Source organism: Schistocerca piceifrons, chromosome 2 (assembly GCF_021461385.2).
Source record: "Schistocerca piceifrons isolate TAMUIC-IGC-003096 chromosome 2, iqSchPice1.1, whole genome shotgun sequence".
Classification (NCBI taxonomy): domain Eukaryota; kingdom Metazoa; phylum Arthropoda; class Insecta; order Orthoptera; family Acrididae; genus Schistocerca; species Schistocerca piceifrons.
The window spans coordinates 963,188,278-963,476,635 of record NC_060139.1 but is presented as its reverse complement, the minus strand read 5'-3'; the positions used below and the strand labels follow the sequence as shown (position 1 = coordinate 963,476,635).

General features: G+C 41.5%; 1 protein-coding gene, 1 non-coding gene and 3 pseudogenes across 3 annotated transcripts; 4 read left to right on the top strand and 1 right to left on the bottom strand.

Moving 5' to 3' along the window:
* The first annotated feature begins 60,173 nt into the window (after positions 1-60,173).
* Positions 60,174-179,431, top strand: LOC124776935. 2 transcript variants are annotated; one of them, XM_047252154.1, is made up of 4 exons: positions 60,174-60,293; positions 123,883-123,979; positions 172,146-172,289; positions 178,960-179,431. In XM_047252154.1, exons 2-4 carry the CDS (start codon positions 123,916-123,918, stop codon positions 179,187-179,189), a joined length of 438 nt encoding a protein of 145 aa, XP_047108110.1. In that variant the 5' UTR covers positions 60,174-60,293; positions 123,883-123,915; the 3' UTR covers positions 179,190-179,431. The 2 variants fall into 2 exon arrangements, with proteins under 2 accessions (XP_047108110.1, XP_047108111.1); XM_047252155.1 differs by lacking the exon at positions 60,174-60,293 and adding an exon at positions 115,437-115,566.
* LOC124778382 lies at positions 64,467-64,583 on the bottom strand (annotated as a pseudogene).
* Positions 153,492-153,566, top strand: Trnat-ugu. Its single transcript has one exon. It is a non-coding gene; the product is annotated as a tRNA-Thr (tRNA).
* A 78,996-nt stretch (positions 179,432-258,427) lies between the features above and the next one.
* Positions 258,428-258,545, top strand: LOC124778734 (annotated as a pseudogene).
* Positions 258,546-279,587: 21,042 nt separating this feature from the next.
* On the top strand, positions 279,588-279,705 carry LOC124778455 (annotated as a pseudogene).
* Positions 279,706-288,358: the final 8,653 nt, after the last annotated feature.

The window sequence follows — 288,358 nt, the reverse complement described above, 5'->3', positions numbered from 1 at the left end:
ACCAACTGAAAACGTCTCGTCAATGGTGGCCGAGCAACTGGCTCGTCGCAATACGCCAGTATTGATGAACTGTGGTATCGTGTTGAAGCTGCATGGGCAACTGTACCTGTACACGCCATCCAAGCTCTGTTTGACTCAATGCTCAGGCGTTTCAAGGCCGTTATTGCGGCCAGAGGTGGTTGTTCTGGGTACTGATTTCTCAGGATCTATGCACCCCAATTGCGTGGAAATGGAATCACATGTCAGTTCTAGTATAATATATTTGTCCAATGAGTACCCATTTATCATCTGCATTTCTTCTTAGTGTAGCAGTTTTAATGGCCCGTAGTGTACAAAAACACTCTTTTATACTCTCACGGCCACGCCGTGCAGTGTAGATTTTACAAGTTGGGACAATTATACCGTGTTGCAAACATAACTGCCACTAGCTGTCTCCTCTGTTTTCAGTCCCAGCTGCACATTAATTTTTCCCCTACATTATCTGTTAGCTGCCCATGAGTAGATATGCCTTATAAAGACACAACGCTTAATGCTCTGTGCAATATCGCAGTAACTAATCTCCACCGTTCGTCGTTTCTGGCTGTGGCTACAATCTTCATCTGCCCATCCCCGCTACACTCCACACTCCAGACTCCTCACGTTTCCGTCTCGCTTGCTGGCCACTAAAGATATCCTGTTCGCTGCGCCACGCCATGAGAGAGCGACCGGACAGACGCTAGCAGCACTGAAGCCCAAACAAAGCCAGACTGTCCGCCTGCTTAGCTGAGTGGTAACTTGTTTGCCTACCATGGAGTGGGCCCAGTTTCGATCCCCGGCCGGGTTGGAGATTTTCTCCGCTCGTGGACTCGGTGTTGTGTTGTCCTCATCATCACCTCATTATCACCAACACGCAAGTCGCCAAATGTGGCGTCATCTCAAATAAGACTTGCAACTCGGCGTCCGAACTTTCCCAGATGGTGCCTCCTGGCCATGAATGCCACACGATCATTTCTCGTAGCAAGAGCCCTTTGACGAAACTCGCCACCAAAACACGCCAGGATCTCCGGATCAACGGTGGGAGGCACCTGTACAGAGGTAAACTGTAACGCAGTCCTAGACGCCTGTACGACAGGCAACCCCTTGACTACCCACCGATTTCACATGCCTACTATCAGGCGCTAGAGAATCAGTGCAGCTTGCCTCTAGGCGCCTAGGACTCTCGATCCCTACGTAAGCAGGATAGGCGGCGATCATTTTAGATAGAGATGGGGCCCCTCCACGCCCGCACCTACGTGGTGACCAAACCAAAAGTTCTACTGTCACCTCCGTCAACATGTTAGTTATTTAATAAGTGGATCACAGGATGCTGGGCTGTGATGTTAATCCGTGCGTCTGGGTAAGACTATGCATTAACACAGTCCATCAGGTGATAGATAGTGGACGAAACGTGAATGAGGGTAGCAATTTGAAGAGCAGAGGGAAAAAGTGCCAAGGTTCGTGCAGTGGGAAAAAAACCTCTGCGACAGAGTAGTGGCTTACAAGCTGCGATAGTTCATGCAAGGTTGGGTTTGTTAGTATGGGTATCATGCATCATTACCGTGGCAGGCGATGGCGATCTATCCGAGTTTGCTGCAGCTGCTGCATTCCTGGAACAATCAGGATCGTTATATATTAGTGGGAGATCGGCCATAGATCGTCTCACTGTGTGGAGGGTGTGTGGAGCTTATCTGCATATAGTGTACGGTATGGGATGTGTGGTGCCAGTTATTCGGCAAGTGTGTTCCAACTGGATATCCAGTAATGGTGGCTGATTAACAGGGGCTCACCTGTACCGTTGTGTTTGCGTGTACTTGGCCATAGATGTTAGGTCCTTACAAGTATGTCTTTTGGTCTTTTATGTTTCCATCTATGGTTGTGGTCATAGTTCCCCAGATTCAGAATAAACGGCTTCTGCGAATGTCTGGAGTTTCTGTATAGTCTTGTGGTGAGTTTGTGGATTACCTCCGTGAGAGTCTCAAGTCGGTATTCCCGGTGAAGGCCCGCGATGCGTGTGTATCATGGAGCATCTGTGGCAGGTCTGACGACCGAGTACAGTTCTGGCGCAGGGACAAGTGCTTTGGAGCACAACGCTAAGCGGCAAAGTGTTGAAAACGGTGCTCCGCAGCGGAGGACACCTACATATTCCCATGATGACCCAGCAACATCGACTATTATGGTTACAGTGGGCTCGATTCTCGAGGTTGGATCGCGAATCGATGGAACCGTGTCGCCTGACCGTATGAAATTGTCAAACCAAGTCGATGGTCATGTCCAGATTCGCTGTCATCCAGGCAAACGGCTGCACGAAACATGCAGCGCGCCACGGCCGAAGACCGGTGGGAGCTGTATTATGGAGGACATCGAAGTCATAATGACAGCTGTGGACTACGTGAATATTATTAGGGACCACCTGTAACCTCTTAGCTTGATGTCTATCTCAACAGTAATGGCATATTCCAGCAGGATAAATGTGAGTATCACAAAGCCAGAACCGTGTTGCAATGGTTTGGGGACCTCGATAGTGAACGCACGCTGATGCCTTGTCCATAAAATTCGGCTTACCTGTATCCGATGTAACCCAACTGGGACGCTATTGGGCGCCAGCCCCGCGCCCAAATTCCAACCGCCCGTAAGTGTGTGACCTGTGCGTAGGCATCTGTTGCCACAAACTTCTGAAAAGTAACAAGTGTTTGTCGAATCCATGGCACACAGAATCACTGCTGAATTGCATTCCAGAAGTGGACCAACGTGCTTTTAAGTAGGCTTTCATAATGTTTTGGCTCATCAGTGTAGATCACATATGCTGTCCGCCCCGATAGCTGAATGGTCAGCGTGACGGACTGCCGTCCTAAGGGGCCCGGGTTCGATTCCCGGCTGGGTCGGGGATTTTCTCCGCTCAGGGAGTGGGCGTTATGTAGTCTTCATCATCATTTCATCCCTATCCGGCGCTCAGGTCTCCCAATGTAGCGTCGAATGTAGTAGGACCTGCACCAACGCGGCCGGACGTGCCCCGTAAGGGGCCTCCCGGCCAATGACGCCAAACACTCATTTCCATTTCCATCACAGATGCTTAAATATGTCACGAAAATGCCTTCTCCAAGATGTACGTAGTTACCAGCATTGAATAGATATTGCTTCATTATTCGTTCCAGAGCAATAAACAAACTAACTGACAGCAGAACATAACAGGTACTACACTACAGTAGGGCCTACACAGTTATGTTATTATTATTACTATTATTATTAGTGTCAGTGATCAGACACGAAGCATTGCTAGCCAAAAGTCTTCAACTTTCTGCCACTGCAGAAGTGATTTACAAAGAGAAGACGTAAGTATTGCGCTCACATTTTAATTTGGTTTATTCTGAATGTGATGGAGAGTATGGATGAAACAAATGTCGGTAGGGAGAGAAGTGGTTATTGTTGCAAATATCTACCACCAGCATGGATCAATTTCTGTTTTGAGTAGGAGTTGTAAGCATCCCTCGTGATGCACTGAGAATTGAGTCACCATTCCGTAAAAAGAAGATTGTTGGATAGAAACAGTACACCTCACTGAGGCATTAGTTCGTAGTTTAGTAAAACATCTACGAAAACGAACTATAATCTATCTTTCGTCGTTTTAAACGTAAAAGTGTTTAAAGGAAATTTGTTCTCATTCTAAACATTAATCATGATGGTGGGGGTCGGAGTATGGGGAGGGGAAGGATGTGTACCTGCTATCAACTGATTACACTCAGAAAGGTTACCCCAGTGTTGTAGATGAAGTTATCAGGGAATAGGAAAAAAAAAATCAGAGGTATGAACATCGGAACTTATGAGTGCAAAACCAACCTTATATGTTTTCGTTCACTAGATCAGCTTGGTCCTTCAATTCTGATAGTATTTTATCTACGAACGATCCGGTAAGGTTTCTTTGAAGCATTCTTACCTGGCTTCTGATAACTATATTTTTGTCTCTAACTCGTCTAGGTGCACTACCGCTAACACACCTTTCCATGCTTGAGGGGTGTAGCGATAACGGACATATAGAGAATTTGGTATCAGATGACAGGTGTGACGATTGATTGTAGTCTTTTCCCTTACTTCATTTTGTCAGGGTACTGACAAACGATTAGACGGGTGCGCTCAACAAAGTCAGATGAAAATGGCTCCGAGCACTATGGGACTTAACATCTGAGGTCATCAGTCCCCTAGACTTAGAACTGCTTAAACCTAACTAACCTAAGGACATCACACACATCCATGCCCGAGGCAGGATTCGAACCTACGACCGTAGCAGCAGCGCGGTTTCAGACGGAAGTGCCTAGAACCGCTCGGCCACAACGGTCGGTTAAAGCCAGCTCTGCCCTTGTCCAGCAGAAACAGTAATCCGACTGTCATGACCTCGAATTGGATGATACATTAAATACTTACTGTCCTTACTCCAGTACAAAACATAAAGCAGGTACTTTGGTTTGGACTCCATTCTGTATTACCATGTCCACTTGCAGTCGGACCGCTCTTACCTACCTTCCGAAATAAGAGGAAAATGAAGAAAAATTGCTTGCTCTACGTAGAGGCGCTGATGTTTTCGAGCCATTTTTGTATACTACTGGCCATTAAAATTGCTACACCAAGAAGAAATGCAGATGATAAACGGGTATTCATTGGACAAATATATTGTACTAGAACTGACATGTGATTACATTTTCACGCAATTTGGGTGCATAGATCCTGAGAAATCAGTACCCAGAACAACCACCTCTGGCCGTAATAACGGCCTTGATACGCCTGGACATTGAGTCAAACAGAGCTTGGATGGCGTGTACAGGTAATGCTGCCCATGCAGCTTCAACACTATACCACAGTTCATCAAGAGTAGTGACTGGCGTATTGTGATGAGCCAGTTGCTCGGCCACCATTGACCAGACGTTTTCAGTTGGTGAGAGATCTGGAGAATGTGCTGGCCAGGGCAGCAGTCGAACATTTTCTGTATCCAGAAAGGCCCGTACGATATCTGCAACATGCGGTCGTGCATTATCCTGCTAAAATGTAGGGTTTCGCAGGGATTGAATGAGGGGTAGAGCCACGGGTCGTAACACATCTGAAATGTAAAGTCCACTGTTCAAAGTGCCGTCAATGCGAACGAGAGGTGACCGAGACGTGTAACCAATGGCACCCCAAACCATCATGCCTGGTGATACGCCAGTATGGCGATGGCGAATACACGCATCCAATGTGCGTTCACCGCGATGTCGCCAAACACGGATGCGACCAACATGATGCTGTAAACAGTACCTGAATTCATCCGAAAAAATGAGGTTTTGCCATTCGTGCACCCAGGTTCGTTGTTGAGTACACCATCGCAGGCGCTCCTGTCTGTGATGCAGCGTCAAGGGTAACCGCAGCCATGGTCTCCGAGCTGATAGTCCATGCTGCTGCAAACGTCGTCGAACCGTTCGTACAGAGATGTCCCCATCTGTTGACTCGTGATGGTACGCATTTCTCCTGCTTACACGAGGCATCACAACAACGTTTCACCAGGCAACGCCGGTCAACTGCTGTTTGTGGATGAGAAATCGGTTGGAAACTTTCCCCGTGTGAGCACATTGTAGGTGTCGCCACCGGCGCCAACCTTGTGTGAAGGCTCTGAAAAGCTAATCATTTGCATATCACAGCATCTTATTCCTATCGGTTAAATTTCGCGTCTGTAGCACGTCAGCTTCATGGTGTAGCAATTTTAATGGCCAGTAGTATAGTACCATTTTCGACCGAGCGCGGCAGCACAGTTGTATGGCACTCGACTCGTAATCAGCAGGACCACGGTTCAGTTCTCGCTCCGGTCATATAGACTTGATGTTTCTTAATCTCTTAAGGCAAACGCTGGGATAGTTTGTTTGCTAGGGACACGGTCCATTTCCTCCCCCATTCTTGGGCAATCCGAGACTGTTCGCACACTCTGACGACCTTATAAACTCCAATCTTGCTTCCTTCCTTCGTCCCTTGGGCCTACACTACGATGAGCACCCGTCTCCGTCATAACTTAATATAGTACATCGTACTCTGCGCTTAGGGAGGAATCTTTATTTCACTGGGTACACACAAGAGCCTGCGTGACAGCTGAAGAAAAGACGCTTCTCCCGGTGACCGGTGACTGACGTCCACGTCCTTGGTGACACAGGCGCACCAGGACTGTTAATTAGCAATAATGCGTCGCCAGAGCTTGGGGGGTGACGTGAGTTCCTGGTGCGCCTCCTAACGAGTGGCTCGTTACGAGGTTGGCTGGCGTCGTGTCACTTAGTGCCGCTTCACGCTGCCGATTCGGACTCGGTCCTCCACCTCCAAGTCCTTGCGCGTGCGCAGTGACGTACCTGAGAAGGTCCATCTGGAGTCTGTGTAGTGTCACTTGGTATGACGTACTCGAGACTTACGTTCTTTGAACACGATCGCCAAAGAGCAAAATCTTTAGAAACCGCAACGTTGTATTGTTTCTCCACTCCCGTGGCATGACATCTACATCTATTGTGAGTGGCGGGTGCTACTCTGTCATTCTGCGCAACGCATTAATCTGAGATGTACCCTTTACCCTGTGGCTCCTGCAAGATGCAATTTCCACCCCCACACTACTACAGAAGTCAGACTGACGCTCCTAACGTTCTAAAGAGAAATACCTGAAAAACTTTCAGCAATAAATATCTTCTGGAGTCGTCTGCTGTAAGCAAATCACACAAAAATTCACAAAAATTCTTACGTAACTAGTGGGATACTTGGGTACTGGAGTAGTGCTAGTTAGTGTAAGAAAAACATGAAACTAACGAAAATTATTATTTGTTTTGCAAAAATTCTGAGAAATCACAATGGCACTTTTAGTTATGAACTGAACGAGTTATTTCCGGGTTCTTTTCGGAATGTGAAGTTACCTCTTAAGGATAGGATGCGCTAATGAAATGTCTATACAAAGTTTAAGATTGTTATAGATTTGGCTGAATGGCTGAGAGCCGCGCCTACTGAACTTGAATAATTAGCTGTTAGAATGTTGCTAGGTACGGTCGAGGCTGTCGCGTGTGAAATGCAGTGAAGTGTACTGTTGTGGAGGAAATATGGGGCTCGCAAGAACTGTAGCACACAATACCGTAAGCTGCGATGACTGCTGTCTGCGCCGCTCGCTGCTGACAAATAAGGTAACTCTCGTTCTATCGGGATTGACTTTCGCCAATCAAACTCTCTCTACGCCTTGATGAAGTCAAGGGCTCCTATTCGCCCCTAGTGTAACTATTGGCGTGGTACTCCGGTCAGATAACCAGTCCACCATGATGCCACTCAAAAATTCGCTCGCAGGCGTTTAACTATAACTCTGTCCGTTCACACAGCACAATAAGTGTGGTGGCCAACACAGTGAACAACGCTTAATAGCAAGGACTCAATATAGAGTCGCACTCTGATTCACTCTTGACAGAGGTGTCCTCCCAGTGAAGTACTGAGGAGAGACTTGTTCCTCGCTCTTAGTGTACACATACTAGCGCACACGCTCTCGTTACGTGTTCTCGCTCCAAGAGCAAAAACGGAACGGCCCCTCTCCACTCCAGATATGAAGGTGTATATCTTTCGGTCTCTTCCATTACTCCTTCAGCTCAAGGCGTCAGGAATATCGTCTGCCAATCAGCATTGCCCTTCTAAAACGGGAGAATGACGTTTAGTTTAAGGCGACCAATCCGGAAATCTGTAGCATCGGCATTTGGCGTTTGCTGTCTCCCTGTGAAAATCTCTGAAACTGTGTGCTATATTTGTAAAGAATGCGTAGGCTGGGTGCTCCCACACAATGCAGCGGAATTTGCTTTTAAGCCGAACATGGGGTCATTCTTCCTTTCACTCGGGCCCACGCTGTCTCCTCTATGGGCGGTCACCGGCTGACATAGATAGGCTGAGTCGTCCTCTGAAGGGACTGGCCTCCCGGCCTGCAGTCTGCCTCTCTCGAACTAAAAGCTCCTGTGACCATCGTGTCTGGAAAGTGTGTGTGTACGCCAGCCTCGAGTATTTCAACCTCGGTGCACATTTGCGATTTACTTGTTATTTGCATATCGTTTACGTGAATTCATAGAACATTTACTTTATCTTATCGAGTATGGGTAGTAATGAAGCGTCTTGATGTGCGGAATATGATTGTGAGCATGGGTGTGTGTTTTTGTGCTTAGGATAATTTAGGTTAAGTAGTGTGTAAGCTTAGGGACTGATGACCTTAGCAGTTAAGTCCCATAAGATTTCACACACATTTGAACATTTTTTATGATTGTGAGGGCGGAATATGTAAGCAATGAAGGTCAGGAGACCACGACGTCTTACATTATGTACATACACCGTAAGCCACCATACGGTGCGCACTGGAGGGGACCCTGTACTACTTCTAGTCATTTCCTTTCTTGTTTCACTCGCAAATAGAACGAGGGAAAAACGACTATCTATATGCCTCTGTATGAACCCTAATTTCTCCTACCTTATCTTCGTGGTCCTAAGGCGAAATGTACGCTGGCGGCAGATGAGTCCTTCTGCAGTCATCCTCAAATGGTGGGTTTCTTAATTTTCTCAACACTTGAAACGTCTCTGTGAAGTCGTTTGATAAGATGCTTGTCGAATTCGGTACAACTTATTCCCTTCACTACCTGATTTTAGCTCAATTCATGAACTCTTCCAGAAAGACTGAGCACTCAGATAAGGCCTATTGAATATTATATGTGTGTTTTAATGTGGGGTTTCGGTTTTGTTCTGTGGAAACGCTGTTGGTCATTGTCTGCTGGGAGCAGACGATGTTGCTTCTCGTTCGAAGGAGAGAACAGGATGACTAACTTAGGTTTCCAATATCTGAACAGAGAGGTTTACCCATCTTAGGCGAAGGCTGTTTTGTGTGTGATGTTGGTAACGGAGGGCTACCCCTCTGGTAGCTTCCGCTGCACGGGGAGCTACGTAATCTCGAAAGAGAAAGCGGCACTCTTCGGTGAACGCTTGGTGAGTACGGATCGTAGCTCTTAAGGGGGGTTTCAGGTGATAGGAAGCAGGTTGAGTTAGGACTTCGTTGTGTTCAAATACTTAAGAACTTCAGCTTGACTGAAGCATGTGAAGAGAGTCATTTTTCCGAATGTGCCATAATTATATTTCTTTAAATAGGCGGTTTTTGGGTGTTTCAGTTACAAGTGTGGAAGTTACTTTGTTCATTTTGAACAACGATGAAGTAGAAGTTCAGACGGTAAATCTGATTAGGAAAAGCTGGTTAGGATCACTTGAACCGTACGTGGGTGTAATACCGTCTCGAAGCGAGTATGATTTTTAATGATCTTTAATCTCATATTTTGTGGAAGTTGCTTTTGTCTTTGTGTGTCGATTTCGTGCCAAGTGTGTGGTAATCAATGGCCCTTCTGGTCCATCACGGCACCGCAATAGGCTTTATTTTAACAGTTTGCTTGTTTAATGAGCTATAATTTCCGCAAGAATATCTGTTCTTTCGTGCGATTTCTAAAAAGCAGCAGAACAGTTTGATTCAGAATGCTCCACGTGCTCTAGTTCGGCCGTTTGCAAGCAGCAGACGCAGTTAGTATGTTGAATAATTATCGCACAACCTCGTGCATTGGTTAAACCTCTGTCCAGAATAGTGCATGCGTAGAATCGTAATGCGAATCTCACTGACATATTTTTATGGTATGAATGCAAAGGAGATGATAGTATCATTGTCTCACACCCCCGTTTTCTGCGTTTCTTCTTGTTGTAGTTAAATTGCGCTCCGTTACATTCTCACGTAATTCTTACTCAAATATTTCTAGTCAGGCACCAGTTATGTGTAGTTAGTATGTGCTACCAAATACTTAGATACAATAAATAATCTAGGTGAAAGATAAATTCTGTGGTGTTGATCTTACCGACTTACTCCGATTTCCAATCCTGAATTAATCAAGTTGCTTCATGCACGACATGGAGTGCTATTTATCTGGCTACTTAAAGAAATTTGCATACTTGTAATTAAATTATTAAAGTAATTAAACTAATAATTTTCAAGCTCCGTTTTTTTCTAAATGGTTAGGAAGAGCTTGGTCTGGTGGTGACCCTGAATTTCTGAATTTTTATCATTATTTGTGTGGGAGAAGCAGCTAGAAATGCGAGAAAACGTATATGGCTCGATGAGAAAGATAGTAATACGTTACACACTGTTCCTCGAAAACGTAGACTTACCCCCAAGGATTCCCATTCGACTTCCCAAGTCCGCAGCTCGTGGTCGTGCGGTAGCGTTCTCGCTTCCCGTGCCCGGGTTCCCGGGTTCGATTCCCGGCGGGGTCAGGGATTTTCTGTGCCTCGTGATGACTGAGTGTTGTGTGATGTCCTTAGGTTAGTTAGGTTTAAGTAGTTCTAAGTTCTAGAGGACTGATGACCATAGATGTTAAGCCCCATACTGCTCAGAGCCATTTTTTTTTTTTTTGACTTCCCAAAGTATCTTCATAATACTTGCATGTTGCTCGAACCTACTGGTAACAAATTTAGCAGCCCGCCTATGAATTGCTTCGATATCTGCAACGGGTATGTGGAGACAGTCTTTACACAGCAATCGCCCACATAATGTAGCTGAGGCGGAATACGGGGGACCAGCCTGCATTCGCCGAGGCAGATGGAAAACCACCTTAAAAACCATCCACAGGCTGGATGGCACACTGGAGCTTGACACTAATCCACTGGGCAGATTCGTGCGGGAGACCAGACGCTCCTTCCCGCTCGGGAAGCAGCGCGATAGACCGCGTGGCTAGCCGGGGTGGGGGGGGGGGGGCGGGGGGGGGGGGCTAATTATTACCTTAGTTCGTGTAATTTTGCCACGGCGACGACACATGTTTTTCATCAAGCTTCAAGAGTCGCGGACCCATCTTGCAGATAACTTTTTCATTTCTAATTCTTCAGTTAAAATGTGATATGTCTTTTCAGATGACATCTAGCAAGCGTGAGCAATTTCACGCACTTTCAATCAGCGACCCTCCATGACCATTTTGTACACTTTTGCAATGATTTCCAGAGTAGTGACACATCTTGGCCGACCACTGCACAGATCATCATCTAAGCTCTCCCGACCAAATTTAAATTCATTTGTCCACATGGCAACAGTTGAATATGAAGGAGCAGAGTTCCCCAGTGTATTCTGGAAATCGGCACGAATATCCTTGCTTTCATACCTTTCTTTACGAAGTTCTTAATCTCTGCTCGAATCTCGACTTTTTCCGTCTTCGCAAATCACTACGCGGGAACAACAACAGAGCCACGTCTCCGCCGCAGCTCTCTTCCAAGAGCACTGACGTGGCACATGTTTACAGGAACAGTCCAATGAATATACAGGGTGTTTCAAAAATGACCGGTATATTTGAAACGGCAATAAAAACTAAACGAGCAGCGATAGAAATACACCGTTTGTTGCAATATGCTTGGGAAAACAGTACATTTTCAGGCAGACAAACTTTCGAAATTACAGTAGTTACAATTTTCAACAGCAGATGGCGCTGCGGTCTGGTAAACTCTATAGTACGATATTTTCCACATATCCACCATGCGTAGCAATAATATGGCGTAGTCTCTGAATGAAATTACCCGAAACCTTTGACAACGTGTCTGGCGGAATGGCTTCACATGCAGATGAGATGTACTGCTTCAGCTGTTCAATTGTTTCTGGATTCTGGCGGTACACCTGGTCTTTCAAGTGTCCCCACAGAAAGAAGTCACAGGGGTTCATGTATGGCGAATAGGGAGGCCAATCCACGCCGCCTCCTGTATGTTTCGGATAGCCCAAAGCAATCACACGATCATCGAAATATTCATTCAGGAAATTAAAGACGTCGGCCATGCGATGTTGCCGGGCACCATCTTGCATAAACCACGAGGTGTTCGCAGTGTCGTCTAAGGCAGTTTGTACCGCCACAAATTCACGAAGAATGTCCAGATAGCGTGATGCAGTAATCGTTTCGGATCTGAAAAATGGGCCAATGATTCCTTTGGAAGAAATGGCGGCCCAGACCAGTACTTTTTGAGGATGCAGGGACGATGGGACTGCAACATGGGGCTTTTCGGTTCCCCATATGCGCCAGTTCTGTTTATTGACGAAGCCGTCCAGGTAAAAATAAGCTTCATCAGTAAACCAAATGCTGCCCACATGCATATGGCCGTCATCAATCCTGTGCACTATATCGTTAGCGAATGTCTCTCGTGCAGCAATGGTAGCGGCGCTGAGGGGTTGCCGCGTTTGAATTTTGTATGCATAGAGGTGTAAACTCTGGCGCATGAGACGATACGTGGACGTTGGCGTCATTTGGACCGCAGCTGCAACACGGCGAACGGAAACCCGAGGCCGCTATTGGATCACCTGCTGCACTAGCTGCGCGTTGCCCTCTGTGGTTGCCGTACGCGGTCGCCCTACCTTTCCAGCACGTTCATCCGTCACGTTCCCAGTCCGTTGAAATTTTTCAAACAGATCCTTTATTGTATCGCTTTTCGGTCCTTTGGTTACATTTAACCTCCGTTGAAAACTTCGTCTTGTTGCAACAACACTGTGTTCTAGGCGGTGGAATTCCAACACCAGAAAAATCCTCTGTTCTAAGGAATAAACCATGTTGTCCACAGCACACTTGCACGTTGTGAACAGCACACGCTTACAGCAGAAAGACGGCGTACAGAATGGCGCACCCACAGACTGCGTTGTCTTCTATATCTTTCACATCACTTGCAGCGCCATCTGTTGTTGAAAATTGTAACTACTGTAATTTTGAAAGTTTGTCTGCCTGAAAATGTACTGTTGTCCCAAGCATATTGCAACAAACGGTGTATTTCTATCGCTGCTCGTTTAGTTTTTATTGCCGTTTCAAATATACCGGTCATTTTTGAAACACCCTGTACCTGAACTGTTAGTTGCGCTAGCACTGACCTCTCGTGGTGATTCTGAGAACTTTTCAAACCACCCTCGTACTTAAGAAGTCTTCGAGCAGCTCACAGTCCGCAGCTCGTGGTCGTGCGGTAACGTTCTCGCTTCCCGCGCCCGGGTTACCGGGTTCGATTCCCGGCGGGGTCAGGGATTTTCTCTGCCTCGTGATGACTGGGTGTTGTGTGATGTCCTTAGGTTAGTTAGGTTTAAGTAGTTCTAAGTTCTAGGGGACTGATGACCATAGATGTTAGGTCCCATAGTGCTCAGAGCCAGAGCAGCTCACATATCTGCGAACCTATTCTGTACGCTCGAACCTTCGTTAACAGTCTACAGTCGGGCACCGTGGCACATGGTTTTGGAAATCTAGGAACGTGGAATCTGCCTGTTGCCCTTCTTCCATGTTCGTAGAAATGGCAAGCTGAATTTTGCACGAGCGATGTTTTCTAAAACCGTGCTGATTCGTGGACAAAGTTTTTCTGTCAGAAGGAAATTTATTATATTCGAATTGAGAATATATCCAAAAATACTGCAGCAGACCGATGTTACGGTCTCTGATTTTACGGGTCCGTTCTTACTTAGGAGTCACCTGCACTTTTTCCCACTTGCTTGGACTTCGCGCAGGGCGAGAGATTCACGATAAATGTAAGCAAAAATAAGAGGCCAATGCCGTTGAGTACTTGTACTGAACCATGGAATGTCCTACTAAAATCATTTGGAACAATACTTTCCACGCAAAAGTAATCACCGAAAGAGAAAACTTACATAAAAATAAGACAGTCTGATAGAATGGGGAAAATGTGAGGTGAACGATATCTTTATTGACAGTACTGTTGTAGATAGTGAATCGTGAAACATCATTATTGCTTATGAAACATGTGGAAGCTCGGCGTGGCCGAGCGGTTCTAGGCGCTTCAGTCTGGAACAGCGGTGCTGCTACAGTCGCAGGTTCGAATCCTGCCTCGGGCGTGGACATGAGTGATGCCCCTAGGTTAGTTAGGTTTTAGTAGTTCTAAGTCTAGCCTCAGATGTTAAGTCCCATAGTGCTTAGAGCCATTTGAACCATTTTGGAAGCTCAGCATATTGTATGTTCCCTTATAACCAGTTTCTTGTACAAAACGCATCAGTCTAGCGCAATTGAAAGGTGACTAAGCTCCATACGATCACAGAGCTACAGAACGATGTCACATGTCCATCTGGGGCATATTCCCGATTCAGAAACTTCACACTTCACTCTTTCAACAAACACCTATGCCTCGAAAGTTCGCCACATTCCCAAATCAGGAATCCAGTCTTCACTCTGAAAGATGCGCGTCAATCAGCACTTCCATTTTATTCATAGTTTTGTTTTCTTAGATCACGAAATAATAAGAGGGTCATTTAAAAAATTCTGCACAGTGTAAGACAGAAGTGTATAAAATAATCTATTTTACAAAATACCTTTACAGGTCTTCAATACAATGTCCATTCTTCCTTACGACACCTTCCCAACATTTTGCCAACTTCTGTATTCCGGATAGGACACCTTGATTGTTGAGCTGACCGATTACTATGGTCACTTCACTGGAAGCTTTATCAGTTGTATCAAATGTTCTCTGAGGAACTGTTCCTTCAATTTGGGAAATAAATCGATGTCTGGTGGGCTCGTACCAGGACTGTATTGTGGCTGAGAAAGTATTCCCCAGCCATACGTGTCGAGCGTTTCTCTCACTGGTGGGGCAGTATGCGGTCTTACATTATCGTGCAAAATGAGGAAGTCAGCTGCAGCATGTCAGGCCTTCTTTGATCAATTTTAGGGCGCAAAACAATTTGTAGAAACAGCTTATAGTATGCACCTGTCACAGACGTCCCAGAGGCATTCTATTTGTAGCTATGACTCCATTTATGTCATACGCAAAAGTCATGGGTCAGTTTCACGTTTGATTGTTGGCGGAGGATATGTTTTGGGAGTGGAGAGTCGGAACTTTTCCATTGTGACAACCGAGGCTTTAGTTCTGGCTCACAATATCGTATCCAGGTTTCATTAAGTGCAACAATCCTATTCAGAAGCTGTTCTCCTTCTGTACGATAACGTTGAAGCGATTCTTCTGTGATTCATTTGCAGCCTGCTTTCTGCTCTTCACTCAGATCATGCAGAACCCAACTGGCAGCAACTTTTCATATCTTTAACTTTTCAGTTATGATTCTGTAAACTGAAGTGACAGACATTCGGCCTCATATGCAATTTATTCACACATTTCTCGTCGATCTTCTCTCAAAATGTCATTAACAATAACTTGTGGTGTAGTACGTTGCAGTTGATGGCCTTTCACTTCTTGGGTTGTCCTCAGTGCTTACCCGACCTTCACGGAAACGAGGAGATCACCGTGATACTGTGCTACGATCCACTGCACTGTTCTCACACACTTCTCTCAAAGTGTTGTAAATTTCCATTGGGTTCTTTCCACGAAGGGTTCGATTTTGATGTAGGAACGCTGGTCACTACATGTAATCCGACATGACTCGGTTTCAGCTCCCATTTTAAAACTGAATTACTCACGAAATGGCCACGCGGACCAACAAACACACTTACGACCGTCACACCTAAAGTCTCCCTCACAACTGATACGAATTTCAACTTGTTCACATTAACGGTCACGCATGCGCAGTGTGCAGGACTTTTGAAATGAAGTATTTGCATACTTTCCGCAAATATATCCTGTGATCGGTATTGATAGGACATGCAAACTCTTTAAGTTGAGAGACACTGCAGTGGTAGTATTTCATCTTTGGCGAGTTCCGCTCAGCTCCAGCCAATCAGGCGTGAGGCACTGGAGAAGGCTATGCGGCTGACTGAGTTTGAAATCGCACTTTTGTTCTGGACGTGGAGGCCTTGAGTTGGAAGCTGTTCAGAGCTGGAAATTGCAGATGTTTGCAGTGGCTGTTAATATTGCTGCGGCTGTTAATATTGCAGTCGAGTGGGATTACTATTTACACGTTTAAACTGCTGTTACTTCGCGTCCCGAATTCGCGATGAACTATGATCGTAGTCTTCTACTTAGTTGTGTGGTATTATACAGGCTCAGAGATCGATTGTTTTTCTTAATCTGAAAGGTGATTAAATGACTGTGTCATAGTTATTCATTCTAATGGATTACGCACTCAATTTCATCATTCTCTCGTGCACTTAAGGTTATTGAATACATTACTGGCAGCTGTGTGTAGCAAACTTGTGTTTCTGTGATTGCTAGAAATTCGATTCATGTTCACGTGTGTACTGAGGCCCGCCTACTGCACAATTACTGTTTGATTATTTTGAGGTTAATATATAGTATCAATTTAATACTGTGATTATTCATGTATTCTCTCCTTAGCCTACTATTTTATTTTGTATGTATTCTTGATGCACGTGTTATATGACTCCATCTTTGGCATATCTGTTGCTAATATTCCCTTTTGTTACTTCAGTGCTCATATCCGATGCAGACATTGAAGTAATTCGGCCATATACATTTTCTCCCACACATTAGTAGAAATATCCCGCTCTTTGCATGTATAATTTTCAGATTATGGAAGGTAACTTTCGTCGATGACGCAGGGACGGACATTTGCTGAGACAGATTTTTGTAATGTGTACACTGATGTTTCCATGGAATAATTTCTGCAGAACATACTAGTGAGACATTCAGATTTTGCAGTAGTGTATGTAGATTTACTTCTTTTGCTACATCATTTCTGAGTTACTTCATGAGGTGTTCTCTACGCTAGACCACCCTCAGATGAAGAAACTATGATCACTTTTAAGGGAAACCATTCCATGGTACTGTATTTAGCCGGAAGCTGACCATATTTACACTTGGTAATTTTGAGAGGCCAAGTGTAAATGTGGTCAGCTTCTAGGTTGAGAGGCAGTCTATACACAAACATCGAAATTGTTGTAGATATGGGAAATGTAATCACAAAGCCAAAAAAATGGTTCAAATGGCTCTGAGCACTATGGGACTCAACTGCTGAGGTCATTAGTCCCCTAGAACTTAGAACTAGTTAAACCTAACTAACCTCAGGTCATCACAAACATCCATGCCCGAGGCAGGATTCGAACCTGCGACTGTAGCGGTCTTGCGGTTCCAGACTGCAGCGCCTTTAACTGCACGGCCACTTCGGCCTCACAAAGCAATGAACACAAACAAGGAAGTACGACACAATTGCTGTGTTGCTCCAAGATTCTTCAGCATACACACATATATGAAGGGGTCAGTTCATGGAAAAAGCTGAATAAAAAAGAAGTATTTCAAGATTTTAAACATGGCTGAAACAGCAATTGTTGAAATTCTTCGCGGTATACGATAACAGCCAAACAGTTGCACGATAAAGATTTATTAAAATTCTTGACCACGGTTTCGGTATATCTAAATATACCTTCATCAGAAGTAAAATACACTAAAACCACATCCTGCACTAGAGATACATAAAACAATTGTGCCAAAGGCGTCGTCAGTAGTTAAAACATTATCTCCATTTATACAACATAATTATCAACCCTCTGTCCATAATTATGTTGTATAAGTGGAGATGATCCCTCTGTCCATAATTATGTTGTATAAATGGAGATCAAATAGGGGTAATGCAGGAGTAGGTTTAATAATGAATAAAAAAATAGGAGTGCGGGTTAGCTACTACAAACAGCATAGTGAACGCATTATTGTGGCCAAAATAGACACAAAGCCCATGCCTACTACAGTAGTACAAGTTTATATGCCAACTAGCTCTGCAGATGATGAAGAAATATATGAAATGTACGACGAGATAAAAGAAATTATTCAGGTAGTGAAGGGAGACGAAAATTTAATAGTCATGGGTGACTGGAATTCGTCAGTAGGAAAAGGGAGAGAAGGAAACATAGTAGGTGAATATGGATTGGGGGGAAGAAATGAAAGAGGAAGCCGCCTTGTAGAATTTTGCACAGAGCATAACTTAATCATAGCTAACACCTGGTTCAAGAATCATAAAAGAAGGTATCAGATAGATTATATAATGGTAAGACAGAGATTTAGGAACCAGGTTTTAAATTGTAAGACATTTCCAGGGGCAGATGTGGATTCTGACCACAATCTATTGGTTATGAATTGCAGATTGAAACTGAAGAAACTGCAAAAAGGTGGGAATTTAAGGAGATGGGACCTGGATAAACTGAAAGAACCAGAGGTTGTAGAGAGTTTCAGGGAGAGCATAAGGGAACAATTGACAGGAATGAGGGAAGGAAATACAGTAGAAGAAGAATGGGTAGCTCTGAGGGATGAAGTAGTGAAGGCAGCAGACGATCAAGTAGGTAAAAAGACGAGGGCTAATAGAAATCCTTGGGTAACAGAAGAAATATTGAATTTAATTGATGAAAGGAGAAAATATAAAAATGCAGTAAATGAAGCAGGCAAACAGGAATACAAACGTCTCAAAAATGAGATTGACAGGAAGTGCAAAATGGCTAAGCAGGGATGGCTAGAGGACAAATGTAACGATGTAGAGGCTTGTCTCACTAGGGGTAAGATAGATACTGAATACAGGAAAATTAAAGAGACCTTTGGAGAGAAGAGAACCACTTGTATGAATATCAAGAGCTCAGATGGCAACCCAGTTCTAAGCAAAGAAGGGAAGGCAGAAAGGTGGAAGGAGTATATAGTGGGTTTATACAAGGGCGATGTACTTGAGGACAATATTATGGAAATGGAAGAGGATGTGATGAAGACGAAATGGGAGATAAGATACTACGTGAAGAGTTTGACAGAGCATTGAAAGACCTGAGTCGAAACAAGGCCCCGGGAGTAGACAACATTCCATTAGAACTACTGATGGCCTTGGGAGAGCCAGTCATGACAAAACTCCACCATCTGGTGAGCAAGATGTATGAGACAGGCGAAATACCCTCAGACTTCAAGAAGAATATAATAATTTCAATCCCAAAGAAAGCAGGTGTTGACAGATGTGAAAATTACCGAACTATCAGTTTAATAAGCCACAGCTGCAAAATACTAACGCGAATTCTTTACAGACGAATGGAAAAACTGGTAGAAGCGAACCTCGGGGAAGATCAGTTTGGATTCCGTAGAAATGTTGGAACACGTGAGGCAATACTAACCTTACGACTTATCTTAGAAGAAAGATTAAGAAAAGGCAAACCTACGTTTCTAGCATTTGTAGACTTAGAGAAAGCTTTTGACAATGTTAACTGGAATACTCTCTTTCAAATTCGGAAGGTGGCAGGGGTAAAATACAGGGAGCGAAAGGCTATTTACAATTTGTACAGAAACCAGATGGCAGTTATAAGAGTCGAGGGGCATGAAAGGGCAGCAGTGGTTGGGAAAGGAGTGAGACAGGGTTGTAGCCTCTCTCCGATGTTATTCAATCTGTATACTGAGCAAGCAGTAAAGGAAACAAAAGAAAAATTCGGAGTAGGTATTAAAATTCATGGAGAAGAAGTAAAAACTTTGAGGTTCGCCGATGACATTGTAATTCTGTCAGAGACAGCAAAGGACTTGGAAGAGCAGTTGAACGGAATGGACAGTGTCTTGAAAGGAGGATATAAGATGAACATCAACAAAAGCAAAACGAGGATAATGGAATGTAGTCAAATTAAATCGGGTGATCCTGAGGGAATTAGATTAGGAAATGAGACACTTAAAATAGTAAAGGAGTTTTGCTATTTAGGGAGTAAAATAACTGATGATGGTCGAAGTAGAGAGGATATAAAATGTAGACTGGCAATGGCAAGGAAAGCGTTTCTGAAGAAGAGAAATTCGTGAACATCGAGTATAGATTTAAGTGTCAGGAAGTCGTTTCTGAAAGTATTTGTATGGAGTGTAGCCATGTATGGAAGTGAAACATGGACGATAACTAGTTTGGACAAGAAGAGAATAGAAGCTTTCGAAATGTGGTGCTACAGAAGAATGCTGAAGATAAGGTGAGTAGATCACGTAACTAACGAGGAGGTATTGAATAGGATTGGGGAGAAGAGAAGTTTGTGGCACAACTTGGCTAGAAGAAGGGATCGGTTGGTAGGACATGTTTTGAGGCATCAAGGGATCACAAATTTAGCATTGGAGGGCAGCGTGGAGGGTAAAAATCGTAGAGGGAGACCAAGAGATGAATACACTAAGCAGATTCAGAAGGATGTAGGTTGCAGTAAGTACTGGGAGATGAAGAAGCTTGCACAGGATAGAGTAGCATGGAGAGCTGAATCAAACCAGTCTCAGGACTGAAGACCACAACAACAGCAACAAATGGAGATGATGTTTTAACTACTGACGACGCCTTTGGCACAATTGTTTTATGTATCTCCAGTGCAGGATGTGATTTTAGTCTATTTTACTTCTGATGAAGGTATATTTAGATATACAGATACCGTGGTCAAGAATTTTAATAAATCTTTATCCTGCAACTGTTATCATTTACCGTGAAAAAAGAAGTATGTTTAGATAGTGACACTAGATTAAACGTGATTTTATATGCAGACTGCAGAGAATGAAGATGACCTTGAGTTGGTGGTGTTGCAGCGGTTAGCTCAAATGGTTCAAATGGCTCTGAGCACTATGTGACTCAACATCTGAGGTCATCAGTCCCCTAGAACTTAGAACTACTTAAACCTAACTAACCTAAGGATATCACACACATCCATGCCCGAGGCAGGATTCGAACCTGTGACCATAGCAGTCACGCGGTTCCGGACTGAAGTGCCTAGAACCACACGGCCACAGCAGCCGGCGCAGCGGTTAGCCTCCGATTATAACCCAACATTGTCTGTAGACAAATAGAAAGTGATAGAATTTCAAGGCATACAACGAGGAAGATCTGAAACAGCCTTGAATAATAAAATCTTGGAGCAAGTTAAACATACTAAATATCTAGGCTACGTTACTTAAGAATATAAGCATGAAGTGGGCAAAACTTAAATATATCTACAAAATTGTTAAGGTTTTCGTGGCCACTTGTTAACAAACTGCCAATTGGCTTCTGTCTCGGTTTCTTCGGCCGACGTTCATCTAATGATTTTACTGACGTTTCGCTAGCACGAGTGGCTGGCATTGTCAAAGCTTCACCCTCCATTGCCGGTGGTGAACTGGAGCCGAGCTAATAAGAGATGGGGACCCTCCACGCCCGCACCAACGTGGTGACCAAACCAAAAGTTCTACTGTCATCTCCGTAAACATGTTAGTTATCTAGTAAGTGGATCACAGGATGCTGGGCTGTGATGTTGTCCGTGCGTCTGGGTAAGACTACGCATTAACACGGTCCATCAGGTGATAGATAGTGGACGAAACGCGAGTGAGGGTAGCGATTTGAAGAGCAGAGGGAAAAAAGTGCCATGGCTCGTACCGTGGGAAAAAAACCTCTGCGACAGTGGGATGGGTAGTAAGAGCAGTAGTGGCTTACTAGCTGCGATAGTTCATGCAAGGTTGGATTTGTTAGTATAGGTATCATGCATCATTACCGCGACAAGCGATGGCGATGTGTCCCAGTTGCTGCAGCTGCTACATTCCTGGATCAATCAAGATCGTTATACAGTAGTGGGAGATCTGCCATAGATCATCTCACTGTGTGGGGGATGTGTGGAGCTTGTTTGCATGCAGTGTACGGTACGGCTTCCCTGTGTGGTGCCAGTTATTCGGCAGTGTATTTCAGCTAGATATCTAGTAATGGCGTCTGATTAACAGGGGCTCGCCTGTGCCGTTATTTTTGCGTATGCTTGCCCATAGATGTTATGTCCTTACAAGTATGTCTTTTGTTCTTTTATGTTTCTATCTGTGGTTGTGGTAGTAGTTCCCCAGATTCAGAATAAACGGGTTCTGCGAATGTCTGGAGTTTCTGTATAGTCTTGAGGTGAGTTTGTGGATTACCTCCGTGAGAGTCTCAAGTCGGTATTCCCGGTGAAGGTCCGCGATGCGTGTGTATCGTGGAGCATTGCTTATGATTTTGAGTACTTTGTTTTGTATGAGCTGCAGACGGCGCAGGCGTGTAGGCGCAGCGTATCCCCAGACAGGAGCTGCGTATGTCATCGGGGGTAGGATAAGTGTCATGCACATGGACTTCGACACCCTTCTGTTCAGTGTGCTACGCCTGTTGAGCATAGGATAGAGCTGTTTGAGCCTCGCGTTAGCTCGGTTGGTCATGTGTTGCATGTGGTCCCCCCAGAGTAATTTCCGGTCCAGCCAGACACCGAGGTATTTGACTTTCTCGCGGAAACGTATTGGACGTACATGTAGAGTTATTGGTCTGCAGTAGCGGTGTTTGCGCAGTTGCTTCGGTCTTCTAGTGAACAGGACGGCTTCGCACTTGTCGACGTTTATTCTAACACGCCATTTCTCCAACCAAGGCTCAGCCACTCTGAGTGCAGTCTGTAGGCGTGACGTAATGTTTGATGGTTTCCAGTCTTGCGCAAGGATGGCTGTGTCATCCGCGTAGATTGCCATCGTTGTGTTGTGTGTGGTTGGGGCCCTAGGATGCTTCTCTAGGGTACTCCCGCGTGTATACCGTGTCGTGTTGATTGTTTTCCCTGCACGTCAGTGGTGAAACTCCTGTCTGTGAGGTATGAGTGTATTAGACGCAGCAGCCCGTCGGGGAATCCCGCATCGCTGAGTTTGCGGATGAGGCCGTTGTGCCATAGACGGTCGAAAGCCTTTTCAATGTCCAGGAACATCGCCCCTGTTGCTTTGTTTGTGTTGAAGCCACGTGTCATATGTTCAACGACCCGTAGGAGTTGTTGTGTTGTGGAGTGGTGATTCCTGAAGCCGAATTGCTCCGGTCTCAGGATGTCATTTGTTATGCAGTGCCTAGTGATGTGTTTGAGAATCACCTTCTCAACAATCTTGCTGAGCGAGCTCAGGAGACTGATGGGTCGGTAATTTTGTGGGAGGCTGTGGTCTTTCCCCGGCTTCCTGAACATCAGGACCTTGGCCGTCTTCCAAAAGGCGGGGAATTGTTGGTGTTTTAGCATGGCATTCGTTATGTGTGTTAGGTACTCAGTTGCTTTATCCGTGAACTCCTGGAGGACACGGTTTTAAATGCCATCATGACCAGGGGCTTTCCTAGCAGCGGAATGCATTATAGCCCAGGAGACTTCGGCTGTGCTAGCATGTCGAATGTCGTCGCGCGGTGGTTGGGCTAGAATGCGTGTAACCTCTTGGTCAGTAGCAAGTGTGAACACTGGGTCTGATGGTACCAGGTTCTGTGTGAATGACGCTGCGAGTGTTCGGGCCATTAGTTCTGCTTTCTCTTCCGCTCAGTATGCAGATCCGTCCGGCCCTTGAAGCGTTGGGGTGTATATTTTCTCCCTGGTGAAGTGTCGGGCTGGTTGCCACACGCCAGGTCGCGCGGTGTCCAGCCCTTCGAGTTTTTGGTTCCACTGTTGTGTTCTATGTGTTTGTATTTTATCGTGTATGATGCCCTGTAGCTTGTTAATGTGCCGTTTGAAGTACGGACGCCTGGTGCGCTGCCATTGTCTCCTGAGGTGACTCCTCATTGAGATTAGGCCCAGGATTTCCTGGGGCAGGGCCGCACTGCGTTGTTGTGAGGTGCGATCAGGTATGGTGCCTGCCATGGCGTCCTGGACGGCGTTAGTGAGGGTTTCTACTGCCTCGTCAATTTGTGCTGTTTCATTAATTTCGCGTATAGGTGGGATGTGGCTGTCGAGCGTTTGCTTGAACAATGTCCAATACGCACGCCCGTAGTCCAACATCTTGCGTTGTTCCATGTGCTGCAGTGTTTCCTCAATGTATAGTATTACAGGTTGGTGGTTTGAGGGCAAAACCCTTGATGATGGTCATGTCTATCACGTCTGGCCTGTGTCCCCTCTGATAGGGAATGTGCGTCGGTTCAGTCGGCGCTAGTATAATGTAGTTTCTGCCTAGTGAATGTTCGTACAGTTTTTTGCCGTTGGGATTTCGTATGCGTGAATTCCATTCTGGGTGTTTTGCGTTCAGATCTCCAGCGACTATTACTCGCGGTGAACTGTTGAGTAATGTGCTGATATCGCGTGTTGAAATGCCTACAGGGCTGTTGTATACCGATATCAGTGTGGTGTAGGCTCCGTTGAACTTGACTCTGACGGCCGTAGCCTCGATTTTTTCCAGTTCAGGGAGCTCTATGTTTGTGTGCTCAATGTCTTTGTGTATGACGATTGCAGTTCCACCTGCCACGGCGTCGCCCGGTCGGTCGGTACGATAGACACAGTAGCCAGGAAAGTTTAATTGTTTGTGCGGTTTGAGCTTAGTCTCGCTCAGTAGCGCGACAAGGATTCCGTTGCGCTCCATGAACGCTGCAAATTCTGCCCTTTTGTTGTGGATCGAGTCTGCATTCCAGAACAGGATCTGTGATAGTGTGTGCGGGTCTGTGTTATGGGCCGGGTGTGGTATATTATTCATGTAAGAGTGTGAAAGAGTGTTGTGATGGCAGTGTGTATGACAGCCCAGTATTGCCCGGGTTCGGCGCTCATGAGCTGGGTGATGAGTGTAGTGACGGCCGTCAGCACCTTGGTAAGGATTTGAACGGTCGTGTGTCGAGGGAATAGTGTTTCCAGTATTCCCCCAGGTGATGTGTTGGCGTTGGGTGTGGCAGCCTGAGGTGCTGTTGTGGCGAGCTCGCGGCCGCAGACTATATGTACCTGGCGCGCCAACGTCCGCGGGCTTCTCCGCGGTCATTTCCGGTGCGGTTCTTCTCTTACTACCTGCGACGGTCGTTCGTTGCAGTACGGGAAGCCAGGATCCGTTTACCTTAAGGCTTTCCTCTTTCTTGTTGAAGCTGTTCGCGTGTTTTTGTATTTCTACAGCTTCTCTGAACAACCGCGTGTGATAGTGCTTCTCTACAGCCAGAACTTCCGTGTCGGCGAATTTTATTACGTGGTCGGTCTCACTCAGTGCATCCTCTGCCACGACCGATTTCTCCACCTGCCCCAACCTGCAATGTCGCTTATGTTCGTTGATCCTGGTGTTGATTGATCGTCCAGTCATTCCGACATAAACTTTTCCGCATGTGCGTGGTATACGGTATATTCCGGAAATTGCAAGTGGGTCCCTTTTCTCCTTTGCCGATCTAAGACACTCTTTGATCTTCCTTGTCGGTTTGAAAATCGTCTTTACGCCATATACGGCCGATTATGTCCGTCACTCTGGGAATGATGGCAGAAAGGCCGTACCAGACATTTCTTTTACATAAACATACTTCCATACATGGAACGATCGTTAAATTTTGCAGAATGGAGTCAGAGAAAAAAATCTACTTTTATAAAACCATAGCAGCAACAGTACTTACTTGTGGAGCTGAAACATAGCAGACAACAAAACACTAATAAAGGGACGATCAAAAAGTTTCCATTTGAGGACGCTGCTGCAGTGTATGCAATATAGCATGGCTTCGATGCGGGTCTTTAAGCACCAATATGTTGTTGTTGTTGTTGTGGTCTTTAGTCCTGAGACTGATTTGATGCAGCTCTCCGTGCTACTCTATCCTGTGCAAGCTTCTTCATCTGCCAGTACTTACTGCAACCTACATCCTTCTGAATCTGTTAAGCGTATTCATCTCTTGGTCTTCCTACCAGCCGATCCCTTCTTCTAGCCAAGTTGTGCCACAAATTTCTCATCTCTCCAGTTCTATTCAATAACTCCTCATTGGTTATATGATCTACCCATCTAATCTTCAGCATTCTTCTGTAGCACTACATTTCGAAAGCTTCTATTCTCTTCTTGTCCAAACTATTTATCGTCCATGTTTCACTTCCATACATGGCTACACTCCATACAAATACTTTCAGAAACGACTTCCTGACACTTAAATCTATACTCGATGTTCACAAATTTCTCTTCTTCAGAAACGCTTTCCTTGCCATTGCCAGTCTACATTTTATATCCTCTCTACTTCGACCATCATCAGTTATATTGCTCCCCAAATAGCAAAACTCATTTACTACTTTAAGTGTCTCATTTCCTAATCTAATTCCTTCAGCATCACCCGATTTAATTCGACTACATTCCATTATCCTCGTTTTGCTTTTGTTGATGTTCATCTTATATCCTCCTTTCAAGACACTATCCATTCCGTTCAACTGCTCTTCCAAGTCGTTTGCTGTCTCTGACAGAATTACAATGTCACACCAATATGTAGGCAACAGATTAGTGTGGTATTCGTGTCTTTCGATATGAGCGTGGTTCATATGGTTCAAATGGCTCTGAGCACTATGGGACTTAACATCTGAGGTCATCAGTCCCCTAGAACTTAGAACCTAACTAACCTATGGACGACACACACATCCATGCCCGATGCAGGATTCGAACCTGCGATCGTAGCGGTCGCGCGGTTCCAGACTGAAGCGCCTAGAACTGCTCGGCCATTGCGGCCGGCTATGAGCGTGGTAAATGCCGAAATGTGAACTATGACGACGTTATAACCAAACTGATCCAATCTGCACCAACATGCTGTTGTTCATTTCTTAGCTGACGAACGGCAAACACCGGTAGACATCCGTCGGAGAATAATGAATGTGTATGGGGCAGCACGTCTGCCGAAAACCACGTTTGGGAAAACTGCGACAATGGGTGCCGCTGCTTCATGACGACGCACGTCCAGATATTGCAAATGCCGTAAGGCAGAAGTTACGCCAACTCTAGTGGCAGACTACTCTACAGCCCTGATCTCTGCCTATGCGATTATCACGTCTTCTGTCCCTTAAAAGAGGCCTTGAAGGATTAATGATTCCTGTCGGAGGAGGACTTACTGCTCGCACTTACGGACTTCTTCACGCATCAGGGAACGACTGTTTACCAAAAGGGTATCTTCAACCTGCTGCGTCACTGGGATGATTGCCTCAATGCTCACGGCAATTTATGCCTGATTGGCTTACGGATTCTGGATTGTACGGCCTTCGAACGGAAACTTTTTGATTGCTCCTTATAGAATACAGGCTCAAGAAATGAGGTTTCCAAGAAGATTGTAGGTATTTACAAGGGGAGATAGCAAAAGAAATGAGGATATAAGGAAAGATTTAGGAATACGTAATCTAAAAGAAAACAATAAAGGAAAATAGGGTAAAATGGAAGGTACGTATATGTAGACTGTATGGATGGAAAAGAGTCCTAGCAAAGGCCCTCAATTACAAATTCACTGCAAGAAGAGCTTTAGGAAGATTACATAAGAGATGGTATACCGTAACAGGAAATTTGCCTAATACATAAAGCGAAGAAGAAGAAGAATTTTGACTTTTAAGACTGATTACACACTTTGATGTTCAGTTAGCCAAGCTTAGCATAACAATTTCATATTCATCGTTTGTACTGTAAGTGTGTGCTATAGTAATTATTTATTTCGCATACTTTGTAGTGGAGTAACATTACAAAATTGGTTACTGAGTCATGAATATTCGTATAATAAGGCACAGATTCAAAAAATCAGGGCTTAGTCCAACTACTCATGTTAACAGACCAGTTCTTAAGACATTAGGCACCTTCCAACTTGAAATAACTGGGAACAGCAGTTTATTTATGGCAATTTGGATTTATCCTTCCGTTCCTCCTCGGAGCTTCCGTGGTGTCGCACGAAGGCCCCTATGTGCATTGCCAGAGACAGCGTAAGTAGGCTGTTTAGGCTTTTATGTTGGTAACGCCACGTAGCGCTGTGTATGAAAATCACTGACTGTGCTGTGTGAAGTCTGTGGCTGGTCTGCATTGTTGGAATATTGCTATTGTAGTGGCGGGCAGTTGGATGTGAACAGCGCGTAGCGTTGCGCAGTTGGAGGGGAGCCGCCAGCAGTGGTGGATGTGGGGAGTGAGACGGTGAAGTTTTGAGAGCGGATGATCTGGACGTGTGTCCATCAGAGAGAGTAAATTTGTAAGACTGGATGTCATGAACTGATATATACAGGGTGTTACAAAAAGGCACGGCCAAGCTTTCAGGAAACATTCCTCACACACAAAGAAAGAAAATATGTGGACATATGTCCGGAAACGCTTGCTTTCCATGTTACAGCTCATTTTATTACTTCTCTTCAAATTACATTAATCATGGAATGGAAACACACAGCAACAGAACGTACCAGCGTGACTTCAAACACTTTGTTACAGGAAATATTCAAATTGTCCTCTGTTAGCGAGGATACATGCATCCACCCTCCGTCGCATGGAATCCTTGATGCACTGATGCAGCCCTGGAGAATGGCGTATTGTATCACAGCCGTCCACAATACGAGCACGAAGACTCTCTACATTTGGTACGAGCACGAAGAGTGTCTACATTTGGTACCGGGGTTGCGTAGACAAGAGCTTTCAAATGCCCCCATAAATAAAAGTCAAGAGTGTTGAGGTCAGGAGAGCGTGGAGACCATGGAATTGGTCCGCCTCGACCAATCCATCGGTCACCGAATCTGTTGTTGAGAAGCGTACGAACACTTCGACTGAAATGTGCAGGAGCTCCATCGTGCATGAACCACATGTTGTGTCGTACTTGTGTAAAGGCACATGTTCTAGCAGCACAGGTAGAGTATCCCGTATGAAATCATGATAACGTGCTCCATTGAGCGTAGGTGGAAGAACATGGGCCCCAATCAAGACATCACCAACAATGCCTGCCCAAATGTTCACAGAAAATCTGTGTTGGTGACGTGATTGCACAATTGCGTGCGGATTCTCGTCAGCCCACACATGCTGATTGTGAAAATTTACAATTTGATCACGTTGGAATGAAGCCTCATCCGTAAAGAAAACATCTGCACTGAAATGAGGATTGACACATTGTTAGATGAACCATTCGCAGAAGTATACCCGTGGAGGCCAATCAGCTGCTGATAGTGCCTGCACGCGCTGTACATGGTACGGAAACAACTGGTTCTCCCGTAGCACTCTCCATACAGTGACGTGGTCAACGTTATCTTGTACAGCAGCAGCTTCTCTGACGCTGACATTAGGAGAATTGCCTCGTCCATTGCAGGTGTCCTTGTCGTTCTAGGTCTTCCTCAGTCGCGAGTCATAGGCTGGAATGTTCCGTTCTCCCTAAGACGCCGATCAATTGCGTCGAACGCCTTCCTGTCGGGACACCTTCGTTCCCGTCTCGATACAAACTCACCGCGCCACGGCTATTGCCCCGTGCTAATCCATACATCAAATGGGCATCTGCCAACTCCACATTTGTAAACATTGCACTGACTGCAAAACCACGTTCGTGATGAACACTAACCTATTGATGCTACGTACTGATGTGCTTGATGCTAGTACTGTAGAGCAATGAGTCGCATGTCAACACAAGCACCGAAGTCAACATTACCTTCCTTCAATTGGGCCAACTGGCGGTGAATCGAAGAAGTACAGTACTTACTGACGAAACTAAAATGAGTTCTAACATGGAAATTAAGTTTTCCGGACACATGTCCACATAACATCTTTTCTTTATTTGTGTGTGAGGAATGTTTCCTGAAAGTTTGGCCGTACCTTTTTGTAACACCCTTTATATTATGACTTTTGAACACTGTTAAAGTAAATACATTGTTTGTTCTCTATCATAATCTTTCATTTGCTAACTATGCCTATCAGTAGTTAGTGCCTTCAGTAGCTAGAATCTTTTATTTAACTGGCAGTATTGGCGCTCGCTGTATTGCAGTAGTTCGACTAACGAAGATTTTTGTGAGGGAAGTGATTCATGAAAGGTATAGTTTATTGTTAGTCAGGGCCATTCTTTTGTAGGGATTATTGAAAGTCAGATTGCGTTGCGCTAAAAAGATTGTGTGTCAGTTTAGTGATGATCAGAATGAGTAAAGAGAGAAATGTCTGAGTACGTTCAGTTTTGCTCAGCTGTTTGAAAATCAAATAACGTAAGAGGTTTATCAGCACAGCAATTCACTAATTTTTCAAAGGGTACGTTTCAACAGTAGATGTTCTGATCCATAGATTTACTGGGGGATGTTTATTGGCTGCCCTTGATTAATTATCGGTGTTACACTATTAAAACCAATCTAAATATGGACCACCAACCTTGTTTTGCCTGCTACAGGGGCTTGTTTATCATTTCTCCAAATTCAAGATTCCATGCCCGTCTTTGTAAGAAATACTGGTTGGTTATAATTAAAGTGCAGCTACTCACAGAGGTCCAGCGTGGACGAAAATTGGTAGATATTCTAGCGCGGTAATGTGGAACCGTTTTACGCTAGAAAAAAATTAGTTCCTACTTTGGCCACCAGGTGCAAATATGGCGCTGTACATCTTGTCGACGTCTCCGGTGCTCATACTGAAAAAATTGTGTAAGCGGCGGTTAATAATAACATCAACATTAAGTCTTTCTCACTTCTTTTATCTTTTCTGCCATCATCCTGTTTCTAATGCATTACATAATAGGGAAACATTTGTCTATGTCTTTCTTGCATCATAGCAGGACTGGAATATGATTACCAATAACAATTCTAACAGAGCTGCCAGTTGTCTTCTAGCAATTTCCGCCGAAAATTTTTACCAAAAGTAAACAAAAATGCTGTTCAAAGTAATTGGTCGAAAAAGACGCTAAAAAAAACACTTCAAGTTTCCAAGGGAACAAATGTACTGTATTGCTTTCAGTTAGATCTCAACAAGTTCGCCTCGTTCACAACACTCTCCTTCGTGACCTCTTCCTGCGGAGCACGCGCACGGTCACTAAATCTGAACACTAGCCTGGAAAATCAAAAAGTGACTAATCTGTACGTCCACTGGCGCAAAGCAGCTGCAACTGCAACAGAACTGCATCACGACTGTTAAGCTATAGTCGGATGACAGGCATGCTACACGTCCCTCACTCACTGATGGAACCCTTTTGCGACTGGAGCTCGATCAGCAGTGCTACTTCTTGCCAGTATGCTTCACAGCAAGCTGCACAGTTCGTAAGAGAGGTTTGTGCTAAATTCGCGAGTAGCCGTGTATCAGCGCACCCTGGAGAGAAAACGGGAGAAGCCTCAAGGCGGAAGGGTCGCCTACAGAAGAGAACCCGAGGGCAAGCAGGAGTCTGGCTAAAAGCTGACTGACGGCGGACAGGACACAGACTAGGACAAGCCCAAAGAAACTTAAACAACAATGAGGTGCAAAACGGTAAACCTCGCCATAACGATGTCGACAGGCTAAGATCAAAGAGAGACACAATCCAAAACGCTACCAGAGAGAATAACCGAGTGCCAAACGAGGTTATTATCGAATAGTCCGTAGTATAGCGATGACAGAATCTGATAATTTCAGAACTTCCTTTTATTTCATCCCCCCCGCCTCACATGGGCAAAGGGAGGGCTGTCAGCGGATGCAATTTGCCACTCTTCAGCCACATGAGAGAAAAATTTTAAAAACATAATATAAAAGCTGGAAATGGCGTTTGATTTGGTGATTAATCAAAATAAAGACACAGATGAATGGAAAATGCGTGCTACACACGAATATATAAAAACAGATAGACAGTTGTATAAGGTAAAACTGAAAGGCAGTTTATTTGACTGATTAAAGTAGATACAAATATGAGTGGATGTAGATCGCCAGGCGTAAGGCTATCATGGGAACGCAGCATTTAAAGAGTAGTATGTGGGAGGGGATTTGTGTGGGTGGATGTTTAAGGAAGAATGGAGGAAGAGTGGAGAGGGACGCCATTCTGGGCCAGGACTTAGGAAGTGGGAGGAGAAAATTGGAAGGGTAGGGAGCCCTGCATAGGGGAGGGTGGTAGAGATCTCCTAGATCTAAGATGAGGGGGGGGGGGGGGCGGGTAGTGTCGAGTTTACAGGTAATGTAGGATTTTTAATATGGAAGAGTAGGCTTGGAAGTTGGTTGAGGATGTAGGTGGGGAGGGTAAGTGGAGCTGAAAGGCTAGGCAGAGTGCATGGTGTTGGATGATCTTAAGGCATGATAAAAGGAGGGAGGAGCTTAAATCCATGACGCTTTGGCATAGCGGAGGATAGGTCAGATCAAGGCTTTATAGGTGTGACGAATTGTGGAAGGGTGCAATCGTCATGTTCTGCCGGTTAGTGGTTTAAGTAATTTTAGTCTATTGTGGCCTTTCTGTTAAATGGTTTGTGGTTTGTGCTTCCAAGTTAGTCGGCCATTAAGTGTTTATACGAGGTATTTTAGTGTGTTAATTATTGAATGGGACAGTTGTAACTGGTAATGTAAATGTCATGGAGCAGAAGCTGCGAGTGGATCAGCCTGCAATTATTGCTGGGTTTTTGTAGGGCTGATTTTGAGGAGCCACTGGTTGCACCAGGAGGAGGACTGACTGAGATGGAACTGGAGGGGTCGTTGGGATTTCTGAAGGGTAGGGTAGAGGGCGCGGATGGTGGTGTCATCTGCATTCAGGGGGAGATGAACAGCAGGAGGGGGCTTGTTGTACCAGCAGTCTTGAGGACATACAGGCGAGGCCAGAGGACATGCCTTCTGGAAAACCTGTAGTGGGGTGGAAGATACAGAAGTTGGTGTTGATGGTGGCACAAGATGGGTAATTAGAGAGAAAGGATGCAATGAGGCAGGCATAATTTATGGGAAGTGCATAGGTCTGGAGCTTAAAGGGGAGCCCAGAATCCCATACATGGTCATAAGCTTCCTCAAGATCTAGAGAGACAAAAATGACGGATTTTCGGTTGTGGATTTGGTAGGATAGTTGATGAATAAGTACAGGAGCTGCTCAGCGAAGGAAAAACTAGGACAGAAACCACATTGATGGAGATGAATGGGTAGGCATTGTTGTGGGTGTTTATAAATATGTTGGGATTGAATGGACTCAAAGACCCTGCTAGAACTGATGCGACAGTAGGAGGAGACTGACAGTTCGCTCAATGGTCATATTTATATCAGAGCAAGGAATAGAATTGGCGGCTGTATTCACGTGGCGAGATAGGTGACACATTCGTTATGTGAATGCAGCATTGCAGTGACAGTATGCCCTCTATTGGTCATCTAAGTTCATTTCCTCTGAGGGGCATTTATCATCCAGGACTAGTTTTGTGAGCATGAGGATGAATTGTCACATCTTCCCTATCCACCACAGTTACCATAAGTAATTCAACAATATTGAGTATACTTTGGAGAAAAGGATGAGTGATCCCTATCCATCTCCATCATAGTTATCTCAACTTACCACTATTTTATAGGAAGAATAGTGTAAGATTCCCTCGAAAACCATGCTGGACCCCTTCCCCTGACCAGAGGGGAATTGTAATTGGCCACAACAATGACATCCCTGTTCAGCTACAACCCTTATATAATACTCCCACTGAACACCTTATCCTTACACTCTTTTCCAAACCCTAAACGTTACACGTGCCACCACCTTCATTGACCTATTCACTCCATTCCCTATGACTTCCTCACCCACAAAGATCGTACATTTTCCACCTATATCATTGCTGCAGATCTCAACACCTGTAGCATGTCCCTTGCACAGCTACAGCGGTGGCATTAGTTAGTGACTCCCTGCGAGGTGACGTTGCTCCTATCCCACACCACACCTCTCCTGAAAGAAACATCACCCCTGATGTCATCCTGGCATCTTCCAACCTCCTTGCACGTCTCACTGCAGAAGTCCTCGATCCATTTGGAAATGAATACTTACCTATTGTCCTCAGCATCTCCTAGAGTCAAACCTCATTCTCATGTGCCCCATTCCAATCTACATCCAACAGTTATCCAAGACTACTCCCGCACCACCTGGAATGTCTAACAGGAATCCACAGAAACCCAGACTGGAAGCCAACCCCTGTCCTTCCAGTAACCTGATGATATCTCGTGCCACACCCTTTCTGCAGCAGATTTTGTCAGAAGCTACATCCACCCACATTCCTACCAAGACCATATATTCTCACAGCCCTATCCCCCCCCCCCCCAAAAAAAAAGCACTACTACTCCTCCAAGAACCCATCGTATGTACCGTTCCTTCTTGCAGGCTTATGACTGGGATACACTCACAGCCCACTGGCAAATACAGAGGCATATTAGGAATTTATTAAAGACAAAAAAACGTGGGACTGGCGCCAGACATGCAACACACTCAACTCTACGCTCCTGATTAATTCTTCCATTTACTGGAAAGCATTCCATCGACTCACTGGCAATAACCCCATGTCTCACTACACATTTTTCCATGATAACCATCCCTTACCTACTCCTGTGCCATCTGGAATCCCCAATGGGAATCCATAGAAGTCCAGTTTGGGAGCCAAGCCCTGTCCTTCCAGCAACCTGACGATATCCATCATGCCACATCCTTCCTGCAGAAGACCTTGTGAGACGTTATATCCACCCACATTCCTACCAAGACCATATATCGTCATCTCCCACCCCCCACCTCCCACAAGCCCTACTACACTTCTGAGAATCCTGTCATATGTACCATTCCTTCTTTGAGTCTCATGACTGGGATACACTCAGACATCACCAGCAAATACAGAGACATATCAGCAATTTATTAAAGGCAAAAAAGCGCTGGGACTAGCGCCAGACGTGGACCACACTCAACGCTACAGTCAGGATTAACTCTTCCAAGTGCTGGAAAGCACTCCATCGACTCACTGGCAATAACTCCATACTTCATTACTCAGTTCTCCTCAATAACAATCCCTTACCTAACCTGATCAAATCTAATCGTTTTGCATTCTGTCTGATATCTTCTCCATCCCTGATGACCCACATTTTGTATACTCACTGTTCCATACCATCCATGAAAGTACAGATACCGTTGTCTCACTTCTGGCTCCCAGCTTCCAGTACTTGGACAACATAACACAAACAGTATTCAATACACAAATGACATGAAACAGTTACTCTACTAAAATGCAGCACTTCCCCCAGCACACCTGCATTTTCATCAACGCCTCAAAGACTGCCGCATCTCCCTTCTCATCGGCCTTGCAATGCTTTACATCATTATTCTCTCTGAAGGGTACTATCCCCAACAGTGGAAAACATCCAAGATCCTATTTTTCCTCAGACCCCACAAGCCTCCTACTGATACCTCCTTCTACACCCTCATCTGCCTCACCTCAGAGTTTGTCAAAGTCTTCAAATCCATCCTCTCCTGATGCATCCATCAGTACTTGAACCAACCCCACCTTCTTGCCATTAACCAGCGTGGCTTCCAGCCCATTATGGACAGGGGACATCGGCTGGTTAAGTAACTGTCAATGTCAATTAAATTCACCAACAGCCATATAACTTAAGATGTTCTCCAAATAAACGAAAATGTCATCCATAAGACGAGACATTATTTATGTGTTATAATGTATGTTGATTTTATCTTTATCTGTCTGTATGTATTTAAACACGAAACCATTTGTACTTGAAAACCACATACGCTGAATAATAATAATAATCTGTGGATGTCATGAATTCAATCGTTACACTAGTGCTTCATTCGAGTTGCTCTCGAAGCCACATGGTGTGCAGAATCTGGGCCAGTTCTCACGGTGCTGGGTAACAGGTTTGCACCCTCTCTCTCGCAGATCAGCTACACACAGAGCTATTCGAGACATCCGTTATGAGTCAGGCAGCAACAACACACGCCATGAGTTCACTTTGTGTAACGTCACATTCTACAGACATCAAAAAAGTTTTGCGTCACCCCAGTTCCCAGACTTCCTGAAGATAGAAGTTGACTGTGGATGTTGTATCACAGACACAGTCCCTTTGACTCTTCAGAGATGTCACTAAACCCGCCAAAAGATGTAAACAACTATGTATCAGCAGCGCCTATTAGACGGAGGGGGTCCAATAGGCGATGAGTTCCAGACATTCCACCAGGAAGGAGGTACATGGCTCGTGTTGTCTGTAGTTCAATCATGAATACACGGTCAATACCGGGGTTCGATCGCGTCCGCATTGTTACTCTGTGCCAGGAATTGCTCCCAACAAGGGAAGTGTCTAGGCGTCTCGGAGTAAACCAAACAGATGTTGTTTGCACATGGATAAGATACAGAGAGACAGGAACTGTCGATGACATGCCTCACTCAGGCCGCCAAAGGGCTACTACTGCAGTGGATGACTGCTAACCACCACGGATTATGGCTCGGAGGAACCCTAACAACAACGCCACCACGTTGCACAATGCTTTTCGTGCAGCCACAGGACGTCGTGTTACGACTCAAACTGTGCGTAATAGGCTGCATGATGCGCAACTTCACTCCCCATGTCCATGGCGAGGTCCATCTTTGCAACAACGACACCATGCAGCGCAGTACAGATGGGCCCAACAACATGCCGAATGGACCGCTCAGAACTGGCATCACGTTCTCTTCACCGATGACCATCGCATATGCCTTCAACCGGACAGTCGCCGCAGACGTGTTTGGAGGCAACACAGTCAGGCTGAACGCCTCAGACACAGTGTCCAGCGAGTGCAGCAAAGTGGAGGCTCCCTGCTGTTTTGGGGTGACATTATGTGGGGCCGACGTAAGCCGCTGGTGGTCCTGGAAGGCGCAGTAACGTCTTTATGGTACGTGAATGCCATCCTCCGACCAATAGTGCAACCATATAGCAGCATATTGGCTAGGCATTCGTCTTCATGAAAGACAATTCGCGCCCCCATTGTGCACATCTTGTGAATGACTTTCTTCAGGATAACGACTTCGCTCGACTAAAGTGGCCAGCGTGTTCTCCATACATGAACCCTATCGAACATGCCTGGGATAGATCGAAAAGAGCTATATATGGACGACGTGACCCATCAACCACTCTGACGGATCTACGACGAATCGCCGTTGAGGAGGTGGACAATCTGGACCTTGATGAACTTGTGGATAGTATGTCACGACGAATAGAGGCATGCATCAATGCAAGAGGTGGTGTTAGTGGGTATTAGAGGTACTGGTGTTTACAGCAATCTGGACCACCACCTCTGAAGATCTCGCTGTATGGTGGTACAACATGCAATGTGTGGTTTTCACGAGCAATAGAAAGAGCGTAAATAATGTTTATGTTCATCTCTATTCCAATTTTCTGTACAGGTTCCGGAACTCTCGGAACCGAGGTGATGCAAAACTTTTTTTGATGTGTGTATTTTCTTCTGCACGTGTGGCTGAACCAGCTTAGTCCAGTGTGAAGGCGATAGTATTTCACATGTTCTTCTGCGAGTGCTTGTAATGGTTCTCCTTTCTCCACCGAGATCTGGAAAGGCTCTACTGTACTGAATAAAAAGAGCTCACATCCCTCATCTACAAACCAGTTCACAATACTACTTCTTAGCTGAGCCATTTTTATAACAGTGTCGAGAAGAAGAAGATGTGTCCTCTTCAGCAGTTTCACAACGAGCGACTAGTTCAGGAAACGGAAGCAATCCTATTGATCCTTAACCCAAAAATTAATTCATACAGAACTATCCCTGTTGCTTCCCTATGCGAAAATTAGGGGTGAGGCTTAAATTATATAAACCCCAACCATCACACAAACATTCTCACTCTGCTCAAGTTCGTCAGTGGGTCCACAACTTTTCTCGTCCAGTTGCCATCTGCATGTCTTCCTCCTTCATCATGTGGTTCAAAAATAGTTCAAATGGCTCGAAGCACTATGGGACTTAACATCTGAGGTCATCAGTCCCCTTAAACCTAACTAACCTAACGACACAGCCATGCCCGAGGCAGGATTCGAACCTGCGACCGTAGCAGCAGCGCGGTTCCGGACTGCAGCGCCTAGAACCGCTCGGTCACAACGGCCGGCCATCATGTAATGACCGAGCAAAATATCCAAGGCAGGACTTGGACAATGTACCCTGTAAGTAGATTTTTTTTTCAATGTACAGAATTTGTAGTACTACATTCTGGTTGTTCTTTTTTAAACGAATTTTGCAGAAAGTGTGTGTCTAGAGTTTCTTCCTAATATGTGTTACTCATTGTACGTTTCTGCTCATAGCACGTGTGTTCAAATTTCAGTATACCAAATGTGTTTGTAGCATATTTTTCATTGCATTCCAAACCATGTATTCAAATTTAGTTGCATATTTGTCATTAAAAAAAATTTAACAGCAACCACCGTATTTTATTTTCCATCACATTCCAAACAATGTGTTCAAATGTCGTTACTTAAAGTTTCTTTTTATTCCACTGTTCACGCTGGAGGCGCTAGCTGCCTCAGGTCAGCAGTTGGAAGAAGAAATACAGCAACAGCAGCAACAGGAACAGCAGTTTCCACATGTGGAAGAACTTCCTCCACCGCCGATTGCACCAGGACCAGCATCTCAGCAGCCGTGTAAGTAAATATTTTTTGTGTACAGAATTCGTAGTGGTATATTCAAGTTAAACCGAATTTAATAGTCGCAAGTATGTTCGAATTTCGATGCATTTCAAACCACATGTTAAAATTAAGTAGTGTATTCTGGCCGTGACACATGTTTCTCTCCTTGATACATATCTACGTTGCATTTCAAACCATGTGTTTATGTATTTTTTGTATATTTATCATTAAAGTGAATTTAGCAGTAGCTACTGTGTTACTAGTAGCTGTGTAACATATGCACAAATTTAATGTATTTCTGAAACTAGTAGCAGTAACTGTGTTCGAATTCCATTGCTTTTCAAACAATGTGTTCACATTTAGTAGCATCTTTCTGTTCAAAGCACATGTTTTTGTGTTTGATATATATTTACACTGCATTTCAAAGCACATGGTCGAATTTCTGCAGCAGTGTATTTTTGAAAAAGTGAATTTAATATTAGTAGTATATTTCAGATAAAAAAGGAGTGCTTCATCAAAACCACTTATTCTTGTTGTTACAGTGTACACACTGACTCAGATCGATAGGCTAGTCAAGGCAGAATTGCAACGCCAAGCTAATGAGCCTGCGTGGTCCCTGAAAAAGTCATTGAAGCATATACATTTTCATAGTGTACATTTTTGGAGCATATGTGCTTGTGTTGGTAAAAACTTGTAAGCAAGTATTACAGTTTGTCGTTTTTTTTGTTGCAGCTTCCACAGAGGAGATTGAGTTTCATCTCCATGAGGAGATACCGTCATGGGCGGCAGTGGTCCATAACGATCTTCAGGATCTGGTATTGACATGACAGCACAAGGATGAGGAGAGAGATGGCTTTGGTAGCTACCTTTTTTTCATATGTGTGTGAATAAAATCAGCATTCTCTACAGCAGGTGAGTGTGCTTATTCTCTCTCTATCTTCACATTACACCATCACAGTACACTGTCATAGGACTACCCGGGCAGGTGAAAGCGAAATACATGCCCAGACATCACGAGCCACAGAACAAACCACAGCCGAAGCCGCCTCTACCGTCGCCTCTGCCACCGCAACCGCCACCGCCTTCACAGCCTCTGCCTCTCCCACCACCACCACAGTTCTTTGCACTGCTGGTGGACCCTCCATCATTGAGGGTGCTGTGGCATTCTGGTGGCTGTGGATGTCATCTACCCCAGCCAACCAGTCGTCAGTGCCCCATAGTGTCTGTGGCGTCCAGCTTTGCCCTGCCCATCTGTACAGCAGCAGCCCAGCACCTCTGGGTTGGGAATCACTACCATACCGCGACACATGGCATCTCCACAGTGTGGTTGTTTACACTGGGATGTGCGGATCCTCGTTACGATGACATGCGCTGCCCACCACTGCTCATAGAGTATTACCAGTTGGCAGCAGTACACCTTCCTGTCCGAATAGTGATCTGCACCAGATTAGTAACAACGCCATGCCAGAGCTAAACTATGTGGTAATTGAGGGCGCTTTTTCTGAGCGAATCTCATTCTCATGAACTGAAAACCCATCAGGGGGGTACAAAAAGCCAGTAGGGTTTCTGAGATTCTGCCTTCACATGCTGCAGAGATAGCTCACTTGCCTTATTAATCATCCATGATACTCCTCCACTAAGTGTAGTGAGTGCTGTGCTCCAAACTCATGTATCCCCCCAATCTAGGTGGTGCTGCAGAGGAGAGCAGCACCATGTACAAAATGAATGACACCAAGAGTTAAGCTCCAGGACTCGCTACACTTTATGCAGCCACCACTCCAAGAACTTGTTGAAACATTACCTCAGGAGAATATGCATGGCAACCGAGGTGCGTTTACCAATGATGCAAAGCTTAACTTACGACAAGAAAGAGGTATTCCTATACAAATACCTGGATTGTATGGGGAAACACAAGAAACCAGACTATCTGACGTAACTGCATTCTCCAGTAGCCTTATAGGCGATGCCATATCAGATGCAGAGTATGAACATGCTACGGATATTTCGCAGGAGTTGTTGTTGTTGTTGTGGTCTTCAGTCCTGAGACTGGTTTGATGCAGCTCTCCACGCTACTCTATCCTGTGCAAGCTTCTTCATCTCCCAGTACCTACTGCAACCTACATCCTTCTGAATCTGTTTAGTGTATTCATCTCTTGGTCTCCCTCTACGATTTTTACCCTCCACGCTGCCCTCCAATACTAAATTGGTGATACCTCGATGTCTCAGAACATGTCCTACCAACCGATCCCTTCTTCTACTCAAGTTGTGCCACAAGCTCCTCTTCTCCCCAATTCTATTCAATACCTCTTCATTAGTTATGTGATCAACCCATCTAATCTTCAGCATTCTTCTGTGGCACCACATTTCAAAACCTTCTATTCTCTTCTTGTCTAGGCTATTTATCGTCCACGTTTCACTCCCATACACGGCTACACTCCATACAAATACTTTGAGAAACGACTTCCTGACACTTATATCTATACTCGATGTTAACAAATTTCTCTTCTAAAGAAACGCTTTCCTTGCCATTGCCAGTCTACATTTTATATCCTCTCTACTTCGACCATCATCAGTTATTTTGCTCCCCAAATAGCAAAACTCCTTTACTACTTTAAGTGTGTCATTTACTAATGTAATTCCCTCAGCATCACCCGACTTAATTCGACTACATTCCATTATACTCGTCTTGCTTTTGTTGATGTTCATCTTATACCCTCCTTTCAAGACAATGTCCATTCCGTACAACTGCTCTTCCAAGTCCTTTGCTGGCTCTGACAGAATTACAATGTCATCGTCGAACCTCGAAGTTTTTATTTCTTCTCCATGGATTTTAATACCTACTCCGAACTTTTCTTTTGTTTCCTTTCTTGCTTGCTCAATATACAGATTGAATAACATCGGGGAGAGGCTACAACACTGTCTCACTCCCTTCCCAACCACTGCTTCCCTTTCATACCACTCGACTCTTATAACTGCCATCTGCTTTCTGTACAAATTGTAAATAGCCTTTCGCACTCTGTATTTTACCCCTGCCACCTTCAGAATTTGAAAGAGAGTATTCCACTCATCATTGTCAAAAGCTTTCTCTAAGTCTACAAATGCTAGAACCGTAGGTTTGCCTTTCCTTAATCTTTCTTCTAAGATAAGTCGTAGGGTCAGTATTGCCTCATGTGTTCCAACATTTCTACGGAATCCAAACTGATCTTCCCCGAGGTCGGATTCTATCAGTTTTTCCATTCGTCTGTAAAGAATTCGTGTTAGTATTTTGCAGCTGTGACTTATTAAACTGATAGTTCGGTAATTTTCACATCTGTCAACACCTGCTTTCTTTGGGATTTGGATTATTATATTCTTCTTGAAGTCTGAGGGTATTTCGCCTCTCTCATGCATCTTGCTCACCAGATGGTAGAGTTTTGTCAGGACTGGCTCTCCCAAGGTTGTCAGTAGTTCTAATGAAATGTTGTCTACTCCGGGGGCCTTGTTATGACTCAGGTCTTTCAGTGCTCTGTCAAATGCTTCACGCAATATCATATCTCCCATTTCATCTTCATCTACATCCTCTTCCACTTCCATAATATTGTCCTCAAGTACATCGCCCTTGTATAGGCCCTCTATATACTCCTTCCACCTTTCTGCTTTCCCTTCTTTGCTTAGAACTGGGTTTCCATCAAAGCTCTTGATATTCATGCAAGTGGTTCTCGTTTCTCCAAAGGTCTCTTTAATTTTCCTTTAGCAGTATCTATCTTACCCCTAGTGAGATAAGCCTCTACATCCCCTAGCCATCCCTGCTTAGCCATTTTGCGCTTCCTGTCTATATCATTTTTGAGACGTTTGTATTCCTTTTTGCCTGCTTCATTTACTGCATTTTTATATTTTTTTCTTTCATCAATTAAATTCAATATTTCTTCTGTTACCCAATGGTTTCTACTAGCCCTCGTCTTTTTACCTATTTGTTCCTCTGCTGCCTTCACTACTTCATCCCTCAAAGCTACCCATTCTTCTTCTACTGTATTTCTTTCCCCCTTTCCTGTCAATTGTTCCCTTATGCTCTCCCTGAAACTCTGTACAATCTCTGGTTCTTTTAGTTTATTCAGGTCCCATCTCCATAAATTCCCACCTTTTTGCAGTTTCTTCAGTTTTAATCTACAGTTCATAACCAGTAGATTGTGGTCAGAGTCCACATCTGCCTCTGGAAATATCTTTCAATTTAAAACCTGGTCCCTAAATCTCTGTCTTACCATTATATAATCTATCTGATACCATTTAGTATCTCCAGGGTTCTTCCATGTATACAACCTTCTTTTATGATTCTTAAACCAAGTATTAGTTATGATTAAGTTATGCTCTGCGCAAAATTCTACCAGGCGGCTTCCTCTTTCATTTCTTAGACCCTATCCATATTCACCTACTATGTTTCCTTCTCTCCCTTTTCCAACTGATGAATTCCAGTCACCCATGACTATTAAATTTTCGTCGCCCTTCACTACCTGAATAATTTCTTTTATCTCATCATACATTTCATCAATTTCTTCGTCATCTGCAGAGCTAATTGGCATATAAACTTGTACTACTGTAGTAGGCATGGGCTTCGTGTCTATCTTGGCCACAATAATGCGTTCACTATGCTGTTTGTAATAGCTTACCCGTACACCTATTTTTTTATTCATTATTAAACCTACTCCTGCATTACCCCTATCTGATTTTGTATTTATAACCCTGTATTCACCTGACCAGAAGTCTTGTTCCTCCTGCCACCGAACTTCACTAATTCCCACTATATCTAACCTATCCATTTCCCTTTTTAAATTTTCTAACCTACCTGCCCGATTAAGGGATCTGACATTCCACGCTCCGATCCGTAGAACGCCAGTTTTCTTTCTCCTGATAACAACGTCCTCTTGAGTAGTCCCCGCCCGGAGATCCGAATGGGGGACTATTTTACCTCCGGAATATTTTACCCAAGAGGGCGCCATCATCATTTAATCATACAGTAAAGCTGCATGCCCTCGGGAAAAATTACGGCTGTAGTTTCCCCTTGCTTTCAGCCGTTCGCAGTACCAGAACAGCTAAGCCATTTTGGTTAATGTTACAAGGCCAGATCAGTCAATCATCCAGACTGTTGCCCCTGCAACTACTGAAAAGGCTGCTGCTCCTCTTCAGGAACCACACGTTTGTCTGGCCTCTCAACAGATACCCCTCCATTGTGGTTGCACCTACGGTACGGCTATCTGTATCATTGAGGCACGCAAGCCTCCCCACCATGGCAAGGTCCATGGTTCATGGGGGAGGGGGGGGGGCGGTCGCAGGAGTTAGACATCCCAGATTTGGGTGAGTATGCAAGACTTCATCAGGGCACAGATGTGCATTTGCTAGAGAATGTTTTCGAGAAATTCCGGAGTGTATGTATATATTCTCTGGGCCCTGTCTTCTGTTACACACCACCAGGGTTGTCTTGGAATGCTGTGCTCAAGAAAATGAAAGTCAACATTGAGCTTTTGACTGATACATGCTTCTTTTCTTTGAGTGAAGGATCCATAGGGGACTTTGCCTTGTGTGCACGGACATTCCAAGGCTAAAGACTCTCGTAGGGATGAGAGATTCACCACATCCCTTGATTAGAATTACATCATATACTTAGATGTCATTAACCTATATAGGCATGCCATGCACCAATCGCTACCGATTGGTGAGTTTCAATGGGTTCTCAATAATGAATGCAAAGGATTTGGTGTAAAAATCAGGACACAGCGGCTGATTCTGGTGTAGTGTATGTTGTGGAGGTAGACCTTGCATACCCTAATAGTTTGTATGGCATGCAAAGTGACTTGTCGCTATGTCCAGAGCAACTAGTTCCACAGACTGGGACCATCCTGAAGATGATGATGCTGGGGAACAAGAGAGATACATCATGCATTACACAAATATCCATGAATGTCTCGATTTAGGGACAGAGCTAACTGCAGTCAGGTACGCTATCTCCTTCAAGAAGTCACCCTGGTTGAAGGAATATATTGATTTAAATACAAGACAGAGGGTGCCCGCGAAAAATGATTTTGATAAGGCTTTTATAGACTGATGAATAATGCAGTTTTCGGTGAGACAATGGAAAATTTGAGAAAACACTGCAAAGTTCTTATTAGGTCGTGTTGGGATGGGTGTTGCTGTGTAAGGAAGTGTATCACCAGACCAAATGTCAAACAAGAACTTAGTTTCTATGCAGATGTCAAAGACTGCAATAGAGTTCATGAAACCTGTCTTTGTGGGGATGTGCATATTAGAGCTGTCCAAATTCCACATGTACCGACGATTATGTGTTTCCGAAACCTCATTTTGCTGATCCTAACTAACTTCATATAAATGCAGATATCTTCATTTATTGAGTAAAGAAACGCAAACCATATGAACTAATGAGGTGCCAAGGTGAAGAATTCAATATGTCTTTATACACGGTCGATAAACCTCACAGTATTGTTCCACAGACAAAGAAGGTTAATGGCCAAATGAAACATGAGGAGAATAGGTCGTTGATTGTGGAGTTTGTGAGTTTAAGATCCAAGATGTATACATATTGTACATTGGAAGGTGCAACCCATGGGCAGGCAAGCCATGCAGCATCAAGGACCCTCGAGACTGAATACTACTTGCAGTGTCTATACAGAGGTGTTCGTGGTGCTCCACTGCAGCCACTGCACCCGGTGCAGCAAATCAGTATTTTGTTTCAAGGACATGAGGTCACACTGTGCTGCAGTCTAAAATAGATTTGTCGGCTCATGATGATAAACGGGTCATTTGTGATGATGGAACTGCAATTCACTCATACTCACAATATTTACTTGATGAGAGGGGTGTGTTAATGAGACAGACTGAGAGGGTGTATGTGTCCAGGTGGAATAGTATGGCTTGTTTATCATAGTGTTAATATTTTAGTGTAAATGTGTGTTCATACATGTGTGTGTGTGTGTGTGTGTGTGTGTGTGTGTGTGTGTGTGTGTGTGTGTAAATAGGCTATCAGGTGAAAAGAGCTAGTTGTGTACAATCTAGTGTTTAAGTTTCACCTGCTGCCAACCACCCACTCAGATTAGTTTTTGAGGTAGATATCTCCCATTCCATCTAAAAACATTCTCAATCAATGCTACTGTTGGGTTGACTTGTAAATACTCTCAACCAGTACTACTGAAAACTGTGAATATTCTCAACGCTGGGCGGTGTGGCCGAGCGGTTCTAGGCACTACAGTCTGAAACCACGCGACTGCTACGGTCGCAGGTTCGAATCCTGCCTTGGGCATGGATGTGTGTGATGTCATTAGGTTAGTTAGGTTTAAGTAGTTCTAAGTTCTAGGGGACTGATGACCTCAGATGTTAAGTCCCATAGTGCTCAGAGCCATTTGAATATTCTCAACCAGTGCTATTAAAAATTGTAAAAGTACTCCCAACCAGTATCACTATTTTGTCATAGTAATTAGTAATAGTAAAAGTATCTCTACAATGAAAAATATTAGAAGCAAGTTGTAGTCATTGTTATTAGTAAATAAGAAAGTACCTCTGCATTGAACTACATTGTATTTGGAGAACTAATTTGTATCTCAAGAACCAAACTGCATCTCAAGACTGGAGCTGTATCTGCTGTCGTGAAAAAAGAAGCGAATGATATCTAAAGAACCAAACTGAACCAATGATAACCAAACAAACGAAAAAAATTCATTACTATACATCTTGTTGTTGTTATTTACAAAAAATCTTCCGCAAATATACATAGAAAGGATGTGCATAAGACAGAAATGACATTAGTGTTGAACATGAGTGCTGTTCAGGGTGTAAGATTTAAGATGGCATATAACAAAATATATGTACTGATTGCATGGGAATATACCTATTGTGCAGCATGTATTTCGTTGTGGGAACGGATGGCACAAGACCATGTCCACTTACAGAGACATACAGTAAACAAGTCTAAAAGTATATCTACAGTTTTTGAGGAGAACCGCAGATGCGGTATTTGGGTAAAGTTACATTGTGAAAAAAAGTACACAGAATGCGAGGTAAAAAATTCATTTATTTCTCATCCAACTTAACAGTAATTTTACATTTTCATAAACAGACACAGCTCTATTCTGACACACATTCCTCTTCTCCATCCTGAGTCCATGGAGAGCAGGTCACCCATGGGATGCCAGTTCCTGAATAGCTGTATACTTGAACATTCAGTGCATCGTCTCCTTGTCTTTGACATAGATGACGGAATCCATGCAGTTGAATAATTGAAGCGATGTCATATATCTTTATAGGGTATGCCCAGATCATCCCAGTGAATTCCATGGGAGAAACACGTTGACCACTTTGCGCTCCCCTGTGTTTTAGCACACTTCATACCCTTGAAAGGTGTCAGCGATGTAATGCTCACTGAGAATGTCTCTATTAGATCAGTATCTTCTGTATTTGCTATGAATACAATATCTTTAAATATGGAAATGCCATGTGGCTAGGGCTTCCCGTCTGGTAGACTATTCACCCGGTGCAAGTCTTTCGAGTTGACGCCACGTCGGCGACTTGCATGTCGATGGGGGTGAAACGATGATGATAAGGACAACACAATACCCAGTCCCTAAGGAGAGAAAATCTCCGACCCAGGCGGGAATCGAACCCGGGCTGGTAGGTAGGACATTCCGTCATGCTGACCACTCAGCTACCGGTGGCGGACAACTGTCTGCGTTCATTATCATAGAAACCCTGAACGGCTGCAACGATGTTCCCACCTTGAGACACCATTGTGAAACGCTCTGCATATGACACAGCACTTGTTCATTTATACAGCTCGCCGCACAACACCAGTGGGCAGACAACAGTTAATCACATTATCAGGTAGAAGTGGAAAATTTGCTGAAGATTCAAATTCAGTTCATACATCTATAGGTCCAGATTTAACTATCTCATTCTATTGTGAGCAGTGTGTTACAACGATTGGCGCAAGCTCCTTGAATTTCTGTGAGGTGTGTAGACATCTTTCCTCTTCATGATAAGAAGCACAGGAGCTCGCATACCTGTCAAATGCTAGACTGTATACTTTTTCATCCCACTCCAGATGTAAATTATCACATGGCTATAATTCCGAGTTCAGGTAGACTCCCGTATTAGTTAACCTGCAGTTGTCAAATTTGGTGGAATCATTTGTCATATCCCCTCCTCTACTCGTCTGAAACACAATTATGATGAATCTGAGCATCTCCAATTGAACAGAGGTTTTAATAGCCCACGTCTTTCTGCTTGTAGTTGATAGCACTGGGTACTCCCATGAATGAAAAGTTAATGGTAGAAATACACAGACATTCAGAACTTTCAAAAGCTTCAAACGCTGCTCATCTGATACAGTGATGTGTTCCATTTTCAGATTATTTTATTGATGGTGGTCCCTTTCTTCTCTTGATTTCCCTGAATGTATGAGCTGTTACCCACTGAACTCCATACCAGAATAAGTTCCTGAAGAGCATTCAAAATAAATCGCCACATGTCTTAAAAGTGTCCTACAAGCAGTTTTGGAGGTATATATGCAGTAAATTTGTTGCACTCTTCCACTGTTCTACCCACCAGCTCGTCTATGAACGATCCAGCATTTTCTAAATCGTTCGGATCCAAGGCAGAACAGAGACATACATTTTAAAGGTTGATGCTATGCCTACACTGCCTGTAGGGTCAATCTCGACCCCGTTAAGTTCATATCATGTCTCGTGAAACAGGAACGCTAAAGTATTATGTGTAAGTTTCGATGCCACTATAGCAGTACCATCCCTTTTCGTAAGTGATACATCAAGATTCATGAAACTCTTGCATGGGAGGACTAAAGCGCCCTGATGTTGGATGAAATCCTAATTTCATCATTCTTGTTAAATGTGGTTGAAGCACAAGGTTTATACAGTAAGTATTACTGATGTATAATATCCTTGTCATATTCTACTGGGGTTAGTTATATCGAACGACGTCATTGTGAGGTTTCGGATCTACTGATTTTAGAAAATGCAACTGACGACTCTTTCTGTATTCCTCACTTCTTTTTAATACAGGGTGTTACAAAAAGGTACGGCCAAACTTTCAGGAAACATTCCTCACACGCAAAGAAAGAAATTAAGCGTTTCCGGACACATGTCCACATAACATCTTTTCTTTATTTGTGTGTGAGAAATGTTTCCTGAAAGTTTGGCCGTACCTTTTTGTAACACCCTGTATACACAATCAAATGGCTCTGAGCACTATGGGAATTAGCTTCTGAGGTCATCAGTCCCCCAGAACTTAGAACTACTTAAACCTAACTAACCTAAGGACTTCACACACATCCATGCCCGAGGCAGGATTCGAACCTGCGACCGTAGCGGTCGCGCGGTTCCAGACTGAAGCGCCTAGAACCGCTCGGCCACTTCGCCCGGCAATATTTACAATCGTAAGTTCATTTAATTCGTTTGAGAATTTCATCACAACTCATATTTTATACACGATTCGCCAGACCATGGTTGGTGGCAGAGGGTGGATAGTTTACCGGTATCAATTCACTCCTCCATTCCCCTATCCTCCTTCGTTCTTCTTCCCATTCCATGCACGAACCACGCGCCCGCTGTACGTGGGAGGGAAGTAATATATTTCTACTCTCGACTTCCAATGTACGCTCACAGAACTGTAAAAATACGCCTTTTCGTCATGTTGAACGCCTCTCCTATTGAATCCTACAACGAAGTTAATTACTACTATTCCCGTGTAGCATTTCGCTCCGACTATACAAATTCGTGACGGTTTGCACTGAGTTGTGTTTGTCAATAAGCCTTCAGTCAAATGACATAGCTGACCTGAGATCGTGTAGGCACATAATTTGGTTACTACAGCCGGCAGAGCGGTACTGTAGTTTGGAAATAAGGCATCGAATTGGGCTTCTCGATGTCGTGAAAGCGAAAAGTGATCTGGTATTTCTACGAACTGTCCTTACAGAATCCGGTTAGCAATGAATTAAAAAATGCCATGGTTTACCGCCAAGAACTGTTGATAAAAGTTTCGTTTATTAAGTGTAGAGGTACAGGCAGTTGCTAATCATCAGGTGTCGTAAAAGATATGCAACAGTTGCGAGCTTACAACCCAAAGATGTTCGGGCTCACATGCGGTTCCTCTTCGTCGAAATGTCTTGGCTCAAACTCGTCTAGGGGTTGAACCTCACGTGTCGCCTTACACGCCCTAAATTAGACACTGGTTATAAAGGCACATTTGCATGCCGAGCGTGAGTTTCCTCGGAAACGCGAAATATTAATTAAATAAATGATCAGTGACAAATAAATAAAGCCTATGGCACACAACTGCAGCGCTGTGTCGCTGATAAAACAAAAGCACAATTACGTTACTCTTATGTTTGTTTAAAAAAGGAGAGCTCTGGTTGAAGTGGTGCGAGAAGCACGTATTTTATTTTATTGTCTGGCACACCGCCATATTTCATGTTATAGAAGAATACTGCGAGTTGCAACCACACTAGGCACTCGATACTGTAAAGAATTATATTTATAAAAGTAAGTAGGATTATGAACTGTAGGCTTATTCATTGAATACATCTGATTTAACTAACTGTGTAACTTTTTTATGTTTAGTAGACAATCACCTCTGTACGACGTATTGGCATGGCTGGCAAATTATTGTAATATTGAGATTTAGATTATGAGTCCGCACCTACCGCAGCAGTCTTTGGAAACGATTTAATTACGAAGTCCGATTATTCAGTTTTATTTCACGGTCAACTACGAGTAACATTGCCTTTACGAAAAAGCCATTGTCAAGCGTCTGATACCGAATAATTAAACGTCCACGTTCCAGATAAGCAAATACAATTGCAATCACAATCACCATCATACAGATAGAATAATCAATATCTAAATAACAATATATTTATTTTATTTATTTATTTTATTTATTTTATATGGTGACCCTTTGGTTAAATTGTCTGATGGCACGTTTGTGAAATACAAAGTTAACATAACATATAATAACAGTAATAATAATATCGGTAACTAAATTAAGGACCCATAAATGATCTAGGACACACAGTTGTGATTTGGTTAGAATAATGTTTATTCAGAAAGCAAGCTAATAGCGAAATTGGTCGTATTTAGAGTTACTGTTACACTTGAGCGCAAATCCATTTCACAGAATTAGATCATTCACAATCTCATCGCTAATTACAGGTCCACTACTTCACCTCGTTAACTACGCGAAAAGTTAAGAGTTCATACCAGGTACGCGGCTGCTCACCGCTCAGAGACTAAGTCCCGCGAGACCACAGAACGCGAAATTTTGTAAGTCGTTTCACTTCCTAGCTGCCTAAAGACCGACAGTCCGCTTTCGCGTCTCCACCAGCACTTTACCCTTTGGTGTTTCCAGTCAAACTGTACTCTTTGGTGTCTAGACCAGAGCTGCCCTCTGCCCGTCTCCGACCTCGTTTTACGCGCGCCGAACACCGTCGCCCAACTGACTAGCGCAGTTCCCTTTCCTGAACCCGACCATCTGATTGGCTACAGCTTATTCTACATTATTTTACATTTTAACATATTTAAATAATCAAAGCTTAACCACTTTTACGTTCTAAATAAAGTAACAATAATACCCATTACATAATAAACGTTACATTCTTTTACATAAAACCAGTCCAATTTCCTTCTTAACTTTGAATGTCCCGGCCACTAGCCTTGCACCAATGTGCTTTCTGATAAATAAATAAAGAACTAAAGTAACTATTATGCACTAAAATTTACAACAAATATTCTATTACCTAATGATTCAATAAGGTGTCATGCTGTCATCGTTCAATGTGTTTTGTGTGGAGGAAATGATGATCAGATGCTTAAGAGAAAATACTGATAATTTAAGTTTACTATCTCTTTTAAACAAATAAAGTTACAGAGTTGATATTTGCAACATTTGTCACTTTAATGATGCTCTTCTATATGAAATATCGATCACTAAGGTCGACCAAAGCGTTCAGACTTAAGCATTCAGGTCTTTGTTACAAAACTTGTTAATTTCACTTTAACAGTAAATCCTAAACTATTATAGATATGATCAATATTCAAGTTTTATTGGGATCATCATGAAAATTTATGGAGGACGGCAGATTAAAATTATTGTGGCTTGATTCCCTGCGTTACTACAGAATTAAATGGTTTTCATAAATGTTTCCCTTTATGGCCGATCTTAGGTCCACCATATTTAACACTGGTACGTCTCCTTGGCCACATATCGATTCTACTGGGTTTCCCTACGACGTAGGTTCTCGTCTGTCTCGCTCGCATACTACAGTGCTTAGGCCTCAACAGACAATAGACGCCTGTGAGTTTCCCCATCTCGTGGTAAATCTGCGCCCTTTGTGGCACGCGGTCCTGGATGACAGGGTTCGTTTCACAATTCCCGTAGGCTCACTCTTTCAGCCATATATTTAAATGAGAGCGCAATGCTCGTTAACTCACACAGTGTACTAGGCGATATAACAGTAATGGTTTCAAATAAAATAACATCAGTTATTCGTCACTGCCATTGGATACCAATAACAGCGGCGAATCATGGGTCTGATGTTATTTTATATCGCCTCGTAAACTCTCGTAAATATTTTATGATACCTAATGGTAGTCTGTAGACCGTAACTGGTAGTCTAATAAAGAAATTTGTATCAGTAGTTCTTGGCTGTGCATCATGACGAACTGTGTCAAATTAAAATGACAAAATTATCGAACATTGCTTGGCGAAAGGATTTGTTCAAATGTGTGTGAAATCTTATGGGACTTCTGCTAAGGTCGTCAGTCCCTAAGCTTACACACTACTTAACCTAAATTATCCTAAGGACAAACACACACCCATGCCCGAGGGAGGACTCGAACCTCCGCCGGGACTAGCCGCACTGTCTATGACTGCAGCGCCTCGCCGGCCGCGGTGGCCGAGCGGTTCTAGGCGCTACAGTCTGGAATCGCGCGACGGCTACGGTCGCAGGTTCGAATCCTGCCTCGGCCATGTGTGTGTGTGATGTCCTTAGGTTAGTTAGGTTTAAGTAGTTCTAAGTTCTAGGGGGCTGATGACCTCAGAAGTTAAGTCCCATAGTGCTCAGAGCCATTTGAACCACCTATTTTTTGCAGCGCCTAAGACCGCTCGGCTAATCCCGCGCGGCTGGCGAAAGGATTTGCTGATGAGAGTCAACACACTAGAACAGTTGGTAAACATTAAAAATTTATTTGCTATTGCTTGTTACATATTTCAGCATATTTTTGTTACCTTTAATTTTCTGGTAAAATTCGTTGCATGGTGCAAACATCAAATTACAATGAATGTATAATTCTGCTTTTACTATATGAACACTCTGTTTGTTTACAGCGTCAGACCATAAATGATTCATGTTCCACATAGGCGTTGCTGCATGGAACTACCATTATCATTTTGTCAATTTTCCAAATCAATAAATAAATTAGTAATATGAATAGGATTCTAAAAATACCGAACCACTCATACTTCGGCAACGAACACCGATAGCGTTGCTGAAATACCGAACAGTTCGGTAAGAAACCAAACATCTGACAACTCAGGCTGTGGGGTTCACCTTCATAAAATATATCAGAAAGTTTTTCGATCCCAAAAAGTCCCCACATAACATATAACGCACGGTTGTACAACCTATTGATGAGAGTACCATAGATTTGTATATCTGTGTAACTATCCTCCGATCCTTCTTAAAAAGAAACAGTCTGCAGCGTTTAGATCTACAGCGTTTAGACATGTCACTTCCTGCTACCAAATCGGACGTACTTCGGAGATCTAACTTGCTGACTTTTTGTTCTCATAGTTCAGATAGTACCTTAGAGCCGACCATCATGTTCAGAATCCTTCCTTCTACTGAAACACGTATTTGAATTCTAAAAATATATGTTTTTCCGTGCACCTCCTCAGGGGACACCGCCTTAACGTAGCACTACCCGTGCGGGCGAGGAGATTAGGCCAAAGGGGAGGAGCCAGACGAAGTGTGTCTCACAACGACCTATCATTAGCGTCTCTCCTATCCTACCCTATCCTGCGCCTCTCCTTTTTCCTCGCCATTATCAAACCCTTGCCAAGGATATGGCGTTTAACGGCACTTACGGCGGAGGAGAACATCTTTGGTATGTCGCAGCTGGCGGAGGAGGCACCCTTCCCCTCATAAGGGCAAATGAGGAGTGGAACCACAGCCTTGTGGTGAAGAGGGATCTTCAAAGGCTGAGGGAGTAAACCCTGAAAGAAAATCCTCAGATGCGTTAGGCTTAGCAGGCCAGCGGATGAGAAAAACTTGTCATTGCTTTCAATCAAAGAACGAGCCTCAGATTAAAAATACTGAATGTAGACAGCACGACTTGTTCCCCTGGAACGAATGACAGCTCTTCACGGCCTGAAGAAAAACTAAGGAACGCAAGAAGATACACTAAACAAGAACAGAAAATTAGAACCCAACAAAAAGGCAAAAACAAACTTGAGAGTGGGAACATTAAATGTAATAACCTTGACAGGAAAGACTGAAGTGTTGTGACTTGGTAAGACAGCCAAGCCACTCTGAGATGGCCGAAAGGCACGCGTTTAAGCTCACGCAGGCTGGCGTGAGGTCTGGAACAGTTAAAGGAGTTGAGTCTAGTAAAAAAAGTACGTAGCTTCTGGAATACTTAACTTTAATCCATAATTGGTGAACATCGGTCTGACGGTACATGCATCACAAGATAAATAGCAAATGATAATGGCGCCTTGCTAGGTCGTAGCAAATGACGTAGCTGAAGGCTATGCTAACTATCGTCTCGGCAAATGAGAGCGTAATTTGTCAGTGAACCATCGCTAGCAAAGTCGGCTGTACAACTGGGGCGAGTGCTAGGACGTCTCTCTAGACCTGCCGTGTGGCGGCGCTCGGTCTGCAATCACTGATAGTGGCGACACGCGGGTCCGACGTATACTACCGGACCGCGGCCGATTTAAAGGCTACCACCTAGCAAGTGTGGTGTCTGGCGGTGACACCACATGAAGAGATTGTAGACAGGATGGAGAGCAGAAAGATTCATATTTTTTAATTGAGTGAGACCAAGTGGAAGGGAAAAAACTCTAAATTGCTGAGAGGTGGGTACAAATTATACTGGCAGGATCACAATAAAGAGGCAAAAAATGGAGTGGGGTTTGTGTTTCACAAAGACATTGACCCAGTTACAGATGTGAGATTTGCAAGTGAAAGGATAATTACAGCAAGAGTGAACTTCGGAAAGAATAGTTTTACTACACTCCAAGTGTATGCACCTCAGCAAGGGAGCAGTGAGGAAGAAAAAACGAAATTCCTTGAAGAACTGGAAGACCAAGTAACAGAAGATAACATTATGATAATTGGAGATCTGAATGCTCAGATCAGCACGGATGGAAATAGATAGGAGGAGGTGAAGGGCCCTTTTCGATAAGGAAGACGAAATATTGGGGGTGAAGAAATTCTAAATCTGTGCATAAGGAATCATCTTTTAGTGAAGAATACATTATTCAAGAAACAAGATAGATTTGGCTGGGATGGCAAATCTAAGACAGTTATAGACTATATTTTAACGGACAAATTAACTGGAGGAAAAGTAAGGGACACTTAAGTCATACCAAGTGAACACTTGGGTAGCCACCACAGGTTACTAGTAGCTGATCTAAATTATAAGATGAAAAGTTTGAATGCTGTACAAAGAGTGCCAAAAATTAAGGAGTGGAAGATGAAAGAAGAAGAAAAGTTTCCAAAATATAGTAGCACAAAAATTGCCACAAACTGAAAGGGGTAGTGTAGAGGAAGAGTGGAACCTATTTAAAACGTCAATAGTTACCAGTGCTATGCAGATAAGTGGCAAAACAAAGGGTAGAGTGAAAGACAAATAAACCAGTTGGTGGAACGATAGAGTAAAAGATGCAATTAAAAAACGTAATATGCCAAAGAATAACATGGAGTTTGAAAAAAGAAATCAGAGCCAGGGGCTGGTACCAACACTGGAGAAGGAATACCGACAAAAGAAACTCCAAGCAAAGAGTATTGTGAAAGAAGAAAAGGAGAAGAGTTGGGAAATATTCACCCAGAAACTAGAGCAGGATAGCAAAGGAAACCAGAAACTGCTATATGGGTTATTGAAAAGTAAAAGATCTGATAGAGATTAAAGCGATTGAAACAGAGGACGGGGATATTATCAAGGACATGGAAGGTATCAGAGAAGAGATGAAGAATTATTTTGAAATATTACTGAATGGGGAAGGTGCACACGTAAGTGACACCGAAGTCATTGAATTAGAGGAAGAGCAGGGTCCAATCTCTTGGTTAGAATTCCGTGAAACAGATGAAATGTGGGAAGGCAGCTGGAGAAGATGAGCTGACAGCGGATATGATTAAAACCGCAGGAATCCATGGAACACAATGGTTACACCGGGTGCTGGGGGTGATGTGGAAAGAAAACAAAGTGCCGGATGAATGGAAAAAAGGAATTATAATACCATTGTTGAAGAAAGGTAGTAGAAAGAAATGCACCAACTACCGAGGAATCACAGTGTTATCACACTGCCTTAAGATAATGGAAAAGGTCATAGAAAAAAGATTGTGAAATATTCTAGAACACCAATTAGAGGAACAACAGCATGGGTTCAGAAGTAATAGGGGAACAATAGATCTCATTTTCTCCCTCTGTCAGTTAATGGAGAAATATTGGGGAAAAGGAAAGGACTTGATAGTAGTATTCGTGGATTTGGAAAAAGCATATGACAGTGTACCAAGGGATAAAATATGAGAATGCTTTAAAAAAACATAATGTTCCTGATTCATTAATTAAAAAAAGTCCAGATGCTGTATGATAGTTGTGAGAGTAGTGTACAAGTAGGTGGTGGAAGATCAACATAGTTGAAGGCAAAAAGAGGTGTTCAGCAAGGCAGTTCGCTCTCCCCTTTACTCTTCACTACACTTATGCACACAATCATGAAAGAAATCAAGGAAGAAGAAAGTGAAGATCTCAAAGCTTTTGTTTTTGCTGATGACATCGCCGTTTGCGGAGAGACGGAAATGGAGGTTCAGAGGAGACTGGATTACTGAAACACAAAATTTAAAAAATTCAAGTTAACTGCGAGTAGGAACAAGGCGATGGCAATGAAGATAAGCAGGACACCCACACCTTGTCACATCTTACAGGAGGGGAGAAGGTTGAATGTGTGAAAAGCTTCAATTATCTGGGTAGCATCATATCACGCGATGGAAGTTCCAAACTAGAAGTCTTAATCAGAATAACAAAAGGACCTAGCTTCTTCTACCAAGTACGAAATCTAACCTTGGACAAGAAAGTCCCTTGTAATGTCTCTTGCAGCGGTCTCTCCGCGATATTTTCAGAAATTTTATAAATTATATAACTCTGTACATATCTCGAAATATCTCTTCTTATCTTACTGATTCCTAAACTTTAATATACGATGATTATCAATGCAAAATAGTTTCAAGCGCTATTATTCCTTGGAGCGTCCATTTACTCCATGGAATAGCTTCTCTGCTATCTGTTTTCGCTTATGAAAAGAATGAGGCAGTGCTTGCCGATTAGCCGTGAAAGAAGGAGGATGTATATGTATGTATTGTTGAGCTAGTCGCCATCTTGATAAGATTCTGTTTGAGAAGGAATTTAATACATGAACTAAACTAAAGTAAGTGTGTTCGCGTATTATTTAACTGATTATTATTGACAGTGTCTGCTCACTACGCTGTGTTTCACGGGATCAGTGGGGAACATCTGATTTACACTGGACGAACCTGCCGTTTTGTATGCTCAAGATATCCAGTTACTTCAAATAAATAGGCTAACACGGTCTTACCAGCAGATCTCCGGTCTTCCCCATGTAATTACCGAAAGTTAATCATTATTACAAATGTTTTCAGGACATCGACAGACAATTTTCGTCGCACCGAGACTTCGAAATTGCTTCACTGCCTTATGGAATTTAAGTTAAGCTCAATTTAATCAGGATAGAAGAGTATTGAACTGTGTGAATGTGATAAGCCTGCTTTGTGAATGAAAATTCCCTTAACATACGCATGTTTTTTCCCTATCCTGATCAGTGAAGCTAAATCAGGCCGGTGTGAGAGAGGTTTTCAAATTTTAGATCCCACAAAAAAAAAAAATGTTAAACCCTCAAAGAGCCAAAAAGACCATGTATAAAACTTATCTCCTGCCAATCATGATGTATAGCCTAGAGGCCTGTGTCATAAATAAGAGAGAAGAGAGCCAAATACACTACTGGCCATTAAAATTGCTACACCAAGAAGAAATGCAGATGACAAACGGGAATTCATTGAACAAATGTATTATACTGGAACTGATGTGTGATTACATTTTCACGCAATTTGGGTGGACAGATCCTGAGAAATCAGTACCGAGAACAACCACCTCTGGCCGCAATAACGGCATTGATACGGCTGAGCATTGAGTCAAACAGAGCTTGGATGGCGTGTACAGGTACAGCTGCCCATGCAGCTTCAACACGATACCACAGTTCGTCAAGAGTAGTGACTGGCGTATTGTCACGAGCCAGTTGCTCGGCCACCATTGACCAGACGTTTTCAATTGGTGAGAGATCTGGAGAATGTGCTGGCCAGGGCAGCAGTCGAACATTTTCTGTATCCAGAAAGGCCAGTACAGGACATGCAACATCCGGTCGTGTATTATCCTGCTGAAAAGTAGGGTTTCGCAGGGATCAAATGAAGGGTAGAGCCACGGCTCGTAACACATCTGAATTGTAACGTCCACTGTTGTAACTGCCGTCCATGCGAACAAGAGGTCAGCGAGACGTGTAACCAAAGGCACCCACACCATCACGACGGTTATACACCAGTATGGCGATGACGAATACACGCTTCCAATGTGCGTTCACCGCGATGTCGCCAAACACGTATGCGACCATCAAGATGCTGTAAACAGAACCTGGATTCATCCGAAAAAATGACGTTTTGCCATTCGTGCACCCAGGTTCGTCGTTGAGTACACCATCGCAGGCGCTCCTGTCTGTGATGCAGCGTCAAGGGTAACCGCAGCAATGGTCTCCGAGCTGATAGTCCATGCTGCTGCAAACGTCGTCGAACTGCTCGTGCAGATGGTTGTTGTCTTGCAAACGTCCCCATCTGTTGACTCAAGGATCGAGACGTGGCTGCACGATCCTTTACAGTCATGAGGATAAGATGCCTGTCATCTAGACTGTTAGTGATACGAGGCCGCTGGGATTCAGCACGGCGTTCCGTATTACCCTCCTGAACCCACTGATTCCATATTCTGCTAACAGTCATTTGATCTCGACCAACGCGAGCAGGAAAGTCGCGATACGATAAACCGCAATCGCGACAGGCTACGATCCGACCTTTATCGAAGTCGGAAACGTGATGGTACGCGTTTCTCCTCCGTACACGAGGCATCACAACAGCGTTTCACCAGGCAACGCCGGTCAACTGCTGTTTGTGTATGAGAAATCAATTGGAAACTTTCCTCGTGTCAGCACGTTGTAGGTGTCGCCACCGGTGCCTACCTTGTGTGAATGCTCTGAAAAGCTAATCATTTGCATATCACAGCATCTTCTTCGCGTCGGTTAAATTTCGCGTCTGTAGCACGTCATGTTCGTGGTGTAGCAATTTTAATGGCCAGTAGTGTACAAGCATGTGAAATTAAGTTCCTTAGGTGAGCTCTACAAAAAACTAGGAGAGACAGAGTTAGGAATGATTATGTAAGGAGTGACCTGCAAGTGACATTTGACTATAGAGGAGAGAATGAGAGCTTTGAGATTGAAGTGGTACGGTCATGTGAAGCGAATGCACCCGACTCGAACATCACGCCAGTATTTGGAGATGGAGGTACCAGGAAGAAGACCAATTGGGCAGCCTAGAAAGAGATGGACAGACCAAGTTATACCACGGCAGAAACCAATGGAGGCATATCGTTCACAAAGTTCTTACCCAGATCGCTGGAAGTAAATCCTAATGATGATGATGACATGCGCCTGGGAGACGATCTAGAGGGTAAAGTATTTTGCGATCCACTTCATTGAAAGAATTTCGAACAACGCGATTTAATATTTCACCATTCCCTATTATCTTCTGCTTTGGAGATCAACTATGTGACTGGATGATATTGATTTATTGACTGGCGTTATATTGGACAACAATTTCTTAGGAGTTTTTGACATTTTGGTAGATAAATTTTTGCTTGCAAATTTATGAAATGCCTCCAGTATAATTGCTAATGCTCGTTTTGATTATGTGCAGGTGTTAGCTATCAACGAGGCTTCAGCTTTGAGTTTCCTAATACCGCACTCGAACCTTGGTTGGTCATTATACAAAAACTTATTACAAACTTCAGGGCTGGCAGGCACTCGAAGATAAGTACATTCCTCAAGTTATTTTATCCATTTTGGTTGGAGAACACCGTAGTTGTTTTCGTAAATTATACTGTAGGAGTACTGCAACCAGCCACAAGTTTTTTTTTAAATGATTTTATTGTACCATTACTAGGTTCGGCCAAGACCTATCATCAGATGGGCTCAGGCCAGAAACTAGTAACGGCACAATAAAATCATTTCAAAAAACTTATGGCTAGTTGCATTTTCTTGTAGTGTAAAATTACATTCTTCAGGTGCACAGGAAGTCGACTAAGTGAGAAGTTTATGAATGATTTTTTGGCCGCAGCGTACCTCTAACCAAGAAAGAGTAAATGTAAGGTTGAAGTAGTAACAACCAACAGAAACAGATAGAAACAACTGCTGCAGCTATTATTCTACCTGTGCAATAAAATAAATAACGCAGTTATACTGTAATAATTTGCAACAGACACATGTACATGTTTCTCAATGAGCACTCTTAATGAACGCAAATGCTAACAGATACCCCTCCTGTTGCCGATTTCTTGAACACGACAAATTTTATTTCTGAATTTTCGAAAGCGCGGTTTAGCAGCACGCTGTCTCGAACGTCGGGACATGCCCAGTGCATCCGATCGGTGCTGCCACCCTTCGGTCGCCTACCGAACTAGAAGAAGCGAGGTCACGTGATCTTACGCATTCCACAGCTCGCCATGCCTTGCCAAGGCGTGGGCGTGAAGATGCGTGAATACTGTCACTGCGTCGATATTGGCGGGAGAGAGCACAAGTGATTTCTTCTTGAGATCTTCATTTTCCTGGTAGTATCATTATCTACAATACTAACAGCTGTATAAACAAGATGCATGAGTCGTAGAATGTAGAAGGCGATACAGTTCTAACCTCAGAGGCACCACATAAGTAAACAATTTTCTACTTCATTTTTCATATGTGCAGTATTACAGTAAGAGTTACTGCAGTGATCTCTACAGTAACTATTTGGTCCTTCATTTTTATTTTTTATTTTTTTTAACGAAATTAAAAACATCTTTCTTTGTTACGCGACCTTCTTGAAACAGATTTACCATTTCTACTCCCAATAATGATCTCATCATTTTAAAGCAATCCCTCAGTGTTTTAGCGGTTTATAGGCATTTGTATTGTGTAGTATAGCTTTGTTTTGTATTAATTCGTTTAAATGTCAGCGTCGAAATTATTTGTCATCTGTCGCAACATTTTATACAATCAGCTGATTTACAACGGGAAATCAGGGACGCCAACATTGAAAATGACTGCTGTACGTTGTCAATGTTTTGCTGTTCGGCAGTCTTTCCTTTTGTGGTTATCCCGTAAGATTTTAAGTAAACTCTTAATCGCTACGACCTGGGCGTATATTGTTCAACGGTTTCTGTATATGATACAGACACGGTATGCCACGGTGAATATTTTACGTCGAATGTTGCATCAAAATCTGTAGTACATCTTCCACAGAGATACGTTACCAATTAGTGTTGAAAACCTTAAGTTACTCATGTCAAAACTGTTGCAAAATAACTTCTTTATAATCAATAAAATGTAATAAGTTTCGTAACATTACTTCAAATTCACACAGTTATGATGTTCCACAATCCTGTCCCAACTATTGCGTATCTGCTCCCCGCACTGATTTATTATCAAGCGTGAGCATTGTTCCTTCGTAGTTGCTAATAGATCAAGAAAGGTATAATGACTCTTATTAGCAAGTTCTTGTAAATATTTCGAAAGCTTTGGAAAGAAATGAAAATTTTGATTTCGAACTCAAAAGAAATATCAAAAATAAGAAAAGTAACTTGAAAAAATATCCATGTATGTCTGTAAAAGACAAGGAAATACGATAGCGACGACGTCATGGGCCCCCATAGTAACTTCAGCTTACTGTAACATTATGCTGCAAGGCATTCAAAAGTCTGGAACTTCCGATGATATCAATTAGTGTCATCAGACTTTTCTGGAAGCAAATTTCTCATATTTCTTCCCTTTCGTACAGTTTAACGTTTAAAATCATCTTCCGAATTAGGGACTGTAATACAGTACGTGTAAGAAGTGTAGCACGAGAAAGGCGTAACACACAGTACAGCTTTGTCCTAAAGGTTAAGTAAAGGATACAAGACCAGTGACTGACGTACAAGGAAGATATGGAACATCCTCGAAGGCACTTATCAACTCTTGAAGATTTACGGAATGAAATACCGGAATGTCTGCCAGAAGAGTCAAGTTCGAATGTCCAACTCTGGACCTTCCACAGACACGTTTCGTGTCGAAAAATCATAGGTTAATTCCGTCGACGACGGGTACGTTAGGGAGAATAGCACGAACTCCGATCGAAAAATGAGAAAGGAAGAGACCAGTGTTCTTTATACTACCAGTTTTCATCTAAGGATTTCTGGATCCCTTTCATAATCCTATCTGCTTACGCCACAATAAACTGCGAACTACAGCGGTCGAAATCATCGGAGTATGGCAAGACTTGTTGAGCCTAGCGTCAGATAATACCGCAGTTTTTTCTTGGAAACGTCAGTTTGTGTGATTGAGAATAAATGAAACATTTAAAGTAATTCTCGCTGCCAGTGTAAGCCCAATGTTTGGACCCGCTGGGACAAAGTATCTGAAGTGGATTGATCGAATGGTGCGTACTTCCACAGTGCGCCCTCGATTGCATCAGCAACAAAATCCAAATCCTTACTTGATACACGATCGTCAATTGGGACATTCGTCACATATTTGTGTGCTGTTTGCAATTTTCCCACTTATAATTAAAGCGCATCTACTCACAGAGGTCCAGTTGGGCTGAATTACCGAATGCCAGCGAAACTTGGTAGATATTCTAATGCGTAATGCAGAACGATTTACGGTGGGCAAAAATTGGTTCCAATTTTGGCCACAAGGTGCTAAGCTGGCGCTGTACAGCATCTTGTTGACGTCTCCGGTGTTCACACTGGACATATTGTGTACGCGACTGTTAATAATAACATCAACATTATACTTTTCTTGGTTATCTGACATTTTATGCCCACATCCCGCCCCTGATTCATTGCATATGGAAGCATTTCTGTACGTCCTTCTTGCATTGAGAGCGCCAGATCTGCATCTGATGGCCAAAATTGGAACGAATTTTTACCAGTGTAAATCGGTTCCGCGTTAACGCATTAGACTATCTACCAAGTTTCGCTACCGTGCAATAACTACAGCCCACGCTGGGTCTCTGTGAGTAGTTGCACTTTAATTATAACCACGTGGTATAAAGAGGCATTTAAATGAATTCGAATTTTATTTATTTCCTGCTGTATATATCCACAAATGAGCTAAATTATGACTATTTATATTGCGTCAAGTAACGGTGACGTATCGAAATCGACTGTAACAAATATTCTCCCGCTACCGCCGCTTGTAACAAACTCCCTTGCGAAAAGTTCTGAAAGCAGTTTCAGATAACTGCCTTGAACAATTAGCTCGAGACCTCACACGCAATGTAAATATTACTGATTTCTTGGCAACAGGTTGAAATGAACTTCTAGGTTCCTGGCAGCAATGCGATATCGTTTAATGTAGTCAGTTCTTGGCTGTCCACGAAATTAAAAACGAAATAAATCAACACATTTGTTTGAAAGAGTGTTTTCATGTGTCTAGAACAAAAATAAACAACCACTAGCATCATAACAGCGAAACACATAATTTCATGTTAGTGTAGTACGTAATGATTTAGTAGACAATATTAAAAGCAGCAGCAAGACTCCATCTTCAGACCACAAGTGGCCCATCGGAACCATCCGACCGCCGTGTCATCCTCATCTGCATCTACATCTACATGATTACTCTGCAATTCACATTTAAGTGCTTGGCAGAGGGTTCATCGAACCACAATCATACTATCTCCCTACCATTCCACTCCCGAACAGCGCGCGGGAAAAACGAACACCTAAACCTTTCTGTTCGAGCTCTGATTTCTCTTATTTTATTTTGATAATCATTCCTACCTATGTAGGTTGTGCTCAACAAAATATTTTCGCATTCGGAAGAGAAAGTTGGTGACTGAAATTTCGTAAATAGATCTCGCCGCGACGAAAAACGTCTTTGCTTTAATGACTTCCATCCCAACTCGCGTATCATATCTGCCACACTCTCACCCCTATTACGTGATAATACAAAACGAGCTGCCCTTTTTTGCACCCCTTCGATGTCCTCCATCAATCCCACCTGGTAAGGATCCCACACCACGCAGCAGTATTCTACCAGAGGACGAACGAGTATAGTGTAAGCTGTCTCTTTAGTGGACTTGTTGCATCTTCTAAGTGTCCTGTCAATGAAACGCAACCTTTGGCTCGCCTTCCCCACAGTATTATGTATGTGGTCTTTCCAACTGAAGTTGTTCGTAATTTTTACACCCAGGTACTTAGTTGAATTGACAGCCTTGAGAATTGTACTATTTATCGAGTAATCGAATTCCAATGGATTTCTTTCGGAACTCATGTGTATCACCTCACACTTCTCGTTATTTAGCGTCAACTGCCACCTGCCACACCATACAGCAATCTTTTCTAAATCGCTTTGCAACTGATACTGGTCTTCGGATGACCTTACTAGACGGTAAATTACAGCATCATCTGCGAACAACCTAAGAGAACTGCTCAGATTGTCACCCAGGTCATTTATATAGATCAGGAACAGCAGAGGTCCCAGGACGCTTTCCTGGGGAACACCTGATATCACTTCAGTTTTACTCGATGATTTGCCGTCTATTACTACGAACTGCGACGTTCCTGACAGAAAATCAGGAATCCAGTCGCACAACTGAGACGATACCCCATAGGCCCGCAGCTGCGGATGTGGATAGGAGGGGCGTGTGGTGAGCACACCGCTCTCCCGGTCGTTATGGCGGTTTTCTTTGACTGGGACCGCTACCATTCGGTCGAGCAGCTCCTCGATTGGCATCACGAGGCTGAGTGCACCCCGAAAAATGGCAACAGCGCATGGTGGCCGGATGGTCACCCATCCAAGTGCCGGCCACGCCCGACAGCGCTTAAGTTCGGTGATCTGACGGGAACCGGTGTAACCACTGCGGCAAGGCCGTTGCCAATATTAAAAGCAACCTCAGATATTTCGCAGATGATCCAGGTATCTATAATTAAATCCTGTCTGAAGAAAGACAAGTAAATATTCAGTAAGTTCGTAATATAATTTGAAGGCGGTGCAAAGATTGTCAAATTGCTTTAAATGTTCAGACATGTGAAAATTTGGACTTCACAAAACGGAAAAGTGTAGTATCCAGTCGCAGCTCATATAAATATGTGGGTGTAACAATTTGTAAAGATACATGGGCTCAGTTGTAGGCAAAGCAGGTGTCAGACTTCGGTTCATTGGTAGAATATTATGGAAATGCAAACAGTCGATAAAGTAGGTTGCTCACAAAAACTCGTGCGATCTGTCCTACAATACTGCTCAATTGATCCTTACCAAATAGGACTAACAGAGGATGTAGAACGTATACAGAGAACGGTAGTATGAATGGTCAAAGGTTTGTTTCACCCATTGGAGAGTGTTACGGAGACACTGATAGAATTGAAATGCCAAACCACTTATGGCAGGCGCAAGCTAACCCTGAAAACCTGCTTAGTAAGTCTCAAGAAACAATTTCTAGTTCAAAAAATGGCTCTGAGCACTATGGGACTTAACATCTATGGTCATCAGTCCCCTAGAACTTAGAACTACTTAAACCTAACTAACCTAAGGACATCACACACATCCATGCCCGAGGAAGGATTCGAACCTGCGACCGTAGCGGTCGCGCGGTTCCAGACTGTAGCGGCTAGAACCGCTCGGCCACTCCGGCCGGCGTAGATGTGGAAACCCAATAAAAACATTCAGCTTGAATTCGACAGCCACCGATGTTATACGTTCCAAGTTTGAACTTCTGAACTAAACTGCAGTAGTGTGTAGACTGATATGGACTGTCTTGACAGATCGCATAGCATCGGGAGCCAGAACCACACATTTAATCGCCCGTCGTAGCTCTGGTCTCTAAAGCCGTCCTCACACGGAACGAGGCAGCTGACGTTGACGCGAACAGGACATCTGACATCAATAGAGAAGTGGCTTCAGCACACGGGACGAGCTGGTTAACGTGATTTTCTCTCTCATTGCTCTCCAGCGGCCGTTGTCGGTTTTATTTGGCTAGCAAACTACACAGTTTCTTTACGAAAATGGATGTGCGTAAAACAGCTGCGTGAACTCTGCTGGCGCTTGTCGAAGACGAGCGAAGAAAACCGCGAAGCAGTTTCTGGACTCGTCGATGGCTTGAAGAGTGAACTACTGGTAGAGGAACACTACATAATGTTGTACAACGACCAGAAATACATAGTAGTAGAAATTTTCATCCCATTTTCCGTTTAAAATTGAATATCGTGAAGGTATAGCGTCTAACGTCAGTTTGTGCTCGCCTAATATCCATATTGTCGATGTTGCATTGACTACCGACATTCTGAAATAGCATACTTGGTTACATAAATTCAAGATCAAATTTCATTTCGTAATTTCATTCGAATGGAATTGAAAATGATATTTATTGGCAATATATAAACAGGAGCGAGTTCACAAAGAAAGTTTGATAATAGCTAAAACTTCCAGTATGTAATTTGCGTTTACTTTCAGACCTAACTGGCAGTCAAATGGTTCAAATGGCTCTGAGCACTATGTGGCTTAATTTCTGAGATCATCAGTCCCCTAGAACATAGAACTACTTAAACATAACTAACCTAAGGACAGCACACACACATTCATGCCCGAGGCAGGATTCGAACCTGCAACCGTAGCGGTCGCACGATTCCAGACTGTAGCGCCTAGAACCGCTCGGCCACGCCAGCTGGCAGCTGACAGTCATATTAAGATTCTGGGCACTGGGGAAACATTCCAGGCGTTGACCTTTGCAACAAGAATAGCACCAAGTACTTTATTTATAATAAATAACATCGATGTTTGAGATAATACTCTTATTAAATGAATAAGAAAGACCCAGAACCTCATAATAAACAAAAGATGAGCATTTTCTTAGACTTACCGCGCGAATTAGGGCTGTTGGTAAAATGCCGAGATATCGATAATTTCTCCAAAAATATCGATATATATCGGCAACTCTTTTTCCACCGATATATCGCTATCGAAATGGCAATATAGGATGCAGATATTTTTATTTTATATTTTTTCGCAGTTTTCGGTAAATATTTTAAATTGTTCTTTTTGAATTGTAGGCTGTTGGTAAAATGCTGAGATATCGATAATTTCTCCAAAAATATCGATATATATCGACAACTCTTTTTCCACCGATATATCGCTATCGAAATGGCAATATAGGATGCAGATATTTTTATTTTATATTTTTTTCGCAGTTTTCGGTAAATATTTTAAATTGTTCTTTTTGAATTGTAGTAGAACATAATTTCACTTTCACAATGAGAAAAAAATCTTACTACTTTTTGAGCTTTCATCACGTCCATCTTTCTCTTTGACTGTGTGAAGAAAGTATAGGTAGCATAAAAGAAGTCCGATTGCACTGGAGGGTGGCGGTGTGAATGGAACGACAAAATTTCCGATGTCGGAAACAGCACACCAGTTGCGTTAAAAAATAAAAATAAAAAAAAACCATTTTAACGCAATAGTGTCTTATTTCTTCACACCGGAACTCTTCAAAAACAGTTGCTGAGAATTATGAACAACACTCTAAATGACAAGACTGGCGTTTGTAGTGGGCGGAACCGTGTGAGGAAAAATGCTGACATAATCGGCAATCGGCGCTACAAACAGAAACTGCAACGTTTAACTTCACCCAGCAATTTTAACACTACAATTGCTAGGTCGCTGGCATTTGCAGAAATGAAAACACAGGGAAATCTACATGAAGTATTCCGGACCAATTCGATATTCGATATGTGACGAAACCAAACGACAGACTCATTGGAGGTGTTTTATTGTGCCACTTACATGCAGCTACCATTGCCAACAAAGTGGTTATCGCCAAGCGTGAAGGTGCATCGTTTGCCTCTCAATTCTCGCTCTAAGGTAGATAAGCAGGCTGCTAGCTTGTTGATGTAGACGATATCTAATAACAAATTTATACTTAAATACACAGCTCTAAAACCGGCGGTACTCTTACAATGTGCAGCCGATATTTTTATTGGCTAGTACGTCGATATTTTTCTGCCGGTATATCGGTTCCTTTTTTCGATGTGTAGAGGGCTGACAACGATATTTTTTAAAAAATATTGATGTATCGGATTCCCGATATTCTTAAAAGTATCAACAATCCTTGCGCGAACCTGCTACCTTCATCTTTGTTAGCGAAGAACTCGCGACACAGATTGGACATACCGAGATGGCTTCCGTATATGGCATACAATGTGTAAACCCTGTAACTACAAATGTAATTATTTGATATTTAATACGCAAACTGTACCAATAAGACGCGTTTGGTAAATCATTCTGCTATAGCACTGAAACGGTATATTTTCGTAGCACACAAGTTATAAAAATGAAAACATCAACTATAGGAAACCGCTACCTACCCATACATGGTTTCCTGTCATTTTATTATAACTAATGGTAGCTAAAACTCGCGTTTTCGAGATCATTACTTTTCTGATGCTTTGAAACAGCTTCTTTTCGTACCATCAAATACGATGTTTAACGCCATACAACAAGGCGGCTCCTCTGTTTGCTTGTGACGTAAAACGATGTTGCGTCTCATTGGCCACGTTCCTCTCCCCGAGGCAAAAATCTAACACGACAGATTATAACAAGCTCCGCAGTGCTGTGGAACTTGAAATTCCAAGCTGTGACGTCACCAGCTCCTCGTCCACGTGCGTTTCCACGTCCCGGGAAGAGGACGACTTACGGCATACTTGCGCTGTGGTACTCGAGTCGGAAGTAGTCACTTCGAATCTGGGTGCTGAAACAAAATGTCATCGCCAGTATTTGGCTGGAAAGCTGTTATGTGAAGACGAGAATGGTCCTGATCATTATACTAATGTCTCCTGGAATGAGGCCATGGTAGTCCCCTATTGTACACTCCTGGAAATGGAAAAAAGAACACATTGACACCGGTGTGTCAGACCCACCATACTTGCTCCGGACACTGCGAGAGGGCTGTACAAGCAATGATCACACGCACGGCACAGCGGACACACCAGGAACCGCGGTGTTGGCCGTCGAATGGCGCTAGCTGCGCAGCATTTGTGCACCGCCGCCGTCAGTGTCAGCCAGTTTGCCGTGGCATACGGAGCTCCATCGCAGTCTTTAACACTGGTAGCATGCCGCGACAGCGTGGACGTGAACCGTACGTGCAGTTGACGGACTTTGAGCGAGGGCGTATAGTGGGCATGCGGGAGGCCGGGTGGACGTACCGCCGAATTGCTCAACACGTGGGGCGTGAGGTCTCCACAGTACATCGATGTTGTCGCCAGTGGTCGGCGGAAGGTGCACGTGCCCGTCGACCTGGGACCGGACCGCAGCGACGCACGGATGCACGCCAAGACCGTAGGATCCTACGCAGTGCCGTAGGGGACCGCACCGCCACTTCCCAGCAAATTAGGGACACTGTTGCTCCTGGGGTATCGGCGAGGACCATTTGCAACCGTCTCCATGAAGCTGGGCTACGGTCCCGCACACCGTTAGGCCGTCTGCCGCTCACGCCCCAACATCGTGCAGCCCGCCTCCAGTGGTGTCGCGACAGGCGTGAATGGAGGGACGAATGGAGACGTGTCGTCTTCAGCGATGAGAGTCGCTTCTGCCTTGGTGCCAATGATGGTCGTATGCGTGTTTGGCGCCGTGCAGGTGAGCGCCACAATCAGGACTGCATACGACCGAGGCACACAGGGCCAACACCCGGCATCATGGTGTGGGGAGCGATCTCCTACACTGGCCGTACACCACTGGTGATCGTCGAGGGGACACTGAATAGTGCACGGTACATCCAAACCGTCATCGAACCCATCGTTCTACCATTCCTAGACCGGCAAGGGAACTTGCTGTTCCAACAGGACAATCCACGTCCGCATGTATCCTGTGCCACCCAATGTGCTCTAGAAGGTGTAAGTCAACTACCCTGGCCAGCAAGATCTCCGGATCTGTCCCCCATTGAGCATGTTTGGGACTGGATGGAGCGTCGTCTCACGCGGTCTGCACGTCCAGCACGAACGCTGGTCCAACTGAGGCGCCAGGTGGAAATGGCTTGGCAAGCCGTTCCACAGGACTACATCCAGCATCTCTACGATCGTCTCCATGGGAGAACAGCAGCCTGCATTGCTGCGAAAGGTGGATATACACTGTACTAGTGCCGACATTGTGCATGCTCTGTTGCCTGTGTCTATGTGCCTGTGGTTCTGTCAGTGTGATCAAGTGATGTATCTGACCCCAGGAATATGTCAATAAAGTTTCCCCTTCCTGGGACAATGAATTCACGGTGTTCTTATTTCAATTTCCAGGAGTGTATTTACACCAGCTCTTTTCACCTTTGCTGCACAAACCATGTTCTGGATGCTCATCTGTGGATGCGGTGTGGAAATACAAAGCCCATATAGCTTTCTTCATTTCTTCAAGATTGCCTGTATTTTGCCTGACTGCAAGGCCATAGCAATTCTGAATGTGGTCTATTATGGAATCAGTCAGTCTTCCTTTGCCATGAAAGGTTTTCCCATCATCTAGTTTTTTCCCTTTCGTAACTGATTTTAACCTTCTCAGCCTGGCACCCATTCTCTTCTGCACATGTCCTATACATTCAAGTTTGCTTATATTTACACTGCTCCCATATGGTTCGCTTTCCAAAACTTCTTTGAATGCTTTAGAGTCACCATCTACCAGATACTTGACATAACGAACTTTACGCCACTCTGAAGAGCGATGAAAAATTTTTTTCACCCCAGCAACCTCCATGTCACCACTACTACCATAATAATTAGCAACACAGTCATCACTATGTTCATTTTTCAGCCTGTCTATGCATCTACAATATGTAGACATTATTGCAACATCAATAACCTTGCCAGTGTGAACACTAGTTGCTGTTACAACACCATTGTCGGAGGTGTGACCCCTTTTTTGCCACGTGCCATCAAAAGCTACTGTGAGGTCACGACTACCATCATTTTCTTTCACTGCTTCTTCCACAGCTACCTGCATTGACTTCCGTGCATCATCTTCAACTGCAGATCCTAGTACATAGTTGTAAGCATCAAACTTTGAAGGTACACTTGGAAGATTTAGAACACCACATGGCATATCGCCAGATGCTTTGCCCTTACCAATTGCTCGCAGTCCATAAACTAACCTAATATTTACACTATAAAGTTCAAGTTTCTTGTATCCATTATTTACAGTTACTGAAACAGAACTTGAAAACTTACAGCTGTACTTACAAACACTGCATATTAAATTAAACAGCGCAGCCAGGCCAACATGGGATTCTACTTCCAGAGAAACGTTTCCTTCACATTTTTTGCAGCACACACTGTTTTCAAGAGCTTCGCACATTATACTGGTATCAATGAGTTCAAAAATATCATTCCCTTTATCAAGTAAATTATATTTCTCTTCCAAATCTCTTAGTTATTTGTGAGAAGCACTGTTTTCATTTGGAGTAAGTTCGTTCGGCAAATCAGTAGTAAGTGGACTCACATTTTCCAACAGTGATGATGAAGAACTGCTTTGCTTTGCTAATGAATCATCATTTATTTTCTTTTTCCAGTTCACACGCTTTTTAAACACTTTTGTTCTAGCTCTAGGCATTTTCACTGCAAAAAATGAAGCACTAAATACGAAATAACTCGACAACAACAACTTTCATACAGCACACTGTTTACAAACAATCCTGTCACAAAGTCAAAGAGGAACTTGAGGAATCTAGAGAGAAACATTTTCAGACAAATAGAGTATAAAGAGTCGCTGGAAAGCGGAATATTTGAATTCGCGTCACATAAATATACTGACAAAAAGTTTATGGTCAGCTATGAGAGATGTGTATAACTAAAGCGCAATATCCGATCTCACAAGTCTATAAAAATAAAATAGTTATAATTCTAGTAGAGCTATGTATGATACGTCATTTTAAAGAGGAAACCTGGCGGAATGTAATACGTCAGTAAAACGAAAATCTATTTTTTAACCCAAAATCCGATTCCGCATCCCCTTAAAAACCATGAGCACTTCTTCATCTTCGCTACTGTAAAACACAGCTCATCTCTGCTTTCCATATTTTGAGACCAAAACAAGAAAAAAATGTCCTGTAGACATGGGCTCTATAGTGGATATCTTGATGTTATGAGTTCATCTTCGTTACTGCAAAACACATCTCTTCTACTGAAGAAGTGTCATAGCTTTTAAGGTGTGCGCCTTAGAACCCATGTTTACTCGACGTTTTTGCTTCGAATGAGGAGCACATGCTCGTAGGTGAACACCTAGCTCTATTTCGTAGGTCTGAGCCATGTGCGAAAGTGAAACCTGAACGATAAACAGCTCACACAACAATACAAAACAAGCATCACAGATGTGGTGCTCCAGAAGAATGCTAAAGATGTTCAAGATTTCTCGATACGAACAAAATGAACTTTCAATGGTCTTTATCTTATATACAAGACAAAATTAGTGCACGGCAAGGTGACAGCTCTATTCTATTCTTTCAAAGAAGCGAGAGCGCTGCGGTACCAGTACTCTCAAAGGCTGACGTGAAAACTGAATTCTTCTGGATTTTCGTCCATTCATTTCGTTATCGTGCTGAACAATTCCATGCACTGCAGTATTAGTCAACATTTCAGACATTGTATAATCCAGAACGTTGAGGCACACTTCATTTGTAAACTTCAATTACTTCTACTTGGCTGGCCGTTATGGCCGGGCGGTTCTAGGCGCTTCAGTCTGGAACCGCGCGATCGCTACGGTCGCACGTTCGAATCCTGCCTCGGGCATGGATGTGTGTGATGTCCTTACGTTAGTTAGGTTTAAGTAGTTCTAAGTTCTAGGGGACTGATGACCTCAGATGTTAAGTCCCATAGTGCTCAGAGCCATTTGAACGATTTGAACTTCTACTTGATCCAGACGCCAGTTCAATCAAGTTGACAAATTTGCTGTGATTTATAAGAAGCAGTCAAATGAAAACGAGACAGATGGAAAAAAGTAAGTAAACTTTTATCATGTCAAAAGTAATCACCCTAATTGTTAATACATTTATCCCACTGTGAAACAAGACCATCAATGGAAAAAACATTGCGGTAGCCTATGGAAGCAAGATTGTATCCAGGCGTACACCTCTCCATCCGAGGCAAATCGACGGCCACGAATAGTTTTCTTCCAAGCACCAAAATCACGCAAATTGCATGGTGGGGAGATCGGGTCTGTATTGAGGATGTAAGGGCTTCCCAGCAGAACTTTGGCAGCGTACTCGAAATAACCTTGGCAATATGTGGGCCCGCCCGTGTGATTTCCATATTTTTTAAGCCCTGACGAATGAGAATTGTGACCATTTATTTACTTCGGACGAAAATATGCACGCCAGGTACAGTCATGGTTCCGCAGGCAACCGCAAACATTTTTCCAAGAAGACAATGACTGTCTTTTCTCACAGTGGAGAAATGTATTAACAGTCGTGGCGATTACTTTTTTTCCATCTGCTTCGTTTTCATTTGACCGCCATTTATATCTCAATCCGAAGCCAGTGTTTGTCGCTAGTACTAAAACTTAAGTAGTAACGAACTGTTCAAGTAGTTCTAAATTAGAAACGGATGTTAAGTACAAGCTGATACCATTCTCACTAAAATGAAATATCTTTTTTCTGTAATCGTGAAATTTGGAAGTTATTAGCTTATGCGAAAGATGAAATTCTTGTTGTTTTGATTAAGAGGAGAGGATGTACAATAATGATTATCGTTCCGAGGTGACACTTACCGACTTTAGATTACTTTTGCAGTCAATGACTTAATGTCACTAAGCAGAAATAAGTAAAAAAAAAAAAAAACCTGAATACGTTGGACTTATCTCCTCATCTGATCACACAAATGATTGTTGTTTGTCGGCTTTGTCATCTTACAGATCAGTAGTCTGGATTGACGCAATAAAAACGAATTCGTCAGAAGAGTGTAAAGGACTCGTTTTGCAAATAAAACTGCCTTTTCCTGTTGCTAGTTACTTTATTTATCCCATACGCGTTTCGCTTTCTTCTGTTCTAAGGCATCATCAGTGGGATCTATACCGATACAGTTTTGTTAGTTTTAGATTATTAAACAGTTCACTTCGCGATTTTTTTTGTAAAAAGGTAATTACTTACGATTTGCTGATCTCCGTTTCCTCACATGTGGTTTGGAGGTCGCACTACCATTTATATCACTGCCATATATTCACATCTTTGTGTTCTCGCCATCCACACACTGTTCACCATGTTTCTCACTCTTGTTCTTTTGTCACACGATACAACTATTTCGACGTACACTTCTTTTCACAGCGTGAATATTGCGACTCCATTACGTGTTTCATCTTCTTTGGTGTGTTTACCTATTTGTTGCCAACCTAACGAAGTATATGTTCGTTACTAACTTCTGTTTATGATGTTTATACCGCGTGTGTGTGTATGAGTGAGAGGGAGGGGGGGGGGGGGCAGTACTAGCTGTTAGCGAGTGGCTGAAAACTTTGGTGACAGCTGTTTGACTTTTCGTTTCAATATTCTGGCGAGGGGTCATGGATGAGTAAGTGTAAAGATGTTGGGTTTTATTATTATTACATTGGACAGTATTATTATATTTATCCTTTTTGCGAAGATTGTTCTATTGTTTTATCTGTTAGTGTGAATAACGAATTGCTTGGCATGTGTACTTGGTCATTCAACAGGATTTTCCCCTCTGCTTTGGTTTTATGTATGTGGTAATTTTCTTGGATGGTCAGAACGTGTTTTTTATTGTTGATTCTAATTATTTTCATGTCATCTTCTCTAGTGGTTGGTTTGTGGTCATTTTCTCTTAGGTGTGGAGTGGTTTGTCCCATATTTCCACGCTCTCATATGTTCCTTGTATCTGACATCAAATGTTGTCCCTGTTTGCCCTATGTGTGTGCCTTCACAAGTGTTACACTGTAACTGGTATATACCTGCATTCTGGTATATGTCTCTGTTTTTTGCAGTTTTGGAGTGTATTTTTGTATAGAATTGTCTGTTGTGTATGCTATGTTTATCCCTGTCTTTTGAAAATATTGGTGATTTTATGGGTGAGTTTGTGTTTGTATGTCATTATGTAACATCTTGTGTTTTCTTTCATCTTTTTCTGATTATCCTGTGTAGCTGTGTGAAGGAGATTACAGGGCACCGGGGAAGTAATCTTTCAGAACCTCAACAGTTTTCTATTTATTCTGATAAACACTCCTTAACAGCAGTCTTGAAAATAATTAAAAGGAGTTCAAGGGATACATAAATCCTTACTTCACTGATTCGTGCAACTGAAAAAAAGACAGGAAATTAGTACTTTCTATGATCTTTAACCACACAAAGTACCAACCAATCAAAGATTTTTTACTTCCGCAATATAGTGGACAAGTAAAATGCGCAGTTCTATTCCCTAAAGTAAGAGTCCTCCATCCAAATAGCATAGAGATCATTGTTTCGAACGACTGTTTAGGTAAGTCAAGTATCACGTGGGATACAATTCCATTTAAGTTAACAGTGATGATTTTTCTACTGGGTCAAAGCAATATAAACGAGACTACTCGTGCTGCTAAGCACCTGTTTATCGTGGCGTATTAGTTTGCAGCTGTTTCTGTAACTTGAACACGGCCCTGCCGAGGTGGATACATCGGTTCCCATCACATCTCCGAAGTTGAGCACCTGTCGAACGTGACCAGTTCTTTAGTGGGTGACCGTCCGGGTACGCCGTATGCTGCTGACAATTTTTCCACTTTGCTGTTACGGTACAGTGGGCAGGAGGGAGGGTGGCGGGGAGTCCCTTATCACCGGTCTTTTGCGCCAATGGTTTGGATTAAATTCGTGACTTCTCCGCAGTTACTCACGAAGTGAGAACATGCGATGGTGATCCGTCCGTCGGATGGAAACGTAAGCCACTGAGGTCGTATTAGTCCGACTAACAGGTTGTCCGTCTGCCGTACGACTACGGCCGACCGATGAAGCTTGTCCACTGCTGCCGAGTAACATCCAGTGCATGGTCGGCAACTGATGACAACTTTCCTGGTGTCAAAACTTGGACCAATGCAACCTACTTTCAACAAGTGTCTTTCTGATGCTTGACAAGTAATAGAATAATGTCTAGTAAATGAAGATTGTTGCAAAGTATTCCTGAAATTAATAAGCCTGATACTGCTGACAAACTCAAATTTGTGTGCTGATTATACATTGTAACTGACAAGGAGAGGAAAGAACCAGAAGCTGTATTCACTCGCCGGCTAGCAGAATCGACATCGACGAAAAATACACTTCTGTCGGCGAGAACCGCGGCGTCGGCGCAGCGTATCACCTACGACGTGAACGACGTCCTTCTGGTCAGCGGAAGTCCACATATGAAAGTCGTTTGAGTACCTTAGAGAATACTGGTTACATAGGGTGAACGTATGGCTGAAGGTGTTCTTCGCAGTTCGGATTTTAAATACAGTTTCTAGAATTTTTTAAAAAACATTTTTACAGAATGGCGTCCTTGCAGTCGGTCTCTGACGTACTAAAAGAGCAAAGAATTCAATAGAAAAATATCATAGCATGTGCTGTTTTCAAGATCTGTACTGTTTATGTCACCAGACCGTACTAAGACCAACTGGCAGACGTATGCAGGATGCGATTGTGGAACGTCTTTAGGTTCAAGGGCTCTGAGCACTATGCGACTTAACTTCTGAGGTCATCAGTCGCTTAGAACTTAGAACTAATTAAACCTAACTAAGCTAAGGACATCACACACATCCATGCCCGAGGCAGGATTCGAACCTGCGAGCGTAGTGGTCGCGCGGTTCCAGACTAGCGCCTAGAACCGCTCGGCCACCCCGGCCTGCCGTCTTTCGGTTCTGGATTTTGTATTTAAATACAGTATCTAGAATTCTTTATACCGTCTTACTGAATGTAGACTGCGCGTCACGTGTCATACATTAAAGAAAAATCTGATCACACAGTATTGTACTACGATATGATTAGCGTTTCCGTTGTTTCCACACTCATGTCTTGTCACAGTGGTGTTATCTCTTGCCTTGTACATTCCACAGTGACCTGTTCTCCTTCACAAGGCATAAGCTTCTTTAGTCCATAATTGGTAATCAAGTGCGAAACGCACCCAGACACAAACAACAACAGCCGCGCGGGGTGGCCGCGCGGTTTGAGGCGTCATGTCACGGACTGCGCGGCCCCACCCGCCGAAGGTCCAAATCCTCCCTCAGGCATGAGAGAGTTCTTACAAGGGAACCTCCCCATCGCACCCCCCCCCCCCCCCTCCCCTCAGATTTAGTTATAAGTTGGCACAAAGGATAGGCCTTGAAAAACTGAACACAGATCAATCGAGAAAACAGGAGGAAGTTGTGTGGAACTATGAAAAAATAAGCAAAATATACACACTGAGTAGTCCATGCGAAAGATAGGCATCATCAAGGATAGTGCGAGCTCAGGAGCGCCGTGGTCCCGTGGTTAGCGTGAACAGCTGCGGTACTACAGGTCCTTGGTTCGAGTCTTCCCTCGAGTGAAAAGTTCAATTTTTTATTTTCAGACAATTATCAAAGTTCAGGCACTCACACATAATCAACTTCGCTCTCCAAAATTCCATGACATTTTCAGATTTGCGTGGACATATGCAGGATTTGACGGTCTACACACGGAAAAATTTGAAAACGTTAAAAACGTATGTTTTGACAGAGCACAGGGAAAACTGTGCGACTGTGAAAGTGTTGCATTCATTTGTTGCAGTTTTTGTGACAAACTCTTATGTTTTCACCACTTTTTTGGGAGTGATTATAACATCCACAAGAAAACCTAAATCGGGCAAGGTAGAAGAATCTTTTTACCCATTCGCCAAGTGTACGAGTTAGGTGGGTCGACAACATATTCCAGTCATGTGACGCACATACCGTCACTAGTGCCGTATAGAATATATCAGACGTGTTTTCCTGTGGAGGAATCAGTTGACTTTTGACCTTGCGATCAAATGTTTTCGGTTCCCATTGGAGAGGGTCCTTTGGTCCACTAATCGCACGGTTTTGCGATGCGGTCGTAAAACACAGACACTAAACTTATTACAGTGAACAGATACGTCAATGAACGAACGGACAGATCACAACTTTGCGAAAATAAAGAAAGTAAACTTTTCACTCGAGGGAAGACTTGAACCAAGGACCTCTCAGTCCGCAGCTGCTCACGCTAACCACGGGACCACGGCGCTCCTGAGCTCACATTATCCTTGGTGTTGCCTTTCTTGCCCATCGACTACTCAGTTTGTATATTTTGCTTATTTTTTTCATAGTTCCACACAACTTCTTCCTGTTTTCTCGATTGATCTGTGTTCAGTTTTTCAATGCCCATCCACTGTGCCAGGGGTGCGATGGAGAGGTTCCCTTATTAGCATAAGTTACGTAGAGTGTAAGTCTAGGGACCGATGACCTGAGCAGGAATTCACACAACTGCGTTTGACCAAACTCGTTACAATGGGATCCGTCCGTCAGCCGGCGGTGTTCGGCCGTATACAACATACGTGCTCGTGTCCAGTAGATGCTTTCCAGTGCCGCTGCGTTTCTTAAAGTGGACCGCCCTCGATCGTATGCGGCCGCTCAACTAGTAGAACGAATACCGTTCCAGTGGACGCTAAGCGTGAGCTTGGCGGCTTCCTTTGTTCTCTTCGAGATGAGTAGGCTATGTGACGGCACCGGATTTCACTCTCTCCCTTCTCTCACCATATCCAACACGACTTTGAGGCTACACTACACACCCGGCCATTACAGTCACCTACACTTAACACTTACACTAACGCTCACAGCTCTCATACGCTGAAGCGCCAAAGAAACTGGTATAGGCATGCGTATTCAAATACAGAGATATGTAAACAGGCAGAATACGGCTCTGCCTATATAAGACAACAATTTTCTGGTACAGTTGTTGGATCGGTTACCGCTGCTACAATGGCAAATTATCAAGATTAAGTCAGTTTGAACGTGGTGTTACAGTCGGGGCACGAGCGATAGGATACAGCATCTCCGAGGTAGCGATGAAGTGGAGACTTTCCCGTACGACTATTTCACGAGTGTACTGTGAATATCAGGAAACCGCTAAAACATCAAATCTCCGACATCGCTGCGGCTGAAAAAAGATTCTCCAAGAACGAGGCCAAGGACGACTGAAGAGAATCATTCAACGTGACAGAAGTGCAACCCTTCCGCAAATTGCTGCAATTTGAAATTGAAATTGAGTCAATAATTAAATCACTGAAGACTAAGGACTCTCATGGTTATGATGCGCACATGTTAGCCCTGTATTTAGCCATATTTGTAATTTTTTCCTTTCGGAATGGTCAGTTTCCTGAACGATTAAAGTACTCAGTAGCAAAACCGCTCTATAAAAAGGGGGAAAGGGATAATTTAGATAATTTTTGACCTATTTCTATGCCATTAGTGTTTGCAAAAGTTATTGAAAAGGCTATGTATGTAAGGATAATTGATCATTTTATATCACACGATTTGCTAACAAATGTACAGTTCGGCTTTAGAAGTCGTCTAACAACTGAAAGTGCTGTATTCTCTTTCCTCTGTGAAGTACTCTATGGGTTAAACAAAAGGTTTCGAACGCTTGGGACATTTTTTGATGTAACTAAGGCATTTGATAGTGTTGATCACAAAATATTGCTCCAGAAGTTGGACCATTACGGAATACAGGGGGTAGCCCACAATTGGTTCACCTCTTACTTTAGCAACAGACAGCAAAAGGTCATTCACAATGTCGAGAACGGCTGTGATGTGGGGTCTGAGAGGGGCACAGTCAAGTGGGAAGTGTCCCAGGGATCAGTGTTGGGGCCACTCCTGTTCCTTACTAATTAAATGATATGCCCTCTACTGTAACGGGCAACTCGGAAATATTTCTGTTTCCTGATGACACTAGCTTGGTAGTAAAGGATGTTGTGTGCAACTTTGGCTCGGTTTCAAATAGTGCAGCTCGTGACCTAAGTTGATGGCTTTTATAAAATAAACTATCGTTAAATCACAGTAAGACAAAGTTTTTACATTTTATAACACACAATTCAACAAAACCTGACTTTTTAATTTCAGAGAATGGGCATGTAATTAGTGAAACGGAACAGTTCAAATTTGTAGGTGTTGAAATAGATAGTAAGCTGTCGTGGACAACCCACGTTCAGGATCTTGTTCAAAGATTTAATACTGCCATTTTCCCTATTCGAATGGTATCTGAAGTGAGTAATCGCACGACACGAAAATTAGTCTACTTTGCTTATTATATTTTAGGGTAACCCTTCCCATTCTAAAAGGATGTTTTTGACTCAGAAACGGGCGGTTCGGGCAATAAATGGTGTAAGTTCACGAACCTCTTGTCGACCCTGCTCAGGAGTCTGGGTATTTTCATATTGACCTCTCAATACATATATTCCTTAGCGTCATTTCTTGTTAACAATAGTAGCTTATTCCCAAGAATAAGCAGTTTTCACTCAGCTATTGCTCGGCAGAAATCAAACCTGCATTTGGATCGGCCTTCCTAAACTCTTGTGCAGAAAGGTGTGCAGTATTCTGCTGCGTCCATTTTCAACCACTCGAATTCAAAAATCGTAGCAGTAATACACGCGCTTTCAAATCGAAACTGAAGAGTTTCCTCATGGGTCACTCCTTCTACTGTGTCGAGGAGTTCCTTGAAAAATTAAGCTGATTTTTGTCGCATTGTTGATTACGTTTATTTAAACTTATGGACTGGCTTTTTTCGGGTTCATAAACATTTATTTTTATCTGTTATTAGTTTTATGTTATAATTTCATGTACTGACACGTCCATGATCTTGGAGATTAGCTCCTCAATTTTGTCCTACGGAACTTGACGTGTAAATAACTAAATTTCAATGCTGGGCCATTAACAAGTATCAGCGTGCAATCCATTCAGCGAAACATCATCGAGGTTGCCTTTCTGAACTGAGGGCTCACTCGTGCACCCTTGATGTCTGCACGACACAAAGCTTTACACCTCACTTGGGCCTGTCAACACCGACATTGGATTGTTGATGACTGGATACATGTTCCTGGGCGGAGAAGTCTGGTTTCAAATTGTATTGAGCGAATGGACGTGTACGGTTATGGAGACAACCTCATGAATCCATGGACACTGATTGTCAGCAGGGGCTGTTCAAGCTGGTGGATGCTTTGCAATGGTGTGAGGCGTGTGCAGCTGGAGTGATGTGGGACCCCTGATACGTCCAGATACGACTCTGACAGGTACAGGTAACATGTAGGCCTATGTAAGCATCCTGTCTGATCACCTGCATCCATTCGTGTACATTGTAAAGTCCGACGGACTTGGGCAATTCCAGCAGGACAATGCGACGCCCCATACGTCCAAAATTGCCACAGAGTGGCTCCAGAAACACTCTTCTCAGTTTAAACACTGACGCTGGCCACCCGTCTCCCCAGACATGAACATTGTTGAGCATATCTGGGATGCCTTTTAACGTGCTGTTCAGAACAGATCCCCACACCTCGTACTCTTACGGAATTATGGACAGCCCTCCTTCAGACATTAGTCAAGTCCATGCCACTTACTGCTGCGGCACTTCTGAGTGCTCACCGGGCTCTACACGATATTAGGCAGGTGTACCAGTTTCTCTGGCTCTTCAGTATGCTTCGGAAGGGTGCCTGCGGGCGCGAAGGATAGAGGAAGCCTTTCCAATTAGGCAGCTAAGCCTTACTTACTTTCATATTCTTTCTCCGCAACAAGTTTCGTTATAATCGACGAACTCAGTGGCAGCGGACAAGTAGTTAAGCACTATGTGTTTTGGCAGCCCGCTGGAAAAGTAACTGACTCAAAAGTAACGAGGCTGATGTCCCTAACGAATATGTTCGATTACAGATTGCCCTCGAGTAGCCAGCGTTGCCAAGTGTCCAGCTTTAGCCAGACATTCGTTGGGCTTTTCACCGTGAAGTAGAGAGCGCACAACTCTCTTCCAAGCTAATGAGGCAAACGCGAGGAATAAGTATACGGGGGAATAAGTGCATAATATATATACCGACAACAACCACAGCATTCACAGTTTGGGTTGGGCCTTGCCCACTCGTCTCGATTGGGTGCCTGAGGGCTGCTGCGTTCTCGGAATGTTATACAACAATTCAAGCAAATAGCATTAGTAGTTTTATTTCACACATCACAAAAAGTTATGCATCACCCCGGTTCCCAGAACTCCTGAAGACAGACGTTGACTGTGAATATTTATCACAGACACAGTCCCTTTGACTGTTCAGAGATGTCACTAAATCCGCCCAAAGATGTAAACAACCATGCATGAGCAGCGCTTATTAGACGGAAGCGGTCCAACGGCTGCTCAGTTCCAGTCATTGCACCAGGAAGGACGTACACGGCTCGTGTTGTCGGTAGTTCAACCATGCCTAGACGGTCAATACCACGGTTATATCGCGTTCATTGTTACTTTGTGCCAGGTTCATTGAACCCTCTGCCAGGAACTTTATTGTGAACAGCAGAGTAATCATGTAGATGTAGATGTAGATGAAGGACTCTCAACAAGGGAAGTGTCCAGGCGTCTCAGAATGAACCAAAGCGATGTTGTTCGGACACGGAGGAGATACAGAGAGACAGGAACTGTCGATAACATGCCTCGGCCAGGCCGCCCAAGGGCTAATACTGCAGTGGATGACCACTACCTACGGATTATGGCTCGTACGAACTCTGACAGCAAAGCCACAATGTTGAATAATACTTTTCGTGCAGCCACAGGACGTCGTGTTAGACGTCGTGTTAGAACTCTTACTGTGCACAAAAGGCTGCCTGTCCCGCAGCTTCACTCCCGACGTCCAGGGCGACCGAGCGAGGTGGCGCAGTGGCTAGCACACTGGACTCGCATTCGGGAGGACGACGGTTCAATCCCGCGTCCGGCCATCCTGATTTAGGTTTTCCGTGATTTCCCCAAATTGCTCCAGGCAAATGCCGGGATGGTTCCTTTGAAAGGGCCTTCCCCGTCCTTCCCTAATCCGATGAGACCGATGACCTCGCTGTCTGGTCTCCTCCCCCACAACAACCCAATCCACGGCGAGGTCAATATTTGCAGCCATGACACCATGCAGCGCGGTACTGATGGGCCCAACAACATGCTGAATGGGCCGCTCAGGAATGGCATCACGTTCTCTTCACCGATTAGTGTAGCATATGCCTTCAACCAGATAATCTTCGGAGACGTGTTTGGAGGCAACCCGGTCAGGCTGAACGCCTTAGACACACTGCCTGGCGACTGTAGCAAAGTGGAGGTTCGGTGCTGTTTTCGGTTGGCATTACGTGGGGCCGATGTACGCCGCTAGTGGTCATAGAAGGCTCCATAACGGCTGTATGATACGTGAATGCCATCCTCCGACCGATAGTGCAACCATATCGGCAGTTTATTGGCGAGGCATTCGTCTTCATGGACAACAATTCGCGCCCCCATCGTGCACATCTTGTGAATGACTTCCTTCAGGATAACGTCATCGCTCCACTAGAGTGACCAGCATGTTCTCCAGACATGAAGCCTATCGAACATGCCTGGGATAGATTGAAAAGGGCTGTTTATGGACGACGTGACCCACCAACCACTCTGACGGATCTACGCCAAATCGCCGTTGAGGAGTGGGACAATCTGGACCGATAGTGCCTTGATGAACTTGTGGATAGTATGCCACGACAAATATAGGCTTGTATCAATGCAAGAGGACGTGCTACTGGGTATTAGAGGTATATGTGTGTATAGCAATCTGGACCACCACCTCTGAAAGTCTCACTGTACGGTAGTACAACATGCAATGTGTGGTTTTCAAGAGCAATAAAAAGGGCGGAAATGATGTTTATGTAGATCTCTATTCCAATTTTCTGTACAGGTTCCGGAACTCTCGGAACCGAGGTGATGCAAAACTTTTTTTGATGTGTGTATAAACTTGATTGCAATACTTTAATGTACAAAGGTGTCGCAAGCGATGGGCGACGTCCAACATAAATCAGTCCTGTGATATATGCAATGATCAGGGAAGTGTGTCACATGGTTTGTGGATCACCACTAACTATTCTCGTAGCACTCTCTGCTAGGCCGTGCTAATACTCCACTAATGTACGGCCGAAGATGGCAGGAGCGGCGCTTATATTCACTTCTTGCAAAGGTTGCTCCTGTCGGCGCGCTGTCCTTGTCAGTGGGCTATTGGCTGGCGTCGCCGCACCGTCTTTCCTGGTCTTGCGTGCTTCCTCTTCGTTACGGCGCTTGTGGTTACGCCAGAACAGTTTGCGACAGTGTTTCGGCATTTGCCTGTGACCGGGCCGCTTCAGAAAGCAGGAAATAATGAAGGAGATACCCGACATGTTCGGACGCCAGACTTGAAGGAAAACGTGACTAACACTGTGGAAGGCGACTGCCGTGTCAGTACCAGGCAACTGACCCGCCAGTACAGGGTAAGCCAGACAGTTGTTACTATCCCTTCACTTGCGCTGTGTGCAGGCCTTACTAGTGACAGACTTTCCACATCGGGAGCAGTTTTGTCACCGGTTTCTTCACCAGGCAACCACGATTGCGGGAGTTGTGTCATCCGTCCTACTCACAGATGAGGCCACATTTACGCAGAGTGGTATCTCCAACTTTCGTAACAGTCATCTGTGGGATCGTATGCAGAACCCCCGTGGTATGGTGACAGAAGTCGGTGCGAATGTGTGGGCTGGAATGGGTCGCAATATTATTTTGGGACCAGACTACCTTCCTCATCGCGTAACAGGCCGGAACTATCGGCGTTTCTTGCGAGTAACTTTGCTTCCCCTGCTGGAAGAAGTGCCATTGATGATTCGAAGGATTATGTGGCTGCTGTATGGTAGTGCACATCGCCGTTAACGTCTCAGTCGTGTCTTCCCTGGTCAATGGATCGAACGAGGAGGTCCAGTTGCACGGCCTGCTCGTTCAGCCGATCTCAATCCGTGCGATTTCTGGTTATGGGGCTTCCTCAAAAGTATCGTGTATGCAGAGCCCATTCCAGATGTGGAGAAACTGGAGCAGCTTATTCATGCTGCCTTTGACACTGTTCGGATGCAGCCTGGCCGATATGAACGTGTGAGGCAGAGCATGCTACGGCGCGTACTCGCAAGCGTTGAGGCACGCGGGAACCATTTTCAACACACAGTAACTGTGACTGCATGGTACGGCACATATTAGACCGCAGTCTCTGTAAGAATGTATGATTGAATAAATGATCTCCTGCATGGAAGCCATGCATGAAGCTACGTCCAGAGCGAGCAAGGCAAAGTAGGATGTGCCGATCAGCCAACCCACCACGCCAAGCTCATGCTTTGCTCTTATACACGCTGTGACACTCAGATGCATAAGGAAGAATTTTGTTCGGTATTGTAGAAATTCGAAATTCGAAGATTATTGCTTTGTTGTTCTATATCATAATGACATCGTGTTCTGTTTCCTAATCACCCAGTGGACAAAGGAACGCAATAAATTACAAGCTGACACAATCACAAAGATATGTTACTGTTGTGTAGTTTAAAACTATACTGCCAAGAATACCACGAAATCATTTCAGAAATATAACGTTATTGATCAAGTGGGTTCAAATGAGAAATATTAATAGTTAAGTAATATTATTGTCATTTCTTGATAAGTCTAATTGAAACGACCTCCCCTTAAACATACTTTCGTTTTCCGTCCCAGAAGAATATATAATTGTTTCTTTAGCTTAATGAAGAACTTCTGGTTTATTTTGACAGTTATTTAGTTCGATACAGGCTCCATAGATCATCTTTTACCGAAATGATGTGGAACGAGTCAGTTTCAGGATTTGTATACATGATTAGCGTTAACAATAATCAACACATTACTATTTTTAGTCCTACACATACAACTGCACTTATTTTAGCTCTTTTTATTTTTAATTTATTTTTGCCAGTTTTTAACTAGAAACACGTCAATGGATTAGAAGGCGTCGTCCAAGAGAAATGATTTTAATTTAGATTTAAAACTTACTTCGCTACCTGTCAGATTTTTATGTAGTTGGGGAAATGATCAAAGATTTTTGTTGCTGCATATGAAACTCCTTTCTGAGCCACTGAGAGCTTTAACAGTGGGTAATAAAGGTCATTTTTTCGTCTTGTGTTGTAGGTATGCACATCACTGTTCTTCTCAAATTATGGTGGATTGTTTTTGACGTATTTCATTACAGAAGTATGTATTGTGACAGTGCGGTTAAAATTCCCAGCTTTTTGAAGAGGTACCTACCACATGACGCCCGTGGGTGAACACAACCTATTATTCTTACTCCACGGTTTTGTGCAACCATTTCTTTCTTTCTAACCGAGCCGAGAAGATTATTCTGTAATAGATTGTTGAGTGGAAATATGCAAAATACGTCAGGACGTTGATATGTTTGTTTACAAGATTAGCAATTATACGGCGAACAATAATAGCTGAACTTAATTATTTGAGGAGCTCAGTAACATGCCTCTTCCAATTTACGTTTTCACCAATGGGTACGCCCAAAAATCTGGAGCATTCGATCCCCTACATACTCCTCAGACCACCGTACGGTGCATGGCGGAGGGAGCGCATTTCGAGTCGAGTTCGACTCTCAAATACAGCAAGGGAAAAACGATTGTCTAAAAACCTCCGAACGAGTCCTAATTTATTGCATCTTGTATTCGTGGTCCTTATTCGAAATGTATGTTGGCGGCAGTAGAATCGTTCTTCAACCGGCCTCTAATGCCGGTTGTCTAAATTTACGCAACAGTGCCTCGAGGAAAGAGCATCGTCTTCGCTCCACAGATTTCCATTTGAGTTCACGAAGCATCTCCGGAATGCGAGTGCTTACGAGTCGATCAAACCAACCGGTAACACATCTAGCAGCACGGCTCCGGATTGCTTCGATGTTTTCCTTTAATACGACCTGGTGCAGATCCCAAACACTCGAACAGTACTGAAGAATATGTCGCACTAGCGTTCTACACGCCTTCTGCCTTGTGGATGAGCGACACTTACCCAAAATTCTACGAATAAAAAGAAGTCGAGCATCCGTCTTCCCTACTACCAACCTGATGTACTCTCCAGTCCATGTTGCTTTGCAGCGTTACGCCTAGATATTTAATCGAAGTGACTCTTTCAAACTGTACCCTACTAATGGTGTACTCGAACGTTGCAGGACTTTTTTTCCTCCTGGTCTGCATTAACTTATTCTTTTCTACATTTAGAGCTAACTGCCATTCTTCACACTAACTATAAATTGGTCCAAATCATCTAGTATATTCCTACAATCACTCAACGACGATACCTACCCGTACACCACAGCATCATTAACGAGGACCGTGAATTGCTGTTCATCGAGTCCGACAGTTCATTTACGTATACATACAGAATAAGGAATATGTCCTATTGACTGATACCTTCTTTTAGCCAAGTTACGCCACAAATTTCTATTTTACCTAATTCTGTTCAGTATCTCCTCATTGGTTACGTAATCTGCCCATCTGATCTTCAGCATTCTTCTGGTAGTACCACAGTTCAAAGCTTCCTTTCTCTTCTTTTCTAAACTTTTTATCGACCACGTTTCACTTCCATTCAAGCTACACTCCATACAAATACCTTCAGAAAAGACTTTCTAATACTTGAATCTGTATTCGAAGTTAACAAATTTCTCTTTCTCAGAAACATTATGCTTGCCACTGCCAGTCTGTGTTTTATATCCTCTCTACAATGATTCGGCCATCAACAGTCATTTTGAAACTTGAAACTTCCTGGCAGATTAAAACTATGTGCCGGACCGAGACTCGAACTCGGGATCTTTGCCTTTCGCAGGCAAGTGCTCTACCAACTGACCTACCCAAGCACGACTCACGCCCCGTCCCCACAGCTTTACTTCTGCCAGTATCTCGTCTCCTACCTTCATTCTGGAAACAGTCATTTTACTGCCCATATAGCAAAATGCATCTACTACTTTTAGCGTTTCGTTTCCTAGTCCAGTTCCCAGAACGTCGCCTGCCTTTCCTCTACTACAATTCATTACCTTGTTTTGCATTTGTTGATGTTCATCTTGTAACATAATTTCAAGACACTGTCCATTCCGTTCAACAGCTCTCCCAAGTCCTTAGCTGCCTCTGAAAGAATTACAACTTCATCGGTCAGTCTCAAAGTGTTTAACTCTTAAGTTTTTCCATTCGTGTCAGTATTTTGCAACCATGACTTATTAAACTGATAGTGCGTTATTATTCACGCCTGTCAACATCTGCTTTCTTTCGCACTAGAATTATTACACTCTTCGTGAAATCTGAGGGTATTTCACTTGTCTCACACATCTTGCATATCAGGTGGAATAGTTCTTGTTATGGCTGACTCTCCCAAGGCTGTCAGTAGTTCTTACGGTATGTCGTCTACCCCAGGGGCCTTGCATCGATTCAGGTCTTTTAGTGCTCTGTCAAATTCTTCTCGCAGTTTTATATCTCCTATCTAACCTTCATGTACGTCCTCTTCCCTTTCTTCTTCATCTTGCGTTACGACCTATGTAGGACCACGGGTAGCCCCTTCGTGGACTACATTTTCCTCTTCTTCTCCCAGAACCTCTTCATTCTTTCTCTTCTTCTCTCCCGCTCTTCTTCCGAGATCTTCAGTTTCCGTTTCTCCTGGCGGCTCCACTGGTGACATTCTAATCTTTTCCTGTATTCTTCTCTGTCATTGATCTCCGGCATATTTGTCGGTGTATATTTGTTCCTCCAATTCTCCTTTCCTTCAACCGTGATCCCCAATTCCAACCAGTCCTTCCGAAGTTCAACAACCCACTTGGTTCCTGTCTTTCCCCTTGTCCTCCCTGTTGTTTCCCACACTCTCTTCGTCATTCTGTCCGTACTCATCCTAACTACATGCCCAGCAAACCTTGCCCTTTTGAGTCTGATTTCCCCGGATATTGTTCGCATGTTCCGGTACAATTGTTCCCTAGGTCTTCGCATCCACCTCTCTCCACCTATTTTGGGACCTAGTACTTTTCTCAGTATTTTCTCTCTTCTTTCTCTAGTTGTTCTGCCCCATTTCTTCCTAGTGTCATCGTCTCAGCAGCATATAATACTGCATTCCTCACTGTTGCCTTGTAGTGGCTTATCTTTGCCTCTGTGGATATATTCTTTTTGTTGTATATCTCTCTCGTCATGCAGAAGGCTGACCTCATCTTCTTTATCCTCTCTGTTGTTCCCTCCTTGCTCCTGTTCCTTCCTGTTATAAATTCTCCCAGGTATTTAAATTTGTCCACCATTTGCACAGTGCCTTCCGGTGTTTCCCAGTCTGCAGTGGTGTTTAATGTCTTTGTTATAGGCGATCCTCAGTCCCACCTTTCTGGCTACCTTACTTAAGTTGTCGAGTTGTCTCTTTGCGTCTTCTTCCGTCTCACTTACTATTGCTATGTCATCTGCAAAGGCTAGGCAGTCCACTTGAGCCCTGTTGTCCTTTTTGTCCGCCACATGGGTTTTTGATATTCCCATTTCCTCGTTCATTGCTCTCCACTACCTGATCACTTCGTCCAGTGCTATATTGAACAATTGAACAACAATGGTGACAATCCATCTCCCTGTTTAACACCAGTCTTGAACTCAAATTCTTCTGACAGTGCTCCTCTGAATCTCATCCTTGATTTTGTGTCTGTCAGAATTTCTTTTATGAGTTCTTGTGTAGTTCCATCAAGTCCTCTGTTCTTCAGGATCCTAACAAGAGTCTGTCTGTCGATGTAGTCACATGCCTTTGTGAAGTCCACTAAGGTTGTTACTGACTTTTTGTTTTTTAAGGCCCTATGTTCTATCAGTTGCTTCAGGATAAATATCTGTTCTACACAACCTCTTCCCTTCCTGAATACCGCTTGGTAGTCGCCAACAGTACTTTCTACCTGTTCTTCTACTCTCTTGAGCAATAGTTTTGACAGCACCTCGTATCCGACTTCTGGTAGCGATATTCCTCTGTAGTTGTTTGCATCTCTCTTGTCCGCCTTCTTGTGTATTGGTACTACAATTGCATTCTTCCATCCTTCTGGCAACTTCTTTGTTCTCCAGATCTGGTGAATTATGTTGGCCATGTTGTCTATTGCTTTGTTGCCTCCCCTTTCTATAATATTAAAGTTAATTTCCGTTATATAACCTCTCTATACAAGTATATTCCTTCCATCTTTTACCTCTCCCTTCATTGGTGAGTTCTGGTTTCCCTTCTCACCCCTTGATATTTATATAGATACTTTTCTTTTCAACTCTAAGAAGCCTGTAATAAGAGTTGTAATACAGCCTGTATAAGTGGATCAGAGACGAACAAAGAATCATTTTGGAGAGGATATGTGCCTCAAATTAGGAAATCCACTGACATAAACGACGGTGGAAAGTGAAGGACGGTAAATCGACAGTGAGAGAGTGTTAATGTCTTCGCCACACCACAGAACATAGAGGTTGGAGGCTTGGCCCCTCCCTAAAGCAGGATAGGCGGCATTCTATTGCAGATTTGACGACAGGCACGTTTCAGAGCACACCGTTCATCACACATTGTTGAACATGAGGCTCCGCAAAAGATGACACTTAGGTTTACCTACGACATCATCAGTGATGATTGCAGTGGGCACAGGGTCTTCGAGACTGGCCCGTGGATCAATGGAAACGTGTCGTATGGTTGGGTGAATCACGTTTCTTGTTGCACCAGGTCGATGGTCGTGCCTGGATAAGCCGTCATCCAGGCGAACTGCTACTCGAAACACTCAATGCGCCACGGTTGATGATGTTCTGTATAAGAAGACTGCACCGAACTGCTAGAAGACCTGCACAAGTTTGATGATTGGTGCAGGGAGAGGCAGTTAACCTTGGATGTAAATAATTGCAATATATTACTCACCAGCGGGAAAATGCTCCTTTCACAGCACAAAAAATGCGAATATGTTTCTGTTTTGTTTAAAAGACTTAAACTGAAAAGTAGGGTAGCATCTGCCTCACTCTACCTTCATCAGCACCTTCAAAAATTTACCCAAAACTTTTAGCATGCGAATACATTCGCGCTTTCTTTAACACGCAACGCATCTCAAACTCCCACAAATTCCCCTAATTGTAACTCACTCACACCGACTAGTCCATCGCTGTAAGTCTCTCATAGCCATCCTTTCTCTCTCACTCATTCATCCCAGCTCATTGTCATTATTTCTTTGTGACCAGCTGTCATGGTCTCCCTTGTCACTGTCACTGCCTCTTCGTTCCGTCCTGCTATCAGGGGTGTTCAAAAAGAAACGAGCCGGAGTCATAATTATAGGAACCAGTACCTGTATGTTAGAAATATTGACCCTGGCTGTAGAGACACTTGTCCCTCTGTGACACAAGGCAGTGAATGGCTGTCTCATAAAATTCCCGGGACTACGATGCTAACTAATTACGCACGTACAGCTGGACATCGTCGTCCGAGGTGAATCGTTTGCCCCTCAGAGCCTTTTTAAGGGGACCAAAAATGGCGTAATCACAGGGACAACAGTGAATGCCCAGCGTTACTCGCAAACCTTGACCAGCCTTCGCCAAGGGATCAAATCAAAACGACCAAGCAATCTCACCCGTGGGGTCATTCTGCTCCACGACAATGCAAAGTCTCTTACGGCCAACACAGTCGCAGCACTCTTGCAGAAATTAAGTGGAAGTTTCTCGGCCAGCCTCCATACACTCCGGACCTCTCTCTCTCTGTGATTACGCCATTTTTGGTCCCCTTAAAAAGGCTCTGAGGGGCAAACGATTCACCTCGCACGACGACGACCAGCTGTACGTGCGGACCTGGTTAACATCGCAGCCCCGGGAACTTTATGAGACAGCCATTCACCGCCTTGTATCACAGTGGGAAAAGTGTGTCAACAGCCAGGGTCAATACTCCTAACATATAGAAACTGGTTTCTGTAATTATGCCTCTGGCTCGATTTTTTTTGAACGCCCCTTATACTAGAATAAAATTTTCCCTCTACAGCGGAGTGTGCGCTGATATAAAACTTCCTGACAGATTGAAACTGTGTACCGGACCGAGACTCGAAGTCGGGACCTTTGCCTTTCGCGGGCAAGTGCTCTACCGACTAAGCTACCCAAGCATGACTCACGCCCCGTCCTCACAGCTTTAATTCCGCCAGTACCTCGTCTCCTAAATTCCAAACTTCACAGAAGCTCTCCTGCGAAACTTGCAGGACCTTGCCCCTTGTACTATTGTCTCCTGTCATTGTTACCGTCTCCTTCGTGCTCTCCCTTACTGCTAATGCATCATTCCTTCCTTCGTACTGCTGCTCTCTATTCTGACTGTCACTATATCTCTCTTCCTTGTTGTCACTAGCGTATACTCAGTCGCTCATTATCACTGGCCCTTACCCACTTTCACTTTCTCTTTCTCTTATTCCTCCCCCCCCCCCCCTCGCCCCCACCCCGACACAGTTTGCATCGCTCTTTTCCTAGCATTGTTCAATCACTGTTAACTACGTTCCTCTGACACCGCGTCTTTCTCTTTATTTCACAATGCGATTGTCTAGCTTCCTCTCTCTCTAACACAACCACTGTCTACTATCTACCGGGATGTATCACTCCTCCGTCTCTTTGCCACTGCCACTGTCTTCTTATACCTCAACACAAAAAAACGCGAATATGTTCGCATGCCAAAATATTTGGGAAAAATTTTATAGGTGCTGAGGAAGGTAGAATGAGGCAGCTGGTACCCCACTTTCCAATCAGAGACTTTTAAATAAACAGAAAGATATTCGCATTTTTTGTGCTCCGAAATCCCCATTTTTCCGCTGGTTCCCTTATTTTCCCTGCTGCAGCTGGGCATGTAACTCATATGGATAGAAATGCATTCGTCAGTAAAATTTAGATAGCTTACTTATGTGAAACTGAAATAAAGCAGAACTAATTTTGCACCTCAAACCGGATTTTTGTTGTGGTTGGCAGGAGAGCCAACATCGTGTTACTAGAGGAGGCCGAAAGGCACGCGTTTTAGCTCACGCAGGCTGGCGTGAGGTCTGGAACAGGACAAGGAAATTAGAATTTAGAAAAACGGACGTAGCTGGTGGAATACTTAACTTTAATCCATTAATGATGAACGTCGCTCTTGACGGTACATGATTCACAATATCACAATATCAACTGAATATGGCGCCTTGCTAGGTCGTAACAATGATGTAGCTGAAGGCTGTGCTAAACTATCGTCTCGGCAAATGAGAGCGTATTTTGTCAGTGAACAATCGCTAGCAAAGTCGGCTGTACAACTGGGGCGAGTGCTAGGAAGTGGCGGCGCTCGGTCTGTAATCACTGATAGTGGCGACACGCGGGTCCGACGTCTACTAACGGACCGCGGCCGATTTAAAGGCTACCACCTAGCAAGTGTGGTGTCTGGCGGTGACACCACAATTTTATGTTCAAAAAAATTTTGCATGTGCTTCAGTACTAGAATATGGCGTTCCCATATGATAACGGAGAGAATTTATAGCATGTTTCTCCGTGCTGCGTCAGTTTAGAAACTACGTTTTCAGCTCTCACCGGACTTTACCTGTATTAGTACGATAACTTCGAACCTAGGAATTTAGGAAACGGATAAAGATATGTAGAAAAATTTCAAGGTCGTTCGAGACCGGGATCTTAAGAACACATCGTAAAAATTTCAGCCATTTACTGTGCGTAGCCGTCTTGAAATCCTCGGCTGGGTTTTGGTCCGCTGATGATAGCGAAAACATTGTAAAAAAACCTTTTTTGGGATTTTCCGAAGAATCACCAATGAACAAATGGTGCCTCCATAGGCCCCAGCAAGACCTCTGTAGACCACATGAAATGCAAAAGAACCACCAGATTTGCTCCATTTGCTAAGCAGGAGGAAGTGTATAATATTCATACCTTGACCATTTACTGTAGGATAGTGACACTAAGACGGTCCTTCCGTTAGGGATGCAAATGATCACTAGCCCAGGTACCATCCAAAACATTTGACTCTACCTTTTTATCACCAACAGAACCAGAGGTATGAGCACCAGATCGCACCGTTTTTACACTATGTGATCAAAAGTATCCGGACACCCCCAAAAACAAACGTTTTTCATATTATGTTAATTGTGCTGCCACCTGCAGCCAGTTACTCCACATCAGCGACCTCAGTAGTCATTAGACATCGTGAGGGATCACAATGGGGCGTTCCGCGGAACTCGCGGTCTTCGAACCTGGTCAGGAGATTGGCTGTCACTTGTGTCATACGTCTGTACGCGATATTTACACACTCCTAAACATCCCTAGGTCCACTGTTTCCGATGTGATAGTGAAGTGAAAACGTGAAGGGACATGTACAGCACAAAATCATACAGGCTGACCTCATCTGTGGAGTGACAGAGACCGCCGACAGTTGAAGAGGGTCTTAATGTGTAATAGGCAGACATCTATCCAGGCCATCACACAGGAATTCCATACTGTATCAGGGTCCACTACAAGTACAATGACAGTTAGGCGGGAGGTCAGAAATTTCATGGTCGATCGGCTGCTCAAAAGCCACACATCACGCCGGTAAATGCCAAACGACGCCTCGCTTTGTGTAAGGAGCGTAAACATTGGACCATTGAACAGTGGAAAAACGTTGGTACACAATGTGGCGATCCGATTACAGGGTGTGGGTATGGCGAATGCCCGGTAACGTCATCTGCTAGCGTGTGTAGTGCCAACAGTAAAATTCGGAGGCGGCGGTGCTGTGGTGTGGTCGTGTTTTCCATGGAGGGGGCTTGCACCACTTGTTTTGCGTGGCACTATCACAGCGCAGGCATACATTGATGTTTTAAGCACCTTCATGCTTTCCACTGTTGAAGAGCAATTCGGGGATGGCGATTGCATCCTTCAACACGATCGAGCACCTGTTCATAATGCACGGCTCACGGCGGAGTGGTTACACGACAATAACCTCCCTGTAATGGACTGGCTTGCACAGAGTCCTGACCTGAATCCTATAGAAAACCTTTCTGATGTTTTGGAACGCCGACTTCGTGGCTGGCCTCACCGACCGACATCGTTAACTCGCTTCAGTGCAGCACTCCGTGAAGAATGGTCCTACAGTCCCCAAGAAGCCTTCGAGCATCTGATGGAACGTATGCCTGCGAGAGTGGAAGCTGTCATCAAGGCCAAGGGCAGGCCAACACCATTCTGAATTCCAGTATTACCGATGGAGGGTGCCACGAACTTCTAAGTCATTTTCAGCCAGGTGTCCGGATATTTTTGATCACATAGTGTATGTGCGGATCTTTGCAACATATTAGTTACGTATGCTGTCGCACGCATACCGATAAATAGGCGAGGAAATGCATTACTTTCACAACTGGCACAAATAAAAAATATTGTAAAATATCTAGGAGTACCATCCAGGTGACATAAAGTGGAATGACCACATGAAACAAATAGTAGGGAAAAGAGACGCCACGATGAGATTCACAGGAAGAATATTAAGGAAATGTAAAGCATGCATGAAACAGGTGGCTTACGCAACACATATTCGACCGATTCTTGAGCATTGGTCATCAGTTTGGGACCCGAACCAGGTCAGATCCCTAGAAGAGGTAGACAAGATCCGAGGAAGTGCGGCCTGTTTCGCCACGGAGTCGTTTAATCGGCTCGAGAGCATCACGGTGACGCCTGACAAACTCCAGTGGCAGAAGCTACATGAGCGGCGTTTTGCATCATGGACAGGTTGTCTATCGCAAATCCGAAGGCATACGTCCTGGAAAGAGAGAGCACTATATTGCTTACTTCCATATACATGTGGCGTAATGACCACAGTGAGAAAACCCAAGAAATTAGAGCTAACGTGGAAATTTACCGGCCATCATTCGTCCCCCCACCATCCGTGAATGGAACTAGGAAGGAGGGGAACAGACAGTACTAGAGGTACCCTTTGCCACACACCGTAGGACGGCTTGAGCAGTATAGATGTGTTTGCAGATGCAGGTAAGGGAAAAAAAATTGGCCGATCTCTTTTACAGGTAAACATCCCAGTATTCGCTTGAAGTTTATTAGGGAAATCCAGGAGAAATAATTCTGGATGATGGGACAACGATTTGTACAATGCTATGCGGACTTCAAGAAGAATATAATAATCCCAATTCCAAAGAAAGCCGGTGCTGACAGGTGTGAAAATTACCGAACTATCTGTTCAATAAGTCAAGGCTGCAAAATACTAACAAGAACCCTTTACAGTAGAAAGGAAAATGTCGTAGAAGCCGACTTCGGGGAAGATCAGTTTGGATTCCGGAGAAACGTAGGAACATGCGAAGCAATACTGACCCTATGACTTCTCATAGAAGATAGGATAATGAAATGCAAACCTGGGTTATAGCATTTGTAGACATAGTGAAAACTTTCGACAATGTTGATTGGAATACTCTGTTTCAAATTCTAAATGTGGCAGTGATAAAATACAGGGGGCGAAGGGCTATTTACAATTTGTACAGAAGCCAGATTGCAGTTATAAGAGTCGAGGGGCATGAAAGGGAAGCAGTGGTTGAGAAGGGAGTGAGACAGGGTTGTAGCCAATCCCCCACGTTATTCAGTTTGTATATTGAGCAAGCAGTAAAGGAAACCAAAGAAAAATTTGGGGTAATGATTAAAGTCAAGGGAGAAGAAGTAAAGACTTTGAGATTTTCCGATGCCACTGCAATTTTGTCACAGACTGCAAAGGACTTGGAAGAGCATTTGAACGGAATGAACAGTACCTTGAAAGGAGGTTATAAGATGAGCATCAACAAAAGCAAAACGAGGATAATGGAATGTAGTCGAATTAAATCATGTGGTGCTGAGGGAATTAGATTAGGAAATGAGACACACAAAGTAGTAAATGAGTTTTGCTATTTGGGAAGCAAAGTAACTAATGATGGCCGAAGTAGGGAGGATGTAAAATGTAGACTGACAATGGCAAGAAAAGCGTTTCCGAAGAAGAGAAATTTGTTAACACCGAGTGTAGATTTAAGTGTCAGGAAGTCCTTTCTGAAAGTATTTGTATGGATTGTAGCCGTGTTTGGAAGTGAAACATGGACAATAAACAGTCTTGACAAGAGGAGAACAAAAGCTTTTGAAATGTGGTGCTACCAAAAGAATGTTGAAGATTAGGTGGGTAGATCACGTAACTAATGGGAGATACTGAATAGAATTCGGCAGAAGAGAAATTTGTGGCACAACCTGACCAAAAGAAGGGCGCGGTTGGTAGCACTTCTGAGGCATCAGGGGATCACCAATTTAGTACTGAAGGGAAGCGTGAAGGGTAAAAATCGCGGAGGGAGACCACGAGATCAATGCACTACCCAAATTCAGAAGGATGTAGTTTGCAGTGGTTATTCGGAGATGAAGAGGCTTGCACAGGATAGAGTAGTCGGGAGAGATGCATCAAACCAGTCTTTGGACTGAAGACCACAACAGCAACAATGCGGAAGTACGAGTCCATTGTAGTATAACCAGAGCGCCATACAGCGAACAACGTTGATCAACCAAATATTGGAGAGTTTACCAGTCACTGATTCGCTATCTGTTCCCAAGATTCAGCTGCTGCGACCGGCCACCGTTAAAAGCAATATTCGCTCGCCGCCCATTCGTGCACCCAGCCCCGCACGTGGCACGGTAGTTGGCTGGTTGCACCTGCGCTTGCTTCCTGTGGCGCCGAACTGCCGCCTCGCATTGTTCACCACGGACCACCTGCCACCTGACATACGTCATATCCGCCGCGCAGCAGCTGCACTCACCGTTACCAGATGTCGCTACTTTGTCACTTCGCGACCATTCCTCAAATCACGTCGTAGTTAACAGTTACTGGCCACTGCCTAAACTACCTTCGTCGAATCGTGTACTAAGGCATTTCTCAAGTTGTTCCGCAGAACCATAGGGTCCACTCAAGGATTCCACGAAACTTCGTGCCGTTTTTCATACAAATTCGAAAAAGCAGCTAAAAAGAACAATAAAAGTTAATGTCTATAATAAAACTTGAAGAGGCCAGAATCAAGATTTAAACACTATTTTATAAATTAACAGATGATTAAATATCAAAATGAAGTGTGGGTTACAAATCTCTTTATGATCAATGTGCGATCTTCGACCGTGACAGTATTAAAACATGAAACTCTTATTGAACTGACATATGATTTATCGTTGGAAGAAAAATGTAAATTAATACCTTCAGCGGAATTCTGGTGCAGTGTAAACCATCACAATCCTCAATTATCGTAAAAAGCGTTGATACTTTTTTCCATTTGTAACTACGTATATGTACGAAGCATGGCTATCAACAAACATATATCGCATCAGACTTGATGTCGAAATTCTAATGAGAATTCAACTTTCATCCATAATGCTTAATATTAAGTATATGTGCGTAAATAACAAGTACCATTCGTCTCATTAACGTCTATATGTTCATATGATTCTGTTGCTTTAAATGTAAGTTTCTTTAAGAATTTTTGGGTTAATTTTGAAATTAGTTTTTGTTTACTATAAAAACAAACTGCAGAAAATTCTGAAAGTCCCACGATGAAAGAGGACATTCAAAAAGTGTTTTGCTTATCGAAAAGATTAAGAAATGCTTACACTACTTTGTTGTCTATAAACTGACGATTAACATTAGGCCTATGGCCTACTGAAATTAATACTTTCCATCCATTGTTCTGCGATGTGCAAGATTCACAGTCAGTCTGGCGGTTCTGTAGATTAACAATAGGGCCGAAGCGATTGTGGAAGGGGCGTATTCGGATAACCGATCTTTTATGAAAACATTTTGTACTAGTGATCACAGCAATATAAAAAAAAACACTGATTACACACAAAACTGCACATACATTTGATTTTGTGCCACATGTCTTACAAATGATACAGAGAAATGGCTGGATAACCTAATTTTAAAACTTCAAACTGGGCATTAAAGGAGGGCTACAGTTTAGGAAAATAAGACCGAAAATCTGTTTTTGCTTCAAAACTCTTTTTATTGCAGCGAAATCTCGAAAACATTTTTAAGCCGGCAATTAGACAGCATTGCATTCTTCTTGTTGTTCTGATCATCTGATAGCCGACTCAAGGCAGTCGTAAGCTTCCTGACTGGATGATCCTTTTTCTGCGGACGCTGTTGCCTGGCTCTTTCTCGACGACACAAAGTGTTGGTCGACCATTACACTGGCAGCTGTTTCACCATCCGTCAATACTTGATAGCCAGGGTGACCAACATCACATTCTAGCCGGTCTTGAATATTATATTTCAGTATTATCGTTCAAAACCGTAAGATTCTTTAATCAGTCGAGCCAATTGGGATATAAATCCTGGATTTTGATATTTCTTGTGCACAAGCTTCTACCTTCACTGTCAAATACACTACCATAGTTTTTATTGGATTCAATGTTCTTTCTGATTACTTTGCTGTTATATGGATCCACAGCTTCTATAAAATTTTTAAGTGGTGTCACCTTGCTTTCAGCTGTTAGAATTTTATTTTTCGTCATTAAGTCATCTTCAAGCATAAGTTTTTGACGTACGCGTTTACATTATTAGGCAGAAACAACAAAATATTGTAACTGCTGAAAGCAAGATAACATCATTTAAAAGTTTCTGTTTGGTGTTTGATATCGTTGTGTTTCCTCCTTATTCGTGAACTAAGCCCGATCCACCAGCTCCTTTCTTCAACTGGTTTAAAATGTTACGTTTGTCGACATCACTAATAACAACGCATGTACCTTTAGCCGCCATTGCAAAAGGTGCAGCAACACCAGGTTTTGTCACAATGTAAAACTACCATAGGCTACCATAGACTGTCATAAATAAGCATAGACTACAGTAATATTTCTAGTAGCTTTGGTCAGTTAAGACTGTAACCGCGTTACTTGCATATTAGGTGTGTTGCATACTTACCGGGCTTACCCCATTTCGTTTGCTTTGTTTGCATATGCAGTCAGCTTCTTAATAAATTCCCCTACGAACTAGAAGCGGTGAACTGTCTAGGAACTGAGTGTGAGTATATAAAGGGCCACGTAACGTACAGGAAATTTTTGTTCTATTTGGCTATCCCCATGTCTGTTACTTAAGAATAAACGGTATTTACAGCAAAATTGAAATTGTCAACGTTTAATTCAGAAATTTTTGATTTGTAATGTGAAACAGCGTGATGTTATAGGAAAATAAAAAAGATACACACTTATCAAACAGTGATAGAAAACTTAGTTTCCGCAAAAAGGGGTAAACTTAAAAATAGCGAAACAAAAACATATCAAATATCGCTTCAATACTTCGTCGAATTTATATAATACATTTGTCTGTCCTTGCTGAACAACTTTCGTACTTACCTATAATAGCAGGAAACCCTTGCCTTGCATCATGATGAAGAACGTGCTACTGAATAGAAAATAGCAACGATAATTATATAGATTTTTTAATGTTTGCGCATGTAAACTGTACTTGCATGAAAAGTAATAGTTTTGGCTACATAAGAGTGCAGAAATTACACTTATAATATTTATTACTTGTAAAATCCAATTTTGTAAGGATATAATATTCACTCTGGGCTATCTCTGAACGATGTGCGGTTCATATTATGTGCAAAACAAACAAACCAAAAACAAAGAGAAGTCATACGATCTCAGTTCCTCTCCCACACTTTCATTTATGTTTCTTTACCTACAAATGATAACGGTAAACCTACCATTTACTATGTCATTTATGTACTCTACCAAAACTATCGAATTGTAGTTTTAGTAGAGTGCAATTCTAGTCACAGTCGAAGGTCCAGCCGTCGACATAAAACAGCGGCAGTGACGGTTGGCGAGGAGGGGGAGACCGTTCAACCGACCATTCCAGTGTAAGCGGAAATAGTACAATACCTTAAGAGCGACGAGGCTATGGTTGTTTTGGTTGCGTATGAAGTACCATGGGCTGTGCTCGTCTGACTTCAGAATGCGCTAGGGCTTTTCGTGAAGTTGATGGACTGGGGTTGTGTGCGTGTTTTCAGTGTGTAAGCCTGTGTTTGGTGTTTGATGTATGTGGTACTGGTACCTAAGGAGGCGTGTAAGAATTAATTTTGGGCGTCTGAGAGAAGCTTCTGGTGGTTCGTTTCGTAAATTTTGACTGAGAAAATGGGGCGAAGTTTGTGTTGTTTCGTAAAATTTCGTGGATTTGTCTTGAATAAGTGCGTAAATGGTGGTGTTCTGGAGACGTTGCTGTCGGGATAGTGTTGTGTCTAACGCCATAGACCGTACCTCCGAGCCATACAGGATAACTAGATGTATGAGCTGGCGCCAGTGGAGGAGTTTGCACTGAATGGTTATTCCGTCGCCTTTCATCAGGGGATATAGCCTATAGAATAGGGCGTAACCTTTGTCTGCTGCGGTGGTGAGGTGCCTGTTCCATGTTAGGCGTCGATCTATTTCGACGCCCAGCTGAGTAACTGAATTTCTCCAAGTTAGCTCTCTGGCGTCAGTGGTGAGTCGACGTTCAGGGAGCTTGATTTTAGGGGTGAAATAGAGCGCCTGCCTCTTGGTAGGATTGATCTTTATTTTCTAGCGGTTGCACCACTGCGTTATCTTATCGAGATGTTGTTGAGGTGGCAGTTTAGAAGGAGGAGCCTGCGACTGCTTCCGTATATGGCGGTGTCATCCGCATAGAGAACAATCTCTCCGCCACTCTGCCTAGGGATGTCATTCGTATATATGGTATAGTAGAGTCTCGATAGTTCGAGGTGAACGGGACCGGAACCACCTCGAACTATCGAAAACTCGGACTATCGAAATTTAAATGGGAAAAAGAAATATTATGATATTGTAAGTAATACAGGCCAAAATATGAATTTTATTAAAATAAAAGTATTTACACATGCATTTGAATGGGTAGAATAACAATAATTATTTATTTAGACAAGTAATAGTGAAGTGTCTTTTGTTTGGCGAAGCTGCAACGTTTCCTCGCGGCAATGTCACGCCACCGTCTCAGGAGCAGTAGGTCAGTTGGTGTCGCCTCAGGCTGTTGTTCCACGTAGCATACGGCGGCCTCGAGAGCAGCGTAGCCATCGGTGTGACTCACCATCGGTGCAGCCTCTGCCTCGTCATCCTCGTCACTCTCACACTGCGATGGAATGTTAACCATGTCAATTATAGAAGAGTCTGTCACTTCCAACTGTTCGTCTGAATTTAACCACTCGCCTACTTCCACCTCTTCTGCCTCTTCACACCCTGGCAATCTTCTGATTAAATTACTCAATGGTTGATCGTCCTCACCTGCTAAATCTTCAGTTTCTGTGTCTGGCATACTTTTCTGTAGAATTTTCCTCCATGACTTAGAAATTGTGTCTGACTTTATTTCGCTCCAAGATTCGCTAATCCAGTGCACGACGTCCTTCAAAGTCACTTTCTTCAAAGCTCCTACAATGCTTTCGTTGTCTTCGGAATGCAGGATTGACTGTAGCAATCGAAGTCGACACTTTTTTTAGACATTCCAGAACGCCCTGATCCATGGACTGAATGAGACAGGTAACGTTTGGTGGGAAAAACAAGGCGCGGATACCGTCGCACTGCAGTTCTCCTGCATTTGGATGTGAGGACGAATTATCGATGAGCAAAATTGCTTTGCATGGCAGTCCCCTTTCTTTTAAAAAATTCTTGCAGTCAGGTACAGATGAGCTAAAAACCAGTTCTTGAAGATTTCCTGATTCATTCAGGCATTATTCTGATGTGTATAGACAATCGGGAGAGCTGAGATGGATACATTCTTGAATGCTCTTGGCTTGGCAGACTTCCCAATCACAACTAGTTTTAGTTAGTGGTTTCCAGTTGCATTTGAAGCTGCCATAGCTGTGAGCCGCTCTTTTTTTTGTGCCCAGGAGCACTTTTTTCTTCACATGAAGCAAGCGTCCTGGCTGGTAACATTTTATAATTTAGCCCAGTTTCGTCACAGTTATATATTTGTTCATTAGACAAATTTTCGTCAGGTATGATTTTTTTAAACTCGACGATAAATTTTGAAATGGCCTGAGCGTCACCAGAGAGTTTTTCTCCACATACGTCTAGTTGACGCACTCCATACCTCTTCTTCCACTTGTCGAGCCAGCCCACCCTAGCGGCGAAATTGTCACCTCCTTCCTGCAGCTGGTTTCTGAAAAACAAAGATTTTTCTTGCAAGATTGGGCCAGAAATCAGAGCACCCTCCTGTCTCTGTTGGGTAAACCACGTGAACAATGCCTCACTTGTTTTTTCGAAGTCTGACTTCTTTATACTTCTTCGACTGAGAGATTCGTGTGAGCATTTCTGTGAAGAAAACTGTTCCAATTTAAGTCGGTTTCTTCTCCAGTCACCAACAGTAACTTCACCGACACCATATTAGAGAGCAAGTTTTTTTTATTGTTTCTCCTTTGTCAAGTCGTCTTAGTGCTTCTAATTTCTTTTTTGTTACAGCACTCATCTTCGTAAGGTGTGCAACGGAACACACAGTCAACAAACAAAACGACACACAACACTGTACAGTACAGGTACTGGGAACTACAGCAGCGTATGAACTCCCCAGTTATGATCGGTAGCAGCCGGCAGCAGTCGGGGTATTTCGTGCCATACTGACAACAGATGTTCGTGCAATAGGGCAGCGAGCTAATCGTCGGTGTTGATTGCATTGTTGTCTGCTTTGTCACTGAGCTGTACTCTCCCTACCTATCTTTTGCAATGATGTTTTCATTATTTGTCATGCCAGTAAAAAAAAAGAAAGTAGATCGTTGCAACCCCTTTTCTTTTTCTTTCTTTCTTTCATTTTTTTTTTTTAAAAAAAAGAGGCTCGGATTATTGGAGGCTCGAACTATCGAAACTCCGCTGTATAAAGGACAGGACGTAAAACCGAACCTTGCGGGACTCTTGTCGCAATCCGTCGTGTCTGTCTGCACTTGTCTTCGTTCCTTACGAAGAACTGGCGTCCTGTAAGAGTCAGTGATCCAGATTACGTGAACTGAGCACCCTATCTGATCTAGTTTGTAGATTAGGCCATCGTGCCAGACGCGGCCAACTGCTTGCCTTAAGAGCTATGAGCACTTGTTCATCTTCGATACTGTCAAACACATCGTACCCTTGCTATAAAAATGATGCAACTCCAAAATTTTCATTTTTAAAGTTGTAACTATGAAAGAGTTGCAGAAATGGAACCTGTCCAGAGCAGCAAAAGTGTTCTTCTATAATTTCATAATTTCGCCGTTAGAGGGAAGTTGCTTCAGTTTAATTGTTCGGAATAGGAACGTGCTGACGACAACAAAAACGTTGCATTGTTCGTTAAGTAGTAAATTCTATGGCGAACGGATCCTTGTTAAGAAGTTCAAAACTGTTTTGAGTTGTGTTGTTCATTTTGAATTGAAGTCACAAAAACCAGCACGGTATTTCTATTTGTATCGCTTAAGTCGACCGAAGTAAGCATAGAGAGGTCACAGTTTGTAGTAACTGACAGAAAGTCATCGAATAAGCCAGAAGTGATTTCTGGCGTTCCCCAAATGAGTGTTATAGGTCCTCTGCTGTTCCTCATCTATATAAACCATTTTGTAGACAATCTGGACAGCTATCTTAGGTTGTTTGCAGATGATGCCGTCGTTTATCGTCTAGTAAAGTCATCAGAAGATCAAAAGTAATTACAAAAAGATTTAGAATAGAGATCACTATGGTACGAAAATTGTCAACTGACTCTAAATAATGGAAAGCATGAGGTCATCCACATGAGTGCTAAAAGGAATCCGTTAAACTTCGGTTACACGATAAATCAGTCAAATCTAAAAGCCGTAAATTGACCTAAATATCTAGGGATTACAATTACGAACAACTTAAAATTGGATAGAACACACAGAAAATGCTATGGGGAAGGCAAACCAAAGACTGCGTTTTATTAGCAGAACACTTAAAAAATGTAACAGATCTACTAAAGAGACTGCCTACACCACTCTTGTCCGTCCTCTTTCGGAATACTGCAGCGCGGTATGGGATCCTTACCAGGTAGGATTAACAGAGTACATCGAGAACGTTCAAAGAAGAACAGCACGTTTTGTATTATCGAAAAACAAGGGAGAGAGTATCACGGACATGATACAGGATTTGGGGTGGACAATATTAAAACAAAGACGTTTTTCGTTGCGACGGAATCTTCGATCACAAGCTTTCTCCTCCGTATGCGTAAATATTTTGTGACGCCGGCCTATATAGGGAGCAACAGTTATCATAATAAAATAAGGGAAATCAGAGCTCCCACGGAAAGACAGAGGCGTTCGATGAACTCCTTGCCAGGCACTTAAGTGTGATTTGGAGAGTATCCACGTAGATGTAGATGTAGAAAGGTTAAGTAATTTGGATTATGATAGTTTTTGAAATTTTATTTCTGGGAATTTTGTGTTACGTCAATTTTAATAAATAAATTATAATGTTCCATTTATTGTTTTTGTCATGGAAAATTTGTTATTTTCTAATTTAAATATTGCGAGCTCTTTCAAGTAAACAAATTCCTTGATTATTGTGTGAATTGTATTATTTGCGATTGTGAATTGTTGTTATTTTGAGTTGCTTCACTATAGAAGAATTAACATTCTCTGTTGTGTTGGTTTTGAAGAAGTAGATTAGGACATTTTGAGATGTGTCATTCTTAAAGAATATATTCATCCTTTTCTGTTCCTTTTTCATGCCGAATGATGATGTTTTCGTCAGGGCGATAGCCTGTCATTTTGCAGGATAGTACATAGGGAAGGAATCTTGGTAATCTGAGAAGAAACCCATGAAATAAATACATCTGGTGAGATAGCAAAGGAAGACCACAATAAAATGCTCCGTGAATTTCATTGTTATAGAAATGCATCATCTTTAACGAATTCCTATAATGAAATAGGATCAATTGTTTCTGCTACAATTTAGATAGCAATGGACATGACATTTATACTGTTGCATCTAGATCAGAAAGAAGATTGTTTAAAGCTTACTCTAACCGGTTTCCTCTGCCTGAAAACAAGAAGAAACATATTCAACATCTTGATAAAAACATCATTCCAAAGAACATAATAATTCTCATTATAATATCGTTCTCATTGTTAGTTGACTATTTGAACTGCTCATTATCATTCCACGATTTTAATGTCAGATAACTGTTAAACTTGTATGACGCTGAATGATAATGTCATTTTACTTATCCTTCTGAGTTTGTGGAAGGTTTTGTTAATATACATAGTTTCCATAAACGTAATGAGTCTGCGTCAATGGACACCAAAAGCCTATAAGTCAAAATTAATCCTACACATTGTGCGACTTTGTTAGAAATAAAACATTGTTAATAAGAACATAAAAGTGACATACGTATATGTATTATCCTAGAAAAGTATCAGAACTCTAAATAATAAAGAGCTATATGTCCGATAAAGACAATGAAAGTGACACAACTAAAATAAAGGGCAATTCTTTCGGGTAAATGCCAGAAATTGCTGAAACAACATTTGTTCCTGATGTTATGTCCAATATCGGTAACGTTGGCAAATTTGTTTGTTACAATAAATTCTGATTGGGCATTAAAAAATGGAAGAAATGGATAATTAGGGATCCGTACCTCAGTAGGTAAAAACGGAAGCTTTATAGAATCATTTTATTGCCCGTCCGTGTTTCTGTCTGTCCGTCCGTCGTCTGACTGTTAAGACGCGTTTTTCTCAGGAACAGGAAGACATATCAAGTAGAAATTCGTATCCCGTTCTAAGGTCTATGGGCTCTCGGCGGAGGAAGAAATTTAAGCTTATAAGTTAATGCAATCAAAAGATATGACCATTTATTTGACATATTTTGATCCTCGCAGCGAGACGCATAAAAATCTATAGGGTACGTCCTGTCGACCACGAGTCATGAAATTTGGCAAGAGCAAGGCTTCACACTACAAGTAAAGGAAAAACCCTTTCATACGGTTTCATGTAGATTGTTTTTTTGTGTACTTTCCCTATGCAACTCTGTCCTCAGTAACGCGCATGCTGAATTTTCTGCTTCTTTTTTCATGCACCTAACTATGTCATTGGTTTTAGAATTTGGTTTACCAAGTATGTTATTAATTTTGTGGCGCCAGTCTTCTACAGCGATGGCCGTTCAATGGCGCCGTTTGTAGCAACTCCAAAAGGATAAGTTTGATATCTTTCACTTTCTAACCACCTATCTAGAAAGCAGTCAAAACACTAAGGCCTGGGGATATTCGGTACCTGTGAATGTACCTCGAGGCAGTCAACACACACACCTTCAGGCCGTAGAAACGCCTGCGCAGCACACATGCGAATTTGTTGTCTCACTTCTTCATTTTCTATCTATTCATGAGTAAATTCTACGTCTTGCACTTGCCTCCACAGGGACTTTTTCGTGTGGAAATAACATCCATGCACTTCGTCTGTCGGTGGTACAACTTCAATCGTAGAAATCGCTGCTGATTCCAAATCTACGGTCACGTTTGCAGTTTACATTCAGGAATATTTTCCACCAAATTTCGGAAAAGACAGATGATATCTCTTCTCTTTTGTGTGGTAAAAATGCAAAAGCAACTGGGTAGAAGTCTGTCTCATTATTTGTACACCGAAAGTTGGCGTGAATGATGTATATCTGCGAAGACTGTTTGCTACAGCACTTCAACGTACCAGCCACAAAAAAATCTTGTTTAGTTCTTAGAGCCTCTCTCCCCGCTCTTCCGCCAAAATCTATTATCTTTTCTCCTAACTTGTCGTCGCTTAACAGGAAACTGCTACCATAGCTAGAAACTGTGCTTTGAAATCAATTTCTTCTCTTGTCTGCGGATCTCTCTCCTTTCCCTCCGATTTTGCCCGCTAGCAGTATAAAGTTCTCTTCGTTGCTTGCTCCTCTGGCATTTCAGTAACAAAATCATACCGTTGATTATGCAGGCAACCCAGCTCTTCTCAATATGTTTCGGAAATAGAAGTCCCTTTCTCTCATGCCCTTTCCTTTTCCTGGTTCAAAGCCTTTCTTACTTCCATCCGAGCGTCATCCGCAGCTCCACAATGATGCTCGAATGAAAAAAGCACCCTCGAATTCTTGGTTTTAAGCATTCCTTGGCAGTGGTTTACTTTTTGTCTTGAACAGCGCCTCATCACATCCCAGTCTTCGTTCGTTCTCTCCATTATGTAAGAATAATCTTCATGCGGCAACACGGCTTATCGCGAATGGTCGTCGAAACTTCCATATCGCACGATGTCAACTCTACGATAGATAGAGCGGTACTAGACTGTTTAGATACTCAGCTACTGTGGTAGAGTATGTCTATAGGCGCAATTCGGCCGTGTCTCGGGAGCAGTTTAGAGTAATTATGATGGTCCGGGCGCATGTAAGCCGTGACGCAAAAGGAGCAGGTGTCGGGCGCATATTTCACGTCGGAGATTTCAGTGGGCGCAGTTTTCATGGATTCGAAATGAAAGTAACTGGTGCAATACCCCGACTATGAGGATGCCCAAAAATACACCAACCAAAAGTCTGAGATTTTCCCTAGTACTATTCGCAGCACAGGGTCGTGCTTGTCGTGAAAGGTAATGATTTCTTCGAAAATCACTCCGCGCTGTTTGTTTTGGATTGACCTACAGACTATCGTAAGAGTCTCACAATAAATCTATGTCACAGTATTCTCGGATCTTACTCTCATTAAATCTGTTGTCAAAATAATTATTTGAGCTTACTGGAAAAATAAATGTGCACAGATTATTTGGACTGTTCCTTAGTTATAGAGTAATCGTACGCACTTAGCACCAATGTCTCGTCCCAACTTTCGGTTCTGTACAGAAATTCCTCTCCCTCGTCAATGTAGTGTCGAAGGAACAGATTGTTTCAGATTTGGCAACATCGGTCATACATTTTGATACCCCTGAATACAAAACCTATGGTTACCTAAGCTGTCTGTGTCTGAAACTTAAAAGGACGCTTGTCCTTGAAATCTGAGGCAAGTTCGAAGATGTGAACCGACGTCTCCCACGCACAAGTTTATCAGTCACGTCTGAATGTCTTCGTCGGCAACTTCCATCATGCACATGTAAGCGACTAGACTTGAATTTACTGCTCCAGCGCGTCACGACTGAGTGATTCATAACTCCATCCCCGAACACACAGCATTATCGCCGATGAACATCGGCGGAAATGACTCCTCCTGCTTGCAGGAAGCGAGTTACAGAATGTACCTCGCGACTGGCTGGAGACAAAACAAAACAGTCTATTTCATTCGCTTGCCGCTTACACGCTGTCGAACGAAACTGAGAGCTGAGTGATGCAGCATGACCTTCTATGTCCCCTTTTCCAGAAACGAAGGAGCCGTGAAACTACGGGCATTTGTTTATTTTTAACAACCAATCGGAAGTTAATTTGTGGATAGTCCTGTTATGAAGAGTTAACGAGATTAAAAACAATTCTGTCTCCAGTTAAGAGCTAACTCGTTACATTTACGTTTGTGCTGCGCTAATAATAATAAAGGACCCTTACCGTTACAATACAGGATAAAGGGTGTGGGAAAAGATTGTTTTTATGACTTTATCTAAGGTATTAGTGTGTCATTTTAATTTAACTTTCTGTAAAGAAGAGTTGTGTAAGGGTCTGAAGAGGATTGACAGATATCGCCCGTGAAAACAGGTATTTTTCGAATATTCTAAGGAGGTTTTAACAAGATGCTAGAAGTCCTTCCCGGTATTTCTGCCGTTTGAGTTTTACAGCATTTCTCAGACAAACTCCAGTGAGGCAAAGAAGCCTGTGACCATTCATTATACCCAGCTTCTTTTCATTCTCACGTATGACATGTGTGTTAATTTCAATCCGATGGAGGTCACTTAATAATAACGTTGCTCTTAATGGAACAAAATCGACAGATGTAATTTTCGGAGTACCCAAAGCAAGTGTGATAGGATCGTTACTCTTCAAAATGTGTATAAATGTTTAGGTGAAAGCGTTGGAAGCTCTTTAAGACCTTCAAAGATGATACGGCTGTCTATTAGAAAGAAGCAATGACAGAAGACAGTATCGATTTGGAGAATGACTTGCAGAGGGCTGATGAACGGTGCGAGCTCTGGCAGTTGATCCTGAACGCAAATAAATGTAACGTTTTGCGTATACACAGGAAAAGAAATCGACTACTGTACAATCACACTATTGATGACCAATTGCTGGAAATAGTATCTGCCTTAAAATATCTGGCAGTAACTATCCGGAAACAAACAATAGGAAAAGCAGAGGCTGGACTCAGTCTCATAGGAATAATCTTAAGGAAATGTAACTCATCCACGAAGGAAGTGGCATACAAGGCACTTGTTCAACCGATTCTTGAGTATTGTTCATCAATGTGGGATCCTTACCAGATGGGACTGATAGAAGAGATAGAGAAGATCCAACGAAGAGCGTCAAGTTTCGTCACGGGTTCGTTTAGTCGGAGAGAGAGCGTTACAGAGATGCTCAGCAAACTGAAGTGGCAAGCGCTCCAAGAGAGGCCCTGATCACCACAGAGAGGTTTTGCTATTGAAATTTCGAGAAAGCACTTCCCGGGAAGGGTCAGACCACAAATCACTTCCTCCCATATACATTTCGCGAAGTGACTACGACTAGAAAATTCGAGAGTTTAGAGCCAATACAGACGCTCACCGACGATCATTCTTCCCACGCGTCATTCGCGAGTGGAGTAGAGAAGGGGAAATCATTTAATATTACCAGAAATATCCTCCGCCACACACCGCTAGGTGGCTTGCGCAATATTGATGTGGAAGGGCGAAATTTGAGTCCAATCAGATGGGGGCTTAATCGAGAGGCTTACGTTTCAGTTACATTTGTATTAAGCGGGACAATATTTTACACTGACGTCAGTACGGCTCATAATGACTTATCCGCAATTATTACGCAAACGGTTCTTTTGCAGACCTATCTGTAGTGGTACATCTTTGCTTCTACTGTTGTATACTTTCATCAGCGTCAATTTTCGCTGTTAATCATGACACACCTTTTGTAGTGCGCAGTACAGGGTACCAGGCGTATAAAAGGAGCTTAAGCTTGTCAAGTGGCCCGGTGCAATCAATATTTCTGAAGCACGATCTTTTACTCAGCGGTGTGTGGTCTTTGCGTTGTTTGTTCTCCGCAAGGCGTAAAGTGTCTGCGAGAGTTGCGGCTTCAGTGTGAGCTCGTGGATAACTTAAGTCGGTAAGTACATCACGCATTTTCACATCAGTCGCACTTAGCCATATATTTCTGCACGAGCGGGCAAACAAATAGCATAAAAATACAGCAATTCACATTTTGCACGCAAGCAAATCTGTCTTGCTGCCATGTAGAGCAACAAATGCACTTGAAAGAAAGGATGTTTTCCCGAAACGAAGCATACACTGCAAAGAGTGACCTAGCAATACGTTTAATACGTAAACGTGTTATAAATGCTTTCGGCAGCCGATGAGAAGTAGCCTAATTGTGGAATTATTATTTTGAAATTATAAACATTCGTTGCGAGTATTTGTGATTACTCGAAAGCCTCTTCAGTAAATATTATTTGACCGTGTGGATTCTGGGACTATAAATACTTCTTATTGCAAACATCCTGTTCACAGTTAAGTAATTCATTATTCTTATGGTGCGTAGAGAACTCCCTTTGTCTGGCTGAGATTAGAAGCTCCCATTGCCGCCTTTCGGTATTTTCGAACTAAATTTGGAGTTTAGGAAATCTCAGCTTTACGCAAAACAAATTATTTTATTTCTTTTTAATTGGTGCCGATACCTATGACCTATGTGTTACCTTTCTTCAGTCTCATTATTTATTTCTTGAGCTGCATCAGTTTAAGGTTCAGCTACAGGGGGGCTTGCTTTTATATATGTTATGATTTTGACAGCATGTTATGTTGTCTATGATACTGTACATCCTTTTTTATGTTTTTTGGAGTGCAATAAAGCACATTGTTTTATCTTCACACCACTACGTTTCGTCAGAAAGCTTGTGTGCTCTTACGTAGAGTGCAATATGCATTAGTAAATAAGCAGCAAATGGACAGCATAACTTGAGAAACAGCAGACTTCTTTTTAATTGGCTTTTTCTGTGTTATTCGAAATGTTCAAAGCTCTTAATTAACAACATAGTCAAATTAACACAAAAAGTTGACTATTCATATCTACAGCTATACTGATTCTCTGTAAATCACTGGAAATCTCTTGGGAGTATTATTTTCCGTTCATTGTGCTACGCGTTACGGTTACTTCCCGTTCATCCTCATACGGATCCTCAAAACGATGTTTGTTTATGTACCGTTGTGGGAACTGTTTCAGTTTAATTTCATTTTCATGGTCCCTATGTAAACCATGTGTAAGGGTCAAAATAGTAGTCGTAAATGAGACTGAAAAAAGGTTCTTGAAAGTTTAAAGTTGGTTTTCGTTAGATATTTCTTCGTTTGTCAGTCAGTTGAGAATTTTGAGTTTAGGGTGTACAATCATTTTATGAGTAGTCTCATTCACAGTCATGTGTGGATAAAAATACTACATCAAGATAGCAATTTTTCTTCACTGATTATCGGTTTCTGATCATTACCGAGCCATCTTTAGACCTAAAAATAAGAAAATTAAGTAAAAAAGGGACAATAAAAATACATTCAATACTTCAATTCCCTTTATGCAATACGTACCAATCTAAAATGTTGTTCAGTGTGTGACACTCATACCACATCGTCGTATTTTTTAGAGCTAAGTCGCCCAAGTGAAACAAAAATTCCCATAGGCATAATGGGAAAATACAGCTATTAAAACGTGATGCTATGAAATGCAAAAACTATATGGTGAGTGCTATGAAATACCTTACCTTACCTTAGTGAAAACCTTAGTTGGTTACGTAAATTGACAACTTTAATCAATAACCAAATATTGTTAGAGCGATCACTATGCCACATGTATGTACAAACGATCGACAGCAACGATAGTTCATTGCCCATGAGTGGATGTAAACAAGATGTCATTCCTGATATGATTATTACAAATCATACCTGGCTTATATCCACTCATGGACGGTGCAATTATCATTGCTGTTCATCGTTTGTAATTACATGCGGCAAAATTGGCACTGTAACAACATTTGGTTTGTGACTAACGTTGTCAGCTTACATAACCAACAAATATTTTCACTTCAGACAAGGTACTTCATATTACCATCTATTTTTGCATGTTATAGTGCCACTTTTTATGTTTTCGTGTTATGTCAGTGGGATTATTTTGTTTAACTAGGGCGACTTAGCTCTAAAAAATACGACGATTTGTAATAAGTGTCATACACTGTGCAGCATTTTAGATTGCTGTGTACTCTATAATGGAAATTCAAGTATTGAACGTATTTTTTTATTGTTCATTTCTTATAAGCAATTTTGTGTATTTTTAGATCTGAAGATGGCTTGGTGATGAGCCGAAACCGGTAATCAGTAAAGAAAAATTGCAATACTGACGTAAGATTTTTATCTGCACTTGTTTGAAATCAACAGATCGCACGTCTCCCACCATTGACAATGTCAAAGAATAATGTTCTACATAGCCGTGTTGCCATTTCAAGGATTCCACTAACGACTCAAAGTCTACCATTGCTTTCGCATATCAGAGAACGTAATTGACAGTTCCGTATTAGACTTCAAATCACTGTTACTTCCAGGTATATGTTTATGTGTATGTTTCTGCCTCGGTCTGTGGCTCATCGTTTGAGTAATCAGAATTCGTACATTCCGTGAAGAACAGAATATGTGAATGAATGAAGGAACGCGGTGGGATCTTCATTCCGAAGACTGGTTTGAAGCAGCTCCCCACACTACTCAGGCCTGTGCAACCTTCTTCATCTCCAAATAACGACTGCAGACTGGTCTCCCTCCACAACTTTTATCGCTCACGCTTCACTCCAACATCAAGTTGATAATTCCTTAACGCCAGGAATGTGTCCTGTCAACCGATCCCTTCGTTTACTCAAGTTATGCCGTAAATTGCTTATCTGCCAATTCGATCCATTAGAGGAAAGTGGTCTAAATTAGGGCTACCATTTACTTTTTAAGATACAACTCACATTCAGTCCAAAAAAAAATTAATGAATGTTGCAGTAAACAATACTTTGAAGTGTCTTGCTTAAACCATTACGGTGAAATGTAACATACTCTCACTATTTTTTCTTATTTTGGATTTAAAAATATTTTAGAAAGTTGACACAACCTTGAGCTGTGGTCTAATTTGGGCTATCATAAAAAAACATTTAGATATCGTTGAAAAAAGTCAGTAAAATGAATGAAAAGCAATTTCTTTGTATAATTCAATATTAGAAACATTTCATAAAGTAGCTGAAAAATGATAAGGCGTTCTTTTATTTTCAAACCACTGTGCTCTATCAACAAATGTGGTCACATAATGTAAAACATTTTACTCTCTTGACAAGAGTCGCAAAGTGGCGTGGCCGGTTCTAAACTGCCTTCTCCCTTTCATTGCCCATTACATTAGATTAGATTAGATTGTTGTTGTTGTCTTCAGTCCTGAGACTGGTTTGATGCAGCTCTCCATGCTACTCTATCCTGTGCAAGCTTTTTCATCTCCCAGTACCTACTGCAACCTACATCCTTCTGAATCTGCTTAGTGTATTCATCTCTTGGTCTCCCTCTACGATTTTTACCCTCCACGCTGCCCTCCAATACTAAATTGGTGATCCCTTGATGCCTCAGAACATGTCCTACCAACCGATCCCTTCTTCTGGTCAAGTTGTGCCACAAACTTCTCTCCTCCCCAATCCTATTCAATACCTCCTCATTAGTTATGTGATTTAATACTAGTTCCATGGATCATGAATACGATATTTCATAATGATGTGGAACGAGTCAAATTTTCCAATACATTACATAATTAAGTTAATTTAACAACATAATTAAGTTACTATAACAACTTTTTTATTTTTTTGTTTGGTTTTTTTCTTTTTTTCCTTAATTTATATCTAAAAATTCCTCTATGGAGTAGAAGGAGTTGTCATTCAGAAATTATTTTAATTTCTTCTTAAATACTTGTTGGTTATCTGTCAGACTTTTGATACTATTTGGTAAGTGACCAAAGACTTTGGTGGCAATATAATTCACCCCTTTCTGTGCCAAAGTTAAATTTAATCTTGAATAATGAAGATCATCCTTTCTCCTAGTATTGTAGTTATGCACACTGCTATTACTTTTGAATTGGGTTTGGTTGTTAATAACAAATTTCATACGAGAGTATATATACTGAGAAGCTACTGTGAATATCCTAGATCCTTAAATAATTGTCTGCAGGATGATCTTGGGTGGACTCCAGCTATTATTCTGATTACACGCTTTTGTGCAATAAATACTTTATTCCTCAGTGATGAATTACCCCAAGCAAGCAATGAGTGAAAATAGGCGTAGAAAGCTAATTTACTAAGATGTTTATCACCAAAATTTGCAGTGACCCTTATTGTATTTTGCTGTTGCCCTTAATGTTTTGGAGGAGGTTGAAATCTTCCGAGTTCTGAAGAAATCCCCTCGCTCCTCACTTAATGCCCAGACCGATCTAAGGCACAAGAGTCTTTTAGAAAATTTTGATTACTTAAACAGGTAGCCTTACCCCTATAGCTTACTTGTTAGTAGGGTCTGTCGTATATATTTTTATGCGTACTCTGGGCCTTAGCGTTCAGAACATCCACGTTATATTTTATATTGGCCACTTAGTATGGTAGTAGACTTTTTAAAAGATAGACATATGGAATTGTTTATCAAATGTTCAGCACCCCCCACTCTTCACACCTTGTACACGTCATCGGCTTCTGGCGATCCTCGCGCCACTGCGTGAGCGCTTTCCGCGTTTCGGACAGTCAGTCAGGCCGTGTCCTCCGCTGCCGCTCGACTCATCTCAGCTTGCACGGTAAGTTCCGCTGTTTGTTCATGCTAATGTTTGCGCTCTTTGTTGTTCGTGTTTAGGGGAGTTCTATCAGCATGGTATTTTATTTTTATTTTCTAGGTCATCGCCGCTCCCATCATTTAAAAAATTAAAAAAAAATTAAAATTTTAACTACTGCTTTCACCAGATGACGGTATATAGGTCGTGAATGGTGGGGAGTGGCTACAGGGCAATTTTCAACGTTACCGTGTTATAAGTAGCGTATGTGAGTATTTTCTCGTCTCATTCAAAAAACTGGTTGTTTAAAAGTTCAGTTTATACATCAGAATTGGGGGATCGAATAGTTTATATGAGCTCTTATTATATTGTTTTTGTACAGATTGCCTGAGGATGCACCGATAAGTGGAGCGAAACCGGTCGCGGATTTAATAAAAATCATTGATACAGCCAGTGCGGAATTTTCTTTGGAAAAATATCGTTTTTATCTGCCAACACAGGGCAAACGACTTTCAAATAAAATGGCTCACCTGTACGGGAATATACATAATGGATGTGCGAGTACATGTTGTAGACGCATGGTTGAGGGCTTATGGAAGACTGAGTCTGGCCGTGAGTCGTGCACGGATAACCAGATGGTAAGGTGATCGCTCGCGATTAGTGGGATATCTGGGTTCGAGTGCCGGTCCGACACAAATTTTCATTTTCGCCATTCCATTGTACAGCTGATGGTTGTCCATATTCACAATCACTAATACATTTAAAGGCGCGTTTACATTGAGCTCAGAACGTGTTTTTGTTCGGAACATTTTGTGCAACTTGTTCCCTCAACATGTTGGCAACATCGTTCGTTGTTCGCATTCCCGTTTACACTAGCGAGCAAGATTTCTGCGTATTCGCAGTCTGCTGCGGTGAACTGATAGGTTACTTTGTGTATTCACATCAAGAGATACGCTATGTCAAGTGAAGAGGAAGAGTTAATGACATTTGGTGCTGCATTAATAATACTTAACGAAATAAACAGACGAAGAAAACGATGTAGTCGTCGTCGGTGGACCAAAACATACTATAGAAGACGTGGCGGGAATGACATGCTTTGTGAGCTGAATTTGGAAGACGGTTCTGGCTTTCATAACTTCAATAGGATGTCGCCATCAGATTTTGAAATGTTGTTGAATATTGTAGGACCATTTGTTTCAAAGAAAGTCACAAATTTCAGAAAAGCAACCCTTGTGAACCAAAGACTTGCTGTTACTCTTCGTTTTCTGGCATCAGGAGACTCCTATCAAAGCCAGCCATATCTCAAAGAGTTCCAAATAGTTCCATATCATCCAGGAAACGTAGATATTTAAAACCAAACCACTTCGTTTCGTAAAGCGTGTCAGTACCGCATCCACATTTTTTTACTTTCCTCTATTTTTCGTTTCCCTCGTCGGTACTGACACAGAGATTTAATGTTTTTGTCCACGTCACTGCTGCTGGTGCCAAGCACCGCAGCAACTTTCTGTAATGAATCATGTTTGATTTTAGTATTTTTGTAACATGCGCAACGTACATTCCACAGGCACTCCTCTGCCTCATAGAGCGACATCAGCTGGAAAATTTTGTCTCGTGACTACTCCATTTCAAATAAAAACGAAGGGACATGAAATAAACGCACCACTACACTCCAGCAAAACAAGCACCAAAACACTCACTCAGAGCAAACGAACACTAACGCTGCGTAGCGGAATATAGTGGTAACAGGCCACGAACAATGTTTCTTTGATCTCTACCGACACAGCCGTGGAACACTGATTTTGTGCTGCGAACATGTTGCCAACATGTTGCGAACATCGGTAGTCCATTACTAGCCACGAACAATGTTGCGCCTTAATGCCCTTTACAGACAGTTTTCACATATGCCACTGAATGTACCTGAAAAATTATATCTACGTACTACAAATTGTGCAGGATACGTCAGAAGTACTGAGTTGCGTCAAAAACTGCCGCATCATGCATGACGCCTAAATTTATTATTGCTAACTTGCTGAACCGATTTCGATTAAATTTGGTAAGGAAATACCTTGAACCTTGAGGAAAAACATATACTACTTTACAAAGTGTACAGTATGAGATACTTATTGATTTCAAGAATATTACGCGAGTTAGGAATAAAATATTCACTCTTTGACGAAGTTATAAACTCTTTGAAGATAATCACAGTTTTGAAAATGCTTTTCGTCGTTGGTATGTGCTAAGTGATACCATTCTAAATACTGAAACAATGTTTCTCCAACGTATTTATTCCATACTTCCACACTATTTGTTGCGTAATGTACAAGCTACATAGCTAGTATGTGCATTATACCGGATTTGAGGACGACGGAAGTTAGAGACTTGCAACAAAATTAACGCATGATTTCAAACCTTTACGAAACTTTCGCTTGCTGACAACCCCCATAAAATGATGAAAGGAAGTAAGGTTATCGCTAGCTACGTTTTCGCTGTTCACGTAGTAAAACTGTGGCATCGTGACGTTTATTTTATTTGCTTATTTGCTACTAATAACTCGCAACATATTTAACAGACAGTACCCACGTATGCTGCTGAATGTACCTACGAAATACACCATTGTACGATGTATATTTCAGGAGATATAAGGGAAGGAGGAGATGGACAGAGAGTGTGAGAAAGAGATGGACACAGAAAGGGAAGAGGAGGAGATGGACAGGGAGAAGGGTAAAGAAGAGACGGACGCAGGAAGGGAAGAGGAGTGGATGGAGAGAGAGGGGTGAGAGGGAGATGGACAGAGAGACAGTGAGTTGCAGGTTGTTGGAGGAGTAGGTGCAGATGGACAGAGATTGAAGGGGTGGATAGAGAGAAGCGGCAGAAGGGGGTGGACAGGGGAGGCAGAGGAAATGGAGAGAGGGAGGGGGAAGAAGGAGATGGGGAAGTGAAATAAATACATACTAGGGCAACGCCGGGTACTCAACTAGTAATGAAATAAATACAAACCCAAACTAATTATCTCGTAGAGGACTTTCACTACTAACCTCAAAGGCTTGTTAACCTCTTATTAAAGTAGTTCTGATGTGGAGATAATAGTCTGCCACCTCCAGAGTGTGTTGTATCCCATCGTCTGCAGCGCTCGTAAAATTTACAACTCTGACGTTCTTTTACTGATAGGCAATAAACTGAAGGAGTCGTAACTTCCAAAAACGTCAGGGTACTCCCTGAAAACGGAGAAGTGGGTCCGAAATTCATTCGACCTGAACGGAAAAATAGAGTTTTGAGACTGTAGGCAGGGTGTTACTTGTAAAACATTCTTAGCATTGAAGAGAAGCTTCGCTCGTTGAAGTAAATCGTATAGTCGAATGCATATTTCTTGCCTCCAAGCTGAAGTATTCCAAGTAATTTCGCCTGCCCCTATATTGTTCAAATATTACCATGGAAGCGGTAGCGATTCGACAGACTCTCAAATTTGGCCGTCATGCTGGTCTCCAGAACTTGCTGATAGCATCCGACAAGAAGAGGCATACGAATGACACTGCTATGGTGCCCAGCTCTTGTGGGACCGGTCTGCAATGGCAAACTCGACCAGCTGTCGAAGAAGGCCACTGTGCCCGGCCCTATAATCCTCCGTTTTCAAATTATGGATGCCTAAACTGGCAGAGGAAGATTGTGCAGATGTTTGGCGCCTGTCTATCTTACAAAAAGTTAAACAACATACTGCAATACAGCCAGTAGTTAGAAGTGAGTTGTAGTTTTGAAATTTGAGGCGAGCAGGGTCCTGGAAACTAGGGTGGTGCGAATGCGTACCAGCCATCTTTCAACTACTTCCCGCTTACATCCAATAGGTATCAAGAATAATCCTGTCTGCGGCTTTCAGAAAAAAGGAGATGTGAACCACTTGCTATTTTCCTGCAGTTTTTCTAAACTTAGCAAAAACTGAATGTGCCCCCTCCAACCAAGTACTCCCATTGTGTCATGAAGTTCCTCAAAACTACAAAGGCTTTTTTATCGTTTTCTACGACATTGTTCCGTATATCTCTCCTTGCACAAACACTCTAATATACCGGTGTCTGCCTCCCAATCTCTGGTGCGTTTTTTTATTTTTTATTTTTACTCTAGTTAACAAGTCAAGTTTCTTAGCTTTATGCATTGTACCTATGCGGACACTGTGCAAAAATTTTAATTCATTGTTCACATTTTAGCTGTGTGATTTCTCTGTATGGAGGGTGAATAATCTAAAACTTGCACCGCTAATATTGCGGAAATGGAAAATGCTGTTGATGTGCGATTTTCACAGAACGGATCGACAGTCAGTGGCTTGTATAGCTGGCCAATTCACAAATTGTAATAATACTTCGAAAGTGTATTTTTTGTGCGAACATACACTTTTTTAAATGGAACAATGTCTTTTGACATTAACGAACTAAAGGTAGAGTAAATTAGAATGCATTAATATGAAAATTCCAGGTGTTAATGTAAAGCCTACGGCATTTGGTGCTTCGGCCCCTATGGAAACAACTAGTATTGATGCAGGATTCTAGTGGGAGTCGTTTGCGAGGTATCGTATTTTGAAAAGTTTCCAAACTGACACTTGTTTATGCCTTTCGGCCTACGTGGTTGCTAGGTACGATGTTGTTATGTTTGCGTACATGGTATTTGTGCATTCCTTGAGCGTGCAGTAGGACGTGAGTGGGCAATGGGATTTACCAACGCAGAAAAAAGTCAACAAGCTCATGGTGTATGGAGAATTCAGTTCGTTCTTGAATGGTGTATGCGGCAAAATATCCCAATACATGTCAACCATCTAGGCAGTTATTTATCACCCTCTTCAACCAGTTAAGTGAAAGAGGTAGTGTAACACCTAGACAACGCAACAGAAGGAAACGAGTGATGGCAGTAGAGGAGGAAATTATCTTGTTGCTGCTGTTGCAGCTGATCCGCACGTTAGCTCCTGCGCAATCGCACGAGGAAGTTGGGTGAGTCAAGCAAGTTTCCTGCATATTCTCCAACGACATAGCTTTCATACCTATCACATCTCTCTCCACCAAGAGCTGCGTGGAAACGATTATGAGAATCGTGTTAAATTCAGTTCATGGGCATTAAGACATGATACTCCAGATATATCATGTATCTTGTTTAGTGATGGAGCCACATTTACCAATCATCGCCAGGTAAACCGATGAAACATGCACTACTGGTCTGCTGACAATCCTCGTTGGCTTCGTCAGATGAAACGTCAGCGTCCATTGAATGTAAACGTGTGATGTAGGTTCAAAAATGTGTGTGAAATCTTATGGGACTTAACTGCTAAGGTCATCAGTCCCTAAGCTTACACACTACTTAACCTAAATTATCCTAAGGACAGACACACACACCCATGCCCGAGGGAGGACTCGAACCTCCGCCGGGACTAGCCGCACAGTCCATGACTGCAGCGCCGGAGACCGCTCGGCTAATCCCGCGCGGCTGTGATGTAGGATAGTGAACCATCAGCGCATAGGGTCGTTTCTCTTATATGGAACACTGAACGCGAACATATTTCAAAACCGCCGAACAGACCGTCTTCTCGGGTGCTACGAGGAACTTGTGGCAACGTGATGGCTGTCCAGCCCATAGCGCAAGAAGTACTATAGGATGCCTTCACGATCCGTTTCCAAATTGTTGGATTGGACGTAGAGGACTGGTACCTTGGCAGGCCCGTTCCCCGGATTTGACGCATGTACACTTTTTTCTGTGGGGAAAGCTGAAAGACGCTATCTACAGAGACATACCAACTACACCCAAAGATATGCAACGACTATTTCTGCAGCCTGCTCGGACGTCTCCACTGAAATGCTAGCACGTTTTCGGCAGTCATTCCATACCAGACTGGAAGCGTGTATTACCGCTGCCGGTGGTCATTTTGAACAAAGTCGTTGATGGTCAATTGTCTCGTTACTTGTTCGAATCCACACAACTAGTGTATACACTTGTGCTGTTCTTTAATGTGTGCTATCACAGATATTGTACATGTGTCGATGTGGGCACTTTTCAAAATACGATATATCGTAAACGATTCGCGCTAGAATTTGCAACAAACCCTACTGACATTCTAATTACTGGCTCTGAGCACTATTACTGGCTCTGAGCACTATGGGACTTAACATCTATGGTCAGCAGTCCCCTAGAACTTAGAACTATTTAAACCTAACTAACCTAAGGACATCACACAACACCCAGTCACCACGAGGCAGAGAAAATCCCTGACACCGCCGGGAATCGAACCCGGGCGTGGGAAGCGAGAACGCTACCGCACGACCACGAGCTACGGACGAGATTCTAATTCATCCCACTTTTAGTTTGTTAATGTTAACAGGCATTTTTGCATCTAAAACGTGTATGTTTATACAGAAAATAAACTTTTTAAGTATTATTGCAATCTATTGATTGGATAACAATACGAGTCCCTGACTACCAATTCATTCTGTGAAAACCATACGTCAATAGCACTCTCCATTTCCGCAAGTTTGAGGTGACGCACCCTGTATACCACGTGGTTTTAATTAAATTGTAACTACTCACAGAGGTCCAGTATGGGCTGTAATTATCGTATGGCAACGATACTTGTTAGATATCCTAGTGTGTTAATGCAGAACTGATTTATTCTGGAAAAACATTAGTTCGTTCTGGTCACCAGGTGCAAATCTGGTGCTGTGAATGCAAGAAAGATGTGTAGAAATGTTTCCATATGCAGTGGATTAGGAGCGGAACGTGGACAGAAAAGGTCAAACAACTGAGTGAGGCATAATGTTGATTTTATTCTTAACCGCCGCATACACAGTTTGTTCAGTACGAGCACCGGAGACGTAAAACTACATGATCACCAGTCGCTCGCGCCAATTCCAGTGGAGTCTGAGCATGGTGTACCTGTATACTGGCCTTCAGATCAGATAGAGACCGAACGTGTCGCTGGTAAACGCTTTCCTTTAAATGTCCCCAGGTCACATGGGTTCAGGTCAGGTGATCTTGCAGGCCATCCATCTGGAAAACCTGCCGAGATAACACGTTCGTGGAAGGTCCCATTACGCAGAACTTTCACTGAGTGAGCGACATGAGGTATTGCCACATCTTTCATGGAAACAGTGGTTTTCACACAGTTGCGCTCTTCCAAAGCAGGACTCACATGCTTACAGGAGGTCCCGATGATGTGCAGACGTCACGGTACGCCTGACTGGCCGTCTGGGTGTATTCTCTTCACAGAAGAAAGGACCGAGGGTATAGTGCTTATGCATCCACACCACATGGTCACATACGGCGAATGTAAATGCTCTTCGTGCCCGACAAGCGGTTTAACAGTACCCCAAATTCGGCAGTTCTGCGTATTCACAGAGCCTGTAATGTAAAATCTACCCCATAACGCCACAGAATATTTCTCGGCAACATGTCATCGACTTAATCCGTGCCAGAAACTGAAGAGCAAATTCACAATGTTGTTGCGGATCATGAGGTTTCAGGCGCTGCATCTTCTGGAACTTGTACCGGTACGAGTGTAAAATAGGCCGCAAAACTTTCCAGAGGCCCTACTGTTGACCATGGTATGAACAATTCTCATGACACTGCACAAGCAGCAGCACTGTCAGGGTCACGTGCTGCATGGTCAGTTACAGCAGCACCAATCTCGTAAGTCACTTCCAGCGTGATACGACGCCTGCCTCCTCCAGGTGCCGCACTAAACTCTCCCGTGTTTTCGAATTTCATCATCCTGTTTTGAAACGATTTAATGACATCTGGCGTCTCCTCAGACCTTCCAGTCGGCGATACTCTTTGTTCTGCACTATAACTGCTGCCGATCACGCAAAACAGTTTCACTGACAGTGCACGGTCTCTCTTCTCGGCAGCCATACTGCTCACTCACGTTGCGGCTTGTGAAATGACAATGTGAATGTCATACCGTGATACAAACAGTGTGCAGCGCCAGATTTGCACCTGGCGGCCACAACTGGAACTAATGTTTTCCTGTCTTTCTTTTTTTTTGTTTTTTTTTGTTTGTTTTCAATGTAAACTGATTCCGCATTAATGCAATAGCATATCTGCCAAGTTTCGTTGCCATACGATAATTACAGCCCACACTGGACCTCCGCGAGTAGCTACACTTTAATTATAACGACCCGCTTTGTTGTATAGCTGTACGAATGTGTTGGCAATATGGTTGAATAAACCAAAGCCAAATAAACAGCCCGCTTCGTGCTGTCACAGAGGTTACGCGTTGCGACGTTGTTTTTTCCACTTGACACTCGCCGGCGCGAATTGCACTGGCCTCGAGTAGTGAGTGGAGTGGCCGAGCTAATGCGACTGCTTATCTGCTTGCAGGTTATCTGGGCCCGCGCGAGTAACACGCGCGACATGGCCCGCTTCGGCTGCGCTGCTCTCCTGCTGGTAATCGCCGTCTCAGCGCTAGTTCACACTGGTGAGTTCTGGCGGCGCGTGTAGCAGTGTTATAGAGTACTGTCAACACCGACTCAAAGGAAGGCCCCGGCGCTTGTTCGTGACGTCACGTCAGCTAGGCACGGCGAACGCCAAGTCTGTTGCAAGCATACTCATAATGGTGGTGCCTCCCTCTCTGACACAGGAAAATGTGAAACTATTGGCGGTAGTTGACCGACACACATTGTTCTGAGAGATTTCTGCAATCAGTTAATTGTGCAATTCATTACACTTCTTAACATATAGTGTACTCCTGAACTTAAATTTCCACCTGATTTAAGGATTGACATACAAAAACAACTTCATGGTCCAGCAGCAACAGAATTCGTGCTTCTTTACCTTATTTGTAAATATGAGGAAGTTACGTTTGTACTGGGTTACTTTTACGAGAAACTGTGAACATATTGGTGCTCTCCTTTAGGTATCTGGTTGACTATGGGGTGAGGAACACTGAATGTTAATGAAATATCTTGCGATTGTACACGTTGGGGGAGGGGGTGGGGGACAGAGGAAGAGGCAAAAGAGAGATACTTGTTTTATCAAATAAAATTATTTTATCTTATAAATTTTCTCCTTTCAGTTGCAAGAGGGGAATATTTATCTTTTCTAATGTGCATGTTTAAAAAAGTTTAAGCTCAGCAGTATTTTCGATGTATGAAGCTATTTTGTTCCCTGTTTAGAATTCCTGTAATCTAATGACTGGCAACAGTTGGACATTTACACGTGTAAATTAGTTCACATTTCCAGTGACGATGTCAAGCGAAAATAAATAAATAAATAAAAGAAACAAGTTAATTGTAAGGGGGTTGGGGTAAGTTTCGATTACAAAATGGATCAAGTAAATATAATTACTTGAATGTAAAATTTCCGAAGCTTGCAATGGGGCAAAGCATCTTCTCATATTGATCTACGTGTGTTTCGACAGGATTCACTAATACAGAACTATGATCTTCATTTGTAGCTTTACGATAGTAAGAAAATCTTTCATCTAAATAAAACTGCAGACTCCAAAACAATACCAAACATTTTGTCCAAAAATAAGAGATTTAAAGTGATAAGCACGCCCAGGCGTTTCTGCCTGCAACAGACCTGGCGTTCGCCGTGCCTAGCTGACGTGACGTCACCAACAAGCGCCGAGGCCTTCCTTTGAGTCGGTGTTGGTACTGTCCGCCTGATTAGCTCAATGGTAACGTGCTTGCCTACCATCCAGCTGGCCCGGGTGCGATTCCCGCCGCGTTGGAGATTTTCTCCGTCCGTGGACTGGATGTTGTGCTGTCCTCATCATCATTTTATCATCATTGACGCGCAAGTCGCCCAATGTGGCGTCACCTGAAAGACTTGCACCCGGCGGATGAATTTCCCCGCATGGGAATGCCACACGTTTATTTCACTTCATGGGTATACTAGCTGTACCTGACCACGCTTTGCTCTGGCTCAGTCTGCTTAAGTGGAAAACAAAGAAAGAAATATTTGTGGGAATTGGATATACGTCCTATTGTCCTTCTCTCCCCTCCCTCTGCCTATCTTCCCTTGTCCATCTCCCCCTCCTTCCCCCTCACTCTGTCCATCACCTCCTCCCCTCCCTCTGTCCATCTTCTCCTCCCTCTCTCCATCTTCTCCTGTCCCCTCTCGCTCCCCCTCTCTCAGTCCATCACCTCCTCCCCCCTTTCTCTCTCCATCTTCTTCTCCCCCCTCTCTCTCTCCATCTTCTCCTCCCCCCTCTCTCTCCATCTCCTCCTGACCCCTCTGTCCATCTCCTCCTTCCCCTTTTCCACCCTCTGGATCACGGGGTCCCGGTTTCGATTTTCGGCCGGACTGGGGGTTTTCTCCGCCCCGGGACTGGGTGTTTGTGTTGTCATCATGCCCAAAAGAAGTCCACCAGTATCAAACATTGGCCTTAATTTGAAGGAGAAATATCTGAGTGTGTACACCTGGAGAACAATATTGTATAGTACTAAATCATGGACTGTGGGGGACACGCGAAGTGGTTTATATGTGAGGTTGTAGAAAGTTTTGACAAAAGGGACAGGATGACGGGAGATGTGTTAAGAGGAAACTGTAAATTGTAAAGACTGTAGTGGAAGACCATGGTTGGAATACAGCCAAGAAACAGTTGAGGGCTTTGGAAGTAAGTGCTACTCGGCGATGAAAAGGTTTGTACTGGAGAGAAAGTTGCGGCGTGCTGTCCTGAGGACTGGGGTTAAAACTGTAGGTGAAAAGATATCGATGATAATTTTAAAATACCCCACTTAGATCACTGTTTATCTGCATAAAAATGTTTTCAAAATTACATATCGACGGTAAGATCCGTTGATGACTTTGCTATCCTCAGAGAAAATCTGGAAGAGCTACAACCCGCTGAATGAATGAACAGACCCTGAGCGCAAAATATAGACTGAGGGTAAACCAAAGAGAGACCAAAGGAATGGGTAGTAGCAGAAATGAGCTTAGCAATAAGCTTAACATGAAAACCAACAGATGATGCGAAGGAATTCTCCTACCTCGGAAGAAAAACGGCGCTTAATGGACGAAGCGAGAAGGATATAAGAAAATAACGTGGACAAATATATGTACATACATTATTATCGGACATGCTGTTGTGATCTTCAGTCCCAAGACGGTTTGATGCAGCTGCTCATGCTCCTCTACCTTGTGCGAGCCTCTTCACCTCCGAATAACTACTGCAATCTACATCCATTTAAACCTGCTTACTGTATTCATGCTTTGGTCTCCCTCTACAATTTTTACGCTCCGCTATTCCCTCCAATACAAAATTTACATTTCCTTGGTGTCTCAGAATGTGTCCTATCAGTTGATCCCTTCTTTCAGTCACATTATATCATACAGTTTCCTTTTTCCCCCTTTCGATTCAGTGCCTCCTCATTAGTTATGCCATCTGCCCATCTAATCGCCAGCACTCTTGTACAGCACCACATTTAAAAGCTTCCCTTCTCTTCTTGTCTGAACTCCATACTACCCTCATTTCATTTCCATATGAGGCTACACTCTAGACGAATACGTACAAAGCCGGCCGCTGTGGCCGAGCGGTTCTAGGCGCTTCAGTCCGGAACCGCGCTGCTGCTACGGACGCAGGTTCGAATCCTGCCTCGGGCATGGACGTGTGTGATGTCCTTAGGTTAGTTAGGTTTAAGTAGTTCTAAGTTTAGGGGACTGATGACCTCAGATGTTGAGTCCCATAGTGCTTAGAGCCATTTGAACTATTTGAATACGTACAAAAAAAGAATTCCTAACATGTAAATTTACATTCGATGTTAACAAATTCAGGTTCAAAAATGGAAAACTGGAAATTTGTGGTAAGGACTATGAGACCAAACTGCTGAGGTCGTCGGTCCCCCATGCCCGAGGGAGGACTCGAACCTCCGACGGAGTGGAGCCGCCTCAACCGTGACAAGACGCCTGAGACCGCACGACTATCCCGCGCGGCCGTTCAAAAATGTTTTCCTTGCCGTAGCCACTCTGCATTTTATATTCTCTCTTCTTCGGCCATCACGATTTATTTTGCTGCCCATATAGCAGAACTCATCTACTACCTTTTGTGTTTCTTTTATTCATCCCCTCAGCATCACGTGATTTAACTCTACTACATTCCATTATCCTTGTTTTGCTTTTGCTGATGTTCATCTTATATCGCCCTTTCAAGATGCTGTCCATTCCGTCCAACTGCTCTGCTCTCTGACAGAATTACAATGTCATCAGCAAACCTCAAAGTTTTTACTTCTTCTCCCTGGACTTTAATTCCTACTCCAAATATTTCTTTGGTTTCCTTTACTGCTTCCTCGATGTTCAGATTAAATAACATCAGAGGTAGGCTACAATCCTGTCTCACTCCCTCGTCCACCACTGCTTACCCTACACGCCCCTCGACTCATGTAGCTGCCATCTGGTTTCTGTACAAGTTTAAATAGCTTTTCGCTTCTTGTATTTTACTCCTGCTACCATCAGAATTTCAAAGAGAGTGCTTCAGTCAACATTGTCGAAAGATTTCTGTAACTATACTAATGTTATAAACGTCGGTTTGCCTTTCCTTAAAGCATCTTCCAAGACAAGTCATATCGTCAGTATTACCTCCGGTGTTCCTACATTTTTCTGGAGTCCGTAATGATCTTTCCCGAGGTCGGCTTCTACCACTTTTTCATTGTTCTGTAAGAAATTCCTATTAGTATTTTGTAACATGATTTTTTAAACTGGTAGTTTGGTAACATTCACATCTGTCAGCATCTGTTTTCTTTGAAACTGGAATTATTACATTCATTCTTCTTGAAGTTTGGGGGTATTTCGCCCGTCTCGTACCTCTTGCACACCAAATGCAATAGTTCTTGTTATGGCTGACTCTCCCATGGATGTCATATGTTCAGACGGAATGACGCCTATTTCCGGGACATTGTTTCGACTTAGGTCTTTCAGTGCTCTGACAAATTCTTCACCCAGTACCATGTCTCCCACCTCATCTTCGCCCGTATCTTCTTCCCCTTCTATAACATTGGCTTTTAGGTCATCTCCCTTGTATAGACCCTCTACATAATCCTTCTATTTTTTAGCTTTATCTTCTTTGCTTAGAACTGGTTTACCATCTAAACTCTTGATATTCATACATCTGCTTCTCTTTTCTCCAAAGGTATCTTAATGTTTCTATAGGCGGTATCTGTCGTTCCTCTTATATAGCTCTAGATTTATCTTCTTCTCATTATTGCTTACCCATTCTGTACTTTCCGTCAGTCTCATTTTTAGACGTCTGTATTCCCTTTCGCTTGCTTCATTTTTGGGTGTTTTTTTTCTCTTTCGTTAATGAGACCTAGGCCTTAATTAAACAATGAATTTTCTAAGAATTTACGCATATGAGCATAGCATTGTGCGAAAATTAGCTATAGATTGTGGAAAACCGGGAAAAAAGAGGATCGAAGTGTTTGAGATTTGGTGTTACAAAAGGATGCTGAAAAGCGGACTGAAAGAAATGAGGAAGTTCTCTGTGGGATAGGTGAGGAAAGGAATATGTGAAAAACAATGAGTGGAAGACGGTATAGGACTAAAGGATACGTGTTAAGGCATCAGGGGACAAATTCCATGGTACTAGAGGGACTCATAAAGGGCTCATACTATACGAGCAGACGGATACTGGAATACTACGTATCAAACTAGCATTTGAGGACGGTTGAAAGAACTGCCCTGAGGTGTAAAGCTTGGCGTAGGGAACAAAAACGTTAATGAGATGAGATGTCGATAAACAGAAAGACCCAGAACTTATTGAGAGTTTGAGAGGAAGTATAAATTAATGAATGACTGAAACGAAAAGCGCTTCAAGCAGATGCCGGGATGGTTCATTTGATAGGACACGACCGACTTCCTTCCCCGTCCTTCCACAATCCGCTGGGCGAGATGTCCTCGATGTTTGGGCCCTTCCCTGAAATCAATCAACCAACAGACATGTAAAAAATGAGACTGACAGAAAAAGCAAGATGGCAAAGTAGGAATGGCTCAGAGAGAAATGCAAAGCTGTAGAATCGTGCATGACTATGAGATAGGTAGATACCACCTATATGGAATGAGACACGAAAAGTAGTAGAGCAGTTTTGCTATTTGGGCAACAAAACTGTCGATGGCTGAAGTAGAGGGGATATAAAATGCATTTTGGCAATAACACGAAAAGCGTTTCCTAAGAAGGAAAATATATCGACAGCTAATACGAGTTTATGTATTAGGAGGTTGTTTTGTAACTATTTTTCTGGTGTATAGCAATAGATGGAAGTGAAACATTGACGACGAACAGTAAAAACAAAAAGAGAATATTGGCTTTTGGATTGAAGAGCTTCAGAAGAATTACAACGATTAAATGCGTAGATCGGGTAACGGATGGAAAGGCACTGCATCAGATTGGTGAGAAAAGAGCTTTATGGAAACATTTGACTGAAAGCAGGGATACTTTGATAGGGTACACATGAAGGGATAGTTCATTTGGTTATGGAGGGATGTGTAGGAGATAAAAATTGTGTAGGAAGACCGAGACCTGGCTACAGCAAGCAGTTTCAGGTGGTTGTAGGTTACAGTAGTTCTTTGGAGATGAAGAGGCTTGCACAGGGCAGAGCAACTTGGAGAACTGGATCAAACAATTCTTCGGAATGAAGACCACAACATTAACGGTAACTGTTAGATAGCTATGAAGGACTCTATGAGCTCAGCGATAGCCCTGATGGAAGGTACTAAGCGGTTCGGATAGACCAGGCAAAGGCAACCAACAGATGTGTGGAGTTGCCTCAGAATTAGCTTGTAAAAATGGCCTGTACTTTTATAGGAATTAACTATTTAGGGCGGAAATAGAAAATAGTGCCAACCATGACAGTACGCTGTTATCTTACTGAGACTCTTTGAAGAAAACTCAACACAATCACTGAAACACTTGATTGTCGGTTTTCTGGAGCTGCCACCATCTAATGTCCAAATCGGGTCGTATGTGTCCACTACAATGGACCTTGTGTTGGAGATCTTCTTGACGAAAGTATTATACTGAGAGATCACTTACCCTGAGGGATAGAAAGAGCATCTTATATAATTTCTAAAGCTACCTTTCGCGAGGTACAGCAATTACTTACAAGATAGGCAACACATCATGTTCCACCACACTGCTCATAGTTCTCACTTTCTCTTACTGTTCTCAACCCGTGAGCTCCTCTCGAAACATTGAAGATATCTGTTTTGTAACATTTTCTACAGTGAAATCTTTTTTGACCTGTCAAAATACATGACGATGAATACTAGTGCTCACTTTTCCACCGATTTCAGGGTAACTCCTTTCACAAGACTTTCTGCAAACGTGACGTCATTTTGACGACACGCGCAATATCAGTAGCCCTAGGAGCTGCAATTATCTTTCGTTCGCGCTCAGTACGGGCCTCTCACAAGAATTCGTGCACGCGTATCGGGGATTTATAAAAACATGTCGTTCGTGGAACGATTTGTAGTAATTGTTGTTATAAATAAACGTCACATTATGATTTATCGTCGGTTAATGCTTTCATATAAGATTGCTTTCTCTGGAGTGTGTTGTCATTGTCAGTACTGTAATTTATAAATTAAGCATGAAGCATGCTTATATTTAAATTCTGGCTTGTCGTTCCAAGGTAATGGCGCGTTGAATGTTTATCATAAACATGTAACTATTATCATTAAATATCAGGCAATAATGCATCAACCATATAAGTCTTCAAGAGGTACTATGATAACAAAAACGGGAGAATAATATGATATGACGAAGTGCTAGGGTAATGGATAATCTCGTGGTTTGTGGAATGAAAGGATGTATGTTTGTATACTGCTACATGCAAATATTTTTCTTTTTTCACCTTAGCGTTGTTAATACATACTCGGACTTTCTTATGAATATAATACAAGTACGTTCTGCAATATTCGACGTTATTTACATTACCGTCTGATTAGAGGCCGAAGGATGAAATAAATATCTGGCGATTTCCCAGCGCAGAGTTACGCGGGAATCTAATAGGACAACAAAAATTGCTGTGAGTGAAATGAGGAGCAATAACATTTATATTCTTCCTTGCCACAAAGTCGATAGCGATTCCTGCTGTAGTCGATATTGCATGTGACGTCAAAATGACGTTACATTTGCAGAAAATATTTTTGGAATGAGTGTTGCCGCCAGTTTCAGCGCAGAGAATTTGCGCAAGTGAATCTTTGGCGCACAATGGATTTTAACCATTGTGTCAAACTAGGCTTCTGCAGGCTCTATGATTGTGATATCTCCCTTCCTGTTCTCTTACATTCCCATTGTTTAACCATGATTAGTCAGTGTATCAACTGACTGCTTGATACATGAATGTAAGTAGGATGGAGTGCGAAACGTCCGAGACTATCTAAAGCGAAATCTTTTTCTTCGGCTTCCACTTTATACGGCATATGGTGGTCAGATTAGGTGTGCCAACATATACTTCCACTGCTGCCTGTTTGTACTGACAGTCACGATGCCTATTACAACATTTTATCTCTCCTGAAGCTGAAAATAACTGTGGCGTTAGATTGGCATCGTAACTTAATTACAATTATACTTCTGTTAGATGTTTTTGTACATCCAGTTGAATATTTGGTTTACATTAAGCACTATCTTTCACTGTACATTGCTAATATTTTCATATGAATTATTACCTTTATAGACATAGCGAAATTAACTTACCGGTACGCACTCATACATACGAGTATGTTATTATTGCATTGTCACAAATAGATTTGTTTATTGCAGCATCTACCGCTACGTAACACTTTATATTGTAGGAGTCTTTGTTCACATTACGTATGAACGGTGTATTTATTAGTTACTTATTTCCAGCTGCATGTTATCTTGAATGGAGAGTCAATGACAGAAGTAGAAGTAACTTCAGACGTGCACCAGAGAAGTGTACTGGGACCTAAGTTGTTATTGACATGGAAGCCAGTACTAATAATAATCTCAGACTTTTTACATATATTGCAGTTATCTGTAACTGTAAAAACTATCTAAAAAAACTTCACAAATATCGAGTCAAATCATGATAAGATATTATCAGTGTGGTGCTAAGATTGATAACTTACGTTAAATGTTTAGAAATATAAAGTTGTGCTCCCCACAGAACGCAGAAAAGTAATATTCCATGGCTACAACATCAACGAGTCACATTTGGAATCAGTAGATTCGTATAAATACCTGGATGTAACAACTTGTAGGAATATGAAGTGGAACGATTACATAAGCTCAGTTGTATGTAAGAGAGGTGGTCGAATTCGTATCACTGTCAGTATACTGAGAAAATGTAATCGGACTGCTTACGAATCACTTGTGTGTCCCGTCTTAGGTTGTTGCACAAGTTCGAATGCCGGTATTAGGAGAAGAATCTAGAGTTATTCTTCTTCCCCATATGCATCACTCGCTGACGGATCGTGGAAATAAGAGCAGACTATACAGCACGTGGTAGCCAACCAGTCTTTCTTCCAGCGCTGCATAAGCCACTGGAGGGGGAAGAAACAATAATACATTATACAAACTAAGTACCCTCTATCGTGGCTTGCAAAGTACGTATAGAAGTAGAGATTGATGTAGATACATCATGATAAGCCGTGACACTTTTTATGCTGGTATGATTTTGTCTCACTGTGCATCTCAGTATGATGTAACACACTGTACGTAAAATGTAAAACAGTTTCAAAACTTGTAACTCTCAACGTGTCATACCAGTAAGTTATTGACGATGTATTTTTGCGACGTGTAAACTATGTCTTTTAACAATTTTTGGTCTGTCTGCTGTAGTACTGTTTTCTGTGTTACCATGCATCTCAAGATGAAATAGAACACTGTATGCAGTATAGAATGCAAAAGGTTTAAAAACATGTAACCTTCAACGTGACATAGCAGTGAATTACTGACGGTGTTACTGATTTACAGAGAGCGAGGTGGCACAGTGGTTAGCACACTGGTCTCACATTCGGGAGGACGAAGGTTCAAACCCGCGTCCGACCATCCTGATTTAGGTTTTCCGTGATTTCCCTAAATCGCTTCAGGCAAATGCAGGGGTGGTTCCTTTGAAAGGGCACATTCTGCTTCCTTCCCCTTCTTTCCCTCATCCGATGGGACAGATGACCTAGCTGTTGGTTCCCTCCCCCGAATCAATCAACCAACCAACCAACTGCTTTCCACTTTGTCAGACACTTACCTCTTCTGTCGTTAGTAGTCTCACATAATTATTTTGATTGTGCACACTACTGCCTGAACTGCACTAGTTCCTTACCAAAGTAATCACTTACGGGCTTGTGGGTACGTATGTATGTTTTAAACCAGGGACCTAGAAACAACGGAGAGGCTTCGTCCCGCCTTAGCCCTCAGTGTTTCACAACTCCACAACAGGCCACAGCAGTCCACCCACCTCCACCCACCCCACCGCCACCACCCCACACCGAACCCAGGGTAACTGTACGGTTCGGCCCCCAGTGGACCCCCCCTCCCCCACCCCGGGAACGTCTCATACCAGACGAGTGTAACCCAACAAAATGTTTGTGTGGTAGAATAAGATAACACACGCTCCATGACTTCATTCTTAAACACCATCAACATTAATACAGTACTGTTGTATGACGTGTGAGCCTTTCTGTATTGTCCGCATCTCGTGGTTGTGCGGTAGCGTTCTCGCTTCCCGTGCCCGGGTTCCCGGGTTCGATTCCCGGCGGGGTCAGGGATTTTCTCTGCCTCGTGATGACTGTGTGTTGTGTGATGTCCTTAGGTTAGTTAGGTTTAAGTAGTTCTAAGTTCTAGGGGACTGATGACCATGGATGTTAAGTCCCATAGTGCTCAGAGCCATCTGAACCATTTGAACCTTTCTGTATTAATCTACATCCCCTAAATCAACAAATTTCTGTACTGCAGCAATACGTCGGCCTGTAGTGGAATGCGGTTGACGTGAGACTCGTGCCGACAGGAGCTTCCGCTCTAACAAACCAAACAATGAAGCAAAGACTGTTTTTAACTTCTCTCCTGAAAACGAGAACCATTTACATTGCTGAATATTAAGCTAGTGAAAATCTGACCCTACCAGTCTAGCTTGTTTGTAAATAAACAGATTTCTGTGAAGCTTTGGTCCAGTTCTATAGTACAAAGACATTGTGCAGGTGAAATCAGCACAGACTATTAACGTTTTTTTAAAATATGTGATCATATACGCCGATAACATTTCATTATCACCAGACGCTGAAGACAACGCGTTGTTGGTGAAGTCATCCTTCTCTGTCCCTCCTCGTGTGTACCATTTGGTTGCGGTTGCTGTAGTTCATTCCAGTGATAACACTTTGTAATACGGATGTTTTGAGCCTGCTTCTTGAATTTTCCTAACTAGATCTCTCTTACGAAGCAGCTATGCCAAATTATGTCTCCATTTTAATTTTTCTTACCTCTATCACGTTGGTTAATGTCCTTTTCTCTTTCAATTTTTTGTATTTGTTCGTTAGACTTACTTTCAGTCCAGAATGTTTTTTTGCTCTTCTCCATACCCCCATCCCTGCCGCTTTTAATCTTCTTCTAGTTCACCCAAAGTTCTACTTCTCACAAACATTGGTTAAAATGTTCCAAATAAATGTTTTGATGAATTTCTTCATTGCTTCTATATTAAGGTCGCTTTAAAAAAATTAGTCTTATGTGAATGCTTGTTCATTTATTGCAATTCTTCTTTTAATATCCATTACACTTACATTGCCCCCTGTTATTGTACTTCCAAAATTGTGTAATTCATTCACTTGCACTGGCATTTTATTTCCTATCTTAATATTTATCTCATCTGTCTGTTCACGGTATCGGAAAAAAATCGTAACACCAAGAAGGAGTCGTTCGACGTAAACGAAAGTTGGTAGGCATGTTCCTACATCTGACAGATGATGTCTACTCAAACTTTGCACCAGTCACATAAGAGTGGCACCAGCAGCGCCGCTATGAGGATGCAAATCAGTTTTGCTTTAAATACATGTTGTAACGACCGTGAATTGAGATTGCATGTGTTGAGTTGATATTAGTCAAGAAAGCCTTTAAGGCGACAAAGACGCCAATATAAACACCTCACTGAGTTTGAATTAGGTCTTGTAATATGGTTACGAGAAGCTGGACGTTCCTTTGCGATAGTGCAGAAAGACGTGACAGGAATGTAGCCACTGTACATGACTGCTGGCAGCGGTGGTCACGAGAATGTACAGTCGCAAGGAGACTGGGCTCCCGACGGCCACGTGACACTACTGAGAGGGAAGACCATCGTGTTCGGCGTATGCCTCTGGTGCATCGTACCGCAACTGCAGCTTCAATTTGAGCAGCAGTTGGCACCATAGTGATACAACGAACTGTTACAGATGGGTTACTTCAAGGACAGCTCCGATCCAGACGCCTTGTAGCGTGCATTCCACTGATCCCAAGCCACCGCCATTTGCGACTTCTGTGGTGTCAAAGCCGGCCGCGGTGGCCGAGCGGTTCTAGCCGCTTCAGTCCGGAACCGCGCGACTGCTACGGTGGCACGTTCGAATCCTGCCTCGGGCATGGATGTGTGTGATGTCCTTAGGTTAGTTAGGTTTAAGTAGTTCTAACAAGGGAACATCCCCATCGCACCCCCCTCAGATTTAGTTATAAATTGGAACAGTGGAGAGGCCTTGAAAAACTTAACACAGATCAATCGAGAAAACAGGAAGAAGTTGTATGGAACTATGAAAAAAAAGCAAAATATACAAAGTGAGTAGTCCATGCACAGGACAGGCACCATCAAGACTAATCTGAGCTCAGAAGCGCCGTGGTCCCGTGGTTAGCGTGAGCAGCTGCCGTACGAGAGGTCCTTCGTTCAAGTCTTCCCTCAAGTGAAAAATTTAATTTTTTATTTTCAGACAATTATTATCCGTCCGTCCGATGCGATCACTTTTTTTTGGGAGTGGTTATCACATCCACAAGAAAACCTAAATCGGGCAAGGTAAAAAAATCTTTTTACCCATTCGCCAAGTGTACAAGTTAGGTGGGTCGACAACATATTCATGTCATGTGACGCACATGCCGTCACCAGTGTCGAATAGAATACATCAGACGTGTTTTCCTGTGGAGGAATCGATTGACCTATGACTTTGCGATCAAATGTATTCGGTTACCATTGGAGAGGCAAGTCCTTTCGTCTACTAATCGCACGGTTTTGCGGTGCGGTTGGAAAACACAGACACTAAACTTATTACAGTGAACAGAGACGTCAATGAACGAACGGACAGATCATAGCTTTGCGAAAATAAAAAAAGTAAAAATTTCACTCCAGGGAAGATTTGAACCAAGGACCTCTCATCCCGCAGCTGCTCACGCTAACCACGGGACCACGGCGCTCCTGAGTTCGGTATAGCCTTAATGTTGCCTATCTTCCACATGGACTACTCAGTTTGTATATTTTGCTTATTTTTTTCATAGTTCCACACAACTTCTTCCTGTTTTCTCGATTGATCTGTGTTCAGTTTTTCAAGATCTGTCCACTGTGCCAACGTATAACTAAATCTGAGGGGGGTGCGATGGGGAGGTTCCCTTGTAAGTTCTAGGGGACTGATGACCTCAGATGTTAAGTCCCATAGTGCTCAGAGCCATTTGAACCATTTGTGGTGTCAAGAGAGAACTCGTTGGAGGGCAGGATGGAGGTCTGTTGTGTTTTCTGATGAAAGCTGGTTCTGCCTCGGTGCCATTGAATACTGTGTGTTGGTTAGGAGGAGGCCAGTTGGTGGCTTGCAACCAACTTGTCTGCTTCCTAGACCCAGTGGATCTAAACTTGGAGCCATCGTCCGGGATGCGATGTCATATGACAGCAGGAACACTCTAGTGGTTATCCCACGCACCATGTCTGCAAAACTGTACGCCGGTCTGGTGATTCGACCTGTTACGCTGCCATTCAAGAACAGCATTCCAGGGGGTGTTTTCCAACAGGATAACGCTCTTTCAGATACTGTTTTTGTAACCCATCGTGCTCTACAGAGTGTCGACATGTTGCCTTGGCCTGCTAGTTCACCAGATGTGTCTCCAATCGAACACATGTCGGACATCATCAGACATAGACATAGACAAATGTAATGTATTGCGAATACATAGAAAGAAGGATCCTTTATTGTATGATTATATGATAGCGGAACAAACACTGGTAGCAGTTACTTCTGTAAAATATCTGGGAGTATGCGTGCGGAACGATTTGAAGTGGAATGATCATACAAAATTAATTGTTGGTAAGGCGGGTACCAGGTTGAGATTCATTGGGAGAGTGCTTAGAAAATGTAGTCCATCAACAAAGAAGGTGGCTTACAAAACACTCGTTCGACCTATACTTGAGTATTGCTCATCAGTGTGGGATCCGTATCAGATCGGGTTGACGGAGGAGATAGAGAAGATCCAAAGAAGAGCGGCGCGTTTCGTCACAGGGTTATTTGGCAACCGTGATAGCGTTACGGAGATGTTTAATAAACTCAAGTGGCAGACTCTGCAAGAGAGGCGCTCTGCATCGCGGTGTAGCTTGCTGTCCAGGTTTCGAGAGGGTGCGTTTCTGGATGAGGTATCGAATATATTGCTTCCCCCTACTTATACCTCCCGAGGAGATCACGAATGTAAAATTAGAGAGATTAGAGCGCGCACGGAGGCTTTCAGACAGTCGTTCTTCCCGCGAACCATACGCGACTGGAACAGGAAAGGGAGGTAATGACAGTGGCACGTAAAGTGCCCTCCGCCACACACCGTTGGGTGGCTTGCGGAGTATAAATGTAGATGGTAGATAGATGAAGACAGTTCCAGCGGCATCCACAAACAGCATTAGACATCCCTCTATTGACCGACCAAGGGCAACAGGCATGGAACTCCATACCACAAACTGGCATACGACACATGTGCAACACAATGCATGCTCGTTTGCATGCTTCCATTGAAGATTCAGACGGTTACACCGTTTATTAATGTAACAGCATTTCACTTTTGCAATAGCCTATCTCGCGCTTACATTAACTTGTGATCTTGCAATGTTAACCACTTAAATATGTTACCCAGACAAATATATTCCCGAAATTTCATTACTCTTCAGGTAATTTTTTGTGGGGGGAGTTGCGAGGCCACGCGGGGTAGCCGTGCGGTCTTAGGGGCCTTGTCACGGTTCGCGCGGCTCCCCCCGTCGGAGGTTCAAATGCTCCCTCGGGCATGGGTGTGTGTGTTGTCTTAGCGTTAAGTTAGTTTAAGTTACATTAAGTATTGTGTAAGCCTAGGGACCGATGACCTCAGCAGTTTGGTCCCATAGTCCTTATCACAGATTTCCAATTTTGAGTGTTGCGGCATTTTCCGTCAGTGTATGATCGTTATTTTAGTCCTGTATTTTTTCAGTTTTTTTGCGTTTTCTGAGGCGTCAGACAAAGTTTTTAACATAGAATTGATCTTCTTTTCAGAATCTGCAGACATTTACTAAGTTACTAAGACATTTACTACGTCGAAAGATAATCAACAACCTGGGAATTTTGATGAACAACAACCTTCACCCTGTCGGTAATGCGCACGAGATCTGGATATACTTCGTGACAGATGTTCAGTGCAATGGTAGAATCATGCAGTCCATTGCCCTTCGTTTCCAAATGATTAAATGTCGCTATCTTGAAGATAACGCCCCAGAGGAAGTCAACTGAACATGTAGTGCAGCAGTCGGTAGCTGCCTGCGGAAGCTCCTATCGCCGCAGCCACGATTCCTGCCGTGTCTGGCTTCCATTTTACGACTTCCTGGTTAGATAACTCTCAGAGGCGATAGTGCAGTGAGACATACCTTTCTCGTTTCCGGCTCTGGGTGTGCACAAGTTTTTCGACTGCTTACTGTAATGGGAGGGTATTACTAATCAAAACTGGAAACCAGGTATGACTGTGAGTCACGAAACCTCTGTGGGCCAAAACAGCTGAATCGCGTTGGAGTGTCGGCATGCGGCTCGGAGATAGTCAACTCGACTCCTGCGCTGGAAAGCATAGCAACGATCTCGTATCGTGTTGTAAATACCATGAATTCAGCGACTGATCATCTAGCCCTAAATGGGCTGGAATTAGGGAGCTTGAATTCCAAACTCATAGTACAGGGCCGGTCATGCGTGCCACACCTCACACGAGCTGGGTGTGCCGACCACGTGCTGGACGATGCTCGGCCAGTCTCAGGTTTGCGCGGCCCTTCTCAGAAGTACCCGGTACACCGCAGCATTTCATTTACTATTGGTGTGCGGCATTTTTCGGCCGGCGCAAGTCTCTTCAGTTCGGCAGAATCCTGGTGTCAGCGCTGTTTACCTTTCAGTATTTGTTCATGTTATGAAGGTCGTTCACAGGTGCAGTGGCTGTTTGCACAAGAGGAAGCAGTCTAGCGATCTATCGTTATAGGACTTAAAAACTGAGTAGGAATGACAGAAAAGTTGGATGAGAATTCTCAGTATCTATTATGCCGTCACATAATCGATGGATACTGCTAATTTGTTATGACACGGCGTTATAAGACTATCTACATCTACATCCATACTCCACAAGCCACCTGACGGTGTGTGACGGAAGGTACCTTGAGTACCTATATCGGTTCTCCCTTGTATTCAAGTCTCGTTTTGTTCGTGGAAAGAAAGATTGTCGGTATGCCTCTGTGTGGGCTCTAATCTCTCTGATTTTATCCTCATGGTCTCTTCGTGAGATATACGTGGGTGGGAGCAATATACTGCTTGACTCCTCGGTGAGCCGGCCGGAGTGACCATGCGGTTCTAGGCGCTACAGTCTGGAGCCGAGCGACCACTACGGTCGCAGGTTCGACTCCTGCCTCGGGCATGGATGTGTGTGATGTCCTTAGGTTAGTTAGGTGTAATTAGTTCTAAGTTCTAAGCGACTGATGATCTCAGAAGTTAAGTCGCATAGTGCTCAGAGCCATTTGAACCATTTGACTCCTCGGTGAAGGTATGTTCTCGAAACTTCAACAAAAGCCCGTACCGAGCTATTGAGCGTCTCTTGCAGAGTCTTCCACTGGAGTTTATCTATCATTTCCTTAACGCTTTCGCGATTACTAAATGAACCTGTAACGAAGCGCGCTGCTCTCCGTTGGATCTTCTCTACCTCTTCTATCAACCCTATCTGGTACGGATCCCACACGGGTGAGCAATATTCAAGCAGTGGGCGAACAAGTGTACTGTAACCTACTTCCTTTGTTTTCGGATTGCATGTCCTTAGGATTCTTCCATTGAATCTGTCCGGCATCTGCTTTACCGACGATTAATTTTATTTGGTCATTCAATTTTAAATCACTCCTAATGCCTACTCCCAGATAATTTATGGAATTAACTGCTTCCAGTTGCTGACGTGCTATATTGTAGCTAAATGATAAAGTATCTTTCTTTCTATGTATTCGCAGCACATTACACTTGTCTACATTATATTTCAATTGCCATTTCCTGTACCAAGCGTCAATTCGTTGCAGATCCTCCTCCATTTCAATACAATTTTCTATTCTTACAACCTCTCTATATACTACAGCATCATCCGCAAAAGCCTCAGTGAACTTTCGATGACTTCCGATGTTATCCACAAGGTCATTTATATATATTGTGAATAGCAACGGTCCTACAACACTCCCCCGCTGCACACCTGAAATCACTCTTACTTCTCTCCATTGAGAATGACATGCTGCGTTCATGTTATGCAGAAGGAATCTAAGAATTTCATAGTTGCCAACGAAAAGGCAAAAAATTACAACTATCGCTAAAAGGGATTCATTGTTCTATACATCAACAAGCATTTTTGGTGAACTTTCAGGCATGGAGAACGCGAAGACATTTGGTGGTGTGAACAGTAAAATTTCTGAAGTCACATGCATTATCCCACTGTCAGTGCCAAGTTTTCAGTGGCACTGGGCAAAGAGAATGGAGACTTTACGCATTATTGCGAAGTATGTTGACTAAGTCAAGGGGCATGACTGGAAGGATTTTTCGATTTAAAACGCGCTATTGTCGATTTTGTGAAGGAAAGAGAAGTGCAGGAACGACAAGTATTACATCTGGAATGGATTGCAGACATCGCATTTTAAGTGGATTTGATTGTACTCTGCCCCTATTAAGAGTCAGTAAGCTGTGAAACAACTTATTTCGGATTTGATTGGGGTGCATTTAAGAAGGAAAGCCGCATTGCAGGCGGGACAAATTCTGACACACACAGTCCAATGTCCTAAGCTCTCTGGCTTTAAAGAAAGTGCGAGGTTTGAAGAATTTATTGTGGCGTGGCGTTGATAGAATTACAAGGATACTTTCTTAAATGTCTTGAAGTTACCGCCAATCAGCATCTGTTTTCGAGCTGTTTGCCGTTTCAGTTGAAAGTGCCCCTGTTCATGTGCGGATGTAACTGCTCGGTAATTTCCATTTTAATGCCAAACCCACTTACATTAAAGATGTACGTGACATCTAAATTGCTTTCCTCCGGTAGTTTCCACGTCTCCATGCTCAGAAGTGCTACAATATTTCGATGAACAAGCCTTTTTCTGATTATGAATCCAAATAACTCACGTTTACGAGGTAACCAGGGTGCAAAAATCTGTGAAATCGCCTGTGTCCGTCAGTATGCCGACAGTTTGTACCAGATACAAATTATGTCTTCAGCGCGCAAAAAAAATAATTAAATAATACTGAAAATTTATTTTGTTTGTGATGTATGTTGTTGAAAAATGCGAAACATAAAACCAAATCCCTTGCAGTGTGACTGCATTGCCATTTAAATACGGTACATTGGCAACTGCCCGCAGCTCACAGTCTAGTGGCTAGCGTTGCTGCCTCTGGATCACGGCGTTCTGGGCTCCATTTCCGGACGGGTCGGGGATTTTCTCCGCCCAGGGACTGGGTGTTTGTATTGTCCTAATCATCTCCGCATCATCTGGGAAGTGCCGAGACTGGAAATTGAAAGATTTGGAACTTGTACGGGTGCTGATGACAACGATGTTGAGCGTCCCGCAAACCAACATCACCATCACATTCGCAGTTTCCCCCTTCTCGAACTCGGACAGTTTGCCATGGAGGTGGGGGAAGTGTGCAGCTAGTCTTAGCGCTATGGCACTCGCGCCCGAGCCCTGTGATAGACAAACAATGTAGTCAACGCCTGGACGCAGGGCCATAGCGAGCGGTGGCTCCAGACAAGAGCAACGAAACAGAGGGACAGCAAAAAGCTGACAATTAAGAACGACGCTTTAAGAATTGCTAAGAGATCTGTGTGAGTGCTCAAGCATCTCGTCTTCCTACACATATCAATAAAAGTTTTGCATCACCCCGGATTCGAGAGTTCGGGAGCCTGTACACAAAAACTGGAATAGATATCAACATAAACATCATTTCCGCCCTTTTTATTGTTCATGATCACCACACATTGCATTTTGTACCACCATACAGCGAGAACTTCAGAAGTGATGGTCTAGTTTGCTGTACACCCTGATACCTCTAATACCCAGTAACACGCCCTCTTGCATTGATGCATTCGTCGTGGCATACTATCCACAAGTTCATCAAGGCACTGTTGGTCCAGATTGCCCCACTGCTCAACGGCGATTCGGTGTAGATCCCCCTGAGCGGTTGGTGGGTCACGTCGTCCATAAAACAGCCCTTTCCAATCTATCCCAGGCATGTTCCATAGGGCTCATGTCTGGAGAACAAGCTGGCCACTCTAGTCGAGCGATGTCGTTATCCTGAAGGAAGTCATTCACAAGTTGTTTTCGATGGGGGCGCGGATTGACGTCTATGAAGACGAATGCTTCGCCAATATGCTGCCGATAGGTTGCACTATCGGTCGCAGGGTGACATTCACCTATCGCACAGCCGTTACGGCGCCTTCCATGACCACCAGCGGCGTATGTCGGCCCCACATAATGCCCCCCCCCCCCAAAAAAAAACAGCAGAGAGCATCCACCTTGCTGCAGTCGCTGGACGGTGTGTCTAAGGCGTTCAGCCTGATCGGGTTGCCTCCAAACATGTCTCCGACGATTGTCTGGTTGAAGGCATATGCGACACTCATCGGTGAAGAGAACGTTTTGCCAATCCTGGGTGGTCCATTCGGCACGTTGCTGGGCCCATCTGTACCGCGCCGCATCGTGGCGTGGTTGCAAAGATGGACCTCGCAATGGACGTCGGGAGTGAAGTTGCGCATCAGCCTATTACGCACAGTTTGAGTCGTAACACGACGTCCTGTGGCTACACGAAAAGCATTGTTCAACATGGTGCCTTTGCTATCAGAGTACCTACGAGCCATAATCCGTCGGTAGCAGTCATCCACAGCAGTAGTAGCCCTTGGGCGACCTGAGCGAGGCTTATCATAGACCCTGTCTCTCTGTATCTCCTCCATGTTCGAACAACATCGCTTTCGTTCACTCCGAGACGCCTGGACACTTCCCTTGTTGAGAGCCCTTCCTGCCATAAAGTAATGCAGACGGGATCGAACCGCAGTATTGACCGTCTACGCATGGCTGAACTACAAACAACACGAGCCGTGTATCTCCTTCCTGGTGGAATGACTGAAACTAACCGGCTGTCGGACCCCCTCCGTCTAATAGGCGCTGCTCATTCAGGGTTGTTTACATCTTTAGGCGGGTTTAGTGACATCTCTGAACAGTCAAAGGGACTGTGTCTGTGATGCAATATTCACAGTCAACGTCTATCTTCAGGAGTTCTGGGAACCGGGGTGATCCAAAACTTTTTTTGACGTGTGTATATTGTGCCTATTGCAAAAAGCCCTTGCCTCGGCACATGACTGTTAACACACGCTGTTGGCCAATCTTAATCCACCCAAGTAGCACCATAAAGAAACGACCACTATCGAACGGACGTCTGTTTGAGCGCCCCACAAACCAATCATCATCATCATCATCATCATCATCATGCTAGTAATGTGGTTTGTGTGGCAACAGGTGCGCTTTGTTCACACAGCTGCCGCCTACACAGCTCGCTCATGTTCGACAGTTGAGTTCTTGCTGCTACTTCGCCATGGTACTGTAGGCTCTCAGAGTTCAGCGTTCAGCGAGCGGATGCTGAAGCTACTTGATCGAAGGCTTCCAATTTTTGCCGATTTCTGTCAACTGCAGACTAGAGTGATATGTGGTGTTGGAAGAATCAGACAGAAAAGGTGGATGGGATGTGTTATTTCCTTGCCCATCCACCTACTACTCTCGCTAATCGCAACATATCTTGAAAATGTGCAGCTTATTTTGTGCCATTTGTAGCGGCGATATTCGCACAGTGGAGCTAGTTTGTAAAATGGCTGCTTTCATGTTCCAGATGAAAGAGCTAATGAAGTGCATTGATACGGTCTTGCCATTTGGGTTTTTGAAGGCTTTTGAGAATGTGGGTTGAGAGCTGCTTATCCAAACATTGTAATACCTTTGGAGATATTTTTAACAGTGTCACAGACTGCAGCATATTATGAGTGTAGTCTCAGCAATTTAAAACTGTAAAAAGACAGATTAAGATTGGCTGTCTTGTCGATATATACGACGCAACACCTAACCTTGACTTCAGTGACATAATCAATGAATATGCTTCGTTCAAAGCAATGAAATGTAACGTAAAAATTATAATAAAATACCCAGCAGGAAAAGGAATATGTTCTCAACTCTTTATTATAGACCTTTTTCTTGTATTTCTAATGAATAATTTATGCACTGCTAATAATTTATGAGCAAATTCCATCTGTTCTTTTTCACATCTCGCACTAAAACACTATCTTGCCGAAAGTAGACATTATGAGAACTGTGGCCCTACAGATATAAGGTCTTTAATTTAAAACATCAGCCAGCCACAGGTTTGGTGTAAGAAAGTTTGTTTAAATCAAACCATTACCTGTTTCTGAATTAATACATGTCTATCTTCAGACGGCTTTTACAGATTTTCTTGCTTTCCTGCTGATGACTCGTTTTGTAGTCTTTATAGGTTTTCTGCATCGTGATAAAAAAATCGTCAAAATTCGGTAAACTTACGGGACTCTTTTTCTTTTTTGAAGTTCACTGAATGATTTTAAAGTTAATTAAACATTCAATGTGACGAAAACTTGCATGGTTTATGTGCGGCAGCTACAAGAAACAAAAAGATCTTGTTTTATTTTTTTGTTGAAACATTATACATTTTGTAATTTGTATGAACTTAACACTTTTTTAGCCTTGTTTCACAAACTTTATTATTACCGTATGACCTAGGCTTTTGGTTATCAGCTCGTTTTCTATTTCGTAACTGATCCCAAAGATGAGAACCAAGCAAAGATAAACATGTCAACTTTTTATGTCTATCAATCCTTGACATAAACTGTAAAATTTATGTCTGTTGACAATTTTGACGAGTTGCATAAGGATTTATAAAATTCATTAGTACAGTATTTACAATAATTATGACTGAACATACCTGGCCGCCGGGGATGAAATTATTTTATGTCAATGAAGGCACCAAAGTTTTTTCTCGTTGTAGGAGTTGCAATATTTTAGATATGTATACCGCATTTATTACTGAATGAACAAACTCAATTCAATTTCTCACCCCTTTTGGACAATATTGTGGCTCCTCCATAGAAGAAAAACCTTGATGCCTCCATTCACATAACAAAAAATTCAATTCTGTGCGTTAGTCTTTTCCAATGTATGTTTAGTCATAGTTATTGAAAATGGTGTACTAATGAATTTAGTAAATTCTGTCTTAATGAATTTTGTAAATCCTTGTGTAATTTGTCAAAATTGTCAACAGAGATAGTTTTTACAATTTCAGTCAAGAATCGATAGAGCAAAGAAGTCGACATGTTTATCTTTTCTTGGTTCTCATCTTTGGGCTCAGTTATTTACTAGAAAATGGGTTTATGACTCGAAACCAAGCGGTAATAAAGTTTGTGAAACAAGGCTAAAAAAGTATTTCGTTATTTAATTGAATTAATGTTTCATCAAACACCCACAATTGAATCAATTAAAAAGGTTGTAATTTATTTACTAAATGATACATTCAATGTTTTGTAGACCATATTTTTCATCAGTGTAGTTCATTTAAGTAATATATTTGAATAATTATTCTATTTTATTAAACATAATTATGAAAATCACTGGAAGGAAGTTTTAAGTGGGAGGGTTTGGGGGCGGAAGCGCAATTTTGGTACTTCTGTTGTGGACAATGATCTCGGTACTATCTGGATGTCGAACTCTGGTCCAGCGAGGGAGGGAGGTCGGGGCCAAGGGAACCTGCTGTGCCCAGGGTGCCATTTGCAGAGCGCCGAATGGCCTCTAAGAAAACAAGATTTTCCAAAAAATATATTATTGTTAGTATTAGGGTAAATTCTATGTATTATATTACTGTGTTTTTCTGGGGGGGGGGGGGGGGAGGGGGCAATTAAGCTTTGTGCACCGGGCGCCAGTTATGTTCACTGTGCCACAGGTGGAACTCCATCTGCCTGAATTTGTCGGCCAAAGATGCTTGTACTTCATTCTTGTCTAATTACAACATGGCTGCCACGAAATGTTCACGACAACGTAAAATGAAAATACTTTTTTATTCTAGTCGCACATCAGCCTTTCGGAGCGCAGTTTGATATAAAGCCAGAAATAAGTAAAGAATTCTTTATCACATACAGACCGGTGGAAATTATTTTGCCCAACTACAGCATGGCGAACTATGCAGATGACAAGAATCTGGAGGCACGCCAAAGCTCTATTCTCTTCCGGGTAGTATAGAGATCACTGGTTTGGGCCATTCATTGAGACACGAGTGCGAATTGGAGTCCCGTTTGACGTCACTGCCAGTAACATAAGGGGGGGGGGGGGGCGGCAGAGGAGATGCTGTAGAGCGTTTAAAATAAGTTGTGACTTTTGACAGTTCAGTTCGGAGCGGGTGGAGCAAGCGTAGTTGCCAGCTTGTGCTCGACGCGTCAGTAGGTGACCACAGAATGACAGGCCTACTCGGCGCAGAATCTAGTAGGCTCGCTTCACTGGGTGAACAGCAAGCCGCTCAAACCGGCCGATCTGCGATCTTTCTCAAACGATTTTAAAGAAATCATTCGGTAATGAACTCTCATTCTCGTATATCTTACAGTTTAATTCGTCAGCTCCAATGATGAACCGCCTATCATTTCGTTAACAGTCATAGTTATTGTGATATTTCGATAGTTGGTAAACTACTGCAAGAAATCCTTAGTTTGCAGTTAAAAATAGGTCTCGCTATGAATTTGTGTTTGGTGCGTGTTAAGTTACATGTTCTACTTATTAAATGTAGAAAATATATATAATTACTATTTAAACTTCTAATGTTATCGCTGTCTGTTTCCAATCTCGGGAAAGTCGAATGTATGTAAAGCGTTGCGTCACGAACTCGTGCGTCAGTCTAAAAACAGTAATGGAATATTTATTAATTCATTATATCTCATAAATGGTTTGAGATATCGAAACAACACTTTGGCAAATGACAGCGGCCAGAGACGAGAATGTTTTGGCATATGATTAATATGCGAAAGTTCCATATCTGTCGCAATATTCAAGCGACTACAGATTTTTTCAGTTAAATGATGTGATTATTGAGGGCCATCGATAGCTTGTGAAACGAGAACTTCTGTAGGTTTCGTAACAACGTAAGTGAATAAGTTACACGTTTATTTTTGTACTGAGAATAGGCCATACTATTGACCTGGCTTGCACTCAGTTGTTAGTTTAACAACATACTATTTCGGAATTCTATTTCAACTCAAGACCAGCCCTGTCGCGTAGCATTTGCAGTGGCTTCAAAACGGTTCAAATGGCTCTGAGCACTATGGGACTCAACTGCTGAGGTCATTAGTCCCCTAGAACTTAGAACTAGTTAAACCTAACTAACCTAAGGACATCACACACATCCATGCCCGAGGCAGGATTCGAACCTGCGAGCGTGGCGGTCTCGCGGTTCCAGACTGCAGCGCCAGAACCGCGCGGCCACTTCGGCCGGCAGTGGCTTCTTTTGCTGGTACTTTCAACCTCAGTGAGCGTAAATTTCTTGGTGTTTTTTGCTACATTACTTTTCACCTAGCTCATATGCTCTGTCGGAATTGAACGAGCATGATGCGGAGAAGCCTGATTAAAATATGCCCTTTATCGTTAGCCAGTTCGTCGACCTAGTAACGTTAATGTTTGGCTTGCACAGCACAAGTTCGATTAACTTCGCCTTATACATGCTAGGTTCAACTTCGTGTCATGGAACATTTCTTTGTAGCCAGAGCAAAAATCCGCTTTCCTCCACTGCGTCGTTGGAGCTCTATACATCACTGAGCGATATGGCGTTTCGTCCAATACTGTTGTCGAATTCCGAGGAATGTTTTGCAGCAGAACGTTACCTTCGCAGCCGGTGAACGTGCTCTTGGACGACACTTTTATTGCAAATCTCGTGATCAGATGTACACTGTTGTTACTAATGCAGTGCTAACACAAAACACTTGTTCACAATACCTGGCAACTACGGAAGACTTAAACGCCAAAAAGTATTACTTTACGAGAGGTTTCAAACGTTCATACGTCTAACGCGTGACACCACGTGGTACTGTTTATTCATGCTGTGGCAACAGGGGTACTTTACCAGCACTGCCACTGGCGGCGTGGTAGGGGATGCCGGCTCGCCATTGGTGTTACCTGGGCAACGGCGTCACGTACCGCTCCGGCCAGCCAAACGTCTAAAGTCGCGTCTAATTTTAAACGCACTATAGAGTCCGTTACTGCTTATTTCGTGCGTCAGCCACATGGCGCTAAAACCAGTTGTAGCATCCAAGGTCACGGCCCATAGAGAACTGTCGAGTCCATTAACGCGCCCGGTGCGCTCGCCTGATTTAAACTAGTTGCTTCACTGCACGAAAAAAGGTCAAAACATCGAGAGCTCTCTTACGTCAGTATTCGTGAAACGCGTTGGATTAAGGCAGTAAAACAAACGTTGTGTCTGTGTATATCATCCACTAAAATATTCCTTCCTAACCTCTTGCATTTCTGATACGGAGAGAAGAGTGTGCAGCGCGTGACTAAACAGTTTCATTGGGGTTACTTCTAAGTTTGAGGTCGATTGATATGATTTCAAATCGTCGTTTCCTGTATTTGTGGCTAATTACAACCACAGTTAGGTTTTTAATTATTCGTTAAGATTTTGATAATGTCATTTAGATAATTGTAGCATTACGTGGGTGATCCCATTGAGGCAGTACTATGCAATTTATGTTTGTTTGGTTGTCACAAAGTTAATTTATATAAAAAATTGAATTAATGGAATCCTGTCCCCCCACCTCCCTCCCATCCTCCACCGGTTAAATTTCTGCTGACACCCATGCGGCATCGTATCTTGTGCAACATTTTACTCCAAAAAAGTGTAAACAGTAGCTTCACATTTAGGACGAGGAATTCCGCCTTATGCAAGTCACCTTTTCAGCAACGCCACAAGATGATAAGTAGCTTAGAAGTTAAAAGAAAAGAACACGTTAAAAATTATAATCCCTGTATACGTGCAGTTATCGTATACACAGGGTGTCCCAAAATAATGTATACACTCTTTGAAACTGAATTTCTTTAATTATAGGAGATAGAAATACAGTACAAAGTTTGAGGTGTACCTTAAGGTCCAACTAAAGGTGGTAAATATTCAAAATGCCCTCCTTCAGCCGCAATACACCATCGACAATTACTTACAACAGAGCGACATGCCAACTGTATTGTTTCTAATGGAATAGTATCACAGGCCTCCTCAATTTGCTGTCGAAGATCATCCAGTGTTTGTGGTCTTGCAGTGTAAACTGTGTTTTTGAGAGGACCCCATAGGCAGAAGTCTAGAGGAGTTAAATCAGAGGATCAAGCTGGAAACTCCACACTCTTTGTCCGATCCATCTTGCAGGGAACGTACAACTAACAAATACCATCATATCAACGTGAAAGTGATGTGGTACACCACCCTGTTGAAAGCAATAATCTTCATTTTCAAAAAAAGTCATTAAGACCAGGAGTTATCATATACAACATTTCTACGTAAGAGTCACCTGTGACAGTGTTTTTAAAGTAGTGCAGTCCAATTAACCTCCCAGAAGACAAATCACACTAGACTCATACTCATGGTAGATTACCATGTCTTTCCTCTGCTACGTATGGGTTCTCACTGGCCCAGTACACGCAATTATGGTAGTTAATTTTTCCAATAAGTTTAAAGGTCACTTCATCTGACCAAAGAATTAGATCGTGTAAATGTTGCTCTTCTTTGCATCTGTTAACGAACCACTCACAAAATTCACTTCACCTATTGGGATCATCCATCCTCCTTAAGAGCATGGAAAAGTCTTGAAATGTAAGGCTTCAATTTCTCAGCCCACTGAATTCTATAAACACTGCATTTGCTGGTCACAGTCTCACGAGAGCATTGCCTTGCAGATTTATTTGGGATTGTGTGTATGCCTGGATCACTGCATCAACCCTTTCATTGTCTGCTGAAGATATCTTTCTTCCGCAATGTCCATTCTTCAAATCTTGTACTGTCCCTCTGATGTCAAACTTATCTCAGATTCTTGCAATTGTTACACTTGGTAGTGATGGTGTTCCAAATTCAGCCCACCATCATCATCATACCTCGCTCACATTTTCTGTTTTCCAATAACACTTTAGCACGCATTTCCGTTGAGCCAACAATGACACCATGTTTACAATCCTGGAACAAAAGAAAGTGTTGTTATGTTTTTCATTGCCTTCTGAATAATTACCCACAAAAAACTGCGTTTCTATCACCTTTAATTAAAGAGATATTCAGTTTCAAAAAGTGTGTACATTACTTTTGGACACCCTGTATTTTGACGCTGATAGTCATATTGCACTTTTAATTTATTGTTGGCTGTCGAAGAAGTTACAAGTGTTCTGGTATGCATGTGATTTGTAAATATTGGAACTAATGGGATAGAAGCTTTGTATAAAATTTCGCGTTATGAAATAAATCACAGCGCTGCAGACTTGCGCTTTTGGCGAATCTTTAAAGCAAATACTCATTTTCTACGGATGAAAAAGCATACACTATGGATGCGATCAAGGTGAAGACGAAAAGCAGGGGACAGGAAGACATACGATGTAGTCACGTGTTTTTCTGTCAACAAAATGATTTAAAAGTCGATTTAGGAAGGTTTTTAACAGTGTCGGAATTATACTTTTTAATGGTTATTTACAAGTCGGCATTCTTCTTCAAAAATATTAAAAATTCTTTGCACCCCTAGGTCTAGCCCCTCCGCCCTACAATCTATCGTATGAGCCCCTTTGATAAAATGTACTCTGAACCCCAAGAACTTCAGCAGCAATGTCGAAAAAGTAAAGAAAATTACTATCGACGATCTCTGAATCACTGTCATTAAGGTTGGTCATAGTGTTGGTAAAGCATACAGCTAATTCCATGCTAGTTTTCTTTTCGGAGTTGCTGAATGAAGTTCACGACGATCCAGAACTGCTCAAACAAATCGTATGATTGTGTGAATGTGTGTGTATGAGTTCGAAACACCACCTGCAAAGCGTTTATTTTCTTCTATTCATTCTGTGTTAAAATATCGGATTACGGTATATTTTGAGGCAGTAAAGCATCCAGTTTGAGGGTTGTCGGGTATAAAGAAGAAATATAAGTACAAACGTCAAAAAAAGTTTTGCATCACCCCGATTCCCAGAACTCCTGAAGATAGAAGTTGACTGTGGATATTGTATCACAGGCACAGTCCCTTTGACTGTTCAGAGATGTCACTAAACCCGCCCAAGCATGTAAACAACCATGCATGGACAGCGTCTATTAGACGGAGTGGGCCGACAGCCGATCAGTTCCAGTCACTCCACTAGGAAGGAGGTGCACAGCTCGTGTTGTCTGTAATTCAACCGTGCCTAGACGGTCAGTACACCGGTTCGATCGCGTCCGCATTCTTACTTTCTGCCAGGAAAGTGTCCAGCCATCTGGGAATGAACCAAAGTGATGTTGTTCGGACATGGAGGAGACACAGCGAGACAGGGACTCTCGATGACATGTCTCGCTCAGGCCGCCCAAGGGGTACTACGGCGGTGGATGACCGCTACCTACGGATTATGGCTCGGAGGAACGATGAGAGCAACGCCACCATGTTGAATAATGTTTTTCGTGAAGCCACAGAACGTTGTGTTATGACTCAAGCTGTGCGCAATAGGCTGCATGATGCGCAACTTCACCACCGACGTCCATGGCGAGGTCCATCTTTGCAACGACGACGCCATGCAGCGCGGTACAGATGGGCGCAACAACATGCGGAATGGACCGCTCAGGATTGGCATCACGTTCTCTTCACCGAAGAGTGTCGCATATGCTTTCAACTAGACAATCGTCGGAGACGTGTTTGGAGCCAACCCGGTCATGCTGAACGCCTTAGACACACTGTCCAGCGAGTGCAGCAAGGTGGAGGTTCCCTTCTGTTTTGGGGTGCCATTATGTGGGGCCAACGTACGCCGCTGGTGGTCGTGGAAGGCGCCGTACGATACATGAATGCTATCCTCCTACCTATAGTGCAACCATATTGGCAGCACATTGGCGAGGCATTCGTCTTCATGGACGACAATTCGCGTCCACATCGTGCACATCTTGTGAATGACTTCCTTCAGGATAAGAACATCGGTCGAATAGTATATACTTATATGGACATGGTGTCTGTTCTTTCGGACATATAAGTATATATCCATACCCATATAAGTATATAGTTATATATCCATATAAGTATATATCCATATCCATATAAGTATATAGTTCTGGCGATACCGGCCATGACCTTCTTCTTTTGTGTGGAAACACACATATTCCCCGGACTCTTACGGGACTTGGAAGAATGTCTTCCACGAGTAATGAGTGTTTGGGGTGGGACACTACGAATGTAGTGTGTGAACATACAAGATACAAGGTGAGAATGTGAGTCTCGCGGGAGGCGTGCGCGGTATAGTCCCTGCAGTCGTACTATAATCTGTGCCCTCGGTGGCTCAGATGGATAGAGCGTCTGCCATGTAAGCAGGAGATCCTGGGTTCGAGTCCCGCTCGGGGCACACATTTTCACCTGTCCTCGTTGATCTATATCAACGCCTGTGCGCAGCTGACGGTATTAATATAATTCTAATTTCGGTCGAATAGAGTGGCCAGCATGTTCTCCAGACTTGAAATGTATCGAACATGCGTGGGATGGATTGAAAAGGGCTGTTTATGGACGACGTGGCCCACAAACCACTCTGAGGGATCTACGTTGTAAACATTTATTTAGAGAAACAGGAATTCTCCCCCTTCCATGTATAAATATTTGAGACTTTTATATTATTTAAGGAATATGCAAACGAAAATCTACACCTGTTCTACAGATATAATACACGACATAAACAAATTTCCACAAAAAAAATGAACTTAGCCTCTGTCAAAGAGGAACATTACAGAATGATAAAATGATTTCCAATAGGTCACCCGAATAATTTCATTCGCTGGGTGCTTTATAAAGTCTTAATATCAGGATTCCATACTTTCATCGCATGGAAGAGCTCGTAATGAAGTACCGCAAGTAGATGTTTAACACCTTCTTCCGGACTATCTAAAACGTCGGTATAACCTTAAAAATTTCCCTGAGGTGAACTGTGTTATGATCATGGACTTCAATGACGTTCTATTAGGCTAGTGCAGAAGTTCGTAGCGTTTCTGTTTTCCATGTTAGTATTACGGTTCCTATGGGTCTATTTATCGATTGTCATTTTTATTTGTAAGTTTACTGTTGCTGGTTCAGTTTACACATTGTCATTTATTCTGGAGATAGTTAGTGGAGTTGTGGACGTTAGAAAATGGAATGCTAAATGGAGAAACCGTAACATTTCCGACGTATTTTCTTGTTTGAGTCCAACAGAGAGGTGACAGCAAAGCAGGCAGCCAGAAACATTTGCCTCGTGTATAGGCATAATGTCATTAGACAGAGCACAGCAAGAAAATGGCATTGTTGTTTTGAGGAGGACCGTTTTTACATTAGTGACTCTGCCTTGAGGAAAATCTTCAGGGCTCGATGAAAATCGTTTAAACGCATTAACCCACAATGATTTACGTCAGTATACTCAAATGTGATGAACTGTGACCATTCCACTATCGTGCGACATTTTCATGCAGTGGGGGAGGTTCAAAAATTTGGTTTATGGTTACCGCACGCTCTGAACCAAAATCAGAAAAATCAGATGGTTGCTATATGTACAGCTCTTCTTGCTCGTCAACAACACCGACAGTTCCTATGCTGTATCTTTATTGGTGACGAGAAACTGTGTCTTTATGCTAACATATGAAAAATAAAGGAATGGCTGAGTCCAAACAAATCAGAAACTCCCAGACCTGGGCACATCCACAGAACATAATGTTATCCATTTGATGGAACAGCGACGGTGTGGTAAGCTTCAGATTGATTCCCCGAGAACCACTGCTGACATTTATTGTCAACAACTGAGACGTCTTACAGACACATTCCAAGAATAACCACCAGGAAGACTGCGTGAATTGATGCTACTCCTCGACAAACCCCGCCTGCAGTCTGCTAAACTGACAAAAAAAAAAAAAACCCCAAACAGAAGTTGGATTGGGAAGTCATTCCACCCACCTTATTCACCTGATCTTACTCTATCGCACAACCTTCAAGGAACTTCCTCTCCGGATGAAAATACGCTCCGAATATTATTCGACGAGTTCTTCGCCTCAAAACGACGTGATTTCTTAAGTCGCGGAATCGAAAAGTTACCCAAGCGTTGGCAGACTGCTTTAAATAGTGAAGAATAATACTTTATCGATGACTGAAGTCTCTGTTATGTGTACCTGTTGTGTTTATTAAACGTATCGAAAAACGCAAAGAACTTACGCGCCCACCCAATAGTAAACTTAATTCTTTTCATTGATATAGAAACTGCACCACTATCTGGTCCTTATGTGCGTATAAAGTCGAAACTGTTTCACGGTATTTAACTATAAAACACGTAGCCATAATATCATGATAAACGTGTGTTATCACACCATTTCTCATATCTTGTTGCGTCTTGTACAAAAAATTATGGTAGGGGACCAATATATTAGAGTACAATGCAAGAGAACCCTGCCACTCAAACAGCTAATGAAGCGAACATTCGATAAGAAACCTAGAAGCCATTATAATTGCGAGAACCGATGAAGGAGGAACGGCATTCTTCACACTTCATTACTGCAAGTGAATCTACAAGGATAGAACAAACAAGGTAACACAAACAAGCCATTGGATAGTGAAGAGGTCTTTAGTAGCCTGCCCCTCCCACCAGTCTTCGCGTTTGTATATATGCGTGTTGTTACCATCGTATTCCAGCGGGCACCTCTAAAGCAGCACCACAAGGGGCGTCACCGTACAAGAATGCACGAGTAAACGGACGCATCGAGCGTGTTGGCTCTCAGGAGGTAATCTTGGCGGCAAATATGCTCACTGATAAGATAAACCCCTTTTGTTTTCGTCTTGGAGTGCAGGCTGTTGTGCGTCACGGAAAAACGTACTTAACGCTTCGAGCCGTTGCTTCTCGAAGGAAGGGAGGACGATTAGAGTTTAACGTCCCGTCGACCACCTGGTCACTGGAGACAGACACAAGCTCGGGTTGGGGAAGGATAGAAAAGGAAAACAGTCGTGTTACCTTTTTTTATTCAAAGGAACCACGCCAGCATTCTCCTTGATTATTTCCGATATTCGCCTTAATACTTTACAGAAACCAAGAAAAATTTAACTGTGTTTGTTTGGGCGCGGAGCTGAACGACAATTTTCCCGAATGATAGTTGAGAGTCTTACCATGGCACCAATATGCCCAGTCAGTAAAGACCAAAAAATTGGCGAGTAGGAGTACACACTGATGATTCCGTACAAAGTTAATTATGTATGTATACAGTTCATCAACCCTCGGAATCGAGAAACTCAGTGATTTTTGCCTGTTCCCGATAATATCGATACTGGCAAAATATTGGTCTCGGGAATTCAAAGACACTATCAAAATCTCTACAGTAGTTCCTCAGACTAGTCCGGACATACAAAAATTATAATAAAAAAACAGAAGGGCACTTCAGCTTAAGTATGTAGCGAGAGAAGATTTAGTGAAACATTTTTTATACTTACTAAAACAGGACTACAACTTACATTTTACGTTTGTGTGAAGTAATGTTTGTCTATTATGCTTTTGGAGGATGATAAATGCAATCCATGTTGAAATGGGGGATAAAAATTATCTGATATAATTACAACTTCACAATTTCCTGATTTTTTTAAATTTACTTGTACTACGAAACCTTATTTCTTGCCGAATTTCACGATTCTAGCTCAACGGGAAGTACCATATAGGTTTTGGTGCGTGAATTTACGATTATCAAAACATGTGACATAAATGATCGAATCTTTTGACTGCATTGACTTAGAAGCTTAAAATTTATACACCGCCAAGGGACCATAGACCTTAGTATGAGACATAATATTGAACTTGATATCTGTAACCGTTCCTGAGAAAACGGGTTTTTACCGGTCTGACAGACGGTCAGACAGACGGACAAGAAAGCGATGCTAGTAGGTTTTTTACAAATTCAGGAACGTAATCCTAAAAGGATCGAATATGGGAACTATTCTGTGTAGTTGAAAATTTTCATGCAGTGGTGGGATTGGCTGATTGATTTGGGGGAGGGGACCAGACAGCGAGGTCAACTGTCCCATCGGATTAGGGAAGGAAAGAGAGAGAAGTACGCCGTGTCCTTTCAAAGAAACCATCCCAACATTTTCCCGAAGCGATTTAGGGAAATGACGGAAAACCTAAATCAGGCGATCCTGGTTTAGGTTTTCCGCGACTTCCCTAAACTGCTTCAGGTAAATGCAGCGATGGTTCCTCTCAAAGCGCACGGTCGACTTCCTTCCTCATCCTTCCCTAATCCGATGGGACCGATGGCTTCCCAGTTTGGTCCCTCACCCGAATCAACAAACCAACCATAAAACTAAAAACATTCTTAACACGCTCTCTGTTGCTGCCGTCCGCGTCTGGAACACGCTATCCTCCACTCTACTCACAATTCATTGGCCTGTTGCTTTTAAGAAGAAGCTGGAGTACTCCCTTCTGTCGCCATCCTAATTTTTCCCTCTGTCAGACAATAGAACTAATGGTCCTTTATTCTCCCAGTCACGTTTCTTCCTCATTTCGTTTCTCTATGAGTCACGCCAGTTTCTTGTCCCTTGTTGTTGTTGTGGTCTTCAGTCCTGAGACTGGTTTGATGCAGCTCTCCATGTTACTCTATCCTGTGCGAGCTTCTTCATCTCCCAGTACCTACTGCAACCTACATCCTTCTGAGTCTGTTTAGTGTATTCATCTCTTGGTCTCCCTCTACGATTTTTACCCTCCACGCTACCCTCCAATACTAAATTTGTGATCCCCTGATGCCTCGGAACATGTCCCACCAACCGATCCCTTCTTCTGGTCAAGTTGTGCCACAAACTTCTCTTCTCCCCAATCCTATTCAATACCTCCTCATTAGTTATATGATCTACCCATCTAATCTTCAGCATTCTTCTGTAGCACCACATTTCGAAAGCTTCTATTCTCTTCTTGTCCAAACTAGTTATCGTCCATGTTTCACTTCCATACATGGCTACACTCCATACAAATACTTTCAGAAACGACTTCCTGACACTTAAATATATACTCGATGTTAACAGATTTCTCTACTTCAGAAACGCTTTCCTTGCCATTGCCAGTCTACATTTTATATCCTCTCTACCTCGACCATTATAAGTTATTTTGCTCCCCAAATAGCAAAACTCCTTTACTACTTTAAGTGTCTCATTTCCTAATCTATTTCCCTCAGCATCACCCGACTTAATTCGATTACATTCCATTATCCTCGTTTTGCTTTTGTTGATGTTCATCTTATATCCTCCTTTCAAGACACTGTCCATTCCGTTCAACTGCTCTTCCAAGTCCTTTGCTGTCTCTGACAGAATTTCAATGTCGTCGGCGAACCTCAAAATTTTTATTTCTTCCCCATGGATTTTAATACCTACTCCGAATTTTTCTTTTGTTTCCTTTACTGCTTGCTCAATATACAGATTGAACAGCTTCGGGGAGAGGCTACAACCCTGTCTCACTCCCTTCCCAACCACTCCTTCCCTTTCATGTCCCTCGACTCTTATAACTGCCATCTGGTTTCTGTACAAATTGTAAATAGCCTTTCGCTCCCTGTGTTTTACCCCTGCCACCTTCAGAATTTGAAAGAGAGTATTCCAGTCAACAATGTCTAAAGCTTTTTCTAAGTCTACAAATGCTAGAAACGTATGTTTGCCTTTCCTTAATCTAGCTTCTAAGATAAGTCGTAGGGTCAGTATTGCATCACGTGTTCCAACATTTCTACGGAATCCAAACTGATCTTCTCCGAGGTCCGCTTCTACCAGTTTTTCCATTCGTCTGTAAATAATTCGCGTTAGTATTTTGCAACTGTGATTTATTAAACTGATTGTTCGGTAATTTTCACATCTGTTAACACCTGCTTTCTTTGGGATTGGAATTATTATATTTTTCTTGAAGTCTGAGAGTATTTCACCTGTCTCATACATCTTACTCACCAGATGGTAGAGTTTTGTCAGGACTGGTTCTCCGAAGGCCGCCAGTAGTTCTAATGGAATGTTGTCTACTCCCGGGGCCTAGTTTCGACTCAGGTTTTTCAGTGCTCTGTCAAACTCTTCACGCAGTATCGTGTCTCCCATTTCATCTTCATCTACATCCTGGGCTTCCATTTCCATAATATTGTCCTCAAGTACATCGCCCTTGTATAGACCCTCTATATAGTCCTTCCACCTTTCTGCCTTCCCTTCCTTGCTTAGAACTGGGTTTCCACCTGAGCTCTTGATATTCATACAAGTCGTTCTCTTTTCACCAGAGGTTTCTTTAATTTTCCTGTAGGCAGTATCTATCTTACCCCTAGTAAGATAAGCCTCTACATCCTTACATTTGTCCTCTAGCCATCCCTGCTTAGCCATTTTGCACTTCCTGTCGATCTCATTTTTGAGACGTTGTATTTCTTTTTGCCTGCTTCATTTACTGCATTTTTATATTTTCTCCTTTCATCAATTAAATTCAGTATTTCTTCTGTTACCCAAGGACTTCTACTAGCCCTCGTCTTTTTACCTACTTGATCCTCTGCTGCCTTTACTTCATCTCTCAAAGCTACCCAGTCTTCTTCTACTGTTTTTCTTTCCCCCATTCCTGTCAATTGTTCCCTTATGCTCTCCCTGAAACTCTGTACAGCCTCTGGTTGTTTCAGTTTATCCAGGTCCCATCTCCTTAAATTCCCACCTTTTTGGAGTTTCTTCAATTTAATCTACACTTCATAACCAATAGATCTTGTCCCTTATCTTCATTAATTGAGTGTTCTCACGTTAACCTTGCCCTGCCTCTTCCACCCCATTCCCTCATGTCAATTTCTGCTAGAGCACCTTCCAGTAATTTGTTTTTATTGTTGCGCTTACCACGAAGAATTTAAAATGTGTGTTTTTGTCCGCACTACTGTAATTTCTAAATGAAGTATTCTATAGTAAGTGTAATTTACAACATGCTTATCGTAATATATGTAATGTTAAAGAAGTAGAATGTCTGGTTAGATGTAACAGAGGCCCAATTGGTCTTAAGCTTGCCAAATTACATAAACCAATAAACACCTGTAAATAAAATTTAAAAAAATAATTCAGCGTCCAGTATAACGCACAAGGCACATGCAGTAAAACGATGGATACAGCCAACTACATATCTGTGAAGATATGCAGTACGATTGCACTTTGTTTATCACCGACGTTGTGTACAGTCACGTAGAAAGCGTTGCCGAATCAGCTGATACAGTTCTGAAGAGATTGGAAGAGGAATAGGATGTTGAATCGATACCAGATGACGCGCAGCTGCATCTGTCGACACCTCCCGAGCAGACAGCTGTTCTGATTTCGCAGCTCCGACGGAACTCTTTTTGGCTTCCATCAAGGGCGCCGCTGCCGTGCGAATTTCGTCACACCGGCGCCAGTGAATGAAGTACGGCACCAAAATAGCTTCGTGGACAAGGCTGCGAATCTGAGTAGGATTGGGGGACGGCGTTGTCTCAAAGAGCAATTTCTAATACAGTGTTTGCTGTTGTGGAGGTTTTGTCACCGACCCGTCATAAAACCTTCTTTAATTTGTACACGTTTTTATACATACAAGTACGGTTCAGCCGGAAAGCTGCTGTAAAAATTTATTATACTCCGGCTAGCTTTCACTATTTTGTCATCAACCGGCAGATTTTAAAAGCTTGTAAACCGACCTATGGTATATACCTATATTGAAATTTCCTGGCAGATTAAAACTGTGTGCCGGACCGAGACCCGAGGACGGGTCGTGCGTCGTGCTTGGGTAGCTCAGTTGGTAGAGCGCTTGTCCGGAAGGCAAAGGTCCCAAGTTCGGTCTCGGTCCGGAACGCAGTTTTAATCTGCCAGGAAGTTTCAAATGCAGCGCACACTCCGCTGCAGAGTGAAAATTTCATTCTGGAAACATCTCCCAGGCTGTGGCTAGGCCACGTCTCCGCAATATCCTTTTTTCCAGTAGTGCCAGTGCTGCAAGTTTCGCAGGAGAACTTCTGTGAAGTTTGGAAGGTAGGGCACGAGGTACTGGCAGAAGTAAAATTAGGAGGACGGGTCGTGAGTCGTGCTTGGGTAGCTCAGTTGGTAGAGCACTTGCCCGTGAAAGGCAAAGGTTCGGAGTTCGGATCTCGGTCCGGCACACAGTTTTAATCTGCCAGGAAGTTTCAAAATCAGCGCATACTCCGCTGCAGAGTGAAAATTTCATTCTATACCTTTACTATTACCAGTTTTAAATTCTGCCATATTATGACAAAATAGTGGCAACCATTTGCACAGAAAGGCGTTTTATAGCAGATTTTTGGTTGTAGTCAGGCTGTCCCACATGTCTTCAATATAAATTTATCAAGCGGATATTGTTTAGCTACCAGAGGGACACTAACCAGCATGATTTACTTCCTTGTAATTTTGTTCATTACGAAGAGTAAGTCTTTTTTAAATAGCACCCTACATTTTTGTATTGGGTAATGCACTTCCTCTCCTCAAGACCTGTTGAAACACGTATCACAGTGTATCATTCACGTAAACATGATATTATTAAAAGCTTAACACAAAATTGACTGTGGGTCACCTGTACTAGAGCACAGAACAGGCGCCTACGGTAGCAAACGTACCTCGTCAACTTATTTGTGAGTACAATGTACACCGACGAAGAGCAGGTAGAAATGCCACTCACCTGTGGATAATATGAGCTTGCAGAACAGTACTTGCAGTAATGTTTTCTTATTTAGAATAATGGGACGTTTGGTACAGTACTGTATACTTTTAAACGATGTATTGCATATAGTAAAGGCAATCCTTGATTAAAAACTGCATCACCATTACTTTTCTCTTACATTGGTTGAAGGTAGACGTAATGCTGATCAGGCAGATGAACTCTACAGAGGGCGATATCCCAACAAGAACCCACCTTCACGACAGATGACGCTTCAGCAAATAAGAAATTGCAACCCAAGGCAAAGTAATCATCGTAGAGCTCGCGCGGACGAAGCTGTCGAAATTACTCTTCTCGTTTCAGCTGCAATGAATGCACACGTGAGCACATGACAGCTTGAACAAGACACTGGCGTTCCTAAACCGACTGTACAACAAATTCTAATATGCCACCAGTTCCATGCTTGTCATTTATACTCACAACAAAAATTGCATGGGAATGATTGGCTCTGAGCGCTATGGGACTTAAAACTACTTAAACCTAACTAACCTAAGAACATCACACACATCCATGCCCGACGCAGGATCCGAACCTGCGACCGTAGCGGTCGCGCGGTTCCAGACTGAAGCGCCTAGAACCGCTCGGCCACTTCGGCCGGCTGGGAATGATTCCCGGAACTGTGTGCAATTGTGTCAGCGCTGACAGAAGCAAATCATCGCGAAACAGAACTTCCTCTCGGATGTTCTTTTTGCAGATGAATGTTCCTTCTCTAACAAAGGGCAGAAAGTAAAAAGAACATGCATGACTGGTCCAGCGAAAACTCACGATGGCTTAGACAGGTGAAACATGAACACATTAAATGTTCTGGTGTGAGAAGCTTGGTACTGCAATTGTTTTCACTTGTTTCATTAATGGTAATTAAATGGCAGCGCATATGCCAACTTTCTCACACGATTTCTTCCTCGTCTTCTGGATGAAATGCTGCTAATCATCATTGTGGTAAGTCGCAATTTCTGCAAAGTGTCTTCATAGCGCTGTGCATTGATTGTGGTTCGACACACCAGAAACTAGATGAGCTGAAGGCCCCTGCAGTCGAAGAGGAAGGTCATCATGACCATACCGTAACTTGTGTGAATAGCTTTGGATTTATTTCTCGTGGGAGATGTAGGATGGTTCCACTGTTGGCTTTGCTATTTGCGTGTCGGAATGCTGTCGGACGGAATCATCCTGTTGCAAGTAAGTGGCCCCCGCCCTCCCACGCTGCCTATCGGACGAAGGCTACGCTTCAGCAATTACACTACTGGCCATTAAAATTGCTGCACCAAGAAGAAATGCAGATGATAAACGCGTATTCATTGGACAAACGTATTATACTAGAACTGACATGTGATTACATTTTCACGCAATTTGGGTGCATAGATGCTGAGAAATCAGTACCCAGAAGGCCGTAATAACGGCCTTGATACACCTGGGCATTGAGTCAAACAGAGCTTGGATGGCGTGTACAGGTACAGCTGCCCATGCAACTTCAATACGATTCCAGAGTTCATCACGAGTAGTGACCGGCGTATTGTGACGAGCCAGTTGCTCGGCCACCATTGACCAGACGGTTTCAATTGATGAGAGATCTGGAGAATGTGCTGGCCAGGGCAGCAGTCGAACATTTTCTGTATCCAGAAAGGCCCGTACAGGACCTGCAACATGCGGTCGTGCATTATTCTGCTGAAATGTAGGGTTTCGCAGGGATCGAATGAAGGGTAGAGCCACGGGTCGTAACACATCTGAAATGTAACGTCCACTGTTCAAAGTGCCGTCAATGCGAACAAGAGGTGACCGAGACGTGTTACGAATGGCACCCTATACCATCACGCTGGGTGATATTCCAGTATGGCGATGACGAATACACGCTTCCAATGTGCGTTCACCGCGATGTCGCCAAACACGGATGCGACCATCACGCTGCTGTAAACAGGACCTGGACTCATCCGAAAAAATGACGTTTTGCCATTCGTGCACCCAGTTTCGTCGTTGAGTACACCATCGCAGGCGCTCCTGTCTGTGATTCAGCGTCAAGGGTAACCGCAGCCATGGTCTCCGAGCTGAAAGTCCATGCTGCTGTAACCGTCGTTGAACTGTTCGTGCAGATGGTTTTTGTCTTGCATACGTCCCCATGTGTTGACTCATGGATCGAGACATGGCTGCACGATCCGTTACAGCCATGCGGATCAGATGCCTGTCATCTCGACTGCTAGTGATATGAGGCCGTTGGGATCCAGCACGGCGTTCCGTATTACCCTCCTGAACCCACCGATTCCATATTCTGCTAACAGTCATTGGTTCTCGACCAACCCGAGCAACAGTGTCGCGATAAGATAATCCACAATCTCGATAGGCTCCAATCGGACCTTTATCAAAGTCGTAAACGTGATGGTACGCATTTCTCCTACTTACACGGGGCATCACAACAACGTTTCACCAGGCAACGCCGGTCAACTGCTGTTTGTGTATGGGAAATCGGTTGGAAACTTTCCTCATGTCAGCACGTTGTAGATGTCGCCAACCTTGTGTGAATGCTCTGAAAAGCTAATCATTTGCATATCACAGCATCTTCTTCCTGTCGGTTAAATTTCGCGTGTGTAGCACGTCATCTTCGTGGTGTAGCAATTTTAATGGCCAACAGTATAGGTTGGGAAACACTACAACATACTCCGTACGGCCCGGATCTTTCCCCGTGTGATTTTCGCACCTTTGGTGACCTGAAGAAAGACGTGCGTGGACACGTCGGTTTCACTCGGATGAGGAATTGCAAGAATAGGTGCGGTTGTGGATCCGTCTGCGGCTGACCGCGTTCCAAGAAACAGGAACTGATCGTCTCGTTTCCCAGTGGGACGAATGTCAAACGCATGTGGTGAATACTTCTGAACGGAATAATTCGATGGTATAGTTGTAGCGAGTGCTCGGTTCTAGTTTGTCTGCCCCCTGCAACACGGCATACAAATGGTGGGCATAAAAAGATCCTAACCGGCAAGGACCAGAGACGACTACCTGTGAATGACGATCGACTTGAGAGCTGACAGAATTGCTGCTGTCAGTTAATACTCGTTCATCTCAGTCAGGGTCCGAGCGAACGATGCAAAGAGAACTGCGTACAATGAGCATTTAGAGTCGATTATCCCACAAAAATTCTTGTCGACAGAGCTACATAATACTGCTGGAAAAATATATACCTGAACAAGCCTCTTCATCTCACAGTGACAATTCATTTTGCAATAAGTTTCCATATGAGATCCCAGTAAGTTCATTCAGTAAGCCAATAGCTAAACCCAGTTAACTCACTGTTTATCACAAAGAGAAAAATAAGTGTAGAAACATCGCTTTGCAATGATATACATATTCACCCAGTAGTCTGAGTTTTTAATGTTGTTAATGCCGACAGAGCTGCATCAGTGAACTGTATGAACAGCTCTGAGATCGACTCACTGAGCTGTCCAATTGTCCAAAGCAGTAACAAAATGCCCTGCAGGAGGTTTAACACTGGCTGCACATGTAGAACACCAAGGGGCAGAAAAGCAACAGAAAATGGTCAACAGAATGAGGCCACTGAACCCGACAGGATACCCGTTCAATTCTGAACAGTGTATGCGAAAGAACTTTCCCGTCTTCTAGCATCACTGTTCCATGGGCCTCTAGAGGAGCGAAGCATTCCTAATGATTGGAGAAAAAGCGCAGGTCATTCCCGTTTTCAGAAGGGTTGTGGAACGGACACGCAAACTATAGACCTATATCTGTGCAGTCGGTCTGCTGTGCAATTTTTTAACATGTTTCATGTTCGCGCGTTACGACATTTCTGGAGACCGCAAAATCTCCTCTGTAGTAACCAACATATGTTACAAAAACAAGGATCGTGTGAAACCCTGTTCGCTCAGTTCTTCCACGAGACCAAATAGCAGTAGGTAGCAGGCGCCCAGGCAGATCCAGTGTTCCTTGATTTCCGAACTGTTTTTGATACAGTTCCACACTGCCACCTAATGAATGGAAAACGAGCGTATGGAATATCAGACCAACTGTGTGATTTGACTGAAGAGTTTCTAGCAAACAGAATACAGCATGTCATTCTGAATGGAAAGAAGTCTTCAGATGTAAACTAGCATCGGGTATGCCCCAGGGGACTGTTATAGGACTATTACTTTTCACAGTATACCAGGTGGTTATAATTAAACTTTCCCTATTTAAAACGTTATAACACGGAAACTAATTACCGTACGAGTACCAAACGTGGCAGAATCAATGAAACTGAAACATTTTTTATGTGCTGCTACGGTACAACATACCATTACATACCAGTACCATTTATGCTACAAAAGGGCTCAACATGGCGCCCATCAGTGTCCAGAAGAGTCTCAAAGCTCAGGAATGCATTCTGCACAGCAGAACGAAGCATGTCTGTAGGTATGATGGCTACCTCTCTTGATATGCTGCTCTTCGTATCAGCACATGTGTGAATGTACCACTGTTAGACCCTGTCCTTCAAGCATCCCCAAGAACTAGAAATCACAGAGAGTGAGGTCAGGTGATCGTGCTGGCCAAGCATTTGGAAACAATCGGCTGATACTTTGATGGTTTCCAAATATGTTTCAGAGAAGCAGGTGAATTTCACGAGCGATGTGCGGTGGGGCTCCATCTTGCATGAAAACTGTTGAGTCCAATGTGTGTTTCTCCTGTAGGGTGGGTATGACATGCTAGCGAAGCATATCACAGTGATGCTGGTCTGTCACATTGTACGTCTTTGGTCCTTGAGCATCAGCCTGTTCAAAAAAAAGTGGGCCAATGATGCACATAGCCATGAAGCCACACCATAAGGTGACCACCATACAGAGGAACTTCATGCACAGTGACTGGAGATGAAGATGCCCACACTCGGCAGTTCTGTGTATTTCCCTCACCCATCAGAGAAAAATGAGCTTCGTCTGTCCATAGGATGGTCCAGGGCCAGCCCTCATCAACTTCAATCCTTGCAAGAAAGTGGAGAGCAAAGTCAACAAGTCGTTGTGGGTGGGGCCCCATCTTGCATAAAAACTGTTGAGTTCAATGCGTCTTTCTCCTGTAGGATGGGTATGACGTGCTGGCGAAGCATATCACAGCTTAATACTGGCCAGTGGCATTGCACGTCTTTGGTACTTGAGCACCAGCCTGTTCAAAAAAGAATGGGCCAATGATGAACGTAACCATGAAGCCACACCATATGGTGACGCGTTCACCATACAGAGGAACTTCATGCACACTGACTGGAGGTGAAGATCCCCACTCTCGGCAATTCTGTGTATTCAGCTCACCCGTCAGTGAAAAATGAGCCTCGTCTGTCCATGGATGGCCCAGGACCAGCCCCCGGCAACTTCAGTCCTAGCGAGAAGGTGGAGAGCGAAGTCAACATGTCGTTGTGCATCCTGTGATGCAAACTGCTGCATGGTATCATGACGTACGGATACCATTTGAGAATGGTTTGAAGCATCTCCCGTACAGTGGACCATGGGATATTCAACTGTCATGACATAGCATGCGCGCTGTCTGACGATCGGGAATTGTGTGCAGTATTGTCTGCCATAGCAACAGCGATTTCATCAACCACCTGTGATGCAACCAGTTGTCGGCCTCTTCCTGGAGTAGCACCCAGTTCTCCTTTTGATTCGAACTGCTTCATCATGCTCTGCACATCAGGTGGAGGAAGATGACCCTTCCGTTATCCTTTCAGACAGCAATATTCTCAAAGTGCAGCTGCAGCATTACTGTTATTTTGATAATAGAGCTTCACCAATAATTCCATGCTCCTTTTGCCCGAGCTCATGTTAACACGTCAACAAGTGCACTGCCACTGGTCGGGTGTGTGAGGCTATGAATCAGGATGGCTGATCAGGCTCCTGGTGGCCATAGCTGGAACTGGATGGCGGCGCTGTGACGCATGGAAATCATGCACCCCATACTCCGGACATTAATGCTGCCAAGTTTGGTACTCATACAGTAATTAGTTTCCGTGTTATAACATGTCAAATAGGGAAAATTTAATTATAATCAGCCTGTATATAAATCTGGTCAGTGTGTGGGAGTTGACCCTCAACATAAACAAGTGTAGCATATGATAAAACATAGACAGAAATATCCTTTATTCTACGATAAAGAAATTGCAGAATAATCACTGAAGGCATTTACTTCCACAAAACATCTAGAAGTATGCATAAAGAGCAATCTGAAGTGGAAGAACTGCGTAAAATTAATCAGGAATAAGACAAATGCCAGATTGAGATTCATTGGAAGAATCCTCAGTAAATGTAGTCCATCAACAAACAAATCAGCGTATAAAAACACTTGCATAAAAAGTTCTCGGTTTACTTGCTGCGTCAAATTTGGATAAAATCCCAAGCTTTCGATGACTACCTCTGTTATCTTCGTCAGGGGTAAAACTGACTGTCGTGGACCGGTGAGGCTTCCGCTTTTATAAGCAGTGGACGGCTTCTCATTGGCTGGATGACGTCACGGTGAAACCGATGCGTACTGAGGTGGCAGCCTCTATATCCATAGATTTTGTTTGCGCGCTTTATCCAGCGTTGCTTGCAGCGCCATCCATCGCAACAGGCGGAGAACTGCGAGGAATGTAAGAAGTCTCCCTCTGCGCTCTTTCTATATCAATTGCGCGCTTCCATGCATTGCTGAGTGCATAACCCCTGACGAAGATGACGGAGGTAGTCATCGAAAGCTTGGGATTTTATCCAAATTTGACGCGGCAAGTAAACCGAGAACTTTTTATGCAAGGACTCCGTCGCGAAAGACTTCGTAGTCATATAAAAACACTTGTTTGACCAATACTTGAATACTGATCATCAGTATGGGATCGGTAGCAGAAAGGATTCACTGAGAAATGAGAGAAGATCCAAAGAAGAGCAGCATGTTTTGTTACAGGTTTATTTAGTAACTGCAAAAGTGTCATGGAAATGCTCAGCCAACTCAAATTGCAGATGCTGCAAGAGAGGCGTTCTGCATCAAGGTACGATCTGTTGTTACAGTTCTGAGAGGTTATGTTCCTAGAAGAGTCAACCAATGTATCGCTTCCTCTTACATGTATGTGGTGAACAGACCATCAAAGCAAAATTAGACATTCCAGCTCATACTGAGGCTTACCAGCAATCGTTCTTCCCGCGAACCATACACGGCAGGAACAGTAAAAGGAGAAAGTAACACTGGTCCCAAAGTACCCTCTGCCACACCCCATGAGGTGGCATGCGGAATGTAAACATAGATTTCGATGTAGAACACTAGCAGCAGTGTCTTTCAATCCTCCCGTTGCACTGCTGGAGAAGAAACAGAAACCTACTGTAATCTTCGTAAGCTATTAAATTTCAGTGTCCTTACCTTACATTTGCAATTGTAACGTCTGTTGGAATTGAGTGAGGATTCTTTAATTTGGCCATCTCTAACTTCCTCTATTTTTAATGCATTTCTGTAAAAGAATTACCCACTTTGAAAAGTGGAGCACTTGTAAAGATTCTCCCCTGTTTGAAGCTAATTTTATTTTGTGCACACGTTCCTTCCTTGTAATGCATTATAACTATACTCATGTGAACATCATCATCTGAGTGATATTCTGGAGAGTGCTTCCTGCTTCAAGCACACACCTTATAAACTTCTAAAGGTATGTGGAAGTGCGTCTGTGCCCACTGTAGCTGATCTAATCTTGTCTTTGCAGCCTCTGCCAGGGCGATACCTAGGAAGCTGTAGCTTATTCCTAGATTCCTCGCTAAATACTAGTTTATGAAATTTTGTAAGTAGTAAACTCTGTATCTTGTGGATGGCTTCAATATTTGCGTGGGAGGGACATTATATCAAATGTCCATAATTGCCATTAGTGTCAATACAGTCAAGAGCTGCAAAACAGTAATATTTTTGTTCTTTTTATGAGGTATTGCTTTTATATGCATTAAAACTATGCACCAATGTGTGTGTGTGTGTGTGTGTGTGTGTGTGTGTGTGTGTGTGTGTCTGAGAGAGAGAGAGAGAGAGAGAGAGAGAGAGAGAGAGAGAGAGTAGGATACCTTCCATATGACTTAATGTGACCTGCAATGCTGACGAGATTTTGGCAGTGTTAATTCTTTAAACATGGTATAAATTAGTTAATGTCAACTGAAACTGTGAGACAAGCTGAGAGTGATTTTTAAGTGATTTGTTACACTCATCTATGCAGATGCTGTACTTATCCTTATATTATTCTGCATCTTGTCCATCTACAAGTCAGTGTGACGTGATTTGTATCTAAAAAAATTTTGTCAACTTCAGTAGCCGCTATGACTACAACTACTTAGCTCTGTGCTTTTAAGTAGAATAAGTTGTAGGAAACTTAATTTATGCCATTCATTTGTGTACCAGCTTTAAAATGTAAAATTTAATATGACTTGTGAGAAATTTCCAACTGTCTAAGTACAGTTTTCCTCCTGTTCAGAAAGTTGAGGTTTTATTATTAGCCATTCCACAGTCAAGCTTTCAGTTATTCATACATCATGTTGCTGTGATGAGAGAGAATCCTAAGTGATGTGGAATGAGTCAGGATATGCAATATCATGCAGATGGAGGAATTATAAACTGCTCCTACTAACCATACAGAGAGCTACATTCATTAACAGAGTATGTTACATACCAAGCCTATCAATACTCTGTCTACATTTTAAAAGCGTCAGATTGATAATATAAATAATTAGCATTCAAAAACTGCTGGCTTTCCTGTCACACAGGTGAGTTGCCTTTCATTTGTTGTTACTTACTTGACAATTATGACAGTACACTGAATTCTGTTGAAGAATAAAATTAAAGTATACTAACCGAATAGACTTATTTATGACAAAGTCTGCTTACCACAGTACTTGCAGACTTTTTCAAACCCAGAATCAAAATAATCATATAATTTATAAGAGTATCTACAAAGATACTTTACAAGTTTAGTTTCACATTTCTATACGTTTACAGTTTCCCGGCTCATGTGTATGAGCAACTTACCAAATATCAGACTACGAAGAACTCAAAATTTTACAGTATAAAGGGGTGACCATTTCACACATTACCAGAGTAAAAATGAAGAATCATTAAATGTCTGAAAGATTTTTCATTATCAACTCATAGTAATATTTTTCATTCCAATGCCGAAAGAGCCAAAATAATTTTCCCCTTGTGGCAGTTCTGGGTCAATATGCAAAGATCACTATAATAAAAATAAATTGAAAATAGTGACAACACATTAATATTGCAAAATGTAAACTTTCACGGTCAGAATTGTCACGATCAGTAAAATATTCCGGGCTATTATGCCGTAGTCGAGGGGATTTCACTTTAAAACCCGATGTTTAAACGCCATCTGTGGAGGACATTTTCAAGGGGGATCGTAGCACTGTTGAATGTCATCAGATTCACACCCTGGCTCACTGCTGACTACAACAAATTTCACTTCCGCGCAGTGGCGTGACGTCAAAAGTTTTGAATACGCGAGCGCAACTGGGCCACTGCGCATGAAATTTGGATTCCGGTGCTGAACATGGGTGCCAGTCTTCCACCATGGAATGATAGCAACAGCGGACGACGGCAGTCGACACGGCCAGTTGCACTCACGTATTCAAAACATGTGACGTCACGCCACTGCGCGGAAGCTCGTGGAAACTGATTTTTGCTGTAGTCAGTAGCGAGGCGATGTGTAAATCGGACATTCAACAGAGCTACGATCCCTCTTGAAAATGTCTTCCACAGATGGGGACGAAAGGTCGGGTTTTAAAGTGAAATCCCAACGACCACGGTATAATAACCGAGAATACTTTGTTAATTGTAACACACTAATATCTCTATTCCTCAACTCACCTTCACCTACCGAAATCTGTGTAATTCTCCACTTCCTGTTATCTCTGCAAACTTCACATCCACTTTCCTCCCTTTCTTTATTAAATTTATAATTATATAGCATGCAGTCAGAGAATTTTTTTGTGCCCTATGTTTTATGTCACATTTGGCCTCATGTTAGCTTTTTTGTTTTCTGTAACTTGGGCACCCTCTAACTCAGGATGATGCCATATTGCCAACAACGCTACCCACACACAACCTGTGTGTGGTACAAGCCCAGAACAAGGACAGCCTTCAGTCAGGTTTAGTCAATGGTCAGATATCTCAATATTATGTATTTTCTGCATTTTCTCCTCAGAGTCCTAGAACTGATTAGCATTTGAGCTTGCACTGGCACAGTTTTATTGGCATTGGCTTAACCAAATGAAGCAAGTGAAACAAATGACAATCTTATTGTTTCAGGATATGCGTTGCAGTGCTGGTCTTGTTCATCTGATGCAGACCCAGATTGTGCTGACCCATTTTACCCATCGCATAAGACACTGACTGAATGCAAAGCAAAACATAAAGGGGAAAAACCCACATGTGAGGCTATTGTTCTTAAAGGTAAGTAAGTAATTTTATGATTGGTACATGAAAATTACCAAACTTCTTTCTGTATTTATGCCCTAGTATTAAATATTTGAGGCAAAACGGCTTTACAGAGCTGATAGTACTTGTTGTACTATTGCAGCTGTGCCCATTGCAGTGGCTTAGGAGTATCGATACATCACACATTCATAGAGAGTAAAGCAATTGAACAACACTTTAAACAACAGAAACCAAGGTTATGAAATATCTTTAGGTGTCTGAAACACAATGTTGTGTTACATTTTGGAATATTATATTAAAAATTTTGTTGCCAAGACTGCGTGTGACAACTTGAGAGCTGCAGACAGGAGGAACCCCTCCACTTCCTTCCGTGCCCCTTTCCTTGTGTTTGTTTCAGGCTCATTGGCCATTTGTTACATCCTCTTCCAAGCACCCGTATCTTCCTTTTTTCTTTCTTCCATTACTAACAGTTGTTTTCTTTAATCTCCTCTTGGTCGTACTCTTCATCTTCTTCTTCTCCTCCACTTTCGTGGACATCATTTCCAAGCTCACCTTGCCTTATGACATTGGTCCAGTCTCCTTATTTGACCATAAATTTTAGACTGCACTCCTGTATTTCTTCAAGCATGTCTTTTGCTACCCCTTCTATTCCTTTTATTTCTTCAATAGCCTTCCATTATAACATTGATAATCAACTAGTGAATGCTGAAGATTAGATGGGTAGATCACATAACTAATGAGGAGGTACTGAATAGGATTGGGGAGAAGAGGAGTTTGTGGCACAACTTGACTAGAAGAAGGGATCGCTTGGTAGGACATGTTCTGAGGCATCAAGGGATCACCAATTTAGTATTGGAGGGCAGTGTGGAGGGTAATAATCGTAGAGGGAGACCAAGAGATTAATATACTAAGCAGATTCAGAAGGATGTAGGCTGCAGTAGGTACTGGGAGATGAAGAAGCTTTCACAGGATAGAATAGCATGGAGAGCTGCATCAAACCAGTCTCAGGACCGAAGACCACAACGTCAACAATCAGCTAGTTTTCCTCATGCACACATTTTCCAAGGCTGATAATCTTTGTTGATTTCTTTGGATCATTGTCCATATTTATGCTCCACAAAGTAATATACTTGCCTGCCTGGTTAGCCGAGTGGTCTAACGCACGGCTTTCCGGAGTGGGAAGGAATGCCTGGTCCCCGGAATGAATCCACCTGGCGGACTTGTGTCGAGGTCCAGTGAGCCGGCCAGCCTGTGGATGGTTTTTAGGTGGTTCTCCATCTGTCTTGGCGAATGCAGGCTGGTTCCCCTTATTCCACGTCAGCTACACTATGTCGGTGATCGCTGCGCAAACAAGTTCTTCACATACGTGTACACCACCATTACTCCACCACGCAATCATACGGGTTACACTTGTCTGCTGTGAGACGTTCCCTGGGGGGTGGGAGGAGGGGGGCCACTGGGGGCCGAACCGCACAGTAACCCTGAAAGAGTGGTTCAGTGTGGAGCGGCAGAGGGGTGAAATGGACTGTGGTAGTCGTTGAGGGGTTGTGGACCACTGCGGCTGGCAGGGATGGAGCCTCTCCATTGTTTCTAGGCCCCCAGTTAACATACAATATAATACAAATAATATTCTTTGAGTAATTCTCCCATACATTTTTTCTTTGACATCTTTGTAATTGTTCATACTATAACTGGGCATTCTTTTTAATTATACACAATCCAGTCACTTTAATGCGACCCACTGCCTATGTTTGACATCAGCGAGCAATAACCACTCACAGATGGCAGGTGGTAGCAGTATCAGTGGAAGGTATATAAAGTGTGTCTTGGGAGGACGTGGTAGATAGTGTACTCATTGTCATAGTGTGGAAACAGGGAGATGTTTCTGACATTCAAAAGGACTTGATCTTTGGCTTTTGGGCCAAAGATGGAAGATTTCAAAATGGCTAACTTTGTAAACTGCTCACATGCCACCGTAGTTAAAGTATACTGTGCATGGAAAAATGGTGCTACTCAAAACTGGTACCAAGGCAAGTGGTGCTTCTCAGGATGACAGCAGTGAATGATGGCTGCACAGGTGTGTAGGAGCAAACACATGTGCCACCATTGAGCAACTGACAACACAGATCAGCCAAGGTTCTGTATCTGTTAAAGGTAACAACCTGAAGCTATTAAGACCATATTTACAAAACCGTAAGCAAGCCGTCTGTGTTGGGAAAGAAATGTCCAGTATAGAACAAGTTAAGGTAGGTGTTCCGCAGGGATCCGTGCTGGGCCCTTTCCTTTTCCTAATAATGATAAATGACCTGCCATCATTTATTAAATCCAGAACAGTACTCTATGCTGATGATACAACGTTTCTGAACAGCAGTTATGATCTTAACAGCCGTAAAACATGTGTTACAGAGACAATTGAGCAAGCTTCACTCTGGCTTGAAGCAAATGGGTTCTTGGTTAATGAAAGCAAAACCCAGTGGATGGTATTTAGTTTAAAAGACAAGTTTCCATCAGATGATCCTAGTTGTGTTAAATTTTTGGGGGTATATTTGGATCATAAACTTTCTTGGAAGGCGGTTAATGCACTGTGTACTTAAAAATTATGTTACAGTATCTTACTACTCATTTTTCCAAAGCATCATATCCTATGGTATTATTTTATGAGGAAACTCCACTTGTGTGCATGATATCCTAATGCTGCAAAAGAAAGCTATTATGATAATTACAGGCTCACCATACAATGCTCATTGTAAACCTTTGTTTACTCAACAAAAAATCATGACAGTAATAAACCTATATATTTATTACGTTTTAATCTACGCAAAAAAGAACTTACCTAAAGTAAAACGCAGGGCAAATATACATTGTTACAACACTAGGACAAACAGCTGTATCTATATGCCCTACCACAGACAGTCAAAATCAGTTAACAGTTATGAACTTATGGGCCAAAAATTATTTAACAAACTTCCACAAGCTATACAAAATTTACCAGAGCAACAATACAAACAAACACTTTATGACTGGTTAGTTGTAAACCCATTATATAATATAAAGGATTTCATGACCTGTGATATTAAACTGTAACATTATTAACAATTCTGTTCTTTTATAGCATGTACTTTATTGTATTATGTGTATGACTTTTTCTATTGCTATAATGGCTTAAGGACAATAAAATTATTATTATTATTATCACCATCTGGCCCTCCACGGCAGACACCTGGTTCATGTATCCATGCTGACTGCTCTTCATTGACAATGGAGGCTGGAATTTACATGCCAATACAGCAACTAGAGGTTGACTGAGTGGCAACAGGTGGCCTTTTCAGATGAATCACATTTTATGTTCCACCAGACAGAGGGGCATTGGATCACTGTGAGGGTCCAGGCCGGAGGAAGGAACATTATGGCCTAGGGAATCTTACCCTGGGTGATACCATCATTCTGGAAGGCATAGTGGCTCAACACAAGTATGCATCTATACTTGGGGTCCATGTCCGTCCCCCCCCCCCATTTGCAGTTTTTTTTTCCCCAGCATGATGGCATCTACGTAGAGGACAATGCAATGTGTCACACAGCTCACAGTGTATGAGCATGGTTTGAAGAGCTCCAGGATGAGTTTACTGTACTCCCTTGACCTTCAAAGTCACCGGATTTAAATTCAATTGAGAATCTGTGGAATGACCTCAATCGGGCTGTTCATGCCATGCATCCTCAACTCTGAAACCTAGTGCACCTGGCCACAGCACTGGAGTAGGGATGGCTCCAAATCACTGTTGATACCTTCCAGAACATCACTGACTCTCTTCCTGCATGTCTCCACTACAAAAGGTGGTTATTCAGGCTTCTGAGAAGTGGTCACATTAATGTGACTGGACCATGTAGCTAATCTTGCATGAAGCTGAAATTTATTTCGAGTTAAGTACTAAATCTTTATATTCCCCCAAAAAACTGATAGTTCCTTCATGTACCTCATTATCCCTGTTGCCCTACTGTCTAATATTCTGTGATACTGAAATTCACTTTGAGTCCCACCTTGTGTTTTGCAATCCAATATTGTGGCACAGTACTCAAAGACTTTTTCAACACAGCATTCATTAATCAGAAGAGCCTGGGACTTAACTCTGTTTTTTTTTGTATATATAGTCACTCTGCCTTTCCTCTTACTAATTCTACAGTAGTTTGATATTAAGTTGTATCCAGTAAGATATCTCTACTTGATTTCCACCGAAAATCAATGTAATGGAAGCACAATGTATCTGTCGACATTCTATCTGACCTTTCCTTTGTGTGTGGAAATGAGAAGTTTATCATTTTTTTAATGAGGCCTTTGGTGCTTTTACAGAGGACAATAAATGAATGTTCTCTAAGATCCATGGCTTTGTCCAAACTACAGTATTTACATTTTTGACTAACTGCTTGTATTGTAACTGTCTTTCACATAAATTTACCAAGAAAAGGACTTGTTGTTCCTAATAATTAGTTGTGCATGTAGCTTCTTACCAGGAGGATTCAGACGCTTCATCTTACTTCCATACGTTGACATAAATTTTATATTATTGAAATAAATGTTCTGTTCTGACCACATTTTTCTAACATCCTATATAATTTGCAACAAAGGCATTATCATATGTCTTTTCTAAATCAGTAAAAGATAAGTTGCACTGTCAATACAATGTAACTGGCCCAGACAGACTAGCTGTCCATTCTGTTCTAGTTTGAAGGAGGACATCATCTGACAGCATAGCAATGTTGTCAGTCTTCGTATGTGTCTGTCAGCCATTCAATGCCAGAGCTGTACCCTTATTCCTTCCATCATCTATATGCCACCAAGGACTCTCCATCATCAAATTTAAATGTATACATCTTTTGTGACAATTCCTCTCTCACCTGTCTCACTGACAAGGTGTTGTCAACATATTATCTATTCACAGTGAATCTGCATTGTTTCTCTTCAGTATCTATTTCTTTTTCTTCCTTTGTCTTATGATTTGCACCTACAGCCTTCCAATAACCAAAATTTCATGAACAGCTGTATAATTATCAAATTATATTTTCTTAGAACTTTCTGTATTTACTGGTGGTGTTTAGCAAACCAGTTTTCTTCCAATTCAGTCACATACAATTAAATACATCAACTAGATCCCTGTTGCCTTATCTGAAGCATTTTTGGCTGATCATGGAATGCATCGAGGAGCAGGGGATTTTCATTTTCCATTGCCTTAAATGATTTCTGTGTTCTTCCTTACTTGTGCACTGAACACGCTCCTCTGTCATTAACTTACATGTGCACTGAACACACTGCTCTGTCATTAACTTACAATATATTATCTTCTACTTTCAAATTTTGTCCTTCTTCTATCAGTAGGTTAGAATAATATTTCATTCATTCTTCCATCTGTATCCTTTGGATGTTTACACAAATTTGTTCTGTACATTTACAAGATGTATTTTTTGTTCAAGCTATTGCTTTCTTTGTCTTTCAATTTATTCTGGTGTTGAGATTTCATTTCTCTTGATTCAGCATTGCAAACTATCTGTTGTTATATTCTCTCTCTCTCTCTCTCTCTCTCTCTCTCTGTGTGTGTGTGTGTGTGTGTGTGTGTTTGTGTCTTGTCTTGTCTTGTCTTCTGTGAGCTCTTCCATCAATAGTTCCCATGTTCTTCTTTTCGCTTTGTGCCAAAAGCCTTAAAAACAGTACTGTGGTTGTCCTTTTTTGTGATTGTACACATATGAGTATTTTTTTGCATTTACCTGTAATTTATAAGTTAATTTATTTACTAGTTATAGCGTGAGGAAGTGTATGAAGTCCTCTTTCAGTAGTTCCAAATCACACTGTTGTTTATCATTTCTATTTCATCTCCAGAGTACAGCTCAATATCTGTAACATACAATACAAACTAATGACTTAGTTAGGTAGAGCAGAACTAGCACAGTAGTTTATTCCACATTCAATTTATGTTTTATGAATGTTAATATCAAAGGTTGTTGCAATGAGTATCAAGAGTTGTTGGTTGCAGAGTATACAAGCTTTTTAGCTTAGAAAATGTAAAGCTGTCCTCAAGCCAGTGGATGGCCTGAGCACCATAGAAGCTCTAAGCTCTACTACACATAATTTTGTTTGAGGTATCCCCCTGATCTTTGAATTGACTTAACCAGCCACTTGTAATGGAACTTACAGTTTATTATGGACACCAAATCATGATGCAACTTGGATTTTGTTTTGATCAATATGTCACTACTACCAAAGGTGGAAAAGAGTTATAAGCTACAGAAAAAAAATTACCAGACCAACTGGCACTTGAGCCCCACACCTTTACATTTGTAGTCTGATACTTATTCATTTAGCTACCGAGTTAAAACATTTTAGCTTCCAGAATCAAAATAGAACTGAAATCTTGGAATGGAAGCCATTCATGTACAGTTTTTCAGTGAACCCAGGTTCTAGAAAACAACCAGAGAAAAATTTGTGTATCACTCTTGTTTTCAAATGTGGGTAGAAGAAAAGTGCCTTGATGACTTATTTCAAATAAGCTGTTTGATTAATATTATCTGACAGATGAACAGCAACACATTTTTGAAAAATTGGTATTAAGTTGTCTCAGTAATCCATTCTATAGTCAGCAACATTTACCTTATTAAATTATTAAAATGACAATAGTAAAATATTTCTTTTATGTTTCAGTAAACACACTGGAGGTGATTACAATGCGTAACTGTGGCTCAGTTCCTATGAATGGACCAATGAATGTGTCATGTAATGTGCAGCTGCCTCCTCACAGCAGCATTGAACGCTGCCATGTCTGTACAGAGGATGGGTGCAATACAGCTCCAGCTAGAAGGACCACTTACTGGGTAGCAGTAGTGTCTGTCATCGTTGCATTTCTAAATGGTTCTATAAAGTGTCACTTCTGAAGTGTGCAATAGCTTTCAGTTGCTCTGGTGCTGTTTATACCATTTCTTCTTAAAGTTACTGCAGGAAGATGATCATTGCAGTGTCCAAAGTACTGTGTTATTCCATGTCTGTGTTTAGCTATCAGACATCAGGAATTTGTAAAATTAATAATCAACAGCTTTAAGTATTGAAAGGAACTGGAGGTACCATAACAAAGAACTACTTTGTGGCAATTTTTAAACTGGTGGCAGATTTATTCTCATCCTAGTTATTTATTTATTTTTTTTTTTTTTCATTAATCTCTGTGAATATTACTTGCTCTGATAAATAATAAATACTAAATTTAGAAGAGATAAATATCTGGCAGTAATATCTTATTCATAAAGTTAATGATGAGGTCATCAGGGAAAGAAGTTAGAAATATTGAGCTTATCAACAAGGAGAGTAGTTATCTTGACAACAGTGGCTCGCATAAACACTGAAAGTTAGGGCCCCTTTCAGTGACGATTAGCTTTCGGATGTGGTAAAGAACAAGCGAAAAGAATGCTTGTTGTTACCAAACAATTGACTTTTGGTTACAGTTGAGTTTTTGTTGGTGCTTCCTAATCATTTGCTTTTCTCATACAAAGTGATCCTAGCACAAGCCATCTAACATTTTTTGCTCTTGCCACCTAAACATCCCTTCTTGCCCTTTCTCATGTACGTTTCTGCCATTTGCACCTTGTCTTTGTCAGCTACGTTACCTATTCTCCAACTCACATTCCTCTCTTTCCAGATTTTACCCTCTCTTCTTCCTTTTTTATGTCTCATTCACTTTTTATTTTCCATACCTCTTGAGAATATTTCAAATTTATACTTGGAGTATCCTGATTACTCAAGATTGTGTTTGTAGTTCCATCATTTCTCTCATGTGTAATTTCATTTTGTTTGTTGATTTGTATGAGTCCTCTTGTTTATTTTTGGTTTCAAATGAAAATGAAAGTTGTAATACTTATCTAAAATGATAACTTGTACTGCCTCAAACAGTCTTGCCTTCTCCTGTTATGTATCAGAGTTAGTTCAATGCTGTTGTTTCTTTTTCTCAAATATTTCCAGTCAGCATATATGTTCCTATCTGCTATACAATGTCTCCACTATATAGTGAGTAGCAGTCTATCCTTTTCATAATATTGTCATTATTCCATGCTAGATTTTCCAGTGTTTAAAAGAATGACCCTTTTGTATGACCAACATGGAAGAGGGAATCAGAAATGAGTGTATCGGTATTGTTCTTACTATTTCTCAAATTCTTGTATAATAACTGTACAACTGCTGTCTTATCTACACAATCCTTGATGTGTGTTTTTGCACACATAGTCAAAAATCTAAGTATCCAAGTAGATAGAAATTCTTTAAAGGTATTGAATTTACATTGTCTTTTTTGTATATTATGCTATGTGAAATATTAAATATCTATTTGAAAACACAGTTAATGATACAAGACTAAAATAAAAACAGATCTTCAGGAAATATTTTATTGCATGCAACTGTACGTGTTCTTGTGAAGTGTTATTTTCTACGATGGTGAAGAAAATATGCAATATGTATTTTCATGTTGTTTGATATATGTATAAGTTCAGTTTTGTGATTGCTGTGCCACAAAATCATATCAGTATATGTCAAAGTCTAAAAATTATGTGTGTTGTTATGAAGAAATTATTTATTAGTCAAAGATCAACTCTATGTCTTCTTTGGCTTTATATGTTATTGATTGTCTTTATCACATAGTTCTCAATTTTTTTGTAATTGCTATTAGATCAAATCCAATAATTTAGACAATAAAATAGAAACATTTTGTACAAATTAATAAATGTGTCATACCATATACGCATGTGTGTTTTTGTGTCATTAGTACTTTTTTCGTGTCACATACAGATTAATAAACATTCATCCATTCTGTTCTATAGATTCTGTTATCATGAGCACCCCTTGTGGATATGGAATCAGTAGGGATAGATTAAAAATATGAACCAGCTGTTGGACAATGCATTACTAACTATTTATTTGCAGGCTGATATCAACTATTTATGACAGCTGTATGTCTCAGTGTAAAATTAAGAGGACTGCTGCTATTTTGGGAAAGAAAAGAGCTGCTGATTCCTTAGGTGTATTAAATAGTGGCTGTTATCACATATTGCTAGTTTAATATCTGCAGGGCAACACTGCAATTTATCGTAGAATAACAGTTACTTGCTGCTAAAAGAAAACAAGGGCTGCTGACAAAGACCAACAATATCTGTCATACAGCTGACAGGAGCCACATTTATTTAATTCAGATGACCAGACACTTTGCAGAAGAATAGGCTGATACATTGTGCTATTAATTCTTTTGAGTTTATATAGTACTTCAGTTTCTCACTTTATATCAGATGGAAGATGTAGAAGATCATTGCACCAATCTGACCCCTTGACAATGAGGCTGACTCCATATGGAAATTACTTTTCTGTTTTGTATTATGGATGTGTAATTGAAAACTGAATTGAACAACTGAGTATTACTTTCATTATAACTAACAAATACCATTAAGGCTTAAGTGTTCTAGGATGTTTGAGAAGTTCTCTGTAAAAAATTATATCTATTTACTTCACAAAGTATTATTACTGCTCACTTTTGAAGAATGAGCACTTTCTTCACTCTAGTTGCAGTACTCGAGAAGATGCTTATGTTAAAAAAGTGAGTGAAGTTGTTCAACATAAGCCAACATTCTGATCTCCAAGCCAGAACAGTGAGAAATATTTGTAAATGGAAAAGATGCTGAACCAAGCCTTTTGATTTGTTCCAGTATGTGTTCACTCTCCAGCTATCCAGCTAGACCATCCGAATTTTACACACACTGTTTCATTTTCTCTATGGCCATTAATGGCTTCTTACGATAATAGCTAGCCATTTTTATATGCTTGAAATTATTTTTGTAGGATGAAGATTCAAACATTTAGCTGTGAACCCATTGCAAGCCCATTTAACTATTGTTTTATTGAATAATAGCAATATTGAATAAAGATTCTTGATTCATCCAGACTATGTCTAGTGCAGGTTAGTTAGGACTCTTGGTTAGTATACTTAGATTATCACCAGGCATTTCAGTCTCTGAGTAGTCCATAAATACACTGCAAGTATATTTATGAATCTTAAGAACAGGTGGAGATCCAGTACTAATCCTTGTAAGACTTAATATTTTCTGTTGACACAGTATACATTTAATTTTGACACTGTGATGCAGTTTATCATTGTTCCCTTCTGCTTTCAGTTATGAAGATAAGATTCCATCCACAAAAGTGGGATACCATCAACACCACTACACGTTAGTTTCCCTATTATAAGTTTACCATGCAACCAATAAAGGTGGCAGAGCCATCAGTTATGATTCTGTCAAGCTATATTGTTCTTTTATTATCTAAATATAATTTCTCACATTTTGCTGTCACTGTTTCAACACTGTGGTTCATAAACCATTTGTTATGGTTTTACATCTAAATCAAGGTAAGAGGGTGTGCAAATATAAATTATCAGCAGATTAGGACCTTCAATCCTAGCTAGGTCTTTACTGAGGAAAATAATCCAAACATGTTCCTAAGTAAATCTCAACTGTTCTTGAGCATAATTTGCCTATCAGAAAATTGACACTAAAGTTACCACAAACAGCGTCTCCAGTTAAGACTGAATAACCTTGTTAATACTGTAGGTACATGATAAAACTGCTAATATTTTGTGTTAGTAGCCTGTACACTTTCAATATTACAGTCTGAATGTTTCCAGATGCTGTACTGTAGTGCAGTATTCAAAGGACCATACATTACATCAGTGAAAACACTATAAACCCTGAGACTTAATGCAAAATAGATGGCCGGTGTGGCTGTGCGGTTCTAGGCACTTCAGTCTGGAACCGCGTGACCACTACGGTCGCAGGTTCGAATCCTGCCTCAGGCATGGATGTGTGTGATGTCCTTAGGTTAGTTAGGTTTAAGTAGTTCTAAGTTCTAGGGGACTGCTGACCACAGATGTTAAGTCCCATAGTGCTCAGAGCCACTTGATTTTTTTTAATGCAAAATATAATTTTGAGTGCATACTGACTCATCTTTGCTTTGAACTTACAAATTTCCTTTATGTATTGATCTGTGGATGAGACCACCAGCACCTAGAGAGAAGACCATGGTTAACTTAGTGTAATGTCATGCAGATCGAGCCAGGCTTGGTGAGATGCTGCATTGACAGAATCAAGGTGCATGCCCTGCAATCTTTCTTAAATGATTTTACAGAATCTATTCAGTAAAAAATTTGATTTCTACATTACTAGTGGCCTTATATTTCAGTTTAATGGTGAGTACCCACCCTTTCATTAATGGTCATAGTTATCATGATACTGTATCTAACAAATTCGTAAATGTTTCAATGAAAAATAGAGGTTGCTGTGAATTTGCATTTGGTGCATATTAGACTGTATATTGCTGTGTATGAAATGTAGCTAACATTTTTAATTTTTATTCAAACTTGGCAGTTTCGAGAAAATGTAGCATGTTTACATGTTCAAATGTTAGTTTGCAAAGAGGAGAATGTTTTGCAGTATGGTTAACATATGGATCTTTATCTACAATGATACAACAGAAACTACAGTTTTTATTTTTAATTTTATTTAATTTTTTTCCCCAAGCCAATACTGCAATTTTTAAGTCATCAACAGATAGTGAAAAGAGAATTTATTAGTATGAAAAATATGACATTTCATCTCTAATGGTACTATAAACTGACACAATAAAACTTTCCAACAGATTTTCTTTCCACATTTCAGATACCTTTGACATATGAAAAGTTTAAGGCAAATAACATGTCGTCTTTCTATTCCTGCCCCTGTATAGAGTAAGGGAGTGAATCTTCTTACTACAAATATCTCTTAATTCATCAGTGAAAGTGACATTGACAAATAGTTGGTAAGGTTCTGCAAATTGTCAGTTTGTCCAAAGCTTCAGAGTTAAAAAAGTTTTCTATTGGGTCAGTTGTAGTCTGCAGAAAAATGCAGAATTGTTTGACTAGAAATAACAAATTTGATGCCTGTTTATCTATGGTTAAAAAGATGTGTTAACCTTTCTCAAAGCATCATCAGTTATAAGTAAAGACATTTCTTTTGCTGACAGGTGCTAAAACACAGCATAATTTACACAGAATCTATTGTGACAGGGTACTGAAACAGAATGTCTTATTAAAAAAGCAGTTTGTGATACGAGAGGTCAACAGCTCTCACTGTGTCAGTTTATAGTAACATAAGAGAAGAAATTTCATGTTTTTCATATTATTAAATTTTCTTTTCAGCAGCTGTCAATAACTCTTTAAAAACTTCAACACTGGTTTGAAAAAAAATAAAATAAAAGCTGTAGCTTCTGCTATATGACAACAGATAAAGATCCATATGTTAACCAGTGGAAAAATACTCTCCTCTTCACATGCCATCATTTGCCAAAATCTTGTTTTGATATCTCAACTAGTTTATGAAGTATGAGGGATGTTATCAATATTTCATTCCTGCACAAGTGTAATCAGAAATGAACTTGCTACATAAAGTCCATTTTCTTGAGATTGGAGACAGATATTGACCCCATCCAAGTTTAAAGAAAATTTCAAAATGTTACCTTCATTTCATACACAGCAACATATGGTCTACTAGCACCATACGCAAAGTCATAGTGGCCCCCTTTTTTCATTGCAATGTTTTCAGATTTGTTACATGAAATATTGCGATAATTATGACCATTAATGAAAGGATGAGCACTTCACCATGAAGCTGACATATAAAACTACTAGTAATATAGAAATGATTTTCTTTACTGATTAGATTCTATAAAATTGTTTTAGAGAGATTGTGGGATGTGAAACTTGATCCTGTCAGTGCAGCACTACGTCAATCCTGGCCCACTATGTGCGACATCACACTGAGTGCGCCACGGCCTTCTATGTAGGTGGTTGTGATGGGGCTGTTAGCATATATAGTATAGTTTTGCACAGTGTAATCTTGTGTCATTAACTGCTAAGGCAATGCCAACATGGCCAGAAAAGCTAATAGTCTACAGAATTGTGCAGTACAAATGTTAAGGAGGTAAAATATGTAACGAAATATCTTTCAGAATCTTCTCCATGAATGTAGTTATTCTTACACATTTGTGCCAATACATTAGTTCTCTAATAGTACTTGGGATATAATAAGAATGAATTCAGTGTGTAATGTAAATTTTATATTCTGGTACAAAAGTCTGTAGAATTTGCTAGCAAGGTCTGAATGCATTGAGAGCATATATACATACATTAACCCTTGTTCCATAGATCATGAATACGACATTTCATAACAATGTGGAATGTGTCATTTTAACGTAAGTTTTCTTTACACAAAATAATTAATTAATTTTTATCTTTTTTTTATTTTTTATTTTTTTAGTTACTAGTTCAAACAAATTTAAAAAAACACCAGTGTGATTGTACTGGACATTCTAAACAGGTATGATTTAACTCAACCCTTGTATGTAAATAAAACATATTATACAAAAGTTTATAACAGCTTCATGAATGTGAATATGATCGAACCAGACACAGTCCATCAAACATTTTACACAAACCACAGACTTGTCTTACCTGGCATGAAAAAATTATGCAGCCAAAGGAATTTTTAATAATATCAAATAGAAAACAAGAAAAAGGGCACAGTCCAAACCAATGTCCCTTGACAGATGGCTCTTTAAAAATGAACTGTTGGAATTTCCTGGATGGAACAATACATATGAGGAGAGACAGGCAACCACTCTCCTACAGCAGACTGATTGTGCCACATAGACACATGTAACAGAAAACAGTGTTCACCAGCTTTCAAGCTTTGGCTCTTTTTCTAGTGAAAAACACACACAGTCACACGGACACCCAAATGCACACTACTGTAGCCATGGCAACACTGTTGCTGTGGTCACCACAGTGTGTGTTTCAATGTCTGTGTGGCTGTGTGTGTGAACATGTGTACTTTCTTCAAGAAAAAAAAGTCAGAGCTCAAAAGCTAGTGAACACTGTTTTCTGTTGCAGTGTCTGCTATAGGTGAGTGGCTGCCTGTCCCTTATTTTATGTAAAAATGAATACAACTTTACGAAAAGCATTTCATATACAGAGACTATATTAGACAAATGATTTCTAAATTTTCAGGATAAGAATGCATTCCTCAGTTCATCAGCTACTAATTCTTTTGTAGACAAAACACTGTAACTGTTTCTGGAAAGGATCAACTGTCGATTTTTCACCAGAATATTAGAGGTTGGTAATAAGCTACATGAAATTACAATCAATATGCGTGGCCATGAAAGTATAGCCCACACTCATGTACTGTGCTTCACTGAACACCATGTCTTCTGCGGGGTGGAAAGACTTTTAATTCCTGATCACAATCTGATGACTTTATGCTCCAGAAAACAAAGGGAAAGAGGAGGTATTGCTGTTTTTGTTAAGAACTGTGTCAAGTATAATTTAACATGTATACATGATTTTTGTCTAGAGCAACAATTTGAAGCATGGGCTGTAACAGTTCTACGTTATTAATTGTAGCAATATATAGTGTACCTTCAGGAATCTTAGCTTCTTTTTGAAGCAGATAGACTCACTTTTACTGCATGCCAATGTAAATTTCTTAACTTGCAGTAATGGGAAGATACACAAGGAAAATTTGATGTTTACCTACAGCCACATGCCAGCAATCAGTTCTCTCACCAGAGTAACTCCAAATTCAACTGTTCTAATCAGTAATATTTTTATAGACCAAGGGAAAGTTTCCAGTGTCTTTATTAGTAAAATATTGAATGATCTCTTGATGTGACTATTTGCCAGAGTGAAACTGAGCACTAATGGAGAGTTACCAGACACATAAATGAAGAAATGATAAGGTCTTTAAATGATGCCTCCAAGATGTTCACTGGAGTTACACCTATGCATCTATTGTGAAAGTTTATATTTTAGCTCCAAAATCAACAGCTCCTGTAATAAAGTCAAAGCAGCCGGTATATCATGAGTGGGAGGGATGCCAACTGTGCCACTAAAACCAAAGTCATTGCATTAAATATTGGTTATAAACATATAAGCAACCAGGAGTTTATTGCAAAAATCTTCAGTGACCACATCACAAGTGCTGTTGGACAAATAGGTTGCAAAGACTTTTTGGGAAATGTCATGGAAATACCAGAACATAACTAGAAATTAAGTAAAGAAAACCACTGTCTCTTTAAAAAGCTAAGGATAATCAGGTGTAGTTCTAAAAGTATATTCAGATCAATTATGCAAAATTTTTGCTCACATAATGTTTACATGAATCATGGTGTCTGTGCAGGTGGAATAAAGGTTGCTATAGTGAACCACTTCACAAAAGGGAGATACAATGCAAGTTACAAATTATCACCCTGTCTCTCTCTTGACCATGTAGATAAAAGTCTTAAAGAAAGTACTGATTTCCAAAATTGTGATGCACCTAAAAAACTTTGACATAATGAGTGAAAGGCAGTTTGTCTTCCAATGAATCTGTATTTTCCTTCATGAATGATGTACTGGAATCCCTAGATAAAAAAAGAAGCAAGTTAAGATGTTTCATTATCTGTATGGTGATTGCAGGATACCTCAGCATATTCCAATGATAAAATCTTCTAAGCTGATCATCCAAGAAGGTTTTATCATTTTGTGAACTATCTGAGGCTTTCAACAGTGTTGATCACAAAATACTTCTCAAAGTAGTATGCAACTGTGGCATCATAGGGACTGAGGGAAACTAGCTAAATCCTGCCTTCAAGACAGGAAGCAGAAGGTGGTTTTGGTTGTGAGCAGCAAAGCAGATGAGGGGGTAGAATCTGGCTGAGGCACTGTACTCCATAGGGTCCCCTATGGATCTGTCTCTGTACCACTGCTGTTTTACACACACACACACACACACACACACACAGGGTGATTATTAAAGTTAAACTTTCAAAACGCTGTGGAAATAACACCACTGGTCAGAATGATGTCAAATTGCAACGGAATATTATTGGAGAAGGGGGAAAACGTATGATAGAAGGAAAAAAATAGTGTGAAAATTGATCGATAGATGGCACTATATGTGCCATAATATGTAAATGAAAACACTTGTCATGCGCACAACCCACTGAAGTTGGTATAAACACGCTGGGTACATGGCTTATCCTCCTTTTGTGCCTGCGATGTTCGCCATGACTGTCTCAATGCAGGATCACACTCTGCTTCTAATGGTGTATTAGAAGAATTATGAGTGTGCACATGTCACTCAGCAGAAGTTCTGAATCCCAAAGGGTTGGTGAAAAGGCAGGCGTTGGCCCAATGACTGCTATGGGTCTGGAGAAAATGATTCGAAATTTTAAAAGACAAGTTCTTTTGGTGTGCAACCTGGTAGAGGGAGGAAACCAATTGATTCAACATCAGTGGAAGCAGTGGCCACAGCAATGCAGGAGGAGATGAGTGGTGGTGTGCAAACATGTAGTGCACAGAGAATTGCCCGAACATTGGACATACCTGTGAGCACGGTGCGTAAAATTCTACGAAACGTCCTTCTTTGCTTTCCATTCAAAATTACCCATGTGCATGAGTTGCTGGAAAATCTACAAGCAAATCAGCCAGTACCTCTTCATCCTGAAAAGGTCACTGTGTGGTGCAGGTTTATGGCATCATCGTAGGGCCATACTTTTTCGAAGAGACAGGTGCTTCCAGTCCTGTTACCTGTACCGTCACTGGTAAGCTCTATGAGTGTCTTTTGTGCAGCCACATCATACCAACTCTCCAACAGTATGGGTGTGTGGATGGGATCATATTTATGCAAGTTGGCACACCTATGCACATTGCAAATCCAGTTAAGCAGCTGCTGAAGCACCATTTCTGAAATCCTAGAATTATCATCCACCATTTCCCTACAGCCTGGTCATCCTGATCACCTGACCTTAATCCGCGTGACTTCTGGCTGTGGGGTTATCTGAAAGATGCTTTGTTCCATGTTCCGATTGCAAACTTAGCTGCATTGAAGGCATGCATTGCACAATACATTCTGAACATGATCCCGGAAACACTTTGATTAGTTGTGGAACATGCTGTTTCTCAGTTTCAACATGTTGTAGAAAACAGTGGACACCATATTGAACACGTTTTGTGCCAGTCACATGGAAATTAATAATCTGAGTTGATTTTGACTGATGCTTTTTACACGGTTTTTGGCCTCAGGATGGTTAAAAACCGATGTGATTGATGCTTTTTATGCAGTTTTTGGCCTGAGGACAATTAACCCTACGACTCCCAACCCTTTTTTTTCTAACTTGGATGCCTAAGGGGGGGGGGGGGGGCGGGGTTTGGCGAACCCACAGGTATTAAATAAGTTTACTGACGAAAAATTACAACTTTCAAAATGGTTTATGTATTTTAACGAAGGCATCGGTTTATAAATTTTGTTAATTGTTATAAATATTGGATTGAGTGAATAAAAAATTGACATATTACAATACAAAATACAGATGTGCTCATATGCAATAGACTACTCTGAGTCCTCAACTTCAATGCAAGAAACACACTTCACAATTTTTTCTGAATGTGTGTTACACACATGTTTATGACACTGTCCACAATACTGTTTTGGTTTACTTAGATTGTTGTACTTCTGCTTCATTGTTTTAGCTTCTCCTACACAAATATGGCACCGACCTTTCCCTGCAGGAGGCTGACGTGCTTCTGTTGTCACTTCTTTGATTTTCTTTTGTAGAGTAGTCTCCATTGATTGAAGAATTTGGTTAGATAACCCTCTTGCACTGGCACTTCTTTCTTCTACCTGCAATTTCACTTGCTCCATCACAGCTTGCAGAAGATAAATTTTCCGTTTGTTGTGTTTCTTTTCATTCCATCTTGGATGTTGCTGGATGAATATGGCGGTTGTATTGATAGCAGAAATGTCGATGAGAGAGTAAAATACAGATAGAGGCCATGTCTTTGTTCCCCTCTTGCAGGTGCACAAACGTGCCACTTGATCAATGGTATCAATTCCACCTTTAGTGGAATTGTAATTGCATTTATCTCGATTTTATTCTTCTCTCCTCCAACAGTGCCTTATCTTGGTGCATTGTTGTCAACATCAGTAAGTTTTTACTTGCTTTTGTTTTTGCTATGTAGGACACCAAAGTTACTGGAGGCCTACCTGTTGATGGGTCTGTGAACAAGAACATTGATGAATATAGCTCTCGATTTGACGTGTTCTTCATTATGTCTGGAATATGCTTCCTGTTTGACTGGAGAGTTCCTACTCTAGTAGTTTTGTAGTCTTGGTATAATTCTTCCGCCAAATCCACCGATGTGTAGTATCGGTCTGTAGTAATATTTCGACCAGTATTTTTCACAGGTGCTACCAGACATTTGACGACAGCTGCTGAACCCCGTTCTTCTTTCGACAAATTCTGAACATTACCTGCATAGGGTTCCTTATTCAAGACGTATCTGCCAACTGCATCGGACATCATGCGTATAAGGATGCCATACTTGCCCGGTTTATCCTTCATAAATACTTTGAAGGGGCAGCGCCCTCTAAACAAGCTGAGCATCTCATCAATGGTGAGGTGGACCACTGGTTTATACAGTAGTGGAAACCTATCATTCCCTTTGTTGAAAACATCACATATTGCTGTGAACTTGTCTGCTTCCCTTCTTAGCTGGCAGGTACTTTTGTCATCAAACCTTGAAACGTTCTCTTGCCATAATACCTTTGTAAACTGGTCGACCCATTAGGTCTGACCAAAGATCATGTACACTGACAGAATTGTCCTTACTTGCCCCTATAAGTATCAGGATTCCTATAAAGGCATACAATTCTCTCTCATTAGTCAGAGTAACATTTCGCCTAACAGCCTCTTCATTTGAATGTTTTACTGTAACATCCATGATGTCAGGCGTAAGAAATAACTTCAAGGCTTATCCAGACGAATGGCAAACACTGGCTGGAGTTACTCCTGCCTGCTCTCTTACTATATTAGCAACAGACCTCCAAGGAATTCTAGGCTGTGTGGTTACGTACCTTCTTCCAGACTTGGCCACAATAACATCCTGATGGTCACTGCCTGAAGCTGCGGTATCTTCATCTTCTCTAACATCCACATTACTTTCCTGATCTGAATCATACTCCATAACACCATCCTCATATTCACTTTCACTCCCCAAGTCAGAATCTTAATCTAAAATTTCATTCAGAACTCTTTCTAAAGATGAGTCACATATTCTTTTAGTCATTTCTAAGTCTGGGTGTGAACAGTGAGAACTGCACTAACTCACTGCAAGTTTACAAGATAAGTAACAGCTGACTGACATCAATGATCACTTCCTCTGAAAGTAAACCGATTGTTGTGAATATCAAGAATACCAACCAACAAGGAACTAACTTGCATTGTTGTAGAGATGAGAAGTACGAAATCCTACTAAGGGAAATTTTCTATAGCATGGAATATGTAGTATGAAACTTACTTGGGCAAAAGCAGGGGACATAAAAAAATTGTGGGTTCAATGAACCCCTCCTTAGGCATCCTAGCGTTAAAAACTGATGTGACTGATGCTTTTTATGCAGTTTTTGGCCTCAGGACAATTAAAAACTGATTTTTCTCATCTGATGTGATATGACCTTTTTTCATGGAGGATGGGCTTACGTAACTAACAGTATCGCACCTGTACACCTGTGCAAATTGAGTAGTACAGTTTATTTAATGTCAAATGTCCACCTTAGGCATTGTTGTATGTATTCATTTGTCATTTGTGCTCGACCACTATTAAATTATAATGCTTACAATGCTATCTATTGCTACATTTTATAACTATTTATTTTTCTTCTGCCATATGTTTTCCCCTTCTCCAATAATATTATGTTGCAATTTGATGTCATTCTGACAGTGGCGTTATTTCTACAGTGGTTTGAAAGTTTAACTATATATACTGTGCGTGTGTGTAAAACATGCAAGTTCATCATATTAGGTGACATAGCATTGAAATAAACAACAAACATTCCACTGATCTAACGTTGATCGTAACAAATTACTTTCCTAACCTGGTTCAATGTAAACACACTGTCAGCAAACCTGAGCAAAATTAGCTATATTCAGTTCAACTCTGATCGCAAAATCCCATGGGAGACACCTATTGCCTAAGACAGTCTGCAAATTTGAAGGGTACTCTGCATCAAATTCTAATGCCTCCAGATGGATAGCAGGACTGGCTATGACATCGTATCCTACAAATCATAAAATGGTTGTCCTTGGCTAGTTTTACCATTAGAACAATCTCACATATTGGAGACATCATTGTTACAAGTGCACTTACTGTGGGTGCTTCCACTCTATTATCTGCTATGGAATTAACTCCTGCAGCAATTTACCCAAATCAAAGAAAAGTTTCTAGCTGCAATAAAAGTTCGTGTGAATTATGTGCAGAGTTCCCCCAAGAACCTCCTGTCATAAACACTTTACAGAACCTGGGACACTTACTACAACTTCCCAATATATTTATTTAAATGATTCTCGGGCACAGACAGTTGTACAGTTTACCAGTATTACAATAATTAATTCATTGCCAAATCAAAGCTGTATGTCGTAACAGTGCATTATTTAAAAATAAAATGAAAAGGTATTTACTTGATGAAACTTTTTATTTGTTTGGTGCATTTTTAACAGAGAAATATAGAACTTTTATGCCTATATTTACTCTGTTTGTTTGTTGTGTATTGTACAATATGTGCCAATCCATGTGCAATGTCTTTTTCCACTCTGATTCTGGTTTGTTCTGAATTTATGATTTTATTTTCCCTGCAGCTCTATATATAATCTCCACATTGTAGCATCTCTCGCACATAATAGTATCTAAAAAATATGTATCTAAAGTAAAATAAAAAACTGAAGGCAGAAAATGCCAAATTTTTAAAACTGAAATAAAAGAATACTTTATTAGCCACTCCTGTAAATTATCTGAGTATATGGAATGGGGATACGAATTCCACTTAACACTAATATCCACACTAAACAAGCATTAATTTTACCATTATACAGACACAGTTCTTTGTCTGTTTAAAGTTAAACATTATAATTTGATTTGATCCACATTCCTGATGAATCACCTTCTTAATGGAATTTATAGGATATAATTTATAAAGGAATGAATGAAACTTTCCAGAATTTCTCAATATTTTCTTTATTCCATTTACTTTTTTTTTATCTTCATTCTTATCCCTCCACTTTTTCTCAATGTTTTCTCCCCTCCTAGTTCTTAATTGCAATATTCACTTCTCATTCTCTTATCAACCTTTACTTCTCTTTTGTCCTCACCATCTCTGGACTCTGCTTAACAGTGTATTATGTTTCACCTCTTACTTCCCGACCTCTCCTCCCTTTTTGTCTTCCCTTGTTTCACAAATGGTTGATCACTCCCATCCTGGGGTCTGAGTCATCTGTTCTTCCTTTTTGAACTTGTCTAACATATCCCTCTCTCCTCTCTGAGGAATGAAATAATCACAGTGAAAGATATGGTAGTTTACATGTGTGGGTGTCACATAACAGAATATACAATGTCATCTTCAGTATCAATGTATATAGATATGAGACATTCAGATTTACTGCAAAGAAATCCCACAAAGACACAACATAACTGATGTGATGGGTTTGGGGCAACTCAAACTGAGTAAGCTCCATGCTATGGTCTTGTGGCAGTAATTCCTTTTTGTGAACTTGTGCACGGTAAGAACAGCAAATTGCATAGTTAAATTCTTTGGCATGTTTTTCTTATGATCTCTACCACTTAAGTATTAGTTTTGTGGTTGACACTTTTAGTTTCCTTTCATTCTTATTAATTTGTAACTTTCACAGTTAGTAATAAAGAATTCTGCATACTCAGCAGTTATGTGCCATCATTTATGTCATTGATTTTTGAAGCCACATAACTGTTGACACCTCTAAAACATTTGTACCTTTTGGCAAAAGGCATAAATAGCAAGTAGCCAAGTTACACATGAAGTCATGAGTGAAGGTGACAAGCATTTCACCATCTTTGCTGAGGAAATTAGTAGGTTTAGAAATGAAGTAATGGTTTGGAGCTTGTCATCCCCACAAATATGAGCAAAAAACCTTTGCAGGACAACAACACACATGCACCACAACATGACAGACACTTCCTGTGGAGTATAGGAAGATGTTAAACAAGATTTAAAATATCTGCAGGCTCAAGTAAAACATGCTGCTATGACCAGGTATAACAGTGAATGATATAGCAGAACCAAGGCCACAATTTGCAGCAACAAGGTATCTACCCATCAGTTCCAGCAGTTCACCCCTATAGCACTTGCAGTTGCAGTCATAATAGGTTCTTTATAATAGTAGCCATATACAGAGCATCTTCAGGTAATTTCAACCTGTTTATAAATGGTCTTGAAGATTTATTATCTCATCTAAAATTAAAAAACAAAGAACTAGTGGTTGCTGGTGATTTTAATATAGATGTCCTGAAAAACACTGTCAGTGAACAGTTACTGAAATCAGTTACATTGTCATTCAATTTCATTTCTACTGCAAATTTCCCAACTAGGGTATACAAATGTTCTGAGACTGCCATTGATAATATATCTATAGACAATTCTAGGCAACTAAGCCACATTACAAAACCAGTAGTAAATGGGCTATCTGACCATGACATGCAACACCTAACATTAAATTTTGAAAATTGTCAGGGTAAAACACCTATCAGAACTGAGCACAGAAGGCCAATAAAACAGTCAAAAACTGAGAAATTTAGGAGAGTGCTCAAAGAAATTAATTGGATGGATGTTTACAGCATCCAAGGCACAAATGGAAAATACAAAACATTCATTAATAAAGTTAGCACCTTATTTGAAAATTGTTTTCCTCTGAAGGTAACTCAAATTAAGCAGAAGTCTAATAAGAAACCAAAGGACAAAGATATCATGTGAGACAAAAAGGAAACTCTATCTGATACGTAGGGACACCTTTGATACTAGCATTATAGCTCATTACATAAATTACTGCAAAATATTGAAGAAGGTTATCCAGAAATCTAAACACCCGCATCATGAGGAGAAGATAAATACATCCAGCAATAAAATAAAAACAATATGGCATATAGTTAAGTCAGAGACAGGTAGGACCAGAAATGAGGAGGAACAAATAGCTCTAAAAATAAATGAAACCCTGATAACAAATGCATGTTGTGTTGCAAACCATCTAAACAAGTATTTTGTCTCTGTTACTGATAGCATTGGATTGTCAGGTTCAGTAAATAATGCAATGGAATATCTGAGACCAGTGCACACAAGCAATCTCAGTAAAATGGAATTGAAACTTACTTCACCTAAAGAAATAGGATCCAACATAAAGTTCTTGAAATCAAAGGATTCTAGTGGTTATGATAACGTATCAACAAAGTTAATAAAAGAGTGTTCATGTGAGCTTAGTCATATCTTAAGTTATTTGTGCAATCAATCACTTGTAACATGAACATTCCTGGACTGGCTTTAATATGCTGAAGTTATACCTCTCCACAAGAAAGAGGACAAAGAAATGCTGTCAAATTACTGACTGATCTCACTTTTGCCAGCTTTTTCAAAAATCTTTGAAAAGGTTATGTTCAAGCATCTACTTAAGCACCTTAGTGAAAATGACATACTGTCAAAGTCATAGTTTGGGTTTCTTAAGGGTTCTGATATTGAGAACGCTATTTACACTTACAGCAAAGATGTCCTTAATTCATTGGGCAACAAATTAGAGGCAACTGGCATATTCTGTGACCTATCAAAGGCGTGTGACTGTGTGAATCACAGCATTCTTTTAAGTAAATTAAAATATTATGGCGTCACTGGTAGTGCTGCAAAGTGGTTTCAGTCATATCTTACTAATAGAAAATAAAGGGTGTTATTACGTAACACTTCAGCAGCAGGCAATCAGACATCATCTGACTGGGAAGAAATTACATGTGGTGTTCCCCAAGGTTCCATACTAGGTCCACTACTGTTTCTTGTGTATATTAATGACCTGTCATTTATTACATTACCGGGTGCCAAGTTTGTCTTATTTGCAGATGATACAAACAGTGCAATAAATAGTAAATCAAATACAAATTTAGAAAGGGCAGCTAATCAAATTTTTACTGACATTAATAAGTGGTTCATAGCCAATTCACTGCCATTAAACTTTGAAAAGGCCCACTATATGCAGTTCAGAACTTCCAAGAGATTTCCTTCTGGTGTGTGTATAAAATATGATGACATGGAAATAGGAGAAGTTGAGAGTGTAAAATTCTTGGGATTACAACTTGATAATAAATTCAGTTGGGTGCAACATACTAATGAACTGCTAAATCGCCTAAACAAGTCTGTGTTAGCAATGTGAATGACATCAGACATAGGAGGTATAAATATAAAAAAATGGACATATTTTGCTTATTTTCACTCCATTATGTCATATGGCATCATATTTTGGGGTAACTCCATAAACAGAGAAATAATTTTTAGAGTACAGAAGCGTATAGTAAGAGTAATGAGCAGTGTAAATCCAAGAACATCATGTCGAAACCTATTCGAAGAATTGGGCATATTAACCACAGCTTCTCAGTATATTTATTCCTTAATGAAGTTTGTTGTAAATAATACATCTCTTTTTCCAACTAACTGCTTAGTACACTGTATCAGTGCTAGGAATAAGAACAATATACATAAAGATTTAAAATCGCTTACTCTTGCAAAGAAAGGAGTCCAGTATTCACCAACGCATATTTTCAATAAGTTACTAGCAACCATTAAGAGTTTAGTTTCAGACAAGGCACAATTTAAACATAATTTAAAAGATTTTTTGGTGACCAACTCCTTCTATTCCATCCATGAGTTTATCAACAAGTGCAGCAGACCATTTATTGAAAATTTATTATACTTTAATTTTTGACAATAATTGGTTGTAACAGCCAAGTAACCACCTACAGTGTGAATGATGGATGTATGGAAAGCAGATGTAAGTCTTAAGTCTGTAAATAGTGGAAGTTTAATTTTAAATCTTGTACATAAGCTGACTTCTTAACTGATGATCACTGAAATGAATAATTTACTTTAATTTTTGACAATACTTGGTTGTAATAGCCAAGAAACTAGCAAATGTCTGAATGATGGATTTAATGAAAGGAGATGTAAGTATTAAACCTGTAAATATTAGAAGTTTAATTTTAATTCATTTACATAATTTTACTGTTTATTGACTGAGGATCATTAAAATTAATGAAACTCAAGTTTTTATAATTACATTTTTGTAATGTGTTTATCTGACATGTTCCACACCCAGGAGGATTCCCTCTTTTATGGGTCTATGGAATGAATAATTAATATAATCTAATCTCATCTCATCTCATCACCATTTGTGCCTTCTCAACCATTTATGTGGTTTGTAGCAGTGGGAAATATATTCTGATAACAGAAAGTGACAACAGCTACGAACAATTCGCCTTTGTGCTAAGCAATTTAGACCATCAAATCATGAAGTTGATATCAGACATTATAGTGAACCACTGAGAAATGGAACTGAAAGAAGAGCTAATCTCCCACTGCATAACATCTATTAACCTCAGATTTAGGCAGGTGTTATATCAGGAGAAGGGGGTGAACACAGCACCATTGGAGTTCTGGCAGCACCTGCTCAACTTAGCAGACAGCTCTGCAGTGTCTGACAATTTGTTGCTACACACTTGGCAGCAACAACTTCTGGCTCAAATAGCATTGGCGTTATATGAAGAGAGATCACCCAACAAATTACTGCAGGCCACAGATAGGATGCATGTGACACTTGAGTCAACCGCAACAGTTGTGACAGCATCATCGGGCCTGTCAAATGAAATCAATTGCGATCAGTCAGACATGACTGAAATGACAACTCCCAACTAAGAAGCAGTCATACTGTGACTTCCATTGAGCATTTCAGACAAGATCAGGTATTTAAGAGCCACAGTGGAGGCACTGACAATGCAGTGATGATTAGACTTCAATGATAGAAATCAAGACCAGTTCCAACTGGTGACATGACAAAGTGAAACTCAGTGTCAGCAGAAAGAGTCACATGAAGTGTGCTGGTATCATAAGTTTTGTGGTTGAAATGCTACAAATGTACATCACCATGTGCTTACATAAAGGACAAAGGTGTCCACAGTAACAGTGCAGTGCCTATATGCCACTGACAGCAGCCAGTCCTATGCACATGTTTTGCCACATTGAAAAGACTGTATGCATCAGACAAACAAACCAGCACAAAGTTCTTGGTAGATACCAGTTCCAACATCAGCACATTGGCTGATATCATTTCACATGGTCACTCTTACACCATCAATATCTCTGAATCTATCAACTTCTTGGCACATTTCGCACTAGCAGTTGGTGTACAGGGAGTGCGATTGTTAAGCTTAATGAACAACAGTGCAGTGTCAGGGAGTCATGTGATGTATGCAGTGCCACTGATAACTGACAAACTGACAATACACTCCCGTTGAAGAAATGGAACACAGCTGAAACAGAGAAGCCTTCGGATGACCACACAGGAATTAGGAAACGTGTCACAAGAGCATATTCACTGTAAAGAAATCAAACACAATACAGTACACTACATCTGTATGACACCAGAACAATGCCACTTGCTGTGTGCATGAAGAATTGTGCCTGAAAGGCTGACAGAGGCAAAGAAAATCTTGAAACAAATGTAGCAGTCAAAAATTATTCACTGGTGAGACAATTCATGAACTTTGCCTCTACACCCAGTCCACAAGAAAGATGACTTGTGGAGGCCATGTGGAAATTGCCAAGCATTAAAGGCAAGAATGATCCTGGATGAGTACCTGGTTCCCAACATACATGACATCACATGCATAATGATCAGGACAGAGGATTTTAGTATTTTTGACCATACAGAGGCAAATAATCAGGTACCAGTAGCTGCTAGCAATGTTCCACAGATGGCAAGGATTACACCAATCAGTTTATTTTAATTTTTATTCATGCCTTTGTGCTTCAAGAATGCAGCACAAATGTGGCAACGTTTCACTGATGAGGTACTCAAAAGACTTCCATTTTGCTTCACTTCCTTAGATGATAGTTTAGTGTTCTCTCCTAATGCTCAAGCGTACAAATAGCATCTGTGTCATGTATGCAAATAGTTGCTTGCCCTTCCTGGGCTATACTGTTTCAGCTGACAGCAGCTGCCCATTAGAAGGAAAAGTTACAGCACTATAATCTCTGCCAAAACCAGTGAATTACCAACAACTGAGGCATTTTTGGGTGACAAATTTTTTACAGACATCATCTTTCAGCAATAGCAAAAGTACAGACACTGCTTGTGGATGCACTTATGGGGCACAGATTTGTCAAGTGGATATCAGAGATGGGCAAAGTTTTCAGCATTCTCCAGGTGAGTTTAAGCCAGGCATTGTTACTTTCTCACCCAGTATCCTACACACAATCCATTATTGCAGTAGATGCAAGTCAGTCACCAGTCACTGCAGCACTCCACCAACAAGTGGATGAACAGTGGCAACTGCTGGAGTTTTTCTCTGAGAAGTTGCAACTGGTTCAACAGATGTGGAGCGCGTATGGTAGGGCACTTTTGGCAATATACGAAGCAGTCAGGTACCTATGTGCGCAAGCAGAAACTCAATCAGTGACTCTTTACAGATCAGAAAGCCATAGCTCTACATTAAGAAATGCCAGTAAGAAATGCTCACCAAGACAGTTACAATATATTGAATTCATAATGTAGTTTATGATAAACATTCACCAGGTAAACACGCAAAAAACTTAGTTGCTGATTTCTTCTTCCATATTTGTGGAGTGTTTGTGTTTATAAACTATAGAGAACTCATTCGGAGCAAACCAAGGATCCACAGTCGCAACAACTGTTAAATGACACATCTACAGGTCTAAAATTTGAACAAATTCTGGGATGTTGAGGCTGTGGTGTGACTTGTCTCAGGGCAAACCATGACCATACATTTCAGAGAAGTTCTGAAAGATGGCCTTTGATCAGATTTTTTAAGGACTGTTTTATGTGACTGCTATGAAGAATGACGCAAGTGAGTGGAGATATTCCTGTGTTCAATGCCAACAAAGTAAAGTGGGTTGTTACATACACAATGCAACTGGTAACTTCTAGGGCTGACTGACTAGATTTGCACACATTCACATTGACCTCATACTCCCTCTTCTGCAGCTGGATGGATACAAATATTTACTCTCAGACATATACAGATGTACAATGTGGGCAAATGCAGCACCAACAACAGTTATATCAGCTGAAAACACAGCAAAAATGTTTATGTGTATGTGGACTGCATGATTCAGGTGCTCTCCATATTACAATTCATCAATGATGCCAGTTTGAGTCCATGCTGTTCCTGGGACAAGCTAGACTTTGTAGTTCCAATGACACCACACAACCAGCTACCATCCTGCCACTAACGGTATGGTAGAAAGTTGATGTAAAACCTTAAAAGTGTCACTAATGCATCAGCTAGAATAATGGATAGACACATTACCTCTAATGTTGTTAGGCCTTCAAATGGCGTAAAAATATGACATCAGGGTGTCCCAGCAGAAAGAGTTTATGGTGAACCTCTGCAGATTCTGGCAGACAATTTAGTGCCAGCATTGCTGCCAGATAAAAAAGAACTTCTGCTGATGGTGCAGCAGTTAAAGCACCACTGCACCAATATACATTGTCCAATCCTTCTCTCCATAGTGCCCATCAGGTGTCTGTACATGAAAATTTCAAGAGCTGCTCACATTTGATGTTGCAAATGGACTAAATCAGGTTGCCTCTACAGCTACCGCACACTGGCCCTTTTCCAGTGTTGGGCAGAGCCTTGCACACCATAGACATAATGTGCATTGGCACACCATTGAAAGTATCAGTTGAATGTGTTCAACCAGCATGGATCTTATCCATAACAACATTAGACATCTTGCTGACACATCACACCACAACCAACCCAGGGCAGATGAGTCATGCTTTGGAAACAACAACAGAACACTCTTCACAGCTGATGGACACACAAGGGTTGCAACTGACAGTGTCACTGCCACTGTGACACCCAACCCACACAAGAACTGGTTGATGAATCAAGTTCAAGTACCAAGATCTCTCCAGTGCTCCACACTGTAGGAGTTAGGCTGTATGACAGTGATTCCTTTTTGTGTACTTGTGCATTGCAAGAATAGCAAGTTGAACAAGTAAATTCTCTGCCATTTTTTTGTTGTGACCTCTGCCACTTTATTATTAGTTCTGTGGTTGGTAGTTTCAGTTTCCTTTTATTCCTATTGATTTGTATCTTTTGCAATCAATAACAAAGAATTCTGTATGTTCTGGAACTGTCATTTATATGGATGATTAATGAAACCACAATCTTATATCAACTGTTGCGCAACATATCTGCAGCTAGGCAAACTGGAATTTTCAAGGATGTCACGTGAAGCATGACTGAATGTATTCAGTCCATCGGCAGATTATTTCCTGATAACTTTTTTCCTGCTGCTCTATGTGCACCAGGAGTCTTAGTTCTAGCTGTGAAACTGTATCCCATGTCGTTAATTGCTGCCAGCAACCTAGTTTGTTAACACTATAGATAATGTACAGTGTACCTTTTAGTGAAGGACATGTTAACATGCAGTATGTTGATACCTCTAATTTATTCTGTTTTTTTGTGTCGGCCAGTTAATTTTAGCCTGAGAGTGGTTGTCAAGTGTGGGAGTAATGAGCAGCAATCTGTCCTGCAGTATATGTTTCCGGCATGTATATGACTAACAAGAAGTGTGGCAGATTAAAAATGTGATCAGATAGGAAAAACTTGCATCAGATATCACAGTTAGTTTCATGCCTCTGATGTGATATTAATGGTTTAGATAAAAACGAAAAATTTATGTTTGTTTATTTATTATTATTAGCTTCCAGTACAAAATAAAAACATGTATCTGCTCCACTTCAGTATGGCCATTATGCTGTTGCTCAGAAATATAAACACAATTTCATCTATAACTGTCAAAGCAAATTATCAGCTGCTGTTCCCACCATTCTCCTAGTATCTGTGGTTAACTCCCAGAAAGACTGCCACCTTTAACTGAAGCAACATCTTGCAACTATTGTATTGAGACATTATTCTTAAAGACATCAATGAAGCAGTACATCAGAGTTAAAAAATAGCTTTTGAATCAAATTATTATTTATATAATTTCAAATAACAGTGAAGGCCAACTGCAAGCAAAATTTAGTGGATCAAAATAGGATTTGAGAACCACCACAGATTGCTGTTATTGTTCGTATCCAAATCATGACACTGGTATGTTGATTGAACTGGGCTGGAATGATGGTAGAAGGACTACACAATGGTATAATAAGACATCATTTTTGATTAAATGAAACTGCAAAAAGTCACTTAATTGCAATTTTTTGAGGAACTACCACTAAATGATCATTTAGTCCAAAAAATATTGTCACAATCAATAAATGTGGAAACTAACAATGAGTACAAAGAAATTGTCAACAGTGTAAGTACTGTATGCTTTTTCCATGTTTGATGCAGTGAAGCAAACAGCTTGGGTGGTGATGTGGCTAGCCTTTGGCACTGTAGTACTTGTGCCTATCACTCTACAATTTTGAAGAAAGAGCAGCTACTCTTAAAACTCAAAGCTGAGCTGGCAGTACCACAAGGTTAATTCAAATGAAACCTGGTCAGTGCGTCCACTTTTGCCTTACACATAATGTGGCACCATGTAACTGCAGGTATGATGGTGCCATCTACTGGCAGAGAGACTGAGGCATGCGCACCATTTGATGTTGCATAGCACCAGTGTGGTTTCACACCGAAGAGATGATGGTCACTCAAGTTATCATCTAGTACCGAACATGCAGGTGAATAAGCAGGAACAATGAGGAGTGATTCGATTTTTGATGGTGGAGGGAATTGGAGGCCATAAAATATATTGACGGATGAAGACTGTGTCCAATGAGTACAGTCTGAGTCATTCAAGTGTTGTGGAATGGCACAAATTATTGCTTGAGGGGTGTGAGGCACTGGAAGATGATGCTCATCCTGGACAGGCTCATTGTGTCATCACACCAGAAATGGCTGTGGAAGTGAATGCTTTAGTCTTGGACAACAGCAGAATCACCATGGATATGACACAGTGGTTACTGGGTATTAGCATGGGCACCACCCACACCATAATCCATCAACACTTGAACTTTCGAAAAATCTGAGCACAGTGGGTTCTCCACCAACTGACTATTGAACAGTGCAAAACTTGAATGACACTGTCTTTGAGTCATCTGCAATGTTACCATGAGGAGGAATACAGCTTTGTGTTGCATATTGTCACAGGTGACGAAATGTGGTGTTACCACTTTGAATCGGAAAGCAAGAGTCAGAGCAAGCAGTGGATACATGACTTCACCACCTCCAAAGAAATCATAGGCCATGCACACCAGTTCTGGTAAGGTCATGTCCTCCTTTGTTGACCACAGGGGCCCACTGCTTGTCATGTTCCTGGAGCTGGGTACCACTGTCAATGCTCAGCATTGTCAAGCCACTTTACAGACCTTAGACAAGCCATCAAGTCAAAACGCCAAGGCATGTTGTCCAATAGTATTATCCTCCTGCATGATGGTGCTTGCCCACACACGGCCAATGCAGTGAAGATGATATTGTAGCAGTTTGGGTGGGAAATACTGGAACATCCACCATACAGTCCCGACCTTTCACTGTGTGGCTTCCACATGTTTGGACCTCTAAAACAAGCTATTCATGGACATCGATTCGCAATGGATGATGAAGTGTGTGACTTGGTCCAGGCCTGGATCCAACAGCAGGCTACTAGCTTCTTCAAAGATGGAATTGACTGGCTAGTGACACAATGGGTGACACAATGTGCCAACAGTTTTGGCGACTATTTTCGAGTATGTGTACTATGTCTAACTACATTTTTGAGTTAATAAAATCATTACCATTACTTTACCCTGGTGATCAGGTTTTATTTGAATGCCTCTTATATATTGATATTGATACTGAAAATAAATTGCATTTTGGACAGTTAGGATTGCGGGCACTTTGTTTGACCCCCCACAGTAACATTTAAAACAAGAACAGCATGACTTGAGGCAACAGTGATAGATAATTTAGTTCCAAAATGGACTGTCTTTCATGAAATAGATGTGGGTCCCTTAATAAATGGTTTATATGAACTTGATGATCAAATGGTATCAATGAAGCATCTCCATAAAACAAATTTAACATAGAAAGGAAAAGTAAAATCTCACTGAACTGTAAATGCTGAATAAGTTACACTATTCAGAAAGAATTTACAAGATGAAAAATGGGAAGAAGCTCATCAAGGACACACAGTAGATGAGAAATTTAATTATGTAATAAAAGTTTTTTTTACAACATTATGAATACAATGTCCCTTTATAATGGATCAGAAACATTTACTGTGGAAGCAAAGAAAAAGGGAGCTAACATATGGGAACAAAATATCTTTTAATTTGAAGGCCTAGCTCTAATCAAGACTTAAAAATGCAGTACAGGCAGTACTGCTAAATTCCTCAGTCTCTCACCAAAAAGGGCAGAAACTGTGTACTGCATACAAAAAATTCAAAATGCCAAGAATGAGGCATTTGGAACATTTTAGGCATGGGAAAATAAACTCAAAGCAAATGATACTGAACTCCTGGATGACAATAGCAGTGAGACAGATGATATGAAATCAAACCATTGACTCAAATATAATAAACTTTCTTGAGACTGAGAAGCTTATGTACATGAACCAACATGGTTTTAGAAAGCATTGCTTGTGTGAAACTCAGCTTGCTCTTTTCTCACATGATATACTGTGGACTGTGGATGAAGGGCAACAGGCAGATTCCACATTTCTAGATTTCCGGAAAGCATTTGAGATGGCGCTCCTTTGCAGACTGTAAGCAAAGTTACAAGCATACAGAATAAATTCACAGATATGCATGTTGTTTAGGCTTCTTAAGTAATAGAACCCAGTATGTTGTCCTCAACAGCAAATGTTCATCAGAGACAAGGGTACCATCAGTAGTGCCCCAGGGAAGTGTAATAAGACTGCTGTTGTTCTCTGTATACATAAATGATTTGGTGGACAGGGTGGTCAGCAATCTGCAGTTGTTGGCTGATGCTGTGGTGTACAGCGAGACGTCAAAGTTGAGGAAATGTAGTAAGATACAAGATGACTAGACAAAATTTCTACTTGGTGTGATGAATGGCAGGTAGCTCTGAATGTGGAAAAATGCAAGTTAATGCAGATGAGTGGGAAGAACAAACCCATAATGTTCAGTTACATTATTACTAGTGTCCTCCTTGACACAGGTAGTTATTTAAATATTTGTGCATAACATTGAAAAGTGGTATGAGATGGAACGAACATGTGAGAATGTGGTAGGGAAGGTGAATGATCGACTTCAGTGTGTTGGCAGAATTTTAGGAAAGAGTGGTTCACCTGTAAAGGAGACTGCATATAGCATGCTGGTGCAACCTATTCTTGAGTACTGTTCAAGTGTTTGGGATCCATACCAGGTTAGACTGAAGGAAGACATTGAAGCAGTTCAGTGTTAGTCTGCTAGATTTGTTATTGGTAGGTTTGAACAACACGTAAGTGTTACGGAGATGCTTCGGGAACTCAAATGTGAATCCCTAGGAGGGAAGGCAATGTATGTTTCGAGAAACACTATTGAGAAAAGTTAGAGAACCGGCATTTGAAACTGACTGCCAAAAAATTCTAATTCTGTCAATATATATTGCACCTAAGGACCACAAAGTTAAGATTTGAGAAATTAGGGCTCATACAGAGGCATATAGACAGAGTTTTTCCCTCACTCTGTTTGAGAGTGTAACAGGAAAGGAAATGACTAGTAGTGGTACAGGGTATCCTCTGCCATCCACCATACAGTGGCTTGCAGAGTTTCTATGTAGATGTAGACTACTAAATTGAAGAACGTGTTGCAAGGATAATTCTCATCTATGCACTTCAGAAATATTGGTGATCAGGGGAAGGATCCAAGTGGCACCAGCCATTGTCTGGGCAAGAGACTCCTCAGTGCTGCAGGTGTGCTGTCCATGAGTGTTAAGACTATATGTTTTGGTATGGAAGGGGTGACAGCTATCAACACACTAATACTGTTGACGGTTAGTGGGCTTCATATGAACAGAAGTGTGGACTGAGCTGTGAGAGAGGTAGTCAACATCCAAATAGGTGCCACATTGGCCAGAAGAGGACAAGGTGGAGTCAGTGGGGGAGAAGATGTTGAGGAATTATAAAGGGCATATTGGCATTGGGTGCAGATGATGACAATACTATGAATGAACCTGAACCAGACAAAGGGTTTGGGGCTCTGGGAGGCTAGGAAGCTTACCTCTAGAAGGTCTATCAACAGGTTGGCATAGGAAGGTGCCACGTATGTGCCCATGGCCATGTAGTAGACATTTTTGAATCTCTTTTCCTCAAGGGAGAATTAGTTATAAGGGAGCATGTGATCAGTTAAATGTCTGTGGAATGAAGTGATGGGTTTCAAGTCAGGAGGATTCTGAGAGAGGTGTAATTACACATAAACTGGAACAGCTGTGGATCTATTCACCTACTCTCCATAACATTTACAATATTCACTGAAATCATTACCTGCTGCATAAAATAAACATTCGTTTGAATAAAATAAGGAGCAAACTGCCTTTAGAAACTGTACACAGTAATTTGAACCATAGGCAAGTTGCTAAATAACTCTATTGAGTTCCCCGCTCTTTTTATTCACTTAAGATCAACTGCAAGTACTCAGTCTGTATGTAATTGAACTGCTTCAGCCAGTAAACACTTTGTTCATCATAACTTAATTTTCAGGTAGTGGAAATTTGTTCTGGTGTAACATAACAGATGCTTTTGACTACAATATAAAATTGTATCAAACTTTGTACTTATATTTACTTCATCAGCTATCATCTTGTGAATCTAGTTTTTGCATTTGGTTTCCTGTCACTGAATTGTCCCCCAACATAACTAATCTTTACTGAAATGCAGAACTGCCTATTATTCCCAGTGACATAATAGATTTTGTGGATGATGGACGATAGCTTCCATGAACTAAAAATAATAGTACAGCTGCATATTTTACAATGCAGTTCTTAACTTTATGGGGGGTTAGTTCATGGAAACCCTATTCCACAAAACCTATTACGTTATTGTGAACAAGAGCCAGTTCTGCATTTTGATAAAGGTTATTTATGCTGGGGGATAATTTCTAGACAGGCAACCAAAACATCACCACCATATAGTCTGGACTCTCATGGAGAGCCCACCTGCAGAACTGAGAAATCCCTTGGCTAGGTGGTGAATGCCTCATTAAGGCTAACACAGACAGGCAACATTTCCTACATGTGGTGTGCAGACAGATTTCTTGCACCATATTCTCACATCCTCCTTACTCCTCCCACCATCCCCAAAAACCATCTACAAAGGAGAGCCCTCATCATTACCCAGTATCATTCCAGACTGAAACAACTTAATCATATCCTTTACAGAGGTTTTGACTAATTATTATTGTGCCTAGAAATGAGGAAATCCCTAACCACAATCCTTTCCATCCCTCCTTTAGGTATTCTGCCACCCACTCAATCAATGCAACATCCGGATCCATCACTATGCCACACACCCCCAATCCCTTGCCACATGGATCATACCCCTGTGGCAGCCCTAGATGCAGGACCTGCCTGATTCACCTATCCAGCACATCCTGCTCCATTTCAGTCACAGGTTTACCCTATGGCATCAGACGCAGCACCACATGTGAAAACAGCCATATCATATACCGGCTCTGATGCAATTTATGCATATCATCCTATCCCATCAGTACAAAATGTTTCAAGACCAAAATAATACAAAACAGAGGAAAGTTAAGATGGCAGTTTTAATGCTTCAGGTGTTCTTTGAAATCTCCATCCACTTTAATACAATGTACAGAACATTCATACAGCCATGTGAAACAGTCAAAGAAGTCATTCTTTGGGATGTTTTTCAATTTGTGCACCACATTGGGTTGAATGTTGATTACATCTTTGAAAGGTTGACCCTTCGAGTGAATTACTGCACTTTGTCATTTTGTGGCAGGTTAATACTGATAACACCAAATCTCACTCCTATGATGATTCTTTTCCAGGCAGGAATAATTCTACAATTATTGTAATAGTTTTGCATTTTATTCAAGTTGTGGTGGTCACACAGGCGTTGTTGTTTTTGTTTGAGAGTCAAGTATGTGGGGAAAAGCCTTGCACACACTTTTCTCTTCTTCAGAACATTCTGTAGAATATCTTGAACATCTGATTTAGAGATATTGCTTTATTATGATCTGTTACACAACAATGTTGTCACACCAAGGCAAAAGTCCACTACTTAACACTACCTGTTCACAACTGACTGGTCGAATACACATCTGTTGTTTTCAGTGTTGTTAGTTCAACCTGCCACACAATGCTGAGAACAACATGCTCAATTTCATTGGCTGCTCCACAACCTGTGCCATCTGGATGGTTTCCCCAAACACCAACTTCTCTGAATTAGATGGATGGAGCTGTCTTTAAAACACGTCTTTCATTCCTGTAATCTTCTTGGCTTCAATCTCCACTAGCCCCCTGCCCAACACCCACTTCCAACCTGCCGCAGAACCCAAACTTCACTCAGCCTGCACCTTCCCCCTCTTCCCCACAGTCATCGCTACCCATGCACTGCCACCCCTTCCCAATCCACTCCTCCACATCGTTGTCATTGTGCTGGTGGCTATGTGTCATATTCCCATCTCATGCATCTGCTGTCTTGTACTGCCACATTCCTATCCTGTGCACCCTCTACCTCCCTCCAAGGTGCCAGCCACCATTCCCCAACCTTTCCTCCCATTTTCTGCTCCCCTTTCTCCTCTCTGCTGCTCCACCTGTGAAAGCCCTTCATTCCAGTCAACCTACAGAACTGTAGTCTGGACACTGTGTGTTCAGTTGACTCAGTGTGGCTCGTAATGCTCAACATTATCAGGAATGCAGGAATGGAGAAAGAGACCATTATGTAATTTGTTAAAATTTAAAAGAATTTTTTTACAAAAGTCTTTTAATGCCTAGATTGCATTTACGTGAGGAAATTAAAATATGATGGCTATCTAGTTTTGGTTGTAAGTAACATCCATCTTCAGATCTGTAAACAAGCAAAATACAGAAAATCACTTTAGAAGTTTCTTTACAGCATAATATGCAAGGTAAAAATGTTTGAAGAAAGCACACCTACTACTCCGGTAAAAATGGCAATACATAACATCGTACATTAAAAACAAAGTGATATATAAAAAATGAACGTGTATCACAATCAATTTTACAGTGTTGCACCGACGAAGAATTTTACATTTTTAATATAACTTACTATACACATATTAGATGTGGGTTGAACACAAACTGGATGTACCAGTAACAATCATCATGCAGTAACATACGTTTGTGTGGAAAACACCATGTGTAAGAAATCTGGCGCCAACAGCAATGACAAAACTGAGCCAGACAGTGCAGCTATAGGAATACACAAAAACAAACAAAACATCTTAGTTCAAAAAAATTCCATACAAAATAATTTTATAAATCTTAAAATGGCTGAAGGATACATCATCGAAAAGCTAAAACCCATTGTTCATGGTAAAAATGTCAACATATTACATACACAACAAATATCCTACATAACTGCCATTTTACAATGAACACACAAGATTCCAATGGCACACCAATAATTTAAAAACTTACCATACTCATATGAGATACAGGTTGAACAAACTTGTTATATCAGTAAAAATCACATCAATCCTTAAATTGCAATTTTATGAAAGGCAAGTTCAGCAAAAAAGCTTTTATGCAATGGCCCAAAAATTAAGAATGGTTCTACACCTGTAGGAAACAAAACAGGCAATATATAGTAAGTAGTAGAAAATGAAACCCTAAGTTAAAAGCAGTAACAAAACTAAGGGGAGTACATAATATGGTTGATAAAATCATAGTCAGTTATAAAATACAAAATGGCCATCACTGCATTGTGTAACTTGTCACCCATGAAATAAAATGCTTGAATGTCCAAATGGACTGATTTGACTATCTCCATTCAAAGTCAAAACACAACTGGCCTATACTTGTTCTCACACAGACACAGAAATAAACAGGGCTGGCAGGTGGTGCACAAGTACAATACAGTACATGCATTAATGTACAAGGTGTGTTCAATAAGAAACCTAACTATCGAAATAGCCTGCCAACCAGAGAGCCTGCACTGTGGCTACTGAGTGTGCTTAGCAGCAGGTTTAGATGACAAACTGACATTTGCCTCGTGTCACTCGGGCAGTTAGCAAATGAACTGCAGCTGCTGAAGTAATCATCAGTAGTAATCAGTAGTAACTGTCAGATTAGTGTAATGAAGGAGCTTTAAGAACAATGTGTGTGTGTGAAATTTTGGTACAAACTTGGCAAAACTTTCACAGAGTCATTTCAAATGCTTAAACAAGCATACGGGGAAGACTGTATGAATTGCATGCAGTGCTATGAGTCGTTTAAGTGTTTTAAACAGGGCAGAATGTCGGTCTGTGATAATTCCAAGTCTGGATGTCCTTCCACTCAAAGATGATGGCCATGTGGATTGTGTTCATGCAGTGATTCATGAAAAATGTTGTTTAACTTTTTGAGAAGTTGCTGAGGAGGGGAACATCAGCATAGGAACATGCCATCAAATTTTGAGTGAAAAACTTGATATGCATCATGTCAGTGCAAAATTCATACCATGTTTTGTTGACTGAAGATCAAAAACAGATCCATGTTCAAATGTGTGAGAAACTGCTTGCCACTGTTAATGGCAATGAAAACTTTCTTATGAACATCATAACAGGCGACAAAACATGGTTGTGTGGCTATGATGCTGAAACAAAGATGCAGTCATCACAGTTGGTGGGTAAAGGGTCACCTTGTCCAAAAAAGCACACATGAGTTGGTCAAAGATCAGAGTGATGTTGGTTGTGTTTTTTGACTACCAAGGCATTATCCATCATGAATTTGAGCCACATGGTCTGATAGTAAACAAGGAAATCTAGCAGGGAATCCTAATTTGTATGAGGGACACTAGGCGCAGAAAGAAGCCTAAATTGTGGGGAAAGCCAGAGATGGATATTGCAGCATGACAATGTGCCAACTCATGCGGCACTCCTTGTCTGCAGCTATCTAGCAAAACACCAGATTCCTGTTGTGCCCCATCCACCATAGTCTCTGGACCTAGTCCCATAGTCCCAGCAGACTTTTCCCTGTTTCCTAAACTGAAAATCACATTGAAAGGACATCTTTTCCAAACGTTAGAGGAGATACAGGACAATGTCATGAGAAACCTGCATGCAATCTCACAAAATGTGTTCCAGGAGGCGTTCCAAAACTGGAAGAAACAATGGGAACAGTGTATTGCCAGTAGAGGGACTATTTTGAAGAGGACAGTGCTTAAAACATTGTACATTAAGTAGGAAATCTAATACAGCAAAAGTGCGGTTTCTTTTTGAACACTAACATAGAGTGACACAAACAATAACAATGTTGAGCCTCTCTAAATTCAAAAATTTCTCAAGTCCTAAGGCCTTTCCTAGCAAATAACTCTTCCCTCTCTTTCACACTAAATGCTCTCCAAAGAACCTATGCCATTGTGGGCACTTACCAATAGGAATGTCTTTCCCCCACTACCATGACTTGCCTACTAGGCCTTCTCCTCGGCATTCCCATTGGTGTGCAAGTCAGATATTCTTCCATGTATTCTACTGGTAAACAGTCACTGCAGTAGGCACATGAGTGCTCTATATTTTGCTTGTGAAGTAGTGCCTCCAACAAGAAACTGAGCATCACACGATAACTATTCGAGAAGAAATCTGATGAGTTGGCCTCATGCATCACTTAGCAGAAGATTGCTTTCTGGCACCACAGCTTTCTGAGCAGTACCAGTTGCTCACATGCCACATTCTCTTTAGCATTCCCAAGTTGCTATGGAGAGCCCACCTTACAGTTCCAGAGCTCATTTATTCCATGCGCAGTGACACACATAAGTGCCTGTATATTGTATCACTTCATGCCAGTGCTGCGTATCCACATGGTCTGTCCCAATTCATTCTCATGTTGTTCCTTCATGTGTGACAGCACCCAGTCACTGTCTCTCCTGTATGAGGGACAAACTTTCACCGCTTATGTTGATATTTTTTAAATGTGTGTTAATCTTCGTGAAGGCTCCCATCTACAAATTTAATGTGTTTGTTTGTCTGCCAGAACTGATATATTAAGAGCTTCGGCGATGCAAATCTCACTTCAAATTCTACATCTATATCTACATCTACATCCATACTCCGCAAGCCACCTGACAGTGTGTGGTGGAGGGTACTTTTAGTACCTCTATCGGTTCTCCCTTCTATTTTTTCTCCATATTTTTTTGTAAATAATGTGTAGTAGTTTGTCTGACCTAATAAATAGCCTCTGTTGTCAGACATTCTCCCCCATGACTTTTTATTGTTTTACTGGAACACACATTCCATATGTCGCTTCCCACTTTCTTTTTTCATTTCCCTTAAGTTACCCTCACTGTATAGAGGTGATGCCCACAGTGCAGTGAAACACTTATAGCATCACACTGTATTTCCACACTGGTGATCCAGACCTCGAGCACCCTCATTCTATCAGTTCCAGTCTTCACATGTTCCACCAATAATGCCTTTCCCCATTAGGCTACCCTTCAAGTCTCTCTGTTTTGCACCACGAGCTACATGCAGTATTTACTCTCTGTTTCTCTACTGGGCCTGCACCCTCATGAGCATCAAGTGTATCATGTCCAAGGATGACCCTATGCTGAGAACTGTCCCACCAAGCAGACCCCTAAAATATTATCCACACTAGAGAGTGTTTAGTCCAGTCAGACTCCTGCACCTCATCTGTCCAACCCACTGGTACAGGTGGCCAGTTTAAATGAGTTCCTCATCCAGTTTGCTACACTTTAGGCATATGTCCCATTGATGACCCATTAGACGAGCTGAGCTTCCATCCAACTCCCTGCTTTTGACACCCGTACCCCACACCTATGAGTGTGCTCTACTGAATTACAGGTCCAGAATTACAAGCAACATAACAAAGTTTGCTCTTACCATTGATAAACTCAAACCAGCTATCACAACGGAGGCTAACAACATCATCACTGACACCCCATGGTCCAGCAGGTTTTTTTTTGGTCATCAGTCTACTGACTGGTTGATGCGGCCCGCCACGAATTCCTTTCCTGTGCTAACCTCTTCATCTCAGAGTAGCACTTGCAACCTACGTCCTCAATTATTTGCTTGACGTATTCCAAGCTCTGTCTTCCTCTACAGTTTTTGCCCTCTACAGCTCCCTCTAGTACCATGGAAGTCATTCCCTCATATCCTAGCAGATGTCCTATCATCCTGTCCCTTCTGCTTATCAGTGTTTTCCACATATTCCTTTCCTCTCCGATTCTGCGCAGAACCTCCTCATTCCTTACCATATCAGTCCACCTAATTTTCAACATTCGTCTATAGCACCACATCTCAAATGCTTCGATTCTCTTCTGTTCCGTTTTTGCCACAGTCCATGTTTCACTACGATACAATGCTGTACTCCAGACGTACATCCTCAGAAATTTCTTCCTCAAATTAAGGCCGGTATTTGATATTAGTAGACTTCTCTTGGCCAGAAATGCCTTTTTTGCCATAGCGAGTCTGCTTTTGATGTCCTCCTTGCTCCGTCCGTCATTGGTTATTTTACTGCCTAGGCAGCAGAATTCCATAACTTCATTGACTTCGTGACCATCAATCCTGATGTTAAGTTTCTCACTGTTCTCATTTCTACTACTTCTCATTACCTTCGTCTTTCTCCAATTTACTCTCAAACCATACAGTGTACTCATTAGACTGTTCATTCCGTTCAGCAGATCATTTAATTCTTCTTCACTTTCTCTCAGGATAGCAATGTCATCAGCTAATCGTATCATTGATATCTTTTCACCTTGTATTTTAATTCCACTCCTGAACCTTTCTTTTATTTCCATCATTGCTTCCTCGATGTACAGATTGAACACTAGGGGCGAAAGGCTACAGCCTTGTCTTACACCCTTCTTAATACGAGCACTTCGTTCTTGATCGTCCACTCTTATTATTCCCTCTTGGTTGTTGTACATATTGTATATGACCCGTCTCTCCCTATAGCTTACCCCTACTTTTTTCAGAATCTTGAACAGCTTGCACCATTTTATATTGTCGAATGCTTTTTCCAGGTCAACAAATTTTTCTTTAGCCTTGCTTCCATTATTAGCCTAACATCAGAATTGCCTCTCTCGTCCCTTTACTTTTCCTAAAGCCAAACTGATCATCACCTAGCGCATTCTCAATTTTCTTTTCCATTCTTCTGTATATTATTCTTGTAAGCAGCTTCGATGCATGAGCTGTTAAGCTGATTGTGTGATAATTCTCGCACTTGTCAGCTCTTGCCGTCTTCAGAATTGTGTGGATGATGCTTTTCCGAAAGTCAGATGGTATGTCGCCAGACTCATATATTCTACACACCAACGTGAATAGTCGTTTTGTTGCCACTTCCCCCAACGATTTTAGAAATTCTGATGGAATGTTATCTATCCCTTCTGCCTTATTTGACCATAAGTCCTCCAAAGCTCTTTTAAATTCCGATTCTAATACTGGATCCCCTATCTCTTCTAAATCGACTCCTGTTTCTTCTTCTATCACATCAGACAAATCTTCACCCTCATAGAGGCTTTCAATGTATTCTTTCCACCTATCTGCTCTCTCCTCTGAATTTAACAGTGGAATTCCCGTTGCACTCTTAATGTTACCACCGTTGCTTTTAATGTCACCAAAGGTTGTTTTGACTTTCCTGTATGCTGAGTCTGTCCTTCCGACAATCATATCTTTTTCGATGTCTTCACATTTTTCCTGCAGCCATTTCGTCTTAGCTTCCCTGCACTTCCTATTTATTTCATTCCTCAGCAACTTGTATTTCTGTATTCCTGATTTTCCCGGAACATGTTTGTACTTCCTCCTTTCATCAATCAACTGAAGTATTTCTTCTGTCACCCATGGTTTCTTCGTAGCTACCTTCTTTGTACCTACGTTTTCCTTCCCAACTTCTGTGATGGTCCTTTTTAGAGATGTCCATTCCTCTTCAACTGTACTGCCTACTGCGCTATTCCTTATTGCTGTATCTATAGCGTTAGAGAACTTCAAACGTATCTCGTCATTCCTTAGTATTTCCGTATCCCACTTCTTTGCGTATTGATTATTCCTGACTAATGTCTTGAACTTCAGCCAACTCTTCATCACTGCTATATTGTGATCTGAGTCTGTATCTGCTCCTGGGTACGCCTTACAATCCAGTATCTGATTTCGGAATCTCTGTCTGACCATGATGTAATCTAATTGAAATCTTCCCGTATCTCCCAGCCTTTTCCAAGTATACCTCCTCCTCTTGTGATTCTTGAACAGGGTATTCGCTATTACTAGCTGAAACTTGTTACAGAACTCAATTAGTCGTTCTCCTCTTTCATTCCTTGTCCCAAGTCCATATTCTCCTGTAACCTTTTCTTCTACTCCTTCCCCTACAACTGCATTCCAGTCACCCATGACTATTGTCCAGCAGTTACTGTAACTTAAAAGAGCACCTAATCACGTGATTGTCAGCATACAAAATGCAGCTCTCTCAGGCACTATTTTCTTCAGAGGAGTAATCCAACATAAGACCCACACAGCTCCTGAAACATCTCCATATCTTAGCTGAACCATGTGTCTTGCCAGACAAGCTTTTATTTCAGAACTGAAATTTTCACCTGCCTGCTGTGAGCTGTATAGTGCTCACTGTTCAGGCCCATACTGACATCAATACCACCACCTTAAGGGGCTCCAAAACGCCCTATACTTGCAATGTTAAAATAACACTTATAAATTACATCTTTCCTCGCAAAGTATTTGAGGTAGGAAGTTGAACTTTTTACAGATTATTTATTGGAATATGGGCTACAACTTAACACAGGGATTTTACAAAATTTTAGTTCAGTTATTAAAGATGATTTTTTTCAATTGTAATGAAAATTCACAACATTTTTTTGCAATTTTTTATTTATATATTCAAAAATATACAGTTTTTTGGAAAAAGGCTGTGTTAAATTATGCAGAAGGTACTGTGTAACATTTACTGAAAGTTTGAAACAAATATGTTTGTAAGATCCTTAGAAAACATGTAATTAGTATGAGAAAATAAAAGTTTTGGGAATCGAGCGACAAAGATTGGATTAACTTTTTAGTGCATTCCAGGTCCAGAGGATGGATTATCTTCATCCTCTGCAAACTCCTCCTCCAGCTTCCTCTTGTTCCTCCTCCTGTTTACTCTTGCTTGTATTTCTAGACTCTTTACAGCCCTGTCTGCAGCCCAAAGGCATTCCTTGTCTAAAGCAAGCATCGCTCGTACCATGTTAGAACCTATCTTCATTCCCATATTTCTAAATACCTTGCACCTTACAATGTTGCCATCATTGAAAGTCGCAACAGCATCATACACACCAAAGTGAAGTGTTTCTATTCCAACAAATACAGTCTTGGGGATTCTCGACCATATAACACTATTTACACTTTCATTGGGGTTTTGAGTTTTTCCATGAATACACTTTTTCAACAGTTCAGGTGCTGCTAAGTCTCTGAAAATAGGTTTTATCACCTCCATTATTGCATGAGGCAGACTATGCTTATGAGTGTACACTTCACCAGTTAGCAATCCTTTGTTATATTTACACCAACTGTCTTCTTCTTTGGGACACAAGCTATGTAGGGGATTTTCATCGGTTGAAGAAGTATGAAAAAAAAGAGCCCAAACAGCCTTCTTCATTTCGTTGACACTTTGTGTATTTTGCCTAATAGCCATTCCATAATAGTTCTGTATTTTGTCAATTACACTGTCAGTTAACCTTCCCTTTCCATCCAACCCTTTACCATCACTGAGTTTTTGTTTTTTGTACGAAGCTTTCAGTCGCCGAAGTCTTGTTCCCATTCGCTTCTGTACATGTCCAATACACTCAAATTTCTGCACTACAACATCATCACCATAGGGCTTCAGTCCTTGAACATGTTTGAAACTTTTAGAATCACCGTCACCAAGGTAATTAACATATCGAACTTTATCACATGCCTCAGAACGCTGGAATATACTGGCAACACCAGCCACTTCCATTCCTCCACTACTGCCACTATAGTTAGCTTTGAAATTATTTTCATGTGTACCTTTATATTTTTGTGGACATCTACAATACTTTGATATTACTGCTACATCTAAAACTTTCCCTGTATACATAGTGGTGGCAGATACTACACCATAAAGAGATGTGTGTCCCCGTTTATGCCAGGTACCATCGAACGCTGCAGTCAAATCTCTGTTACCATTATTTTCCATTACTGTCTCTTCCACAGCGTTCTTAATAGATTCTATACAGACATCTTCTACTTTAGACCCTATTAATTTATTATAGGTCATAAACTTGGTTGGGGGATTTGGAAGATTCATGATGCCACAGAAAATTGCACCTGCAGTAGCACCCTTACCAACTGAATGCAAGAAATAAACTAATCTAATGTTGTGTTTGTAGATTTTGCTACCATTTTCTTCAGTTGCAGTTACTGCAACACTGTTCCAAAAGGTGGTCGTGTATGAACACTTATCACATTTCAGTTGTATTTCACTAGCAAGTCCTACGTGCTTTATTATGGAGAGTTCCAGACCAACTTCACTACAATGAATACATCTTACACAGTTTGAAAAAATTCCTTTGAGAACCGACATATCAAATATTTCATTCACATCCGATTCGCCCATAAAACATTCATATTTTTCACTCATTGAACCAAGCTTCTTCTGTGAAGTATTTTCTTTCCCACTTTGACTGCTATGGGCAGGTGTACTTGAGAGGTTAGTTAGGTTCACTCACTTGGTTATCGTCTTTATTGTTTACAGTAATAACACATACCTTTGGCTTTCCAACATTTCTCCTTTTCTTAAAAGCCTTCAGAGGATTTCTAATAACTTTACTTTTACTCATTATTATACTTCAACAAAACAGAGACTCAAGAAACAGAATTAATTACGAATATTTTCGAGATAACGACAGAGTAAATAAACATGAAACAATCGACAATCACACCAGCGATATATATTGAACCATCACAGGTTAGCCATACTTTATCTCACATCACTAAAATGTACCTGATGAACACGGACGTTAATAATAACACCATTTGACAGCAGTTTAACAGCGCCACAGTGGGTTACGCCCATGTAGAACACATTTCAAAAAAATTTAAAAATAGTTGTAGTCTTCAGAATTGAATAAATTATATATCTATTAAAAGGTAATAGTCTGCAGATTCAGAAAATGCAAAAAAGTAAAAATTGAACTTTTCATGATTTTGAGCCTTTCCGGAGCCCCTTAACAACAGAGAGGGTGTTTGAGTGTCTTAGCCTGTCAGCCGCAGCCAACGACTGGGCCCCTTACTCAGCTATCTCCTCTGCCCCTACAACAACAAGCCCCCAGTCACCCTGAAGCACGGCTGACAGTTATGCCCCCACAGCCCACACCTCAGGATGCATAGCCAGACCTAGCACAAATAACGGTGCGTTTGAGCAGCAAAATGGCAAACTTAACTATTACACTCAGTTGTTTCTGCAAACCCCCCCTCCCCCTTTTCCTCTACCCCAGCACACATGATCCAAGGTCACAATCCAAATATCTCATATAACTGTGCCCCCTCCCTCCATGGTAATTGTCAATGTACTGGCCTGTGTATCCCTATGACTCTATCCCTCCTTCCACTTGACCAGCGAGCTAGAGGACCTGCATGATACCGAGCCCATGTACTGTTATCATCAGTGCTTTGGCAATAATACTGCCAGTTGTAAACCACTGTGCTCATGTCATCCAGAAGCATTCAGCAACTGGCAGTAGGTATGCCCAATTGCTCAGCAATTTCCTAACATCTGTTCACATTTGACTGCTGTAACCCCACTTCACCCATCTCCTACCTCACTGACATCAGCTCACGTCTCTCCATCTTCATGTGTAAACTCCTGCCCTTATCCTTCCTCCTCACTGTTGCAAATGGCTCCGTCATCACTACATACAGTACCTTACCTATTACACTGATCTTGACTTCTGTGAAGAGTTTCTTTGGCCTTCACCATAGCTAATGTGATCAACCTAGTCCTTGGTGCAAATTTTTTATCTTTTCCCTGACCTCACACAGTACTGCCTAGTTGATGATCCGTTGGGTCACTCCACCCTCTACACTTCCCAGTCTGCCACCCACTTTACCATCAAACAACTTTCACCAATCTCCTTTCCCAATTCCCCCTCCTCACCTGGGCCCATTTGCCAACCCCGCAAGGTGCACTACGACATGGTGCACTATATTGCTCACTGTAACATTTGTGTTCTTCTACCAGACAAGCACAGATTTGTGCATGCAGAAATATCGAGACCACTGCTGCTCGAATCCTCCACCCATCCAAAAGCCCTCACTGCTACCCATTTCATTTAGGACCTAAGGAGGTTGGGGCCTGATGCCCTTGCAGTGATTATTGGTGGTTCATGAGAAAACCATTCCTGACTTTTATCCCATCCCATTCTTACACAGTTATAGTGAAACAGATTGCACAACATGCTTTTACACAGATCCTGGTCACACCAGCAGACATTGGTAAGACAGCAATTGTTACACCTTGTGGTCTCTTTTAAAGCCTCTTGATGACCTTTGGCCTCCACACTGCCATAAAAAATTTGGAAATGTTTCTTAGATGAGGTCCTCTGCAGCCTACCTAGACTATATGCTTATTTACTGCCAGAATACAGCCAGACCCATGCCACCACAGCCAGCACATCAAACCAGCCACCAACAGTAGCCATCTGTTCCCTCCCACTGCACACGATGCTGGCGTGTCCTGCTATGAACATGGCAGCTGTAAAACATCACAGAACTTGCCTGTCGCCAGCCTCTGCTACCTGACTGACACCACCACATGGCACCACCATTGACAATGGCACCCAAACCTCAATGTTCAATGTCCCAGACATGCAAGCGGCATTGTTATCCTAATGTCCTCCTCTTGTAGTTGGTGGTGGGGAGGGAGTTCAGTGGCACCTCTTTAAATTCTGAAATTTTGTGAATCCCACAGTCTGTCCTAACAGATGATCCTTACCTCAGAGTTGCACCTACATGCTCTCCAAAGCACCCATGCCATAGTGGGCACCTACTGTTGGGAATGTGTTTTCCCCCGATTACTGTGACCTGCTTACCAGGATTTCTGCTTGGAATTGTAGTTAATGTGCAATGATGGCATTCTTCCACTTGTTCTAGTGGTGAACAGTCACTGTGTGCAGGAGCGTGAATGCTCAACTTTTCATTGGTGAACCAGTCCTTCCAACAAGGACCTGAGCACCACAAGATGACTATTGGAGGACAAATCTGGTCAGTCAGCCTTGTGCATTGCTTAGCAGCACATAGTTTGCAAATGCCACAATTTTCCAAGCAGAACCAGTCACATTCGTACTGTATGGTTAATATATCACATCCTCTTTAGCAGTCCAGGTCACTTTGGAGAGCCTGCCTTCCAATTCCAGAGGCCAATCATTCCACATGCAGCTATCCCTGTAAGTGATCTGTACATTGTATTCATACATGCAAATGCTGAGTGTCCATGTGGACCATCCCATTTAGTTCTTACATGGTTTCCCACAGTCTCTATGAGGAATGAACTTTTAGTGTTTATGTTGAATCTTCTAACATGTATTAATCTTATTGAAGGCTCCCAACTATAAATTTAACATCCGTTCTGTGCCAGAACTCATGAATTAAGAACCTCGGTTATACAAATCCCACCTCAAATTGGTGTACTGACAATTTTTTCTCTGTATGTTTTTATAAATAAGGTATAGTGGTTTGTCTGACCTAATAAACAGCCTGTGTTATCAAAAATTCATCGTCATGCTTTGCTTTGCTGGAACAAGTCTTCCATACATCACTTATACCTTCTGTTTCTCGTAAGTTCCCTTTCTCTATAGTGGTGACATACATTGTGCAATGAAACACTTAGGGCACTGTACTACATTTCTACAATAACACGTTTACAAGAATAAACAATAATATTATTTTGGATGGAGAGTCATTGGCAGATGTGGAACTAAATTTAGGTGTGCTTCCTGGTAGTTTGTTGGAACCTTGGTGTTCATGTTGTATATTGATGATCTTGCGGACAATTAACAGTAACCTAAGATTTTCTGCAGATGATATAATCTGTTGATAATGATAGAACGATCTGAAGAAATCTGCACAAATATTCAGTCATATCTTAATAAGGTTTCAAAGGTATAAAGTTTTTGCTTTAAATTTTCAAAAATGTAAAATTGTGCCCTTCACAAAGTGAAAACATAAAGTGCCCTGTGCCTAGAATATCAATAAGTCACAGTTGGAATCAGCCAATTCACACAAATACTTGGGAGTTCCAATTTATAGAAATTTGAAATAGAATGATCACACAGGCTCAACTGTAGGAAAAGCAAGTGGCAGACTTCAGGTCATATGTAGGATAGCAACAAGTATGCTGATAATAGATTTGTGTCAGACCACCTAAAATATTGCTCAAGTGTATGGGACCCATACCAAATTAGTCTCACAAGAGATAGTGAAAGTGTAGTAATGACAGCAATAACTACTTAATGATTGATCCAAACGTGATTGATAATGGGAAAGATTTCTGCATAATCAAAAATATTGAGTTCTTGAGAGACAGACATAACAAGTACTTTGGTTTTCCAGACCATGTTACCTATGTTGTATTGTGTTGCTCATTATGAATAAAATAGTTCTTTTGAGGGTACTAATATGTCATATTTACCACCAGAAATATCCACTATGGCTCAGGAATTATAAAAGTATACAAAGAAGGGTATTGTGAATGGTCACAGTTTTGTATGACAAATGAGAGAAACTTATGGAGCTCAAGAACCAGCTGTAAGCAGGATTTCCACCTTTGACAAGCCAAGGTTCAGAACACTTCAAACAAAAGGAAGCACTTAGTATAGTAAACAGGCAATTTGTACTAATGTCTGTTAGTTTTTATCCTCACAGCAAAATTAAACTACAAATACCACACTTGAAACTTAAAATATTTCAATAGTGCAATATGATGTAATTATATTGTCAAAAATTGATTATTTTGAAAGTTAATAGTGATTATCTGATACACTGATGAAAAATAGTGGGGTTGTGGATGGAACTTATAGAAATATTTGTCTGGTGTAGTTAACATGGGAAATTTCTTCTCACTTAGAACATGCTGACAGAACTGTGAGCACCTCATTTTGTAGTTTATTTTGACAAGAAATTCACTTTCCACAGTAACTATGAATCATGTTGCAACACATAATGAAAAGGAGGTGTGGAACACTTACTCTTAAAGCCATTTTTGTTGCTCTCTCATGTCCTTTACACATACTGACTTTGGCTAAAAGAGGAAGATGTTATGGAAATGGATGCTCCAAACCAATGGCAATAAGGTAATATGCTTTTTTTAAAATATTTTATGTGACAGGCCTGTTTTGGCTTATTGTCATCATCAGGTGATGTGTAGTTGGAAGTGACAACCATATTGCATCTATAGTAAAGTCTTTCTGTCATGTCTCGTTAAGTTTAATAGTTCTTGTAGTTATAAAATGTAAAAATACGTTTTTGCCAGATATTTTGACAGTTCAGTATTGACATGTAGCATCATAGTAAAGAACTGTCAAAACTGAACCATCATAATATCTGACAAAAACATATTTTTACCTTTCATAACTACAAAAACTATTATACTTACTGAGATTTAATGTCTTATACTGATGCGTACTGTGCTGAGGGCAACAGAATGTAAAAAAAAAGGAGGATAAGATGTTAAACATCATAATATGAAATTAAATGTCATGCTACATTGCATAAAAAAGTAAAACTGTAAAAATAGATGAACATTAGGTACTTGAGTGTGTCCCACCATACTCATGAAGGGGCACTGGACAGTTATAAAAAGTAGGTATGATCCCTAAGAATTGGAACAGATAGTAGCCATAGCTCTAAGTTAGGAATCTAGGAAACTGCTACAACTCCTTATATATATCACCCACAGGGGCTACAAGGACAAAATTAGACAAGTTACGATGTGTACAGAGGCATTTAAGCACTCATTCTTCCCATCCTCCACATATAAATAGAAAGGGAAGGAGGCCTAATAAATGTTACAATGGGAAGTACCCTGTGCCATGCAGTTTGTAGTAGTTCGCAAAAAATGCATGTAGATGTAGAAAGTCTTTTGCTAATCGGCAGCTTGTCTTCTCAGATTTTCATCATATGTACTCACATATTGTCACAGATATTTCCAAAATATATTGTTTAATGCTTCATATTCTAACAAACCAACTGCATTTGTAAATACAGAGTCCTCTTGACAATATATGTATATCTACATGCCATACAGTTTTACAATTAATGCTATTCCAGGCCATTTAGCTAACAGAACTTTCAGTCCTTAGTTCTAGATACTGAGGTAATTTGTAAAGGTTGTGGTTCCCAATTTCTTGTTCTGTTTTGGGTGGGGTTTTGCTGATTCTGTGTACTAGAGAAGAAGACGAGATCTACATGAACATTATTTTGTTTGTCCATAAAACAGCTTCTGCAAGATGTGTGGTTATTTACTTCACACAATACTTTTGCTGCATCCTTCTGTTGCATAAATATTTTATTTATTTTAGGTGCACTGACCCAGAAAACAATGTGATTAGACAACAGAGAGTGAAAATATACATAATAAGCCCTAGGTCATTAGAGTAAGAGTCACTTGGCCAAATTATGCTGAAGTGAGGTTTTTGCATAGGTATATTTATGTACTGACATCATTTCAACTTCTTACATGTTTTTATCTCAAGGAAATATTACACACAATGCTTCATTTAGTGTAAGACCAAATGTTTGCAATGAAGGGCATTACGTGTCTTCAGTGCAAAACTATGCATCATTGTAGTTGTGTGAACGCAGATCCTAAACAGAAAATATGGTTAGTCCCAAATGTTGAATAAGGTTAAAAATTTATCAGCACAGAGTGCATAAATGACCTTAGCAGAGTATTAATAAATGTGCACATTAATTGAAAAATATGAACATGAAACACACATAAAACAACAAGAAGATTTTGGGATCAAATTTAAAAATATCTGTGACAAAGGAAATGGACAAAGGAAGAAAGTGACCATCGCATTCTCATGAAAATTTAAGTGTCAGTGCAGAGCTCCATAGAAAATGCTGCAAAACTATAAAAACAGGACTAATGTGTGCAGGGTGTAATAAAATCTTTCTATTTTGTTGTGGAGAGGTAGATCCATCAGTGAAGAATGACAAAAATTATCCAAAGAGACGGAAACATGACAAGTAAAAGTCCAAGATTTGGATGTTGTAACACTCCTGATGCTCCTCATCTCAGTTTCATATTAGTGTGCTTTGTGCTGGCATGTGCTGTAGTCTACCAATAAACATATTACAAAAACCAGTGTTCAATTGTATTATGTTCCATAACACAACTTGTTTCTGTGGACTTAACTTGTGTATGTTGAATCATTTGAACGGCAAAAATGTGCATGCAATTTTTGGTGCTTGACTGGCACTTAGGACAGTGACCTTTTCTGTGAACTATGGACTTTGTGCACTGAGTGATAACTGTTGTTTCCTTATTTCCAGTTACCAAGGGGAACCATCTCTAACTGTTGTTATGCAACAGCTGATGGCTCATTCAGTGGAAAGTCAAAGGCATATGGAGGACCTCCTGGCTATAGTACTGCAGCAGCTAATGGCCAGTCCTTCACCATTCCAACCATATGAGAAAAAACTGGATGACTAACACTCTTACAAACAAAGGCTGTGACAACATCTGTGTTTAAGGAAAATGATGGTGATACTGGTAATCCATATTCTTCTGTGAATTATGCCACATACTTATCAGTTGCTGTGGAAGCTGAACGCCCCCCACCCCCCCCAGATGGAACCTCATAAATTGACTTTCAACAAAATTTATTCTTTTTTAAGTACTCACTATCAAAAACATTGTCAGGTGAATTCTACTTGCCTCAAATTTTACCAGTGTTGCAAGCAACTGAGTCAGTCTTGTGAAGCTTAGGTGGCTGAACTCCATCGGCTAACTCACTGATGTAAGGTTTTTACACCCATCACCAAAGATTTTATGCTGAAGGTATCATCATAGACATAATCATCCACGCACCACACAATAATGAGTTTCAGTTAAAAGCATTACAGTTTGATGAAACAGCAAACCCAGACACAAAGCAGATTTGGCAGCCAGCAGTGATGTCACGGCAATATTCAAACAGTGGCATATGCGTCTTTCCGCAATGAAACAGAGGTCTCAAATCATCCCAGGTTTCAACAGCATTACTCATTCTGCCCAGACAGTTTTCAGAAGTGTCCATTCTGGTGCACAGACTGCACTAAATATACAAGACATGATTGTCTTGCGTCTCTTTGTTGGGTGGCAATTCTCACTTCATGGTCATGAGATCACCATTCACGGAGTAACCAGGGACTTAACTTTCTTATTCATAAGTACTTATAACACTGAGAACCTTTTCAGTCTGTAAGCACTAACATTTTCTGGATTTTACATCAGTGACACAGTAAACCTGATCTCAGATATTTCTCTATTTATTTATTTATTTATTTATCTACAAATTCCATGGATCCTGTTATGCTAGGATGTAGAACGACTTGAGTAATATATGTTCACAGACCATGGTATCAATTAGTTTACAAGAGCAGAACTAGACATAAATTACATAAGACTTGCAAAAATAATAATGAACTAAAATAAAGTTGTAGGAATAATACATTATGCAAAGTTTATCACATTGCAAAAGCCTATTTGTCACAGTAAGTATATAGTTATGAATATAATAGGGAAACATTCCACACGGGAAAAATATGTTTAAAAACAAAGATGATGTGACTTACCATACGAAAGCGCTGGCAGGTCGATAGAAACACAAACAGACACATACATACACACAAAATTTAAGCTTTCGCAACAAACTGTTGCCTCATCAGGAAAGAGGGAAGAAGAGGGAAAGACGAAAGGATGTGGGTTTTAAGGGAGAGGGTAAGGAGTCATTCCAATCCTGGGAGCGGAAAGACTTACTTACCTTGGGGGGGAAAAAGGACGGGTATACACTCGCACATACACACATATCCATCCACACATATACAGACACAAGCAGACATATATGTCTGCTTGTGTCTGTATATGTGTGGATGGATATGTGTGTGTGTTTGCGAGTGTATACCCGTCCTTTTTTCCCCCCAAGGTAAGTCTTTCCGCTCCCGGGATTGGAATGACTCCTTACCCTCTCCCTTAAAACCCACATCCTTTCGTCTTTCCCTCTCCTTCCCTCTTTCCTGATGAGGCAACAGTTTGTTGCGAAAGCTTGAATTTTGTGTGTATGTATGTGTCTGTTTGTGTTTCTATCGACCTGCCAGCGCTTTCGTATGGTAAGTCACATCATCTTTGTTTTTAAATATAAGTATATAGTTACAAATAGAAACAAAAAGAACATAAACAAACAACAGTAAATATAAATACATACAAAGACTACTTTTCTCTGTTGAAGTATTCATCAAGGGAGTAAAACGTTTTCTCGATTAAATATGTCCTTAGATTGTTTTTGAATGATGCACTGTTACTACGTAGACTTTTTATATAGCTCGGTAATACGTTAACTATTTTAACACTGGAGTAATGCACTCCTTTCTGTACCCGAGTTAAACTTTTTAGATCAAAGTGGAGGTCAGCCTTCTTTCTTGTATTGTGATAATGGAAGCATTCATTGGTTTCATAGTGGGCAGGACTGTCAACCAAGAAACTCATTAGGGAAAAAAAATATACTGGCAGGTTGGGGAAAGTATTCCAAGTTTTTTAAAGAGCGTACTAGAGGAGGTTCTCGGAGGTACTCTGCACATTATACGGACTACTTTTTTCTGCATGAAGAAGATTTTTTTAGATGAGGGTGAATTGCCCCAGAAGATGATGCCATAACACATAATGGAGTGGAAGCATGCAAAGTATGTGGACTTCGTGAGATTTATGTCTCCAAATTGTGAGATTGTTCTAATGGCAAAAATTGCTGAGGACAGCCTTTTTACAGTCTTGAGGACATGGTGGTCCCAGTTGAGCCTACTGTCTATGTGGAGGCCTAAGAATTTGGTGCAGTGTACCCTTTCTATCTGATTATTGTTATTTAAAACAGTAATCTCCTGGGGGAGTTTGTGGTCAAGGCTGAAATGGATATAATTAGTTTTGCTCAGGTTTACTGTGAGCGAGTTCACTTGGAACCAGGTTAATAGTACTGTAAGTAATTTGTTGGCATCAACCTCTATATCAGTGAGCTGTTTGTTACTAATCAAAATGCTAGTGTCGTCAGCAAACATGGTGAACTTGCGAGTATTGCATGAAAAAGGTAGGTCATTTACGTATATCAGAAACAGCAATGGACCAAGGACGGATCCCTGGGGTACTCCATGGAGTACAGTGCTCCAGTCTGACTCTACTACCTCTCCCTCTTTATTGCTCCCATTGAGAATTACCTTCCGCTTCCTGTTTTGGAGGTAGGATTTTAGCCAGCTTCCCAGTGCCCCAGTGATCTCATAGTGGCGTGCTTTGTTGAGGAGTATTTTGTGGTCCACACAGTCGAAGGCTTTGGACAGATCACAAAATATTCCAACTGCCTTCATTTTATTATTTAGGGATTTCAGTATATCATTTGTGAAAGAAAATATGACCTCAGTTGTGGACATACTTTTCCGGAAACCGAACTGTCTATCACTTATGATGCCAAAGTTTTCTAGGTGCCTTACAATTCTGGAATGCAGTAGTTTCTCAAGGACTTTAGCGAAAGTGGACAGGAGGGAGATTGGACGATAGTTTGAGACTTGCGTTGTGTCTCCCTTTTTCTGGAGAGGTTTCACTATAGCAAGTTTCATGCCCTCTGGGAAATCACCCTGGTACATAGAGGCATTAAATATATGGGCTAATACTTTGCTTAATTGGTCAGAGCAGGTTTTTAGCAGCTTACTGGAAATATTATCTACACCAGATGATCCCTTACATTTTAATGAGGCAATGGTTTTTTTAATCTCATATCTGGTTATGGGGGATATCCTTACCTCGCTCACTGGAATGGGAAAACTGTGCTTCAGTAGATCCATGGCACTTTCTAAGGATCCATTGCAACCTATTTGCTCTGCAGCACTTATGAAGTAGTCATTGAGTGGATTCGCAATAGTCTCTTGGTTGCTTACAGTATTGTCATCAAAGTTTAGTACAATGTCTACTGGTTTACTGGCACTGTTCATACTCTCGCTCCTTATTATGTCCCAGATTGCTTTAATTTTATTACTGGATTGGTTGATTTTGGATCTAAAATATATGCTTTTTGAAAGTTTGATTACCTTACTCAAAGTTTTACAATACTTTTTATAATGATTTATTTGACTGGGGTTTCCTGATTCTTTTGCTGTTATGTACAAAACTCTTTTTTGCTTGCAGGATGTCCTAATCCCATTTGCTATCCATGGTTTCTTTGTGTTCTCTTTTGGTACATTCCTATAAACTTTTTTGGGAAGGAGGTTTCAAATATAGACGCAATTTCTTTACTAAACAGGTTATACTTGGAATTTACATCTGTTTCGGAATATATGTGACTCCAATTTACATTATGGAGGCATGATTTGAATGTTTTGATTGTTAGTACGTTTATGGGCCTGAATACCTTCCACGTTGGCTCAGTTTTATTCTGACAAACATTTATATTTTTGATGGTAAGTCTTTTACCATCATGGTCAGAAAGACCATTTATTATTTTACTAACGCTGATACTGCCCAATTTCTCTTGGTCTACAAAGATGTTGTCAATTAGTGTGCTTGAATGTGAAGTTACTCTGGTGCGAAAATTGACCACTGGCAGAAGGTTGTAGGTGTACATCAGATTTTCTAGGTCTGTCTTCCCACTACTATGTGTAAGAAAGTTGATGCTGAAATCTCCAAGTAGTACAACATCTCTTTTATAGTTGAATAAGTGCAGTAAAAGCAAATCGAGCTGCTTCAGAAAGATGTCAAGATTTCCTGAAGGTGCTCTATAAATTGCCACAATTAGTAGGGTGGAATTACTTACAGAAATTTCGATGGCACATGATTCAAAATGTTGCTCTAAAAAAAAATTTTGAACATACATTTCTTTGCAATTGATACTGTTCTTAACAAAAATTGCAACACCACCACCTTTTCTTTGGTTTCTGCAGCATGAAGACGTCAGGTTGTAGTCAGGTATTACCAGCCTTTCCATCCCTGAGCAGGCGTGATGCTCGGTGAAGCATAGTACATGGGCGTGATCTATGCTTCCATTGTCTTTCACATTGACTGAGAGTTCGTTTAGCTTATTAAACAGGCCTCTAATATTTTGGTGGAAGATTGCAAGTCGATCCGTTACAGAGGCTGTTACAGGGTTTTGCCTAAAAAATTATTCTTAACTGTCGAGTTCACGAATGCACTCTTGTCCTGTTTTTTTGAAAACCATTTGTCTATTGTAGTTTGTTTATACGAAGTCGAAGTGCACCTCGTAGAGTTTGTTCTGTCATTGCTGCTTTTTGGAGAATACCTAATGCTCTCTTTCCTGCCCGGTTTAGGTGCATACCATGTTTTGTAAACAACTCTCTTCTAAAACTGCTTACATCTACAACACAACTGTTATTAAAGCGATTGCAAGTCTTTGTCAATTTATAGTTTGTGTGCGAGATAGGTTCGTTGACACATGACTGTGGTTGCAAGTCATGTCTTTTCGGGATGTTTACAACAAATAACTTGGAGCGATTTAGCGCTGCGAAATTCTTTTCCAGCGTTTGTATCACATCGTGGCCTTCATTACAGGCTACATTGTTTGCACCACCGATTATTATCACAGTCGTTTTTAACGTTCTCAGGATCGCAACCCGATAATACTTCCTCGATTTTTGCACCAGGTTTCACTATTCCACACACTTCAGCGTTGCTAAGATTGTTTTTTACGATATCTGCTAAGCCTCTATCTACCATGACTGTCCGCAAAAATGTGTACACGTTTGATAGATTTATTTGGAGCATAAAGTTTGTAGTTGTCAGAATTCGAACGTTCATTTGGTGAAGATATAGGCTTTGGCTTATCAAATGAAACTTCGTTGTGATAACTTTCACTTTTAGGGACTTTAACACACGATTTTAGTTTTGATTCTGCGCCAGTCACTGGTACACTGTTACTAGGAGCAAATTTATTTACGTCCACCAAGTTTTGTCACTTCCTGTTTGTGAAGTATTTGCGCCCGGTGATCTGCGTTTTTTGTTGACTTTCCTCCATTCCGTCGATTTATCCATTTTATCTTGTTGGAGTAAAAGCACGTTTACCTTCGTTCTTAGTTGTACATTTTCGAGCTTCAGGCTGTGGTTTTCTTTTCTTAGACCATCAATAACGAAATGTAAACTTGAAATGCGTTCACTAAATTTCGAGAATTCACTTTTATACTTTACACACGCTTCTTTTTTGACTGCATTACCATAATTCATTTGGGCGTTAAAGTCGGGTACACCTGTACCTGCCGCCATCTTTATCCACAACTGGCTGTGCTCTGCACTGGATTCCTTAACTTTTTTCTTTTGGTTTGGGGAAAGTGAAGAATTTTGAAGCTCACATTTTGCTGAAACCTTCAGTAAGGCCTTGCTTAGTTTGCCATATGCCAGTGCCACTGGCGCTATAGGAGGAGGCCAAGGATGAATTAGACAGGTTGTAAAGATTGGATATGATATAACCTATATGATCAAATCAGAGGACTATTTCCCTGTTTGTCACCAAGAAACTGTATGGCGAACTCAGACTGTGTGGAAACTTTAAGGTCACAGCGAATGTTCCAGCTGACAAGGGTATGCATCCCATTCCAAAGCTGAGGAACTGTATGCAAAGCTGGTGGGTGGACACTTTATCTCCAGATATGACTCGCTGGTGCATGCTTACAGCTCCCATTAGACCAATGTTCACAGAAGATACTGGTGATTATTATGCCACACACTGTATACAGATATTAGTAGTTGGCCCTTGGGGTCTCTAGTGCCCTGGCAATTTCCCAGAAGTTCCTGGAAGAGCTAGTACATCATGCCAGGTTGCATTAACTATTCGGATGACATTGTCATTACAGGAAGTTCCAACAAGCAGCATTTAGTGAACCTGAAGTTATTCTTTTTTGTTTTGCAGGAGGCAGGATTAAAGTGCAACCTCATCAAATATTAATTTTTTCAACCTTCAATGGAGTATTTACGCCATGTCCTTTCTCATGAATGTGTCTTATCAACACAAAAACATGTCAAAGCAATTGCATCCATGCCTTGACCTGTGAATCTCAAGCAGCTCCAGACCTTTCTGGCAACAATTCTATATTATGCAAAATTCATTCCAGTGGCATCTCAAATAACTCATACACTACGTCCATTACGTAAGAAAGGAGTAGCTTTCGTGTGGTCAGCTGCATGTGAAACAGCATTCTGAGAGTTTAGGAGATGTCTACTCTCAGCATCTAGTTTAGCAATATTCCAACCCATGAAGCAGATACTGGTTGCGATGGATGCATTGGACTGCTGGGTGAGAGCCATCCTCACTCACTGAGAGGCTGAAAGTTCACAGCACCCCACAACTTACACTTCGAAAACCCTCCCCTCTGCACAAATGAAATACTCTCAAATTAAGAAAGAAACACTGGCAATTATATTTGCTTTCTTTATTGCACTAAGTTCCACCTGGTAATCGACCATAAGCCATTGATGTCATTGTTCAATCCCCACAGCCCATTTCCCAGACTGTTCAGCTCACTGGCTCTAGCAGTGGGCATTGTTTCTCTCAAGATACACATAAAAAATATATTTCAGAAGTACAAGCCAGCATGCAAATGTGGATGCTCTTTCCTGTCTGCCCCTGGGGCCAGACTACCATTTTGATCAAGAGGAAATTCTTTGCTTTTACCTGGACAATGAGGTGCAACAAGGTCAAAATAGTTTTCCCGTTATGGGAGCCCACATCAGCGCCACTACAGAGGCTCCATTCTCAAACAGTTTTGCTCCATCATCTTGAGGGGGTAGCCAGAGTAATTGGCCAGGCAACAATCTACTTCTCTTCAGCATTACAACATTCTAAAGCGGTGTGTAAGCTCCAAGATACTAAGACACAGCAAGGAAACTCCCAGCATTGATCAAGCCTAACTCACATGGGTCTGGGAAAAAAAACAAAGTTTTACTGGTGATCATTCAGTGAAAACAAGTGAACACACAAAACCCAGTGACATGAAAATATCTTTCTGTAGCAATAATGATGTTCTGCTTCTTCATTTAAATGTACTATCTCTTAGCTGTAACCTCAGTCAACTACATTACATGCTTGAAAGAATCTATTACTGTGTTTTGTGAACAATGAACGATGCCACAACACAGAGATCAGTCTTCATGTGAGGTTTTAATGCATCGAAAACCTTATCCAACTTGTGCTGTGTAGTGACTTGTCTCGCTTAGCATGGACAACCTATGGACAACAGATGGAGAGATATCCTTGTTGCATCAGACAGAAAGTCTTTGCAACTTGCACTGAATTAAGATGTTGAGTTGTATGTGCTTGGTTGAATACCACATCTAAAAATGACAGTTGTCATCTACGTACCTCATTAGAGAGCGTTAGGACACTGGCATTCACTTGCTTCTGAGGGGTCGCCTAGTGCTGTAATGGACAACATAACCAATAGATTGTGAATGACTTAAGTTGTTGATACGGTGAAATCATAGGTCTCAAGCTAAGCAAAAAGACCACAGGCAATGGCTGTCTCGAAATAGATTTAATATGCCAGACATTGATTCGCATTTCCCCCTAATTCCTTTGACCACTGTGTGTGTGTGTGTGTGTGTGTGTGTGTGTGTGTGTGTGTAGGCCCACTTATAGAGGCCACCTGGATCAGCCTCCTGGCATGCTCTGCTGAGCCACCCAAAAAACAGCATTATTTAAGCTATTGCAAACGGGTGCTCAGCCTATTCTTTATGCTGTGTTACTGTTGTCCAGTCAATGTGTTCAGTGCTTTGCACAACCTGTATCTTATGTGTTTCTCTATAAAGTACTATGGTCCTTAAATCATGTTTGTCCTTGCTATAGCAAGTACTAATTGAAGACCCCTTCAGATATTGATGTCCTAATTTGGATTACTTTCAAGAATAAAGATGCCAACAAGGATCAAAGACCAGAATACAACAGATGTTGACAGCTTGTTTGTAGACCTAAATACATGTTGTTATTTAATTGTAAAACTGATTATAAATGATTTACCTGACCATGAAAGTTAAATATTCATAGTAAAACCTAAAGCTAGTAAAAACATTTATAAGAGAAATTTAGCAACTGACTGACATGGCGTCTAGAGGAAGCATATGAGAAGAACATTGTGAACAGCACACAATGTTGATAAAAATTTAAGTTTTTTTTAAAAATGTAATACCTCTAATATTTGATTCCTGTTATCCCCTATTACAAATGAGTGTAAAATTAAAGAGAACCAGGCCAAGGGATGGACAACATGCTTTGCCGGGAAGAGAAACCTACACCTTATTCTGACAGTTGATCACAATTAAACGTTATAAAATATGAAAAAGCTCCCAGACAATAAGTGTGTATAGGTTAAAGATAAGACACATGTACTCTGCACCAAAAACTGAACCACCCCAACAAGAAATTGAACACAATATGGAGCAATACTAAACAACACTCTTATAAATGCAGTAAGGCAAATAAAATGATAGTAAATGAGTACTCCTGCTAACAAACACTAGACACAGATGCATGAAGTTTATTCTACTGCCTTAGTTTCAGTTTCATGGTGGACAGTACCTCAAATTTGTTGGTTCAGCAGATGGCTGCAAAATTGCAAGTCTCCCTCATTCCTGTCTCCACGGTGCAGAGCCCCTGGACTTACTACTGACATTTTACTCACAGCCAAGTGGATGAACAATGACAGATTTATAGATTGTGTACTTCCTGTAGAGGAGACAGTATCCATAAGAGATGATAGTACCGGTTCCTGAGGTACCTTTTGTACCATTGGTACCTGCCTCTTGGTAGCACTCCCAAACACACTTATTTGCAGCATCTTCCAATCATATGATAGCTGCCACGGTGATTTCCAGCTGCTTACAAACAGCAGCTAACTCATTCTGTTCCCGAGAACAGCATTCACAGAGGGGATGCATTGTGGCTGGTGGAACGTTTTATGAAACAGTAAATGAATTCTTTTGTTTCTCTTTTAAAGCACACTTTAAGACAAAACAAAAAAATAAATGAAATAAATGAGAAGCACCATCAAGGAAATATTTGAATGGGCCTGAAGTCAGTAGATGTGAAGTACATAGACAGATAAACAAATGGGTATAATTTCAGACAAATTGGATAATTTATTCAAGAGGATGATTAGCACTGATTGGTAGAGCTGCTGGATGTTCCCATGAGGGATATTGTGCAACATTCTGTCCAATCGGTACATCAAATCGTCAAAATCGCAACGTGATTGGAGGGCCCTACTGATAATGTTCCAAACGCTCTCGGTTGGGAAGAGATGTGGTGACCTTGCTGGCCAAGTGGTCAAGGTACGGTTTGGCAAGTGTGAAGACAAGCAATAGAAACTCTCAACGTGTGTGGGCTGTTATTATCTTGCTGAAATGTAAGCCGAGGATTGCTTTCCGTGAAGGGCAACAAAATGGAGCATAGAATATTTTTAGTGCACTGCTGTGCTGTAAGGATGCAGTGGATGACAGCCAGAGGGGTTCTGCTAAGAAATGAAATGGAACCATAGGCCATCACTCCTGGTTGTTAGGTCATATGGCAGGTGACACTCAGGTATCTCATCTCTGCGTGGGATGTCTCGCTGGTCATTGGGGCCTGGAATCTCACCGACTGATTTCACTGACTGGAGTAGAATTGTCTTCAGTGATAAGTCCAGCATCGAACTTAGCCATGCTCACCTGCAAAGACGTGTCTGGAGACTCCCCAGTCAACTGTGGGATACAAACCTAACTGCCACCTTCCATTGGGCTTGATGACCAAGAGTGATGGTCAGGGTACCATTTCATTTAATAGCAGGGCCCCTTTGGTTGCCATCTGCCTGACCATTACAGCACAGCGATACACTGACGATATTCTACTTGGGTTTTCTTGCCCTTCATGGCAAGCCATCCTGGACTTACATTTCATCAAGATAATGCCTGCTTGCACTCAGCGAGAGTTTTTACTGTTCATCTTCGTGCTTGCCAAACCCACCAAGGTCAGCTGGATCTCTCCGCAATTGAGAATGTTTGGAGCAATAGAGGCAAGTCCCTCCAAACAGTTCGTGATTTTGACGAGCTAACGCGCCATTTAGACAGAATTTGACACGGTATCCCTCAGTGGTCACCTGACAACTCTATCAGTCAATGCCAAACCGAATAATTGCTTACGTAAGGACCAGAGGTGGACCAACACGTTGTTGACTTCCTCAGTTTACGAAGCTCTTTCTCTTTAATAAATCATCCAGTTGGTCCGAAACTGTAATCATTTGTCTGTCTGTACATGTACGTCACATCTGTCAATTGCAGTCCCATTCGCATAGTGTAATTCCTTTGTAGTGGGTGTTTTTTTTCTTTTTTTAGAAAAATCCTGGGAGAAAGTTTACTGATTCCGTGCAGCTACTTGGTAGTTCCGTCAGAGACAGCAATGGAAGAATAGCTGAATGGAATGGATAATGTCTTGAAAAGAGGTTATAAGATGAGTATCAACAAAAGTAAAACAAGGCTAATGGAATGTAGACAAAGTAAATCAGACGATACTCAGGAAATTATATTAGACAATGAGACACTGGAAGTAGTAAATGAGTTTTTTTTTATAGTTATTCAAGCAGCAAAAGATGGAAAAAATAGAGAAGTTATATAATGAAGACTGGCAAAGCAAGGAAAGCTTTTTTGAGAAAGAGAATTTGCATGCGTGGCCCTTTAATGGCCAAGCGATACGAGCCGCCATTTCGTGCTCCAAGTTGAGTGGGGCGCCAGAGGCGCCGCAACTATAAGATTTCTATACAGGACGTATGCAATTAGTAGCGGCCTCTTGAGCCCCAAAATAAGAGGGACGCTCAGTGCCTGATTTGTATACAGTGCGTATCACAGTTGACAGCAAAATTTGATACGGGTGAAAGTGTTCAAGGGAAAAGAGGGAATAGGGAAAGGGGAAAGGGGTGGGGGGTGCGGGGTGGGTGGGGGACGCTAAACGAAATGCCGCTTGTGTGGAAAAATATCGTCAACCCGACCCTGTTTGTGTGGAAGCGAAACGTGCACAATATACAGTTTAGACAAAAAGAGAGTAGAAGCCTTAGAAATGCTTTACTACAGGAGAATACCGGAGATTGGATGGGTAGCTCGAGCAACTAATGAAGCGGTACTGAATCGAAATGGGGAAAAAAGAAATTTATGGCACAGCTAGACTAAAAGAAGGAATCGGATGACAGGCCTCAAGGAATCGTCGATTTTGTCGACTGTTGCAGGCTGTGACTTTGCCATCCCCAGAGTCAGTATTGCTTCTCCTCCACGTCGAATTATTGAATACTCCATAATGACCCGGATAGTAAAGATTTTAATAGAAGGACATTAACATTTAGTACATAAAATGTATTCGCAGTTGCGAATACGGACAACCATCAGCTATATAGTGGAGTCCAGAATGAGAGGTACTGGCAGAAGTAAAGCTGTGAGGACGGGTCGTGAGTCGTGCTTGGTAGAGTATTATAGTGAAAGAAGCAGAGAACAAATCAATATTCCTCGTACTACGTACAAGCGGGAATCCAACAATATAATATTGTCTTTCAATATTTATTAGTTCGTAGTGCAAACCAGTGTGAGGGCTGCAATGCAGGATACAAATTTTAAATCTTAGACTCGCTCCAGTTGCCACAAATCTGAAAATTGTAGATTGTCGTTGTCAAACTGGAACAGATTTTCGCGCAACTGTGTATTCCTTTTCAGTCTCAGGGCTAAGCAATTGTAATGAGTTATTGAAAGTTTGACTGCCCATTCGGGGAAAGTTGAGTGTATTTCCTTTAGCAGATTTACATGGATGTATTTATCTCTCAATTTCACATGTTCTCCGGACTCGCGTCTTGTTTTCATTTTCTTCTTTGTACGTACAGGGTGATTCAAAATACCTATTACAAGCTTCTAGGGAGTCGGGACAGGTTCCATCAGACTGGACAAAAGCAGTAATCACACCAATCTTTAAACATGGAAACAGAAAAGATTGTAACAACTACAGAGGTATCTCTTTAATCAGCGTTGTGGGTAAAATCTTCGCGGATATTGTTGAAAGGAAAGTGCGAGTATTAGTTGAGGACCAATTGGATGAAAATCAGTGTGAGTTTAGGCCTCTTAGAGGTTGTCAGGACCAGATCTTTAGCTTACGGCAAATAATGGAGAAGTGTTATGAGTGGAACAGGGAATTGTATCTATGCTTTATAGATCTAGAAAAGGCTTATGACCGGGTTCCTAGGATGAAGTTATTGTCTGTTCTACAAGATTATGGAATAGGAGGCAAACTTTTGCAAGCAATTAAAGGTCTTTACATGGATAGTCAGGCAGCAGTTAGAGTTGACGGTAAATTGAGTTCATGGTTCAGAGTAGTTTCAGGGGTAAGACAAGGCTGCAACCTGTCTCCACTGTTGTTCATATTATTTATGGATCATATGTTGAAAACAATAGACTGGCTGGGTGAGATTAAGATATGTGAACACAAAATAAGCAGTCTTGCATATGCGGATGACTTAGTTGTGATGGCAGATTCGATTGAAAGTTTGCAAAGTAATATTTCAGAGCTAGATCAGAAATGTAAGGACTATGGTATGAAGATTAGCATCTCCAAAACGAAAGTAATGTCAGTGGGAAAGAAATATAAACGGATTGAGTGCCAAATAGAGGAACAAAGTTAGAACAGGTGGACGGTTTCAAGTACTTAGGATGCATATTCTCACAGGATGGCAACATAGTGAAAGAACTGGAGGCGAGGTGTAGCAAAGCTAATGCAGTGAGCGCTCAGCTACGATCTACTCTCTTCTGCAAGAAGGAAGTCAGTACCAAGACTAAGTTATCTGTGCACCGTTCAATCTTTCGACCAACTTTGTTGTATGGGAGCGAAAGCTGGGTGGATTCAGGTTACCTTATCAACAAGGTTGAGGTTACGGATATGAAAGTAGCTAGGATGATTGCAGGTACTAGTAGATGGGAACAATGGCAGGAGGGTGTCCACAATGAGGAAATCAAAGAAAAACTGGGACTGAACTCTATAGATGTAGCAGTCAGGGCGAACAGGCTTAGATGGTGGGGTCATGTTACACGCATGAGAGAAGCAAGGTTACCCAAGAGACTCGTGGATTCAGCAGTAGAGGGTAGGAGGAGTCGGGGCAGACCGAGGAGAAGGTACCTGGATTCGGTTAAGAATGATTTTGAAGTAATAGGTTTAACATCAGAAGAGGCGCCAATGTTAGCACTGAATAGGGGATTATGGAGGAACTGTATAAGGGGGGCTATGCTCCAGATTGAACGCTGAAAGGCATAATCAGTCTTAAATGATGATGATGATGATGAGCTTCTAGGTGCCGTAGAGGATACTTAGCAGATGAAGTTTGTTAAGCAAATCGTGTCCGGAAATGTGCTGTTTTGATATTCTCGTAAAATAAGTTTGAGGACTGGATGACTTTCAGTCTCACACATCAAGGTACGCAAACAAGCTGAGAAGAGGACGCGGTCGTGAGAAACCGCTGTTATTAAGACATCACATAACACCTTCCTCCGACTACAACAGTGGTTCCCAAACTCTCTGAGACCATTGCCCCTGAAGGAGATCAAATTATATCCAATACTCCTAAGAAAGATTGGGACCTAATTAAACATTACATTGTAAATAATTAAAACTTATCTTTCAGAATGACAAATGATTTTCAATTTTTAGCTGATGTTCAAACAACAGAAACCCAAATGTGCCGGCCGAAGTGGCCGTGCGGTTAAAGGCGCTGCAGTCTGGAACCGCAAGACCGCTACGGTCGCAGGTTCGAATCCTGCCTCGGGCATGGATGTTTGTGATGTCCTTAGGTTAGTTAGGTTTAACTAGTTCTAAGTTCTAGGGGACTAATGACCTCAGCAGTTGAGTCCCATAGTGCTCAGAGCCAGAAACCCAAATGTTCTCTACGTTTTTCACTGCACCAAGAAATAATGTTAATTCATTCTTCGCTTTTGTTTCCATTGCCACCGTAGTCGAAGATGTACGTTCACACCTGTATGCTGCAAATGGAATTGGCATTCTTAAGAGCTCTTGCAATAATCACCGATCCAATAGTAAAGCTACTGATCATCGAAGTTTCGCCAAATTAATATTTGTTCCCTTTCAAGGAAATCTGTTTGGAGTGTGTTGCCTTTTTGGTATGCGAGAAATAGTGCTTTCGCACTAATTTCGTTGTCTGAAAATGTTCCGTCAGCCACAGAATTTGATGATCTTAGAGCCCAGATATTTACGTCCCACCTTTCCACATAGAAAAATAGTTTCTGCTAGAATTTATTATTGACAACGACCAATAACTACTACCACTCGATGGACAACAAAAGAAATAAGTGCTCATGACTCTGAGACAGAAAAACGTGGATAGGGGGTGGACAACAGTCAAGAAGGTGGATGGTACACGGGCAAAGGAAATTCTCTTATGGATTCTAAGAAACAACCGAAGACCAAGGAAAATTAACGGAAGGTACGTAGGCAGATGGCATTAGAAAATAATTAGGAGCCAAAGGAATTCGTATCGCTCAAAGTCCCAGTGCATCGAAATTTTTACAGAGGCTTTTATCAGGAACTGGATGTCAAATGGCAGATGATGATGCTCCATCACATATTAAAGTTTACCATAATGAAGATTACTCTCAAAAAATCATTTTGAGTGGTCATTAAACCATCAATAAATCCATTTTGGTTTCACCCCTCGGAAAGTTTCATTTTACCCCGCTTACGGTGTAATTACCTCTAGTTTGGGAACCACTGGACTACAACAGTGGCTGCGAGAAATTGGTACTCTCGAAACTAGGAGGACTGTGGTGTTCCACAGCCGCACTGCAACTCGATTTTGAAGAGGGACGTCCTACACGACGTAGAAGAGAACGCGAGGACAAATATTTGAAACGTTGCCCATGCCACGTACTCCTGCAGCACACAGGTCAGAGCCCATTGTCCCGCTGTGTGCGTACAGTGAGCCGGAGATTTGAAAGCGATCAGCACAGTTAGCTCTAAAAAGCTGGTCGCCTCCCGAAAATTTATGAAATTCTGGAGATCGTTTTAATCACTCGAGTACGTCTCTGGTATCAATAATCTGAGTTTGCCCAGATTTCTGTCAGACACTCAGATCGGTAGCAAATGTTATACGTCGATAGAGTATCAACCAAAACTCCTATTTCATTCTTACTGTGTGCTATCATCCAGCGTAAACGTTAATTAAAAGTAAGTCTAGATTTACGGAGCACCGGAAAAGCATAACTATGAGTACCTACTATGTATAGCTTGAGTAGGGAACTAGGTACCGCGTCAGAGCGTCGTATATCGGGTCGTGGGTTCAAACGCCAATGACGACAAAAAAAAAAAGAATGTTTTTACTGTATTATGCGTGAAAGTGTTATATGGGACAACATTTTTATGAGTTGTAAAAACGCTGTTTGGAGTTAACAGCAACGTTCAATTGACAGTCTGCTTTCGCTTCGTTTCTTTGAAAGTAGTAAACCTATTCAGTACATTTGAAGTTTCACAGAGTATACAATCAGAAAGAAAAATAAAGAAACAATTGCATCACACACGCGGAAGTATAGTAATAATAATAATAATAATAATAATAAAACTAATAGTGGTAATAAACACAATGATAAGATCAATAACAAGTACGTAGCGTTCAACTGTGTAAGCGAAAGCAGCCTGCCGGAAGAACATTGCTAAAAACTTCGAAAATTCCTTTTACATCTCAGGAAAATGTGCCCCTATATAACAGTCTCAAGCGTAAACAGTTTAAAAACATTTACGATCAGTATGGTTTGATTGTGGGACCTTCGATATGATACCTGCACGCTCTATCAACTCACCCAAACGACATCGACAGAACGATCTGTCACAGATACGTCTTTCCTATGCTCCATAGTAAATTATCATTTACGGATGTTCTACTGGGCGATAGCACATAGCACGAACTAAATCGGTTTTTTGGTGGATATTCTATCGACAACGTCTGGAACCCATCTGAGTGTCTGACAACAGGAGTTATGGGTGTGAGTGAAGATTCAGTCGCGATGAAAAGAAAATCGACAAATTTTCAGATTTCCCGTTTTTTTCCAGATTCTTCCGAAACTAACCGTTTAATTGCGGAAGTCAAGGTTACCAAAAAGTAGAGCACTAAATTCTGCACCGTTCCAGTACAAAAACTGATTAAATTTTTCCTTCAGAAAACGGCAATTTTTCACACTTTTCAACAAACGCACGTTTCAGCGCTATAAAACGGGCAGCATTTGAGAACTTTACGAGAAAAGCTGTAGAGCATCAAATTGTGTTTTCAAAACGTCAAAGAAAATTACAAAAAACTTAGCTGTAATTAACTATCGCCATTATTCAATTACTAACTGACAAACCAGTCATTTCCCAGGTATTGATTTTGCCTATTCGACGTTGACCGAGACGAGCATCTGTCTTTCGTTTATTATTACCTTGCACGTACTCCTGCAGTAGACTCAGTGTGAGACAATCTCGGACAATTTCTGTACGCTGGGCACAACTGCTTCGCGCCTCTACATCACGATTTTGTAAACGTCACTATGGCAACGTCTCTTCACAGCTCTATAGACAGCTATTGTTTTCGACTGCAGCCTTTTGCGTTTCGCAGCTGAAAGTTGTCAAAAGCGCTGGTAGGTGTTATGGAACTGCTTAAGTTGACTCGACTGTAGGAGTGTGTTAGTAGTAAAGAATTAATGTATTAAAATTTCATGCACGATGAGGCATTTTTCACAGTGTTTATGACGTCATATCTCCTGATCTATGTGTCATCCAGTGATAAAATTTCGTATATACATGCAGCGGCATATGTCGGTACTGTCTGCAATATGTGTTACGAATAGAGTTAGCAGTAAAGAAGTAATAAATTAAAAGATCATGCCCGATGCGGCAGTTAAACTTCACAAACAGCGGAAACGTAGTATGCGATAAACGTTTTTCCTTTCACCATTTTGTGAGTGGTGCGAGTGAGAAATATCTCACGAACATTTGAAATTATGTGTAAAGTTTGTTGCAACTCACTAAGGAACGTCATGTACAATGCAGCAGTTTTCCAGGCATCTCAGTATTTATGACGCGAAATCCCCTAAACTATGAGCAGTACCATTACATAATTGTGTAGCTGTACTTAGCGTCAGGTGTGGATACTGTGTGCGAAATTTATTGCGAATAGAGTTAGTACCACAGAAGTAATAAATTTAAACGTCATGCATCATGCGACAGTTTTTCACGCATCTCGTTGTTTATGACGTTTATCTCTTGGATTGTGATAGGTAGGTCGTTCTTACCTTCGCAGCGATTGTTGTTTGATATAAAGGATATTTGTACTAAGTTAGGTTGAAATCGGTTCAATGGTTTAAGAGAATATGAGGAATATACACACATAAATGTACCATTTTTATAATACGTGTGGAGACGTAAATCACATGGTTAACGACCAATATTAGCTTTCAGTTTCAGCTGAATTGTTTATTCCAGTTTTCAGTTTTGCACATTACTTTTCAGTACCTTAATTCTCTGAATACGTACGCATGCGGAAAACACGAAAAGTTGCGTTTTACAAGTTGTTTGGTGCCTTTAAAGACCCGATTGACTTCGAAAAGACAGATTTCATTGTAGATGGGGGATTTCTGTTGCGTAGGTTGGCATGGGAGGTAACCGAACTACTTTCTTCCATAATTACAGAGTATGTAGATTACATCAAGCGTTGGTATGGCAGAAAGATCACTATTATGATTGATGGATACTCTAATATGATAACTGACGGGAGCACGAAATCAGCCGGGCGACTGCGCAGATCCACCAAAGGAACTGCACCAATTGTCACATTTAATGTAACAACGCCAGTAATCATAGCAAATGATTTTTTTCCGTCGAACGAACAAAATAAACAACACCTCATTTCTTTACTGACTGGGCAACTTGAGAGTTGGCACTTCAGTATCAAGAAAGATGCACAGGATGCCGATACTGCAATTGTAGACACTGCTGTTGACGTTGCTCAGCAGTTTGTTGTTGTTGTTCTTGTTTTTGTGGAGGAGGAGGAGGAGGAGGAGGACACCGACTCATTTGTGATTCTGACTGGTTCCGCCCTATTGCCTTCAACATTTTTCTACTGAAGCCAGGGAAAGGTAGACAAGGCGAAGTAGTCTACAGCTTCCTAAATATCAAGTTGCTCAAGTATCGGAAGACAACATTCTGTTCCTACAGGCCTTTAGCGGCTGCGACACGACTCAAGAAAATGTAAAGCAAAGACATTATTCTACTACAAGGGAAGCAACTAACTGCTCGACAGCATTCCCTGAAAATATATTTGCAGTGACAAGCTTGGAAAAACAGCCCACTAGATCCACGGCAATGGGACTGGAAGGTCTCAAAATCCGGCCTCTTGTCATTTCCCACTATCATAGAAGCGAACTGTTGAAAATCATTTACTGCCCATGTGATAGAGGATGCCATCGAGGTTTTACCAGTACGAATAACAGCATTAAGTGCGCCGCCGTTTGCAAATTATGCAAAGACCAGCCCTGCAACAAAGTTCCAGCTGACATGTCTATTGCTGATATTGATGATTGTGACGTAGATAAAGACACAGATGAAGAACACATCTGAAGAACAGATCCCACAGGATACGAGTACGGAAGAAATGGAGGAATTAGATTTAATTTTATTTAGACTTTCATCCTCCAAGCATGTAAAGAAGTAATACTGTAAAATTAATAAAAACAGAGTGTACGTAGCTAAACATTAATATTTTACGCTAAGATACTTTGCTTTGTTGCATTACTTCAACGCAGTTTCATATAATTTTATATAACTCAATTTGTTGTTAACTTAATTAAGTTTCTTTATTTCTAGTAGAACAATAATAAAACTAACGCATTTCTTTTCACTAATATCCTTTTAAGCAAATTTTTTGTCCTCTATACAGGGTGATTTTATGATGATGTTACAACATTCAGAGAGGATGGAGATGGGTAGGCGTGCCAATCGAGGTAACGAACCTTGAACCGGAAACGGCCGAGTCGAAATTCGTTAGCGAAAATCGTTCTGATACCTCTGACAAGTGGGGTACATGTACTGGTACTGTTATTGCTAAGATTGTAGGGTAGGCAACTCTCAGAGGTGATAGTACGGACCAAAACAAGGAAAAAATGTCTAAGTAAATATGGGCTGTAAAATCCACACTGTAAGAGCTATGAGCACTTGTTAATCTTCGATACTGGGGAACACATCTCTTCCACTGCAAGCTCTTTGGTCACAATATTTTTGGAGCAGGAAGTATGGACTAAAACAAGAAAAAAAGTTCAGTAAATATGGGCTGTAAAATGCATACCTTAAGAGCTATGGGCACTTGTTCAGTAGAGGAGATGTGTTTCACAGTATCGTAGCTCTTAAGTCGTGTATGTTACAGCTCATGTAAACTACGCATTTTTTCTTTTTTCAGTCCATGTTACCACCTTTGAAAGTTGTACACCCTACAATCTTGGCAACAACAGTACCGGTGCACGTATTCCGCTTCCAGAGATGAGATCGATCTTCACTTATAACTTTCGACTTGGTCGTTTCCGCATCAGGGTCCCTTAATTCAAATTGATACATTTATCCATCTCCATCAACACTGAGAGTATGTAACATCTTCAAAAAAATGGCTCTGAGCACTATGGGGCTTAACATCTATGGTCATCAGTCCCCTAGAACTTAGAACTACCTAAACCTAACTAACCTAAGGACATCACACAACACCCAGTCATCACGAGGTAGAGAAAATCCCTGACCCCGCCGGGAATCGAATGTACCATCTTCAGAGAATCACTTTTTGTAATATAATATATTTATATTATTTCGTTAATTTCATAGTTTCCAGAACTATTCACTCGGTAACGTGTAAGTTAGAGATATGTACCTGCAACAAAAATTTTAAAAAAGCAGATACTGAAAAAAATTATTGATTTGAAAGTAGAAAGCTGATGCTGGTCGTTAACCATCTGATTTACTTTTAATGAATAATGGCGATATATACTTACTAGCTTGGTCTTTTGCCACTTCCTTTGACTTTTTGAAAACACAGTTTGATGCTCAACAACATTTCTTCTACAAAATTTTGCTTCAGACTGGCCCGTTCTCAGATGCTATACGTTTTACAATGACGAAGCAAGTGTTTTTCGAAATGTGAAAATATGCCGTTTTCGGATTTACCTTATCTACAGGAAAATTTAATCAAACAGAAAATTTTTGATGTTCAATGAATGCAGAATTTAATGCTCTACATATTTGGTGAGCTTGGCTTTTTCGACTGAATGCTTAATTTCGGAGGAATTTGAAAAAACAAAAGCAGAAAAAAGTCCGAAACTTTGGTGATTCTTTCTTTCATCACGGCTGAGGCCCCACTCGGAAATAAGGGTAAACTCGTATTATTTATCAGAAGCCCGCTTGAGTGATTAAAACAGTTTCCAAAATTTCATTAATTTTTGGAAAGCAGAACTCTAATTTTCTTTGCCTAATAGTGCTAAAGTCAATGAAAGCAAATTTCTGTCTTCATTGGTAGTCATTCCCACTAGTGTCAAAGTACTTCACGACCGATAAACACACACAGCGTGATGTCTGCTTCAAAAGTTTGATAATTTGGTTTTTACGTCTGCGTTTTTGTTTTACAAATCCAGGGAAAGCAAAACAGCGAATATAACAAACAAATCTGATTCTTTAAGGGGTCTTTCTATTGAAACCAACATCTCGATCAGTTGAAGACCATATTAGGTTTTGCACTGTGGAACTGACCCCCTTCCTAGCTCATGTTGTCTAGAATCTACTGTGCAGCGAATAATGCAGCGTAACTGAAATAAAGATCAAGTCACTCCTGTTTATAAAAACAGATAACAGAACAGATGTTCAGAATTACAGGTCAAGATCGCTAACGTCGGTCACTTGCCAATTCATAGGTCATATCTGAAGCTCCAATATCATGACATTCCTGTAGGTAAGAAGCTTATCTTGAAGAATCAGCATGGACTGGAGAATATATCACTCGTATGAAACACACTTTCCTTTATTCATGCAAGGGATCTGGAAAACAGTAGACGAATGTGAATAGCTACATTCCATCTTCTTATGTTTCAGAAATGCGTTCGGAATTGTACCAGACTGTCGACTAATAACCAAGATAGGATCATACGGATTATCTTCATAATTATACGATTGGCCCGATGACATTTTATCAGTTGAACCAAGTACTGCATACTGGACAGAGAATGTTCAACAACCATAACGAAAATAAGATCTGGTGTGCTTCTAATGTATACATCATCAAGTTCTGTACACTCGGTTCGAATATTTACTTTTTCTTTATAGTTACCAATCTTCCGAGTTGAGTGACCTGGCGTCATGGGATCGTTATGTTCGCAATATAACAGTTCGTCAGAGGGGGGTCAGAAGGACCATAATTTTGCTAGCAGAACGATTTCCAGTTGGTATGATGAATGAGAAGTCTTTAGATGTGGATAAATGCGATGTAATCCACAACAAAGAGAAAGAGGGTGATAGTACATATTACGAATCGTGAAATTCTGGAACTTGTCGAATCGTTTACATATTTAGAAATAACACTAAGAAACGGTTTGAAACAGGACGAACACATAAAACTGTAGGAGGGAAGGTGAATGGAAGATTTAGATTTGCTGGTAGGCTTGGGGGAAAGTGTAGTTTATCTGTAAAGAAAATTGCATGAAAGAGGCTAGTGCGAAAAACTTGTGTTGCTCCAGTGTTTGGCGTGCCTATCTCTGATAGGGCGTGAGGGCAGTTGTCGAACGAATTAGGAGAGGTGCTGTGGATTGTAGTATGTAGGCCTATCCCTTTAGTCCAAAATGTTTCTAGACTGGATCAATAAAAAATAGAGAAAAGTTAAGATGGTGATTTTAATCCTTCGGATATACTACACAGCCTGATCTCACTTGAATACAACGCACAGGACGTTCGTACCACCATCTAAAAATGTCAGAAAAACCCTTTTTTGGGATGCTGTTCAACTCGCATGACATTTTGGCTTGAATTTCGGTCTGTCGTCAAAGATTTGACCCTACAAGCGAATTTCTGCTTCTAGACTGGATCAATAAAAAATAGAGAAAAGATGGTGATTTTAATGCTTCGGGTATACTACACAGCCTGATCTCACTTGTATACAACGCACAGGACGTTCGTACAACCATCTAAAAATGTCAGAAAAACCCTTTTTTGGGATGCTGTTCAACTCGCATGACATTTTGGCTTGAATTTCGGTCTGTCGTCAAAGATTTGACCCTACAAGCGAATTTCTGCTTCTAGACTGGATCAATAAAAAATAGAGAAAAGATGGTGATTTTAATGCTTCGGGTATACTACACAGCCTGATCTCACTTGTATACAACGCACAGGACGTTCGTACAACCATCTAAAAATGTCAGAAAAACCCTTTTTTGGGATGCTGTTCAACTCGCATGACATTTTGGCTTGAATTTCGGTCTTTCGTCAAAGATTTGACCCTACAAGCGAATTTCTGCTTCTAGACTGGATCAATAAAAAATAGAGAAAAGATGTTGATTTTAATGCTTCGGGTATACTACACAGCCTGATCTCACTTGTATACAACGCACAGGACGTTCGTACAACCATCTAAAAATGTCAGAAAAACCCTTTTTTGGGATGCTGTTCAACTCGCATGACATTTTGGCTTGAATTTCGGTCTTTCGTCAAAGATTTGACCCTACAAGCGAATTTCTGCTTCTAGACTGGATCAATAAAAAATAGAGAAAAGATGGTGATTTTAATGCTTCGGGTATACTACACAGCCTGATCTCACTTGTATACAACGCACAGGACGTTCGTACAACCATCTAAAAATGTCAGAAAAACCCTTTTTTGGGATGCTGTTCAACTCGCATGACATTTTGGCTTGAATTTCGGTCTGTCGTCAAAGATTTGACCCTACAAGCGAATTTCTGCAATGTGTCCTTTTGTGGTAGGTCTGTACTGGTAACATCACGTCTCGCTAACCGTGACGATTTTCTTTCCGTGGAAGATTTCTCCGCGTTTCGCACTTCAGCCAAACCGTGGCAGGCATCCACGCGTCTTCGTTTTTGTTACGGAATGAAAGTGTGCGGGACAAACTTTGTACACACTTTTCTCTCCATCAAAACATTCTGGAGAATGTCTTGAGAACTTTCTTCAGAGATGTTGCACTTTTGTGCTTTGTGTCACAACAGCGTTGACAACGGCCTCATGCTCATTATTTACCACCGCCTACTCGAAACTGGCTGGTCGAATGCACATTTTCTGTTGTTTACCGCTATCAGTCCAAGCTGCTGCCGCAGTTATTGCACTGAAGTCGCTTATATACCGGGAATACAATCAGTTGGAACTTTTTGGACGGGCTCGGTAGCCCTTATGAAACTATATGCACGATCATTGTGGATTTTAAATAGGAATTTCTGAAAAAAATCTTGTTTTCTCGGAAGCCTGTTGGATAAATTTGAAGAATCGGTATCCGAGGAAAGAATACCGCGTGGAAATTCTGCTACCACCGTCGTAGATCTTGCATAAGGGAGCATGAGACCGAAAGAAGAACCATTAGCGAGCCCACAGTAATTTTTCCCTCTCTCAATGAAAGTAGGACAGAAATTCACTAATATTGGTACCAACTATCTTACGCCACGTACTGTAATGTGGCTTGTATAATATATGCTTTCTAGATGCTGCGCTCTGGTGGAAAAAAACTGGCTAAATCAGTATGTATATCAATATTATTACAGGCTCTCAGTATATACGCCTTCAGTATATACCCCCTCCATGAAACATGGACTTTGCCGTTCGTGGGGAGGCTTGCGTGCCTCAGCGTTACAGATAGCCGTGCAGTAGGTGCAACCACAACGGAGGGGTATCTGCTGAGAGGTCAGACAAACGTGTGGTTCCTGAAGAGGGGCAACAGCCTTTTCAGTAGTTGCAGGGGCAACAGTCTGGATGATTGACTGATCTGGCCTTGTAACACTAACCAAAACGGCCTTGCTGTGCTGGTACTGCGATCGGCTGAAAGCAAGGGGAAACTACAGCCGTAATTTTTCCCAACGGCTTGAAGCTTTACTGCATGATGGCGTCCTCTTGGTTAAAATATTCCGGAGGTAAAGTAGTCCCCCATGCGGATCTCCGGGAGGGGACTACTCAGGAGGACGTCGTTATCAGGAGAAGGAAAACTGGCGTTCAACGGATCTGAGGGTGGAATGTCAGATCCTTTAACCGGGCAGGTAAGTTAGAAAATTTAAAAAGGGAAATGGGTAGGTTAAAGTTAGATATAGTGGGAATTAGTGAAGTTCGGTGGCAGGAGGAAGAAGACTTCTGGTCAGGCGAATACAGACTTATAAATACAAAATCAAATAGGGGTAATGCAGGAGTAGGTTTAATAATGAATAAAAAAACAGGAGTGCGGGTAAGCTACTACAAACAGCATAATAAACGCATTATTGTGGCCAAGATAGACACGAAGCCCATGCCTACCACAGTAGTACAAGTTTATATGCCAACCAGCTCCGCATATGACGAAGAGATTGATTAAATGTATGATGGCATAAAAGAAATTATTCGGATAGTGAAGGGAGACGAAAATTTAATAGTCATGGGTGACTGGAATTCGATAGTAGGAAAAGAAAGAGAAGGAAACGTAGTAGGTGAATATGGAATGGGGGTAAGAAATGAAAGAGGAAGCCGCCTGGTAGAATTTTGCATGGAGCATAAATTAATCATAGCTAACACTTGGTTCAAGAATCATGAAAGAAGGTTGTACATGGAAGAGAGTTTGTAAAATGTAGACTGGCAATGGCAAGGAAAGCTTTTCTGAAGAAGAGAAATTTGTTAACATCGAATGTAGATTTAAGTGCCAGGAAGTGGTTTCTGAAATATTTGTATGGAGTGTAGCCATCTATTGAAGTGAAACATGGACGATAAATATTTTGGACAAGAAGAGAATAGAAGCTTTCAAAACGAATGCTGAAGATCAGATGGGTAGATCACATAACTAATGAGGGGGCACTGTATAGAATTGGGGAGAAGAGGAAATTGTGGCACATGTCTAAAAGAAGGGACCGGTTGGTAGGACACATTCTGAGGCATCAAGGAGTCACCTATTTAGTATTGGAGGGCAGCGTGGAGGGTAAAAACCGTAGAGGGAGACCAAAAGATGAATACACTAAGCTGATTCAGAAGGATGTAGGTTGCAGTAGGTACTGGGAGATGAAGAAGCTTGCACAGGATAGAGTAGCATGGAGAGCTGCATCGAACCAGTCTGTGGACTGAAGACCACAACAGTATACCACCAACCATTAACTGGAACACCGTTAAGTAAGTACTTTATGTTTAGTTCGTAGAATTTCCTGGGTTGAACAATAGCTCATTTTCTAAACTTGTTTAATTTATGTGGAGAAAAGTGTAAGAACTGTTTCTCACGAGAAGAGCTAGTGGGTTTAGTTCACAATAGAACTTTTCAATTCTATATCCTTCGGAAACATAAAGACTTAATTAGTGTGGGCTTCCATAGAGTGATTTACTTTGGACTCTTCCAGTCACATACATACTTCTCATTTCAGAACCGATTACTTACATTACCAAAATTTTGAAAATGCAGAAAATAACGTTACGAATAATGTGTGTAACTGGTTCCAGAGAGCACTGTGGTCCTTTCTATACCAGTCTCAGACTATTGTCAGCTGTAAACCTGTACGTATACGTCTGTGCACTGTTGTTTTCACAACGCCTGCAGATTGTCGTGTTCTGCGCCCCACAGCATGGGAAAGAAGTACGCGAGAGAGAAACCTGCTGCTACGAAGGGTCCTTCGGTTGTGCAACTCACTGAGTCTGCTGACCAAGCAAGGAAGCCCCGAGAAGACGAGTCGCAGCCTGTCCCCCCGTTGTACGTCAAGTGCAAAGACGGGTGGACAGCGCTGTTCTACATAATGACGAATTGCGACAAGAACGTGGTGGGCTACTAGTCTGTCGACACAGACTCGCTAATCTGCGTTCGGGCTGCATACGTGGCTGACCACGGGGCGATCAAGGTCGCAGTGGCACAACGCGACAATTTGCTCCCCGCGGCGCCCACAGCACGGAACTTCTTCACGAGCTCACAACGGCCGAGAAAGCGTAGCGCGCAGCGGCAGCAATGCGCTGGTGTGCGGACATTTGCCGCGCCGGACATTTGCCACGAATTTACCCTTCTCCGAAGTGTTGGGTCCCTTGTCTCCCCCTCCTCCTCCTCCTCATCGCTTACTGTGCCTTTCCGCTGGTTTACTTAACTTAGAACCAGAATATCTTTGGATTTTCCGCCACATTTCTAGACAGAGTTTCGTTGTGGAAACTATTAAATGCATCTCGCATTGAAATCCGCACCAAAATTCGAGCCTCAGTAAAACTTTGCCAATCTTGGAGATTTGGCGTTCGTCTAAATTATACTTGTCTTCTTCGGAGCTCCTGCATCAGCTTTCTGTCGTGTTTTGTGTACCATGGGAGATCTGTTCCGTCTCTTATTATATTTGGTATGAATCTCTCGAGTGCTGTTGATACTATTTCTTTGAACTTAAGCCACATATGGTCTTCACTTACATAGTTTGGAAGGATTGGAGACTGTCCCTTAGAAAGTCGTCAGCCGAATTTTTAGTTGCTTTTATAAATAGATATATTTCGCGTTTAGTTTTGGTGAATATCTTTGTTACGGAATTTAGCCTCGCTACGACTGCGTATTCACTAATCCTTCTATCTGTCGTGATGCTCAGAATTATTTGTGACTAAGAGGTCAAGTGTGTTTTCGTAACCATTTACAATTCGAATGGCCTCGTGAACTAATTGTTCAAAATAATTTTTTAAAAAAAGCATTTAGAACAATTACGGAAGTTGTTTTCTATCTACAATGGGGTCTGAAAATGTATTTTTGTCAACATAAGTATGGTAGAGTGAAATCACTGGTAACTATAATTATATGAGTGGGGTACCTATTTGTGATGAGACTCAAGTTTTCTTTGAACTGTTCAGCAACTGTTTCATCTGAGACCGGGAGTCGCTAAAAGGAGACAGTTATTAATTTATTGCGGCTGTCGAATATAACCTTTGCCCATACTAAGTCACAGGAACTATCTGCTTCAATGTCGCTTGTGAGCTGGAACACACATTACATTATTTTTCTTTAAGTTGTGCTTCTTGTTTCTGTTGTAGTGCAGATCATTACAATTATGGCTTTTCCCTCCAAAACCTTGGATGCTTTCTGTATGACCCTGTAAATACCAGAGCTAAACAATGTAGAACAACAACGTACGTTTCCGCTACGGTCGCAGGTTCGAATCCTGCCTCGGGCATGGATGTTTGTGATGTTCTTAGGTTAGTTAGGTTTAACTAGTTCTAAGTTCTAGGGGACTAATGACCTCAGCAGTTGAGTCCCATAGTGCTCAGAGCCATTTTTTGAACAACGTACGTTACAAGCATAGCATTCTGTATTACTTCATTTCCTTATTTCTAACATTTTAAAATTGTACGTCGAATTTAGATGACATGTCAGTCATAGATGATCTTATCTCTATTTAGTGCACGTATTTTCAGTCATGTTTTGAACATTGTCCTGCTACACTTTATTAACAAAAATTTCGCCGCAAGGGATATCGCATTGTAGAGAGTAAATTAATATGGAGTATGACGTTCCTCTTTTCAAGCATTCACATATCCATTTCTTCTTTCCTTATTGCCTTTTGGGCATGCAGTTGTAGTAATTAAAGTCGGCAAAAATGCAGTGATCAAAAAGAAATGATTAGCGTACATTCGCATTCTCTTTACATCGTTCCTTTCTTGTTGCTCTCATGGCGATGGACTGTTTTTATCGCAATCAGTAAGCGTGAAAGGAAGCTACCGTACAGACAGAGGGATCTATATTTATACTTGGCAGAACTAATTACATACTGACATAATAGTCGGTATTGCTTTCATTTCCCAAAAGTTATAAATATTTCTATTTCGGAAACGAAGCTCTGTATTTGGCCAAGATGTCGAAGAAGAAGGTCCCTTACGTACTGGTTGTATCGAGTAAGATGTGGAGACGGCGGTTTGAAAGCGGACAGAAATAGAAAGGGCGCCCCTTACCTGAGGGATTGCTACCTGGTGAAGGGGTAAGTGTGGCAAATGTCCGGCGTGGCAAATGTCTGGCATTCAATGCGCTCACCTCGCTAGCTCAGGCCGCTCTCCGCGAGTGGGAGGAGGAACTGGGAGGAAGGGGGTGATGAATGAGAGAGATGGAAGTTGTAGAGGAGTAGTGGGCAGGTGGAAAATAAGAGGGGAGGACATGTTCAGAGGGAGTGGGGAGGAAGACATGGTCAGAGAGAGGGGTGGAGGAAATGAACAAAGAGGTGGGGAGGAGGAGATGAAGAGGCAGAAAGGGAGGGAATGGGGAGATAGAAAAATAATGTGGGAGGTTGATGTGGACAGACAAAGGGAGGGAGAGGCGGACACAGGGAGAAAGAGGTGTGTTCAATACACACCAAGGGACAAAATCGAAACACCAAAAAATAATCAATGTAGAGTAACGAATTTTCGGGAATGCATTTGTATAGGTAATATATTAAACTTATTAACATTACAAAGATTACAGATTCACGCCTGTTGTTCTTGGTAGGTAAATACAGGGACGGTTAATGCTGGCCGTGGATGATGCTGTAGTTGTCGTCCGATGGTGTTCCATATATGCTCGATTGGAGACAGATCTGGTGATAGAGTAGGCCTAGGCAACATGTCGGCACTCTGCAGAGCATGTCGGGTTACAACAGCAGTAAGTGGGCGAGCATTATCCTGTTAGAAAACACCCCGTGGAAGGCTCTTCATGAATTGCAGCACAACAGGTCAAATCACCAGACTGTGTGACGATACAAACCCCCGTTACTAGATGGATGTTTCTAGTATGCAAGGATTGCAATGTGGAGAGCGAGCACGCTACACGGCGCGCGATTCGCGGAAGCGCGTGCGGCGCTACGTGGGATATCCAACGGTCGGTCTCCGCGGCTGGGCGACCACGTGGCCTGCAGCTTGGGGCACTGTTTGGTTTTTCGCGCATTACGCGAAAACTATGTAACTTACGGTGAAGAGCGATGCGGCAGTGGATTGTGGTCAGCAATATGAACCTTCTGTAAGATCGATCTTTGTTTCAAGTCACGAGACGCAAAAGTTATAGTAACCTCAAAATCGGTTAATATCACGAATACTGAAAGATTAATAAAAATAGTAAATACCGACTTACAGGGATGAGCGAGCACTCATTAAAAACGTTTCGTCATAGCGGATCGAGTGCCGTAGTCATATGTTAAGATTCATAAATAATTAAGCCCGTAAAGAGCAATAAACAAAGTTTGAGGGAAAATTGTTTATAAAATTCAATAGAAAATTCATGACGTAAAGAACGGCACTATATAATACTTTGGGTGGCATCACACGTAATTTAAACTAGTTAAGTTATACTATACACATGACTTGCAATAGTTTTCATTGTTTGCAAGTTATTATTAACATTTATCGCCCATCATTAATTAATTATTATAGATATGAAGATTTTGAGCAGCGTAATGTGTAGATCGCTGTAGATTACGTCTAAAAACGGTGCTATATGCAGTTCTATGTTAAAACTTTGCAGCACAGATGTCAACAAACAAATTTGCGCTAAGTGGCGAAATTTTTCAAAAACTAAAACTTGATTTACGGGCGATAGAATAATCCTAGAAATTAATGTAACATAGTAAATAAGATGTACTCTTTAGCGCGGTTCAGATGGTGTACTTATTTCTGTCGAGGGATGTATGTATCAAAATTTGTAGCCTTAACTGGTGAGACTGGTACTTGCATAACGAGGGGGTTGATGTCCGAGCCTATATAAGCGAGAGGCCATCTTGGCCAGAGGTCAGTCGTTGGTCAGTCGTTTTGGAGGGTGGATGGCGAGCAAGCCCCACTTGATGGTAGCCCATGTGGTCGTTTGAATAAGAATTTTTCGCGCCGATTTATTTCGACAAAGAGTATTGTTTAATAAGCATATGTTTGCTGAACTGGAAGTGCTACGATTATTTGTGTGAGTGCAATTTACGAGGTATACATCGTCGTAAGTGAACATGTGGTGAACGGTGATTTCGCGCCAAAACTGTTAGAACAAAGAGGACAGTGGGACTTGTGGTTCTGTTCGAAGTGATTGAATACCTTTCGATTATACTGCTATTACTGCTATTGGGGGCTCGGAGTCAAATTATTATTAAAGTAAAACTGTAAACCGTCTCACCAGTGATAATTTCATTGTGTGAAAGAAAAGGACAACGCCAATAAATGGTGATTGAACTGTGTCGTGAAAAACTGATTTTAACATAATAATCGCCTAATTCTTGTTCCCTAGCATAAACTGTACTTATGCCTGAGTGAATAATTAATTCAAAACTATAACAAATGCGCGGGTATGGGAGTGTACTAATGTACCAAGTGTGGAACTCATTCCCTGAGACTCACGTGAGAGCCAAAATTTGCAATAACATTTTTTTTACCAACATTTGTATATGCACATTCGTGTGAAAACGCTGCAACCGAACTTCTTAATTATTTTACCGTCCCGTCGCAATTGGCACACAAATTCGCCACCAGGGTGCGTGGGACAACCACGAGAGTGCTCCTACTGTCATATGTAATTGTACCCCACACCATAATTCCAGGTGTAGGTCCAGTGTGTGTAGCACGCAGACAAGCTGGTTGCAGACCCGTAACTGGTCTCCTTCCAGCCAACACACCGGCCATCACTGGCATCGAGGCAGAACCAACTTTCGTCAGAAAACACAATAGACCTCCACTCTGCCCTCAAAAGAGCTCTTGCTTGACACTAGTGAAGTCGCAAATGACGGTTGTTTGCGGTCAGTGGGATGCACTATAGGGCGTCTGGCTCGGAGGTGTCCTTGAAGTGACAGATCTGTAAGAGTTACTCGTCCACAGTGGTGCCAACTGCTACTCAGATTGCTACTGCAGGCGCAGTACGATGCGCCAGAGCCGTACGCCGAAACGATGGTCTTCCCTCTCAGTTGTGCCACGCGGCCTTCCGCAGCCAGATCTTCTCTCGACCGTACATTCTCGTGATCATCGGCGCCAGCAGTCATGTACTGTGGCCACATTTCTGCCAAGACTTTCTGCAGTACCGCAGAAGGAACATCCAGCTTCTCAATGCCCTATTACAAGACTCGTTAAAACTGAGTAAGGTGTTGATAATGGCGTCTTTGTCGCTTTAAAGGCATTCTTGACTAACATCAGCTGACCACGTCCATTTCAAAGGTAACTAAGGCTCTCGGCTGTTACAGCGTGTATTTAAAGGAAACCTAATATGCATCTTCACAGAGGCGTTACTAGTGCCACTCGTATGCGACTAGCGCGAAATTTGAATAGACATCATCTTTCAGAAGTAAGAACCGTGCCTACCAACTTTCGTTTATGTCGCACAACTCCTTCTTCATGCTGCGATTTTTTCCCCGTCAGTGTATGTGTCGAACACATATGCAGGTGAAGGTGCGGAGAAAAGGCTGCTATCATATAACTCAGCCTTCATGGACACGAACACTGGGTCTCGCGGCAAGAAACTGGATCTCCATATAAACGAAATGGGCCTTCATGGATTGAAACTTACTGTCTGGATTGATGTTTGTGGGTGCACATATTTACAATGTAGCTCGTGTCACATCTATTCTACTTCTCTCTTACACGTCTGGCGTGTTGCGTAGCTGTCTGAAAACCTTCATTGGAGAGGGTGACCCGAGAGCTCCACGCATTGTCAATATACTAATCGCCACTTTCGTCGCAGATTGCTAGAAAATTAGACATTTTTGAATTAAAACAAAAAATGTATATGTTGTGCACTAGTAATTTATTTAGTGAACTCCTTTTCGGCTTACGAAGTCATGCTCAGGCAATAACTACATGCTTTCAACATCAAAGAAGATATAGTACAAATGAATAAGTTTGAACAAGTAATTACACATAGGGGGCAAGGTACAATAAAAAAAATGGCTCTGAGCACTATGGGACTTAACTTCTGAGGTCATCAGTCCCCTAGAACTTAGAACTGCTTAAACCTAATTAACCTAAGGACATTACACACATCCATACCCGAGGCAGGATTCGAACCTGCAACCGTAGCGGTCGCGCGGTTCCAGACTGTAGCGCCTAGAACTGATCGGCCACTCCGGCCGACTGACTTTTGTAACATAGTTGGATGTACATAAGCTGCGCCATGTATAATTAAGTATGGACTATTATACTTTACTCTAGGGACTATGTATATATGATAAAATAACAAATTAAATAGCAATTTGGAATAAATTGACAAAGACAATAAAATAAGTAAACAAAATCAAAATGGATGACTAGAAGGGAACAGACAGTGAGGGACGAATTGGAGAAATGCTGGCTTACAATATTGTTATTTTTATTATATGTGGTTTTATAGACAAGATTAGGATGTGTTTTCATATGTTGTATTGAAACACGCCAACGGGTTTGCCGCAGTGGTAACACCGGTTCCCGTCAGATCACCGAAGTTAAGCGCTGTTGGGCTGGGCTAGCACTTGGATGGGTGACCATACGGTCTGTCGAGCGCTGTTGGCAAGCGGGGTGCACTCAGCCCTTGTGAGGCAAACTGAAGAGCTACTTGATTGAGAAGTAGCGGCTCCGGCTCGGAAACTGACGTACAGTTGGGTGTGCCGACCACATGCCCCTCCATATACGCATACAGTGTGGGCTGAGGATGGCATGGTGGCCGGTCGGTACTGTTGGGCCTTTGTTGCCTGTTCGGGGGGGAGTTTAGGTTTTCTTAGTTTAGTATGGAAATATCCATTGAAACTAAATTTGCCTTGTGTGTGTTTTGTCGTGTTGTAATCTGTTGGTACAGAGCTGTGGCAGATTTCTTGTTGGGTACTCAGTTCGTGAGCGCACTTGGAGATTGCGACACATCCTATCGCCGAAATATTGTGCCCGTTGGGCGCTATCAACCGGCAGTACACCCGGAGACTGTTAGATCAACAAATACACCGGGAGAAACTGAAGAATCACATAAAACATTCTTGATTCTGTTCATTCACACATCGTTAAAATTTTTCTTACAATGACAACATCCATAAATGACATATTTAAAAATAGCTTTTCATCGCTCGTTGTTGAACGACGCCTATAAAACTGAAAATATTTTTTAATACAGAGAAGAGGCAGCGGAAATTGTTCCTCATAATTCAGACATGTATCAAAAATAATATTTTGAGACACGGGCAAAAGCTGACAGTCCCTTGTAAAGTATCAAATACGATAAACTATTACATAAAACCATATCGCTTGGTTTGTATAGCACCAGTAGATTCCAATCATGCTAGTTGTTAAAGTCCTGTTGGTTTAAACTATAAGACAAGCTATATAATTTTAAATACATTTTCGCAATGTCCCTTGTTAGAACTTGTAGCCATGAACGTCACATAGCGCTAGCCGCTAGCGTCACATAGCGATCTTCGCCTCAGGCAACTTGCCAGAACTTAATGGTCGTCAGTCCCCATTTCGCTACAATATCGGCCACACATGTGTGTATTATGTACGTGCCGAACGTTGCCTTTCTTAAACGTTGTGATAGGCATCAGCTGCAATACTGTTCACATGTAGTACGTGGTAGCAACTTTCGTATGATGATATCTGTTACGAGATTAAGTAAAAGCTGTTTATTTACGAACTTCCAGTATACTGGAGTAATTGCAGGGCAGCGAATTGTGTTAACCAGCCAAAGTTGAAAATTTCACTTTTATTTATTTGATGACTAGATTCGGGTCGGGACCCATTTTCAAATGACCCAGACAGTGAAAATGGTATTTCGGAACCAAGTCAAGATAAACATACCCGTATAACAAAGTGTAAACGGGTCCCGAGCTGAAGTAAATAAAGCAAATAAAAGCGAAATTTGGAACGTTGGCTTTTTCTCCTTTGTATTAATATGTATTGTGGCATTTACTGAATTTCAAGGGCACAACGCCTTTTTTTTCTGATCATCGTTAAATTACACTTTGCACGAATGATGCAAAGCTGTTTTTAGTTACGTCATGTATGGATGTTGTCATTAAGACAGATTTTAACGATGTGCGAAGCCGTAATGACGTCAGCACTAATCACGAATGTCTTATGATCGGGAGATGGATAGATTGTTAGGCGAAACTGGTAATCCATCCAAATAAAGAAGACTTCATGCAGGATATTGACTTGGTGGGTTTCAATCCCTAACACAAATAAAAAATTTACAACTGATCGCGTATCTCCTGGTTGACTAAGTCAACAAACTTGATCCTATTGTCTTTGTTGAGACATCAGCGGTTTGCACGTTCGGAAGACGCCACACTTATCGCATTCTGCCCCGGACACATGCCGCCTAGAGTCTCGTTACGGTTTTACTGTTCATTACCTTGGACAGATATGCTTTATGACGCCTGCGATAAAGCACCATCGTTTTAACGCGGCGAGATTTAACTGTATGCTGTAATCCCTCTTCAGCATCACTACCACGCCGCTTGTTACTTCGGCAACCGACTGCAGTGATCTCTCAAATCTCTCTACCTTATAAAGAAAGCTTTCCCCCAACAGTATCCACTGCGCAGAGTTTAAATTTGGCGTCTACAGTAACGGCACATTGCCCTCCACTCTCTGTTCACTACTTGTTAAGGATTTTGGAAAATATACTGAATTCGAACATTAAGAATTATCTCGAAGACAACGGCTATTGACACATAGCACAGGTTCAGAAAATATCTTTCTTGTGAAACACAACTAGCTCTTTGTTCGCACGAAGTAATGAGTGCTATCGACAGGGAATCTCAAATTGCTTCCATATTTCTAGATTCCGTCGAGGCTTTTGACACCGTTCCTCACGAGAGACGTCTAATCAGAGTGCGTGCCTGTAGAGAACCGCTTCAGTAGTGGGACTGGATTCGTGATTTACTATCAGAAACGTCACAGTACGTAGTAATCGACGGGAAATCCTAGAGTAAAACAGAAGTGATGTCCGGCGTCCCCCAAGGAAGTGTTATAGGCCTCCTGTTGTTCCTAATCTATATAAACGATTTAGAACACAATCTGAACAGCCCTCTTAGGTTTTTTGCACATGATGCTATTATTTACCGTCCAGTAAAGATATCAGAAAATCAAAACCAATTGAAAAATGACTTATACACGATATCTGTATGGTGGAACAAGTGGCAATTGTCTCTGGAGAAGTAAAAGTCTCAGTATGAAAAGAAATCCGTTAAATTTCGATTACACAATAAATCACACAAATTAGGCTGTGAATTCAACTAAATATCTTGGAATTACAATTACGAACAACTTAAACTGGAGCGATAACATAGATAATGTTGTGGGGAAGGCAAACCAAAAAATGGCAGAACATTTGGAAGGTGCAACAGACCTACTAAAGAGACCGCCTACACTAAGCTTGTTCGTGCTCTGCTAGAGTACTGGTGTGCGGTATAGGATCCTTACCAGATGGGATTGACAGAGGACATCGAAAAAGTCCAAAGAAGGGCAACTCGTTTTGTATTTTCGCGGAATTGGGGAGAAACTGTCACGGATATTATAAGCGATTTGGATTGGCAGTCAATAAAACAAAAGTGTTTTTCGTTGCGACGAGATATTTTCGAGGAAATTTCAATCACAAACTTTCTTCTTCGAATGCGACAATATTTTATTGTCGATAAGCTACACAGGGAGACGTTATTATCATAGTAAAATAAGAGAAGCCAGAGTTATACAGAAAATTTTAAGTGTTCATTTTTCCTACGAGTTGTTAGAGTGTAAAACGGCAGATAAATATTCCGAAGGTGGTTAGAAGAACCTTCTGCCGAGCACATAAGTGTGAATTTCAGAGTAGTGATGTTCATTCAAATCACTGTGTTAACAATGTCTGTTTCCGTTTGAGTGTCAGTACATTGCGTATGATTGTCTGCAGTGAATTCGTAGTTGCATCCGTACTTCTGTGAAAGTTGTTCTCGGTGATGTACGCGTTCTCTGTATAAATATATGCATAATTTTGTTAACCTTCGTCACTGTGTGTTTTAACCCCTGTCCACGTCTTCAGTTTCTTCATTAATCAATTTTGAATCACCTGCAATTACAGACAACTTCGAGAGCCTTATGCGGTCAAGACTGAGACCGGAAGTCGTAATTAATTTTCCCACGGACAGAGCACAAGGTGGGACTCCTCCCCTTCACACACTTAAACGGAGTGACTTTCTGGCAAGCCTACTTACACAACGGAAACCCAAAACCTGGGTGGTCTGGCAGTGGTTCGAGCTACCATCCTCCTGAGTAAAAACGAAGGAAGTATGGGTGTAGAAGCAGAATATTATTGTTTCTTATTATTATGAAAAATATTATTATTAGAGGTTTAATTTTGAGTTAAATTAATTATTTAAAACTGTCTTTATTGTTGGATTGCTTCTGATAATATGAAAACTTCCTAGAAATCGCCGTGCTGGTTCCGAAGATCTCGTAGTTCAACAGCGACTCCGCTACATTAATTCTCCGGTCGTCTGCAATTTAGATAGGTGCTTTACTTGTGGTCACAGAATCAACGGGTCTGTGTACCGAAATTACAGTCCTGCGATGAGATTTGATGATATTTAGGGCACCGTAGAATTTCATAAAAATCAGTAAACCTGATAATATTGTTATCCAAAGAATAAATGACCGTGCTTGCAGATTCGGCCGTTGAAACATCCTGCAAACGTCGTTACCAAGATCCTATGGGCGTAGTTCATTGGCACAATAAAACATCAGTCACTGTTTAAAGTAAATAATGGTTTTTATACCTTTTCATTAAAGAATATGTTTCTAGAATCCTTTAGAGAAGTTCGGAGGTGAAGTGTTCACTCGCTGACACTAATTTCGCCGTTGAAACTAAATCAACTTTCGACAATCGTTAAAGGTTTCTAGCACCAATACGATTATTCCACAGACTGAGACTATTATAGATCCATGCACTATCCCTTCTAAGCCCAAGATAAAAGTGTGCCTGTTCGTAATATTGACGTAACAAGGACGTTTTTTCCACAGAGTAGTGCTGAAAGGCGAATTCTGTTTCTTATGATATTACTAGTAAAAACGTTTTAACAAAAAAGCTTGTGACTGTTATTTCGCTGTGACGACTTTGTCTCAATGCTGTAATATTGTTCGGCGTTAACCATTTTACGTCACACACGTCTGCATCCCTTCCTCCGTTGCAAACGCTCTACATGGTGCCTTCCGTAATGTTACACAAAAACACCGCCGTTTTTTCCTTCCGGCGAACCGTTACAACACAGTGGTGAACGACTCGTCCTTTACCCGAGGAATCTGAAATGATCGTAGCCTAAGAACACGGTTTAAGATCGGAAAACAACAGTGAACTGTTGAGATAGCATAAAAATATTTTCATAGTAAAGCGAGCAGCCTCTTTTTTGTGTTGAGCAGGTATATGTCAAATTTCAGTACATGAGATTTGTCTGCTCACTTTAATTAAGTTTTGATGTTAATATTTGCAGTCTTGCTCAGTTATTACTTCGATCAGGAGATGAACACGGGCATAAATAGGGCACAAAACAATGAATTTTTAGATAGCGCACAACATTAACAGAAAGATACACTCATAAAATACCCAATATAAGAGTAATCCACACATACCAATACGTAACACAAAGTGTACTCATATCTCAACATGAGTAGTAGGACACGAAAAATGACATATCGCAAATAACTCATACACAAAATTAAGAATATCTGTAAATATAACATGAAATTAAGATTATCTTTAAAGGAAGAAGTGCTGTTTAAAAGAACTAAAAACAGGGAAAGAAGAAAAAGGTAAGCATAACACTTCACTGATCTATCAGTTATTTTCTAACAGCTGCAAATTCAAATATGTTGGGGTAACTACCAGAAAATCTAATATTATATACAAAGAGCACAAAAGAGCATTGAAGAGTGAGTGCACCCATTCCATGTATGCAGAACACTTAACATAAGAAAGGCACCGGAATCAAACAGAAACGGCAATTAATGCCTTAATAACAGAATAAAGACCAGTCCCACTCTCCAAGAATAGAATTTTTTACAGAGGTGCATAAAGAAAAGAGAAAAGTAGCTCAATGATCACAAAAGCACCAAGAGAAGAATAACACTCCCTATGAATCACAACTTTGGATACAATAAAAATAAAACGAACATTCGTATCCACAAAGAGATAAACGTGTATACACGCCAACACAGACTGTTCACATAGAGTGCCTGCCTGCAGTAGTGTCCCACCATCACCATTCCCCATCAATTCTACTGTTACTCTGTGGCAAAAAAGGATTTTGGACAGATAGAAGGGATTGACAAGGAAGTGAGCTCTCACTACTGCTCTCGAATATCACCAGGAAAGTTCACCAAGAAACAACAGCAGATAATACAAATATCATAGAACATGTAGACGATGTGATGATTTGCGATGACAATGTACAGATACTGGAAGAACAACTAAATACCTGGCAGAGGGTAAGTGAAGGAGCAGGCATGATAATAAGCTTAACAAAAAGTGAGGTAGTGAAAATCATCAGGAAAAATTATGAAATAAAGAATGTAAGTTGTAATAGAAAGATCATTAAAAAAGTGAATGCCTTCAAATTTCGAAGAAGTATGTAACCAAAAAATGGAACATCAAGGATGAAATTTTGGAGAGGATAGAAAATGGCTCAAAATTTTATTTTTGTGAATTGGACATAATTAGGATTTGGAAAATACCTAATAATGCAAAGTTAATGATACAGAAGTAACATTTTCTCTCAGTTTTGACCAATGGATTAGGATGATGGACTTGGACAATGAAAGATTTGAGTAGATACAAGCATTGGAGATGTACCTTCTATGAACGATCTTGCCTAAGACGTGAAGGGACAGGATAAGGAATGAAACAATGTGAAACACGTTTCAGATCAGTTCTCTAAATGAACCTATGGAGGGAAATAGGCTCAAATGGTCTTGCCACATTCAAAGAATGGAACATGAAAGACTTCCAAGAAAATCTCTGGAATGAACAGAATCTAGAAGAATGCCAACTAAAAGACTAAGCATGATGTAGACACCAGGTAAAGGCTGATGTCAACTGAAGAGGACTGCAATGGGAGGAGACACTGAATGATAGTTATTTACACGTTCCATATGTCATTTGGAGGCTATCAAATTTGAAATAGAACACTGTCCATAAAATAGAATGTGTTGTCTAGAAGAAATGATTTTGAGTTAAATTTAAAACTTTCTTTGCTATCTGTCAGACATTTATGTTGTTGGGCAAATGATATAAAATTCTTGTTGCTGTAGACTGAACTCTTTTCTGAGCCACTGACAGCTTTAATAACATGCTTGTTTCCTATAGTATTGAAAGTATGGACATCACTGTTCTTCTCAAATTCTGAGGGATTATTTATGACGAATTTCACTGGCAAATATTTGTATTGTGGCGATGCAGTTAAGATGCCTAACTCCTTGAAGAGGTACCTACATGACGACCATGGGTGAATGTAAAATTTTATTCTTATTGCTCGGTTTTACACAATTAGTACTTTCTTTCATAGTTGTAAGTTAACCCCAAAAACCTATTCCATAAGACATTATTCAGTAGAAATATGCAAAATAGGTCAAGAGGTTAATTCGCTTGCTTCAAGACTAGCAATTATACCAATGGCAAAACTGGTTGAACTTAACTGTTTATGGAGCTCAGTAATATGCTTCTTCCACTCAAAGTTTTCGTAATTATGTACATGCAAACATTTTTAGAGCATTCTACCCTCTTTACTGACTCCTGTTCATGTGCTACATTAACTGTTGATATGTCTCTGTTTGTTGACAGCAATGAATACAGTGTTTTTTTTTCAAAATTAGGGGTGAATCCATTTTCAGAGAATCACGCAAAAAGCGCCAATTCTAATTGCTGAACATTAAGGGGAGTTAGAATGGAAAATCTTTTTTCACGTTTTCGGATTTTTATCTCATTATAAAATTTGCAATTTTCCTAATAAAATGATATGTATATATATCACTTATAAACTCACATGAGAGGTATTTTATTTTATTTTTTAAGTATAATCTACAACAGTTGAAAATGTTAAAATTTTTATGTGCATTACTTCAAGATCTAATAAAATTGGTAATTTTTTTTATAGAAGGCTGTGGATTGCTGTGTTATAGAGGTTAAATTACGTGTTTTGTATTGGCAGCACTGTCAAAAACAGTATCGTATGGTTTCATGGTCTAAACAGGTGTTGTATGTCAAAGTGCTAACGTTTTTCCGAGGAAAAGTGACGAATAGATTGGTAAATCTCTCAAAAAGTAAAGTATGACGCCAAAACGAAGTGTTTTTAAGAAACGTGGGTTTCATGGTAATAGATTTTCGAATAAAGGGAAACATTGTGTTCAGTATGTGGAGTGTGAAGTTACAGACAATGAAATTCAGGAAACTCGTCAGTATCTAAGAAACACCCATTACTGCTTCGAAGATTAAAATAAAACGTTGTGACACACAGTTTTCTCAAAACGAAAGTGATGTAAGTGGTAGGTTAGGTTATATTCTGATAGATTTACACATCCTAACATGGGTGTTAGTTGAATGTGTGTGTTGTAAAATATGTGGAGAGTCACTGTTAGTTAACATGAAGACACTGAGGTATCAAATGGACTAGCCTGGAAACTTATCATTGATTGTGCCAGTTGTAAATATACTCATTCATTTTGGAATTCTGATAAGTGTAAAGATAATTATTTTGAAGTAAATGTTAGGTGGTTTTATAGATCGAGAGCTACTGGCAAAGGACACACTACAGCAGAAACAATGTGTGCCATGATGAATATGTCACGCCCACCTTGTAAAATCGACAAGTATGCAGGATTTTTTGGAGCTGCTGTAGAATCTGTTGCATGTGAAGGGTGCTTCAAACCAAGGTGTTGAAATAATTGATGGTATGACTGACATGCTAGTAGCTTTTGATGGCACTTGGCAGAAGTGCAGTTACAGTTCTAAGAATTCTGTTGCTATGGTGACCAGTGTGGATGCTGGAAAGGTAATAGATTTCCAGATTTTAACTAAACATTGTTGTAAGTGTAAATCAGGGAATGAAGAAGGGCATATCTGTGTCAGAAATTATGAAGGAACAAGTGATGGTATGGAGGCATCTGCAGCTACTGAAATTCTCAGTCGATCTGTGAGCGAAAGGGGAGTGTGTTACACTAAATTCTTAGTTGATGGAGACTCAAAAGCATATAACAGTGTAGTAGCCGCTCAGCCTTATGGTGAAAAGACTATCTCAAAACTCGAAAGTGTTGGTCATGTCCAGAAGAGGATGGGCACCAGGTTGAGGTAGCTGAAACAAATTTTGAGAGACTAGAAACTTTCTGATGGTAGAACCATAAGAGGCAGGCTGACAGACAAAATGATTGATGAACTACAGCAGGGGGATGGTCATTAGAAATAATACTGAGGATTTGTTGAAAATTAAGCAGTTAGTATGGGATACCTTCTTCCACAGACTGTCAGCTGATAAAAAACCATTACACAATCTTTGCCCTCCTGGACCTGATTCATGGTGCAATTACTGCAATGCCCAGTACTCAAACAGTTCATACAGCCATAAACATTCCATCCCAACAGCAGTTACGGATACCATAAAACCTGTTTGCAGAGACCTGGCAAATCCTGAATTACTGAAGAGGTGTCTGCGTGGTCAGAGTCAAAATCGCAACGAGTTGTTCAGTAATCTTATATGGACATGCCTACCAAAAAATGTTTTTGTTGAAATGAAGACATTAAATTTGGGCGTCAGTGATGTTTTATTGCTTTTAATGATGGCAACATTGGTGGGGTGAAAGAACTACAGCGGGTTGGAATTAATCCTGGAGCGCCACGTGGGATTAGCCGAGCGGTCTTGGGCACTGCAGTCTTGACTGTGGGGCTGGCCCCAGTGGAGGTTCGAATCCTCCCTCGGCCATGGGTGTGTGTTTTTGTCCTTAGGATACTTTAGGTTAAGTAGTGTGTAAGCTTAGGGACTGATGACCTTAGCAGTTAAGTCCCATAAGATTTCACAAACATTTGAATAAATCCTGGAGGAAAATGCGTCAGAAAAGTTGAATGGATGGACAAAGTTCGCATTGATAAAGCAAAGTATGCAGCACCATTGGCCACTAAGGAATCCAGAAAGAAGAAAAGAATAAAAAACTTGGAAAAAGATCAAGAGGTTGATGTACAGTATGGTGCACGGCGCTTCTGAGTGACTAAAAATAAAAAATTAAGCATATATTGAGTTACAGTCTTCTGAAACTTCAGAATCCGTTCCTGAAAATTTACAGTTTCTGGTGCATTTTTCCATAAATCTCAGAAACCCCTTTGAGTAGAGTATTCAAATTCAGGCAGTAATAACATATATATCCTGAGTCTATTGAACTAAAAGAGGAACATAATGTTATGTATAAGTAAAATTATTTAGGATAACGGACAAAAAGAGTACACAAAATTTTAACCATGTAATTAAAAAATTCTGTTTCCAAAAGTAGTGACTGAAAGGCAGTTATTGTAGTTCAATAGATGATGATGATGATGTTTGGATTGTGGGGCACTCAACTGCACGGTTATCAGCACCCATACAAATTCTCAACCTTTTCTCAGTTCAATCTTGCCATGTGCATCAACGATGATGAAATGATGAGGACAACACAAACACCCAGTCATTTCAAGGCAGTTGAAAATCCCTGGCCATACCGGGAATGGAACCCAGGACCCCGTGCTCGCGAAGCGAGAACGCGACCGTGAGACCACGAGCTGTGGACAGTTCAATAGACTCAGAACATACAGTTTAATGTCTTGTAAAAGTTTCATGTCAATGGCTGCAGTGGTTCATGAAACACAGGGAAGCCAAATCACTAAATTTAACATTATCAGGATAGGGCGTTCCAAATCCCCTTAAGTGGAATGTGGTTCACATATGGAAGGAATAGGAGTGGACCCAAAACTGAACCCTGTGGGCCTCTCTTTGTGATTTATTCCTAGTCATTAAAATTCTCTAACTTTCCAACATTGTTTGAATTATTCAGAAAAACTTTTTGCTTTCTGATTGTTAGATATGATTCAAACCAGATGTGCATAAAGCCATCAATTCCATAAAACTTGAGTTTTTCTACATAATCAGATACCTTAGAAAAGTCACAAGGAATATCAGCTGGCAATATTTTATGATGTAAGGCTTGTAATATTTGATGAGAAATGTATAAATAGCATTCTCACTCAAGCAAGCATTCTGGAATGCAAGCAGTGATATGTTTAGTAAATTGTTTCTATCTAAATATGAGACTGCTCTTGAGTACATTACTTTTTTTTAATATTTTGGAAAAAATGTCACCAAGGAAACTAGACAATAATTATTTAAGTCCTTCTTGTCATATTTCTTATGAAGAGGCTTAGCCATTGTGTATTTTAATTTTCTGGAAAAATTCCCTTTGCCAGTTATGCATTACATATATCCCTCAGGACATTACTCATTAAGTTACAACAACTTCTCAAAATTATGTCTGAAATTCCATCATCACCATATGAGCTTTTGTTGTTTAGTGTTTTTATGATTCTATTACTTTCAATGAAGGCTATTGTTGCTGCTTGTAGTTGCTTGAAGTTTTGTGGAATGACATTTTCAGTACATTCTCTTGCTTCTTCAACTGAACCATTTAATACTATTTTTGTTGCTACAATCCGAAATAGACTGTTAAGATACTTGCAGCCTGCAAATTATCAATCACAACATTGTCATTTAGTAGAATTGTCATTTTATCTTGTACACTGCCTAGCTGTCCTCTCTCCTCTTTGGCAATATCCCGTATAGTTTTAATTTTATTTTCCTCATTATTCATTTCTGTCAAGATGTACATACTACTTGACATTTTAATGACTTATCTCACAATAATGCGGTATTTTTTGTAGTATGCAAGTATGTCAGATCTTGATTTATTCCGGTTTTTATATAAATTTCCCTCTTCCTCTTACATGAGATTTTAATTCCCTTAGTAATCCACAGCTCACTTGTTTTTTAATGGATCTTTTGGATTTTCTCTTAAACCATTATATCACATTCTCATTAATAAGCCTCACTATTTTGTATGAACCTGCCTCAGGGTTATAAGGTGCTATATTGTTTATATCCATTAAGTGGGCATCATGATCAGATAGTCGATTAACAAATCAGCTGTGTCAGCCTAAGCACCATCTATGTAAACCTTATCGATCGGTGTCCTACTATATTGCTGTTCAAAGGCTGGAATATTGACTCTAAAAATTAAATTGGAATATGATAACAGTTCATTTTTCCTATCTGTATCTTTTAAGAAGGCTACATTGAAATCCCCGCCAGCTATTAGCTGTTCTTTTTGTTTGACTGGTAGCTCAACTACATTCAGATTTCTTGTAATGTTCCTAGGCAGGATCTGTAGACTGTTGCAGTTACCAGGAAAGTATTCTGCAGTAATAATTCACAAGTAAATGCTTCTAGGTTTTGATCCATACAAAAATTATTTCTTTCAATTTTTTGACCTTGTATGCAACTTCTATGTATGTTGCTACTCCTTATTTTTCAGTGTTAACTCTACACGAAAATGATGATAGTCCATAATCCCCAATATTTAACTTTTGCAGGAGAAAAGAGAAGATTGGAAAAGCTTCTGTGAACGGCTTGCATAAGCAGAAATGTCTTAGAAAGAAGAAGAAGAAGAAGAAGAAGAGTAACTGTTGCCCATCTTTTGTAGTCAAATTTCTAGAACTGTCTGCTGAAGGAGATGACCAGTAGTTGTTCTTGTTTACAAGATAAACTACAGTGACATATCAGCTTTCCAAAGAAGAGTTACTGAAACAAAAAAACTTGGGCGACATAAATGTAACTTCTGAGCATACAACCTTCACGTCCCTAAGTCATAGCATATCTACTCCTACAATACGAAAATTTATCCATTACTTATTTATGACTGGAAAAACTCAGGGCAAAGCAGGATCAGAACACAATTTTCAGTCTCTCTTTAATCTACACTACTGGAAATGGAAAAAAGAACACATTGACACCGGTGTGTCAGACCCACCATACTTGCTCAGGACACTGCGAGAGGGCTGTACAAGCAATGATCACACGCACGGCACAGCGGACACACCAGGAACCGCGGTGTTGGCCGTCGAATGGCGCTAGCTGCGCAGCATTTGTGCACCGCCGCCGTCAGTGTCAGCCAGTTTGCCGTGGCATACGGAGCTCCATCGCAGTCTTTAACACTGGTAGCATGCCGCGACAGCGTGGACGTGAACCGTATGTGCAGTTGACGGACTTTGAGCGAGGGCGTATAGTGGGCATGCGGGAGGCCGGGTGGATGTACCGCCGAATTGCTCAACACGTGGGGCGTGAGGTCTCCACAGTACATCGATGTTGTCGCCAGTGGTCGGCGGAAGGTGCACGTGCCCGTCGACCTGGGACCGGACCGCAGCGACGCACGGATGCACGCCAAGACCGTAGGATCCTACGCAGTGCCGTAGGGGACCGCACCGCCACATCCCAGCAAATTAGGGACACTGTTGCTCCTGGGGTATCGGCGAGGACCATTCGCAACCGTCTCCATGAAGCTGGGCTACGGTCCCGCACACCGTTAGGCCGTCTTCCGCTCACGCCCCAACATCGTGCAGCCCGCCTCCAGTGGTGTCGCGACAGGCGTGAATGGAGGGACGAATGGAGATGTGTCGTCTTCAGCGATGAGAGTCGCTTCTGCCTTGGTGCCAATGATGGTCGTATGCGTGTTTGGCGCCGTGCAGGTGAGCGCCACAATCAGGACTGCATACGACCGAGGCACACAGGGCCAACACCCGGCATCATGGTGTGGGGAGTGATCTCCTACACTGGCCGTACACCACTGGTGATCGTCGAGGGGACACTGAATAGTGCACGGTACTTCCAAACCGTCATCGAACCCATCGTTCTACCATTCCTAGACCGGCAAGGGAACTTGCTGTTCCAACAGGACAATGCACGTCCGCATGTATCCCGTGCCACCAAACGTGCTCTAGAAGGTGTAAGTCAACTACCCTGGCCAGCAAGATCTCCGGATCTGTCCCCCATTGAGCATGTTTGGGACTGGATGAAGCGTCGTCTCACGCGGTCTGCACGTCCAGCACGAACGCTGGTCCAACTGAGGCGCCAGGTGGAAATGGCATGGCAAGCCGTTCCACAGGACTACATCCAGCATCTCTACGATCGTCTCCATGGGAGAATGGCAGCCTGCATTGCTGCGAGAGGTGGATATACACTGTACTAGTGCCGACATTGTGCATGCTCTGTTGCCTGTGTCTATGTGCCTGTGGTTCTGTCAGTGTGATCATGTGATGTATCTGACCCCAGGAATGTGTCAATAAAGTTTCCCCTTCCTGGGACAATGAATTCACGGTGTTCTTATTTCAATTTCCAGGAGTGTAGCATCCACTTCTCATCGATGCAAAGAGTCACTAGGAATGACTTTGAATTGTAGGTGCCTTTCCGTGGTTGGATAATTAGGGTGGATTACAGACACGAAAGTTGTCGAAATGGCGTCCATTTGAAATACTTTCACCGGCGATTGCGCCACACGAAATACATTCCTTGCTTTATGATTTAAAATTTAAATTCTGCACATACGCTCATCGGTATTTGAAACCTTAAGAACATATTATTAATGTCAAAATTATAAATAGTATCTTTAATATCAAGCAGTTGAGCTTTTCATTTTAAAATGATTGATTCGGATGTTCCCAAAATCAATGGATCCTTTCAGCACTCAAGTATTAATAAAGATCCTGTATGACTACAGCTATTACAGTGAGCATCACTGGAGCATTAATACACGTATACAAAGCAAATATATAAATAAATGTGTAATAAAAAATACTAAATATTAAATATCAACTTCACTTCTGTTACTACTGTAAATATTATTTTGCACAATCTAGGCGTACTGCCTAAGGGTAACACATTGAATTTCTTTCTCTGTGTGATACGTGCCGATCTGTTAAGATATTGTCATTAATCCTAAGTCTTTGCATTCCACGGCATAGAATTGAACGAATTTTCCGTCCATGATGTATGGATTACGTAGCCCAACTTTTAATAAAGAGAGTACAACTGTGAATTTAATATTTGAAAGCAAGCAGCAATGACTAATGGTTATTAAGCAACATATTTCATTAACTTGCACGAAGAATTAATTAAGAAGGAGACGAGTAGTATAGTGTAACGTCCCCTTAGAAAAATTACGAATGACAGTGCTGGAAAAACTCGTACGATATTTGATGCAGAAACAGCTGAGTAAAACTCAACGTACTCAGACAGTTTTTTTTTAGTTATTCTGATCATCACTAAACTGACACACAATATTTTTTAGCGCAACGTAATCTGACTTTCAATAATCCCTGCACACGTCCAGATCGTCCGCTCAAAACTCTGGCATCTCTCTCCCCACTATCACCACTGCTGGCGGCTCACTTCCAACTGCCCAACGCTACGCGCTGTTCACATCCAACAGCCCAACACTGCACAAGCAAATATTCCAACAATAAGTCCAACCAGCCACAGACTGCACACAGCGCAGTCAGCGATTTTCATACAGAGCACTACGTGGCGTTACCAACATAAAAACCTATACATCAAACTTACAATAGATACAGAGATGAAACTCAAAAAGAGAAATTTGTGATATTGACTTAAAAACGAAAAGTGGCTGAACAAATTACAAGTTCTTTCGCTAGGAATATGATACGAGTAGTCTTCCATAATGACAATCAGCTTCGCCAATATCTTGCATACTTTCACTCAGTGATGCCTTGTAAAATAATTTTCTGGAACAACTTGTCGCTTTGCTACGTGTGAGCTATTCGCCTCCTCATTTAGGAACCAGACATAAATCAGCATCAAGTGGGTGTCCTATGCAGCAAAGCTGCGAGTGCTACTCTAGCAGAAGACAGCCAGAAGGTTTTGTGCACCCACTTGGCCAGGAGGCGGCAGCATGTTTGCCAAAAGAGATCGATGCTCCCATGGACCTACTTGCCTCCACAGGGTCACGTGGCCACAAACAGGCGCAGCTGTATGCTGGCGCCTTCACACAATGACATCCTGGTTGGGCTGGGCCATTTCACTTCTAACGAGCCCTCTGGGCCAGGTGCTGACCACATTATCAATTCATCAGAGTTTCACTAAAGAATCATCAGGATTTTTGACGTCATATTCCAGCCAGCAAGCTCTGCTATGTGGAGGAGTCAGTGCCGTGATCAGAATTCACCGAGCCTCTGCACTGGGGATATTTGCGGACTTTGGTATTGACTGCCATAGTGCACTATGTTATTGACTTTTTCATTCCAAAGTTAATTCAGAAATTGAACTAACTATTTCTTGGGACTATCAGTCCAGTAAACAGGTACTGCACCTTTGAAATGCAGTTCTGATTCAACTACGTACTGTCAATGTAAAAACTTACACCAAGGAGGGCATTCGAGTTAACGTCTTTACTAATAAACTTGTTCTGCTTTTTTTTATCTGGGCTGTGTTGTTATTGTGCCTAAAGCCTCACAGTACACATCAGTATTGGTTGTACAAAAGCTAGCAGAAAAATAACATGTGGTGTTCACCTAAAGTTGTGTAGGTACTTTTTCAAGCAGTTAGGCATTTCAACCTACATACATTCGCAAATGGAAGCCGTCATATATAGTACTTGATAGTTTCAGAAGAATAGCGATGTCCACAGCTACAACACTAGAGGAAAAAAATCCTTTTATGCCCCACTATTGAAGCTGTCAGTGGCTCAGAATGGAGTTCAGTACTCAGCAACAAAAATTTTTGATCATTTGCCTAATAACATCAAATGTCTGACAAGTAGCAAAGCAAGTTTTAAATCTAACCTAAAATCATTTCTCCTACGTAACTCCTTGTATTCCATATGCGAAGGTTTGTTTGAAAACTGGAACCCTGTAAAAAAATAGTTATTAAGTGCAATTGCAAGACTGCATTTGTAGGTCTAAAGAATAATACATTCATTAACGTTAACACTAATGATGCATACATATCCTGTAAACTAACTCGTTCCATATCATTTCGATAAAAGAACCTTTCAAATTATTTATGGAACATATAACTAACTAACTTAAATATGGCATAAAAGAGTAGTTCATAATTAATACTCAAAGTCAGATGTGTATAAGATAAAATGTGGCACTTGTCCAGTATTTTACGTATGGGCAATGGGCACATTTTTTCTGCGAGCTTTAGTGAAAACTGTAAAGTTGGTGGTAACACAACGCTTCTGATCTTCATTTTAAAAAAAATGTGGACATAAAGTAGGGCATATAGATCAATAACTCAACGTCATTATGTTTCTAAAGAGTGAAATTTAGATATACTTTTACAGGTAGAAAATTTTACTGGTTTAAAAAATACTCACATCATACGTTAAGACAACAAAGTGATTTCTATTACAAAGGCTTGTTCGAAAGATTTTTGAATCTGTGAAGATCTCTCTTCTTTTTTGCCTTTTCCTTTTGTTGGGGTACCTTTTTCTGTCGTATCGCACTTGTCTAGTAGCAATTTAACAGTTGTTTCATTCTGGTTGTTAGTGTACATTTGTGACTAGAAATACAGAAAAAAATATTGCTTCTTCTTGGCATCAAGAACTTACATCTTGATAAAGTTGTTTTTTCAGTCGAGACTTTTCAATTGATGCTTTTACCCATACAGTATATATACCAGGTTTTGTATCCAATAATCCTAGTAATGATTTGTTAAATTTTTATTATTTATCGAAGATTTTGGCGGCATGACTTAGTTTGAAGACCTTCAACAATTAAACACGGGAGCACCAACAGGCCAAAATTGAATAAAGGCTATGTGTGAGCGACAGAGCGAGTGCATGAAAAGGTTTGCGATGTGTCGCCAAGCTTGTGAACGTTTCGGTCGAGGTTCGGAATCCCACTGTTTACAGGATTCGACTTATTTGTTGTTTTTTGTATTGTTGTATAAAACAGTTCAAGTACAGCAACTGCTAAATGGCGCCTACCAAAAGTGACTCACGGCAGTATTTTGTTTAACCGGATTATAGGAAGTAAGGTGTAAACCTGTATGAAAAATTTGAAATTTTCGGGAAATATTCGAAGTTTTCGGGAAATACTTCAAACTTGAGAAAGCATTTAAGAAAACACCTCAGCAGGGTAAAATTATTTACTTAACAAGATTATAAGAGGGGGGCTAGTGCTTTACGTATTTCTTAGCATAAATACTTAAAGACATGGCTGGAATAAGGGCGAAAATCGAAAGGTTTGGTTTTGAAGTAACCAAGTTAAAAAATTACAGTGTTAAGAAGCTGTTCTGAACAAATCACAGAGCGATCTGCCAAGATTGATTTTTGAGTGACTGTGCAGAGGAAAAAAGGAAAGCATCGGTAAGATTTAATTTATTTACTTTTGGCCACTATGAAATAATTTTTTCTGATAACTTGTAATGTAATTTCATATTTCAAGTTCCAGTTGTTTAGAAATTGCAGTTTGTAGTTAAATAAAAATATTGCTTGATTTAAGACTGGTATTATTCTATTTGAAACTCGTGAAAATCTACTACTTATTGTTGACAGAGTTTGAAACTTTAGCCGATAGAGAGTATTTGCTCTAATCTTTTGATTAAAGAAAAGTCTCAGTACTTCACTCTCGCCACTACGATGAGTGCGATATTTTTCTTGTAGTACTATCCACGAGTAAAGTATCAATATTTTTTGTTCGATACCGTGTCCAGCCGCACCTGCGACCACTAGGGACCTGTTTGTTACTCAAGGACCTTGACTGCATGTCTACGTCATGTAACCAGCTAGAAGTGTACGTCTGACTTGCCTACACCAGTAGTTATGTAACTTAGTTCTGTTCTTCAGTTTCCTATTGTGAACACTTTTACTTTTCTGTTTGAAATCTAGGAGTTATCAGCTTCAGAGTGTGTTACCGTCCCGCTTTTTGGTCAAATATTTGAGCGGAACGAAAACAAGTCTCACTAGAAATCACACAATGGGGTTTTGTCCGAATTTTCATAATCCAACGAAGAGTGGGAAATGGACAAATAGGGTATCAAATTGACCATTGTGAGGTCCAGTTTTGCAAAAGAAGATTTAATTGCTTGTAAATATCAGGGTAACTAAGAAAAATTAATTAGTGATATGAGGGACTCATCAGAGGCTGCTAGTTATGTGAAGGATGTGTCAAAATATGTTAAATCACAGCATAAATTGGAACTTCGCTGCTTTCTTTTGATCTATATCCTTACTAATAAAAGAACAGCGATGGATATTTAAATATATTTCACGCTTTTTGTACAAAACTTGAATATAAAAAAAAGTTTTGGAAAGAAAGTCAAGTGTTTTGGAAAACGATGTATCTTAAAGTAGGAACTAAAATAGATTAGAGAAACATTTGACATGGTTTTAAACGACCATCAAAATCATGTACAGCAAATGAGGTGCTGATAGCGAATTTAAAGTTCAATATTCAACTTGGAAACTTGGAATTTTGAAGAGTGCTTGAGAATACTTATCTGGTTGAATCTCACTCAGTGCATTTCATGAAACATTTCCTTGTTATTTTTCATATTTTTTGTTTCTTTTGAAATGGATCACCTGGTGATGATTTGCTACGGAGTCGAAACTGGATGTGAAACGAAAGATGAATAAACAAACTTTTTACGAGTAAGTAACGCAACATTTTTTTTCTCAGCACATTTCAGTTGAAAAAATGCTGAATCTGTTGTGGGACATCGTGGAATATTCCAGCTTCAGCCTCTACAGCTTCAAGACGTTCCGACAGGTGGCAGCGCTTACGAAGCTTTCAAAACGACGTCTGTGAAAGCGTTGCGTTCCAGGAAGAGAGCTTTCATTGAGTTTCTTTTGGCGGAAAACCAGAGCATCGCGGATATTCATTCATAGGCTCTTGCAGAATGTCTACGGAGACGTGGCTGTGAACAAAGACACGGCAAGTCGTTGGGCGAGGTGTCTGTCATCAGTGTAACAAGGCAGCTCAAATCAAAACTGTTCAAATGTGTGTGAAATCTTATGGGAAAGGCAGCTCAAACCTGTCCGGTCTCACGCGTACTAGCCCGAAGCACACAGCTGTGACTTCTGCAATGCTGGAACGCGCGTGTACTCTAATCCGAAGTGATCAACGGATTGCAATCAAACACCTCGCTGCTCAACTGGACGTCTCTGTTGATGGACTTAACACACTCGTCGATCAGTTGAAGTACTCAGTGATGTGTGCCCCTGGGTTCCTCGCCGCCTAAAAGAAGACGATTAAGATCTGTGCGGAACTGCTTGCGCGTTAAAAGTCTGACTCTGACAATTTTTTGTGGAACATCGTCACAGTCGGTAAAGTCATGCCGACGGTCTTCTGGTACTCTGAAAGGGTTAGCCGGCCGCTGTGGCCGAGCGGTTCTAGGCGCTTCAGTCCGGAACCACGCTGCTGCTACGGTCGCAGGTTATAATCCTGCCTCGGGCATGAATGTGTGTGATGTCCGTAGGTTAGTTAATTTTAAGTAGTTCTTAGTCTAGGGAAATCATGACCTCAGATGTTAAGTTCCATAGTACTTAGAGCCATTTGACTCTGAAAGGATTATTCCATTTAATGTCCTTCCTCATCGTGCAACGATAAACTCTGGTATGTATTACTCTATCCCAGAAAATTGAAGAAACGACTTCAGCGTGTTCGTCACCATAAGAAATGCCAAGAAACTTCTCCTTGTCCATGGCAACTCAAGGCCTCACACAAGTCTGTACTCCTGAGAGGGGCCATTGGATTATTTTCCTCACCTATACTACAGCCAGGATCTCGCACCTTCCAACATCCATCCGTTTGTCCAATGATGGATGCATTTCAGCGGAAAGTAGTACGTGGAAGATGGAGAGGTTATTGACGCAGCAAGGCGTTGGTTCTGCCTCCGATGTCGACCAGTAGAATGGTACCATGCGCTAGTACAGAACAACCCCCCCCCCCTTCCTCCTGCTATGCCCCCTCAGTAAGGTGGCGTAAGGCTATCGCACTGAACAGAGATTGTGTTTTGCAGGAAAAGAAGTGGGCAATAGTATGGTATATAGGAATCCTGAATAAAACCAAACTGCTTTCAGAAAAAAATGTGTTGCATTACTTACTGAACGCCCCTCGTATTTTCGTAGTGTGTCTGGATAGCTACCTTCCACAGCGGCTCTTATAATAAATTATTATTGGTTTTCCATCTTAAGCTTGCTACAAGTAATGAAGGAGTACCTTTTACCATGCGCGTTAGCCGGCCGCGGTGGTCTAGCAGTTCTAGGCGCTCAGTCCGGAACCGCGAGACTGCTACGGTCGCAGGTTCGAATCCTGCCTCGGGCATGGATGTATGTGATGTCCTTAGGTTAGTTAGGTTTAAGTAGTTCTAAGTTCTAGGGGACTGATGACCACAGATGTTAAGTCCCATAGTGCTCAGAGCCATTTGAACCATTTGAACCATACGCGTTACGCTTTTGTTTGTAAAGCATCCTCTGTGGTCAGACTGGTAAATATGGATACGTCTTGGTATTCATGGCAACGGCCTTGCCGCAGTGGATACACCGGTTCCCGTGAGATCACCGAAATTAAGCGCTGTCGGGCGTGGTCGGCACTTGGATGGGTGACCATCCAGGCCGCCATGCGCTGTTTCCATTTTTCGGGGTGCACTCAGCCTCGTGATGCCAATTGAGGAGATACTCGACCGAATAGTAGCGGCTTCGTTCAAGACTACCATCATAACGACCGGGAGAGCAGTGTGCTGACCCCACGCCTCTCCTATCCGCATCCTCCACTGAGGATGACACGGCGGTCGGATGGTCCCGGTAGGCCACTCGTGGCCTGAAGTCGGAGTGCTTGGTATTTGTAGATTAAAAATATTGGCTATTAACTTTTTCTTGTGCTTTAGTCTCTTTTTTATATATTCTGCGAAACACTGTATTCCTTCATTGTCTGATGAAGACCTAAGACATCGTCATTAATTTCCAGTCATACCCAGCGTCTCACACACACACAGACAACCATTTTCTCTCTGCCACTCCACCTCCGTCTAAGCTCTCTCTCTCTGTCTCTGTCTTTCTCTCACTCTCCCCCCCCCCCCTCTCTTTCTCTCTCTCTTTCTCTCTCTCTCTCTCTCTCTCTCTCTCTCTAAACAGAAAACAAATGAATGAACATAAACACTGCTGATAGCGGAACACTTGAAACTGCAGTACTATTACCAGTGTGAAGTTTTAAAAAAGTGAGGTGAAGTGGAAATAACACCAATACAACGTAACAAAACTGGATTCAAAGAAGCTGAAAAACTGCCAAGAGTGAACGTGCACGTTGGTTGATTTCGACCACAACTATGAAGGAAAAAGCACTGGTTTCAGAATATGTGAGCAATGGGCAAACAATAAGTAAATTATAAGCCAATTTTACAGGCGAATACCTTTTTTAATATGTAAATATCAAAACGTATATGTATCCATATTTCTGGGATGGTCTCAAAGGAATAAAACCGAAACGCGTCTCCAAAAAAACACTCTTTATCTGCAGTAAGCTTAAAATGGGATAATCGATGATAATTGATTAATATTTTCATATTTGATACTGGCTTTGCGCACAATCACTATATAGGTTTACGATTTTGATTTTGTTACGTATTTTTACATACGTGTACCTATGGCAACGTATCTCTGAGTTCTATTAAGTTATTTCTAGTCAACACGACAAAAGATCTGTTTACTCCCAATTTAAGTCATTCCAGAACCTGTGTGGCTGCTTTCGCGGCACAGCTAGAATAACTTTTACTGTATTGTTTATAATTGTAGATAGCAGAAACATGGCGACCTCGAAGCACTTGTTTTTAATGTGAACGAAACAATAGTTCCTGCGGTTTAGCTGCGACCCCGGAAGTTCTTCAAATACGGCACACACGCTACTGCTGAGTAATTGTTCTCTGGGTTTCCCACAGCGCCCCGTTGCATAAATATCCACTTTGTATGTCTACATCCATCTCTTACCACACATCAACTATGCGTCACGACTGACGTAACCACCAAGGTTTCAAGGTCGCGTGTACAGAAGTCGTGCACAGAAAATGGGACTGGTTTTTTCCCTCATTCGCCCTTGCGACGATCGGAGGCAGGTAACGTTTCTGTACCAGTCTCAAATGCATATATTTTTCCGGCTTATTGTAGGCCTGCTGATATGGAACATGGATAACAGTGTTTAAATTGTTATACATACACACTTAATAAGTAGGCCTGCTTTTAGTTTAGATGGAAAAGTATCAGAAACAACGAAGAAAACAGCGTTGCTGCGTACAACTAATCCATATTTAGCTAGATAAGAGGCGTGTTTCTAGAGCTGAAAAGGGCTGTCTTATTTGCCATGTTTATTTTCAGCCATAAATGTGAATGAAGTTGTGAATTTGGTAAATGTACTCAATGTCTGTAGTATCGATATAATCATCATCTTCGTAAGTCTGTGTTTTGAGACCAAAGATGTTAGAGTAAGTCAGAGAGTAGCAGTGCGTAGTGTGTGTTGGTCAGTCTGGTTATGTGCTTGGTCTGGAAAGTGTGGAAGCTGGCCTGCTGTGTAATGGAGGCAGCATTATTTGAAAAAGATTTTGTAATAATATGTTTTGAGGAAATCAGATGATGTCAATGCAAGAGTGACAAAAGCCAATTTTTAAAGTAATATACAGTGTGTCCCAAAATAATGTATACACTCTTTGAAACAGAATATCTCTTTAATTAAAGGAGACAGAAATACAATGTTTATGGGTAATAATATAGAAGACGGTGAGAAACATAACAATGTTTTCTTTTGTTTCAGGATTGTCAGGAAACATGGCGTTATAGTTTGAACAACGGAAATGGGTGCTACAGTGTTACTCTAAAACAGAATGTCACTGCAGTACGCCGACGTTGGAGAGTTGAATTTGGAACACTACCACCGACAAGAGTAACAATTACAAGAATCAGACATAAGTTTGAAGTCGAAAGAGCGGTGCACGATATGAAGAAGGGATATGGCGGGCGAAAGAGAAGTTCAGCAGACAATGAGAGTGTTGGTGCAGTAATCCAGGCATACACACGATCCCCGAAGAAATCTGTGCGGCAATGCTCTCGTGAGACTGGGATCTGCAGAGGCAGTGTTCATAGAATTTTGCGGTCTCAGAACTTTAAGCCTTACATTCCAAGACTTCTCCACGCCCTTAAAGAGGATGATACTGATAGGCGTAGCGAATTTTGTGAGTGGTTCATTAACAGATGTGAAGAAGAGCAACGTCCCCAAGATCGAATTCTTTGGTCAGATGAAGCGACGTTTAAACTTGACGGAACAATTAACCGCGTGTACTGGGCGAGAGAGAATCCATATGTAAACGAGCAAAGGCATGTTAATCTGCTGGGAGTAACAGTCTGGTCTGGGGCCGTACTTCTTTGACAACACTGTCACGGGCGACTCGTACTTGGAAATGTTGAAAATGATAACTCCTGGTATTAGCGCTGTGTTTGGAAATGAAGATTATTACTTTCAATAGGATGGGGCGCCACCTCACTTTCACCTGGATGTGAGGGCTCTTCTCATTCCCTGCCAGATGGATAGGACGAAGAGGGAGTGTGGAGTATCTCGCTCGATTTCCAGATTTAACTCCTCTAGACTTCTTTCTGTGAGGTACTCTGAAGAACACAGTCTACGCTGCGAGACCACACACACTGAATGAGGGCAAATTGAGCAAGCCTGTGAAGCTATTCCGTTGGAAACAATAAAGTTGTCATGTCGCTCAGTCGTAAATCGTTGTCGACGGTGTTTTACGATGGACGGACACGAGTTTTGAACATTTACCACCTTAAGTCGGACCATGACGCACCTAACACCACAAAAAATATATTTCTAACCCCTTTTATTTAAGAGATGTTCAGTTTCAAAGAGTATACACATTATTTTGGGGCACCCTGTATTTGTAACTGTGTAGTACGTTATTGTTAGAGAATTGTATGTGGTTAAAGTTTGCTGTAGAAAGCACATGAACTTGTCTGATTGTTGAAACAGGTGTCAGGGAAGGCAGTTGTACACGAGAGAGTTATTAAGAAATATTTTGCTAATTTGTCTAGGTTGAGGACTTTATGAAAAGGTATATTGTTGTTATGACCTAATGAAGCACAGTTATACTTGGAGTCTTTGTTCTCATTTATCAGTCGTTAACTTTAGTTACTCACTTTCCATTTTTATCTTTCACAAATGAGTTTGCATACTCGCACTGCATATCGCGAGTTCTGTACTGAGAAGCATTTTTGTGAAGATTAGTAAGATACCGCTTTGCATTGCATAACGAAAGTTAGGCAAGTGAAATTTGATTTTGAGTAGTCATATCCATATTCCTAGTTGCAATAGGTCGCAGAGCAGAACGAGCGTTCCGTGAGCACAGGTATGCCAATAAATTTAATTATCTTCAAAGCTCATGTCCGTTGTAAGGCACAATGATTGTCAAAGAGTGTTTTTGTGAAAATATCGGTATCAGTTCTGCGGCTTAGTAACAGCAAAAGATTTCAACAAAGTGCAGTCTTGTAAATTTTCTAGCAGTTTTATCAGATTGCCAGCCGCATTAATTTTTATGTCCATTTGTTCTGTAATTACAACAACAGTTCTGATACAATGATTGTTTGCAAGACTAAGATAAAGATTAACAATACCCAGGGCCAATATTGTTTTGCAGTCAGTTAGCACATGTAGATTTAATTGAAAACGGATTGCTTTCTCGCAGACGAATTATTTGATGTACCAGATATTTTGGATTTCGCACCTTCTTGCGGAAGCCACTCAAATTTCCGTTCGAAATTAAATTTTCTTATAGTTCTGTTCCCATGGGTTGAGATTTACGTGTTTCGTTGTCAAAATTTACGTTTCTGTTCCCATGGGTTGAGATTTACGTGTTTCGTTGTCAAAATTTACGCATCTTTCAAATACAGACGTAACACTTACAAAAACGAGCTTAAGTATAACAAGAAACTTTGAAAGTAAGTAACGGCTTGAAATATTGCCATTGGAGCCTTGCGGTACATACGAGGTGCGGCTAGAAAAAAACCGGACTGATTTTGGAAAAAACATTTATTTACAATTATTTACAATTTCATGTTATCTCCTTCAATGTACTCTCCTCCTCGGTCTCTACACCGCTCCATACGAATTTTCCACTGTTCATAGCAATGCTGCAGATCATTTTCGGTAAGTCCATACATTACTTCCGTCGCTTTTTCTTTTACTGCTTCAACAGTCTCAGATCTAGTTCCTTTCAAAGCTGATTTGACTTTAGGGAAAAGAAAACAGTCACAGGGGGCCAAATCAGGTGAGTAGGGTGGATGATCTAAGATGGGAATGTTGTGTTTTGCCAAAAATGTCTTCACTGACAACGCACGGTGATCTGGGGCATTGTCTTGGTGAAGGATCCATGACTTTTTTCTCCACAAATCGTTCCGTTTTCTCCGTACTCGCTCACGTAGGGTAGCCAGGACGCTAATGTAGTAATGCTGATTCACTGTTTGTCCCTCTGGTACCCAATCAATGTGCACAATCCCTTTGATGTCAAAAAAAACAATCATCATTGCCTTGAATTTCGATTTTGACATTCGTGCTTTTTTTTGTCGTGGAGAACCAGGAGTTTTCCAATGCATCGATTGGCGTTTAGTTTCGGGATCGTAAGTAAAAAACCACGATTCATCGCAAGTAATAACATTTTGTAAGAAGGTGGGATCACTTTCAATGTTTTCCAGGATGTCAGAACAAATCATTCTTCGGCGTTCCTTCTGTTCAATTGTGAGACACTTTGGAACCATTTTTGAACACACTTTGTTCATGTTGAAACTTTCATGAAGAATCTGCCTAACACTTTTCTTGTCAACTCCTGTTAACTCAGACACTGCTCTGATTGTTAAACGGCGATCTTGTCGAACAAGTTTACCGATTTTTTCAATGTTTGCATCAGTTTTTGCTGACAATGGTCTGCCAGTGCGAGTGTCATCACTGGTGTCTTCGCGGCCATCTTTAAATCGTTTAAACCACTCAAACACTTGTGTTCGCGATAAACGATCATCGCTGTACACTTGTTGTAACATTACAAACGTTTCACTTGCAGATTTTCCTAGTTTGAAACAAAATTTGATGTTAACACGCTGTTCTTTCTGTACACTCAACATTTTCCGACGCACAGACAAAACGTCAACTACTTAAAACAGACGCCACGGGCAGACTGAGTGCAGGAGGCGGATGAAACTCGAGCAGTAGGCGGAGCGAGAGTCACGTGACAGGCCACGCGACTTTCAGCCTTATTGCATTCGTTTTATTGTTTCACCAGTACTAGTCCGGTTTTTTTCTAGCCACACCTCGTATACTCGCCAAGTATTTTAAACTGTTGACTATAACGAAACGCCATTTCCCCAAGTATTTTCAACTGTTGACTATAAAGAAACACCATTATGGTAGCTTTCTTTTGCATGAAAGTTTAGACATACGTATTTAAAATGACTCAGCCTGTTTCTTCAACACAGCTCGTTTCTTAAATACAAGAGACGTGAAAACTGCCGAAATTCATCGGCAGGCCAATGAAGTGTATGAAGAATATGCTATCGTTAGTATGGTTAAAAAATGGCGTGAAGCATTTGAGGATAGCAACACAAATGTGCTCTATGAGAAACGAATTGGGCGACAGCCTTTCATTATTGATGGCCTGGTGCAGAATAACGATAAAAATATCGAGTAGACGGGCGCTACACGATTTCGTCATTGTATCATGCCTCTGCGCACGTTTGAAATTTTCTTTTGTATGAAACTTTGATAGAATGCTTGGGCGGCGCGCACGCTGGATCGAAATCGCACGACTACGGCTTGTATAAATAACCTTGTGACTGACAGATTGTCTTGACAGGGGTCAGCGGTGCGGCCGAGCAACCTGCGCGACCCTAGATAAGGCTCTGGATGTCCCTGCAATGAGGCAAGGCGACGAGCACATTGCATTTGACCAAAAACCCCCATTGTTTGGCGGCTGCCCTATAACAATCAATTTGCTGAAATATGAGTCACGAAGTCATTTTAATCGATGTATAAACCGTCGCACGACTTCATGGGGCCTAAGTCGTGCGATTTTAGATCGAACATGGCCAGCAAGTTCGTCGGCATGTCGCATGTATAGCAGTTGACGTAATGGATTCCTACCTTTATGACAATCTGAAGAAAATTCTTCAACACACGACTGAAAAAGGCTGGACAGGTTGAGGTGCGTTTGGAATAATGACTAGCAAACGGTGGTACTACTGTAGACTATTGAAGGCTTACCGCCCTGATATTGTTACAAACCAAATTGGCCACGTGCGAGAAGGACAGGCTCTCTTGTGATTTCGCAAAAACTGAATTATGTATATAGACAGTTCATCCAGTAAGAACTTCGGCGATTTTGGCGTTATCGACATTGATACTGGCAAGATATAGGTCATGGGAATTCCAAGACTTTCGAGAACATTTTAATTTTAAGTGTGAAGTGGGATAACAAATGACAAAAGAAAAATTTTTCCGTGTGTGATAAATACAAATAATCAATTTTCTGTTTTTCTTTCCTTTACTTGTGCTGTGAAACCTTGCTTCTTGCCAAATTTCATGATTCTAGGTCAACGGGAGATGCCTTATAGGTTCTGATGTATGACTTTGCGAGTATCAAAATATGTGATATAAATAGCCGAAACTTTTGATCGCATTGACTTAGAATCTTTACTTTCTTATACCACCAAGGGACCACAAACCGTACTATGTGACATAAATTCCAACTTCGTACGTCTCCCCGTTCCTGAGAAAAAGATGTCTTAACAGACGGACGAACAGAGAGACAACCAGAAAACAAATAACAAAAAAAATTTTTCGTATGATGTAATTACAAATTAACAACTTTAGGACTTTTTTCTTTAGTTGCACTGGCTTATGCATCCCGGAAAATTTCATGATTCTAGGTCAACAGGAAGTACACCGTAGGTTTTGATGAGTGAATTTGTGATTGTCAAAATATGTGACATAAGTGGCTGCACATATCGATTGTATTGGCTTTGAAGCTTCGAGTTTTTACGGCGCTAAGGAACCGTAAACCTTAGCATGTGACATAGATTTGAACTTGGTACATCTACTCGTAACTAAGAAAAGGGGTTTGTAACAATTGGGCAGATAGGCAGATGTACAGCAAACTGCTCCTATAAGGAGGCAGTATTTTACCGACTGAGGTACGGAACTCTAAAAGTAATATGTTTGCTTCTTAATAACAGATTTTTTTTTTTTGGGTCGTTAGTCATTTCACTGGTTTGATGCGGTCCTCCAGCCTGTGCCAATCTTTTCATTTCACAGTAGCATTTACAGCTCTCATCCATAATAGGGCCAAGTTATGCAATAAGGATCCAACACCATTTTTGGATTTATATTGCAAAATGTGCTTGAAGGTGTGTACCATGTTATGCAAAATAGAACCAACTCCTTTCTGTAATGTGCTGCCAACTACAGTCTCCAGAAACAACTGCCAGCACTAGAATCAAAGCTGCAGTGATTTGCAATGCGGAACTAAGTCATGTCTACAGGTCCATAGGATCCAAAAACATGACTTTAAAGAAATTGCACAACTTGAAAAGAGTATTATTAATGGTAAACAAAACATACATCAGAATAATGTAATTTGGCTGCAACACCGTTAAATCAGAATCTTAAAGAGCAAACCCTTCTCTATATTTATGAATGCAGAATTACATGAGAATTTTGTTGAAGTTGATGTCAAGAAAAAAAAAGAGCTGGTCACTGAAAGTCTGTGGTAAACTTCTCATCGCTCCTGTTACCTTTTTGGCCTAATGGAGAGCCTATATCACAGCCTAAATTGCGCGACATCGCATCCATTACGCATCTCATTCCGAGTGCTGCTACCACGTTTTACAGTAACCCTTCAGTAGATTGTGGTATGGTGGATGATATTGATGGGACTGATGGGGAGTTGGACTTCGCCTTGGAATAACATGTGATTCACTGCGCAAAATGTATTATTTGTCTTTCCATTGTAATATGTTCATACTGTTTGGTAAATAATTGAAGTTTAATATATTAATACATGCAAACATCACTATTTATAGGTTTTTCAAGCTCCTGATGCAACTATCCAGTCCCTCAAAATACAACACAAAAGATCCAAGTGCCATTTTAACTTATTATTTTTTTATTTCATATATACTTCTACACATTGATCTTGCCAAAAGCCGAGAAGCGATTCTTCTTGGTGTTTTAGCTCTCTGGGGCACTCTGGGAT

What these genes read in the sequence shown, in the direction of transcription:
- LOC124776935 (XM_047252154.1), top strand. Translation starts at nt 123,916, where the DNA reads ATGGCCCGCTTCGGCTGCGCTGCTCTCCTGCTGGTAATCGCCGTCTCA. An exon ending in CTCAGCGCTAGTTCACACTG is followed by an intron (nt 123,980 to 172,145) that starts GTGAGTTCTGGC and finishes TTATTGTTTCAG; the next exon opens with GATATGCGTTGCAGTGCTGG. An exon ending in TGAGGCTATTGTTCTTAAAG is followed by an intron (nt 172,290 to 178,959) that starts GTAAGTAAGTAA and finishes TTTATGTTTCAG; the next exon opens with TAAACACACTGGAGGTGATT.